Source organism: Hevea brasiliensis, chromosome 5 (assembly GCF_030052815.1).
Source record: "Hevea brasiliensis isolate MT/VB/25A 57/8 chromosome 5, ASM3005281v1, whole genome shotgun sequence".
NCBI lineage: Eukaryota > Viridiplantae > Streptophyta > Magnoliopsida > Malpighiales > Euphorbiaceae > Hevea > Hevea brasiliensis.
Window position 1 is genome coordinate 35,973,646 of NC_079497.1, and position 288,358 is coordinate 36,262,003.

Below are 288,358 nucleotides of genomic sequence, written 5' to 3' on the forward strand. Positions count from 1 at the left end.
TCCAACTGCAGACGGATTTGATCCTTCAGTCCCTTCCTGAGTCTTTTTGGAATTTTGTGACAAATTTCTATATGACTCAACAGGAATGCACCTTAGCTGGTTTACTCAACATGCTGGTTATTGCCCAAAAGAATATGCCAGGCAATAAAGGAAAAGAGGTAGCTTTGATTGTATCTTCTTCTATTGGAAAGTCCAACGAGAAGAAGGGCAATAAGAAAAAAAACCTCAGATTCCTGGTCCTTCCAAGAAAATAGCTAAACAGAAAAGGAAGACTAAAGCTGATGAAGGCAAAGGAAAGTGTTTCCACTGCCAGAAGAATGGGCACTGGAAAAGGAACTGCCCAGAGTATAATGATCTAAATGAATGTAATGCCATGGTGAAAACCAACTCAAGTTCAAAATACATTTGGCACTTAAGGTTATGTCATGTTGTAGAAGATAGGATTGCAAAATTAAAGAAAATAGGGATTCTATTCTCATTGGGTTCTGAGCCTACTCCAACTTGTGAATCTTGCCTTCAGGGCAAAATGACTAGATCACCCTTTGTTGGACAAGGGCTAAGGGCTAAAAATATTTTGGAACTAATACATAGTGATGTATGTGGTCCATTTAAAGAAATGGCTAAAGGTGGCTTTCATTACTTTATTATCTTTACTGATGATAAAATCAAGGTTTGGGTATTTGTATTTGATGAAATACAAACATGAATCCTTTGAAAAATTTAAAGAATTTAAATCTGAAGTAGAAAATCAAATAGGAAAGAGTATTAAAGCTCTTCGATCAGATCGTGGAGGTGAATATTTGAGTACTGAATTTGATGAATACTTAAGAGAGCACAGCATTGTTTCCCAGTTGACTCCTCCAGGAATGCCACAGCTGAATGGTGTATCTGAAAGGAGAAATCATACCCTACTGGATATGGTACGTAGTATGATGAGCTATACTGATATGCCAATCTCCTTTTGGAGATTTGCATTAGAATCAGCTTTGTATATTCTAAATAGGATTCCATCAAAATCAGTTTCTTCCACGCCTTATGAGATATGGCATGGAAGAAAACCAAGTCTTAAGCATGTTAAGATTTAGGGTTGTCCAGCTTATATCAAAAAGCTGAACACTGATAAATTGGAAACCAGATCAGAAAAGGGTCGATTTGTTGGATATCCAAAAGATAGTTTTGGATATTATTTTTATTTGCCTACATCACAAAAGGTTGTGATAAGTAGAGATGCCACATTTCTTGAATAATAGTTTGTTCAAGAAAGAGGCAAAGGAAGGCAAATAGAGTTGGAATTAGAGAATTCTGACTTATCAACAGATAAGATGGATATAGATCCATCTAGTCAACCTATAGCCATTGATGAAACATCTATAGCTATTCCTCGTAGAACAACCAGGGTATCTCACCCACCAGTGAGATATGGTTTCCTTCATGAAGAATAACAAGAGTTGTCTACTCATGAAGAAGTAGATCATGGAGATGATCCACTTACTTATGAATAAGCTATATCAGATATAGACTCTTCAAAATGGATTGATGCTATGAAATCCAAAATTGTTTCCATGTATAAGAATCAAGTTTGGGATCTTGTTGACCCACCTGAAGGTATTGTACCTATAGGGAACAAATGGGTTTTCAAGAAGAAAATTGGTTCTAATAGAATGGTAGAGACCTATAAGGCAAGGCTAGTAGTGAAAGGGTTTCGCCGAAGGCAAGGAATCAACTATGAGGAGACTTTCTCGCCTGTTGCCATGCTTAAATCAATTAGGATTCTATTAGCAATAACTGCATACTATGATTATGAGATTTGGCAAATGGATGTCAAAACAGCTTTTCTCAATGGATACATTGAAGAAAACATTTTCATGGAACAACCTAGGGGTTTTGAATCCCAAGATGGTTCTAAGGTATGCAAGCTAAAGCGATCCATTTATGGGTTGAAATAAGCATTGAGGAGTTAGAACATCCATTTTGATGAAGCCATTAAATCATTTGGTTTTATCAAAAATGAGGATGAGGCATGTGTATATAAGAAGGTTAGTGATAGTGCTATCACTTTCCTTGTCTTATATGTGGATGACATACTGTTGATGGGTAATGACACAGGTATGTTGACAACTGTAAAGATATGGTGTCAAATACATTTTCCATGAAAGACTTAGGGGTGGCAACCTATATTCTTGGAATTCGCATCTATAGAGATAGAGCGAAAAGAATAATTGGTTTATCCAAAAGTCTATACTTGAAAAAGGTGTTAAAGAGGTTTAACATGCTTGATTCCAAGAGAGGATTATTACCAGTGAGACATGGTATCCACCTTTTCTAAAGAGATGTCTCCAAAGACACCTGAAGAAAGAGATAAGATGGCCAGGATTCCATATGCTTCGGCTATTGGAAGTTTAATGTATACAATGTTGTGTATTAGGCTGGATATCGCATATGCTGTTAGTTTGACTAGCAGGTATCAATCCAATCCAAGTTTGGAACACTGGATATCTGCCAAGAATATCCTTAAGCACTTGAGAAGGACTAAGGATTTATTCTTGATATATGGAGGTGGAGTCTTGCAATTGGATGATTATACTGATTATGATTTCCAATCAGATATCGATGATAGAAAGTCTACCTCTAGATATGTGTTCATTTGTAATGGAGGTGCACTCAGTTGGAAGAGTTCCAAGCAGAGCATGACTATAGATTCCACTACAGAGGCTGAGCATATTGCTGCATCAGATGCTGCAAAGGAAGCTGTTTGGATAAAGAAGTTCGTGACAGAACTTGTAGTAGTTCTTTCCATTGAGTTAGCAGTTCCACTACACTGTGACAATAATGGAGCGGTCATACAGGCTAAGGAACTAAGATCTCACCAAAAGTCCAAACACATAGAAAGGCGCTACCACATTATCAGAGAAATAGTTTTGCGAGGCGATGTAGCCATGCAGAAAATAGCATCAGCTGATCCATTCACTAAGCCTATGTCACAGACTCAGCTAGACCGACATCTTTAGAAGATAATTCTAAGATATTGTAATGAATGGCTCTAGTGCTAGTGGGAGATTGTTAGTAGTATGCCCTAGAGCATATCATTTAGTATGTATCTTGTATATATTTTTATTAATAAAAGGCATTTCCACTTTTCCATTTACATAATATATTTATGTGTAATAGAAAAGGTCCATTGATATTTTGTTATAAATTTTATTCTTAAGTTGTTAAGAATATGAGTGACAGTATTTCTAGTACAAAGTATCATAAATAGGTTCACAATCGAGGATATTTTATAATAAGGACATGACTTATCCAGAAAGATTGTATTCATGTTTGTTACCAAGTTATTTATATTAGATATAAATAAGATGGAATGGTGAGTCTCATGCCATATAGCAAACATGATAGGCACTTATAAATGATAAGTAGGCCGAACCAGTGACACTTATGACAAGCACATGGAGTTTACTCTTGTCAATTTTTTGTCATAAATCATATCAGTGTATATAATTTTTAGACCTGAGATAGCACAGTTACCTTGTATATAGGTAGTTTGAGTTTGATACTACTTTAATACTTGTACTGTGTATGGGTATATGGGCATGTGTTGGCTCCTACTAGTTATATATGGAGATAGGTGTTGATCAAGATGGAATCTGTTCCTCTAAGTTAATAGAGATAAAATCCTATGTTCATTTAATTATTCTTGATATTTCAAGTTCCTGGCCAAGACAGATAGATTTAATCATAAAAGAGTTTCTGATGAGAAAATCCTTTTAATCAAGAACTAAAATTAAAAGAGAACATAATATTCATAGCAAATGGAGTTTGACATAAACCATGACTCCAGCTTGAGTTGGGATTTTGTAATAGAGAGATTCTAGTGCATGGTAATATATGATTATAGGTTCATTTAAGGCAAACTTTATTACTAATTGGGTGCCCATGGCATGCTATGCTAGGTGTTAACCATGGTCTATGAGGTGCATAAAATGATTTAGGTAAATCATTTATGGTAAGAAAGAGTTCTAATGATATTAAGAGTTGATATCATGTCTCATTGCCAATTAGTGATGAGCCTAGTAAGTCACACACATACACAAGTTATCACCTATTTAAATATGATTGAATTAATTAATTATAGAGTTTAATCGATTAATTAAATAGGTTTGGTTTACAATTAGATTGCGAAGTCCCTAGCATGACTTGAAACTAAATCTAGATTAATGGATGTATAGTATAAGTTAAATTTATATTTAAACTGTTTAAATATGAATTTAATTAATGAGAAATTAATTAATAGAGATTAAGTAATTAATTTATATTTGATATAAATTAATTAGAAAAAGAGAAATAATTATTTTGGGTTAAGAACTCAAAATTAAGACACAGGGGCATTTTGATCATTTCGCAGTGTGACAAATGGCACCATGAGATGGTGACATATTGCATTATACATAAGCTTGCCAAATGTCTTTTAATCATGTAAGATGATTCAAAATTAAGATTAATTATAGGTTTGACACTAGGCACAATATGATTGGGTCACTTAAACCTAGAGCTAATCAAAGGGTGACATGTGGCAAGGGTTTAATGTGTTAACCTAGCTATATAAGTGTTGTTATGAGAAAATAAAATACAACCAGTAGCCACACTCCTTTGTCACGCCATTTTAAAGCTCTCCCTCTCTTCCTCTTCATCTCTCATCAATTTAAAGAGATTAGCCATCAATCTCTTGAATTAAAAATACTAGTGTCCTGTTTACATCTCTAATCTCTTAAAAGGCGGAACTTGAATTTCTAATTAATAGAAAAAGCTTTAGAAGCTGTTCAAGGGCTGCCATAGGTGTTCTTGGTGTGGACAAGCTAGGGGGACAACATCTAGTGTCCTAAAGATGAATCTCAACAGCACAGACACGCTGCAGTGCATCAAGAGGTTAGTGTAATTGTTCTTGATTTAATCTAGGGTTCTAAAATTAATTTGATTAATTTAAAAATCTTAAATGGCAAATACAGATCCAAAAACATATTAAGAGAGTTTTAATATGTTTTTTATCATTGAAATCAAATAGATAAAAAATAAATCTTGCATGATGCATGTGACCCTAGATGAAATTTTTGAATTCAATGGTATAAACTTGTGTTTTTCACACTTCCGTTCCTTTAATAAGTGCATATAATCTTTAGACCTGAGATATCATAGTTATCTTGTGTATAGGTGGTTTGAGTTTGATACTGCTTTCAAACTTATATTGTGTATGTGTATATGGACATGTGTTGGCTCCTACTAGTTATATATAGAGGTAGGTGTTGATCAATATGGAATATGTTCCTCTAAGTAAATAGAGATAAAATCCTATGTTCATTTAATTGTTCTTGATGTTTCAAGTTCCTGACCAGGACAAATAGATTTAATCAGAAAAGAGTTTCTAATGAGAAAATCTTTTTAATCAAGAACTGAAATTAAAAGAGAACATAATATTCATAGCAAATGGGGTTTGACATAAACCATGACTCCAGCTCGAATTGGGATTTTGTTACAGAGAGATTCTAGTGCATGGTAACATATGATTGTAGGTTCATTTAAGATAAATCTTCTTACTAACTGGGTGGCCATGGCATGCTATGCTAGGTATTAACCATGGTCTATGAGGTGCATAAAATGATTTAGAGAAATCATTTATGGTAAGAAAGAGTTATGATGATATTAAGAGTTGATATCATGTCTCATTACCAATTAGTGATGAGCCTAGTAAGTCACACACATACACAAGTAATCACCAAATTAAATATGATTTAATTAATTAATTAAAGAGTTTAATTGATTAATTAAATGGGTTTGGTTTGCAATTAGATTGCAAAGTCCCTAACATGACTTGAAACCAATTCTAGATTATTGGATGTATAATATAAGTTAAATTTATATTTAAAGTGTTTAAATATGAATTTAATTAGTGAGAAATTAATTAATAAAGATTAATTAATTGCTTTATATTTGATATAAATTGATTAGAAGAAGAGAAATAATTATTTTGGGTTGAGAACTCAGAATTAAGACACAGGGGCATTTTGGTCATGTCATAGGGGGACATGTGGCGTCATGAGATGGTGACACATGGCACTACACATAAGCTTGCCAAATGTCTTTTAATCATATAAGATGATTAAAGTCAAGGTTAAATATAGGTTTGACACTTGGCACAATGTGATTAGGTTAATTAAACCTAGAGCCAATCAGAAGGTGATGTGGCAAGGGTTTTAAGTGGTGACCTAGCTATATAAGTGTTGTTATGAAAAGAAAAATATAACAAGCTGCTATCTTTCTCTTTGTGCCGCCACCTTGGAGACCTCTCCTTTCTGTTCTTCTTCATCTCTCATCAATTCTAAGAGATTAGCAAATAAGCTCTTGAATTAAAAATACTAAAAATTATTTCTAGTGTTCTATTTACATCTCTAATCTCTCAAAAGGCAAAACTTGATTTTCTAATTCATAGAAAAAGATTTAGAAGCTGTTCGAGGGCTGCCATAGGTGATCTTGGTATGGATAAGCTAGAGGGACAACATTTGGTGTCCTAAAGATGCATCCTAAAGGTACCAAACATACTACAGTGCATGAAGAGGTTAGTGTACTTGTTCTTGATCTAATCTAGGGTTCTAAAATTAATCTGATCAATTCTAAAATCTTAAATGGCAAATACAGATCCAAAGACATATTAAAAGAGTTTTAATATACTGTTTATCATTGTAATCAAATAAATTAAAATGAATCTTGCATGATGCATATGACCTTAAATGAAAATTTTTGATTTCAATGATCTAAACTTATGTTTTTCATGCTTCCGCTCCTTCAAAATGTAATTGAAGTTTGGGAGTTGGATGGAATTGAAAATTGGGAGTGTTGTTTTCATGCATGCTTAAATAGCCATACGTTGAGTTATGTTGCTCCAATTAATGTGAGACCAATTGGAGATGAAACCTAGGACAATTTGCCACTTTTTTCATTAAGAGACCCTGCCCAAAAGCTGAACCTAACCTTACCTAAATTTGGCTTGAATTCGGGTAACCACCTGCTAGACCTGGAAAAATAACCATATGAACAGTAAATATTCAAGTGGCCATAAGTCACTCTAGGAAGGTCAGAATGACCTGATTTTTGAACCATTAGAAAGGTTAGACATAGAAGCACATTTTTCATGCAAAACACAGAGCCCAATTCTGCCTCTAACCCAACCAATTTGCTAGAAAAATTGAGGTTAATAATTCTGACCAGAACCAAAACTGACCTGAAATTCTGGACTTGGACCTACCCGACCAGTTTTGGAAAAAATGCCATAACTTAGTCCAAAAAATTGCAAATGTAGTGAAACTAAAGCCAAAATTTTTATATGACCTAGAACTACAATTTTAGTATTTTGACCAAAGCCCAGAACTTAATGGAACTTGGTTAATTTGATAGGACAAATCAACATGCCAAAACCTGAAATTGAACAAAATAGCCACTTGACCCAAGTACAGTATTTATATCATATCTCCCACTAGAAAATTCCAAATGGGATGAGCCAAATTGTTCTGGAAACCTAAGAAACAAGAATCCAACTTTGATTCTGTAACTTTTTTCAAATTTTGAGTGTAAGGACCCTAAAATGGGAATCAAAGACACTAACCTGAACATAAAATCCTGAGTTTATGAGTCTAGGTCAGTTAATTAGCATTAACTCACCCTACATAGCCTGAAAAATTGTAATTCTTGAACTTGAGTGACCCTAAGACTTAGAGCAACAACTTATAGGAAGGACATTGGACCTAAAAATGACTGTAGCATGCCTAAATGACTAGACAAATATTGATTCTAGAGTCTGCCTAATTCTGGAATCAGAAAGGGTTAATGAACCAGTTTTGGTAATTTGACCATAATTTGAGTTCTAAAACTCCAAATGACATAATTCAAAAAGGAAAACAAAGATAACACATAGAGGAACAACTTCCATGAAGGAAGTGTGGCCAAACAGTGGCCATATCTTTAACAATTTGATAGATAAAATTAAGGCACCAGTTCTGAACCTAAAGAAAGGTTCATGAAATTGTTTGATACGTAAAATGTAAATTACCTAAATGGTTTGCTAAACACATAAGTCATATGAAAATACACTTAGAACCCATGTCTCCATCATACATGAAATAACAATACTATAAATATGTATAGTACATGACATAAATTAATGAGAGTGATAAATACATAAGTTATATGAATGTGTACTCGGGACTCATGTTCCCATTATAAATGACATGAATATGAACTTGGGACCTATGTTCCCATTACAATGACATCAAAATGGTATAAAGCATAGATAGTGCATGAAGTGAAATAATAACATGTTAGGAACCCTTAATAGTACAGAGCATGAAATAATAAAATGATAAGTGCTTAATAATACTAATTTGCCCAAGTATACTTAGACTTATGTATATAGCTTGGATCGATTGGTATACCAATTAGGGACTACAAATTGTAGTACTGCCCCATAGGAATAATCATTGATAGACAATATGTAACACCTGGTGATTCCGTACATTCTACTGTTCCGGTGATCGGTGTCGGTCCAGACAACTAGAACATCTGGAAAAATATTTAAACTAAAGTGAGGAACCATAATTAACTCAAATATTAATAAGAAAAATTTAGGAAAAATTTTAGAAATAAAATACAACCAAGTTAAATGAGCCGGTGCCCAAGTGATGGGTAACCTAGTAGGAAGTTACGGTTCTCGCAACTAGGAGCCCTAGACCAGGGGGAAAATTCATACAATAATTTTTGGGACTTCAGAAAATGGTCATTGAGGTTTCTATTAAATTAGAATGTCAAGAAAATACTTAGAAAAATTTTTCAATCGGTACAGACAATTTTGGTCTGTTAAGCCAAACGGAGGGCATTTTGGTCATTTTGCCTTCAGAGGTGATTTTTGGCCGACTTGTCTAGTTAAGTAAATAATTATTATAACATAAAATGTGAATAAATATTGCTAAAAATTAAATTGGAAATGAGTAGAGAAGAGAAGAAAAGAAAATGAAAGAAAATACCTAATTATGACATCATATAAGCACCACTTAAATTAACCTATTAAAGAGGATAATTGAGACAAAAAAAAAAAACAAAAGCCATCTGCTCTTCCTCACCCAAACCAGCATCACTTTCTCTCCCAAAGCCATTCCACCATAAAAGCTCACTAAAGCTCCCAAACCTCACCTTATTTCACCTTGAAACCACAAACTTGCTTCACAAAAAATTAACCTAGCAACTTGAACATCCTCTAGGCAGCCAAAAGAGGAAGAAAAAAAGAAGTTGGGTAGCTTGAAATTTTTCTCCATTCAAGGTTAGTGCCCTAAACAATTTCTTTTCTTTCTTTAATCTTCTAAGCATGCTAAATCAAGTAGAAATTGTGTGAAATTAAAAGAAAAACTTGAGTAAATGAAATCTCTAAATTTGGCAGCCATGAGAAAGTTTAAGGATTGTTGGTTTTTGATGAAATTAAGTGGCTTAATTATGTTATTGATGAGTATAGATGATGGATAAAGTGATTTGGTATGAGTTTGGTGTGTGTATGCCATGAATTGGAAATTGGAGTTAGGGTTTGAGCATGAAATTGAGACTTTGATTATGTAATGATGAAAGTGAGTTTTAATGGTCAATCAGTGACCATTTAGTTTTTGGTAAATATGAAATGAAGTGTGTTTAGTGATGGAATTTAGGTTTAGTGTGGCTGCCCTAGGTGACCTGCAGAATTGGACATGAGTTCAGCAGGTTTGGGCAGCCATAACTTGAATTGTAGAGGTTCAATTGGTGCAAGGCTAATTGGACATGAAACTAGACACATAATGGCATAACTTTGGTGAAGAAAACATGCCCATAAAACTAAACCAAGTAGACCAAAAGCTTTCCCCAATTCGGGTGACCTGCAGTCTGTTTCTGCAGAATGACCAAATGAACAGTGATTGTTCATTTGGCCATAAATCAGTGTAGAATGGTCCAATTGACCTGAAATTTTACCAGAAACAAGTTGAGATATAGGCCAACAACTTTCATGAAGAACCCTAACCCAAATTATGACCAGAACCTATCCAACAAGTGAGTTGCAATCACTGTTCACTGCACTGTAGATATGGTCAGTCCAGAAAAATTCCAATCCGGCCAGTTATGGTTTTTGGACTATAACTTGAGCTACAAAACTCCGAATGGAGTGATTTAAGAAAGGAAATTCAACTAAACAAAATAAGGAACAATTTTCATGTTGATCATTTTGCCAAATTCGCACTACAAAAATGACTTTAAGCTTAGAAATAGTATTGGCAACCAATACCAACAAATTTTGAATGCAAAATGTGGTATGTTGGGAGTATTAAAATCAATGTACCTATTGTCTATGCAAAAGTCAACATTTTGGTTGACTAATGAAGTGAATAGTAACACCAAAACTTGAAATTAAAAAATTGTAAAACTCAAAAGTGTAAAATGCCCTAGTATCCCTAACAAGATTGGTTTGGATAGTTTCGCATGCCAATAGGGTTCAGTTAGCAGTACTGCACATGGCATTATGCCATTCTGTGATTTCATGGCTTTTAGCCATTCTGACATGATGTTGATACTTGGCCTCGTGCCTAATGTTATTACAGCTTATTAGCTATTCTATTGCACACCGGGAGACACATATGTGACCGATGGTGTGACGGCCCGAGGTACTTGATACCCAGTGCCAGTTTACCCATTTATCTAGTTCAATCATCTAGTATAGGTTACTTGGGCAACCAAAAATGAAAGTGGATAAATTTAATGAAACAATGAATATAACCAGTATAAAATAAGTACAACTACAAATACTCATCAAAAATTTATTTGCAATGAGACATCAATATATTCACTGCATATTTATTTTCTGTTATTTCTTTTTATTTTATTATTGGCACCACTAAGCATTGTTGCTTAGCACGTTGCTTTTGCCACGCATAGGTTCTGGTGATACTGACCGAGAGCCCAGTAGACCACAGACTGGGTGAGACCTCCTGCAGCTCTACATAGTGTCCGTGTCACCTCACCATCTTTAGTGCATTGGTAGGACACTAGGTTTCATTTTGGTATTTTGTAACTAACTTTTATTTTCTCTTGTGTAATTGAGACTTATGTAATATATTTTGATGTTAATGTAAATAGTGAAAATTGTGTTTATGAATGGAAAATTAAGTATTTATTTATTGCTTGTATATAAATTCCATGAGAAATGAATGATTGAGAAATGGAAATGTTATTGAAAAATATTGAGATTTTGATGATGAAATGGAGTTTGGGATTGGTTGAAAAATTTGGAAGTGTTTTTCACAGGTTCCGATGTTTTCTCCATTTTTAGCTGGTACTCTGTCGGATTTTCTATAAAATTTTTGGAACCTCCAATAAATTATAATTTCAATAAATGACTTAAATGAATTATATTTCATAAATTTTACTTCATAACTATGAAAAAAAAACAAAAAAAAAAATAAATTTGGGAAAAAAATGATTGAATTAAAATAGGGTGTTCCGATACACTGCGTGGCATATCTTGCTCGGCTACACTGTAGACGGGTAAGGGGTGTCACATTTGGTGGTATCAGAGCACGGTTTAGGCGTTTCTGGGCCTAGATTGAGTCCATACAATGCATTGCATTTGTAAGAGTCGAGGTGACACTAATGCAGATCTGTTTGTCTTTATTATTTTGATTAGGATATGGACCCCACATCTCAAAGGGCAGTTGAGGAGGAAGTGGAGAGTCATGCTCCACTTGCAGTAGCTGAGACTGGGGGTAGGGGAGAACCTGCTCCACCAGCTCCAGCAGAGCCTGCTCAGCCTCCACAGGTCGTGTTCCAGCAAATGGCCGAATTCTTCAAACAAATGGCTGGGGTAATGCCACCACCACCACCACCTCCACAACAGAAATCACACCTAGAAAGACTAAGAAAATTTGGAGCAGTGGATTTCTTTGGCAAGAGAGAAGATGATTTTGTTGCAGCTGAAAATTGGTTAAACAGAACTGGAAGGGTTTTAAAACAACTCCACTACACTCCAGAGCAAAACCTAGAAGCTGCCATATCTTTGTTGCAAGATGATGCATATGAATGGTGGGATACGGTGTCTAGTGAAGTGCAACCAGAAGTAATAACTTGGGACTTCTTCCTCTCAGAATTCAAGAAGAAATATGTGGGTAGTGTATACCTGGAAGAGAGAAGAAGAGAGTTCATTAACCTGAGATAGAGACAGCTGACAGTGGCCGAGTAAGAAAAGGAATTTGTCAGATTGTGTCGCTATGGAAGGGAGATAGTCCCTAATGAGACCGAAAGGTGTAAGAGATTTGAAGAGGGATTAAATGACAACATAAAAACCATGATTACTGCCTTGGGAATCACCGACTTCACCAAGTTAGTGGAAGCTGCAATAAAAGTTGAAAAGGTTAGAATAAGTGAGCAGACCAGAAGAGAGAGACAGCAGAAGAGGGGCCCGGGTCAGTCTAGTTCATCTCCTGCACACAGGAAGAAGTTCAAAGGTCCACCCACACGAGTTCGAGTCAACCACAAGGTCGTGGTCACCTCGGGGGCCCGTGCAATAGTTTACCCTAGGATCACCCACACCATCAAGGCGCTCTCGAGGATGGGGTTCAGGGGACCAGCCCCAGCATCTTCTGCATGTCCACATTGCCTGAAGTGGCATAAGGGGGAGTGTTGGAGAGTGACTAGTGCCTGCTTAAGGTGTGGGTCGACAGAGCATCAGCTGAGGAACTGTCCACACAGAACTACTGCAGCTGCTCCAACACAAGCCGATAGACCTGCTCTTGCACCACAAAGGGGTAGGAAATCTGGCAAATCTGAGGCAGTGGGACCATCACAGAGGCCTGCATCTGAGCCAGCGGAGAGGCTTGAGGGGTAGACCACCTGCCAGAGCCTATGCCATGAGAGCTCAGGAGGAGCAAGATACCCCGGACGTCATCAAGGGTATGTTCTACCTTTACAATACATCTGTGCATGCATTGGTGGATCCAGGATCCACTCATTCATACATCTGCATCAACCTACCCGTAGAAAGAAGGATACTAGTGGGGGAGAGTGACTAAGACATTCTGGTCACTAATCCATTGGGCCACAGTGTAGTGGTGAACAAAGTGTACAAGGGTTGCCCGTTAAGGATCCAGGGATATGAATTATTGGCAGACCTGATTGAGTTGCCTTTCCATGAGTTTGACGTGATTTTGGGAATGGACTGGTTGTCATGTCATTAGGCGATGGTTGATTGTAAACTGAAGAGGATTTCTTTGAAAACTCCTGAGGGTAATGAGATTACAGTTATAGGGGAAAGGACAGATTTCTTGTCCAATGTCATCTCAGCCATAGTTGCAAAAAAACTGATGAGAAAAGGCTGTGAAGCCTACCTAGCACATGTGGTGGATACTAGGCAGACTAAGCCAGATCTGTGTGACATACCCACCGCAAAAGACTTCCCAGATGTGTTCCCTGAAGAATTGCCTAGTTTGCCACCAGAAAGGGAAGTTGAATTTGCTATTGAGACACTGCCGGGTACAGCACCAATCTCTATTGTTCCTTATAGGATGGCACCCACAGAATTGAAGGAACTGAAATCCAGTTACAGGAGTTACTAGATAAGGGATTCATACGCCCCAGTGTGTCACCATGGGGAGCTCCAGTGCTGTTTGTGAAAAAAGAAGGATGGGACTTTGAGGTTATGCATTGATTACCGGCAGTTGAATAAAGTGACAGTGAAGAATAAGTATCCATTGCCTAAAATTGATGATCTGTTTGATCAATTGAAGGGAGCAGGAGTATTTTCAAAAATTGATCTTAGATCGGGGTATCATCAATTGAGGGTAAAGGATGCAGATGTGCCAAAGACTACATTTAGGACCCGGTATGGGCATTATGAGTTTTTGGCGATGCCCTTTGGCCTAACAAATGCACTAGCAGCATTCATGGAGCTTATGAACCGTATCTTCCATCCATACCTAGATCAGTTTGTAGTGGTCTTTATTGATGATATTTTGGTCTATTCTAAGACCAGTGAAGAACATGATGAGCATTTGAGGATTGTTCTGCAAACCCTAAGAGAAAAGAAGCTGTATGCTAAGTTGTCCAAGTGTGACTTCTGGTTGAATGAAATTGCATTCCTTGGACACATAGTGTCAGCTGATGGGATTAGGGTGGATCCTAAGAAAATAGAAGCAGTGATGGAATAGAAGCCTCCCAGAAATACAACTGAGGTCAGAAGCTTCTTGGGGCTAGTTGGGTATTACAGAAGATTTGTGAAGAGATTTTCCTTAATAGCTGCTCCAATGACCAAGTTGTCACACAAGAATGTCAGATTTGACTGGAATGACAAGTGTTAGACTAGTTTTGAGAAGTTAAAGGCTATGTTGACAGAGGCACCAGTATTAACATAGCCAGTGTCGGGAAAGGACTTTGTGGTCTACAGTGATGCCTCTCATAATGGGTTAGGGTGTGTATTGATGCAAGAGGGGAAGGTGGTCGCTTATGCTTCCAGGCAACTAAGGCCACATGAACATAATTACCCTACCCATGATTTAGAACTTGCAGTAATTATCTTCGCATTGAAGATGTGGAGGCATTACTTGTATGGTGAAAAGTGCTACATTTACACTGACCACAAAAGCCTGAAATACTTACCAACCCAGAAGGAGCTCAACCTTAGACAGAGGCAATGGATTGAGTTCCTGAAGGACTATGATAGTGTAATTGACTACCATCCTGGGAAGGCAAATGTAGTTTATGATACTTTGAGTAGAAAATCCATCACAGCTTTGAGATCATTGAATGCCCGTCTATCTTTGGTTCGAGATGGAGCTATTTTGGCTGAGTTGCAAGTGAGGCCAAACTCACATTCTGACAGATTTTAGATGGGCAGAAGGTAGATGAGAAGCTAAAGGCTATTATGAGAAAAATCCTAGAAGGGAAAGAAACTGACTATGAAGTGAAAATAGGTGGGTGTCTATACTACAATGGAAGACTGTGTATACTAGATGATGAGGAATTGAAGGCCAGTATTCTAAAAAAGGCACATACCAGTGTATATGCTATGCACCCAGGAAGTACAAAAATGTATCATGATCTGAAGCTTCAGTATTGGTGGCCTGGTATGAAGAAGGACATAGCTGACTATGTGACTAAATGTTTGACATGTCAGCAAGTTAAGGCAGAACATCAAGTTCCATCGGGTTTGCTACAGCCTATACGCATACCTGAATGGGAATGGGATCGGGTCACCATGGATTTTGTAAGTGGTCTACCTCTCACCTAAAAAAAGCATGACGTAGTATGGGTAATAGTAGATAGATTAACGAAGTCAGCACACTTTCTGCCAGTTAGGAATGACTACTCACTAGAGAAGTTAGCAGAATTGTATATCAGTGAGATAGTTAGACTGCATGGAATTCCACTTTCCATCATATCTGATCGAGACCCAAGGTTTACATCGAGATTCTGGAAGAAGTTGCATGAGTCCCTGGGTACACAACTCCACTTCAGCACAGCTTTCCATCCTCAGACGGATGGGCAACTAGAAAGAGTAATCCAGGTAAACAATTGAAACCAATTAAACTAATACACATATTGAACTTAAATGGTAATAATAATGTGAAATATATGTCAGGTCCTTGAGGATATGCTGAGGAGTTGTGTCATTGAGTTTGAGGGAAGTTGGGATAGATATCTTCCACTGGCAGAATTTGCATACAACAATAGCTACCAAGCTAGTATCCAAATGGCCCCGTATGAAGCACTGTATGGGAGGAAATGTAGAACTCCAGTGTGCTGGACTGAATTGGGAGAAGATAAACTAGTAGGACCAGACCTGGTGAAATAGACTGAGGAGAAGGTAAAACTAATCAAAGCCAATCTGAAGGTTGCCTCAGACAGACAGAAATCCTATGCCGACTTGAAGAGAAAAGAAATAGAATATGCAATTGGCAATAAAGTGTTCTTGAAGGTGTCACCGTGGAAGAAGGTACTAAGGTTTGGAAGAAAAGGTAAGTTAAGCCCTAGGTTCATTGGCCCATATGAAGTCATTGAACATGTGGGACGAGTAGCTTACAGGCTAGCTTTACCACCAGAGTTGGACAAGATCCACAATGTGTTCCATGTGTCTATGCTAAGAAGATACCGGTCAGATCCTTCACATGTCATCTCCATGGAAGAAATTGAAATACAACCGGATTTGACATATGAAGAAGAACCCATACGGATCCTGGCTCGGGAAGTGAAAGAGTTGAGAAATAAGCAGATTCCACTGGTAAAAGTGCTTTGGAGGCACCACTACACCGAGGAGGCAACTTGGGAAAGTGAAGAGACGATGAGGCAACAGTTCCCTCAACTGTTTGCATCAGGTAAATTTCGAGGACGAAATCTAAATTAGAGGGGAAGAGTTGTAACACCCTCCTCCCTGTAGCAATTCCGTACATTCTATTGTTCCTGTGATTGGTGTCGGTCTGGATAGCTAAAACGTCTGGAAAAATATTTAAACTAAAGTGAGGAACCATAATTAACTCAAATATTAATAAGAAAAATTTAGGAAAAATTTTAGAAATAAAATACAACCAAGTTAAATGAGCCGGTGCCCAAGCAATGGGTAACCTAGTAGGAAGTTGCGGTTCTCGCAACTAGGAGCCCTAGACCTGGGGGAAAATTCATAAAATAATTTTTGGGACTTCAGAGAAGGGTCATTGAGGTTTCTATGACATTAGAATGCCAAGAAAATACTTAGAAAAATTTTTTAATCGGTACAGATAATTTTGGTCTGTCAAGCGAAACGGAGGGCATTTTGGTCATTTCGCCTTCAGAGGTAATTTTTGGCCGACTCGTCCAGTTAAGTAAATAATTATTATAACATAAAATGTCAATAAATATTGGTAAAAATTAAATTGAAAATGAGTAGAGAAGAGAAGAAAAGAAAATGAAAGAAAATACCTAATGATGACATCATATGATGTCATTAAAAACCTATCCACCAATCACAATTAAGCACCACTTAAATTAACCTATTAAAGAGGATAATTGAGACAAAAAAAAAAATTAAAAGCCATCTGCTCTTCCTCACCCAAACCAGTGTCACTTTCTCTCCCAAAGCCATTCCACCGTGAAAGCTCACTAAAGCTCCCAAACCTCACCTTATTTCACCTTGAAACTACAAACTTGCTTCACAAAAAATTAACCTAACAACTTGAACATCCTCTAGGCAGCCAAAAGAGGAAGAAAAAAAGAAGTTGGGTAGCTTGAAATTCTGCTCCATTCAAGGTTAGTGCCCTAAACAATTTCTTTTCTTTCTTTAATCTTGTAAGCATGCTAAATCAAGTAGAAATTGTGTGAAATTAAAAGAAAAACTTGAGTAAATGAAATCTCTAAATTTGGCAGCCATGAGAAAGTTTAAGGATTGTTGGTTTTTGATGAAATTAAGTGGCTTAATTATGTTATTGATGAGTATAGATGATGGATAAAGTGATTTGGTATGAGTTTGGTGTGTGTATGCCATGAATTGGAAATTGGAGTTAGGGTTTGAGCATGAAATTGAGACTTTGATTATGTAATGATGATAGTGAGTTTTAATAGTCAATTAGTGACCATTTGGTTATTGGTAAACAAGAAATGAAGTGTGTTTAGTGATGGAATTTAGGTTTAGTGTAGCTGCCCTAGGTGACCTGCAGAATTAGACATGAGTCCAGCAGGTTTGGGCAGCCATAACTTGAATTGTAGAGGTTCAATTGGTACAAAGCCAATTGGAAATGAAACTAGACACATAATGGCACAACTTTGGTGAAGAAACGATGCCCATAAAACCAAATCAAGTGGACCAAAAGCTTGCCCCAATCCCGGTGACCTGCAGTCTGTTTCTGCAGAATGACCAAATGAACAGACCATAACTCAGTGTAGAATGGTCCAATTGACCTGAAATTTTACTAGAAACAAGTTGAGATATAGACCAACAACTTTCATGAAGAAACCAACCAAAATTATGACCAGAACCTATCCAACAAGTGAGTTACAGTCACTATTCACTACACTGTAGATATGGTCAGTCCAGAAAAATTCTAATCCGACCAGTTATGGTTTTTGGACTATAACTTGAGCTACAAAACTCCAAATGGAGTGATTTGAAAAAGGAAATTCAACTAGACAAAATAAGGAACAACTTTCATGTTGATCATTTTGCCAAATTCCCAATGCAAAAATGACTAATGGAATAGTAAATATAAGGTATGAAAACTGAAAATTCTGCTCAATTAACTTTAAGCTTAGAAATGGTATTGGCAACCAATACCAACAGATTTTGAATGCAAAATGTGGTATGTTGGGAGTATTAAAACCAATGTACCTATTGTCTATGCAAAAGTCAACATTTTGGTTGACTAATGAAGTGAATAGTAACACCAAAACTTGAAATTCAAAAATTGTAAAACTCAAAAGTGTAAAATGCCCTAGTATACATAACAAGATTGGTTTGGATAGCTTGGCATGCCAATAGGGTTCAGTTAGTAGTACTGCACATGGCATTATGCCATTCTGTGATTTTAAGGCTTTTAGCCATTCTGACATTATGTTGATACTTGGCCTCGTGCCTAATGTTATTACAGCTTATTAGCTGCTCACACACCGGAGACACATATGTGACCGACAGTGACGCCCGAGGTACTTGATACCCAAGGCGCTAATTGCTTATCCAAATTACTATCCAAAGATAGGTTACTTGGGCAACCAAAAATGAAAGTGGATAAATTTAATGAAATAATGAATATAACCAGTACAAAATAAGTATGACTACAAATACTCATCGAAAATTTTTTTGCAATGAGACATCAATACATTCACTGCATATTTATTTTTTTTATTTCTTTTTATTTTATTTTTGGCACCACTAAGCATTTTTGCTTAGCACATTGCTTTTGCCACGCGTAGGTTCTGGAGATACTGACCGAGAGCCCAGTAGACCACAGACTTTGTGACACCTCCTGCAGCTCTGCATAGTGTCCGTGTCACCTCACCATCTTCAGTGCATTGGTAGGACACTAGGTTTCATTTTGGTATTTTGTAAGTAACTTTTATTTTCTCTTGTGTAATTGAGACTTATGTAATGTATTTTGCTGTTAATGTAAATAGTGAAAATTGTGTTTATGAATGGAAAATTGAGTATTTATTTATTGCTTGTATATGAATACCATGAGAAATGAATGACTGAGAAATGGAAATGTTGTTGAAAAATATTGAGATTTTGATGATGAAATGGAGTTTGGGATTGGTTGAAGAGTTTGGAAGTGTTTTTCACAGGTTCCGAAGAACTGTTTTCTCCATTTTTAGCTAGTACTCTGCCGGATTTTCTATAAAATTTTTGAAACCTCAAATAAATTATAATTTCAATAAATGACTTAAATGAATTATATTTCATAAATTTTACTTCATAGCTATGAAAAAAAAAATAAATTAGGGAAAAAAATGATTGAATTAAAATAGGGTGTTTTGATACACTGCGTGGCATATCTTGCTCGGCTACAGTGTAGACGGGTAAGGGGTGTTACACAATATCTATCTAATATGGTTGTTCTATAGGCTTATGCCTGCCCGTTGGCCATTGTGCCTATTATGATTTATGGCTTTATGCCTGTTCGTTGGCCTTGTGCCTGATATGACTGATGTATACTTGATAGACATACGAATGTCTAACTAGTATACTCCTATGTATCCAGTCTCTATAGTCTATCATAGGTTACTTGGGCACAGATATGATTGATAAGTTTTAAAATTAAATAATTATATGAAGAGATCACAAATATGAATTCAATAAGACTGAATATGAGATAAATGAGCAGAAAAGATCCTGATTAACTTAATTGCTCACAAAGTTCAATAAACATGTAAATGACTAAAAATTTATAGAATTTACATTTCCTTATGAAATTATACATAAAATAATTATTTTTAATTATTTAGTTTATTTCTCTTTATTTTATGCACCACTAAGCATTATGCTTAGCACGTTGATTTTTCCATCGCACAGGTACTGGTGAGCAGGACCAGTCCAGATAATGAGTTAGAGCAAATCTTGCAGCAGTGTGATGTGTCACCTCAGCAGTCTAATTTTGGTTGGGCCCATGTGTATTTGGCTTTATATTTTGTTCATTGTGCATAATTAAATGGTGTAAATCATTTTGAGATTGTAAATAACTTATAAATTATTGTATATGAATTTTATATGAGTAGATGAAACATATTTTTTAAAAATGATATGAACAATGATATGATGCATGGAAAAATTATATGATGTATGAAACTGTGTTTAACAGGTAAATAATGGAACTCGCCATACACTAATAAAACAGAGGAGACTCTGTCTGGGTCTCCATAAGAATAAAATGTGATAAAAAAAAAGTTTTCACACATGGGATATTATGATTTAAATGGAAATAAAATTAATAATGCACACGATAAGACAAGATAGGGTGCTCCAGCACCGAATGTGGCACGCCTTGCTCGGCTACACTATAGACGGGTAAGGGGTGTCACACTTAAATTGTGCATATTTTGCTGAAAAGGTGATTGAAACAAATGCTTGCAAATGGTTGAATATATTATATTGTTTTCTTTGATCAAGAAAAATGAGAGTATTTTAAATGCTTTATTTGGATTTGGTAAATTGTAATTATTTGATCAAATTGTCAATCAAACAAATGATTTGCATGATGGAAAATATTGACTTTGGTTTTATAAATTATGAAGAATTTGAATATTTCAAGCTTTTTGTTATGATTTGCCAAAGTATGTTTTTTATTAAATTTTAAATTATTAGTTGTGCACCATTGAGTTCACTGCTCAACATTAGCTTTGTATGCTGTCACAGGTGAAAGAAAGGATAGAGCAGCCGAGTGAGATTTCTTCAAGCTGTGACTTGAAGTAGTGTTGGGATTGTCTTCGGTTATATCATAAGTATACCCTTGTACATTAGATTTTGATGTAATCATGTAGCTATTTATATGCAATTAAATTCGAGCAGTTGTACAGAAAAAAAAATTTGTAATAAAATTTTAGGATTGTAATCAATGTAAAATTATTTTGAGATTTTATTTTCATGTAAATTTTTGTAGTATTAATTTTGTTACCTCAATGAATGCAAATATTTAAATTTCTTTCTGGGTCTTGTAAATGATGAATTATTTTCTATATGATGAGATTTGTTGAGAATGAGATGAGACGATTTGAGTTGATTGAGTTCCAATTGGATATGAAATATTTTTATAAATTATTTTTCAACAAGTTTAAAGAACTGTTTTTACCTAGTTTTAGCCATCACCACGCGGATTTTCCGCAAAATTATAAAAATGCCTAATTATTTCTAAATAAATTTTGACACATATTTGAATTAAAAATACTTAAATTAAATTTTATCAACACGCCAAACTCTAAATTGAAATTGTTTTGCCAAAATCTCTTGTAGTATATTTAATAGATTATCAGTAGGCGAAGTGTAACGGTCGGGCTCCAACCACTAGAGAAGTTGTCTGTTTTGGCTATAAGCCTCACAGTTTTATCCTATAGGTGGAATGGAGAACTTCCCAGGAGGTCACCCATCCTAGGATTTCTCTCAAGCGAGCACGCTTAACCCTGGAGTTCTTCCAACTCTCCAAGCCATTTCACCAAAAAGCGCCTCTAGTGATTAGTTCTCCCATTTTATATATTATTACTTTTTGAACCCAAGACCATCTCTGTGCTTTGCCGATGTGGGATTTGCCTAAGGGACCTTTCTCCCCCCCTTTCAAGACTCAGCGTCCTCATTGAGGTTTGCCCCACCATCGCTCAAGAGGACACGTGAGCAGCTCTGATACCAATTGTAACGATTGGGCTCCAAACATATGATTAAGAGCCCATAAAGATCTTGGCATATGAGGTAAAACAGCTGAGGAACAAATTAGAGTGGCACAGCGGAAGCGTGGTGGGCCCATAACCCACAGGTCCCAGGATCGAAACCTGGCTCTAATACCAATTGTAACGATTGAACTCAACCACTAGAGGAATTGTCCGCTTTGGCCATAAGCCTCACGGTTTTATCCCATAGGTGGAATGGAGAACTTCCCAGGAGGTCACCCATCCTAGGATTTCTCTCAAGTGAGCATGCTTAACCTTGGATTTCTTCCAACTCTCCAGGCCATTCCACCAAAAGGCGCTTCTAGTGATTAGTTCTCTCATTTTATATATCATTACTTTTTCAACCCAATACCATCTCTGTTCTTTGCCGATGTGAGATTTGCCTAAGGGACCTTTCTCACCCCCTTTTAGGACTCAACGTCCTCGCTGAGGTTTGCCCCACCATCGCTCAAGAGGACACGCGAGCGACTCTGATACCAATTGTAACAGTCGGGCTCCAACCACTAGAGGAATTGTCCGCTTTGGCCATAAGCCTCACGGTTTTGTCCCATAGGTGGAATGAAGAACTTCTCAGGAGGTCACCCATCCTAGGATTTCTCTCAAGCAAGCACACTTAACCTTGGAGTTCTACCAACTCTACAGGCCATTCCACCAAAAGGCGCCTCTTGTGATTAGTTCCCCCATTTTATATATCATTACTTTTTGAACCCAAGACCATCTCTATGCTTTACCGATGTGGGCAGGTCCCTTAGGCAAATCTCACATCGGCAAAGCACAGAGATGGTCTTGGGTTCAAAAAGTAATGATATATAAAATGGGGGAACTAATCACTAGAGGCGCCTTTTGGTGGAATGGCCTAGAGAGTTGGAAGAACTCTAAGGTTAAGCGTTCTCGCTTGAGAGAAATCCTAGGATGGGTGACCTCCTGGGAAGTTCTCCATTCCACCTATGAGACAAAACCGTGAGGCTTATGGCCAAAGCGGACAAGTCCTCTAGTAGTTGGAGCCCGACCGTTACACGAAGTTCGATAATTTATTAAGTATACTATAGGATCATGCCACATCTTACAGAGTGGTAAAGTGTGACAAAAATCCCTTGTAGTATATTGAATAGATTATTGGTAGATGAAGTTCGATAATTTATTAGGTATACAATGGGATCATGTCATGTCTTATAGAGGGGTAAGGTGTGACATGTTTTAGTAGTATCAGAGCATGTTTTTAATATAAGTTTTGAATTGTGATTTTGAAAAATTTTCTTAATTAGTACAACTACTCAAATGTCATTGATTGATACATATAGTGCATTACATCATAAATATGAACTAATGGAGAGAAATCTCCTTGTGTTGGATGTCAAGGAGTAGAAATCTCCATGAATTAAAATGGAAGAAGGGGATCATTTAGTAGAGCAGTCAGTTGCAGCTAAGGCACAGGGGGACCCCCAGCTCCTCAGAATGCCGGTGGGTCAGCTGCACCAAATCCCCCTCTGCAGTTTCCTACTCAATTTGCTTAGCAGATGGCTATACTATTTCAACAAATGGCTAGCAATGTACCAGTCCAATCTCCAATACAAGCACCTCCAGTGCAACCACCACCTCCAGTGTAACCACCACCTCCAGCCAGATAATATGAAAAGTTAATGAAGTATGGGGCAGTAGAATTTAAGGGTACAGTGAACCCATTAGTGTCACACCTTACCCCTCTATAAGGCATAACATGATCCCGAAGAATACCTAATGAACTACCGAACTTCACCTACCGATAACTCATTAAGTACCCTACAAGAGATTTTAAACAATTTTCTTACTTTTGACAAGTGGTGAGCATTTTCTAATAGGTATTTAAAACATATAATTAAAAGTAAATCTAGTTAATATTTTTGGTCCATTTTATTTTTCTGCAAATTTTATAAAAATTATGATAGAATTCTGTCTGTATTTTGAGAAACCAGTTCTTCAAATACGTGTAAAAAGCACTTCTAAAAATGTTTTCTCAACAACTACTTAAATTTCACAATCAAAGTCAATCCATTTCAACAACTCCACAATCATTTCGATCAATTTCTCAAGTTCAAAATTCAATAATCCTCAAAATACTAGCAATACATTTCATTCAAATTAAATAAAATAGTTTCACTCATTTTTCATTAGAGACAGAACAATTTATATACATCTTTGCAAAATTTACATCAATAGAAATACAAACTAAACTTTATTACAAACTTCATACAAATTTTGTACAAGCTGCTCAAGACCCCTTTACATGTCCATACATTTATATGCAATACATACATCAAAAGAAATATTTATAATTAGGTTATAAATTATACCTAATGACTTCAAGCTGATTGCTCATCACACCTCAGCAGCTCAGTCTGCTGCTCCTGTAGTCTCTGTATCTGCGACAGCAGTAGAAGCTATCGCTGAGTACTAGGACTCAGTGGTGAACAACATACTAAAATAATCTTTATGCAGAACTTGAATTACATTTATTCAAAAATTTGACTGAATATGAATATTAAATACAAATCATGCATTATGAGATTTTAATCCCAAACAATTTCATTTTGAAGTATCAAATCACATTTCATAAAACCCACAGTTAGATCATGCCATTCGAAATAAATAGAATCTCAATAGCTAGAGGCTAAAGAGAAATCACATCACAAGGGTAGCTAGCTCAAATATATAGATATCCATTCACATCCTCTTCTACTGGCACACCTCAATACTTTTCCAGAGAAGGAATCAAAATTCGAAACTAATTACCCCCACTAGTTGTGCTAGTGAGGTGTTCAAATATATGGTCATGATACTTTGGTTTCAAAACTTATATTAACAATTTGCTAAACATTGTCATTTCAAATATACACAATAACTTTCAACAATTTCGATTAAAGCATCATAAATAATGTCTCAATTCACTTTTTCAAATCATTCAAAATAATATGCAGCAAACAATTTACAAAAATTACACGTTGTGCACAAACCTCAAGAAAGTCGCCTCTTGGCCTCGATTCGGTTCCTCAGGTTCTTTCCCGGTATTCTTTCCAACTAAAACACAAAATTTTACAATGTTTCAATACTAGAACTTAACATAAACCCAAAATAAATTTAGCTTTACTTTTACCTAGCTCTAACGTGTTAAACTCGACGTTCTTGAAATTTTTGTGTTTCGAGTTACTATTCACTACACTATTCAAGTCAAATTGTTGACTTTCTAAGGCTTAATAGGTATGGGAACTCCAACTTCACCCACATGCCACATTTTGGTCACTAAATTTGTTGGTTTTGGTCATTTTCTCAAAACTTAGGTCTTTTAGGCAAAATTGCCAATTTTCAGTTTTGGAGTCCTAAGTTGCACTGTTTCATTCGTCTTTTTACTGTTGGAATTTGGCAAAACTTTATTCATAGAAAATGTTCCCTATTGTCTTAAGTTTATTCTTCTTTTTGAATCACTCCAATTGGAGTTTTGTAGCTCAAGTTATAGCCAAAATATAGTTACTATTCATGCTGTAAAATTTAGTTCTGCAGATTTATTGCTCCAACTTCGTTTAGCAATTTGATCAAGTTAAGTCCATAATTTGGTCTATTGTTCTCCATATGAAATGTTCTACTATATCTTAGATTTCCATCGGTTCCAGAATCACCTAAATCAGAGTTTTCTAGAGAGAGTTGTAGCCATTGAAACTTTACTGTTCATATGGCTAATCTGCAGTTTTGCAGATTCAGTGGCTCAATTTGCTCAATAATTTGAATGGGTTAATGGCATAATTTGGGTTTGTGTTCTTAATGAAAGTTTTAGGTCTATATCTCATCTAACCACTGATAAAATTTCAGGTCATTTTTACCTGCCTAATTCGAGTTATGACCAAATGAACAAACACTGTTCATTTGGTCAGTTTATACAGGGCAGCCTGCAATTTTCCAACTTTGTTCAATTTGTTCACTAGGTTTTGGTCACTTTTTACGCATGCTTCCTGAATGAAAATTGTGTCATTTAGTGCCTATTTTCATTCCCAATTGGTCCCATAATAATTGGACTTGTAAAATTTCATTTTTGGTCCCTTAAAATTAACTTTTGGTCATGCTACATACCCAATCCGAATTTGGCTTTGATTCAAACACTTCTAACACACTTAATTAGGTCACAAATGACCATTTCTCACTTCACATTAGGTCAAAGAAACCATTTACAAGTTTATAACATTTTTGGTCTCTAAACCCTAATGTCCAAAACCCTAAGTTTGTCCAATCTTCACAATTCATGTAATCTAAATATACAATTCACATATATAACATCTATTCACAAAGATTTCATGTTTAACCTAACTAAATACCATCAAAACCTTAGGGTTTCATGGCTGCCACATTCTCTCTTCCCTTATTTAAGCATGATTTCCTTTATTTCTCATGCAATTTCACCACACATAAACTTAAATTCATGAATTCAATAAGAATCTAAACTTGAAATTGCATTTACCTCAATTTGAATTTGAGTTCTCTAATTTCCCTCTTCTTTTCTTCTTTCTTTGGTGACCAAGCGTCTTCTCAAGTGACTAAATCAAGTTTTTGTGAAGCAAGTATGGAAGGATTTGAGGTTTAATGGTGGTTTCAAATCTTGAAGCAAGCTTTAATGGAGGTTTGCAATGGTGAGGGAGAGAGAAGGATGGGAGGCGGGAACTTTGGGAGAGAAGACCAATTGATTTTTTTTTTTCTTTTCCTTTCTTTTTTTATATCTTATGAAAGACCACAATTCATTTTACTTGATTTATAAATTATGGGATTTATGGCATCATGCATGATGTCATGCATGATGTCATGTCCCTACACCTTTTTAACTTTTTCATTTTCTCTTTTTTTTTTCTGTTAGTTCTTTACTTTAATTCTCGATCCCGAAGTTTTTTTTTTTCCGATTTTATTTGACAGTTAGGTCAGGAGTCAGCTCTCAGGGTCAAATGACCAAATTGCCCCACGCCGGTTCATCCCGGTTTGCAATTAATTTCATATTTCGTCTGGCTCCCTGACCTAATTATTTAACTGGCTTAACAGTTTTTTTTCATGATTTTCTCTTTTACACTGTGTTTATTATTAGTACTATGCTCTATAGCATATCATTTGGTATGTATCTTGTACATATTTTTATTAATAAAAGGCATTTCCACTTTTCCGTTTACATAATATATTTATGTGTAATAGAAAAGGTCCATTGATATTTTGTTAGAAATATTATTCTTAAGTTGTTAAGAATATGAGTGACAATATTTCTAGCACAAAGTATCATAAATAGGTTCACAATCGAGGATACTTCATAATAAGGACATGACTTATCTAGAAAGATTGTATTCATGTTTGTTCCCAAGTTATTTATATGAGATATAAATAAGATAGAATGGTGAGTCTCATGCCATATAACAAACATGATAGGCACTTATAAATGATAAGTAAGCCGAACCAGTGACACTTATGACAAGCACATGGAGTTTACTCTTGTCAATGTTTTGTCATAAATCATATCAGTGCATATAATCTTTAGACCTGAGATAGCACAGTTATCTTATATATAGGTAGTTTGAGTTTGATACTGCTTTCATACTTGTACTATGTATGGGTATATGGGCATGTGTTGGCTCCTACTAGTTATATATGGAGGTAGGTGTTGATCAAGATGGAATCTGTTCCTCTAAGTAAATAGAGATAAAATCCTATGTTCATTTAATTGTTCTTGATGTTTCAAGTTCCTGGCCAGGACAGATAGATTTATTCAGAAAAGAGTTTCTGATGAGAAAACCTTTTTAATCAAGAACTGGAATTAAAAGATAACATAGTATTCATAGCAAATGGAGTTTGACATAAACCATGACTCCAGCTTGAGTTGGGATTTTGTAACAGAGAGATTCTAGTGCATGGTAACATATGATTATAGGTTCATTTAAGGTAAACCTTATTACTAATTGGGTGGTCATGGCATGCTATGCTAGGTATTAACCATGGACTATGAGGTTCATAAAATGATTTAGAGAAATCATTTATGGTAAAAAAGAGTTCTAATGATATAAAGAGTTGATATCATGTCTCATTGCCAATTAGTGATGAGCCTAGTAAGTCACACACATACACAAGTTATCACCTATTTAAATATGATTTAATTAATTAATTAAAGAGTTTAATTGATTAATTAAATAGGTTTGGCTTGCAATTAAATTGCAAAGTCCCTAGCATGACTTGAAACCAAATCTAGATTATTAGATGTATAGTATAAATTAAATTTATATTTAAAGTGTTTAAATATGAATTTAATTAATGAGAAATTAATAGAGATTAATTAATTAATTTATATTTGATATAAATTAATGAGAAGAAGAAAAATAATTATTTTGGGTTAAGAACTCAAAATTAAGACACAGGGGCATTTTGGTCATTTCACAGTGTGACACATGGCACTATGAGTTTGTGACACGTGGGATTACACATAAGCTTGCCAAATGTTTTTTAATCATGTAAGATGATTAAAATCAAGATTAAATATAGGTTTGACACTTGGCATAATGTGATTGGGTCACTTAAACCTAGAGCTATTCAAAGGGTGACTTGTGACAAGGGTTTAATGTGTTAACCTAGCTATTTAAGTGTGGTTATGAAAAGAAAAAAATAACCAGCAGCCACTCCTCTCCTTTGTCACGCCACTTTGAGGCTTTTCATCTATTCTTCTTCATCTCTCATCAATTCAAAGAGATTAGCCATCAATCTCTTAAATTAAGAACACTAGAAATTGTTTCTAGTGTCCTGTTTACATCTCTAATCTCTTAAAAGGCAGAACTTGAATTTCTAATTAATAGAAAAAGCTTTAGAAGCTATTCAAGGGCTGTCATAGGTGTTCTTGGTGTGGACAAGCTAGAGGGACAACATCTGGTGTCCTGAAGATGTATCTCAAAAGCGCAGACACGCTGCAATGTATCAAGAGGTTAGTGTAATCGTTCTTGATTTAATCTAGGGTTCTAAAATTAATCTGATTAATTTTAAAATCTTAAATGGCAAATACAGATCCAAAAACATATTAAAAGAGTTTTTAATATGTTGTTTATCATTGAAATCAAATAGATAAAAATAAATCTTGCATGATGCATGTGACCCTAGGTGAAAATTTTTGAATTCAATAGCATAAACTTGTGTTTTTCACGCTTTCGTTCCTTCATTGGTATCAGAGCCACTAGATTTGCCATTTAGATTGTTGATTATATGATTTAATTGTGTGATTTGATCATGAGATGATTGATCCATTGCTGGTTGCAATGGATGTGTGGCGGCACATAAGGTGAAGCCACCATTGGTGGCGGCAACAATGGTTCTTCAAGGTGGCGCAAGGTTTGCTTTTTAATTTACAATTTTTGTATGATCTGAAAGCTCATCCTATGTCTAATTAAATTGTTTAATTAGAATTTTAATCACATAATTAAATTATGATTCAAATCAGAATTTTAAAAATTATTTGAATGCGTTTCAAATCTGAATTTTAAAAGTTGTTTGAATGTGATTCAAATATGAATTTTTAAAGTTGTTTGAATCATATTTAAATATGATTTTTAAAAATTGTTTGAATAAAATTCAGATCTGATTTTTTAAAAAATGTTTGAATGTGATTCAAATATGATTTTTTAAAAAATGTTTGAATGTGATTCAAATCTGAATTTTTAAAGTTGTTTGAATGGGATTCAAATATGAATTTTTAAATTTGTTTGAATGAGATTCAAATCTGAATTTTTAAATTTATTTGAATCATATTCAAATATGGAATTTTAAGTTGAATATGAGATATTCAATTTAATTTAAGTATGTATATTTTATTTAATTGTTAAATAGTGATATGCATGATGGATGATCATGGACTATAAAAGACCAATGTGATTGGATTTATTTCTTTTATGTTTCTTTGGGATTGTAAATTAATTAATTTATTTTAATTTATTTTGGGCATGTATTATTAAGTTTGTAATAATTTTTGGGTTGTAATTTCATTTATTTATGTTCTTGTAAATTCGCCTTGGTATGCCAAGGATTACTATGTAATATTAGATTGCAAGAAGTTCAAGGAGGTCAAGAGCATTGGTGGGACCAGTGGGAGGAATTCAAGATCAAGTGTTGATTATGTACTCCTTCAGCAACTCTTGTAAAATGAATGAATGAAATGCACTTAGGAATGCCCTGATTCAATTCTTGGTGGCTCAGAATTGAATCCCTTAGAAAGGCCATGATCATACCATATTTACTGCTTATCCATGAATGCATGAGATGTATGGGAATGTATGCAATTATATGATATATGCATGCTAAATGGATAATATGCAAAGTGAGACCTTAATAGTAATTAAAATGACCATAAAATCTTCCAAACAAATGATTAAGTTGGAAATGCTATAATTAAAGTAATTATAACATAGGCCCTCCATCGGTGCAATTATTTTAAGAAATTTTAAATAGTTGCATGAGATGCAATTAATTTAAGAGATTTTCTTAAGAATAATTGTTAAGCATGAGATGTTGTAAATATGTAAATGGTTTAGTGGCCAATATTGGATGTACCTGAGGACATTAAAATTGTTTGCATAATTACTGGCTCAATGGGATCAACTTAACTAATGCAAGATAAGTCAATAATGGATGTACCTGAGATTTTGAGCATTAGGGGCTAGGTAAAGGATTGAACCTCACATGAGATGTGATGGGCAAAGAGTTGCTCACTTATAGTTTATTGTAATTCCAATAATGGATGTACCTGAGGATGATCAATAGAATTATAAGAATTCAATCACCCACTAGAAATCCATCCAACTAGGATTTCCGTTTTCTACTTTGGAAGTGTAGGATTCGGTAAGTTAGTGGGAGGACCAATTTGATTAAAAGACCATAATCATTTTGGTTAATTACATGATACATTTACTAATTAATCTGGTTATTTTCTGCAGTTAATTTTCTGATAAAAATGAGCACAAAACAACCACCACCATCCAATATCCTTGGAAGCATACTTGATCACAATAGGTTGTGACAGACCTAATCATGCGATTGGCTAAGAAATTTGAAACTTGTCCTGAACCTTGAACATATAGGATATGTTCTAGATTCAAATGTTCCTGGTCCCTTACCTCCAGAGGCCACACAAGAGGAACATGAAACTTTGGACAAGTGGAAGGAGCATGATATGAGAGCTAAGTGTTACATGCTTGCTTCCATGAGTGATGAGTTACAGAAGCAACATGAGAACATGCAGAGTGAGTGAGATCCTCCTTCACCTACAAGAGTTGTATGGTGAGCACAGCAGGAATGCTAGGTAAGAGATATCTAGACAGCTATTCCGTATGAGGAAGTCTGAGGGACAGAATGTTGGGGATCATGTCCACAAGATGATTCGGATGATTGAGCAGTTGGAACATCTTGACTTTAACATGGATTTCCAACTACAGACGGATTTGATCCTTCAGTCCCTTCCTGAGTCTTTTGGGAATTTTGTGACAAATTTCCATATGACTAGACAGGAATGCACCTTAGCTGGTTTACTCAACATGCTGGTTATTGCCCAAAAGAATATGCCAGGCAATAAAGGAAAAGAGGTAGCTTTGGTTGCATCTTCTTCTACTGGAAAGTCCAACAAGAAGAAGGGCAATAACAAAAAGAAACCTCAGATTCCTGGTCCTTCTAAGAAAATAGCTAAACAAAAAAGGAAGACTAAAGCTGATGAAGGCAAAGGAAAGTGTTTCCACTGCCAATAGGAAAGTGTTTCCATTGCCAGTAAGAAAGTGTTTCCACTGGCCAGAGTATAGCAATCTAAATGAATGCAATGCCGTGGTGAAAACCAACTCAAGTTCAAAATATATTTGGCACTTAAGGTTATGTCATGTTGCAGAAGATAGGATTACAAAATTGGAGAAAATGGGGATTCTATCCTTATTGGACTCTGAGCCTACTCCAACTTGTGAATCTTGCCTTCAGGGCAAAATGACTAGATCACCCTTTGTTGGACAGGGGCTAAGAGTTGAAAATATTTTGGAGCTAATACATAGTGATGTATGTGGTCCATTTAAAGAAATGGCTAGAGGGGGCTTTCATTATTTTATTACCTTTACTGATGATAAATCAAGGTTTGGGTATTTGTATTTGATGAAATACACACATGAATCTTTTGAAAAGTTCAAAGAATTCAAATCTGAAGTAGAAAATCAAACAGGAAAGAATATTAAAGCTCTTCGATCAGATCGTGGAGGTGAATATTTGAGTACTGAATTTGATGAATACTTGAGATAGCATAGCATTGTTTCTCAGCTGACTCCTCCAGGAATGCCACAGCTGAATGGTGTATCTGAAAGGAGAAATCGTACCCTATTGGATATGGTACGTAGTATGATGAGCTATACTGATATGCCAATCTCCTTTTGGGGATTTGCATTAGAATCAGCTTTGTATATTCTGAATAGGATTCCATCAAAATCAGTTTCTTCCACACCTTATGAGATATGGCATGGAAGAAAACCAAGTCTTAAGCATGTTAAGATTTGGGGTTGTCGACAAATTATATCAAAAGTGAACACCGATAAATTGGAGACCGGATCGTAAAAGGTCGATTTGTTGGATATCCAAAAGATAGTTTTGGATATTATTTTATTTGCCTACTTCACAAAAGTTGTGATAAGTAGAGATGCCACATTTCTTGAACAACAATTTGTCCAAGAAGGAGGCAAAGGAAGGCAAATAGAGTTAGAATTGGAGAATTCTGACCAACCAACAGATCAGATGGATATAGATCCATCTAGTCAACCTATACCCGTTGATGAAACATCTACAGCTGTTCCTCGTAGAACAACCAGGGTGTCTCACCCACCAGTGAGATATGGTTTTCTTCATGAAGAAGAACAAGAGTTGTCTACTCATGAAGAAGTAGATCATGGAGATGATCCACTTACCTATGAAAAAGCTATATCAGATATAGACTCTTCAAAATGGATTGATGCTATGAAATCCGAGATTGATTCCATGTATAAGAATTAAGTTTGGGATCTTGTTGACCCACCTGAAGGTATTGTACCTATAGGGAACAAATGGGTTTTCAAGAAGAAAATTGGTTCTGATGGAAAGGTAGAGACCTATAAAGCAAGGCTAGTAGCGAAAGGGTTTCGCCAAAGGCAAGGAATCAACTATGAGGAGACTTTCTCGCCTGTTGCCATGCTTAAATCAATTAGGATTTTATTAGCAATAGCTGCGTACTATGATTATGAGATTTGGCAGATGGATGTCAAAATAGCTTTTCTCAATGGATACATTGAAGAAAACATTTTCATGGAACAACTTAAGGGTTTTGAATCCCAAAATGGTTCCAAGGTATGCAAGCTAAAGCAATCCATTTATGGGTTGAAACAAGCTTCGAGGAGTTGGAACATCCGTTTTGATGAAGCCATTAAATCCTTTGGTTTTATCAAAAATGAGGATGAGCCATGTGTAAATAAGAAGGTTAGTGACAATGCTATCACTTTCCTTGTCTTATATGTGGATGACATACTATTGATGGGTAATGACACAGGTATGTTGACAACTATAAAGGTATGGTTGTCAAATACATTCTCCATGAAAGACTTAGGGGAGGCAACCTATATTCTTGGGATTCGCATCTATAGAGATAGAGCGAAACGAATAATTGGTTTATCCCAAAGTCTATACTTGGAAAAGGTGTTAAAGAGGTTTAACATGCTTGATTCCAAGAGAGGATTGTTACCAGTGAGACATGGTATCCATCTTTCTAAAGAGATGTCTCCAAAGACACCTGAAGAAAGAGATAAGATGGCTAGGATTCCATGTGCTTCGGCTATTGGAAGTTTAATGTATGCAATGTTGTGTACTAGGCCGGATATCGCATATCTTTATTAGTTTGACTAGCGGTATCAATCCAATCCGGGTTTGGAACATCGATAGCATCAAGAATATTCTTAAGTACTTGAGAAGAACTAAGGATTTATTCTTGATTTATGGAGGTGGAGACTTGCAATTGGATGGTTATACTGATTCTGATTTCCAATCAGATATCGATGATAGAAAGTCTACCTCTGGATATGTGTTCATTTGTAATGGAGGTGCAGTCAGTTGGAAGAGTTCCAACAGCGAGCACGATCAGAGATTCCACTACAGAGGTCGAGTATATTCTTTGCATCGAATCTTTGCAAAGGAAGCTGTTTGGATTAAAAAGTTCGTGACAGAACTTACAGTAGTTCCTTCCATTGAGTCAGCAGTTCCATTACACTGTGAGAACAATGGAGTAGTCATACAGGCTAAGGAACTAAGGTCTCACCCAAAATCCAAACACATAGAAAGGCACTACCACATTATCGGAGATATAGTTGGGCAAGGCGATTTAGCAATGCAGAAAATATCATCAGCTAAAAATCCAGCTTATCCATTCACTAAGCCTATGTCACAAACTCAGTTAGACCGACATCTTGAGAAGATAGGTCTAAGATATTGTAATGAATGGCTCTAGTACTAGTGGGAGATTGTTAGTAGTATGCCCTAGAGCATATCATTTAGTATGTATCTTGTACATATTTTATTAATAAATGGCATTTCCACTTTTCTGTTTATATAATATATTTATGTGTAATAGAAAAGGTCCGTTGATATTTTGTTAGAAATATTATTCTTAAGTTGTTAAGAATATGAGTGACAATATTTCTAGCACAAAGTATCATAAATAGGTTCACAATCGAGGATACTTCATAATAAGGACATGACTTGTCCAGAAAGATTGTATTCATGTTTGTTCCCAAGTTATTTATATGAGTTATAAATAAGATGGAATGGTGAGTCTCATGCCATATAACAAACATGATAGGCACTTATAAATGAAAAGTAGGCCGAACCAGTGACACTTATGACAAGCACATGGAGTTTACTCTTGTCAATGTTTTGTCATAAATCATATCAGTGCATATAATCTTTAGACCTGAGATAGCACAGTTATCTTGTATATAGGTAGTTTGAGTTCGATACTGCTTTCATACTTGTACTGTGTATGGGTATATGGGCATGTGTTGGCTCCTACTAGTTATATATGGAGGTAGGTGTTGATCAAGATGGAATCTGTTCGTCTAAGTAAATAGAGATAAAATCCTATGTTCATTTAATTGTTCTTTATGTTTCAAGTTCTGGCAGACAGATAGATTTATTCGTAAAAGAGTTTCGATGAGAAAATCTTTTAATCAAGAACTGGAATTAAAAGAGAACATAATATTCATAGCAAATGGAGTTTGACATAAACCATGACTCAAACTTGAGTTGGGATTTTTGTAATGAGAGATTCTAGTGCATGGTAACATATGATTATAGGTTCATTTAAGGTAAACCTTATTACTAATTGGGTGGCCATGGCATGCTATGCTAGGTGTTAACCATGGTCTATGAGGTTCATAAAATGATTTAGAGAAATCATTTATGGTAAGAAAGAGTTCTAATGATATTAAGAGTTGATATCATGTCTCATTGCCAATTAGTGATGAGCCTAGTAAGTCACACACATACACAAGTTATCAACTATTTAAATATGATTTAATTAATTAATTAAAGAGTTTAATTGATTAATTAAATAGGTTTGGTTTGCAATTAGATTGCAAAGTCCCTAGCATGACTTGAAACCAAATCTAGATTATTGGATGTATAATATAAGTTAAATTTATATTTAAAGTGTTTAAATATGAATTTAATTAATGATAAATTAATTAATAGAGATTAATTAATTAATTTATATTTGATATAAATTAATTAGAAGAAGAAAATAATTATTTTGGGTTAAGAACTCAAAATTAAGACACATGGGCATTTTGGTCATTTCACAGTGTGACACGTGGCACCATGAGATGGTGACACATGGGATTACACATAAGCTTGCCAAATGTTTTTTTTTTAATCATGTAAGATGATTAAAATCAAGATTAAATATAGGTTTGACACTTGGCACAATGTGATTGGGTCACTTAAACCTAGAGCTAATCAAAGGGTGACATGTGGCAAGGGTTTAATGTGTTAACCTAGCTATTTAAGTGTTGTTATGAGAAAATAAAACACAACCAGCAGCCACACTCCTTTGTCACGCCACTTTGAGAGTTTTTATCTCTTCTTCTTCATCTCTTATCAATTCAAAGAGATTAGCCATCAATCTCTTAAATTAAGAACACTAGAAATTGTTTCTAATGTCCTGTTTACATCTTTAATCTCTTAAAAGGCAGATTTTGATTTTCTAATTAATAGAAAAAGCTTTAGAAGCTATTCAAGGGCTGCCATAGGTGTTCTTGGTGTGGACAAGCTAGAGGGACAACATCCGTGTCCCAAGACGAATCTCAAAGGCGCAGACATACACCGCGATTGCATCAAGAGGTTAGTGTAATCGTTCTTGATTTAATCTAGGGTTCTAAAATTAATCTGATTAATTTTAAAATCTTAAATGGCAAATAAAGATCCAAAAACATATTAAAAGAGTTTTAATATGTTGTTTATCATTGAAATCAAATAGATAAAAATAAATCTTGCATGATGCATGTGACCCTAGGTGAAAATTTTTTAATTCAATGGTATAAACTTGTGTTTTTCACGCTTCCGTTCCTTCACACACCAGCCAGGATGAGACAGTGCCTCATTAACAGTATTAGGGATAGTAACAAAGTCTAAAGAAGTAACAAAACATCGAGAACAAGAAGACAATTGATTATAAGAAACAAAAGAAGAGATAGGGTAAGTACATGAACGTTTACCTTTACGAAGAGCAATGGGTAAGTCTAGATTAGAATCATGATCAGTATGAGGTACAGGATCTCCCAACGAAGTAGCTGGTGGAGGATCTGAGTCAGGAATCTCCAATCTCCTGGAATAAACATGAACAACGGGAGGTCGAGTAGGTCTAGAGACAGAAAGAACAGGCTGTGGGAGAGTACTAGACATTGGTTGGATAGTATATATTAAGAGATCGTCCTCCTCTCCCAGACTCTCATACACAGATGATGGAGGAAAAAATGGAGTGGACTCAAAAAATGTGACATCTGCAGAAACAAGATAATGATTAAGCGTAGGAGAGAAACAACGGTACCCTTTTTGGAGCCGGGAGTACCCAAGGAAGACACATTTGAGAGATTTTGGATCCAATTTAGTAACCTGTGGACGAACATCACGCACAAAACAGGTACAACCAAAAATACGGGGTTCAATAGGGAACAAAGATTTTGTAGGAAACAAAGTAGTATAAGGAATATCCCCATTAAGGACAGAAGACGGCATACGATTGATCAAAAAACATGCCGTGGAAACTGCATCCGCCCAAAAGTGTTTAGGTACTTTCATCTGAAAAAGAAGAGCACGAGTTACCTCAAGAAGATGACGATTTTTTCTTTCGGCCACGCCATTTTGGAATGGGGTATCCACACAGGAAGACTGATGAAGAATGCCATTTTGTGTCATATAAGGCTGAAATTGTGCTGAAAAGTGTTCTTTGGCATTGTCACTTCTTAATATGCGCACAGAAATATTAAATTGAGTTTTGATTTCATTACAAAAGGCACAAAAGATAGAAAACAACTCAGAACGATTTTTCATTAAATATAACCAGGTAACACGAGAGTAATCATCAACAAAAGTAACAAAATAACGAAATCCAGTTTTAGATGTAACAGAACAAGGACCCCAAACATCAGAATGAACTACCTCAAAAGGAGATGAAGCCCATTTATTGACTCTAGACACAGAAAGCAAACGATGATGTTTTGCAAACTGACACGACTCACATTCTAGTACTGATAAAGACTGAAATTGAGGACACAGCTTCTTCATGGTAGACAAAGAAGGATGACCCAATCTACAATGAGCTTCAAGAGGTGTTAAGGTACTGGAGCAAACAAGCGACCGCAGTACATGATTTTTCAGAATGTAGAAACCACGTGACTCGCGTTCTCTACCAATAATCTGCTTCGTCGTAAGATCCTGAAACAAACACTGGTCAGGAAAAAAGGAAACAAAACAATTTAAGGTATGAGTAAGTTTACTAACAGAAAGTAGATTAAAAGAGAATTTTGGTAGACACAAAATAGAAGACAAAGAAATTGATGAAGTCGGGTTCGCAGTTCCAGAACCCATGACACAAGAAGTAGAACCATCAGCTAAAGTAACAGTAGAGGAAGTGAGATTAGACTGAAAAGCAGATAGAAGACTAGAATTACCTGTCATGTGATCTGTCGCACCAGAATCAATAACCCATTTGGATGAAGAAGACACAAGGCATGTAGTAGATTTACCTGACTCAGCGATCGCAGTGACAGGGGAACTGGTAGGCTTTAGAGATGCCTGATACTGGGAAAATTGTGCAAAATCCTCTGCAGATACCAAAACAGTTTTCTCAGAGGAAGATACTATAGAATTCTCTGCTGCCATATTTGCCATTTGTGATCGCTGATTTTTTCTCTGAAGTTGCGGACAATTATATTTTGTATGGCCAGACTCATGGCAATAATAACAAATGACTCCTCTTGAGTCCTGATTAGAACTAGCCTCTCCATTACGATTACTTACATTTGCTGTAATTCCTCCTCTACTTCCTCTTCTATTACCCTGTTGTCCATTTGGATTACGGCTAATAAGAGCACTACGGACAGGTTATGAAGATTGAGTACTCTCTGTACGAAGGACCCGTGTGAACGTTTCATGCAAAGAGGAAATCTCAGTACTGGAGAAAATCTGAGATTTAGCAGTCTCATACTATGGAGGAAGGCCTGCAAGAAAACTCATAACAGCCAGTTGCTCCCGTTGGGCCTGCTGAACTTTCACATTAGGACTAAAAGGCAACAATACATTAAGTTCCTCATATACCCGTTTAAAATCCATAAAATAAGCCGTGAGAGACTTATCCTCTTTCTCAGCACGGTAGAATGCCTTACAAACATCATAAATATGGGAGATATTCCCTTTACCAGAATACAGAAAATCTAAGTAATCCATCAATTCTTTAACAAATTCACAGTGATTAATTAAACTAATTACCTCACTATGAATCGAGTTCCGAAGCTGCAAAAACAATCGAGCATCCTCCCTTAGCCAAGTTTGTCGTGTATCATCAGTGGGTGGATCTTTAGTAAGTTGATCATCCTTATCAATGCTACGCAAATAGACCCTAATAGTCTTACTCCAGTCCAGGTAATTCGAACCATTAAGTTTGTGTTCCGTGATCTTAGTCATCACCGGAATCACATCAGAAATAATATTCTTATTGTTTGCCATTTTTTGAGACAAAGAAAACTAACCGAAACGCTAATCCAAAGTGCTTATAGCAGCAAAATAACCCAAAATCACAAATCAAGCAAATACCGAAATAGGATCTGAGAGCCAAACCTCAGAAGTCCTTTAATGGTTATACTGGATCGCAACAAAGACACGGTGGTGGAATGAGGGGTTGAGACGACGCCGCAATGTTGATCGGGTTGAAACGCGGCGGCGACCAAGGTCTCTCCCGAAATGGGTAGTGAGAACAAATAGTCACCCTAGATTGATGACCTGCTCTGATACCATGTAGAAAGAGATGATTCTTATTGATTTCAATTAATCTGTACATGGGTATATATATACAATTGATTCCTATAATTGTGTTCTACTAATTAGGAAGAAATCCTAAATAAGAAATCCTAAATAGGAATACAGAATACAAAATATACAGAAAAATAATATAGTGATTGACTTTCCATAACATAGTGATTGACTTTCCATAACATGAATGATGGTCTTTATTATTTGGATAATAATGACAAACACAAATTGAATGCAAGTGATCTAAAAGAATGTAATGCCATGGTGAAAACCAACTCAAGTTCAAAATATATTTGGCACTTAAGGTTATGTCATGTTGCAGAAGATAGGATTGCAAAACTGGAGAAAATGGGGATTCTATCCTCATTGGGCTTTGAGCCTACTCCAACTTGTGAATCTTGCCTTCATGGCAAAATAACTAGATCACCCTTTGTTGGACAGGGGCAAATAGCTGAAAATATTTTAAAGCTAATACATAGTGATGTATGTGGTCCATTTAAAGAAATGGCTAGAGGGGGCTTTCATTATTTTATTACCTTTACTAATGATAAATCTAGGTTTGGGTATTTGTATTTGATGAAATACAAACATGAATCTTTTGAAAAGTTCAAAGAATTTAAATCTGAAGTAGAAAATCAAACAGGAAAGAGTATTAAAGCTCTTCGATTAGATCGTGGAGGTGAATATTTGAGTACTGAATTTGATGAATACTTGAGAGAGCATGGCATTGTTTCTCAGCTGACTCCTCCAGGAATGCCACAGCTGAATGGTGTATCTGAAAGAAGAAATCGCACCCTATTGGATATGGTACGTAGTATGATGAGCTACACTGATATGCCAATCTTCTTTTGGGGATTTGCATTAGAATCAGCTTTGTATATTCTGAATAGGATTCCATCAAAATTAGTTTCTTCCACACCTTATGAGATATGGCATGGAAGAAAACCAAGTCTTAAGCATGTTAAGATTTGGGATTGTCTAGCTTATATCAAAAAGCTGAACACTGATAAATTGGAGACCAGATTAGAGAAAGGTCGATTTGTTGGATATCCAAAAGATAGTTTTGGATATTATTTTTATTTGCCTACTTCACAAAAGGTTGTGATAAGTAGAGATGCCACATTTCTTGAACAACAGTTTGTTCAAGAAGGAGGCAAAGGAAGGCAAATAGAGTTAGAATTGGAGAATTCTGACCAACCAACAGATCCGATGGATATAGATCCATCTAGTCAACCTATACCAGTTGATGAAACATCTACAGCTGTTCCTCGTAGAACAACTTGGGTATCTCACCCACCAGTGAGATATAGTTTTCTTCATGAAGAAGAACAAGAGTTGTCTACTCATGAAGAAGTAGATCATGGAGATGATCCACTTACTTATGAAAAAGCTATATCAGATATAGACTCTTCAAAATGGATTGATGCTATGAAATCCGAGATTGATTCCATGTATAAGAATCAAGTTTGGGATCTTGTTGACCCACCTGAAGGTATTGTACCTATAGGGAACAAATGGGTTTTCAAGAAGAAAATTGGTTCTGATGGAAAGGTAGAGACCTATAAGGCAAGACTAGTAGCGAAAGGGTTTCGCCAAAGGCAAGGAATCGACTATGAGGAGACTTTCTCGCCTGTTGCCATGCTTAAATCAATTAGGATTTTATTAGCAATAGCTGCATACTATGATTATGAGATTTGGCTGATGGATGTCAAAACAGCTTTTCTTAATGGATGCATTAAAGAAAACATTTTCATGGAACAACTTAGGGGTTTTGAATCCCAAGATGGTTCCAAGGTATGCAAGCTAATGCGATCCATTTATGGGTTGAAACAAGCTTCGAGGAGTTGGAACATCCGTTTTGATGAAGCCATTAAATCCTTTGGTTTTATAAAAAATGAGGATGAGCCATGTGTATATAAGAAGGTTAGTGACAGTGCTATCACTTTCCTTGTCTTATATGTGGATGACATACTATTGATGGGTAATGACACAGGTATGTTGATGACTATAAAGGTATGGTTGTCAAATACATTCTCCATGAAAGACTTAGGGGAGGCAACCTATATTCTTGGGATTCGCATCTATAGAGATAGAGCGAAAAGAATAATTGGTTTATCTCAAAGTCTATACTTGGAAAAGGTGTTAAAGAGGTTTAACATGCTTGATTCCAAGAGAGGATTGTTACCAGTGAGACATGGTATCCACCTTTCTAAAGAGATGCCTCCAAAGACACCTGAAGAAGGAGATAAGATAGCCAGGATTCCATATGCTTCGGCTATTGGAAGTTTAATGTATGCAATATTGTGTACTAGGCCGGATATCGCATATGCTGTTAGTTTGACTAGCAGGTATCAATCCAATCCAGGTTTGGGACACTAGATAGCTGTCAAGAATATCCTTACGTACTTGAGAAGAACTAAGGATTTATTCTTGATTTATGGAGATGGAGACTTGCAATTGGATGGTTATACTGATTCTGATTTCCAATTAGATATCGATGATAGAAAGTCTACCTCTGGATATGTGTTCATTTGTAATGAAGGTGCAGTTAGTTGGAAGAGTTCCAAACAGAGCACGACTGCAGATTCCACTACAGAGGCTGAGTATATTGCTGCATCAGATGCTGCAAAGGAAGCTGTTTGTATAAAGAAGTTCGTGACAGAACTTATAGTAGTTCCTTCCATTAAGTCAGCAGTTCCACTACACTGTGACAATAATGGAGCAGTCATACAGGCTAAGGAACCAAGGTCTCTCCAGAAATCCAAACACATAGAAAGGCGCTACCACATTATCAGAGAAATAGTTGGGTGAGGCGATGTAGCCATGCAGAAAATGGCATCAGCTGAAAATCCAGCTGATCCATTCACTAAGCCTATGTCACAGACTCAGTTAGACAGACATTTTGAGAAGATAGGTCTAAGGTATTGTAATGAATGTCTCTAGTGCTAGTGGGAGATTGTTAGTAGTATGCCCTAGAGCATATCATTTAGTATGTATCTTGTACATATTTTTATTAATAAAAGGCATTTCCACTTTTTCGTTTACATAATATATTTATGTGTAATAGAAAAGGTCCATTGATATTTTGTTAGAAATATTTTTCTTAAGTTGTTAAGAATATGAGTGACAATATTTCTAGCACAAAGTATCATAAATAGGTTCACAATCGAGAACACTTCATAATAAGGACATGACTTATCTAGAAAGATTGTATTCATGTTTGTTCCCAAGTTATTTATATGAGATATAAATAAGATGGAATGGTGAGTCTCATGCCATATAACAAACATGATAGGCACTTATAAATGATAAGTAGGCCGAACCAGTGACACTTATGACAAGCACATAGAGTTTACTCTTGTCAATGTTTTGTTATAAATCATATCAGTGCATATAATCTTTAGACCTGAGATAGCACAGTTATCTTGTATATAGGTAGTTTGAGTTTGATACTGCTTTCATACTTGTACTATGTATGGGTATATGGGCATGTGTTGGCTCCTACTAGTTATATATGGAGGTAGGTGTTGATCAAGATGGAATCTGTTCCTCTAAGTAAATAGAGATAAAATCCTATGTTCATTTAATTGTTCTTGATGTTTCAAGTTCCTGGCCAGGACAAATAGATTTATTCAGAAAAGAGTTTCTGATGAGAAAATCTTTTTAATCAAGAACTGGAATTAAAAGAGAACATAATATTCATAGCAAATGGAGTTTGACATAAACCATGACTCCAGCTTGAGTTGGGATTTTATAACAGAGAGATTCTAGTGCATGGTAACATATGATTATAGGTTCATTTAAGGTAAACCTTATTACTAATTGGGTGGCCATGGCATGCTATGCTAGGTGTTAACCATGGTCTATGAGGTTCATAAAATGATTTAGAGAAATCATTTATGGTAAGAAAAAGTTCTGATGATATTAAGAGTTGATATCATGTCTCATTGCCAATTAGTGATGAGCCTAGTAAGTCACATACATACAAAAGTTATCACCTATTTAAATATGCTTTAATTAATTAATTAGAGAGTTTAATTGATTAATTAAATAGGTTTGGTTCGCAATTAAATTGCAAAGTCCCTAGCATGACTTGAAACAAAATCTAGATTATTGGATGTATAGTATAAGTTAAATTTATATTTAAAGTGTTTAAATATGAATTTAATTAATGAGAAATTAATAGAGATTAATTAATTAATTTATATTTGATATAAATTAATGAGAAGAAGAAAAATAATTATTTTGGGTTAAGAACTCAAAATTAAGACACAGAGGCATTTTGGTCATTTCACAGTGTGACACGTGGCACCATGAGATTGTGACACGTGGGATTACACATAAGCTTGCCAAATGTTTTCTAATCATGTAAGATGATTAAAATCAAGATTAAATATAGGTTTGACACTTGGCACAATGTGATTGGGTCACTTAAACCTAGAGTTAATCAAAGGGTGACCTGTTGCAAGGGTTTAATGTGTTAACCTAGCTATTTAAGTGTGGTTGTGAAAAGAAAAAAAATAACCAGCAGCCACTCCTCTCCTTTGTCATGCCACTTTGAGGCTTTTCATCTATTCTTCTTCATCTCTCATCAATTCAAAGAGTTTAGCCATCAATCTCTTGAATTAAGAACACTAGAAATTGTTTCTAGTGTCCTATTTACATCTCTAATCTCTTAAAAGGCAGAACTTGAATTTCTAATTAATAGAAAAGCTTTAGAAGCTGTTCAAGGGCTGCCATAGGTGTTCTTGGTGTGGACAAGCTAGAGGGACAACATCTGGTGTCCTGGAAACGAATCTCAAAGGCGCAGACACGCTGCAGTGCATCAAGAGGTTAGTGTAATCGTTCTTGATTTAATATAGGGTTCTAAAATTAATCTGATTAATTTTAAAATCTTAAATGGCAAATACAGATCCAAAAACATATTAAAAGAGTTTTAATATGTTGTTTATCTTTGAAATCAAATAGATAAAAATAAATCTTGCATGATGCATGTGACCCTAGGTGAAAATTTTTGAATTCAATGGTATAAACTTGTGTTTTTCACGCTTCCGTTCCTTCATTTATAAGGGTCCTAAGGACTGCGGCGTCACATTTTACGGTTCAAAATTTGAGTTTAAAATGACTTCGCAGTCGTTCCCTAGAAGGTCACCCATCGCTATGACTCTCAGCTTTTTTAACTTCTTATGTTCTGTTTTTCTTGTTTATACTTAACTAATTGGACATTACTAATTATTTGTGTTTATGGTTTATCTAGTTGTCTTAAGTATGATTCTAATCCCCTTAATTTTCCGGACTGACTCCGGTCGCTGAAGCAGTGAAATATACCAAGCTATATAAATAGGGGTGTTACAATTCTCCCCCCTTTAAATAAATTTTGTCTCGAAATTTTACCTGGTATCAATCTCTGAATAGTTGTGGGTGCTATCTCCTCATGTCCTCCTCTCGTTCCCAAGTAGCCTGCTGGCCCGAACGATGGTTCCACAGCACTTTTACTAATAGTATTTACTTGTTCCGTAGCTGCTTCACCTCATAGGCCAGAATCTCTATGGGTTCTTTTTCATATGTGAGGTTTGGATTCACTTCAATTTCTTCTACTGGTAGTACATGAGATGGGTCTGATCGATACCTCCTCAACATAGACACATGGAAGACATTATGTATCTTCTCCAACTCTGGAGGTAGTGCCAAACGATATGCCAAAGGACCCACTCTTTCTAAAACCTCATATAGCCTAATGAAACGAGGACTCAGTTTTCCCTTTTTGCCGAATCTCATAATTCTCTTCCAAGGAGAAACTTTGAGGAAAACTTTCTCACCCACTGCATACTCAATATCCCTTCTTTTCAAATTAATGTAGGACTTCTGACAGTCTGATGCAGTCTTAAGTCGATCCCTGATCACCCTGATTTTCTCTTCAGTCCGCTGAACAATTTCAGGTCCAATCATCTTTCTTTCACCCATGTCATTCCAACATAATGGGGTTCTACATTTTTTGCCATATAAAGCTTCATATGGAGGCATCCCAATGCTTGATTGGTAGCTGTTGTTGTAAGCAAACTCAATCAAAGGCAAGTGTGTGTCCTAACTGCCCTCAAATTCAATCACACAAGCTCGTAGCATGTCCTCCAAGATCTGAATTACCCTCTTAGACTGGCCACCTGTCTATGGGTGGAATGCAGTACTGAAGTTCAATCTAGTTCCTAGGGCTCTCTGAAGACTACCCCAGAATCTAGAAGTGAACCTAGGATCTCTGTCTGATACGATGGATACTGGAACTCTATGCAGTCTCACAATCGCATCAATGTACAACTTGGCCAATCTTTCTAAACCGTAGTCCATCCGAATTGGCAGAAAATGAGCAGACTTAGTCAGTCTGTCAATAATGACCCATACTGCATCATGACTCTTCTGTGTCCTCAGAAGTCCCATCACAAAATCCATCGTTATTCTCTCTCATTTCCATTCTGGTACTGGTAATGGATGTAACAACCCAGCGGGTGCTTGATGCTTTGCCTTCACTTGCTCACAAGTTAGGCATTTGGATACAAAATCTGCCACATTCCTTTTCATACCCATCCACCAGTAATGCTCCCTTAGCCCTCTATACATTTTTGTGCCACCAGGGTGCATGGCAAAAGGAGACTCATGTGCTTCCTTCAAAATGATTTGCCTTAAATCACATCTTTAGGAACACACATTCTACCCTGATGTAGTAGTAGACCATCATCTCTGATTGAGAAATCTGGTTTCTTACCCTGCTGGACTTCTTCTAATAATTTTTGATACTTCTGGTCATTCTGATCTGATCACTCAGCCATTCTGATCTGATCACTCAATACTGGCTGTAAATGTCACACCCTACCCCTCTGTAAGGCATAACATGATCCCGTAGTATACCTAAGAAATTTTCAAACAGGTGAATAGTGAAACAACTCAATCGATAATAAAATAAGGGAAACTTTATTAGTTTATCTGTCGAAAAATAACTGACATTAAAAGATAATAACTTGAAAATGATTAAAGGAATAAAGCAAGATAAGATAGGGTGCTCCGGCACCGAGTGTGACATATTTTGCTCAGCTACAGTGTAGTCGGGTAAGGGGTGTCATATTTATTGGTATCAGAGCACGGTTTAGGCGTTCCTAGACATCGATAGATTAAAATAAGATTGTGTGCATAACATGCATTGCATTCATATGAGTCGAGGTAACACTAATGCAGATCTGTTTTCTCTAGTAAGGTGAAAAAATAAGGAAGTAGCAGCTCCTCGACTATTTACATCGAGTAAATTTCGAGGATGAAATTTTTGTTAGAGGGGAAGAATTGTAACACCCTCACTTTAGCTACTCCGTACATTCTACTGTTCTGGTGATTAGTATTGGTTCGGACAGCTAGAACGCCTACAAAAATATTTAGACTAGAGTGAGGAGTCATAAATAACTCTAATAAAAAGAAGAAAAATTTAGAAAAAATTTCAGAAATAAAATACAACCAAGTTAAATGAGCCAGTGCCATAGTGATGGGTAACCTAGTTGGAAGTTGCGGTCATCCCAGCTAGGAGCCCTAAACCTGGGAGAAAATTCATAAAATAATTTTTATGACTCCAGAGAAGAGTCATTGAGGTTTCAATGGCATTATAATGCCAAGAAAATGCTTAGGAAAATTTTTAGATCGGTGCAGACGATTTTGGCTCAATAAGCCAAACACCCCTTACCCGACTACAGTGTAGCCGAGCAAGTTATGCCATTCAGTGTGCCGGAGCACCAATTCATATTTCTATTACAATTTATCCCTTTTAAATCATTTGTTTACAATTTTTGATAAATCTAAACTTTTACGTGATTTTTATAGAAAATCCGGCAGAGTGCCAGCTGTAAATTGGAAAAACAGTTCTTCTGAACCTGTTTAACAAAAAAACACTTCCAATAATTTCCAATCAATCACAAACTCCATTTGTATCACATCAATTTACAACAATTTCTTAACAATTCCTTCATTTGTCATTCATTCATTTCACATCATCATTAGACTCAAATCATAAATAAATTCTCATACGTTATTTATAATCACAAATTACAAGTACTTACATTAATACAAAATTATATTACATTGTTTCAAATACACATGATAAAATAAGAGTTTAATTACAAAATTTACAAAAATCACAAAATACCAAATGGGACCTAGTGTCCTACCAATGCATTGTAGTCTGTGAGGTGACACGGAAACTATGCAGAATTTTGAACTGCCTTACCCAATCTGTGGTCTACTGGGCCCTCTGTCCAAATCTTCAGTACCTACGCGTTGCAAAAGCGACGCGCTAAGCATAAAGCTTAGTGGTGCCAATAATACAAGAAAATATAATATACAAATAAAAATAATAATTTCCTAGCTATTGTGTTCATAAGAAATGAATAATTACTAACTTATTGTTTAGTCGCGGGCTAATTACGTTTTATGATATTAACTTCTTCATGCATTTTGTTAATTATTTTCTTCATGATCTTGAGCTTCTTTGTATTTTATTGTAATCATTCCTGATATTTAATTTTCATATTTTCTTTAATAATCAGTTCAATTACAGTTATACTTTTCCATGCCCAAGTAACCTATACAAATTGACCAGACTGGATAAACGAGTAAACTAGCACCGGTACCGTGTACCTCGGCCGTCACACCATCGGTCACAATGTGTCTCCTTGTGCAAAATGTAATGGCTAATAAGCCATAAAAGCAATAAGGCATAAAGCCAAGTAAAACATCATAATCAGTATAGCCATAGGCTATCACATCACAGAATGACAATGAAGCCATACATCATACGCAGTACTGCTATCAAAACCCTATTGGCATGCCAACCTATCCAAACCAATCACATTAGGCCTACTAGGGCATTTTGCACTTTTAAGTTTCACAATTTTTGAATTTCAAGTTTGAATGTTACTATTCATTTCATTAGTCAACTAAAATGTTGACTTTTGCATAGACAATAGATACATTAGTTTTAATACTCCCAACATAGCACATTTTGCATTCAAATTTTGTTGGTATTGGTTGCCAATACCATTTTTAAGCTTAATGTTAAGTAAGCAGAATTTTCAGTTTTCATGCCTCATTTTTAAGCTTAATGTTAAGTAAGCTTAATGTTGGTATTGGTTTCATTAGTCATTTTTGCAGCTGGAATTTGGTAAAATAATCAACACGAAAGTTGTTCCTTATTTTGTCTAGTTGAATTTCCCTTTTTGAATCACTCCATTTGGAGTTCTGTAGCTCAAGTTATGGTCCAAAAACCACAACTGGCTGGATTGAAATTTTTCTGGACTAACCATATCTATAGTGCAGTGAACAGTGAATACAACTCCCTTGTTGGATAGGTTCTAGTCATAATTTGGGGTAGTTTTCTTCATGAAAGTTGTTGGTCTATATCTTAGCTTGTTGCTGGTAAAATTTCAGGTCAATTGGACCTTTCTACATTGAGTTATGGCCAAATGAACAATCACTGTTCATTTGGTCATTCTGCAGAAACAGATTGCAGATCACCCGGATTGGGGCAAGCTTTTGGTCCAACTGGTTTGATTTTATGGGCATGGTTTCTTCACCAAAGTTGTGCCATTATGTGTCTAGTTTCATGTACAATTGGCCTTGCACCAATTGAACCTCTACAATTGAAGTTACGGCTGCCCAAACCTGCTGGACTCATGTCCAATTCTGCAGGTCACCATGGGCAGCCACACCAAACCCAAATCCCATCACTCAACACACTTTATTTTTTATTTAAATAGAACTAAATGGTCACTAATTGACCATTAATACCTATTTTCATCATCACATGGTCAAAGTCCCATTTCTTCACCCCAAACCCTAACTCTACCATTTCAATTCTCCATATACATGCAATCAATGAATCAAAGTATCTAATTTATGTTCAATGGCAGCCATGTACAACTATAACTCAATCTAATCAATGAAACCCTAATGTATCCTAAGGTTGCCAAAATTGGTGGAATTTATTCATGCAAACTTGTTTCAATTCTCTTAATTTCACCCTCATTTCATACTCCACATGATATATATATATATATATATATATATATATATATATATATATATATATATATATATATACAAAGTTTTAAGGATGAATTAGCACTAACCTTTTTGAAACCAAACTTGAGCTTGTTATTCTTCAAGATTTCTCCTAGAACCATAATAATCATAATCAATTATAACTTCACTTTCCTAAATTAAATATCCAATAAAAATTCAACAGCATTTCCCCTTAAATTGGACTAAACTCCTATCATAAAACTCAAATCCACAAACCATTAATACCCAATCTGGCAGCTTGTGCATTCAAATTTATATATAATGATCTAACCGTTAGATAAATCCCAAATTTTAACCATATATTCAAGACATCCCTATACAATATCAGTAAAAATTTTAGCACCAAATCATCTCTATATCATGAGATATCAAAACATTCATTCAACCCTTCAAAATCTGAATTTTTGCAAAAATCAGTCTTACTTAGACAGCTCATGCAAAACAATTTATATCTCATAAACCACAAGTCTAAAATTCACCAAATTTTGACACAGCAACCTCTACATCCCAAATATCATTTGTACCAAATTTCATAATTTTATAAGAATCCTACCTATTTATTTTTCTCAAAGTCCAGTAGCCAAAATTCAGAATTCAACCTACAAACAGCCTGTGTTCAACAATATATTTCTCCAAATCCAACTGATGAACAATCACCAAATTTTAACCATTACTTCCACACATACATACCTCAAACATATCCAAAAATCAGCCGTAGATGTTGAGCCAAGCTCACCTGGACGGAAAAGAAACATGCTGCCCTATTGAACCCCTGTTTCTGCTACTGTTCATCTCCTTCTCCTTCTCCTTCTTCCTTTCTTTTCTTTTTTTTTTTTTCTCTCTCTCTCTCTTAATTCGGCTGATTGGGGAAGATGAAGCAGATTTCTTTGTTTTTATCTCATTTTTGCTTCATTTTTATCCCTTTTATTTATTTTGTCAAGTGGTGATTGGGTGGGAGTGCTTAGTGACATAAGCATAAGGTCAAAATTGAAATTTTAATTCATTTTCTTTTCTTTTCTTTTATACTTAATTTCAATTTAATTTTTAGTAATTTTATTCATATTTTATGTCATAATAATTATTTACTTAATTGACAAGTTGACCAAAAATCATCTCTGAAGACGAAATGACCAAAATACCCTCCGTTTGGCTTAACGAGCCAAAATTGTCTGTACCGATTGAAAAGTTTTTCTAAGCATTTTCTTGGTATTCTAATGCCATAAGAACCTCAATGACCCTTCTCTGGAGTCTCAAAAATTATTTTATAATTTTTCCCTCGGGTTTAGGGCTCCTAGTTGCGAGAACCGCAACTTCTCACTAGGTTACCCATTGCTAGGGCACCGGCTCATTTAACTTGGTTGTATTTTTTTTCTAAAATTTTTCCTAAATTTTCCTTATTAATATTTGAGTTAATTTTGGTTCCTCACTTTAGTTTAATATTTTTCCGGACGTTCTAGCTGTCCGGACCAACACTGGTCACCGGAACAGTAGACTGTACGGACTAGCTAAAGTGAGGATGTTACAAACCTTGAGGAAATTATGATTTTGATGGAATTAAATTTGATTAGTAATATTCTTGATGAGTTGTATATGCTAAAAGTTGAATTATAAGGTCTTATGCATGAATTGAGGTATTAAAAATTAGGGTTTTGAGCTACATTAGGTTTTGGCCATATTGATGGTAAATGTAAGTTTTAATGGTCAATTAGTGACCATTTGGCTGAGTATAATGAGGAATTAAAGTGAATGGTAGCTTGGGATTGAGGTTGGGTGTGCTGCCTTGAGTGCCCTATAGGTTTGGGTGTGAGTCCAGCAAGGTTGGACAGTTTTAACTTGAGTTGTGTTGGTTCAATTGGTGCAAGGCCAATTGGACATGAAATCAGACACATAATGCCACAACTTTGATGAAGGAACCCTGTCTAGAAAACAAACTTAGGATGCCCTAAAAATTGACCAAATCTGGATAACACACATTCTGGCTGGGCAAAATGACCACATAAACAGTGTTCATTCATTTGGTCATAACTCAGTGTATAAAGGTCCAATTGACTTGAAATTTATATTAATGAAAAGCTTAGACAATTTAGAACAACTTTTTTTTTTTTACATAATTTCCAATTCTATACTTAACCAAATGAAATTGTTGGCCAAAGTTGAACTACCAAATCTGGCAAAATGGTATTCTGCCCATAATTTCCGGGTAGATACCAATCTGGCCAACCTTGCTCAAAGTGGCATATCTTGAGCTAAAAAACTCTAATTGGAGTGATTAAAAAAGGGAATTAAACAATACACATAAAGGAACAATTTCATGAAGACAAAATTGCCAAATTCTTACTGTACAATTGACCAATGGAACAGTAAATCAAGTACTTGAAATCTGAAAATTTTAAGTAACCAACCCTAAGCTTTGAAATGGCATTGACAACCAATGCCAACAATTTTAAAATACAAAATGTGGTATGTCGGTGATATTAGAACCAATATACCTATTGTCTGTGAAAAAGTCAACATTTTAGTTGACTAATGAAATAAATAGTAGCCATAAAATTTCAATTTCAAAGAGTTACATAATTAAAAAGTGTAATTACCCTAGTAAGCCTAGTGTGATTGGTTTGGATAGGTTGGCATGCCAATAGGGTTCTGATAATAGTACTACATATGGCTTCATGCCATTCTGTGATATGATAGCCTATGGCTATACTGATTATGATGTTATACTTGGCTTTATGCTTTATTGCTTTTATGGCTTATTAGCCATTCTGTCTGCACACTGGGAGACACATTGTGATTGATGGTGTGACGGCCCAAGTTACCTGATACCCAATGGTAGTTTGCCCATTTATCTAGTTCGGTCAATTTGTATAGGTTACTTGGGCATGGAAAAGTATAAATGCAATTGAATTGATTATTAAAGGAAGTAAGGAAATTAAATATCAAGATAAAGAACAAGAATGATTACAATAAAAAGAGGCTTAAAATCATCAAGAAAATGATTAATAAAATGCTAGAAAGAATTGAAATCAACTGGACTGAAGATAAAAAAAAAAAAAAAGTTATCTATTATTGAATGCACTGGGAACTTTAATTATTATGAAATAATTTAAGAAAACCTAGAAGGTTTTGAATTAAAGGATACAAAAAGATTAATAATAGAAATATAACTTAAATAAATGTTACAAATGTACCTTTCATAATAATATTAAGTTAAGAATAATGCTATTAGAATATTAGTATATTGTATATTCTTACTGTAACCTTATGAATTAATCACCTTTAAAGAAGATAAATTAGGAAAAAAAAAGGGATATTAATGTTAGCAACCTTATTGAAGCATGATTAGATCTGAATTATCTGAACCATGTTTTATTTCCATCTGTATTTTGTATATTATTCTCTTTGTTATATTATTGCACCCCAAAGCAGAAATGCTTAGCGCGATGGACTTGTTGCCTCACGCAGGTACTGAAGGTAAAGCCCAGCGAATATTAAATAGAGATTTTGGAGTTCTAATCTACAGAAGTCTCATAAGTGTCAAGATTGTCACCTCCTCAGCAATGCATATAGATAGAGCTCACATTATATAACACCCCTATGTTTGGTAGTGCGTTCTACTGTTCCGGTGACCAGTGTTGTCCGGACAGCTAGGATGCCTAGAACTACACTTAGATATGGGTGAGGAGACATAAAATAATGAAATACAAGAAAAGAAAATACAAGAAAAACAAAGGAAAAATAATAGCAATGAAATATAACCAAGTTAAACGAACCGAGAACCCTAGCGATGAATGACCGCACCGGGAAGTTGCGGCGTGGACCGTTGACTAGCCCTGGACTGCGGGGAACCCTGAAAAATATTTTTGAGACATAATTAAAGACCTATTGAAGCATAAATATCATTAGAAACATCAAATAAAAATTATGAATTAGTACAAAGAAAAAACAGGAAATCGAGAAAACGACAAAACTCGGTGTCACCGAAAAATTGGGAATGCAACCCGAACAGGGGCATTGTGGTCATTTGACACCCCGAGATGTCTTTTGACCTAAATTTCCATTAAAAATAAAATGATATTACACTTAGAAAATGTCAAGAAAAATTAAAATAGTGGTACATAATCTAAAAAGCAAAAGTTAGGAGGAAAAATGTGGAATTTGGAAATTTTAGAATAAACAAATACTAAATCTTTACTTAGTGCTCCACTAAGCCCATTAAGTGGACCATTAACCTTCATTTTGGAAGAAATAATTCATCTTCTTCACCTTGCCCAAAACCAGCCGAAAATATCCCAAAGAAGTTCCTCCATGGCCGCATTTTCCCAAGCTTCATGCAAGCTCCATTCTCCCATGATCCAAGCCATTTTTCCACTTGATTTGTTCACTAAAGTTGTTCTACACAACTTGGGCAGTAGATAGGCAGCAAGAAGATCAAGTTTTGGTGATGTTTTAAGAGTTTCAAAAGTAGTAAGTATGTGTTTTTATTATTGTTTCAAAAACAAATTTAACTTCACTTTTACCTAGCTCTAACGTGCTAAATTCGACGTTCTCGAAGTTTTTGGGTTTTGGGTTACTATTCACTACACTATTCAAGTCAAATTGTTGACTTTCTAAGGCTTAATAGGTATGGGAACTCCAACTTCACCCACATACCACATTTTAGTCATTAAATTTGTTGGTTTTGGTCATTTTCTTAAAGCTTAAGTCCTTTAGGCAAAATTGTCAAATTTTCAGTTTTGGTGTCCCTAGTTGCACTGCTCCATTGGTAATTTTACTGTTGGAATTTAGCAAAACTTCCTGCATAGAAAATGTTCATTATTGTCTTAAGCTTATTCTATTTTTTTAATCACCCCAATTGGAGTTTTGTAGCTCAAGTTATGGCCATTTGAACCATGGCTGCCGGATTGAAAACAACCCATATTTTCTGGGCAATTTTGGTGCTGGCAATTTTGGGTCACCAACTTGGGGTGGACAAATGACTTGGTTGCTTACAGAATTTGGGTTTGTGTTCTTCATTAAAGTTTTAGGCCTATATCTCATCTAACCTCAGGTAAAATTTCAGGTCATTTGGACCTGCCTAGCTCGAGTTATGACCAAATGAACAAACACTGTTCATTTAGTCAGTTTGTACAGGGCAGCCTGCACTTTTGCAAATTTGGTCAATTTGTTCACAAGGTTTTAGTCACTTTTTGGGCATGGTTCCTAAATGAAAATTGTGTCATTTTATGTCTATTTTCATCCTCAATTGGTCCCATATCAATTGGACTTGTAAAATTTCATTTTTGGTCCTTCAAAGCTGACTTGGTCATGCTGCCAGCAGCATGACCACACTCCCTCCGAATTTAGCTTTAATTCCAACCATTCCAACAGAACTCATTTGGTCACAAATGACCATTTTTCACTTCAAAATAGGTCAAAGACACCATTTACTCATTTCTCACATTTTTGATTCACAAACCCTAATGTTCAAAACCCCAATTCATCAACCTCATACATTTAATCACATTTAGTGCTTTTAATCCTAACCATTCAACTAAATAAAGTTTCTAAACTCATTTAAATCCATCAAACCATGCAAATTATATCCCCTCTTCAAGCTGGCTGAAATTTCAGTTTAGTCCTCCCTACATATTTTTTTTTATTTTAAGCTAATTTACAAGTTCTTGATGCCATACATACACTAATTAAACTAAAAATTTGAAGTTTGCATACTAACCTTAAGTGAAGTCTTTGATCTTCACTTCCTGTAACACCCCTCACCCATCTACAGTATATCCGAGCAAGGCGTGCTACACGGCATGCCGGAACACCTAGTCTGTGATTATTTCATTTCTTAAACTAAATTTGATTTTAAGAAGTCTTTTATGTAATATTCATATCATGCTGATACTACTGTCATACTTTGATAAAATCAGTGTTTCAAGATTGGTAATAAAAATTTGGCAAGGTGCCGTCTATATTTAAGACAAACTGTCCTTCTAAACCTGTTGAAAACAGTTTAATATGATGATATCAAAATTTCAAATATTTCAGTCTCTATTTCTCAGAAAAGTCAATAGACTTTTACAGTCATTAAACAGTTCCATAATACAGTCTATAATAATTTAAATATATATATAGAAAATCTCCATGTCATTTAATATGTACAAAATATTACAAACTTTAGAGCTTTCATAACATTACAAAATATAGGGCTGAATTTCAAATATACAACAAAGTACAAAATACAAGATATCCTAAGTCCTACCATGTATGCAATGCAGTGCAGATGACTCTAGACTCTTGTGCAAATCTTATGTCTCACCTGGTCGTAGGCCTGCTGGGCTCCCCAGCTGTGTCTCCAATACCTATGCATTACAAAAGCAACGCGCTAAGCAATTTTGCTTAGTGGTGCCAAATTTAAAGAAATATACACTAAAATAAAGTAAATAAAGTGTTTACGAATTTTTGGTAGTGCTGTATGTCAGTAGACTGGATTTATGTATTTGAATTTAAGAGTAATTGAATTACTGCCCGTGTAGCCTATATACTGACCAGACTGGATAAATGGATATACTGGCACTAGGTACCTAGTACCTCGGGCCGTTACACCATCGATCACAAAGTGTCTCCCGGTGTGCAAATAGCGTGGCTAAAAAGCCATATAGTCAATATGGCGATAAGCCAAAAATAAATACACAATATGTATAGTCGTAGGCTATTAAAGTCACAGTGCAGCATATTAAGCCATAAAAATACAGTATGGCATGAAGCCATTTACAGAACAACTGTTAGAATCCTATTGGCATGCCAACCTATCCATACTAGTCAACTAGGCAAACTAGGGCACATTATAAATTAATTGTTTAATTCTTTAATTTTTGGAGTTTACTAACTATTATATAATTCACAAGTTAATGCATATGTTGACCTTTTTAGGCAATATGGAAAAGTTGTTTCTAGCATCAATATGCCACAATTTATATCTCAATATGCTGCCAATATAGTGCAATTTACCATTTTTACGAGTTGGCATTAATTGCCAAAATGCTTCAAGCATCATTGTAAGTAAAATGTCAAATTCTTAATTTTTGTATGCTAGATTAGTCTAGCTTAAAGTCCTATTTCTCTTGGCTTTTAGCTTATGGTCAAAGAAGCAAAATTGTAGCTCTATGTCTTATTGCATGCAGGGCAAAATTTTAGGTCATTCTGAGTTGTATAGACCAAGATATGGTCAATTTACTAAAGTTAGACAGATTGCACCTTTAGTGCAAAATTTGGTCAATTTTAGGTCAGTTTTGGTTCGGCAGTTTTTGTACCCGAATTTGTGCAAGCCATTTGACTTGGTTCTGGCCATTTCTAGGCTTTAGTGTCTTCATAAGAATTGTAGATCTATGTCTAAACTAACCATGGTAAAAATTTCAAGTCAATTGGACCTGTTTTGAGTGAGTTATGGACATCCAAAGGACTACTGTTGCAAGGTTGCTAATCCGGATTTGGTCATTTTTAAGGTCAGTTTCTAGGCAAAATTTTAGTAACATTTCTACATGAAAGTGTTAGTAGTATGCCCTAGAGCATATCATTTAGTATGTATCTTGTACATATTTTTATTAATAAAAGGCATTTCCACTTTTCCGTTTACATAATATATTTATGTGTAATAGAAAAGGTCCATTGATATTTTGTTAGAAATATTATTCTTAAGTTGTTAAGAATATGAGTGACAATATTTCTAGCACGAAGTATCATAAATAGGTTCACAATCGAGGATACTTCATAATAAGGACATGACTTATCCAGAAAGATTGTATTCATGTTTGTTCCCAAGTTATTTATATGAGATATAATTAAGATGGAATGGTGAGTCTCATGCCATATAACAAACATGATAGGCACTTATAAATGATAAGTAGGCCGAACCAGTGACACTTATGACATGCACATGGAGTTTACTCTTGTCAATCTTTTGTCATAAATCATATCAGTGCATATAATCTTTAGACCTGAAATAGCACAGTTATCTTGTATATAGGTAGTTTGAGTTTGATACTGCTTTCATACTTGTACTGTGTATGGGTATATGGGCATGTGTTGGCTCCTACTAGTTATATATGGAGGTAGGTGTTGATCAAGATGGAATCTATTCCTCTAAGTAAATAGAGATAAAATCCTATGTTCATTTAATTGTTCTTGATGTTTCAAGCTCCTAGCCAGGACAGATAGATTTATTCAGAAAAGAGTTTCTGATGAGAAAATCTTTTTAATCAAGAACTGGAATTAAAAGAGAACATAATATTCATAGCAAATGGAGTTTGACATAAACCATGACTACATATTGATTTGGGATTTTGTAACAGAGAGATTCTAGTGCATGGTAACATATGATTATAGGTTCATTTAAGGTAAACCTTATTACTAATTGTGTGGCCATGGCATGCTATGCTAGGTGTTAACCATGATCTATGAGGTTCATAAAATGATTTAGAGAAATCATTTATGGTAAGAAAGAGTTCTGATGATATTAAGAGTTGATATCATGTCTCATTGCCAATTAGTGATGAGCCTAGTAAGTCACACACATACACAAGTTATCACCTAATTAAATATGATTTAATTAATTAATTAAAGAGTTTAATTGATTAATTAAATAGGTTTGGTTTGCAATTAGTTTGCAAAGTCCCTAGCATGACTTGAAACCAAATCTAGATTATTGGATGTATAATATAAGTTAAATTTATATTTAAAGTGTTTAAATATGAATTTAATTAATGAGAAATTAATTAATAGAGATGAATTAATTAATTTATATTTGATATAAGTTAATTAGAAGAAGAAAAATAATTATTTTGGGTTGAGAACTCAAAATTAAGACACAGGGGCATTTTGGTCATTTTACAGTGTGACACGTGGCACCATGAGATGGTGACACATGGCATAACACATAAGCTTGCCAAATGTTTTTTAATCATGTAAGATGATTAAAATCAAGATTACATATAGGTTTGACATTTGGCACAATGTGATTGGGTCACTTAAACCTAGAGCTAATCAAAGGGTGACATGTGGCAAGGGTTTAATGTGTTAACCTAGCTATTTAAGTGTTGTTATGAGAAAATAAAATACAACCAGCAGCCACACTCCTTGGTCACGCCATTTTGCAGCCCTCCCTCTATTCTTCTTCATCTCTCATCAATTCAAAGAGATTAGCCATCAATCTCTTGAATTAAGAACACTAGAAATTGTTTCTAGTGTCCTGTTTACATCTCTAATCTCTTAAAAGGCAGAACTTGAATTTCTAATTAATAGAAAAGGCTTTAGAAGCTGTTCAAGGTCTGCCATAGGTGTTCTTGGTGTGGACAAGCTAGAGGGACAACATCTGGTGTTCTGAAGACGAATCTCAAAGGCGCAGACACGCTGCAGTGCATCAAGAGGTTAGTGTAATCGTTCTTGATTTAATATAGGGTTCTAAAATTAATCTGATTAATTTTAAAATCTTAAATGGCAAATACAGATCCAAAAACATATTAAAAGAGTTTTAATATGTTGTTTATCATTGAAATCAGATAGATAAAAATAAATCTTGCATGATGCATGTGAGCCTAGGTGAAAATTTTTGAATTCAATGGTATAAACTTGTGTTTTTCATGCTTCCGTTCCTTCAGAAAGTTGGCCTATTTGATGTCTAGTTTCACCCCCCATTGGCCTCATACTAATTGGGTTCATAGTTTGGCACTTATGGCCTAATTTAGGTACTGCCTTCAATACACAACCTGCACAAAGCACATACACTTCCAATTTGGTATTCCTTCTCCTCCTCATTACTTCAATATTCAATCAAAAACACTTCCATATCTATATTGTACACAATTCCAGCAACACTTTTGGGTAGAATATTGAAGTGCTGAATGCACACAATTCACCATTAAGTTCAACACTCACTTCCACCAAAATTCAACATACTCAATATCAATATTACACATACACTTCAACATAATCATACTTCAATGTAACTTACACTTGCTGCCCACAATTTAACATTAGCATATATCATTAATAACTACATGTTCACACACAAATTCATGCTATTAGGGGCTGCCAAACATGGCAGTTTGCTCAAGGCATCAAAGTTCCATTTCACACCCTTAATTCAAACACTACATGCATATACTTAGATACAAACTTACTACAACTTTCATTTGAATTAATTAACCTTCATTTCCATTCATTAGAAGTAAAAATAACTCAAGCTCAACAAAGGTTCAGGGCTGCCAAAAATGGACAAGTCCATTTCTCACTATTTCTTTCATTTCTCTTCACCAAAATACTCATCTCAACCTAAACACAAGGTTTACTAAAGCAAGGGAGAGGTTTTGGATACTTACCACTTGTGAGCTTCCTTCAAACCTCACCAAATCTTGTTTTTCTTGTTGCCAATATCTTCCCTAAGGTGAGTAGGCAAGCTTTAATGAAGGAACTAAGTAGAAAGGAGGGCTTGATCAATGGTGCATGGTGATGGAGGGAGTTTGGCCATGGTGGACTTCCATGGAAGTTCAATTCGTCCAAAACTTTAAAGGTTGAAGATGAAGATGATAATGAGTGCAATCTGCTGTCCCAAAGCATATTTTAGTGTCCCAATATTCAAGTTAGTGGAGCACTAAGCTCATTTTAATATTTAATTAGTTAAAGTTTCCTTATTTGCTCATTTAGCACCATTCTTTTACTATTTACATATTATATCCCATTTTAATTTTTTTCATGACATTTCCTAAGTGAAATATCATTTGTTCTTAATGGACATTGAGGTCAAAAGGCAACACTAGGTGTCAAATGACCAAAATACCCCACTTCGGGTTATATTCCCAATTTTTCAGTAACACCGATTTTTGTCTGTTTCTCGATTTTTCATCTTTCTTTGTACTAATTTACTAATTTTTTTTTGATATTTCTAGTGTCAATTACATTTCAATAAACCTTTATTTATGTCTCAAAATTAGATTCAGAGGGTTTCCGGCAGTCCTGGAGTCGGCAACGGCCTTCCTAGTGCGGTCACCCACCGCTGCGGTGCCGGCTCGTTTAACTTAGCTTCATTTTCTCTCTTTCATTTTTGTTTGATTTTTCTTGTATTTTCTTTTTATTTATTTCATCATTATATGTCTGTTCACCATCACCGAAGTGTAGTTCCAGACATCCTGACTTGCCTAGACTGTTATTTGACCACAGGAGCAATAGAACGTACAAAACACGTGCAATGGGGATGTTACAACTCTTCCCCTCTAAATAAAAATTTCGTCCTCGAAAATTACCTAATGTGAAGAGCTGAGAGAACTGTTGTCTCATTGTCTCCTCGCTCTCCCATGTTGCCTCTTCCGTGTTGTGGTGTCTCCATAGGATTTTCACTAGTGGAATTGTCTTATTTCTGAGCTCTTTTACCTCTCATGCCAAGATTTTAATTGGTTCTTCTTCATATGTCAGGTCAGGTCGTACCATAATTTCTTCTACTGAGATGGCATGTGAAGGATCTGATCTGTATCTTCTGAGCATTGAGACATGGAATACATTATGTATCTTGTCCAGCTCAGGTGGTAAGGCTAATCTGTAAGCTACTGGTCCTACACGTTCAATAACTTCATATGGGCCAATAAACCTAGGGCTTAATTTTCCCTTTTTCCTGAATCTCAACACTTTCTTCCACGGTGATACTCTGAGAAATACTTTCTCGCCAAATTCATACTCAATGTCCTTTCTTTTCAAGTCAGCATAAGATTTCTGTCGATCTGAGTTTCACCTTTTTCTTTGTCTGTTTTATTAGGTCTGGCCCCACTAGCTTATCTTCACCCAACTCAGTCCAACATACAGGTGTTCTACATTTTCTCCCATACAGTGCTTCATAGGGTGCCATTTGTATGCTAGCTTGATAGCTATCATTGTATGCAAATTCTGCCAGTGGAATGTATTTGTCCTAACTTCCCTCAAACTTAATAACACAACTTCTCAGCATATCCTCGAGGACCTATCACATATGTTCAGTTATTATTATCATTATCAGTTTAATTATTGTTTACAATAACTCAATGAGTTTCAAAATTTACCTAGATTATTCTTTCTGACTATCCATCCATCTGAAGATGAAAAGCCGTAAAAAAATGGAGTTGTGTGCCCAAGGATTCTTGTAATTTCTTCCAAAATCTAGATGTAAACCTCGGGTCTCTATCAGATATAATGGAAAGTGGAATTCCATGTAGTCTAACTATCTCACTAATGTACAATTCTGCTAACTTTTCCAGTGAGTAGTCAGTTCTGACTGGTAGAAAATGTGCTGATTTGGTTAACCTATCCACAATCACCCATATTGCATCATGCTTCTTCTGAGTGAGAGGTAGACCACTGACAAAGTCCATAGTGACTCGGTCCCATTTCCATTCAGGTATGTTTATAGGCTGTAACAAACCTGATGGAACTTGATGTTCTGCTTTGACTTGCTGACATGTAAAGCATCTAATTACATAGTCAACTATGTCATTCTTCATACCTACCCACCAGTATCAGAGTTTCAGGTCATGGTACATTTTTGTGCTTCCTGGGTGCATAGCATACACACTGTTATGCGCTTCTTTCAGAATACTGGTTTTCAATTCTTTATCATCTGGAACACACACTCTTTCTTTATAGTACAGGCATCCATTTTCTTTCACTTCATATTCAGTTTCCTTCCCCTTAGTGATTTTGCCCATAACAGCCACTAATTTCCCATCTGTCTTCTGCCCATCCTATATCTGTTGTAACAATTCGGCTTCACTTGCAACTCAGCCAAAATAACTCCATCATGAGTTAAGGATAGTTGGGCATTCAGAGATCTTAATGCTACAATAGATTTTCTGCATAAAGCATCAGCGACTACATTTGCCTTCCCAGGGTGGTAGTCAATCACACAATCATAATCTTTCAGGAATTCAATTCATCGCCTCTATCTCAAATTAAGTTCCTTCTGGGTTGGCAGATACTTCAGACTCTTATAGTCTGTGTATATGTAGCATTTTTCTCCATACAAGTAATGCCTCCATATCTTCAATGCGAAGATAATTGCTGCTAACTCCAAATCATGAGTAGGGTAATTCTTTTCATGTGGCCTTAACTGCCTGGAAGCATATGCAACCACTTTCCCTTCTTGCATGAGTACACACCCTAACCCATTGTGTGAGGCATCACTGTAGACTACAAAGTCTTTTCCAGACATTGGCTGTGTTAACACTGGTGCCTCTGTCAACATAGCCTTCAGCCTCTCAAAACTGGCTTGACACTTGTCATTCCAATCAAATTTCATATTCTTGTGTAGTAATTTGGTCATTGGAGCAACTATCAGTGAAAATCCCTTTACAAATCTTCTATAATATCCAGCTAACCCCAAGAAACTTCTGATCTCAGTTGTATTTCTGGGAGGCTTCCATTCTATCACTACTTCGATCTTCTTGGGATCCACTCTAATCCCTTCAGCTGATACTACATGTCTAAGGAATGCAATCTCATTCAACCAGAACTCACACTTGGACAATTTAGCATACAATTTCTTCTTTTTTAGAGTCTACAGAACAATTCTCAAATGCTCATCATGTTCTGCTTTATCCTTGGAATACACCAGGATGTCATCAATGAAGACCACTACGAACTGATCTAAGTATGGATTGAATATACGGTTCATAAGGTCCATGAATGCTGCTGGAGCATTTGTTAACCCAAATGGCATCACCAGGAATTCATAATGCCCATACCGGGTTCTAAATGCAGTCTTAGGCACGTCTGCATCCCTAACCCTTAGCTGATGATACCCTGATCTGAGATTAATCTTAGAAAACACACCGGCTCCCTTCAACTGATCAAACAGATCGTCAATTCTAGGCAATGGATACTTGTTCTTCACTGTTACTCTGTTTAACTGCCGGTAGTCAACACATAATCTCAGTGTCCCATCTTTCTTCTTTACAAACAGTACCGGAGCTACCCAAGGTGACACACTGGGGCGTATGAACCCCTTGTCTAGTAATTCTTGCAGCTGGATTTTTAACTCTTTCAATTCAGCAGGTGCCATCCTATACGGAGCAATTGAAATGGGAACTATACCCGGCATAATCTCAATAGCAAATTCAACTTCCCTTTCTGGTGGTAAACTAGGCAATTCCTCATAAAATACCTCAGAGAAATCCCTTACTGTGGGTATGTTAGACAAGTTAAGTTTACCCTGCCTAGTGTCAACCACGTGTGCCAGATAGGCTTCACACCCTTTTCTCAACCATCTCCTTGCAACTGTAGCTGAGATGACATTGGACAAGAAATCTGTCTTTTCACCCACTACTATTATTTCTTCGTTCTTAGCAGTTTTCAGAGAGATTCTCTTCAATTTACAATATACTATTACCTAATGATGGGATAACCAATCCATTCCCAAAATCACATCAAACTCATGGTAAGGCAGTTCGATTAAGTCTGCTGAGAACTCTTTCCCTTGAATCTTCAATGGATAGCTCTTATACACTTTGTTTACTACCACACTGTGGCCTAGCGGATTTGTGACCAGGATGTCTTAGTCATTTTTCTCCACTGGTATTCCCTTTTCTACAGGCATCTTGATACAAATATATGAATGAGTAGATCCAGGATCCGTTAATGCATGCACAGAAGTATTATAAAGGAGGAACGTACCCTTGATAACATCTGGAGCATCCTGTTCCTCCTGTGCCCTTATAGCATAGGCTTTGGCTGGTTTTCTACCTTCTACTCTCTCCACAGACTCTGACACAAGTTTCTGTGAAGTACCGGCTGCCTCAGCCTTACCCGGCCTTCTACCCCTTGCAGCTGGAAGGGCAGGCCTATTAGTTGATACCGGAGCGGATGTAACAGTTCTGCGTGGACAATCTCGGACTAAGTGGTCTATAGATCCACACCGTAAACAAGCACATATTATCCTCCAACATTCACCCTTATGCCATTTTTGGCAATGTGGGCAAGCAACAGATACTGTTGGGGCTAGTCCCCTGTACCCTGTTCCTGGAGAGCTAGCCATTGAAGGGGTGGACTGGCCTCTCCTTGGTGCAAACTGAGATTTGGGCCTCTGTGACTGACCCTGACTTGGTGCTCTACTAAAACTCTGAGTAGGCGAACCTCTGAATTTCTTACTAGGGGCAGAAGATGTACCGGTCTGACCCTGACCTCTTTTCTGCTGTCTGTCCCTTCTGTTCTGCTCATTCATTCTAACTTTTTCAACCTTCAGTGCAGCTTCCACCAACTTGGCAAACTCTATAATCCCCAAGGCTGTAATCATTACTTTAATGTTATCATTGACTCCTTCCTCAAATCTCTTGCATCTCTCTGCCTCATTAGGGACTATTTCCTGCCCATAGCGGCTCAGTCTGACAAATTCTCTTTCATATTCAGCCATCACACCGTCTCAGCGTAGGGTAATAAACTCCCTTCTCTTCTCTTCTAGGTACACACTGCCCACATACTTCTTTCTAAACTCAGTGAGAAAGAAATCCCAAGTTATCTGTTCTAGTGGCACCTCACTAGTTATTGTATCCCACCACTGGTATGCATCATCTTGCAGTAGTGATACAGCAGCTTCCAAATTTTGCTCTGGAGTACAATGAAGTTGTTTTAAGACTCTTCCAGTTCTGTCCAACCAGCCACCGTGATGTAATCATCTTCCCTTTTGCCTAGAAAATCCACTGCTCCAAACTTCCTGAGTCTCTCCATATGAGATTTTTGATGTGGAGGTGGTGGTGGTGGCATAACTCCTGCCATCTGTCTAAAGAACTCAGCCATTTGCTGAAATGTGGCTGGTGCATTTGGTACTGGTGGAACAGGTTCCCTCCTGTCTCCTGGTTCAGTCATAGATGGAGCATAACTTTCCACTTTCTCATCGACCGCTCTCTGCGAAGTGGAGTCCATATTCTGATCAAAATAACAAAAAAAATCAAAAGATCTGCATTAGAGTCATCTTAACACTTACAATGCAATGCATGATGTGCAATCTATCTAGGTCCAGAAATGCCTAAACCGTGCTCTGATACCACTAAATGCAACACCCCTCACCTGTCTACAGTATAGCCGAGCAAGGCGTGCTACACGGCGTGCCGGAACACCTAGTCTGTGATTATTTCATTTCTTGAACTAAATTTGATTTTAAGAAGTCTTTTATGTAATATTCATATCATGCTGATACTAGTGTCATACTTTGATAAAATTAGTACTTCAAGATTGGTAATAAAAATTTGGCAAGGTGCTGTCTATATTTAGGACAAACTGTCATTCCAAACCTGTTGAAAATAGTTTAATATGATGATATCAAAATCTCAAATATTTCATAGTCTCTATTTCTCAGTAAAGTTAATAGACTTTTACAGTCATTAAACAGTTCCATAATACAGTCCATAATAATTTAAATATATATAAAAAATCTCCATGTCATTTAATATGTACAAAATATTACAAACTTTAGAGCTTTCATAACATTACAAAATACAAGGCTGAATTTCAAATATACAACAAAGTACAAAATACAAGATATCCTAAGTCCTACCATGTATGCAATGCAGTGCAGATGACTCTGGACTCTTGTGTAGATCTGATGTCTCACTCGGTCGTAGGTCTGCTGGGCTCCCCAGCTGGGTCTCCAATACCTACGCGTTACAAAAGCAACGTGCTAAGCAATTTTGCTTAGTGGTGCCAAATATAAAGAAATATACACTAAAATAAAGTAAATAAAGTGTTTACGAATTTTTAGTGGTGCTGTATGTCAGTAGACTGGATTTATGTATTTGAATTTAAGAGTACTTGAATTACTGCCCGTGTAGCCTATATACTGACCAGACTGGATAAATGGATATACTAGCACTGGGTACCTAGTACCTCGGGCCGTCGCACCATCAATCACAAAGTGTCTCCCTGTGTGCAAATAGCGTGGCTAAAAAGCCATATAGTCAATCTGGCGATAAGCCAAAAATAAATACACAATATGTATAGCCGTAGGCTATTAAAGTCACAGTGCGGCATAATAAGCCATAAAAATATAGTATGGCATGAAGCCATTTACAGAACAGCTGTCAGAATCCTATTGGCATGCCAACCTATCCATACTAGTCAACTAGGCAAACTAGGGCACATTATAAATTAATTGTTTAATTCTTTAATTTTTGGAGTTTACTAACTATTATATAATTCACATGTCAATGCATATGTTGACCTTTTTAGGCAATATGGATAAGTTGTTTCTAGCATCAATATGTCACAATTTATATCTCAATATGCTGCCAATATAGTGCAATTTACCATTTTTACAAGTTGGCATTCATTGCCAAAATGCTTCAAGCATCATTGTAAGTAAAATGTCAAATTCTTAATTTTTGTATGCTAGATTAGTCTAGCTTAAAGTCCTATTTCTCTTGGCTTTTAGCTTCTGGTCAAAGAAGCAAAACTGTAGCTCTACGTCTTACGCAGGGCAAAATTTCAGGTCATTTTGAGTTGTATAGACCAAGATATGGTCAATTTACTAAAGCTGGATAGATTGCACCTTTAGTGCAAAATTTGGTCAATTTTAGGTCAGTTTTGGTTCGGCAGTTTTTGTACCCGAACTTGTACAAGCCATTTAACTTGGTTCTGTCCATTTCTGGGCTTTGGTGTCTTCATAAGAATTGTAGATCTATATCTAAACTAAGCATGGTAAAAATTTTAGATCAATTGGACCTGTTTTGAGTGAGTTATGGTCATCCAAAGGACTACTGTTCATATGGTCAAAAATCTGGGTTGCAAGGTTGCTAATCCGGATTTGGTCATTTTTAAGGTCAGTTTCTAGGCAAAATTTTGGTAACATTTCTACATGAAAGTTGGCCTATTTGATGTCTAGTTTCACCCCCCATTGGCCTCATACCAATTGGGTTCATAGTTTGGCACTTATGGCCTCATTTAGGTACTACCTTCAATACACAACCTGCACAAAGCACATACACTTTCAATTTGGTATTCCTTCTCCTCCTCATTACTTCAATATTCAATCAATAACACTTCCATATCTATATTGTAAACAATTTCAGCAACACTTTTGGGCAGAATATTCAAGTGCTCAATGCACACAATTCACCATTAAGTTCAACACTCACTTCCACCAAAATTCAACATATCTCAATATCAATATTACACATACACTTCAACATAATCATACTTCAATGTAACTTACACTTGCTGCCTACAATTTAACATTAGCATATATTATTAATAACTACATGTTCACACACAAATTCATGCTATTAGGGCCTGCCAAACATGGCAGTTTGCTCAAGGCATCAAAGTTCCATTTCACACCATTAATTCAAACACTACATGCACATACTTAGATACAAACTTACTACAACTTTCATTTCTCAAGCTCAAAAAAGGTTCATGGCTGCCAAAAATGGACAAGTCCATTTCTCACTATTTCTTTCATTTCTCTTTACAAAAATACTCACCTCAACCTAAACACAAGGTTTACTAAAGCAAGGGATAGGTTTTGGATACTTACCACTTGTGAGCTTCCTTCAAACCTCACCAAATCTTATTTTTCTTGTTGCCAATATCTTCCCTAAGGTGAGTAGGCAAGCTTTAATGAAGGAACTAAGTAGAAAGGAGGGCTTGATCAATGGTGCATGGTGATGGAGGGAGTTTGGCCATGGTGGACTTCCATGGAAGTTCAATTCGTCCAAAACTTTAAAGGTTGAAGATGAAGATGATAATGAGTGCAATCTGCTATCCCAAAGCATATTTTAGTGTCCCAATATTCAAGTTAGTGGAGCACTAAGCTCATTTTAATATTTAATTAGTTAAAGTTTCCTTATTTGCTCATTTAGCACCATTCTTTTACTATTTACATATTGTATCCCATTTTAATTTTTTTCATGACATTTCCTAAGTGAAATATCATTTGTTCTTAATGGACATTGAGGTCAAAAGGCAACACTAGGTGTCAAATGACCAAAATACCCCACTTTGGGTTATATTCCCAATTTTTCAGTAACACCGATTTTTGTCTGTTTCTCGATTTTTTATTTTTCTTTGTACTAATTTACTAATTTTTCTTTGATATTTCTAGTGTCAATTACATTTCAATAAACCTTTATTTATGTCTCAAAATTAGATTCAGAGGGTTTCCCGCGGCTTGGGGTTGGCAACGGCCTTCCTAGTGCGGTCACCCACCGCTGCGGTGCCGGCTCGTTTAACTTAGCATCATTTTCTCTCTTTCATTTTTGTTTAATTTTTCTTGTATTTTCTTTTTATTTTTTTCATCACTATATGTCTGTTCACCATCACCGAAGTGTAGTTCCAGACATCCTGACTTGCTCGGATCATATTTGACCACAGAGCAAATGTAACGCATGCAACACGTGCAATGGGGATGTTACACTTCCTCTCAATTTTCTTCAATTCTTCTCCTTCTAATCTTCCTTCCAAGATTTGTTTATAATTTTTCTTCAAGAAAATCAAAGGATTTATGGTGGAATTAATATTTAGGAAGCTTAAAAATAAGCTTTCATGGAGGAAAAGTTTGAGAGAGAGCTTGGGAGAGAGAGGCGACAACTAGGGAAGAAGATAATGAAATTTATTTATTTTTTCTTTTCCTTTCTTTATTTATTTTGTCTTATGGAAGACCCCAAAATCCCATTTAATTTAATTTATTAATTATTACTTTTATGACATCATGCATGATGTCATGTGTGCATGATGTCATCTCCCTACACTTTTTCTTTTTGTTTTTTTTTATTTATTTTTCTATTAGTTTTTTAATTTAATTCCCGACTCCAAAATTTTCTTTTCTCCGATTTTATTTGACAATTAGGTTAGGAGTCAGCTCTCGGGGTCAATTGACCAAACTGCCCCTCGCCGTTTCATCCCGGTTTGCAAATAATTTAATATTTCTTTCGGCTCCCTGACCTAATTATTTGACTGACTTAACAATCCTTTTTCGTGATTATCTCTTTTCCACTGTGTTCGTAAGGGTCCTAAGGACCGCAGCGTCACATTTTACGGTTCGAAATTTGAGTTTAAAATGACTTCGCAGTCGTTCCTGAGAAGATCACCCATCGCTGTGACTCTCGGCTCGTTTAACCTCTTATGTTCTGTTTTTCTTATTTATACTTAACTTATTGAACATTACTAATTATTTGTGTTTATGGCTTCTCTAGTTGTCTTAAGTGTGGTTCTAATCTCTTTAATTGTCCGGACCGACACCGGTCATTGGAACAGTGAAATATACTAGGCTATACAAATAAAGGTGTTACAATTAAAGCCTGATTCACCTTGACTGCATCGAGGGTCAACATCTTAGGTTGACTAAGGAAATAATAGAATTCAATGAATTAATTATTAAGCATTATCATTAGAGACAGTTTAAATGAGTACTGAAACACTTCAAATTGTGTTTCTTAGTTAGCAAAGACTCAGGGAAAGGGAAGGAAACACTGAGTCAGAGCCAAGAGACAGTTATCAGAAGTCTGTGCACAACATTTATTTCTTTTGAATTTTTTAATTGAAATAAATTATGACTATTTGTATATTATTGTTTTAAATTGTGGAAATGTGTTTGAATGGATACTTATTGATTGAAAAGCATTGTAAATGGTTTGAAACTGTGAAAATTTGTTTGATTGATATTTGATCGATACTTATTGATTAAAAAGCATTGCAAATGGTTTGAAACCATAGCTATAATGTATATTGATTGAATTCCTCGCTAGCTTGTCTAGTGGGACGAATTGAATTCCCTCTCTGGCTGAAGTGTTGAGGTGTGTGCCTGTTGAGGACAAATAGAATGAGTACTCATATTATTACTAGCTAGCTATGTTATTCCTCATTAGCCATTGGCTTTTGGGACGAATTGAATTCCTCACTAGCCATCGGCTTTTGGGACGAATTGAACTTTGGAATATGATTAAGCTGTGTGTGTGATTTATTGATATTCATTATGATATTATGAAATGGAGTTTAAATTCTTATTCACATTCACTGTCTTTGAATTTAACTATGGTTTTTAAGTATCCATTATTTATATGACTTATGATTTGTGATTTAAAGTTGTATTTGGTTAATGTTGTGCACCACTGAGATAATGGCTCAGTGATAGCTTTTCATTATTGTCGCAGGTAGACAGACTGACAAGACAGAAAACTAGGCTGCTAGTGCTTCAGTGAGAGATCATCGGGTATATTGAGTATACCATATTTTGCATTTTGTATTGTAATGTATGTTCACTGTATGTATATAGTGTTCTTGGTCTTGAGCAGTTGTAAATTAAAATTGTACATTAAAGTTGTAAATTATATTTGTAAATTATTTTGGTTTGTAATTATTGTGATATATTTCTTTTATCTCAGCCTTTGAAAATACTTAAAAATTATTGTGGATTTGAGTTGAGAAACATATTGTGTTGATTAGATGTTGGAGTTAAAGATTAAGAAATATATTTGAAGTGCTTTTTACAGGTTTTTGAAGAACTGTTTTATTCAAAATACAGATGGCATTCCGCCAAAATTTTTACAGAAATTACTAATAATTCAAATGTGTTAGCTGTTTCACTTCAGTTAAAAAAAAAAAAATTTAACACCTGTAAATTGTGCTCGCCATTCTAAAATGAAGTAAGAAAAGGTTTAAAATCCCTTGTAGTGTATTTAATAGGTTATCAGTAGATGAAGTTGGTGATTCATTAGGTATACTACGGGATCATATTATGCCTTACAGAAGGGTAGGATGTGACATGTTTTAGTGGTATCAGAGCTAGTATTTAAATTCTATTTTCACTTGTAATTTGAATATTCTTTCTTCATAGTACAACTGCTCAATGTCATTGTTTGATACATACAGTATATTACATTATAAATATGCACTAACGGGAGGAAATCTCCTTGTGTTATCTGTTCAGGAGGTCTAAGATCCTCGCATTGACTATGGAAGAGGGTGATCGTTCAGTCGATCAATCTATAGAGGCTGAGGTGCAAGGGGATGCCCCAGCCTTACACAATGTGAGTGCTAGCATCATTGATTGCATTGCGGTTCCATGTACAAAAATGGACTTTGAGGTGCTAGTAACAAGTCCGTTAGGACAAGAGGTCAGGGTTAATAAAATGTATAGGGATTGTCCTTTGGTGATCCAAGGACACACTTTTCTGTCTGATCTCATGGAAATGCCCTTCTGAGATTATGATATCATCTAAGGCATGGATTGGTTAGCCAAGCATCACGCCATGATTGACTATAGACTGAAGACAGTCACTTTTTGTCTCCCTCAGTACATTGATGTGATAATACATGGGGAGAGGCAGCTATTGCCATCAAACCTCATTTCGGCTGCACTAGCCAGAAAAATGATCAGAAAGGGGTGTGAAGCATACTTGGCACATGTGGTAGACACCCAAGTGGGGAGTCCAGCATTGAGGGACATCCCTACAGTATATGACTTTCTAGATGTGTTTCTTGATTAATTGCCAGGATTACCACCAGAAAGAGAGGTGCAGTTTGAAATTAATGTTCTGCCTAGTGTGGATCCAATCTCTATAACACCATACAGAATGACACCAGCAGAGTAGAAGGAGTTGAAGGTACAGTTGCAAGAACTACTTGAAAAGCTTCATCTGCCCTAGTGTGTCAGCTTTGGGAGCGCCAGTATTGTTTGTTAAGAAGAAGGATTGCACTCTTCGTTTATGTATTGACTACCGGCAGTTGAATAAGGTGACAATAAAGAATAGATATCCATTGCCTCGCATTGATGATCTGTTTGATCAATTGAAAGGTGCAACTGTATTCTCCAAAATTGATTTGCAATCTGGTTATTATCAGTGGAAAGTGCAAAAGCAGAGTATTCCAAAAACTGCTTTCAGAACTAGATATGGCCACTATGAGTTTCTGGTAATGCCATTTGGGTTAACTAATGCTCCAGCTGCTTTATGGATTTGATGAACACTATCTTCAGACCATATTTCGACCAATTTATGGTGGTGTTTATTGATGATATTTTGATATGTTCGAGGAATGCAGATGAGCATGACAAACATCTGCTAATTGTACTGCAGACTCTAAGGGAGAAACAGTTATACGCTAAATTGTCGAAATGTGAATTTTGGCTGAAAGAAATCTCCTTCTTGGGACATGTTGTGTTAGCTGAAGGGATCAAGGTAGATTCCAACAAGGTAGAAGCTATCCTTAATTGGAAGCCACCCAGGAATATCACAGAAATTCACAGTTTTCTGGGTTTAGCTAGATATTACCATCGATTTGTGAAAGGGTTTTCTATGTTATTTTCTCCACTGACCAAGCTGCTTTGGAAAGATGTAAAATTTCAGTGGACAGATAAATGTCAGCAAAGTTTTGATGAGTTAAAGAGGTGTTTGACTGAAGCTGCAGTCCTTACTTTACCTACTCCGGGTAAAGAATACACAGTTTATAGTGATGTTTCTCACAATGGGTTAGGCTGTATACTGATGCAAGATCAGAATGTCATTACTTATGCATCACGCCAGCTGAAAACCACATGAGAGGAACTACCCAACACATGATTTAGAGCTAGCAGCTATTGTTTTTGCTCTGAAGATCTAGAAAAACTATTTATATGGGGAGAAATGCTACATTTACATAGATCACAAAAGCTTGAAGTATTTCCGCACCCAGAAGGAATTGAACTTGAGACAGAGGAGATAATTAGAACTGATTAAAGACTATGATTGTTTAATAGACTATCAGCGAGGGAAAGAAAATGTGGTGGCTGACGCCTTGAGTCGCAAGACTATGGCAAGTCTCAGAGTTTCTCCTTTGTCCATGGTACATGAGTTGAAAGCACAGCATGCCAGTTTAGAGATTGATGGTGAGAGACAGACAGTAGTTGCATGGCATGTACAGCTAGTGTTGATTGATCATATCAGAATGGCTACTCAGAGTGATGAAAAATATCAGAAGCTATTGAAAGAAGTCTAATAGGGCAAGAAAGTTGAATTCTCTGTGAGAGATGATGGTTTATTGTTACATCAGGGCAGAATGTGCGTTCCTAGTAATGTGGAATTGAGACGGATCACTATGAAGGAAGCACATGAGTCTCCTTTTGCTATCCTCCTGGTGGAACTAAAATGTACAGAGGACTGAAAGAGCATTACTGGCGGATGGGTATGAAGAGGGATATAGCTGAATTTGTTTCCAAATGCCTAACTTGTCAGCAAGTAAAGGCAGAACATCAAGTTCCAGCTAGTTTGTTACATCCATTGCCAGTACCAGAGTGGAAATGGGATTGGATAACTATGGATTTTGTGGTGGGATTTTCGAGGACACAGAATAGTCATGATGCAGTACGGGTTATAGTTGACAGACTAACCAAGTCTGCTCACTTTTTGCCAGTTCGGATGGACTATAGCCTGAAAAGATTGGCCAGATTGTACATATATGAAATTGTAAAATTGCATGGAGTGCCAGTATCAATCGTATCTGACAGAGATCCTAGGTTTTCTTATAGATTCTGGGGTAGTCTTCAGAGAGCCCTACGAACTAGATTGAACTTCAGTGCAGCATTCCACCCACAGATAAATGGCCAGTCTGAGAGGGTAATTCATATGTTGGAGGATATGCTGCGGGCTTGCGTGATTCAATTTGAAGGTAGTTGGGATACACACTTGCCTTTAATTGAGTTTGCTTATAACCACAGCTACCAATCAAGCATTGGGATGCCTCCATATGAAGCTTTGTATGGCAGGAAGTACAGAACTCCCCTGTGTTGGAATGAAGTAGGTGAAAGAAAGATGGTTGGGCCAGAAATTATTCAGCAGATAGAGGAAAAGATCAGATTAATCAGAGATAGACTCAAGGCTGCATCAGACCGTCAGAAGTCCTATGTTGATATGAAGAGAAGAGACATGGAATATGTAGTGGGTGATAAGGTATTCCTCAAAGTTTCTCCTTGGAAGAGGATTATGAGATTTGGTAGAAAGGGAAAACTGAGTCCTCGTTTCATCGAACCATATGAGGTTCTGGAAAGAGTGGGTCCTTTGGCATATCGGTTGGCATTAGCTCTGGTGCTAGAAAGGATACACAGTGTCTTTCATGTGTCCATGTTAAGGAGGTATAGATCTGACCCATCTCATGTACTATCAGTTGAAGAGATTGAGGTAAATCCGAACCTCTCATATGATGAAGAACCCATAGAAATTCTGGCATATGAGGTGAAGCAGCTGAGGAATAAACAGATACACCTGGTTAAAGTGCTGTGGAACCATCATTCAGGCCAGGAAGCTACTTGGGAACGTGAAGAGGATATGAAGAGACAGCACCCACAGTTATTCAGAGACTAATGCCTGGTAAAATTTTGAGATGAAATTTATTTTAAGGGAGGGAGAATTGTAATACCCCTATATTCGGTAGTGTGTTCTACTATTTCAGTGACCAGTGTTGTCCGAACAGCTAGGATGCCTAGAACTACACTTAGATATGTGTGAGAAGACATAAAATAATGAAATAGAAGAAAAGAAAATACAAGAAAAACAAAGGAAAAATAATAGCAATGAAATGTAACCAAGTTAAACGAGCCGAGAACCCTAGCGATGGGTGACCGCACCGGGAAGTTGTGGCGTGAACAGTTGACTAGTCCTGGACTGCGGGGAACCCTGGAAAATTTTTTAAGACATAATTAAAGACCTATTGAAGCATAAATATCATTAGAAACATCAAAGAAAAATTAATTAATTCGTACAAAGAAAAAACGGGAAATCGAGAAAACGACAAAACTCGGTGTTACCGAAAAATTGAGAATGCAACCCGAACAGGGACATTGTGATTATTTGACACCCCGAGTTGTCTTTTGACCCAAATGTTCATTAAAAATAAATGATATTACACTTGGAAAATGTCAAGAAAAATTAAAATAGTGGCACACAATCTAAAAGGCAAAATTTAGGAGGAAAAATGTGGAATTTGGAAATTTTAGAATAAACAAATACTAAATATTCAATTAGTGGTCCACTAACCCCATTAAGTGGACCATTAACCTTCATTTGGGCAGAAATAATTCATCTTCTTCACCTTGCTCAAAACCAGCCGAAAATATCCCAAAGAAGTTCCTCCATGGCCACATTTTCCAAGCTTCATGCAAGCTTAATTCTCCCATGATCCAAGCCATTTTTCCACTTGATTTCTTCACTAAAGTTGTTCTACACAACTTGGGCAGTAGATAGGCAGCAAGAAGATAAGTTTTGGTCAGGTTTTGAAGAGTTTCAAAAGTGGTAAGTATGTGTTTTTTATTATTGTTTCATTAAACCTTGCATGGATGTTATGGGTAGTTGAATTGTGGAAGGATTTTTGAAGTTTGATGAGTTAAGGGAGAGGTACATTTTTGGCAGCCATGGAACTTCAATAAGGGCAGTTTATCTTTGCATGTAAATCGTGGATTAAAGTGTTGATGTAAGTGCTTATGTGTGCAAGAATAAATTAGATAATGTATACTAAATGTGTGTGTGAATGTACACTTGATTTTGGAAGCTTGGAAAACTAATTGAAGAAGATTTCAATAAGCAATTTGAAGTGTGGACCAAAATATGTTATTTCATGGGTTGGTTTATGGAATTATATTGTTGAATTATGGTGCTTGTTATGGCAGCATGTATATGTGTATAAGGGTTTGAATGTGGACATGTAAATGAGCTAGGTTATGTGGTTAAATTGTTTGTAATTTGGACTTGGGAAATTCTGTACTATAATGTGCATATTGAGTGTGATTACAAGCTGCCAAGATGACAAACAGTGTAAAGTAAAATGTGTTTATGTTATGATACAACCCAGAATTGGCATGGATGTGTAACTTGGTAAGTGTTAAATGTATCCTTTGGTATGTGATGAAGAGTGTATAGCGGGGCAGTGTGTATTTTGGCTTAGAACCTTAAGTGTGTGACTCCAATTGGTATGAGACTAATTGGAGGTGAAACTAGGCACAAAAAGTGTCAACTTTCATGAAGGAAGCTTACCAAAATTCTGCTTGGAGGGTGACTTGAAAAATGACCAAATCCAGATTAGTGCATTTAAGGCTTGAAAATTGACCATTTGGGTAGCAGTTAGCTTTTTGCCATAACTCACTCAAAACAGGTCCAATAGACCTGAAATTTTTACCATGAATAGACGAGACATATATCTACAAGTCCTATGAAGACACCAAAGCCCAAAAATGGCCAGATGCAAGCCAAATAGCTTGTATAAGTTCAGGTCCAAAAATTGGCTGAACCAAAAGTGACCTAAAAATGACCTAGTGACCATTTTCATGCATTCTGACTAGCATTGGTAAATTGACCATAACTTGGTCTACATAACTGAGAATGACCTGAAATTTTGCCCCGCGTGCAATAAGACATAGAGCTACAAGTTTGTAGTTTTGACAGAAACCCAAAAACCAAGGGAACTAGGTCATCCGGCTAGGTCAAATTAGTATACCTAGATCCGACAAATTGCAATAAAATGCACTATAAATGAAAATGAATTGGGTAACATGTACGAACACTAAAAGGCTATTAAATATGACACATTGGTAACATTAAAACTTGATTCACCTTGACTGCATCGAGGGTCAACATCTTAGGTTGACTAAGGAAATAATAGAATTCAATGAATTAATTATTAAGCATTATCGTTAGAGACAGTTTAAATGAGTACCGAAATACTTCAAATTGTGTTTCTCAGTTAGCAAAGACTCAGGGAAAGGGAAGGAAACACTGAGTCAGAGCCAAGAGACAGTTATCAGAGGTTTGTGCACAACAGTTATTTTTTTAAAATTTTTTAATTGAAATAAATTATGACTATTTGTATGTTATTGTTTTAAATTGTGGAAATGTGTTTGAATGGGTACTTATTGCTTGAAAAGCATTTTAAATGGTTTGAAACTGTGAAAAATTGTTTGATTGATATTTGATGAATACTTATTGATTGAAAAGCATTGCAAATGGTTTGAAACCACAGCTATCATGCATATTGATTGAATTCCTTGCTAGCTTGTCTAGTGGGACGAATTGAATTCCCTCTCTGGCTGAAGTGTTGAGGTGTGTGCCTATTGAGGACGAATAGAATGAGTACCAATATTATTGCTAGCTAGCTATGTTATTCCTTATTAGCCATCGGCCTTTGGGACGAATTGAATTCCTCACTAGCCATCAGCTTTTAGGACAAATTGAACTTTGGAACATGATTAAGCTGTGTGTGTGATTCATTGATATTCATTGTGATATTGTGAAATAGAGTTTAAATTCTTATTGACATTCACTATCTTTGAATTTAACTATGGTTTTTAAGTATCCATTATTTATATGACTTATGATTTATGATTTAAAGTTGTATTTGGTTAATGTTGTGCACCACTGAGACAATGGCTCAGCGATAGCTTTTCATTGATGTCGCAGGTAGACAGACTAACAGGGCTGCAGACTAAGCTGCTAGTGCTTCAGTGAGAGATCATCGGGTATATTGAGTATACCATATTTTGCATTTTGTAATGTAATGTATGTTCACTATATGTATATAGTGTTCTTAGTCTTGAGCAGTTGTAAATTAAAATTGTACATTGAAGTTGTAAATTATATTTGTAAATTATTTTGGTTTGTAATTATTGTAATATATTTCTTTTATCTCAGCCTTTGAAAATACTGAAAAATTATTATGGATTTGAGTTGAAAAACATATTGTGTTGATTAAATGTTGGAGTTTGAGATTGAGAAATATATTTGAAGTGCTTTTTACAGGTTTTTGAAGAACTGTTTTATTCAAAATACAGATGGCATTCCGCCAAAGTTTTTATAGAAATTTCTAATAATTCAAATGTGTTAGCTGTTTCACTTCAGTTAAAAAAAAAATTTTAACACGTGTAAATTGTGCTCGCCACTCTAAAATGAAGTAAGAAAAGGTTTAAAATCCCTTGTAGTATATTTAATGGGTTATTAGTAGACGAAGTTGATAATTCATTAGGTATACTACGGGATCATATTATGCCTTACAGAAGGGTTTGGTGTGACATGTTTTAGTTGTATCAGAGCTAGTTTTTAAATTCTGTTTTCACCTGTAATTTGAATATTCTTTCTTCATAGTACAACTGCTCAATGTCATTGTTTGATAAGTACAATACATTACATTATAAATATGCACAAACGGGAGGAAATCTCCTTGTGTTATCTGTTCAGGAGGTCTAAGATCCTCGCATTGACTATGGAAGAGGGTGATCGTTCAATCGATCAATCTATATAGGCTGAGGTGCAAGGGGATGCCCCAGCCTTGCACAATGTTAGTGCTAGCATCATTGATTGCATTGCAGTTCCATGTACAAAAATGGACTTTGAGGTGCTAGTAACAAGTCCGTTAGGACAAGAGGTCAGGGTTAATAAAATGTATAGGGATTGTCCTTTGGTGATCCAAGGACACGCTTTTCTGTCTGATCTCATTGAAATGCCCTTCACAGATTGTGATATCATCTTGGGCATGGATTGGTTAGCCAGGCATCACACCATGATTGACTGTAGACTGAAGACAGTCACTTTTGTTCTCCCTTAGTACAGTGATGTGATAATACATGGGGAGAGGCAGCTATTGCCATCAAACGTCATTTTGGCTGCACTAGCCAGAAAAATTATCAGAAAGGGGTGTGAAGCATACTTGGCACATGTGGTAGACACCCAAGTGGGGAGTCCAGCATTGGGGGACATCCCTATAGTATATAACTTTCCAGATGTGTTTCCTGATGAATTGCTAGTATTACCTCCAGAAAGGGAGGTGGAGTTTGAAATTAATGTTCCGCCTGGTGTGGATCCAATCTCTATAACACCATACAGAATGGCACCAGTAGAGTTGAAGGAGTTGAAGGTAAAGTTGAACTACTTGAAAAGGGCTTCATCCGCCCTAGTGTGTCACCTTGTGGAGCGCCAGTATTGTTTATTAAGAAGAAGGATGGCACTCTTCATTTATGTATTGACTACCGGTAGTTGAATAAGATGACAATAAAGAACATATATCCATTGCCTCGCATTAATGATCTGTTTGATCAATTGAAGGGTGCAGCTGTATTCTCCAAAATTGATTTGCGATCTGGTTATTATCAGTTGAAAGTGTAAGAGCAGAGTATTCCAAAAACTGCTTTCAGAACTTGATATGGCCACTAGGTGTTTCTGGTAACGTCATTTGAGTTAACTAATGCTTCAGCTGCTTTTATGGATCTGATCAACACTTCTTCAGACCATATCTCGACCAATTTATGGTTGTGTTTATTGATAATATTTTGATATGTTCGAGGAATGCAAAGGAGCATAACAGACATCTGCAGATTGTACTGCAGACTCTAAGGGAGAAACAACTATACGCCAAATTATCGAAATGTGAATTTTGGCTGAAAGAAATCTCTTTCTTTGGACATGTTGTGTCAGTTGAAGGGATCAAGGTGGATTCCAGCAAGCTAGAAGCTATCCTTAATTGGAAGCCGCCCAGGAATATCACAGAAATTCGCATTTTTCTAGGTTTAGCTGGATATTACTGTTGATTTGTGAAAGGGTTTTCTATGTTATCTTCTCCACTGACCAAGCTGCTTTGGAAAGATGTAAAATTTCAGTGGACAGATAAATGTCAGCAGAGTTTTGATGACTTGAAGAGGTGTTTAACTGAAGCTCCAGTCCTTACTTTTCCTTGCTCCAAAGTCATAGTTTCATTCACAATGTGGCAACACAATTCATGATTAACATCAAATTTTCATAAATCATACTAAATCAATTTTTCAATGACAAAAGGCTCAAATAAGGTTTATTGTGCACAAACCTGATGTGAGTCGCCTCTAGGCCTTGACTCAGTCTCTCACACCTTTCGAGTCTTTTTCTGCTGAAACACAAAATTTATAGTGTCTCAGTATCTTTACTTCACAACAATTCCAATAACTAATTCCAATATGTTTAAACTTACATTATTGCAAATTTTCATGTTGAGGTTACTATTCATAGTACTATTCAAGTCAAAATATTGACTTTCTTATACTTAAAAGGTATGGGAACTCCAACTTCCCTCACATACCATATTTTGGTCACCAATTTTGTTGGTTTTAGTTGTTTTCTCAAAACTTAGGTCTTTTAAGCAAAATTGCAAATTTTTAGTTTTGCTGTCTTATGTTGCACTGTTTCATTGGTCATTTTGCTGTTAGAATTTGGCTAAGGTTTCTTCATAGAAATTGTTCCTTATTGTCTTAACTTTTTTTCCCTTTTTGAATCACTCCATTTGGAGTTTTGTAGCTCAAGTTATAGCCATTTGAATCACGGCTGCCGGATTGGACTTAACCCAGATTTCTGGGCACCAAACTAGTTTTGGCAGTTTTAGGTCACCAAATTTGTGTAGCCAAATGACTTGGTTAAGGGCTTAATTTGGGTTTTTGTTCTTCACAAAAGTTTTAGGTCTATATCTCAGCTTTCCACTGGTAAAATTTCAGGTCTTTTAGACCTTCCTAGCCCAAGTTATGGCCAAATGAACAAACACTGTTTATTTACTCATTTTTGTACAGGTTAGATTGCCTAAGTCCGAATTTGGCCAATTTGTTCACTAGGTTTTAGTCACTTTTTGGGCATGATTCCTATATGAAAAATGTGTCATTTTGTGTCTAGTTTCATTCCCAATTGGCCTCACACCAATTGGGCTTGTAAATTTTCAGTTTTGGTCCCTAAAAGAGACCTTGGTCATGCTGCCTGCATACTGCCCATAACCAGTCCGAATTTCCATTTAGTTCTAACACTTCCAACATAAACCAATTGGTCATAAATGACCATTTCTCACCTCAAACAAGGTCAAACACACCATTTGACCACTTCTCCAATTTTTGTCTTCTAAACCCTAGGTGTCAAACCCTAACTACACTAATTGTTACATTTAACTAATTTAATTCATACTAACATCACTCCACCACTCAATTAAGCTTCCTAACATAATTAATTCAATCAAAACACAAGCAAATCACTCCCCTCATAGGCTGGCCGAATTTTTCTTTGGTCCTCCAACAATTTTTTTTCATTTCATTTTAACCATAATTCTAGGTTTATTCAACTATAAACACAATTAATTTAACTAACAAATCAAGTTTAGCTTACTAACCTTAGTGCAGAATTTTCTTTCCTCTTCAACTCCTTCCTTTCTTCTTTCTTTCTCCTTAACCCTTGTTTTCTAGTTGCCTAAACAAAATTTAATTATGGAACTTGTAATTTCTATGGCTAAAATTTGGTTTCTTCAAGCTCACAAATGAGCTTTCATGGAGGTTTTGAGACGGAGAGGGCGAGAGAGAGAGGGACGGCAAAATGGAAGAGATGAAGACTTTTGCTAATTTTTTTTTTCTTTCTTTTATAAATTAATCCCTTATGGAAGGCCACAATTATCCAAATATATATTTTTTAATTATAGTGTTAGCTCTCGGGGTCAATTAACCAAATTACCCCTCGCCGGTTCGACCCGGTTTGCAAATAATCCAATATTTCTTCCGGATCCTTGACCTAATTATTTGGCTGGCTTAACAGTTCTTTTTCGTGATTTTCTTTTTTCCACTATGTTCACAATAGTCCTAAGGACCGCGGTGTCACATTTTATGGTTCAAAATTTGAGTTTAAATCGACCTCGCAGTCCTTCTCGAGAAGGTCACCCATCGCTATGACTCTCAGCTCATTTAACTTCTTATGTTCTGTTTTTCTTATTTATACTTAACCAATTGACAATTACTAATTATTTGTGTTTATGGCTTATCTAGTTGTTTTAAGTGTGGTTCTAATCCCCTCAGTTGTCTGGACTGACACCGATCACCGGAATAGTAAAATATGCTAGGCTATGCAAATAGGGGTGTTACAATTCTCCCTCTCTTAAAATAAATTTCATCTCGAAATTTTACCTGGTATCAATCTCTGAATAGCTGTGGGTGCTATCTCCTCATGTCCTCCTCTCATTCCCAAGTAGCTTCTTAGCCCGAATGATAGTTCCACAGCACTTTCACTAACGGTATTTGCTTGTTCCATAACTGCTTCACCTCATAAGCCAGAATCTCTATGGGTTCTTCTTCATATATGAGGTCATATTCACTTCAATTTCTTTTACCGGTAGTACATGAGATAGGTCTGATCGATACTTCCTCAACATGGACACATGGAAGACATTATGTATCTTCTCCAACTCTAGAGGTAGTGCCAACCGATATGCCAAAGGACCCACTCTTTCCAGAACCTCATTATAGCCCAATGAAATGAGGACTCAGTTTCCCCTTTCTGCCGAATCTCATAATCCTCTTCTAAGGGGAAACCTTGAGGAATACTTTGTCACCCACTGCATACACAATATCCCTTCTATTCAAATCAATACAGGACTTCTGACGGTCTGATATAGTCTTAAGTTGATCTCTGATCACCCTAATCTTCTCTTCGGTCTGCTGAACAATTTCAGGCCCAATCATCTTTCTTTCACCTACTTCATCCCAACATAGGGAAGTTTTGCATTTTCTGCCATACAAAGCTTCATATGGAAGCATCTAAATGCTTGATTGGTAACTGTTGTTATAAGCAAACTCAATCAAAGGCAAGTGCGTGTCCCAACTGCCCTCAAACTCAATTACACAAGCCCATAGCATGTCCTCCAAGATCTGAATTACCCTGTCAGACTGGCCATCGATCTGTGGGTGGAATGCTATGCTAAAGTTCAATCTAGTTCCTAGGGCTCTCTGAAGACTGCCCCAGAATCTAAAAGTGAACCTAGGATCTCTGTCTGATATGATGGATACTGGCACTCCATGTAGTCTCACAATCTCATCAATGTACAACTTGGCCAATCTTTCTAAATTGTAATCCATCTGAACTGGCAGAAAATGAGTAGACTTGGTCAATCTGTCAACAATGACCCATACTGCATCTTGACTCTTCTGTGTCCTCGGAAGTCCCATCACAAAATCCATTGTTATTCTCTCCCATTTCCATTATGGTACTGATAGTGGATGTAACAACCCAGTGGGTACTTGGTGCTCTGCCTTCACTTGCTGACAAGTTAGGCATTTGGAAATAAATTTGGCCGCATCTCTTTTCATACCCATCCACCAGTAATGCTCCTTTAGCCCTCTATACATTTTTGTACCACCAGGGTGCATGGCAAAAGGAGACTCATGTGCTTCCTTCAAAATGATCTGCCTCAAATCAATATCATTAGGAACACACATTCTACCCTGGTGTAGCAGTAAACCATCATCTCTAATTTAGAATTCTGGTTTCTTGCCCTGTCAAACTTTTTCCAACAGCCTCTGATACTTCTTATCATTCTGAGCAGCCATTTGGATCTGATCAGCCAACACTGGCTGTACATGCCATGCAACAGCTGTCTGCCCCTCATCATTAATCTCTAAGCTGGCATGTAATGATCTCAACTCATGTGTCATAGACAAAGGAGTAACCTATAGACTTGTCATAGTCTTGTGACTTAAGGTGTCAGCCACCGCATTAGCTTTACCTGGCTGATAGTCTATCAGACAATCATAGTATTTTATCAATTCTAACCATCTCCTCTGTCTCAAATTCAACTCTTTCTAGGCGCCCAAATATTTCAAACTTTTATGATCTGTGTAGATGTAGCATTTCTCCCTATACAAATAGTGTCTCCAGATCTTAAGAGCAAATACTATAGCTGCAAGCTCTAAGTCATGTATCGGATAGCTCCTCTAATGCGGTTTTAGCTAGCATGATACATAAGCAATGACATTTCGATCTTACATTAGTACACAACCTAACCCATTGTGAGAAGCATTGCTGTAAACTGTATATTCTTTACCCAGTATAGGTAAAGTCAGGACTAGAGCCTTAGTCAAACACCTCTTTAATTCATCAAAACTCTACTGGCATTTATCCGCCAACTGAAATTTCACATCTTTCCTAAGCAGCTTGGTCAATGGAGATGCCAACATGGAGAATCCCTTCACAAATCTACAGTAGTATCCAGCTAAACCCAGAAAACTACAAATCTCCGTGATATTTCTGGGTGGCCTCAAATTAAGGACAGCTTCTATCTTGCTAGGATTTACCTTAATACCCTATACCGATACTACATGCCCCAAGAAAGATATTTCTTTCAGCCGAAATTCACACTTCGATAATTTGGCGTATAGCTGTTTCTCCCTCAAAGTTTGCAGTATAATCCACAAATGTCAATCATGCTCTTCTGAACTCCTCGAATAGGCAGTATATCATCTATGAATGCCACAACAAACTGATCAAGGTATGGTCTGAAGATAGTGTTCATCAGATCCATAAAGCAGTTAGAGCATTAATTAACCCGAATGGCATAACCAAGAACTGATAATGGCCATAGCGGGTTCTAAAGGCAGTTTTAGAAATACTCTGCTCTTGTACTTTCAGCTGATAATAACCTGATCAGGTCAATTTTGGAGAACACACCTGCACCCCTCAACTGATTAAATAAGTTATCAATGTGGGGCAATGGGTATCTGTTCTTTATTGTCACCTTATTCAATTGCCAATAGTCAATGCATAACCGGAGAGTGCCATCCTTCTTCTTTGCAAATAACACTGGTGCTCCCCAACGTGACACACTAGGGCGGATAAATCCATTGTCAAGCAGCTCTTGCAACTGCACTTTCAATTCTTTTAGTTCTGCTGGTGCCATTTTGTATGGCGTTATGGAGATTGGGTCCATACCAGGCATAACATCAATCTCAAACTGCACTTCTCTCTCTGGAGGTAATCCTGGCAATTCATCAGGAAATACATCCAAAAAGTCACATACTGTAGGGATGTCACTCAATGCTGGACTACCCACTTGGGTGTCTATCACATGTGCCAAGTACGCCTCACACGCCTTCCTAATCATTTTTCTAGCCAGTGCAGTTGAAATGATGTTTGATAGCAATAACTGCCTCTCCCCATGTATTACTACATCAACATACTGTAGGAGACCAAAAGTGACTGTCTTCAGTCTACAGTCAATCATGGCATGATGCCTGGCTAACCAATCCATTTCCAAGATAATGTCATAATCTCTGAAGGGCATTTTAATTAAATTAGACAGAAAAGTGTGTCCTTGGATCACTAGAGGACAATCTCTATAGATTCTATTGACCTTAACCTACTGACCTAATGGACTAGTTACTAGCACCTCATACTCTATTTGTACACACTAGATAGTAGTAGAACACATCACACTAGCACTGACATATGAATATGTGGAGCCAGGATCAAATGACACATATGCATCTTAGTCAAGGATAGAGAAAATATCAGCTACTACATGTAATGTTTCAGCCTCCTCTCTCTGACGCATTGTATACACTCTGACTAGTGCACCACTGGGTACTGGCTGGTTAATAGTGCTTTGACTTCCCGGAGTGTTACCAGGACCCCTACCTCTGCCTCTACCTCTACCAGTTGGCTGTGACCCTCTAGGTGTAGAGACTTGGGCTGATCCCTCAAATGTAGTAGAAGGTCCAGACCGCGCAGACTAGTATAATCCTTAGTGAAATGTCCACTCCCTCCACAGTTAAATCATGCACCTGTGGCCTTGAAACAAACCCCACCATATGTTCTACCACAAGTTTCACACTGCCGTACTGATAGAACTCCTCAGGGTGCTTGCTGGGTCTGCTGACCAAACCGGGGTGGTCTTTGGCTAGAGAATCTGCCTCTGGCAAATCTACGAGAGCTAGATCCTCCAGACTGTTTTCTCTTCCCTTAACCACTTTCAGGTGCTTGTCCTTTTCATTCTTCTCTTTCTCTGGTTTACCCTTCTTCACTGCCCCTTCTGATTCTATCCTTTCCAGTTCCAAGGCCTATGAAATCAGCTCAAAAAAATTCTGGTGCTTGAATCCCACAACTACCATTCTTAAGCTAGGCCTCAACCCAGCCTAAAACCTCTTACATCTGCCTCTGGGAGTGGAGACTAAGCTTCTCACATAGTGGCTTAGCCTTGAAAAGTCCTGCTCATACTCTGCTATTGTTCTGTCCCCTTGCTTCAGACTCAAGAATTTTTGCAATTTCATATCTACATATGCATCAGGAACCCATTTCTGCCAGAATTCCCTCAGGAAGTCTGTCCATGTCAGCACAAGTGACTCAACCAGGCTGTAGGGGATGGTCTTCCACCATTCATATCCATCCCCTTATAGAAGAGATACTGAGTATTCAAATTTTAATTCTTCAGCACACTGTAGTTTTCTGAATACCCTTTCCATTCTTTCTAACCACTGTTCAGCCTCCAGTAGATCCACAATACCCTTAAACTCGGTGGCCTTAAATTTCATTAATTTTTCATATTACCGAGCCGAGGGCTGTGGTTGTGTTGTAGGTGCTTGCATCTGAGCTTGAGGTGGCACATTTCCTTCCATTTGTTCGAAAAACGCAGCCATCTACTGCACAAATTGAGCAGGAAATTGCGGCACTGGATTAGGAGCTGGAGTGGCTGATCCACTCATGTTCTAGAGTGTTGGGGCTTCCCTTTGGACCTCAGCCTCAACAGATTGTTCCACGGAATGATCTCCTTCTTCCATTTTGTTTCCCATAAATTTCTACTTCCTGAGACCAAACACAAGGAGGTTGACCTCCGTTAGTGCATATTCATTATGTAAATATGTCATATGTATCAATTAAAGACACTTGAGCAGTTGTACTTATCAAAGAAATATTCACACACATAGTCAAAATTTATTACAAAACCATGCTCTGATACCACTAAAACATGTCACACCTCACCGCTTTGTAAGACATGACATGATCCCGTAGAATACCTAATGAACTACCAAACTTCACCTACCAATAACTCATTAAGTATCCTACTAGGGATTTTAAAACCATCTTCTTACATTTTAGAAGTGGTAAGCATTTTGGTAAGAATTAAAATCATTTATTTGAAGTTTTAAAACTACTTAAAATTTTTGTCTCATTTTATTTTTTCGCAAATTTTATAAAATTTTTGGCAGAGTGCCATCTGTATTTTGAGAAAATAGTTATTCAAATACTCGAGAAAAACACTTTCAATAAATTTTTCCAAAACTCCCAACCCAAATCAACTCAAAATTCTCAAATCAAACCACTTCAAAGTAATTCCATCAACATTGCATTCAATAAGGCTAATTTACATTCACAAGTTTAATTTACATATATGAAATCCAAAAATATTATTATTATAATTTATAAATACAACTGCTCAATTTTATATTAATACATATGAATAATATTTATTTACATCAAACTAAATTACATTGGGTATAAAATAATACCCGTAAAAAATTAGCGAAGGCTTTTCCAGTTCAATAGCTCACTCTGCTGCTTTTGCCTTGCTCCTATCTGTGACAGCAAAATAAGCTATCGCTGAGTATAAAAATACTCAGTGGTGCACAATAAAAATTTGAAATACAGTACATAAAACATTCATTGATAAATTGCAATTTAAATATTACACAAATCTTCAAAACTCATTATAGCACAATTTTGGTTAAACAATTTAATAAACATAGTATTGCCAATTCATACACAACTTAAGCCATGACATAAAATTTCCGATCAATGCCGTGTTGTACACCACGACAAAGCGATCTAAAACCCCACTAATCGAAATTAATGAGGGAGGTGGCTAGCTAGCTAATGAGTACTCATTCGATCTACAACCTCAATTAGTAAACCAGAGAGGGAGCTGAAATAATCGATCTCACCCCATAAATTGAGGAGGAATAACAAGGCACTGCCATGCTAAGTGTGAATAAAAAATCTATTTCAAACATTTTATTCAAATAATTCATGAGAAATCCGATAAATTTCCAAAGTCATAGTTTCATTCACAAAGTGGCAACACAATTCATGATTAACATCAAATTTTCATAAATCATACTAAATCAATTTTTCAATGACAAAAGGCTCAAATAAGGTTTATTGTGCACAAACCTATAGTGAGTCACCTCTAGGCCTTGACTCAGTGTCTTAGACCTTCCGAGTCTTTTTCAGCTGAAACACAAAATTTATAGTGTCTCAGTATCTTTACTTCATAACAATTCCAATAACTAATTCCAATATGTTTAAACTTATATTCTTGCAAATTTTCATGTTGAGGTTACAATTCATGGTACTATTCAAGTCAAAATATTGACTTTCTTACACTTAAAAGGTATGGGAACTCCAACTATCCTCACATACCACCTTTTGGTCACCAATTTTGTTGGTTTCGGTTGTTTTCTCAAAACTTTGGTCTTTTAAGCAAAATTGCAAATTTTCAATTTTGGTATCTTATGTTGCACTGTTCAATTGGTCATTTTGCTGTTAGAATTTGGATAAATTTTCTGCACATAAATTGTTCCTTTTTGTCTTAACTTTATTTCCCTTTTTCAATCACTCCATTTGGAGTTTTGTAGCTCAAGTTATAGCCATTTGATTCATGGTTTCCAGTTTGGACTTAACCCAGATTTCTGGGCACCAAACTGGTTCTGCCAGTTTTAGATCACCAATTTTGGGTGGCCAAATGACTTGGTTAAGGGCATAATTTGAATTTGTGTTCTTCATGAAAGTTTTAGGTATATACCTCGGCTTTCCATTGGTAAAATTTTAGGTCTTTTAGACCTGCTTAGCCTAAGTTATGGCCAAATGAACAAACACTATTTATTTGGTCATTTTTGTACTGGTCAGATTGCCTAAGTCCGAATTTGGCCAATTTGTTCACTAGGTTTTAGTCACTTTATGGGCATGATTCCTAAATGAAAAATGTGTCATTTTGTGTCTAGTTTCATTCCCAATTTGCCTTACATGAATTGGGCCTGTAAATTTTTAGTTTTCCTCCCTAAAAGGGACCTTGGTCATGCTGCCTGCATACTGCCCATAACCAGTCCGAATTTCCATTTGGTTCTAACACTTCCAACATATACCAATTGGTCATAAATGACTATTTCTCACCTCAAACAAGGTCAAACACACCATTTGACCACTTCTCCAATTTTTGTCTTTCAAACCCTAGGTGCCAAACCCTAACTACACTAATTGTTACATTTAACTAATTCAATTCATACTAACATCACTCCATCACTCAATTAAGCTTCCTAACATAATTAATTCAATCAAAACACAAGCAAATCACTCCCTTCATAGGCTGGCTGAATTTTTCTTTGGTCCTCCAACAATTATTTTCATTTCATTTTAAGCATAATTCAAGGTTTATTCAACTATAAACACAATTAATTCAACTAACAAATCAAGTTTAGTTTACTAACCTTAATGTAGAATTTTCTTTCCTCTTCAACTCCTTCCTTTCTTCTTTCTTTCTCCTTAACCCTTGTTTTCTAGTTTCCCAAAGAAAATTTAATTATGGAACTTGTAATTTCTATGGCTAAAATTTGGTTTCTTCAAGCTCACAAATGAGCTTTCATGGAGGCTTTGAGAGGGAGAGGGTGAGAGAGAGAGGGACAGCAAAATGGAAGTGATGAAGACTTTTGCTAATTTTTTTTTTCTTTCTTTTATAAATTAATCCCTTATGGAAGACCACAATTATCCAAATTTTTTTTTAATTATAGTGTTTATTGCGTCATGCATGATGTCATGCATGATGTCACCACTTTCCACTTTTCCTTTTTTGTTATTTACTTATTTTTCCAATCGGTTCTTTAATTTAATTCCTGATTCCAAAATTTTCTTTTCTCCAATTTTATTTGACAGTTAGGTCAGGAGTCAGCTCTCGAGGTCAATTGACCAAATTACCCCTCGCCAGTTCGACCCGGTTTGCAAATAATCTAATATTTCTTCCTGATCCCTGACCTAATTATTTGACTATTTAACAGTTCTTTTTTGTGATTTTTTCTTTTCCACTATGTTCACAATAGTCATAAGGACCGCGGCGTCACATTTTACGGTTCGAAATTTGAGTTTAAATCGACCTCACAGTTCTTCCCGAGAAGGTCACCTATCGCTATGACTCTCTGCTCATTTAACTTCTTATGTTCTGGTTCTCTTATTTATACTTAACTAATTGACAATTACTAATTATTTGTGTTTATCGCTTATCTAGTTGCCTTAAGTGTGGTTCTAATCCCCTCAGTTGTCCGGACCGACACCGATCACTAGAATAGTGAAAAATACCAGGCTATGCAAATAGGGGTGTTACACTGCAATTGTTGTATGATCTAAGGCATATCCTATGACTAATTAAAGTGTTTAATTTGTTGTTTTAATCACACAATTAAATTTTGATTCAAATCAAAATTTTAAAAATTGTTTGAATGTGATTCAAATTTGAATTTTAAAAATTGTTTGAATGTGATTCAAATCTGAAATTTTAAAGCTATTTGAATCATATTCAAATCTGAATTTTTAAAGTTGTTTGAATAATATTAAAATCTGAATTCTTAAAAATTGTTTGAATGTGATTGAAATCTGATTTTTAAAAATTGTTTGAATGTGATTCAAATATGAATTTTTAAGGTTGTTTGAATGTGATTCAAATCTAAATTTTTAAATTTGTTTGAATGTGATTCAAATCTGAATTTTTAAATTTGTTTGAATTATATTCAAATCTAGATTTTTAAGTTGAATATGAGATATTCAATTTAATTTAAGTATGTGTATTTTATTTAATTATTAAATAGTGATATGCATGATGGATGATCATGGACTATAAAAGACCAATGTGATTGGATTTACTTTTTTTATGTTTCTTTGGGATTGTAAACTAATTAATTTATTTTAATTTTATTTTGGGCATGTATTATTAAGGTTGTAATATTTTTTGGGTTGTAATTTCATTTATTTAAGTTCTTAGAAATTCGCCTAGGTATGCCAAGGATTACTATGTAATTGGATTACAAGAAGTTCAAGGAGGTCAAGAGCATTGGTGGGACCAGTGGGAGGAATTCAAGATCAAATGTTGATTATGTACTCCTTCAGCAACTCTTGTAAAATGAATGAATAAGATGCACCTAGGAATGCCCTGATTCAATTCTTGGTGGCTCAAAATTGAATCCCTTAGAAAGTCCATGATCATACCATATTTACTGTTTATCCATGAATGCATAAGATGTATGGAAATGTATGCAATTATATGATATATGCATGCTAAATAGATAATGTGCAAAGTGAGACCTTAATAGTAATTAGGATGACCCTAAAATCTTCCAGACAAATGATTAAGTTCAAAATGCTATAATTAAAGTAATTATAACATAGGCCCTCTTTTAGGGCAATTATTTTAAGAAATTTTAAATAGTTGCATAAGATACAATTAATTTAAGATATTTTCTTAAGAATAATTGTTAAGCATGAGATATTGTAAATATATAAATGGTTTGGTGGCCAATATTGGATGTACCTAAGGACATTAAAATTATTTGCATAATTATTGGCTCAATGGGATTAACTTAACTAATACAAGATAATTCAATAATGGATGTACCTGAGATTTTTAGTATCAGGAGCTAGGTGAAGGATTGAACCTCACATGAGATGTAATGGGCAAGGAGTTGCTCACTTATAGTTTATTGTAATTCCAATATTAGATGTACCTGAGGATGATCAATAGAATTATAAAAATTCAATCACCCACTAGAAATCCATCCAACTAGGATTTTTGTTTTCTACTTTGGAAGTGTAGGATTCGCTAAGTTAGTGGGAGGACCAATTTGATTAAAAGACCATAATCATTTTGGTTAATTACATGATACATTTACGAATTAATCTGGTTATTTTCTGCAGCTAATTTTCTGATAATAATGAGCATAGAATAACCACCACCATCCAATATCCTTGCAAGCATACTTGATCATAATGGGTTGACAAGACCTAATCTGTTTGATTGGCTAAGAAATTTAAAACTTGTCCTGAACCTTGAACATATAGGATATATTTTGGACTCAAATGTTCTTAGCCCCTTACCTGCAGAGGCCACCCAAGAGGAACATGAAACTTTGGACAAGTGGAAAGAGCATGATATGAGAGCTAAGTGTTACATGCTTGCTTCCATGAGTAATGAGTTACAGAAGCAGCATGAGAACATGCAGAGTGCGAGTGAGATCCTCCTTCACCTACAAGAGTTTTATGGTGAGCACAGCAGGAATGCTAGGTATGAGATATTCAGGCAGCTATTCTGCATGAGGATGTTTGAGGGACAGAATGTTGGGGATCATGTCCAGAAGATGATTCGGCTAATTGAGCAGCTGGAACATCTTTACTTCAAGATGGATTTCCAACTACAGATGAATTTGATCCTTCAATCCCTTATTGAGTCTTTTGGGAATGTTGTGACAAATTTCCATATAATTAAACAGGAATGCACCTTGGCTGGTTTACTCAACATGCTGGTTATTGCCCCAAAGAATATGTCGGGCAACAAAGGAAAAGAGGTAGCTTTGATTGCACCTTCTTCTATTGGAAAGTCCAATAAGAACAATGGCAATAAGAAAAAGAAATCTCAGATTCTGGTCCTTCCAAGAAAATAGCTAAACAGAAAGGGAAGACTAAAGCTGATGGAGGCAAAGAAAAATGTTTCCACTACTAGAAGGATAGGCACTGGAAAAGAAACTGCCCAGAGTATCTTGCTTCTAGGACAAGAAGGATAGGCCTTCAGAAGGTATGTCCATACCTTATTATTTAGATTCTGATGATACTCATAGTTCATCTATAGCTTGGGTTTTAGATACTGGTGCCAGTTCTCATATTTCTTATGATATACAGGAACTAGCAAGTAGTAGCAGCTTGCATTCTCGAGATGTTAGAGTCCGGATTGGCAATGACTCAACTATTAAGCTTTAGCCATAGGATCTAAATCTTTTTACGTGTCTAGACATGTTTTGTATTTGGATAATATTTTATATGTACCTGATGCTTTTAAGAACATTATTTCTATATCTAGTTTGATTAGAAATGGCTATGAATTTCAGTTCACATATGATATTTGCAATATTTATTTTGGAAATATATATGTTGGTTCGGGTTATATGAATGATGGACTTTATTATTTAGATAACAATGACAAACACAAATGAATGCAAGTGATCTAAATGAAGGCAATGCCATGGTGAAAATCAACTCAAGTTCAAAATATATTTGGCACTTAAGGTTATGTCATGTTGCAGAAGATAGAATTGCAAAACTGGATAAAATGGGGATTCTATCCTCATTGGGCTCTGAGACTACTCCAACTTGTAAATCTTGCCTTTAGGGCAAAATAATTAGATCACCCTTTATTGGACAAGGGCTAAGGGCTGAAAATATTTTGGAGCTAATACATAGTGATGTATGTGGTCCATTTAGGCGGTTTTCATTATTTTTTTACCTTTACTGATGATAAATCAAGGTTTGGGTATTTGTATTTGATGAAATACAAACATGAATCCTTTGAAAAGTTCAAAAAATTTAAATCTGAAGTAGAAAATCAAACAGGAATGAGAGCACGGCATTGTTTCTCAGCTGACTCCTCTAGGAACACCACAGATGAATGGTGTATCTGAAAGGAGAAATCATACCCTATTGGATATGGTACGTAGTATGATGAGCTATACTGATATGCCAATCTCCTTTTGGGATTTGCATTAGAATTAGCTTTGTATATTCTGAATAGGATTCCATCAAAATCAGTTTCCTCCACACCTTATGTGATATGGCATGGAAGAAAACCAAGTCTTAAGCATGTTAAGATTTGGGGTTGTTCAGCTTATATCGAAAAGCTGAACACTGATAAATTGGAAATCAAGTCAAAAAAGGGTCGATTTGTTGGATATCCAAAAGATAGTTTTGGATATTATATTTATTTGCCTACTTCATAAAAGGTTGTGGTAAGTAAAGATGTCACGTTTCTTGAATAATCGTTTGTTCAAGAAGGAGGTAAAGGAAGGCAAATAGAGTTAGAATTGGAGAATTCTAACCAACCAACTGATCACATGAATATAGATCCATCTAGTCAACCTACACCCATTGATTAAACATCTACAGCTATTCCTCGTAGAAAAACCAGGGTATCTCACCCACCGCTGAGATATGGTTTCCTTCATGAAGAAGAACAAGAGTTGTCTACTCATGAAGTAGATCATGGAGATGATCCACTCACCTATGAAGAAGCTATATCAGATTTAGACTCTTCAAAATGGATTGATGCTATGAAATCCAAAATCAATTCCATGTATAAGAATCAAGTTTGGGATCTTGTTGACCTACCTGAAGGTATTGTACCTATAGGGAACAAATGGGTTTTCAAGAAGAAAAGTGGTTTTGATGGAAAGGTAGAGACCTATAAGGCAAGGCTAGTAGCGAAAGGGTTTCACCAAAGGCAAGGAATCGACTATGAGGAGACTTTCTCACCTATTGCCATGCTTAAATCAATTAGGATTCTATAGCAATAGCCGCATACTATGATTATGAGATTTGGCAGATGGATGTCAAAACAGCTTTTGTCAATGGATACATTGAAGAAAACATTTTCATGGAACAAGCTAGGGGTTTTGAATCTCAAGATGATTCCAAGGTATGCAAGCTAAAACGATCCATTTATGAGTTGAAACAAACTTCGAGGAGTTGGAACATCTGTTTTGATGAAGCCATTAAGTCATTTGGTTTTATAAAAAATGAGGATGAGCCATGTGTATATAAGAAGGTTAGTGACAGTGCTATCACTTTCCTTGTCTTATATGTGGATGACATACTATTGATGGGTAATAACACAGGTATGTTAACAACTGTAAAGGTATGGTTGTCAAATACATTCTCCATGAAAGACTTAGAGGAGGCAACCTATATTCTTGGGATTCACATCTATAGAGATAGAGCGAAAAGAATAATTGGTTTATCCCAAAGTCTATACTTGGAAAAGGTGTTCAAGAGGATTAACATGCTTGATTCCAAGAGATTATTGTTGTCAGTGAGACATGGTATCCACCTTTCTAAAGAGATGTCTCCAAAGACACCTGAAGAAAGAGATAAAATGGTCAGGATTCTATATGCTTCGGCCATTAGAAGTTTAATGTATGTAATGTAGTGTATCAGGCTGGATATCGCATATGCTGTTAGTTTGACTAGCAGGTATCTATCCAATCTAGGTTTGGAACACTGGATAGTTGTCAAGAACATCCTTAAATACTTGAGAAGAACTAAGGATTTATTTTTTATTTATGGAGGTGGAGACTTGCAATTGGATGGTTATACTGATTCTAATTTCCAATCAGATATCGATGATAGAAAGTCTACCTCTTGGTATGTGTTCATTTGTAATGGAGGTGCAGTCAGTTGGAAGAGTTCCAAACAGAGCACGACTGTAGATTTCACTACCGAGGCTGAGTATATTGCAGCATCAGATGCTGCAAAGGAAGTTGTTTGGATAAAAAAGTTTGTGACAGAACTTACAGTAGTTCCTTCTATTGAGTCAGCAGTTCCACTTCACTATGACAATAATGGAGCAGTTATATAGGCTAAGGAACCCCGATCTCACCAGAAATCCAAACACATAGAAGGCGCCACATTATCAGAGAAATAGTTAGACGAGGCAATATAGCCATGCAGAAAATGGCATCAGCTGAAAATCCAGTTGATCCATTCATTAATCCTATGTCACAGACTCAGCTAGACCGACATATTGAGCAGATGGGTCTAGGACATTGTAATGAATGGCTCTAGTGCTAGTGGGAGATTGTTAGTAGTATGTCCTAGAGCATTTCAATTAGTATGTATCTTGTATAAGTTTTTTTTATTAATAAAAGACATTTTCACTTTTCCGTTTACATAATATATTTATGTGTACTAGAAAAGGTCCATTGATATTTTGTTAGAAATTCTATTCTTAAGTTGTTAAGAATATGAGTGACAGTATTTCTAGTACAAAGTATCATAAATAGATTCACAATCGAGGATACTTCACAATAAGGACATGACTTATCCAGAAAGATTGTATTCGTGTTTGTTCCCAAGTTATTTATATGAGATATAAATAAGATGGAATGGTAAGTCTCAGGCCATATGACAAATATGATAGGCACTTATACATGATAAGTAGGTCGAACCAGTGACACTTATGACAAGCACATGGAGTTTACTCTTGTCAATGTATTATCATAAATCATATCAGTGCATATAATCTTTAAACTTGAGATAGCATAGTTATTTTGTATATAGGTGATTTGAGTTTGATACTGCTTTCATACTTATACTGTGTATGGGTATATGGGCATGTGTTGGCTCCTACCAGTTACATATGGAGGTAGGTGTTGATCAAGACACAGGGGTATTTTGGTCATTTCATAGGGTGACATGTCGCACCATAAAATGGTGACACATGGCACTACACATAAGCTTGCCAAATGTCTTTTACTCATGTAAGATGATTAAAATTAAGATTAAATATAGGTTTGACACTTGGCACAATGTGATTGGGTCAATTAAACCTAGAGCCAATCAGAAGGTGATATGTGGCAAGGGTTTTAAGTGGTGACCTAGGTATATAAGTGTTGTTATTGAAAGAAAAAAAAAAAAAAGACAATCAGCTACTGCCTCCATTGTGCCGCCACCCTTGAGGCTCCCATTCTCTCTTCTTCTTCATCTCTCATCAATTCCAAGAGATTAGCAAACAATCTCTTGAATTAAAAATACTAGAAATTATTTCTAGTGTCCTATTTACATCTTTAATATCTTAAAGGCAAAAGTTGATTTTCTAAATAATAGCAAAAGCTTTAGAAGTTGTTCAAGGGCTGCCATAGGTGGTCTTGGTGTGGACAAGCTAGAGGGACAACATCTGGTGTCCTAAAGATGCATCCCAAAGGCACAAATACATTGTAGTGCATCAAGAGGTTAGTGCATTTGTTCTTGATTTAATCTAGGTTCTAAAATTAATTTGATTAATTCTAAAATCTTAAATGGCAAATACAGATCCAAAAACATATTAAAAGAGTTTTAATATGTTATTTATCATTGAAATCAAATAGATAAAATAAATCTTGCATGATGCATGTGACCCTAGGTGAAAATTTTTGAATTCAATGGTATAAACTTGTTTTTTTCATGCTTCCACTCCTTCAAAGTGTCTATAAGTTCAGTTGCTACCCTAAATTCGTGCGGGGCCCTATGGAGACCTTAATGAAGGAATTATTTATAAATTATTGGGATGTGAAAATCATAGAAATGAAAAGAGAATAAGTACCAATAAGTGAGTCATAACCTTAGGGCTCATTGAGTGGTATGGAAAAAGATGGACTATAACCTGATGAGGGGCATTTTGGTTAATTCACTATGAGAGTTGATTTTTGGCCTAAATGTCCATTAAAATGTGTGAGATTAAAATATTAAAAAGGAATTGAAAAATGAAGAAGTGTATGGAAAAGAAAAGAAAAGAAATGAAAATTTTAAATTTTAATTATTATTATGACATACGCATGACACAATTAAAATTATAATTTAAATAATGTAAATTAGATAATTATCTACATATTATAAGAAGACAAAAATGCATAAAAACCAATTAATTTTCTCTTCTTCTTCCCATTGTGGCTGGCTCACCTATTCCCTCTCTCTTTCTCACCATTTCCTCTATTGTTAAGCCCTCTTAAGCTTTAAAACCCAACTTTTCATCAACAAATTCCACACAAAATTAGTAGAAAACTTCTAATCAACCCTAAATTAGAAGATTGGGAGCAAAAGAATTGGGAGAAACTTGAAGATTAGGAAGATTGGAAAAGCATCATTAGAGGTAAGTCACTCTTTTGACTTAAATTGTTATATACTCATTGAATTAAGGTTGATTAAGTGCAAATAACATAAAAAAGGATGAAAATCATGCATGAAACCTAAACCTAAACTTCAGCCAGCTTGAAATAGGTTAGGGTTTGATGTGTTCTGATGAAATTGAATATGAATTTGAGATTAGATGGTGATGTATTCATGATATGTGTATTGGAATTTGCATGAATTTGGGATGATGTGGAATTAGGGTTTGGAGGAATTAGGGCTTTTATGTTAGGAAGTGCAATTGATGATATTAATGTTGAATTATGATTATTTGATATGAATTAAATGTGAATTCGAGTACATTGGTAGAAGGAATTAATTAAATAGGAAAGGGGTGAGTTGCTAGAATTCTGGACACTTGAGTCCAGTGCATATAATTACTCATAAGTGTAAGCTATCTAACTCCAATTGGTCTGAAATCAATTAGAAATGAAAGTTAAGACATAATGATTGAATTTTCATGAAGACACGCTACCTAGAAAAAACCATAAGTTACCTCAAATTTGGCTTAAATCTGGAATTGCAATTCTGGACCTAACAAAAAATGACCAAATAAATAGTACTTATGAAATCTGAGACATAGGAATTGCAATTCTGGACCTAACAAGCATAACTCACTCTAGAAAACTCCAAATTAGGTGATTCTTGAACTAATGGAAACCTGAGACATAGGAGAACAATTCTTATGAAATCATAGAGCCAAATTATGACCCTAACTTGATCAAATTGCTAGACAAATTTGGTCTAGAAAACTTGTCCTGCTTCTAGACTAACCTGGAAATTCTGAACAATTACCTATTCGACAAGTTTTGGCAAAATTGCCATAACTTGGGCTACAAAACTGAAAATGTAGTAATTCCAAAGCCAAATGCTCATAAGACATAGAACTACAAACTTATGCTTTGACCAGAACCCAGTTCTTAGGACAAAGTAGAGGAAATATTGGGATAAATCAGGAATCTCAAATCTGGAATTCCTACACCTTAAGCTAATTGGCCTTATGACCTCTGAATGGTTATCAGGCCATAATTTCCTCTAAAAAACTCAAATTGAAGTGATTCAAAATAATTTGGAAACCTAAGACCAAGACCTAAAACATTGTTTTAGGAAACAGGGCTAAATTCTGAGCTTAAGATGCTCGGATATAGAATGTAAAGTTAAAGTACAAATCTGGAAAACCTGAAATTTCAGGATATAGCACCCAGAATAGTGTTTAGTAATTTAATCATAACTTGAGATCCATAACTTCAAATTGAGTGATTCAAAAAGGATAATAAAACTAAGACATAGAGAAATAACTTTTATTGAGATCACCTTCCCAAATTATGATTAGAACTAAGCTAAAATGGGATTGTAAAGTCAAGATTCTAAACTATCTAGAACTAGAATTTATTAAAATTGCATAGCCAACTTATGAAATTCATTAGGCATTTATTGAATAACTTTTAAAGATAATTGGGATGAGTATTGAGACACTTCAATTGTATGTTTTGGTAGAAAATGGTGCCTTGGGAGACAAGGAAAAGTAAGTCAAGAGAAAGGGAATTCATTGAAGGTTTTGTTAGTAGTATGCCCTAGAGCATATCATTTAGTATGTATCTTGTACATATTTTTAATAATAAAAGGCATTTCCACTTTTCCATTTATATAATATATTTATGTGTAATAGAAAAGGTCCATTGATATTTTGTTAGAAATATTATTCTTAAGTTGTTAAGAATATGAGTGACAATATTTCTAGCACAAAGTATCATAAATAGGTTCACAATCGAGGATACTTCATAATAAGGACATGACTTATCCAGAAAGATTGTATTCATGTTTGTTCTCAAGTTATTTATATGAGATATAAATAAGATGGAATGGTGAGTCTCATGCCATATAACAAACATGATAGGCACTTATAAATGATAAGTAGGCCGAACCAGTGACACTTATGACAAGCACATGGAGTTTACTCTTGTCAATGTTTTGTCATAAATCATATCAGTGCATATAATCTTTAGACCTGAGATAGCATAGTTATCTTATATATAGTTAGTTTGAGTTTGATACTGCTTTCATACTTGTACTATGTATGGCTATATGGGCATGTGTTGGCTTCTACTAGTTATATATGGAGGTAGGTGTTGATCAAGATGGAATCTGTTCCTCTAAGTAAATAGAGATAAAATCCTATGTTCATTTAATTGTTCTTGATGTTTCAAGTTCCTGGCCAGGACAGATAGATTTATTCAGAAAAGAGTTTCTGATGAGAAAAATCTTTTAATCAAGAACTGGAATTAAAAGAGAACATAATATTCATAGCAAATGGAGTTTGACATAAACCATGACTCCAGCTTGAGTTGGGATTTTGTAACAGAGAGATTCTAGTGCATGGTAACATATGATTATAGGTTTATTTAAGGTAAATCTTATTACTAATTGGGTGGCCATGGCATGCTATGCTAGGTGTTAACCATGGTCTATGAGGTTCATAAAATGATTTAGAGAAATCATTTATGGTAAGAAAGAGTTCTGATGATATTAAGAGTTGATATCATGTCTCATTGCCAATTAGTGATGAGCCTAGTAAGTCACACACATACACAAGTTATCACCTATTTAAATATGATTTAATTAATTAATTAAAGAGTTTAATTGATTAATTAAATAGATTTGGTTTGCAATAAAATTGCAAAGTCCCTAGCATGACTTGAAACCAAATCTAGATTATTGGATGTGTAGTATAAATTAAATTTATATTTAAAGTGTTTAAATATGAATTTAATTGATGAGAAATTAATTAATAGAGATTAATTAATTAATTTATATTTGATATAAATTAATTAGAAGAAGAAAATAATTATTTTGGGTTAAGAACTCAAAATTAAGACATAGGGGCATTTTGGTCACTTTGCAGTGTGACACGTGGCATCATGAGATGGTGACACATGGCATAACACATAAGCTTGCCAAATATTTTTTAATCATGTAAGATGATTAAAATCAAGATTAAATATAGGTTTGACACTTGGCACAATTTGATTAGGTCACTTAAACCTAGAGCTAATCAAAGGGTGACATGTGGCAAGGGTTTAATGTGTTAACCTAGCTATTTAAGTGTGGTTATGAAAAGAAAAAATAACCAGCAGCCTCTCCTCTCATTTGTCACGCCACTTTGAGCCTCTCCAGCTATTTCTCTTCATCTCTCATCAATTCAAAGAGATTAGCCATCAATCTCTTGAATTAAGAACACTAGAAATTGTTTCTAGTGTCCTGTTTACATCTCTAATCTCTTAAAAGGCAGAACTTGAATTTCTAATTAATAGAAAAGGCTTTAGAAGTTGTTCAAGGGCTGCCATAGGTGTTCTTGGTGTGGACAAGCTAGAGGGACAACATCTGGTGTCCTGAAGACAAATCTCAAAGGCGCACATCAAGAGGTTAGTGTAATCGTTCTTGATTTAATCTAGGGTTCTAAAATTAATCTGATTAATTTTAAAATCTTAAATGGCAAATACAGATCCAAAAACATATTAAAAGAGTTTTAATATGTTGTTTATCATTGAAATCAAATAGATAAAAATACATCTTGCATGATGCATGTGACCCTAGGTGAAAATTTTTGAATTCAATGGTATAAACTTGTGTTTTTCACGCCTGCCTTCAATTGGTATCAGAGCCACTATATTTGCCATTTAGATTGTTGATTATATAATTTAATTGTGTGTTTGATCATGAGATCAAGAGATTCATTGCTGGTTGGATCATGAGATGTGGCGTCACACATGGAGAAGCCACCATTGGTGGCGGCAACAATGGTTCCATGGGTGATTCAAGGTTTGGTTTTTAATTCTGCAATTGTTGTATGATCTAAGGCCTATTCTTTGACTAATTAAAGTGTTTAATTAGTTGTTTTAATCACACAATTAAATTATGATTCAAATCAGAATTTTAAAAATTGTTTGAATGTGATTCAAATCTGAATTTTAAAGTTGTTTGAATCATATTTAAATCTGATTTTTTAAAATTGATTGAATAAAATTCAGATCTGATTTTTTAAAAAATTTTTGAATGTGATTCAAATCTGATTTTTAAAAAATGTTTGAATGTGATTCAAATCTGAATTTTGAAGTTGTTTGAATGTGATTCAAATCTGAATTTTTAATTTGTTTGAATGAGATTCAAATCTGAATTTTAAATTTATTTGAATCATATTCAAATCTGGATTTTAAGTTGAATATGAGATATTCAATTTAATTTAAGAATGTATGTTTTATTTAATTGTTAAATAGTGATATGCATGATGGATGATCATGGACTATAAAAGACCAATGTGATTGGATTTATTTCTTTTATGTTTCTTTGGGATTGTAAATTAATTAATTTATTTTAATTTATTTTGGGCATGTATTATTAAGTTTGTAATATTAATGGGTTGTAATTTCATTTATTTAAGTTCTTGTAAATTCGCCTTGGTATGCCAAGGATTACTATGTAATATTGGATTGCAAGAAGTTCAAGGAGGTCAAGAGCATTGGTGGGACCGTGGGAGGAATTCAATATCAAGTGTTGATTATGTACTCCTTCAGCAACTCTTGTAAAATGAATGAATGAAATGCACCTAGGAATGCCGATTCAATTCTTGGTGGCTCGAATTGAATCCCTTAGAAAGTCCATGATCATACCATATTTCTTTTATCCATGAATGCATGAGATGTATGGTAATGTATGCAATTATATGATATATGCATGCTAAATGGATAATGTGCAAAGTGAGACCTTAATAGTAAATAGAATGACCATAAAATCTTCCAAACAAATGATTAAGTTGGAAATGCTATAATTAAAGTAATTATAACATAGGCCCTCCATTGGGGCAATTATTTTAAGAAATTTTAAATAGTTGCATAAGATGCAATTAATTTAAGAGATTTTCTTAAGAATAATTGTTAAGCATGAGATGTTGTAAATATGTAAATGGTTTAGTGGCCAATATTGGATGTACTGAGGACATTAAAATTATTTGCATAATTAGCTCAATGGGATCAACTTAACTAATGCAAGATAAGTCAATAATGGATGTACCGAGATTTTGAGCATTAGGGGCTAGGTAAAGGATTGAACCTCACATGAGATGTGATGGGCAAGGAGTTGCTCACTTATAGTTTATTGTAATTCCAATAATGGATGTACCGAGGATGATCAATAGAATTATAAGAATTCAATCACCCACTAGAAATCCATCCAACTAGGATTTCCGTTTTCTACTTTGGAAGTGTAGGATTCGCTAAGTTAGTGGGAGGACCAATTTGATTAAAAGACCATAATCATTTTGGTTAATTACATGATACATTTACTAATTAATCTGGTTATTTTCTTAATTTTACGATAAAAATGAGCACAAAACAACCACCACCATCCAATATCCTTGCAAGCATACTTGATCACAACAGTTGACAGGACCTAAGATTGGCTAAGAAATTTGAAACTTGTCTGAACCTTGAACATATAGGATATGTTCTATATTCAAATGTTCTGGTCCCTTACCTCCAGAGGCCACACAAGAGGAACATGATACTTTGGACAAGTGGAAGGAGCATGATATGAGAGCTAAGTGTTACATGCTTGCTTCCATGAGTAATGAGTTGAAGCAACATGAGATCATGCAGAGTGATAGTGAGATCATCCGTCACCTACAAGAGTTGTATGTTGAGCACAGAATGAATTCTAGGTATGAGATATCTAAACAATTATTCCGTATGAGGATGTCGAGGGACAATGTTGGGGATCATGTCCACAAGATGATTCGGTGATTGAGCGGTTGGAACATCTTGACTTCAACATGGATTTCCAACTACAAACGGATTTGATCCTTGATCCCTTCGTCTTTTGGGAAATTTTGTGACAAATTTCCATATGACTAAACAGGAATGCACCTTAGCTGGTTTACTCAACATGCTGGTTATTGCCCAAAACAATATGCCAGGCAATAAAGGAAAAGAGGTAGCTTTGGTTGCATCTTCTTCTGCTGGAAAGTCCAACAAGAAGAAGGGCAATAGGAAAAAGAAACTTCAGATTCCTGGTCCTTCCAAGAAAATAGCTAAACAGAAAGGGAAGACCAAAGCTGACAAAGGCAAAGGAAAGTGTTTCCACTGCCAACAGGAAAGTGTTTCCATTGCCAACAGGAAAGTGTTTCCACCAGTAAGAAAGTGTTTCCACTGGCCAGAGTATAGCAATCTAAATGAATGCAATGCCATGGTGAAAACCAACTCAAGTTCAAAATATATTTGGCACTTAAGGTTATGTCATGTTGCAGAAGATAGGATTGCAAAACTGGAGAAAATGGGGATTTTTCCTCATTGGGCTCTGAGCCTACTCCAACTTGTGAATCTTGCCTTCAGGGCAAAATGACTAGATCACCCTTTGTTGGATAGGGGCTAAGAGCTGAAAATATTTTAGAGCTAATACATAGTGACGTATGTGGTCCATTTAAAGAAATGGCTAGAGGGGGTTTTCATTATTTTATTACCTTTACTGATGATAAATCAAGGTTTGGGTATTTGAATTTGATGAAATACAAACATGAATCTTTTGAAAAGTTCAAAGAATTTAAATCTGAAGTAGAAAATCAAACAGGAAAGAATATTAAAGTTCTTCGATCAGATCGTAGAGGTGAATATTTGAGTACTGAATTTGATGAATACTTGAGAGAGCATGGCATTGTTTCTCAGCTGACTCCTCCAGGAACGCCACAGCTGAATGGTGTATCTGAAAGGAGAAATCGTACCCTATTGGATATGGTACGTAGTATGATGAGCTATACTAATATGCCAATCTTCTTTTGGGGATTTGCATTAGAATCAGCTTTGTATATTCTGAATAGGATTCCATCAAAATCAGTTTCTTCCACACCTTATGAGATATGGCATGGAAGAAAACCAAGTCTTAAGCATGTTAAGATTTTATATCAAAAAGTCAACAACGATAAATTGGAGACCGGATCGTAAAAGGTCGATTTGTTGGATATCCAAAAGATAGTTTTGGATATTATTTTTATTTGCCTACTTCACAAAGGTTGTGATAAGTAGAGATGCCACATTTCTTGAACAATTGTTCAAGAATGAGGCAAAGGAAGGCAAATAGAGTTAGAATTGGAGAATTCGACCAACCAATGCATCGGATGGATATAGATCCATCTAGTCAACCAATACCCGTTGATGAAACATCTACACTCGTAGAATAACTGTGGTATCTCACCCACGAGATATGGTTTTCTTCATGAAGAAGAACAAGAGTTGTCTACTCATGAAGAAGTAGATCATGGAGATGATCCATTTACCTATGAAGAAGCTATATCGGATATAGACTCTTCAAAATGGATTGATGCTATGAAATCGAGATTGATTCCATGTATAAGAATCAAGTTTGGGATCTTGTTGACCCTCCCGAAGGTATTGTACCTATAGGGAACAAATGGGTTTTCAAGAAGAAAATTGGTTACGATGGAAAGGTAGAGACCTATAAAGCAAGGCTAGTAGCGAAAGGGTTTCGCCAAAGGCAAGGAATCGACTATGAGGAGACTTTCTTTGCCATGCTTAAATCAATTAGGATTTTACTAGCAATAGTGCATACTATGATTATGAGATTCGCGAGATGGATGTCAAAATGACTTTTCTCAATGGATACATTGAAGAAAACATTTTCATGGAACAACCTAGGGATTTGAATCCCAAGATGGTTCCAAGGTATGCAAGCTAAAGCGATCCATTTATGGGTTGAAACAAGCTTGAGGAGTTGGAACATCCGCTTTGATGAAGCCATTAAATCCTTTGGTTTTATAAAAATGAGGATGATCCATGTGTATATAAGAAGGTTAGTGACAGCTATCACTTTCCTTGTCTTATATGTGGATGACATCGTTGATGGGTAATGATACGGTATGTTGACGACTATAAAGGTATGGTTGTCAAATACATTCTCCATGAAAGACTTAGGGAGGCAACCTATATTCTTGGGATTCGCATCTATAGAGATAGAGCGAAAGAATAATTGGTTTATCCCAAAGTCTATACTTGGAAAAGGTGTTAAAGAGGTTTAACATGCTTGATTCCAAGAGAGGATTGTTACCAGTGAGACATGGTATCCACCTTTCTAAAGAGATGTCTCCAAAGACACCAAGAAAGAGATAAGATGGCGATTCCATATGCTTGGCTATTGGAAGTTTAATGTATGCAATGTTGTGTACTAGGCCGGATATCGCATATCTTTGTTAGTTTGACTAGCGGTATCAATCCAATCCAGTTTGGAACATCGATAGTCACAAGAATATCCTTAAGTACTTGAGAAGAACTAAGGATTTATTCTTGATTTATGGAGGTGGAGACTTGCAATTGGATGGTTATCGATTCGATTTCCAATCGGATATCGATGATAGAAAGTCTACCGATATGTGTTCATTTGTAATGGAGGTGCTGGAAGAGTTCCAAAGCGAGCACGATTGCAGATTCCACTAGTATATTGCATCGTGGATAAAGAAGTTAACTTATAGTAGTTCCTTCCATTAAGTCCCACTACGTGACAACAATGGAGCAGTCATGCAGGCTAAGGAACTAAGGTCTCACCCAAAATCCAAACACATAGAAAGGCACTACCATATTATCAGGGATATAGTTGGGCAAGGCGATATAGCCATGCAGAAAATATAACATCAGCTAAAAAACCAGCTGATCCATTCACTAAGCCTTTGTCATAATATCAGTTAGACTGACATCTTGAGAAGATGGGTCTAAGATATTGTAATGAATGGCTCTAGTGCTAGTGGGAGATTGTTAGTAATATGCCCTAGAGCATATCATTTAGTATGTATCTTGTACATATTTTTATTAATAAAGGCATTTCCACTTTTCCGTTTACATAATATATTTATGTATAATAGAAAAGGTCCATTGATATTTTGTTAGAAATATTATTCTTAAGTTGTTAAGAATATGAGTGACAATATTTCTAGCAGTATCATAAATAGGTTCACAATCGAGGATACTTCATAATAAGGACATGACTTATCCGTAAAGATTGTATTCATGTTTGTTCCCAAGTTATTTATATGAGATATAAATAAGATGGAATGGTGAGTCTCATGCCATATAACAAACATGATAGGCACTTATAAATGATAAGTAGGGCTTATGACAAGCACATGGAGTTTACTCTTGTCAATGTTTTGTCATAAATCATATCGCATATAATCTTTAGACTGAGATAGCTATCTTGTATATAGGTAGTTTGAGTTTGATACTGCTTTCATACTTGTACTATGTATGGGTATATGGGCATGTGTTGGCTCCTACTAGTTATATATGGAGGTAGGTGTTGATCAAGATGGAATCTGTTCCTCTAAGTAAATAGAGATAAAATCCTATGTTCATTTAATTGTTCTTGATGTTTCAAGTTCTGGCCAGACAGATAGATTTATTAAAGAGTTTGATGAGAAAAACTTTTAATCAAGAACTGGAATTAAAAGAGAACATAATATTCATGGCAAATGGAGTTTGACATAAACCATGACTCCAGCTTGAGTTGGGATTTTGTAACAGAGAGATTCTAGTGCATGGTAACATATGATTATAGGTTTATTTAAGGTAAATCTTATTACTAATTGGGTGGCCATGGCATGCTATGCTAGGTGTTAACCATGGTCTATGAGGTTCATAAAATGATTTAGAGAAATCATTTATGGTAAGAAAGAGTTCTGATGATATTAAGAGTTGATATCATGTCTCATTGCCAATTAGTGATGAGCCTAGTAAGTCACACACATACACAAGTTATCACCTATTTAAATATGATTTAATTAATTAATTAAAGAGTTTAATTGATTAATTAAATAGATTTGGTTTGCAATAAAATTGCAAAGTCCCTAGCATGACTTGAAACCAAATCTAGATTATTGGATGTGTAGTATAAATTAAATTTATATTTAAAGTGTTTAAATATGAATTTAATTGATGAGAAATTAATTAATAGAGATTAATTAATTAATTTATATTTGATATAAATTAATTAGAAGCAGAAAATAATTATTTTGGGTTAAGAACTCAAAATTAAGACACAGGGGCATTTTGGTCATTTTGCAGTGTGACACGTGGCATCATGAGATGGTGACACATGGCATAACACATAAGCTTGCCAAATGTTTTTTAATCATGTAAGATGATTAAAATCAAGATTAAATATAGGTTTGACACTTGGCACAATTTGATTAGGTCACTTAAACCTAGAGCTAATCAAAGGGTGACATGTGGCAAGGGTTTAATGTGTTAACCTAGCTATTTAAGTGTGGTTATGAAAAGAAAAAATAACCAGCAGCCTCTCCTCTCATATGTCACGCCACTTGAGCCTCTCCAGCTATTTCTCTTCATCTCTCATCAATTCAAAGAGATTAGCCATCAATCTCTTGAATTAAGAACACTAGAAATTGTTTCTAGTGTCCTGTTTACATCTCTAATCTCTTAAAAGGCAGAACTTGAATTTCTAATTAATAGAAAAGGCTTTAGAAGTTGTTCAAGGGCTGCCATAGGTGTTCTTGGTGTGGACAAGCTAGAGGGACAACATCTGGTGTCCTGAAGACAAATCTCAAAGGCGCAGACACGTTGCAGCACATCAAGAGGTTAGTGTAATCGTTCTTGATTTAATCTAGGGTTCTAAAATTAATCTGATTAATTTTAAAATCTTAAATGGCAAATACAGATCCAAAAACATATTAAAAGAGTTTTAATATGTTGTTTATCATTGAAATCAAATAGATAAAAATACATCTTGCATGATGCATGTGACCCTAGGTGAAAATTTTTGAATTCAATGGTATAAACTTGTGTTTTTCACGCTTCCGTTCCTTCAGGTTTGTGCACAACTTCACTTCTCTTTTGTTTTCAAATTTGAAAATTATTTGAATGGACACCTTATGAGCTAATTATGTTTTCTTTTTCAATTGAGAATTATATACATTGTATTGAGAATTTTCGCACTATGAAATGATTTTAAATTTGTGGAAAGGCAAATGTTGGCCCTTTAATATCATTGTAGTAGGGGTGGGCCAATTTTGAATGCCATTTGAAGTGCCTGAGAAAATTGTGTGTTGCTAACCCCAAATGGGAATTAATTATGAATGAAATGTGTTTTATTTGAATTCTAAATGTGATTACTTGATTTGGGAAATTTCTTGAAATTTATTTTTAAACAACAGTTAGCATGACAGTCCCTTTTAGCATTCCCTTTTAGTAACGACTAATTGGGATTTGACATTTGATTATATTACCTCCCTCATTAATAACAGCTAGTGAGGTTTAGTTCACATGAATGCTCATTAGCTAGCTAGCCCTTCCCTCAGTAATAAAGTTTAGTGAGGTTGATTTGCTTTGTCGTGGTATACAACACGGCATTGATCGTGAAATTCTGTGTCAAGGTCTAAACTGTGTGGTCTTGGCAACACTTTTGCTTTGTGATATGTGAATTGTGATTTCTTAAATGAAATGTGATTTTAAATAAATGATTATTATTGATTTGGAATTATGGTAATGTTTCTTTACTTATGGAAATTATGATTTGTTATGTTTTGATACATTATGCTTTATAATGAGTTTTAAAATTTTAGTTGTGCACCACTCAGTAAAATACTTAGTGATAGCTTCTTTATGCTATCGCAGATAAGGAGAAAGGCAAAGCAGCAGAGTGAGTTGTTGTAAATTATTTATACCCTTTGTAGCTATGGTTGAAGCTATGTTTAGATCATTTTTGGGTATATTATTTATACCCTTTGTAAATTCATTTTAATGTAAATTAGTTTATATGTATCTAAAAGATAAATGAGCTGTTATATAAATGAAGTTATAATAATATTTTATTATCTTTTAAGTTGTAAATTTGTAAATGAATATCCATTTTGATTTGTATATGAGATATATATATTTCCTTGGTGTTGGTTAAATGAAAAGAGATGATTTGAGTTGATTGAGTTCAAATTGTGTACGATATATTTTTATGAATTGATTTTTCAACAGGTTTGAAGGACTATTTTTACATAATTTGAGCCGGCGCCATGCATAATTTCTATAAAATTTAAAAAATACCAAATTATTTCTTTATCTGTAACACCCCTAAGTTCGGTAGTGCATTCTATTGTTTCAGTGACCAGTGTTGTCCGGACAGCTAGGATGCCTAGAACTACACTTCGATGTGAGTGAGGAGACATAAAATAATGAAATACAAGAAAAGAAAATACAAGAAAAATAAAGGAAAAATAATAGCAAACAAATGTAACAAAGTTAAGCGAGCCGAGAACCCTAGCGATGGGTGACAGCACTAGGAAGTCACAGCGTGGACCGTTGACTAGCCATGGACCGCGGGGAACCCTAAAAAATATTTTTTTAGGACTTAGATAGACACTTATTAATGTATAAATATCAAAGAAAAATTAATTAATTAGTACAAAGAAAAGTGAAAAATCGAAAAACGGACAAAATCCGGTGTTACAGAAAAATCGGGAATGCAACCCGAACAGGGGCATTATGGTCATTTGACACCCTGAGTTGTCTTTTGACCTAAATGTCCATTAAAAATAAATGATATTACATTTGGAAAATGTCATGAAAAATTAAATTAGTCGTACCTAATGTAAATAGTAAAAATGGGAAGCTTAATGTGGGAAAATGAAATCTTATATTAAACTAATATTTAATTTAAGCTTAGTGCTCCACTCACCCATCAAAGTGGACCACTAACTCATCATCTTGGGTAGAATACACATCTTCATCTTTAACCTTAGAACCAGCAGAAATTTGCTCCCAAAAAAACTCCATTGATGCATGGTTTGAAGCTCCATGCATGTGAGATTCAAGCTCCTTTCTTGGCACTTTCCTTCATTAAAGATTGTCCATAGACCTTGGGCAGTAAATAGGCAACTAGAAGACCAAGTTTTGGAGAGATTTTGAAGAGTTTTCAAAGTGGTAAGTTTGTGTTTTTTGTCATAGTTTCAATAAAGTTTGTAAGGATGTTATGGGTACTTGAATTATGGAGAGATTTTTGAGGTTTGATATTTAAAGGGGGATGTGTACTTTTGGCAGCCATGGAAACTCCTTGAGGACAGTTTATTCTTCCTTGTAAATGGTATATTAAAGGGTTGATTAAGTGTTTATGTGTGTAGGAATTAATTTGGGTGATGTATACTTAGTATATGTGAATGTGTACTTGAATTTGGAAGCTTGGAAATTAATGGACTTTAATGTATGAATCGGCAGCTTGGTTTGGTGAACCATAAAGATGTTATTTCATGTTTAGTTTATGGAATATTAATGTTGAATTGTGATAGTTGTTATGGCAACTTGGGTATATGTATGATGGTGTGAGGTTGGACATGTAAATGAGCTAGGTTAGGTGATTGAATTGTTGTAATTTGAGCTTGAAAAATTCTGTACTAAATGGTGCATATTGAGGGTGATTGTAAGCTGCCAAAATTACCAACAATATGTTGTGAATTGTGTTTAGGTTATGGTACAAAACAGAAATGGCATGAATGTGTAAATTGGTAAGTGTTTAATGCATCCTTTGATGAGTGATGGACAATGTGCAATAGGACAGTGTGTGTTTTGGCCCAGAACCTTAAGTGTGTAGCTCCAATTGGTATGAGACCAATTGGAGGTGAAACTAGGCACAAAATGTGCCAACTTTCATGAAGGAAGCTTACCAATATTCTGCTTGTAAGCTTGTAAGGTAACTTGAAAAGTGACCAAATCCGGATTAGTGCATTTAAGGCTTGAAAATTGACCATTTGGGCAGCAGTTAGTATTTTGGCCATAACTCACTCAAAACAGGTCCAATTGACCTGAAATTTTGACCATGAATAGTTACGACATATATCTACAAGTCTTATGAAGACACCAAAGCCCAGAAATGACAATAAGCAAGTCAAACAGCTTGCACAAATTCAGGTCCAAAAACTGGCCGAACCTAAAATGACCTAAAATGACCTAAAGTGACCAATTTTGGTACATTCTGACCAGCAATAGTAAAATGACCATAACTTAGTCTAGTAAACTCAGAATGACTTGAAATTTTGCACCGTGTGCAATAAGACATAGATCTAGAAGTTTGTAGTTTTGACTAAAACTCGAAAACCGAGGGAACTAGGTCGTCCGGCTAGGTCAATTTGGTATACCTAAATCCGACAAATTGCAATAAAATGCAATATACATGGAAATGAATTTGGTAACATGTACCAATACTAAAAGGCTACAAATGTGACATATTGGTATCATTAAAACCTAATTCACCTAGATTGCATCAAGGGTTGACATCTTAGGTTAACTAAGGAAATAATAGAATTTGATAAGTTAATTATTGAACCTTATTCCTAGAGACAGTTTAAATGAGTACTGAAACACTTCAAAATTGTGTTTCTCAGTTAGCAAAGACTCAGGGAAGGGGAAGGAAACACTGAGTCAAAGCCAAGAGACAGTTATCAGAGGTTTGTGCACAGCTAGTTTTTAACTGATTTTGTTTTGAATATTTCATATGATTAAATGACATAATTTCTTATGTATTATGTTTAACAACCATTGGATTTAATTCAATGATTATTGAAATTGTTATAGTATGTATGAATTTAGCTTTGTGAAATGGTATTTCCACAAGTATTAAGCATTGTTATAGATTGAATAAATTATATTTTGGAAAATTGTGATAGAACATGTTTTGAATTGTGATGGTAATTTTCAGGAAAAAATGCAAATTTATGATTTCAATTGTGATGAGCATAAAAAATTATTGGATATTGGAATTGAATTTGAATCGAACTATATTGTGATTTATGCTCACTAAAAGGAATATGATATTGTTTTATATCTCACTATAAATGCTTGACTAGGTTATTACCCGTCTCTCTCATTTGTTGAGAAGACAATGGAGTTAGTTGTGTTTTGATTACCATGGTACATGCACAGGCTTAGATTTTCTGTAACATCCCCACTGTACGTGTTCTGTACGTTCAGTTGTTCCAGTAGTCAAATAACAGTCCAGGCAAGTTAGGATGTTTGGAACTACACTTCGGTGATAGTAAACAGGCATATAATGATGAAATAAATAAAAAAAAATACAAGAAAAATTAAATAAAAATGAAAGAGAGAAAATGAAACTAAGTTAAGCAGTGGCACCACAAATGATGGGTGATTTACCTTTGGGAAGGCAGCCGACCTCGGGACCATGAGAACCCTCTGAATCTAATTTTGAGACATAAATAAAGGTTTATTAAAATGTAATTGACACTAGAAATATTAAAGAAAAATTAATAAATTAGTATAAAGAAAAATGAAAAATCGAGAAACAGACAAAAATTAGTGTTACCGAAAAATCAGAAATATAACCCGAAGTGGGGTATTTTGGTCATTTGACACCTAGTATTGCCTTTTGTCCTAAATGTCCATTAAAAATAAATGATATTACACTTTAGAAATGACATGAAAAATTAAATTATGATACATTATGCAAATTGTGAAAGAAAAGGGGTAAATGTGTAAATAAAGGAAACTTAGTATAATTAAACATTAAACAATTTATTAGTGCTTCACTAACTATAATATAAAGTACATAAAATAAACAATAGTGGGCAAAAATGGGTCATCTTCAACCTTGAGAAAATGCCTGCCGAATTGCTCCTCCCAAAAACCTCCATGGCCACCATACATGAAGCTTTCTCTCTCCCTTGTCAAGCCCTCATTTTCACTTGCTTCCTTCATTAAAGCTTGCCTATTCACCTTGGGGAAGATATTGGCAACAAGAAAAACCAGATTTGGTGAAGTTTTGATAAGCTCCAAAAGTTGTAAGTGTCCAAAACCTCTTCCTTGCTTTAGTAAAGCTTGTGTTTAGGTTGAGGTGAGTGTTTTGGTGAAGAGAAATGAAAGAAATAGTGAGAAATGGATTTGTCCATTTTCGGCAGCCATGAACCCTTGTTGAGCTTGAGTTATTTTTACTTCTAATGAATGAAAATGAAGGTTGATTAATTCAAATGAAAGTTGTAGTAAGTTTGTGGATAAGTATGTGCATGTAGTGTTTAGATTAAAGGTCTGAAATGGAACCTTGATGCCTTGAGCAAACTGCCATGTTTGGCAGCCCCTAATAGCATGAAATTGTGTGTGAACATGTGGTTATTAATGATATATGTTAATGTTAAATTGTGGGCAGAAAGTGTAAGTTATATTGAAGTATGAATATGTTGAAGTATATGTGTAATATTAACATTGAAGTATGTTGAATTTGGGTGGATGTAAATATTGAAGTTTAATGGTGTATTGTGTGCCTTGTGGACTTGAGTATTCTGCCCAGAATTTTTTCTGGAATTGTGTACAATATATGTATGGAAGTGTTGTTGATTGAATATTGTAGTAATGAGGAGGACAAGGAACATCAAATTGGGAGTGTATGTGCTTTGTGCATGTTGTGTATTGGAGGCAGCACCTAATTTAGGCCATAAGTGGCAAACTGTGAACCCAATTGGTATGAGACCAATATGGGATGAAACTAGACACCAAATAGGCCAACTTTCATGTAGAAATGTTGCCGAAATTCTGCCTAGAAACTGACCTTAAAAAGTGACCAAATCCGGATTAGTGCATTTAAGGCCTGAAAACTGACCATTTGGGCAGCAGTTAGTATTTAGGCCATAAATCACTCAAAACAGGTCCAATTGACCTGAAATTTTGACCATGAATAGTTAAGACCTATATCTACAAGTCTTATGAAGACACCAAAGCCCAGAAATGACCATAACCAAGACAAATGGCTTGCAAAAGTTCGGGCACAAAAACTGCCGAAACAAAAGTGACCTAAAAATTGACCAAATTGTGCACTAAAAGTGCAATCTGTCCAGCTTTAGCAAATTGACCATATCTTGGTCTACACAACTCGGAATGACTTGAAATTTTGCCCCGCATGCAATAAGACATAGAGCTACAATTTTTCTTCTTTGACCAGAAGCTAAAAACCAAGGGAAATAGGACTTTGAGCTAGACAAATCTAGCACACAAAAATTGAGAATTTGACATTTTCCATACAGTGATGCTTGAAGCATTTTGGCAATGAATGCCAACTTGTAAAAATGGTAAATTGCACTATATTGGCAGCATATTGAGATATATATTTTGACATATTGATGATAGAAACAACTTATCCATATTACCAAACAAAAGGTCAACATATGCATTGATTTGTGAATTATATAATAGTTAGTAAACTCCAAAATTTGAAGAATTAAACAATTAATTTATAATGTGCCCTAGTTTGCCTAGTTGACTAGTATTGATAGGTTGGCATGCCAATAGGATTCTGACAGCTGTTCTGTAAATGGCTTCTTGCCATACTATGTTTTTACGGTTTACTATGCCGCACTGTGACTTTAATAGCCTACGGCTATACATATTGTATATTTATTTTTGGCTTATCGCCAGATTGACTATATGGCCTTTTAGCCACGCTATTTGCACACCGGGAGATACTTTGTGACCGATGGTGTGATGGCTCGAGGTACTAGGTACCCAGTGCTAGTATATCCGTTTATCCAGTCTGGTCAGTATATAGGCTACACGGGCAGTAATTCAAGTACTATTAAATTCAAATACCTAAATCCAGTCTACTGACACACAGCACCACCAAAAATTTGTAAACACTTTATTTACTTTATTTTAGTATATATTTCTTTATATTTGGCACCACTAAGCACAATTGCTTAGCGCGTTGCTTTTGTAACGCGTAGGTATTGGAGATACAGCTGGGGAGCCCAGCAGACCTACGACCGGGTGAAACATCAGATCTGCATAGGAGTCCAGAGTCATCTGCACTGCATTGCATACATGGTAGGACTTAGGATATGTTGTATTTTGTAGTTTTGTTGTATATTTGAAATTCATCCCTGTATTTTATAATGTTATGAAAGCTCTAAAGTTTATAATATTTTGTACATATTAAATAACATGGAGATTTTCTGTATATATTTAAATTATTATGGACTGTATTATGGAACTGTTTAATGACTGTGAAAGTTTGTTGACTTTACTGAGAAATAAAGACTATGAAATATTTGAGATTTTGATATCATAATATTAAACTGTTTTCAACAGGTTTGGAAGGACAGATTGTCCTAAATATAGACGGCACCTTGCCAAATTTTTATTGACAAAAGTATCAACATGATATGAATATTACATAAATGACTTCTTAAAATCAAATTGAGTTCAAGAAATGAGATAATCACAGACTAGGTGTTCCGACACGCCGTGTAGCATGCCTTGCTCGACTATACTGTAAACGGGTGAGGGGTGTTACATTTAGTGGTATCAAGGCACGGTTTAGGCGTTTTTGGACCAAGATAGATTGCACATCATACATTGCATTGTAAGTGTTAAGATGACACTAATGCAGATCTTTTGATTTGTTTTGTTATTTTCATCAGAATATGGACTCCACATCGCAGAGAGCGGTCAATGAGGAAGTGGAAAGTCATGCTCCATCTATGACTGAACCAGGAGACAGGAGGGAACCTGTTCCACCACTACCATATGCATCAGCCACATTTCAGCAAATGGCTGACTTCTTTAGACAGATGGCAGGAGTTATGCCACCACCACCACCTCCACATCAAAAATCTCATATGGAGAGACTCAGGAAGTTTGGAGCAGTGGACTTTCTGGGCAAAAGGGAAGATGATTTTGTCACAGTTGAAAACTGGTTGGACAGAACTGGAAGAGTCTTGAAACAACTTCATTGTACTCTAGAGCAGAATTTGGAAGCTGCTGTATCACTACTGCAAGATGATGCATACTAGTGGTGGGATACAGTAACTAGTGAGGTGCCACCAGAACAGATAACTTGGGATTTCTTTCTCACTGAGTTCAGAAAGAAGTATGTGGGCAGTGTGTAGCTAGAAGAGAAGAGAAGGGAAGGGAGTTTATTACCCTACTCCAGAGACAGCTAACAGTGGCTGAATATGAAAGAGAATTTGTCAGACTGAGCCGCTATGGGCAGGAAATAGTCCCTAATGAGGCAGAGCGATGCAAGAGATTTGAGGAAGGAAGGACTTAATGATAACATTAAAGTAATGATTACAGCCTTGGGGATTACAGCGTTTGCCAAATTAGTGGAAGCTGCACTGAAGGTTGAAAAAGTTAGAATGAATGAGCAGAACAGAAGGGACAGACAGCAGAAAAGAGGTCAGGGTCAGACCGGTACATCTTCTACCCCTAGTAAGAAATTCAGAGGTTCGTCTACTCAGAGTTTCAGTAGAGCACCAAGTCGTGGTCGATCCACAGAGGCCCAAATCTCGGTTGCACCAAGGAGAGGCCAGTCCACCTTCAATGGCTAGCTCTCCAGAGCAGTGCAGAGACCAGCCCCAACAGTATCTGTTGCTTGCCCACATTGCCAAAAATGGCATAAAGGTGAATGTTGGAGGATGATAGGTGTTTGTTTACGGTGTGGGTCTACAGACCACCTAGTCTGAGATTGTCCACGCAGAACCGCTACAACCACTCCGGTATCAACTGATAGGCCTGCCCCTCCAGCTCCAAGGGGTAGAAGGCCGGGTAAAGTGAGGCGATCGGTACTTCACGTAAAACCGTGTCAGAATCTGTGGAGAGAGCAAAAGGCAGAAAACCAGCCAAAGCCTATGCTATAAGGGCACAAGAGGAACAGGATGCTCCAGATGTTATCAAGGGTACATTCCTCCTTTATAATACTTCTATGCATGCATTAGTGGATCCTGGATCTACTCATTCATATATTTGTATCAAGCTGCCCGTAGAAAAGGGAATACCAGTGGAGGAAAGTGACCAAGACATCCTGGTCACAAATCCGCTAGGCCACAGTGTGGTAGTAAACAAGGTGTATAAGGGCTGTCCATTGAAGATTCAAGGGAAAGAGTTCTTAGCAGACTTAATCGAACTGTCTTTCCATGAGTTTGATGTGATTTTGGGAATGGACTGGTTATCCCATCATCAGGCAATAGTAGATTGTAAATTGAAGAGAATCTCTCTGAAAACTGCTAAGAATGAAGAAATAATAGTAGTGGGTGATAGGACAGATTTCTTGTCCAATGTCATCTCAGCTACAGTTGCAAGGAGATGGCTGAGAAAAGGGTGTGAAGCCTATTTGGCACACGTGGTTGACACTAGGCAGGGTAAACTTGACTTGTCTAGCATACCCACAGTAAGGGATTTCTCTGAGGTATTTCCTGAGGAATTGCCTAGTTTGCCACCAGAAAGGGAAGTTGAATTTGCTATTGAGATTATGCCGGGTACAACTCCAATTTCAATTGCTCCATATAGGATGGCACCTGCTGAATTGAAAGAGTTAAAAATCCAGCTACAAGAATTACTAGACAAGGGGTTCATACGCCCCAGTGTGTCACCGTGGGGAGCTTCGGTACTATTTGTAAAGAAGAAAGATGGGACACTGAGGTTATGTGTTGACTACCGGCAGTTAAATAGAGTAACAGTGAAGAACAAGTATCCATTGCCTAGAATTGACGATCTGTTTGATCAGTTGAAGGGAGCCTGTGTGTTTTCTAAGATTGATCTCAGATCAGGGTATCATCATCTAAGGGTTAAGGATGCAGATGTGCCTAAAACTGCATTTAGAACCCGGTATGGGCATTATGAATTCCTGGTGATGCCATTTGGGTTAACAAACGCTCCAGCAGCATTCATGGACCTTATGAACTGTATCTTCCATCCATACTTAGATCGGTTCGTAGTGGTCTTCATTGATGACATCCTGGTGTATTCCAAGGATAAAGCAGAACATGATGAGCATTTGAGAATTGTTCTGCAGACTCTAAAAGAGAAGAAATTGTATGCTAAATTGTCTAAGTGTGAGTTCTGGTTGAATGAGATTGCATTCCTTGGACATGTAGTATCAGCTGAAGGGATTAGAGTGGATCCCAAGAAGATTAAAGCAGTGATGGAATGGAAGCCTCCCAGAAATACAACTGAAATAAGAAGTTTCATGGGGTTAGCTGGATATTATAGAAGATTTGTAAAGGGATTTTCCCTGATAGCTGCTCCACTGACCAAATTATTACACAAGAATATGAAATTTGACTGGAATGACAAGTGTCAAGCCAGTTTTGAGAGGCTGAAGGCTATGTTGACAGAGGCACCAGTGTTAACATAGCCAATGTCTAGAAAAGACTTTGTAGTCTACAGTGATGCCTCACACAATGGGTTAGGGTGTGTACTCATGCAAGAAGGGAAAGTGGTCGCATATGCTTCCAGGCAGTTAAGGCCACATGAAAAGAATTACCCTACTCATGATTTAGAGTTAACAGCAATTATCTTCGCATTGAAGATATGGAGGCATTAGTTGTATGGAGAAAAATGCTACATATACACAGACCATAAGAGTCTGAAGTATCTGCCAACCCAGAAGGAACTTAATTTGAGACAGAGGTGATGGATTGAATTCCTGAAAGATTATGATTGCGTGATTGATTATCACCCTGGGAAGGCAAATGTAGTCGCTGATGCTTTAAGCAGAAAATCTATTGTAGCATTAAGATCTCTAAATGCCCAACTATCCTTAACTCATGATGGAGTTATTTTGGCTGAGTTGCAAGTGAAGCCGAATCTGTTACAACAGATACAGGATGGGCAGAAGATAGATGGGAAATTAATGGCTGTTATGGGCAAAATCACTAAGAGGAAGGAAACTGAATATGAAGTGAAGGAAAATGGGTGCCTGTACTACAAAGAAAGAGTATGTGTACCAGATGATAAAGAGTTGAAAGCCAGTATTCTGAAAGAAGCACATAATAGTGTGTATGCTATGCACCCAGGAAGCACAAAAATGCACCATGACCTGAAACTCCAATACTGGTGGCCAGGTATGAAGAAGGACATAGTTGACTATGTAACTAGATGCTTGACATGCCAGCAAGTCAAAGCAGAACATCAAGTTCCATCAGGTTTGTTACAGCCCATAAACATACCTGAATAGAAGTGGAATTGAGTCACTATGGACTTTGTCAGTGGTCTACCTCTCACTCAGAAGAAGCATGATGCAATATGGGTGATTGTGGATAGGTTGACCAAATCAGCACATTTTCTGCCAGTTAGAACTGACTACTCACTGGAAAAGCTAGTAGAATTGTACATCAGTGAGATAGTTAGACTACATGGAATTCCACTTTCCATTATATCTGATAGAGACCCGAGGTTTACATCTAGATTTTGGAAGAAATTACAAGAATCCTTGGGCACACAACTCCATTTTAGTACGGCTTTTCATCCTCAGACGAATGGATAGTCGAAAAGAATAATCCAGGTAAATTTTGAAACTCATTGAGTTATTGTAAACAATAATTGAATTGATAATGATAGTAATAACTGAATATGTGTGATAGGTCCTCGAGGATATGCTGAGAATTTGTGTTATTGAGTTTGAGGGAAGTTGAGACAAATACCTTCCACTGGCAGAATTTGCATATAATAATAGCTATCAAGCTAGCATACAAATGGCACCCTATGAAGCACTGTATGGGAGAAAATGCAGAACACCTGTATGTTGGACTGAATTGGGTGAAGATAAGCTAGTGGGGCCAAACTTGATAAAACAGACAGAGGAAAAGGTGAAACTGATAAAGGCCAATTTGAAAGTTGCCTCAGACCGACAGAAATCTTATGCTGACTTGAAAAGAAAGGACATTGAATATGAAGTTGGCGAGAAAGTATTTCTCAGAGTATCACCGTGGAAGAAAGTGTTGAGATTTGGGAAAAAGGGAAAATTGAGCCCTAGGTTCATTGGCTCATATGAAGTTATTGAACGTGTGGGATCAGTAGCCTACAGATTAGCCTTACCACCTGAGCTGGACAAGATACATAATGTGTTCCATGTCTCGATGCTTAGAAGATACAGATCAGATCCTTCACATGTCATCTCAGTAGAAGAAATTGTGGTACAACCTGACCTGACATATGAAGAAGAACCAATTAAAATCTTGGCACGAGAGGTAAAAGAGCTCAAAAATAAGACAATTCCACTAGTGAAAATTCTATGGAGACACCACAACACGGAAGAGGCAACATGGGAGAGCGAGGAGACAATGAGACAACAGTTCCCTCAGCTCTTCATATCAGGTAAATTTCGAGGACGAAATTTTTATTTAGAGGGGAAGAGTTGTAACATCCCCACTGTACGTGTTCTGTATGTTCAGTTGTTCCAGTAGTCAAATAACAGTCCAGGCAAGTTAGGATGTCTATAACTACACTTCGGTGATAGTAAACAGACATATAATGATAAAATAAATAAAAAGAAAATACAATAAAAATTAAATAAAAATGAAAAAGAGAAAATGAAACTAAGTTAAACGAGCTGGCACCACAGCGATGGGTGATCGCACTGGGAAGGCCGTTGCCGACCTCAGGACCGCGGGGAACCCTCTGAATCTAATTTTGAGACATAAATAAAGGTTTATTGAAATGTAATTGACACTAGAAATATTAAAGAAAAGTTAATAAATTAGTACAAAGAAAAATGAAAAATCGAGAAACAGATAAAAATTAGTGCTACCGAAAAATCGGGAATATAACCCGAAGTGGGGCATTTTGGTCATTTGACACCTAGTATTGGCTTTTGTCCAAAATTTCCATTAAAAATAAATGATATTACACTTTAGAAATGACATGAAAAATTAAATTATGATACATTATGTAAATTGTGAAAGAAAAGAGGTAAATGTGTAAATAAAGGAAACTTAGTATAATTAAACATTAAATCATTTATTAGTGATCCACTAACTATAATATAAAGTACATAAAATAAACAATAGTGGGCAGAAATAGGTCATCTTCAACCTTGAGAAAATGCTTGCCGAACTGCTCCTCCCAAAAACCTCCATGGCCACCATGCATGAAGCTTTCTCTCTCCATCATCAAGCCCTCATTTTCACTTGCTTCCTTCATTAAAGCTTGCCTATTCACCTTGGGGAAGATATTGGCAACAAGAAAAATCAGATTTGGTGAAGTTTTGATAAGCTCCAAAAGTTGTAAGTGTCCAAAACCTCTTCCTTGCTTTAGTAAAGCTTGTGTTTAGGTTGAGGTGAGTGTTTTGGTGAAGAGAAATGAAAGAAATAGTGAGAAATGGACTTGTCCATTTTCGGCAGCCATGAACCCTTGTTAAGCTTGAGTTATTTTTACTTCTAATGAATGAAAATGAAGGTTGATTAATTCAAATGAAAGTTATAGTAAGTTTGTGCATAAGTATGTGCATGTAGTGTTTAGATTAAAGGTGTGAAATGGAACCTTGATGCCTTGAGCAAACTGCCATGTTTGGCAGCCCCTAATAGCATAAAATTGTGTGTGAACATGTGGTTATTAATGATATATGTTAATGTTAAATTGTGGGCAGCAAGTGTAAGTGATATTGAAGTATGAATATGTTGAAGTATATGTGTAATATTAACATTGAGGTATGTTGAATTTGGGTGGATGTAAATATTAAAGTTTAATGGTGTATTGTGTTCCTTGTGGACTTGAGTATTCTGCCCAGAATTTTTTCTGGAATTGTGTACAATATATGTATGGAAGTGTTGTTGATTGAATATTGTAGTAATGAGGAGGAGAAGGAACATCAAATTGGGAGTGTATATGCTTTGTGCAGGTTGTGTATTGGAGGCAGTACTTAATTTAGGCCATAAGTGCCAAACTGTGAACCCAATTGGTATGTGGCCAATATGGGGTGAAACTAGACACCAAATAGGCCAACTTTCATGTAGAAATTTTGCCAAAATTCTGCCTAGAAACTGACCTTAAAAAGTGACCAAATCCGGATTAGTGCATTTAAGACCTGAAAACTGACTATTTGGGCAGCAGTTAGTGTTTAGGCCATAACTCACTCCAAACAGGTCAAATTGACCTGAAATTTTGACCATGAATAGTTAATACCTATATCTAAAAGTCTTATGAAGAAACAAAAGCCCAGAAATGACCATAACCAGGTCAAATGGCTTGCACAAGTTCGGGCACAAAAACTGCCGAACCGAAAGTGACCTAAAAATTGACCAAATTGTGCACTAAAAGTGCAATCTATCCAGCTTTAGCAAATTGACCATATCTTGGTCTACACAACTCAGAATGACCTGAAATTTTGCCCCGCGTGCAATAAGACATAGAGCTACAATATTTCTTCTTTGACGAGAAGCTAAAAACCAAGGGAAATAAGACTTTAAGCTAGACCAATCTAGCACACAAAAATTGAGAATTTGACATTTTGCATACAGTGATGCTTGAAGCATTTTGGCAATGAATGCCAACTTGTAAAAATGGTAAATTGCACTATATTGGCAACATATTGAGATATAAATTTTGACATATTGATTCTAGAAACAACTTATCCATATTACCTAAAGAAAGGTCAACATATGCATTGACTTGTGAATTATATAATAGTTAGTAAACTCCAAAAATTGAAGAATTAAACAATTAATTTATAATGTGCCCTAGTTTGCCTAGTTGACTAGTATGGATAGGTTGGCATGCCAATAAGATTCTGACAGCTATTCTGTAAATGGCTTTATGCCATACTATATTTTTACGATTTATTATGCCGCACTGTGACTTTAATAGCCTATGGCTATACATATTGTGTATTTATTTTTGGCTTATCGCCAGATTGACTATATGGCTTTTTAGCCACGCTATTTGCACACCGGGAAACACTTTGTGACCGATGGTGTGGCGGCCCGAGGTACTAGGTACCCAGTGCTAGTATCTCCGTTTATCCAGTCTGGTCAGTATATAGGCTACACGGGCAGTAATTCAAGTACTATTAAATTCAAATACCTAAATCCAGTCTACTGACACACAGCACCACCAAAAATTTGTAAACACTTTATTTACTTTATTTTAGTATATATTTCTTTATATTTGGTACCACTAAGCAAAATTGCTTAGCGCGTTCCTTTTGTAACGCGTAGGTATTGGAGATACAGCTGGGGAGCCCAGCAAACCTACGACCAGGTGAGACATCATATCTGCACAGGAGTCCAGAGTCATCTGCACTGCATTGCATACATGGTAGGACTTAGGATATGTTGTATTTTGTACTTTTGTTATATATTTGAAATTCATCCCTGTATTTTATAATGTTATGAAAGCTCTAAAGTTTGTAATATTTTGTACATATTAAATAACATGAAGATTTTCTGTATATATTTAAATTATTATGGACTGTATTATGGAACTGTTTAATGACTGTAAAAGTCTATTGACTTTACTGAGAAATAGAGACTGTGAAATATTTGAGATTTTGATATCATAATATTAAACTGTTTTCAACAGGTTTGGAACGACAGATTGTCCTAAATATAGACGGCACCTTGCCAAATTTTTATTGCCAGTCTTAAAACACTGATTTTAACAAAGTATGACAATAGTATCAACATGATATGAATATTACATAAATGACTTCTTAAAATCAAATTGAGTTCAAGAAATGAGATAATCACAGACTAGGTGTTCCGGCACGCCGTGTAGCATGCCTTGCTCGGCTATACTGTAGACGGGTGAGGGGTGTTACATTTTCCTTTGATTTGAGGTTAGATCTAAGTTTTTTTTTATCGTTATGGCCCTTGTGGAAGATTGATTATTGTGATGTGTACTGTGCACCATGATTCAACCTCCCCGACCATAGGGAGTTAGAATCACTTCGAATATGGCCCTTTCGGATTAGTCTTGCATAGTTAGTTAGATAAAGAATGATTTTTGAGATACAGCATGATTTTTGAGATACAGCGTGGTTTTTGAATAGTAAAGAATTGTGATTTCAATTATGATTTATGTATAATTGAATTTGTTGGAATTACCTTAAATGGTTAGTTATGATTTGATAAATTGAATTTCGTGATCAATGTCATTTTATACAAATGATTTACATTATTGGCAATGAATATTTTGAGTTTTGGAATTTGATGAGTATTTAGATTTCCAAATTATTTGCTGTAAATTTTGTCAATGTATATTGTACTATGTTTTAAATTATAGTTGTGCACCACTGAGTTCACTACTGAGCGATAGCTTTGTATGCTGTCGCAGGTAAAAAGAGTATAGAGCAGTGAGTAAGTTTCTTTGAAGACACATTCAGATCAGCTCCAGGTATATCATAGGTATACCCATGTATATAGGTTTTGATGTATGCATGTAATAATATATATGTAAATTATTTTAGCAGTTGTATAAAAACTCTTGTAAAATATTTTGGTATGTAATTAAATGTAAATTATTGTAAATGTAAATTTGGGATTTCATTTATCTGAATAGTTTTGTAATATTAATTTTGAGTATTGTAATCAATGAAAATTTTCTTTTATGAGGAGATTGATTTGATTATTGAGATTTGAATTATGGGTTCAAATGAAGTTATTGAAGTTGTATTTGAGAAAACATATTGGAAGGGTGTTCTTTGCAGGTTTTGAAGAACTATTTTCTCAAAATACAACTGGCACTTTGCCGAAATTTTGAAAAAAATTTTATAAAACCAGATTTTAATCAATGATTTAAATTTCATGAAAATTGTTTTAAATTTCCTTGTAGTATATTTAATGGATTATCGGTAGGCGAAGTACGGTAATTCATTAGGTGTACTACGGGATTATGTTACATCTTACAGGGGAGTAGGGTGTGACATGTTTAGTGGTATCAGAGCAATGGTTTTAAAGTAAATTTCGAACTGTGAATTTGAAATCTTTTTGTCGGTAACTACAACTGCTCAAATTTTTGATACATATAGTACATTTACATTATAAATATGAACTAATGGAGAGGAATCTCCTTATGTTGGTTGTACAGGAATAGAAAATCCTGTGAAAAGATATGGAAGAGAAGAATGAGACAATAGAACAGTCCATGATGGCAGAAGTACAAGTTGAGGCCCCAACTCCACAAAGTGTCGAAGGCCCGACTGTACCAGTTTTATCAGTACAAATTACTGCACAAATGGCCCAACGAATGGCCACTTTCTTCCAATAAATGGCTAATAATCTGTCAGCCCAAGCCCAAGTACAGACCAAACCCCCACAAGGGCAGTGTGAAATAGAAAAGAGGGAGAAATCTACAGGTCAGAACTCGAGCAGTAATTTGGGGAAGAGAAAAGAATTTGAGGAACCCCGAGCTCAGAGATATGACAAAGGCGGATCATTAGGGCAGAGAACACCAAGATCTAGTCGTCAAACAACCAGAAGTTCCTATTCTGCCTGTTTCTGCCATGTTTGTGGTAAGCTACATGGAGGTATTTGTCGTAAGGCCTCTGGAGCCTGCTACAATTGCGGAAAGCTTGGACACTTTGTTAGATATTATACTAGACCACCTCGATTTGCTCTCCGGAGTTCACAGACCGTCAATTAGAGTCGAGATAGAAATAGAGTTGGTACTCCTCACCACTATAACACAGTGAATCAACCCGAATATAGTAGCACACCAGTCAGAATGTCCACTATGCGCCATGGAGAAAGAGCAGAAACTTCGGATGTAGCTGCTGGTAAGTTCTTAGTTTTTGAAAGAAACAATGAGTTATTATTTAATCCCAGCACTACTTATTTATATGTTAGTGTTAGAATTCTATGTTTTATTGCTATTCCTTTACATGGGAATGAATTTTGATATATTAGTGACTAGTTTTTTTAGGATAAAAACTATAATAACAAGTATGATTGACATTAATTTTGGAAGAATTGTTAGTTAAAAGTATTTTCTAAAACACCATAAATTATAAAGCTAATTGGTGAGCCTACTTAATGTAAGGCAAGAGGACCTAAAAGTAAATTACAGTAAAAGAATTGCTCTAGATGAGGGCAAAGATATTACTGTTAGTAATTATTAATGGATATTATAATCAGAATCGGTTTAGCATATTAGTGGATTCGAGAAAGATAAGATGTTAGAAAACCTAGTCCATGAGGTTATAACGTAGTGACTATGTAATGTTCTCGATGTTTGTATTGTAAGCTGTAGATTATAGTACCAACACGGGATTATTGTGTAGAGCTACGTGCTTCCTTGTGATACAATAAATTAAGAATATTTGTAAGTAATCTATAAATTGATACAGTTGTGCCCGAATAAAGTACTATTACTAGAAATAAATGTGAAAATTTTAGTCAGAAATTTAAAACTTTAAAACTAGCCTATCAAACGATTGCACTTGTAAGGTAACTAGAATCAGTGACTCGGTTACATTAATGTAAATTGCCTATACCACAGTAATTACTATAAGCTTAGAGATATCAGTACGACTTATCATCCTCAGACGGATGGACAGTCAAAACAAGTGATTCAGGTAAATTATGAAAATCAATGAGTTTCTATAAATAATGAAATGAAATGGTAATAATAACCTGTAATATGTGATAAGCCCTCAAGAATATACTGAGAACTTGTGTCATTGAATCCGAGGGGAGATGGGACAGATACATCCCAGTAACAGAATTTGTATACATTAATAAGTGTCAAGCTAGCATACAAGTGGCACGCTATGAAACATTATAAGGGAACAGATAACTATGAATTTTGTGATGAGAATTCCAAGGACACAGAATAGTCATGATGCAGTATGGGTTATAGTTGATAGACTAGCCAAGTCTGCTCACTTTTTGCCAGTCTTGATGGACTATAGCCTAGGAAGATTGGCCAGATTGTACACAAATGAGATTGTAAAACTGCATGGAGTGCCAGTATTGATTGTATTAGGCAGAGATCCTAGGTTCACTTTTAAATTCTGGGGTAGTCTTCAGAGAGCCCTAGGAACTAGATTGAACTTCAGCATAGCATTCCACCCACAGACAAATGGCCAGTCTGAGAGGGTAATTCAAGTATTGGAGGAGATGTTACGAGCTTGTGTGATTGAGTTTAAAGGTAGTTGGGATACACACTTGTCTTTGATTGAGTTTGCTTATAACAACAGCTACCAGTCAAGCATTGGGATGCCTCCATATGAAGCTTTGTATGGCAGAAAGTGCAGAACTCCCTTTTATTGGGATGAAGTAGGTGAAAGGAAGATGATTGGACTATAAATTGTTCAGCAGATAGAGGAAAAGATCAGATTGAATAGAGATAGACTCAAGGCTGCATCAGACCGTCAGAAGTCCTATGTTGGTCTGAAGAGAAGAGATATTGAATATGTAGTGGGTGATAAGGTATTCCTCAAAGTTTCTCCTTGGAAGAGGATTATGAGATTTGGCAGAAAGGGGAAACTGAGTCCTCATTTCATCGGACCATATGAGATTCTGAAAAGAGTGGGTCCTTTGGCATATCGGTTGGCATTACCTCTGGAGTTAGCAAGGATGCACAGTGCCTTTTATGTGTCCATGTTAAGGAGGTACAGATCTGATCCATCTCATGTACTATCAGTTGAAGAGATTGAGGTAAATCCAGACCTCTCATATGATGAAGAACCCATAGAAATTCTGGCATATGAGGTGAAGCAGCTGAGGAACAAACAGATACACCTGGTTAAAGTGTTGTGGAACCATCATTCAGGCCAGGAAGCTACTTGGGAATGTGAAGAGGATATGAGGAGACAGTACCCACAGCTGTTCAGAGACTAATGCCAGGTAAAATTTTGAGACCAAATTAATTTTAAGGGGAGGAGAATTGTAACACCCCTAAGTTCAGTAGTGCGTTCTACTGTTCCAGTGACCATTGTTGTCCGGACAGCTAGGATGCCTAGAACTACACTTCAATATGAGTGAGGAGACATAAAATAATGAAATAAAAGAAAAGAAAATACAAGAAAAACAAAGGAAAAATAATAGCAAAGAAATGTAACCAAGTTAAGCGAGCCGAGAACCTTAGCGATGGATGACCGCACCAGGAAGTCACGGCGTGGACCGTTGACTAGCCATGGACCGCGGGGAACCCTGAAAAATATTTTTTTGGGACTTAGATAGAAACCTATTGAAGTATAAATATCATTATAAATATCAAAGAAAAATTAATTAATTAGGACAAAGAAAAGTGAAAAATCGAAAAACGGACAAAACCCGGTGTTATCGAAAAATCTGGAATATAACCCGAACAGGGGCATTGTGGTCATTTAACACACTGAGTTGTCTTTTGACCTAAATGTCCACTAAAAATAAATGATATTACACTTCGAAAATGTTATGAAAAATTAAATTAGTGGTACCTAATGTAAATAGCAAAAATGGGAAGCTTAATGTGGGAAAATGAAATCTTATATTAAACTAATATTTAATTTAAGCTTAGTGCTCCACTCACCCATCAAAGTGGACCACTAACTCATCATCTTGGGCAGAATACACATCTTCATCTTCGACCTTAGAACCAGCAGAAATTTGCTCCCAAAAAAAGTCCATTGATGCATGGTTTGAAGCTCCATGCATGTGAGATTTAAGCTCCTTTCTTGGCACTTTCCTTCATTAAAGATTGTCCATACACCTTGGGCAGTAGATAGGCAACAAGAAGACCAAGTTTTGAAGAGATTTTGAAGAGTTTCCAAAGTGGTAAGTTTGTGTTTTTTATTATAGTTTCATTAAAGTTTGTAAGGATGTTATGGGTACTTGAATTATGGAGAGATTTTTGAGGTTTGATGTTTAAAGGGGGATGTGTACTTTTGGCAGCCATGGAAACTCCTTGAACATAGTTTATTCTTGCTTATAAATGGTAGATTAAAGGGTTGATTAAGTGTTTATGTGCGTAGGAATTAATTTGGGTGATGTATACTTAGTATATGTGAATGTGTACTTGAATTTGGAAGCTTGGAAATTAATGGATTGTAATGTATCACTCGGCAGCTTGGTTTGGTGAACCACAAAGATGTTATTTCATGTTTGGTTTATGGAATATTAATGTTGAATTGTGATAGTTGTTATGGCAGCTTGGATATATGTATGATGGTGTGAGGTTGGACATGTAAATGAGCTAGGTTAGGTGATTGAATTATTGTAATTTGAGCTTGAAAAATTCTGTACTAAATGGTGCATATTGAGGGTGATTTTAAGCTACCAAAATGACCAACAATATGTTGTAAATTGTGTTTAGGTTATGGTACAAAACAGAAATGGCATGAATGTGTAAATTGGTAAGTGTTAAATGCATCCTTTGATGAGTGATGGACAATGTGCAATAGGGCAGTGTGTGTTTTGGCCCAGAACCTTAAGTGTGTAGCTCTAATTGGTATGAGACCAATTGGAGGTGAAACTAGGCACAAAATGTGCCAACTTTCATGAAGGAAGCTTACCAATATTCTGCTTGTAAGGTAACTTGAAAAGTGAACAAATCCGGATTAGTGCATTTAAGGCCTGAAAATTGACCATTTGGGCAGCAGTTAGTATTTTGTCCTTAACTCACTCAAAACAGGTCCAATTGACCTGAAATTTTGACCATGAATAGTTACGACATATATCTACAAGTCTTATGAAGACACCAAAGCCCAGAAATGACCATAAGCAAGTCAAACAGCTTCACAAATTCGGGTCCAAAAACTGGCCGAACCTAAAATGACCTAAAATGACCTAAAGTGACCAATTTTGGTACATTCTGACCAGCAATAGTAAAATGACCATAACTTGGTCTAGTAAACTCAGAATGACATGAAATTTTGCCCTGTGTGCAATAAGACATAGGCCGTTTTGACCTGAAATTTAGCTCTACAAGTTTGTAGTTTTGACCAAAACCCGAAAAATGAGGGAACTAGGTCGTCCGGGTAGGTCAAATTGGTATACCGAAATCGGACAAATTGCAATAAAATGCAATATACATGGAAATGAATTTGGTAACATGTACCAACACTAAAAGGCTACAAATGTAACATATTAATAACATTAAAACCTAATTCACCTAGACTGCATCGAGGGTTGACATCTTAGGTTAACCAAGGAAATAATAGAATTCGATAAGTTAATTATTGAACCTTATTCCTAGAGATAGCTTAAATGAGTACTGAAACACTTCAAAATTGTGTTTCTCAGTTAGCAAAGACTCAGGGAAGGGGAAGGAAACACTGAGTCAGAGCCAAGAGACAGTTATCAGAGGTTTGTGCACAACTAGTTTTTAACTGATTTTGTTTTGAATATTTCATATGATTAAATGACATATTTTTCTTATGTATTATGTTTAACAAGCATTGTATTTAATTCAATGATTATTGAAATTGTTATAGTATCTATGAATTTAGCTTTGTGAAATGGTATTTCCACAAGTATTAAGCATTGTTATGGATTGAATAAATTATGTTTTGGAAAATTGTGATCAAACATGTTTTGAATTGTGATGGTAATTTTCATGGAAAAATGAAAATTTATGATTTGAATTGTGATGAGCATAAAAAATTATTGGATATTGGAATTGAATGTGAATCGAACTATATTGTGATTTATGCTCACTAAAACGATTGTGATATTGTTTTATACCTCATTATAAATGCTTGACTAGGTTATTACCCGTCTCTCTCATTTGTTGAGAAGACAATGGAGTTAGTTGTGTTTTGATTACCACGTTACGTGCACAGGCTTAGATTTTCCTCTGATTTGAGGTTAGATATAAGTTTTTTTTTTTTTTTTTATCATTATGGCCCTTGTGGAAGATTCATTATTGTGATGTGTACTGTACACGATGATTCGACCTCCCCGACCATAGGAAGTTAGAATCTAATACGACCTCCCTGACCATAGGGAGTTAGAATCACTTCGAATATGGCCTTTTTCGGATTAGTGTTGCATAGTTAGTGAGATAAAGAATGATTTTTGAGATACAGCATGATTTTTGAGATACAGCATGATTTTTGAGATACAGCATGATTTTTTAGATGCAGAATGTTTTGTGAATAGTAAAGAATTATGATTTCAATTATGATTTATGTATAATTGATTTTGTTGGAATTACCTTAAATGGTTAGTTATGATTTGATAAATTGAATTTCGTGATTAAAGTCATTTTATACAAATGATTTACATTATTAGCAATGAATATTTTGAGTTTTAGAATTTGATGAGTATTCATATTTCCAAATTATTTGCCGTAAATTTTGTCAATATATATTGTACTATGTTTTAAATTATAGTTGTGCGCCACTGAGTTCACCACTCAGCGATAGCTTTGTATGCTGTCGTAGGTAAAAAGAGTATAGAGCAGTGAGTAAGTTTCTTTGAAGACACATTCAGATCAGCTCCAGGTATATCATAGGTATACCCATGTACATAGGTTTTGATGTATGCATGTAATAATATGTATGTAAATTATTTGAGCAGTTGTATAAAAACTCTTGTAAAATATTTTGGTATGTAATTAAATGTAAATTATTGTAAATGTAAATTTGGGATTTCCTTTATCTGAATAGTTTTGTAATATTAATTTTGAGTCTTGTAATCAATGAAATGTTTCTTTTATGAGGAGATTGATTTTATTATTGAGATTTGAATTATGGGTTCAAATGAAGTTATTGAAGTTGTATTTGTGAAAACATATTGGAAAGGTGTTCTTTGCAGGTTTTGAAGAACTGTTTTCTCAAAATACAACTGGCACTTTGCCAAAATTTTGAAAATAATTTTATAACACCAGATTTTAATCAATGATTCAAATTTCATGAAAATTATTTTAAAATCCCTTGTAGTATATTTAATGGATTATCGGTAGACGAAGTACGGTAATTCATTAGGTGTACTACGGGATCATGTTACATCTTACAGGGGAGTAGGGTGTGACAATATCAATTTTATGGCATACACCTGACTTAAAGGCACTTTAATAACTATTTTATCCTCCCTTTAAATTCTAAAATGAATTGGATTTGTTTAAAATCCCTTGTAGTACATTTAATAGATTATTGGTAGACGAAGTTCGATAATTTATTAGATATACTATAGGATCATGTCATATCGTACAGAGGGGTAAGGTGTGACACTTTCTGTCACTCACTTCATCCCAAAACAAGGGAGTTCTATATTTTCTGCCATCCAGTTCTTCATATGGGGGCATCCCAATGCTTCACTGATAGCTATTGTTATAAGCAAACTCAATCAAAGGCAAGTGTGTATCCCAACTTCCTTCAAATTCAATCATACAAGCCTGAAGCATGTCCTCCAAAATCTGTATGATTCTCTCAGACTAGCCATCTGTATGTGAATGGAATGCTGTGCTAAAATTCAATTTAGTTCCTAGGGCTTTTTGAATACTACCCCAGAATCTAAAAGTGAATCTCAAATCTCTATCAGATACTATAGATACCGGCACTCCATGTAACCTCACCACTTCATCAAGATATAGTTTGGCCAATCTATCCAAACTATAGTCCATCCTCACTTGCAAAAAATGTGCAGACTTAGTCAATCTGTCCATAATGAACAAAACTACATCATGATTCTTCTGTGTACGTGAAAGTCCCCTAACAAAATTCATAATAATTCTTTCCCATTTCCACTCAGAAATTGGCAATGGCTGTAGCAACCCTATTGGCACTTGGTGTTTTGCCTTCACTTACTGACAAGTTAGGCATTTCATAACATATTTTGCAATGTCTTTCTTCATACCCATCCACCAGTAGTGCTCTTTAATTATTTCGCGCACTTTGGTTCCACTAGGGTGCATAGCAAAAAGTGAGTCATGTACTTCCTTCAAAATGATTTACCTCAATTCAACATCATTAGGAGCACACATTCTACCATGGTATAGCAACAAGCCCTCATCATTCATTAAAAATTTTGGTTTCTTGCCATCCTGAGCCTCTTCTACTAATTTTAAGTACTTGTCATCATTCTGAGTTGCTGTTTTAATCTATTCATTTAACATTGAATTCACTTCCCAAATGGCTACCATCTGTCCCTCATCATCTATCTCCAAATTTGCATGCAATGCCCCTAAATTGTGCACCATGGATAAAAGCAAAACTCTCAAACTAGCCATAGTCTTACGATACCATCTTCTTTGCCTCAAATTTAGCTCTTTCTGGGCGCCCAAATACTTCAAACTTTTTATTAGTAGTATGCCCTAGAGCATATCATTTAGTATGTATCTTGTACATGTTTTTATTAATAAAAGGCATTTTCACTTTTCCGTTTACATAATATATTTATGTGAAATAGAAAAGGTCCATTGATATTTTGTTAGAAATTCTATTATTAAGTTGTTAAGAATATGAGTGACAGTATTTCTAGCACAAAGTATCATAAATAGGTTCACAATCGAGGATACTTCAGAATAAGGACATGACTTATCCAGTAAAATTGTATTCATGTTTGTTCCCAAGTTATTTATATGAGATATAAATAAGATGGAATGGTGAGTGTCATGCTATATAACAAATATGATAGGTACTTATACATGATAAGTAGGCCAAACCAGTGATATTTATGACAAGCACATGAAGTTTACTCTTGTCAACGTATTGTCATAAATCATATCAGTGCATATAATCTTTAGACCTGAGATAGCATAGTTATCTTGTATATAGGTGGTTTGAGTACTTTCATACTTGTACTGTGTATGGGTATATGGGCATGTTTTGTCTCCTACTAGTTATATATGGAGGTAGGTGTTGATCAAGATGTAAGCTGTTCCTCTAAGTAAATAGGGATAAAATCCTATGTTCATTTAATTGTTCTTGATGTTTCAAGTTCCTGGCTAGGACATATAGATTTATTCAGAAAAGAGTTTCTGATGAGAAAATATTTTTAATCAAGAACTGGAATTAAAAGAGAACATAATATTCATAGCAAATGGGATTTGACATAAGCCATTACTCTAGCTTGAATTGGAATTTTGTTTCAAAGAGATTCTAGTGCATGGTAACATATGATTATTGGTTCGTTTAAGGTAAACCTTATTACTGATTGGGTGGCCATGGCATGCTATGCTAGGTGTTAACCATGGTCTATGAGGTGCATAAAATGATTTAGAGAAATCATTTGTGGTAAGAAAGAGTTCTGATGATATTAAGAGTTGATATCATGTCTCATTGCTAATTAGTGATGAACCTAGTAAGTCACACACATACATAAGTAATCACCAAATTAAATATTATTTACTTAATTAATTAAATAGTTTAATTGATTAATTAAATAGGTTTGGTTTTAGATTGCAAAGTCCCTAGCATGGCTTGAAACCAAATCTAGGTTATTGGATGTATAGTATAAGTTAAATTTACATTTAAAGTGTTTAAATATGAATTTAATTAATAAGAAATTAATTAATAGAGATTAAATAATTAATTTATATTTGATATAAATTGATTATAAGAAGAGAAATAATTATTTTGGGTTGAGAATTCAAAATTAAGACACAGGGGTATTTTGGTCATTTCACAGGGTGACACGTGGCACCATGAGATGGTGACACGTGGCACTACACATAAGCCTGCCAAATGTCTTTTAATTATGTAAGATGATCGAAGTCAAGATTAAATATAGGTTTGACACTTGGCACAATGTGATTGGGTCAATTAAACTTAGAACCAATCAGAGGGTGACATTGGGCAAGGGTTTTAAGTGGTGACCTTGCTATATAAGTGTTGTTATGTAAAAGAAAAACAATAAGCTACCATTCTCTCTTTGTGCTGCCACCCTTGGCTGCCCTCTCCCCTCTTTTTCTTCATTTCTCATCAATTCAAAGAGATTAGCAAACAATCTCTTGAATTAAAAATACTAGAAATTATTTCTAGTATCCTGTTTACATCTATAATCTCTCAAAAGGAAAAACTTGATTTTCTAATTCATAGAAAAAGCTTTAGAAGCTATTCAAGGGCTGCCATAGGTGATCTTAGTGTGGACAAGCTAGAGAGACAACATCTGGTGTCCTAAAGATGCATCCCAAAGGTATCAAACACACTGTAGTGCATTAAAAGGTTAGTGCACTTGTTCTTGATCTAATCTAGGGTTCTATTGAATTAATTTGTTAACTCTAAAATCTTAAATGGCAAATGTGGATCCAAAAATATATTAAAAGAGTTTTAATATGTTGTTAATCATTGAAATCAAATAGATAAAAATGAATCCTGCATGATGCATGTGACCCTAGATGAAAAATTTTGAATTTCAATGATCTAAACTTGTGTTTTTTATGCTTCCGCTCCTTCACATTTGTGATCTATATATATGTAGCATTTGTCCCCATACAGATAGTGTTTCCAAATTTTTAAGGCAAAGACTATTACTGCTAGCTCCAAGTCATGCGTAGGATAGTTCCTCTCGTGTGGCTTAAGCTAGTGTGAAGTATAAGCAATTATATTCCTATCTTGCATCAGTACACAACCTAAACCATTGTGAGAACCATCACTGTATATGGTGTACTCTTTACCAAGTGTAAGTAAAATTAAGACTATAGCTTCTGTCAAACATCATTTTAGCTTATTAAAACCCTTCTAACACTGGTCAGTCCATTGAAATTTCATATATTTTTGAAGCGACTTGGTCAATGGAGATGCTAACATGGAGAATCCCTTCACAAAAATACGATAATAACCAGTCAAACTAAGGAAACTACGAACGTCAATAACATTTCTGGGTGACTTCCAGTTAAGAATAGCTTTTACCTTGCTGGGATGTACCTTGATACCCTCTGCTGATACAATATGTCCTAAAAGGTAATCTCCTTTAGCCAAAACTCACATTTAGATAGTTTGGCATACAACTGTTTCTCTCTGAAAGTCTGCAGCACAATTCTCAGGTGACTATCATGCTCCTATGCATTCTTTGAATGCACTAGAATATTATCAATGAACACCACAACAAATTGATCTAGATATGGCCTAAAGATAGTGTTCATTAGGTCTATAAAAGCATTCAGCGCATTAGTCAACTCGAATAGCATTACTAAGAACTCATAGTCGCCATAGCGAGTCCTAAAGGCAGTTTTAGGAATACTCTGCTCTTGCACCCTCAACTAGCAGTATCCCAATCTCAAATAAATTTTGGAGAACACAGTTGCTTCTTTCAACTGATCAAATAAATCATCTATCTATGGTAGAGGATATCTATTCTTTATTGTCACCTTATTCAACTGTCTGTAATCAATGTATAGACGGAGAGTAACGTCCTTCTTCTTGACAAACAACACTGGTGCTCCCCAAGGTAAGACACTAGGGTGGATGAAACCCTTATCAAGTAATTCTTGTAACTGTACCTTCAACTCTTTTAACTCAGCAGGTGCCATTCTATATAGAGTGATGGATATTGGTTCCACACCAGGCATAACCTGTAACACCCTCCCGGTAACCACTCCGTACATCCCACTGTTCCGGTGACCGGTGTCGGTCCGGACAGCTAGAATGTCCGGAAAAATATTTAAACTAAAGACAGGAACCATAATTAACTCAAATATTAATAAGAAAAATTTAGTAAAAATTTTAGAAATAAAATACAACCAAGTGAAGCAGTAGGTGCCCAAGCGATGGGTAACAGGAGGGAAGTTCTTGATTCTAACGAGGAGCCCTAGACCAGGGGGAAAAATTATAAAATAATTTTTGGGATTCCAGAGAAGGGTAATTGAGGTTCCCATGGCATTAGAATGCCAAGAAAATACCTAGAAAAATTTTTCTATCGGTACAGACAATTTTGACCCGTTAAGCCAAACGGAGGGCATTTTGGTCATTTTGCCTTCAGAGGTGATTTTTGGCCGACTTGCCCAGTTGAGTAAATAAATATTGTGACATAAAATATGAATAAATATTGTTGAAAATTGAATTGAAAATGATTAGAAAAGAAAAGGAAAGAAAAATCCATAAAAAAAGCAATTTATGACATCTTTATGATGTCACTTATAAGTCCCCACCAATTGCACTCAAACAAGCATCTTTAAAACACTTAAAAGGGACAAAATAAAGACTAAAGGAAATTCAAAACGTGATCAGCTCCTTCTTCCCAAATTCCACGCACCATAGCCAAGAGAAACCCTCCATTTTCTTCATCAATCAAGCTTGCAAATCTCTCAAACCTCACCTCAAAACCCTAAGTCACTTTTATTAAAATTTATCCTAGCACCTTGCATGACCTTTTGGCAGCCAAGAAAAGGAAAGGAAGTGAAGATTTAGCTTGGAAAAATTTGCCTACAAGAGGTTAAAGTGAGGTTAGTGCTACAAATTTCATTCTTCTTCTTTTAAACTTAGTTAGAACATCATTTGAGCTAAGAAATTTTAAGGAATTGAAGTAAATTACATGTGTTATGGTACTTTAAATTTTCAGCAGCCCTATGAGAGTATGAGGTTGATTGTTTAACAAACTTAGAGTGGTTGGAAATCATGGTTAAGGTATTAAAATGCATGAAGATTGAACTAAGTATGTTAGACAAGGTTTATGAGTAAACTTAGTTGAACATTAGGGTTTGGGAAGGTGAAATGGTGACTTAGCTTTGGAAATGGTTAGAGGACTTTTTAATGGTCAATTAGTGACCATTTTAGGTAGGTTGACCCTAATTAGAACTGAAAAATGGGATGGTAAAGTGAAAGTATAAACTGCCCTATGGACAGCAGCATAGGGACTGAAATTTTAGTCCCTTTGCACTGCCATAACTTGGGCAGTGGTAGTCCAATTGAAGTTTGGCCAATTGGACATGAAACTAGGCTTATAATGGCACATTTTTGCTGAAGAAACCATGCCCAAAAGACCAAAGCAAAAGGGTCAAAACTCAGCCACAATCCGGATGCCCTGCACTGAATGCTGCAGAATTTACCAAATGAACAGTAAGCCATAACTCACTGTAGATTTGGTCAATTGGTCTGAAATTTTTACAGCAACAAGTTAAGACATAGACAAACAACTTTCATGAAGGAACCTACCCCAAATTATGGCCAGAACCCATTCAACCAAGTGACTCAAGTCACTGTTCATGCACTGTAGATATGGTAAATTTCTGCAGACTGCATATCCGGACAGCCTGGGTTTTTGAGCCATATCTGGAGCTACAAAACTCCAAATGGAGTGATTCAAAAAAGGAAATTCAACTAGACAAAATAAGGAACAACTTTCATGCTTTGCATTTCTTCAAATTCCAACAGTAACAGTGTCCAATGGAACAGTGAAGTTGACTCACCAAAACTGAAATTTTCTGCTTGTGTGGGTTACACTTTGAAATTGCATTAACACTTAATGCCAACAAGTTTTAAACACCAAATGTGGTATGTTGGGAGTACCAAAGGCAATGTACATATTTTTATTCCAAAAGTCAACATTTTTGTTGACCAATGATGAATAGTAACACCAAAAAAGTTGAAATCCACAAATTGACGAATTTAAGAGTTTCAAATGCCCTAGTATACCTAACAAGATTGGTTTTTATAGTTTGGCATGCCAATAGGGTTCAGTTAGCAGTACTGCACATGGCAAAAATGCCATTCTGTGATTTCATGGCTTTTAGCCATTCTGACTTTGCATTGAGACTTGGCCTTGTGCCTGATATTATTCTGACATTGTTGTTACATTTTGCCGAGAGATGCATATGTGACCGATGGTGTGACGGCCCGAGGTACTAGGTACCCAGTGCCAGTTTACCCGTTATCCAGTCCAGTCGTCTAGTGTAGGTTACTTGGGCAACCAAATGAATGAAAATGATCAATGTAGAAGAAATAAAGGAATGAATATACAAATACATGACAAACAAAACATGCACATGCAATACATATTTATATCTGCTATTTTCTTTTATTTTATTATTGCACCACTAAGCATTATTGCTTAGCGCGTTGCTTTTGCCACGCGTAGGTCTTGGAGATCCGATCGCGAGCCAGTAGACCACGGTGGGTGAGTCCATCCGGCGATTCTGCTCGATGTCCGTGTCACCTCGTCACTGCGATTGCATTGGTAGGACACTAGATGTCATTTTGTCATTTTGTAATTAAATTTTTATTTCTCATATGTATTTGGGATTTATGTAATGTATTTTGAGCTTATTGTAAATAATAAAGATTTATGGTCATGTATGGTATTAATTTGAGTATTTAATGGTTGTTTATATATGAGAACCCTGAGAAAGGGATGTTTTGAGCAATGAAAAGGTTGTTGAGACCTGAAATTGAAAAATTGTTGATATCTTGATATTGAGTTTTGTAATGATATCGGAGTTGAGAATGAATGAAATTGTATATTGGAAGTGTTTTTAACAGGTTCCGAAGAACGGTTTTCTCCATTTTTAGCCGGTACTCCGCCGAATTTTCTTTAAAATTTTCGGAACCTTAAATGAATGATACTTTTGATGAATGGTTTAAATAAATTGTATTTCATAAATTATATGCAAAAGCATTGTCTAAATTAATTGAGGAATATTAGAGTGTGCCGGTACACCAGGTGGCATTACTTACTCGGGTATCTTGTACGGGTAGGGGTGTCACATTTAGTGGTATCGAGCACGGTTTAGGCGTTTACGGGCCTAGATTGAGTCCATACCATGCATGGCATTTGTAAGAGTCGAGGTTACACTAACGCAGATCTGTCTATCTTTATTATTTTGAATAGGATATGGACCCATCATCTCAGAGAGCCGTTGAGGAGGAAGTGGAGAGTCATGCTCCACTGCGGTGAGGCCTGGGGCATGAGAGAATGCGCTCGCCCGGCTCAGCGAGCACCTGCTCGGCCTCCACAGCCATGTTTCAACAAATGGCCTACTTCTTTGACAGATGGTGGGTAATGCCGGCACCAGCACCACCACCACCACTGGCTCCACAGTAAATCACACTTGGAGAGACTAAGAAAATTTGGGGCGGTGGATTTCTATGGCGAGAGAAGATGACTCTGTTGCGGTAGAATTGGTTGAGCAGAGCAGGCGAGTCTTAAAACAACTCCACTGCACCCCAGGCGTAACTTAGAAGGCTGCTATATCCTTGTTACAAGACGATGCCTACGGATGGTGGGACACTGTGTCGATGAAGTGCAGCCAGAAGTCAGTAACTTGGGACTTCTTCCTCTCTGAGTTCAAGAAGAAATATGTGATCTTGTATACCGGAAGAGAGAGAAGAAGGAATTCATTAACTGAGGTAGAGACAGGTTGTCGATGGCCGAGTATGAGAAGGAGTTTGTTCGGTTAAGCCACTATGGAAGGAAATAGTCCCTAACGGTGAAAGGTGCAAGAGATTTGAAGAGGGACTGAATGACAATATCAAGATAAAGCTCACTGCCTTGGGAATCACAGAATTTAGCAAGCTAGTGGAAGCTGCAATAAGGGTTGAAAAAGTGAGAATCAATGAGCGGACCGGAAGGAGAGGCAGAGAAGAGGGGACCAGTCGGTCTAGTTCCACCTCTGGATTTGGGAAGAAGTTTAAGGGTCCTCACACGCAGTTCGGGTCAGCCACGAGTCGTGGTCGTCTCGGGGCCCAGTCACGATTCACCCCTAGGAGAGTCGTCCACACCATCGGTGGGCGGCTCTCGAGGATGGGGTTCAGGACCGGCATCTTCTCTGCATGTCCACACCGCCGAGAAATGGCACAAGGGAATGTTGGAGAGTGGCGGTGCTTGCTTGAGATGTGGGTCAACAGAACATCAGCGAGGAACCGCACGCAGAACTACTACTGTTTGCTCGACACAAGTAGACAGACACTGCTCTGCACCACCAAGGGGTAGAAGGTCTGGTAAATCCGAAGCTGTGGGACCATCTCAGAGGCCTGCATCTGAGCCAGCAGAGAGGCCAGATAACAGACCACCTGCCAGAAATTATGCCTTGAGAGCTCAGGAGGAGCAAGATGCCCCGGATGTCATCAGGGGTACGTTCTCCCTCTACACTACACCTGTGCATGCATTGGTGGATCCGGGATCCACTCATTCTTACATTTGCATCAATCTACCCGTAGAAAGGGGATCTTGGTAGGGAAAGTGACCAAGACATTACGGTCACTAATCCATTGGGTCACAGTGTGGTAGTGAACAAGGTATACAAAGGTTGCCGTTGAGGATTGAGGTATGAATTCTTGGCGGACTGATTGAGTTGCCTTTCCATGAGTTTGGCGTGATTTTGGGAATGGACTGGTTGTCACGTCATCGTGCAATAGTTGATTGCAAATTGAAGAGAATTTCTCTAAAAACTTGAGGGTAATGAGATCACGGTTGTGGGGAAAGGATGATTTCTTGTCCAATGTCATCTCGACCACGATTGCAAGAAGAATGATGAGAAAAGGCTGTGAAGCCTACCTAGCACATGTGGTGGATACTAGGCAGGCTAAGCCAAACTTGAGTGACATACCCACATTGAGAGACTTCCCAGAAGTATTTCCTGAAGAGTGGCCTGGTTTGCCACCAGAAAGGGAAGTCGAGTTTGCTATTGAGACACTGCCGGGTACAGCACCCATTTCTATTGCTCCTTATAGGATGGCACCCACTGAATTGAGGGAGTTGAAAACTCAATTGCAAGAGTTGTTGGATAAGGGGTTCATACGCCCCAGTGTGTCACCATGGGGAGCTCCAGTGCTGTTTGTGAAAAAGAAGGATGGGACTTTGAGGCTATGCATTGATTACCGGCAATTGAATAAAGTGACTGTGAAGAACAAGTATCCGTTGCCTAGAATTGATGATCTGTTTGATCAGCTGAAGGGAGCAGGAGTATTTTCTAAGATTGATCTCAGATCAGGGTATCATCAGCTGAGGGTGAAAGATGTAGATGTGCCCAAGACTGCATTCAGGACCCGGTATGGGCATTATGAGTTTCTAGTGATGCCCTTTGGCCTAACAAATGCACCAGCGGCGTTCATGGACCTTATGAACCGTATCTTCCATCCATACCTAGATCGGTTCGTAGTGGTTTTTATTGGTGACATTCTGGTGTACTCCAAGACCAGGGAAGAACATGATGAACATTTGAGGAATGTTCTGCAAACCCTGCGGGAAAAGAAGCTGTATGCTAAGTTGTCCAAGTGTGACTTTTGGCTGAATGAGATTGCATTCCTTGGACACATAGTGTCGGTGATGGGATTAGGTGGATCCCAAGAAAATAGAAGCGATGATGGAATGGAAGCCTCCCGGAAATACAAGCGAGGTCAGAAGTTTCTTGGGGCTAGCTGGGTATTATAGAAGATTTGTGAAGGGATTTTCCCTAATAGCTGCTCCAATGACCAAGTTGTTACACAAGAATGTCAGATTTGACTGGAATGACAAGTGCCAGACCAGTTTTGAGAGGTTGAAGGCTATGTTGACAGAGGCACCAGTGTTAACACAGCCAGTGTCCGGAAAGGACTTTGTGGTCTATAGTGATGCCTCACATAATGGGTTAGGGTGTGTATTGATGCAAGAGGGGAAAGTGATCGCCTATGCTTCCAGACAGCTAAGGCCACATGAACAGAACTGCCCTACCCATGATCTAGAGCTTGCAGCAATTATCTTCGCACTGAAGATATGGAGGCATTACTTGTATGGTGAAAAGTGCTACATTTACACAGACCACAAGAGCCTAAAATATTTGCCAACCCGGAAGGAGCTCAACCTTGAGCGAGGCGATGGATTGAGTTCTGAAGGACTATGATTTGTGTAATTGATTACCATCCTGGGAAGGCAAATGTAGTTTCTGATGCTTTGAGCAGAAAATCCATGACAACCATGAGATCATTGAATGCCCGTCTATCTTTAGTTTGTGATGGAGCTATCTTGGCTGAGTTGCAAGTGAGGCCAAACACCTTTCTGGCCAGATTTTAGATGGGCGAAGGTAGATGAGAAGCTAATGGCTATTATGAGCAAAATCCCGGAGGAAAAGCAAGCGACTATGGGGTGAAAGTGATGGGTGTCTCAGATTACAAAGGAAGGCGTGTGTACCAGATAATGGGGAATTGAAGACCAGTATTCTAAAAGAGGCACACACCGGTGTATATGCTATGCACCTGTGAAGTACCAAGATGTACCATGATCCAAGCTTGATATTGGTGGCACAGTATGAAGAAAGACATAGCGACTATGTGACTAAATGCTTGACATGTCGGCAAGTCAAGCGAACATCAAGTTCCATCGGGTTTGCTACAACCTATACGCATACGAATGGAAATGGGATCAGTCACCATGGATTTTGTAAGTGGTCTACCTCTCACCCGGAAGAAACATGATGCAGCATGGGTGATAGTTGATAGGTTGACAAAGTCAGCACACTTTCTGCCAGTTAGGACTGACTACTCACTAGAGAGGTTAGCAGAATTGTATATTAGTGAGATAGTTAGACTGCATGGAATCCCACTTTCCATCATATCTGATCGAGACCCAAGGTTTACATCGAGATTTTGGAAGAAGTTGCATGAATCCTTGGGTACACAACTCCGTTTCAGCACAGCTTTCCATCCTCAGACGGATGGGCAATCTGAAAGAGTAATCTAGGTAAATAATTGAAACCAATGAAATTGATACAAATATTGAATTGAAATGATAACAATAACGTGAAATACTTGTCAGGTCCTTGAGGATATCTTTGAGGAGTTGTGTCATTGAGTTTGAGGAAAGTGGGATAGATACCTCCCAGCGTAATTTGCATACAACAATAGCTACCAAGCTAGTATTCAAATGGCCCCATATGAAGCCTTGTATGGGAGAAAATGTAGAACTCGGTGTCTTTGGACTGAATTGGGCGAACAAGCGGTAGGGCCGGACACAGTGAAAGCAGTGAGAGAAGGTGAAATCAATCAAAGCCAACTTAAAGATTGCCTCAGACAGACATAAATCTTATGCCGACCTGAAGAGAAAAGAAATAGAATATGTGGTTGGCGACAAAGTGTTCCTCAAGGTGTCACCATGGAAGAAAGTGTTGAGGTTTGGAAGAAAAGGTAAGTTGAGCCCTAGGTTCATTGGCACCTATGAAGTCATTGAGCGCGTGGGTCCAGATGGCCTATAGGCTAGCTTTACCACGGAGTGGACAAGATCCATAATGTGTTCCACGTGTCCATGCTCAGAAGATACCGCCCAGATCCTTCACATGTCATCTCCAGAGAAGAAATTGAAATACAGCCGGATTTGACATATGAAAAAGAACCTCTACGGATCTTGGCTCGGGAAGTGAAAGAGTTGAGAAACAAGCAGATTCCATTGGTGAAAGTGCTTTGGAGGCACCACAACACCGAGGAGGCAACTTGGGAAAGTGAAGAGACGATGAGGCAACAGTTCCCTCAACTGTTTGCATCAGGTAAATTTCGAGGACGAAATTTAAATTAGAGGGGAAGAGTTGTAACACCCTCCCGGTAACCACTCCGTACATCCTACTGTTCCGGTGACCGGTGTCGGTCCGGACAGCTAGAATGTCCGGAAAAATATTTAAACTAAAGACAGGAACAATAATTAACTCAAATATTAATAAGAAAAATTTAGTAAAAAATTTAGAAATAAAATACAACCAAGTGAAGCAGTAGGTGCCCAAGCGATGGGTAGCAGGAGGAAGTTCTTGATTCTAACGAGGAGCCCTAGACCAGGGGGAAAAATTATAAAATAATTTTTGGGATTCCAGAGAAGGGTAATTGAGGTTCCCATGGCATTAGAATGCCAAGAAAATACCTAGAAAATTTTTTCTATCGGTACAGACAATTTTGACCCGTTAAGCCAAACGGAGGGCATTTTGGTCATTTCGCCTTCAGAGGTGATTTTTGGCCGACTTGCCCAGTTGAGTAAATAAATATTGTGACATAAAATATGAATAAAAATTGTTTAAAATTGAATTGAAAATTAATAGAAAGGAAAATGAAATAAAAATCCAAAAAAAGCAATTTATGACATCTTTATGATGTCACTTATAAGTCCCCACCAATTGCACTCAAACAAGCATCTTTAAAACACTTAAAAGGGACAAAATAAAGACTAAAGGAAATTCAAAATGTGATCAGCTCCTTCTTCCCAAATTCTGCCGCACCATAGCCAAGAGAAACCCTCCGTTTTCTTCATCAATCAAGCTTGCAAATCTCTCAAACCTCACCTCAAAACCCTAAGTCACTTTCATTAAAATTTATCCTAGCACCTTGCATGACCTTTTGGCAGCCAAGAAAAGGAAAGGAAGTGAAGATTTTGCTTGGAAAAATTTGCCTACAAGAGGTTAAAGTGAGGTTAGTGCTACAAATTTCATTCTTCTTCTTTTAAACTTAGTTAGAACATCATTTGAGCTAAGAAATTTTAAGGAATTGAAGTAAATTACATGTGTTATGGTACTTTAAATTTTCAGCAGCCCTATGAGAGTATGAGGTTGATTGTTTAACAAACTTAGAGTGGTTGGAAATCATGGTTAAGGTATTAAAATGCATGAAGATTGAACTAAGTATGTTAGACAAGGTTTATGAGTAAACTTAGTTGAACATTAGGGTTTGGGAAGGTGAAATGGTGACTTAGCTTTGGAAATGGTTAGAGGACTTTTAATGGTCAATTAGTGACCATTTTAGGTAGGTTGACCCTAATTAGAACTGAAAAATGGGATGGTAAAGTGAAAGTATAAAGCGCCCTATGGACAGCGACATAGGGACTGAAATTTCAGTCCCTTTGCACTGCCATAACTTGGGCAGTGGTAGTCCAATTGAAGTTTGGCCAATTGGACATGAAACTAGGCTTATAATGGCACATTTTTGCTGAAGAAACCATGCCCAAAAGACCAAAGCAAAAGGGTCAAAACTCAGCCACAATCCGGATGCCACTGCCTTTGAATGCTGCAGAATTTGCCAAATGAACAGTAAGCCATAACTCACTGTAGATTTGGTCAATTGGTCTGAAATTTTTACAGCAACAAGTTAAGACATAGACAAACAACTTTCATGAAGGAACCTACCCCAAATTATGGCCAGAACCCATTCAACCAAGTGACTCAAGTCACTGTTCATGCACTGTAGATATGGTAAATTTCTGCAGACTGCATATCCGGACAGCCTGGGTTTTTGAGCCATATCTGGAGCTACAAAACTCCAAATGGAGTGATTCAAAAAAGGAAATTCAACTAGACAAAATAAGGAACAACTTTCATGCTTTGCATTTCTTCAAATTCCAACAGTAACAGTGTCCAATGGAACAGTGAAGTTGACTCACCAAAACTGAAATTTTCTGCTTGTGTGGGTTACACTTTGAAATTGCATTAACACTTAATGCCAACAAGTTTTAAACACCAAATGTGGTATGTTGGGAGTACCAAAGGCAATGTACATATTTTTATTCCAAAAGTCAACATTTTTGTTGACCAATGATGAATAGTAACACCAAAAAAGTTGAAATCCACAAATTGACGAATTTAAGAGTTTCAAATGCCCTAGTATACCTAACAAGATTGGTTTTTATAGTTTGGCATGCCAATAGGGTTCAGATTAGCGATCGCACATGGCAAAAATGCCATTCAGTGATTTCATGGCTTTTAGCCATTCGACTTTGCATTGAGACTTGGCCTTGTGCACGATATTATTCTGACTTGTTAGCTACATTACTGCCGAGAGATGCATATGTGACCGATGGTGTGACGGCCCGAGGTACTAGGTACCCAGTGCCAGTTTACCCGTTATCCAGTCCAGTCGTCTAGTGTAGGTTACTTGGGCAACCAAATGAATGAAAATGATCAATGTAGAAGAAATAAAGGAATGAATATACAAATACATGACAAACAAAACATGCACATGCAATACATATTTATATCTGCTATTTTCTTTTATTTTATTATTGCACCACTAAGCATTATTGCTTAGCGCGTTGCTTTTGCCACGCGTAGGTACTGGAGATCCCGATCGCGAGCCCAGTAGACCACAGACTGGGTGAGTCCATCCGGCAGTTCTGCTCAGTGTCCGTGTCACCTCGTCACCTGCAGTGCATTGGTAGGACACTAGATGTCATTTTGTCATTTTGTAATTAAATTTTTATTTCTCATATGTATTTGGGATTTATGTAATGTATTTTGAGCTTATTGTAAATAATAAAGATTTATGGTCATGTATGGTATTAATTTGAGTATTTAATGGTTGTTTATATATGAGAACCCTGAGAAAGGGATGTTTTGAGCAATGAAAAGGTTGTTGAGACCTGAAATTGAAAAATTGTTGATATCTTGATATTGAGTTTTGTAATGATATTGGAGTTGAGAATGAATGAAATTGTATATTGGAAGTGTTTTTAACAGGTTCCGAAGAACGGTTTTCTCCATTTTTAGCCGGTACTCCGCCGGATTTTCTTTAAAATTTTCGGAACCTTAAATGAATGATACTTTTGATGAATGGTTTAAATAAATTGTATTTCATAAATTATATGCAAAAGCATTGTCTAAATTAATTGAGGAATATTAGAGTGTGCCGGTACACCAGGTGGCATTACTTACTCGGGTATACTGTACACGGGTAAGGGGTGTCACATAACCTCAATTTTAAACTGCACCTCTCTTTCCGAAGGCAATCTTGGCAATTCATCAGGAAAAATGTCCAAAAAGTCATATAATGTAGGGATATTTTTCAAATCTGTACTCCCTACTTGGGTGTCTTTCACATGAGTTAGGTAAGCTTCACACCCCTTCCAAATCATTCTTCTAGTAAGTGTAGCTGAAATGAGATTAGATGGCAATAATTGCCTCTTCCCGTGTATTACCACATCTCCACACTGAGGGTGACCAAAAGTGACTGTCCTCAGTCTACAGTCAATCATAACATGATGCCTGGCTAGCAAATCCATGCCCAAGATGATATCATAATCTCTGAAGGGCATTTCAATCAGATCAGACAGGAATGTATGTCCTTGTATAACCAACGGATAATCCTTATACAATCCATTGACCCTAACCTCTTATCCTAAAGGACTAGTTACCAGTACATCAAAATCCATATTCATACAAGGAATGATAGCAGAGCAAACAATGCTAGCACTAACATACGAATGTGTAGAGTCGAGATCAAACAACACATAAACATCTCTATCAAAGATGGAAAATGTACTGATAACTACATTTGAAGTCTCAGCCTCTTTCCTCTGGTGCATGGTATACACCTTGGCTAGTGCACCACTCTGCTTTGGTTGGTTCACTGTACCCTGATTGCCAGAAGTACTACCTCTGCCTCTGCCTCTGCCTCTGCCTCTGCTGACTGATTATGAACCTCTCTGGGCAAAACTTTGGACTAATCCTTCAACGGTGGTAGGTGGCCTAGATCTGCGGGCACTGGTGCAATCGTTAAGAAAATGCCCCATTCCACAACAATTATTACAGGCACCTATGGCCTTATTGCTTACCCTTCCATGTGTTTTGCCACAAGTCTCACAGAGATGAATTGATAATACTCCTCTGAGGGTGTCTGCTAGGTAGATTTAGGTGGCCTCTATCCTAAGGATCTCCCTCTAACAAATCTATGAGTACTAGATCCCCTAAAATGTTTTCTTTTTCCCGAACCACTGCCTAAAGCTTGACCAAAAGTCTTCCCACTCTTATCCTTTTTAGCCATTCCCTTTTCAGCAGCCCCTTCTAACTTTATCCTTTCTAACTTAAGGGCCTGGGAGATCAACTCTGAGAGGTTTTCATGTCTGAAACCAACCACCTGCCACCTTAGACTAGGTCTTAATTCAACTTCAAACCACTTGCATCTATCTCTGCTGGTGGTGAGCAAACTCCCAACATAATGGCTCATATGGGCAAACTCTCTTTCATATTCAGCCACAATTCTGTCCCCTTGCTTCAAACCCATAAATCCCTATAGCTTTATGTCAACGTACGTGTCAGGAACATATTTCTGCCTAAACTCCCTCAAAAAATCTTCCCAAGTAAAAACCAGAGGCTCAACCAAACTGTGGGGAATGGTCTTCCACCATTTATAAGCATATCCATGTAGTAGGGAAACTGAGTCTTCAAACCTCAAATCATCTGTACATTGTAATTTCTTGAATACCCTCTCCATCTGTTCTAGCCATTGCTCGGCTTCTAATGGGTCTACTATACCTTTAAACTCGACAGGCCCATATTTCATTAACATTTCATACTATCTAGCTGGGGTTGTTGGTTGCACTTAAGGTGCTCGTACTGGAGCTTATACATTTCTAACCATCTGCTGGAAGAATGCAGTCATTTGTTGTGCAAACTAGGTAGGGAATTATAGAGGTGGTGTCACACCCTACCCCTCTATGTATAACATGATCCCGTAGTATACCTAATGAATTACCAACCTCGCCTACTGATAACCAATTAAATACACTACAAGGGATTTTCAAAAACTTTTCTTACTTCTTTTATAGTGGCGAGCACTATTTACAGGTGTTAAAAACCTTTTTGAACTGAGGTGAATTAACTAACACATTTAGACTATTAGTAATTTCTGTAAAAAAATTTTGGCAGAGTGCCCTCCGTAATTTGGATAAAACAGTTCTTCAAAAACCTGTAAAAAGCACTTCAATATTTTTCTCAATCTCAAACTCTAGCATAATTAAACACAAATCCACAATAATTTTTCAAAGACTAAGATACAAGAAATATAATACAATTTTTACAAGTCCAAATAACTCATAATTTATTTTACAACTTTAATTTACAATTTTAATTTACAACTGCTCAAAACCAAGAACACTATATACATACAGTGAACATACATTACAATATAAAATGCAGAATATGGTATACTCAATATACCCGATGATTTCTTTGAATGTACTAGCGACCTAGTCTGCGCCTGTCGATCTGTCTACTGCGATAAAGAATGAAAGCTATCACGAGTAAAATTTACTCAGTGGTGCATAATAACAATTTGAAATGCGATATATAAATCTTTTATTGACAGTTCACAAATCAAATGATTCACAATTTACAAAATTCACCTAACACAAATTTGATCAAGTAATTGAATAATACCGTTTTGCAAATCAATAACACAATTAGATCAAATAACTGAATAATACCGTTTTGCAAATTAATAACACAATTCGATCAAATAACTGAATAATACAATGTTGCCAATCGATAACATAATTTAGGCCATGACACAAGTTTTCCACACATGCCGTGTTGTACACCACGACAAGACACACTCACCCCAATAATCGAAATCAATGAGGGAGGAAGCCAGCTGAATAATGAGTACTCATCCACACTCACCTCAGACTGGCAAGTCAAAGAGGAGGAACATAATCACACTCACCCCAGACTGATAAGTCAAAGAGGGAGGAATATATCAACAGTGTCATGCCAAATGTGAATAAAAACAATTTCAAATCACAATATTTCATACAAACCATAAATCACATTTTATCTCAAAATTTCCATTTGCAAAGTTGGCAATACAATAAGTTCCAACTAATATTCCCAAAACCAAAGCAATCAAAACTTATTCATAACTCATTTCTCTACATAAATTTGCTAGTAAAAGCAGTGAATATAAAAGTATTGTGCACGGACACAATTTAAAACTATAATGTTGAATTAAATTTTTAAGTAGAAAATGAGAAGTCAAACTTATTGTGCACAAACACAATTTAAAATAATAACATGGAATTAATCATAATTTATTTCATTTGAAAAAATCAGAAGAAATACTTATTATGCACAAACCTCTGATAACTGTCTCTTGGCTCTGACTCAGTGTTTCCTTCCCCTTTCCTGAGTCTTTGCTAATTGAGAAACACAATTTGAAGTGTTTCAGTACTTAATTAAACTGTCTCTAACGATAATGTTTGATAAATAATTCACTAAATGCTATTATTTGCTTAATCTACCTAATATGTCGACCCTCGATGCATTCTAGGTAAATTAGGTTTTAATGTTCCTAACATGTCACATTCGATAGTCTTTTAGGGTTGGTACATGTTACCAAATTCATTTCCGTGTACACTGCATTTTCTTGCGATTTGCTGGATTTCGGGATACTAGTTTGACCTAGCCGGACGACCTAGTTCCCTCAGTTTTCGAGTTTTGGTCAAAACTACAAACTTGTAGATCTATGCCTTATAGAACGTGGGGCAAAATTTTAGGTCATTCTGAGTTGTGTAGGCCAAGTTATGGTCATTTTACTATTGCTGGTCAAATTGCACCAAAATTGGTCATTTTAGGTCACTTAGGTCATTTTAGGTTCGGCCAGTTTTTGGACCCGAACTTGTGCAAGCTGTTTGACTTACTTATGTTCATTTCTGGGCTTTGGTGTCTTCATAAGACTTGTAGATATGGGTCTTAGCTATTCATGGTTAAAATATCAGGTCAATTGGACCTGTTTTGAGTGAGTTATGGCCTAAACACTAACTACTGCCCAAATGGTCAATTTTCAGGTCTCAATTGTACTTAATCCGGATTTGGTCATTTTTCAAGCTACCTTGCAAGCAGAATTTTGGCAAGCTTCCTTCATGAAAGTTGGCACATTTTGTGCCTAGTTTCACCTCCAATTGGTCTCATACCAATTGGAGCCACACACTTAAAGTTATAGGCCTAAAATACAAACTGCCTTATTGCAATTCTTGCATACATATCAAACATCACTTTTAACACTCACCAAACTTAACATTCAAACTAATTCTAGTTGTACCATGACCTAAACATAATTCACAACACATTATAGGTCATTTTGGTAGCTTACAATTACATTCAATGTGCACCAACAAGTGCAGAATTTGCCCAACTCAATTTACAACAATTTAACTCCATAACCAAGCTCATTCACATGTCCAACCTTCACACCACTATACATACATTCAAACTGCCATAACAACCAACACATTTTAACATCATTATTCCATAAACCAAGCATGAATTCCAGCATTCATCAAGAGTTAACAAACTGCCACAATGATACACTTACATTCCATTACTTTCCAAGCTTTAAATCTCATTTTACATTTACATATACTAAGTATACATTACCCAAACAATTTCCTACACAATATACATTTAATCAACCATTTATTTCATCATTTACAAGCACAATTAAACTGCCTTCAAGGTGTTTCTATGGCTGCCAAAAGTGCATATTCCTATTCAACATCAAAACTCAAAAATTTCTCCATAAATCAAACACCCATAACACCTTTACAAACTTTAACAAAGCAACAATCAAAAACTCAAACTTACCTATGGATGAGACTTCTTAAATCTTCACCAAAACTTGGTCTTCTTGCTACCAATCTACTGCCCAAGTGGTGTAGACTAACTTTGATGAAGGAAGGTAGAAGGAAAGAAGCTTGAATCTCATATGCATGGAGCTTCAACCATGCGTCAATGGAGTTTTTTGGGAGCAAATTTTCTGCTGGTTCTAAGGTTGAAGATGAAGATGTATATTCTGCCCAAATGAAGCTTTAGTGGTCCACTTAAATGAGTTAGTGGACCACTATGTAAGAATTAAATCATTGTTTATTCTAAGGTTTCATTTTTCCACATTTAACTCCCAATTTTTGCTATTTACATTAGGTACCACCAATTTAATTTTTCATGACATTTTCCAAGTGTAATATTATTTATTTTTAATGGACATTTAGGTCAAAAGACAACTCGGGGTGTCAAATGACCACAATGCCCCTGTTCGGGTTGCATTCCCGATTTTTCGGTAACACCGGGTTTTGTCCGTTTTTCGATTTCTCGCTTTTCTTTGTACTAATTATTTAATTTTTCTTTGATATTTCTAATGATATTTCTACTTCAATTGATGTCTCTTTAACTCCTAAAAATATTTTTCAGAGTTCCCCGTGGTCCAGGGCTAGTTAACGGTCCACGCCGTGACTTCCCGGTGCGGTTACCCATCGCTAGGATTCTCGGCTCGCTTAACTTAGTTGCATTTCTTTACTATTATTTTTCCTTTATTTTTCTTATATTTCATTATTTAATGTCTCCTCACTCATATCGAAGTGTAGTTCTAGGCATTCTAGCTGTCCGGACAACACTGGTCACCGGAACAGTAGAACGCACTACCGAACTTAGGGGTGTTACAATTCTCCCCCCCTTAAAATAAATTTCATCCACGAAATTTTTCCCAGTAGCCATCTTACAATAGTCATACGTTCATTTTCTCCTTTCTATATGATCGTATAATCTTCTTTCTCTCGAATTTGTATAAGACTTTTAACAATCTAATACAATATTTAATTTGTTTGTATAACACCAATCTTCTCTTACTATTATCCTGTCTAATATTTCGATTCATGTTCCTTCTTGAATGACCCTTGAGGTCATGTTAGAATCATTTATCTAGTCATTGGTCCTCTGACCATTCTAGTCCATAGTCTTCCTCACATTCGTAACATTTCTTTGTTATATTTGAACCAACTGTTTAAATTTTTACTTCCATAACTCTTTTTATCTGTCAATATTCTATAACTTACTTTCTTTTGTACAGAACTATAACCTTTCAATATTCTAACCTTTAAGTTTTAGATCCCTAAGTAGGATTTTCAAACTTATTTCTAACAATTAAATTATGTCATGGCATAACTATACCAAAACAGATGCCATTGGCAACTATTCTTATCTAGGTGTACTATCGGGTAGTACGTAGCTCTACACAATAATCTCAAGTCAGTACTGTAATCTACAGCTTACAGTATAAACATCAAGAACATTGCATAATTACTACGATACATCCCAATAGATCAAATTTTCCTATCTTTTATCCTTTTCGAATTCACTAATATCCCGAACTTATTATGATTACAATATCCATTAACAATTACTAATAGTGACATCCTTGCCCTCATCTAGAGCAATTCCATTACTGCATCTTAATTTTACGTCCTCTTGCCTTACATTAAGTAGGCTCGCCAATTAGCTTTATAATTTATGGTGTGTTAGAAAATACTTTTCGCCAATAAATTCTTTCAAAACTAATTTCACTTATTATCACAATCCTTATTTTAAAGGGCTAATCACTAATGCATCAAAATTTATTCCCCTGTAAAGGAATAACAATAGAACATATAGTTCTAACACTAACATAAAAGTATGCAAACCCCAGGTCAAACAATACATATATATATCTTAGTTACTATTTGAGAAAGTACCAGCAATAATATCAAAAGTCTAATCTGCCGTATAGCGTATACTCTAGCTGGAGCATCACCCTGTTCTGGCTAATTCACAGTACTCTGACTTCTAGGTGTACTACCCCTACCTTTACCTTTGCCTCTACTAACTGATGGTGAACTCTTTGGGGTAGAAACTTGGGTTGATCCCTTTGGTGTAGTAAATGATCTAGAACGACCTGGATTTACACAATCCTAGCAAAATGGCCAGTCTCTCCACAGTTAAAACATGCTCCTACGGCTCTATAACATACCCCACTATGTGGTTTACCACAAGTTTCACAAAGTCGATCTGACAGCGCATTCTTGGGTTTCTGTTGAGTTTGCTGATCGGATCGAGGTGGTTTCTGTCCAGAAGATCTATCTCTACCGAACTTCTTACTATCTCTGTTGTATCCCCCAAAGTTTTTTCTCTTTCCAGTAAGACCACTAGAACTCTGTTCTACTGACTTTCCCTCTTTTTCTGTCTTCACTGATTTCTTTTTCTCAGAAGCTGCTTCAGATTCAATTCTTTCTAATTCTAGTGCTTGAGAAATAAGTTTAGAGAAGTTATTATGTTTGAATCCGACCACTTGCAATCTGATACTAGGCTTCAAGCCGGTCTCTCCCTACTGGTAGAAAATAGACTTACTGCATAATGGCTCAGGTGGAAAAATTCCCTTTCATATTCAGCCACCGATCTACTCCCCTATTTCAGACTTAGGAACTCTTACAGTTTCTGATCTACATAAGCATCAGGGACATATTTTTGTCTGAATTCCCTGAGAAAGTCACTCCAGGTTAGCACTGCAGGTTCTACCAAACTGTGGGGAATGGTTTTCCACCAGTCATAAGCATCCCCCTGTAGCAAAGATACTGAGTATTCAAATCTGAGCTCCTCTGTGCAGTGCAGTTTCTTGAATACCCTATCCATCCTTTCTAACCACTGTTCTGCCTCTAGAGGATCTACTGTCCCCTTGAACTCTGTAGCCCCATATTTCATCAATTTGTCATATTGTCTAGCAGAAGACTTTGGTTGTACCACTGGGGTCTGTATTGGGGCTCGAGTAGGCACATTACTAGCCATTTATTGGAACATTGCAGCCATCTACTGAGCAAACTGAGCAGGGAACTGCAGATCATGGCCGGTGTCTTTCTTGAACCACTGACATTATGTAGGACTGGGGCATCCCCTTGCACCTCAGCCTCTATAGATTGATCGACTGAACGATCACCCTCTTCCATAGTCAATGCGAGGATCTTAGACCTCCTAAACAAATAACACAAGGAGATTTCCTCCCGTTAGTGCATATTTATAATGTAATGTACTGTATGTATCAGACAATGATATTGAGCAGTTGTACTATGAAGAAAGAATATTCAAGTAACATGTGAAAACAGAATTTAAAAAACTAGCTCTGATACCACTAAAACATGTCACACCCTACCCCTCTGTAAGGCATAACATGATCCCGTAGTATACCTAATGAATTACCAACTTCGCCTACTGATAACCCATTAAACACACTACAAGGGATTTTCAAAAACTTTTCTTAGTTCTTTTACAGTGGTGAGCACTATTTACAGGTGTTAAAAACCCTTTTGAACTGATGTAAATTAACTAACACATTTAGACTATTAGTAATTTCTGTAAAAAAATTTTGGCAGAGTGCCTTCCGTAATTTGGATAAAACAGTTCTTCAAAAACCTGTAAAAAGCACTTCAATATTTTTCTCATTCTCAAACTCTAGCATAATTCAACACAAATCCACAATAATTTTTCAAAGACTGAGATACAAGAAATATAATATAATTTTTACAAGTCCAAATAACTCATAATTTATTTTACAACTTTAATTTACAATTTTAATTTACAACTGCTCAAAACCAAGAACACTATATACATACAGTGAACATACATTACAATATAAAATGCAGAATATGGTATACTCAATATACCCGATGATTTCTCGCTGAATGTACTAGCAGCCTAGTCTGCTGTCCTGTCAGTCTGTCTACCTGCGACAGCAATGAAAAGCTATCGCTGAGTAAAATTTACTTAGTGGTGCACAATAACAATTTGAAATGTGATATATAAATCTTTTATTGACAGTTCACAAATCAAATGATTCACAATTCCATTTCACAATTTACAAAATTCACCTAATACAAATTTGATCAAGTAATTGAATAATACCGTTTTGCAAATCAATAACACAATTCGATCAAATAACTGAATCATACCATTTTGCAAATCAATAACACAATTCGATCAAATAACTGAATAATACAGTATTGCCAATCGATAACATAATTTAGGCCATGACACAATTTTTCCACACATGCCGTGTTCTACACCACGACAAGACACACTCACCCCAATAATCGAAATCAATGAGGGAGGAAGCTAGCTGAATAATGAGTACTCATCCACACTCACCTCAGACTGGCAAGTCAAAGAGGGAGGAATATAATCACACTCATCCCAGACTGATAAGTCAAAGAGGGAGGAATATATCAATAGTTTCATGCCAAATGTGAATAAAAACAATTTGAAATCACAATATTTCATACAAACCATAAATCACATTTTATCTCAAAATTTCCATTTGCAAAGTTGGCAATACAATAAGTTCCAAATAATATTCCCAAAACCAAAGCAATCAAAACTTATTCATAACTCATTTCTCTACATAAATTTGCTAGTAAAAGCAGTGAATATAAAAGTATTGTGCACGGACACAATTTAAAACTATAATGTTGAATTAAATTTTTAAGTAGAAAATGAGAAGTTAAACTTATTGTGCACAAAGACAATTTAAAATAATAACATAGAATTAATCATAATTTATTTCAATTGAAAAATTCAGAAGAAATACTTATTATGCACAAACCTCTGATAACTGTCTCTTGGCTCTGACTCAGTGTTTCCTTCCCCTTTCCTGAGTCTTTGCTAATTGAGAAACACAATTTGAAGTGTTTGAGTACTTAATTAAACTGTCTCTAACGATAATGTTTGATAAATAATTCACTGAATGCTATTATTTGCTTAATCAACCTAATATGTCGACCCTCGATGCATTCTAGGTAAATTAGGTTTTAATGTTACTAACATGTCACATTCGATAGTCTTTTAGGGTTGGTACATGTTACCAAATTCATTTCCGTGTATACTGCATTTTCTTGTGAATTGCTGGATTCCGGGATACTAGTTTGACCTAGCCGGACGACCTAGTTCCCTCGATTTCGGGTTTTGGTCAAAATTACAAACTTGTAGATCTATGTCTTATGGAACGCGGGGCAAAATTTCAGGTCATTCTGAGTTGTGTAGGCCAAGTTATGGTCATTTTACTATTGCTGGTCAAATTGCACCAAAATTGGTCATTTTAGGTCACTTTAGGTCATTTTAGGTTCGGCCAGTTTTTGGACCCGAACTTGTGCAAGCTTTTTGACTTACTTATGATCATTTCTGGGCTTTGGTGTCTTCATAAGACTTGTAAATATGGGTCTTAACTATTCATGGTTAAAATATCAGGTCAATTGGACTTGTTTTGAGTGAGTTATGGCCTAAACACTAACTACTGCCCAAATGGTCAATTTTCAGGTCTCAATTGTACTTAATCCGAATTTGGTCATTTTTCAAGCTACCTTGCAAGCAGAATTTTGGCAAGCTTTCTTCATGAAAGTTGGCACATTTTGTGCCTAGTTTCACCTCCAATTGGTCTCATACCAATTGGAGCCACACACTTAAAGTTATAGGCCTAAAATACAAACTGCCTTATTGCAATTCTTGCATATATATCAAACATCACTTTTAATACTCACCAAACTTAACATTCAAACTAATTCTGGTTGTACCATGACCTAAACATAATTCACAATACATTATAGGTCATTTTGGCAGCTTACAATTACATTCAATGTGCACCAACAAGTGCTGAATTTTCCCAACTCAATTTACAATAATTTAACTCCATAACCAAGCTCATTCACATGTCCAACCTTCACACCACTATACATACATTCAAACTGCCATAACAACCAACACATTTTAACATCATTATTCCATAAACCAAGCATGAATTCCAGCATTCATCAAGAGTTAACAAACTGCCACAATGGTACACTTACATTCCATTACTTTCCAAGCTTTAAATCTCATTTTACATTTACATATACTAAGTATACATTGCCCAAACAATTTCCTACACAATATACATTTAATCAATCATTTAATTCACCATTTACAAGCACAATTAAACTGCCTTCAAGGTGTTTCCATGGCTGCCAAAAGTGCATATTCCCATTCAACATCAAAACTCAAAAATTTCTCCATAAATCAAACACCCATAATACCTTTACAAACTTTAACAAAGCAACAATCAAAAACTCAAACTTACCTATGGATGAGACTTCTTAAATCTTCACCAAAACTTGGTCTTCTTGCTACCAATCTACTGCCCAAGTGGTGTAGACTAACTTTGATGAAGGAAGGTAGAAGGAAAGAAGCTTGAATCTCATATGCATGGAGCTTCAACCATGCGTCAATGGAGTTTTTTGGGAGCAAATTTTCTGCTGGTTCTAAGGTTGAAGATGAAGATGTATATTCTACCCAAATGAAGCTTTAGTGGTCCACCTAAATGAGTTAGTGGACCACTATGTAAGAATTAAATCATTGTTTATTCTAAGGTTTCATTTTTCCACATTTAACTCCCAATTTTTGCTATTTACATTAGGTACCACCAATTTAATTTTTCATGACATTTTCCAAGTGTAATATTATTTATTTTTAATGTAAATTTAGGTCAAAAGACAACTTGGGGTGTCAAATGACCACAATGCCCCTGTTTGTGTTGCATTCCCGATTTTTCGGTAACACCGGGTTTTGTCTGTTTTTCGATTTCTCGCTTTTCTTTGTACTAATTATTTAATTTTTCTTTGATATTTCTAATGATATTTCTACTTCAATTGATGTCTCTTTAACTCCTAAAAATATTTTTTAGAGTTCCCCGTGGTCCAGGGCTAGTTAACGGTCCACGCCGTGACTTTCCGGTGCGGTCACCCATCGCTAGGGTTCTCGGCTCTCTTAACTTAGTTGCATTTCTTTACTATTATTTTTCCTTTATTTTTCTTGTATTTTCTTTTCTTGTATTTCATTATTTAATGTCTCCTCACTCATATCGAAGTGTAGTTCTAGGCATTCTAGCTATCCGGACAACACTGGTCACCGGAACAGTAGAACGCATACCGAACTTAGGGGTGTTACAGGTGGGACTAGTGCAGCTGGCCCACTACATTCTGAGGAGCTAGGCCTCTCCTTATGCCGCAACTGCAACTGACTGCTCTACTGTGTTATCTCTTTCTTTCATGTCAATTTGCCAAAGTTTCTACTTCTTGACAACTAACATAAGGAGATTTCTCTCCATTAGTCTATATTCAAGATGTAATGCACTATATGCATCAATCAATGACATTTAAGCAGTTGTACTTATCAAAAATAATTTCAAATATAAAATTCAAAACTTACTTTAAAAACATGCTCTGATAGCACTAAAATATGTCTCACCTTACCCCTCTGTAAGATATGACATGATCCTGTAGTATATCTAATAAATTGCCAAACTTCACCTACCAATAATCTATTAAATATGCTACAAGGGATTTTAAACAATTTCATTTCATTTTTAAGTGTAAAATGATGATAAAAGAATTATTAAAGTGTCTTTGAGTTAGGTATATGCCATAAAATTTATTTAGAAATAATTTAGCATTTTTAAAATTTTACAAAAATTTTGCGTGGTGACAATTAAAACTATATAAAACTAGTTCTTTTAAACCTGTTGAAAATCACCTATAACAACTTATATAATTCATTCTCATCAATTTCCATTATAAAAAAAAAAATTCATCATTAACATAATCTAGAAAGAAATTTCAACATTTATATTCATTGAAGTAACAAAATTAATATTACAAAATTTACATTAAGCTAAAATGACAAAATAATTTTGCAAAATTTATGTACAATTGCTCGAATGGTTATACGTACATATAGTCAAAATGTTAGTAGTACGCCCTAGAGCATATCATTTAGTATGTATCTTGTACATGTTTTATTAATAAAAAGGCATTTTCACTTTTCTGTTTACATAACATATTTATGTGTAATAAAAAAGGTCCATTGATATTTTGTTAGAAATTCTATTCTTAAGTTGTTAAGAATATGAGTGACAATATTTCTAGCACAAAGTATCATAAATTAGTTCACAATCGATGATACTTCACAATAAGGATATGACTTATCCAGAAAGATTGTAATCATATTTGTTCCCAAGATATTTGTATGAGATGTAAATAAGATGGAATGGTGAGTCTCATGCAATATAACAAACATGATAGGCACTTATGCATGATAAGTAGGCCGAACTAGTGTCACTTATGACAAACACGTGGAGTTTACTCTTGTCAATGCATTGTCATAAATCATATCAATGTATATAATTTTTAGACTTGAGATAACACAGTTATCTTGTATATAGGGGGTTTGAGTTTGATACTGCTTTCATACTTATACTGTGTGTGGTTATATGGGCATGTGTTGGCTCCTACTAGTTATATATAGAGGTAGGTGTTGATCAAGATCGAATCTATTGCCCTAAGTAAATAGGGATAAAATCCTATGTTCATTTAATTGTTCTTGATGTTTCAAGTTCCTGGCTAGGACAAACAGATTTAGCCAGAAAAGAGTTTCTAACAAGAAAATCTAATTAATCAAGAATTGAAATTAAAAGAGAACATAATGTTTAATAGCAAATGGGGTTTGACATAAACCATTACTCCAGCTCAAATTGGGATTTTGTAACAGAGTGATTCTAGTGCATGGTAATATATGATTATAGGTTCATTTAAAGGTATTCCTTGTTCCTGATTGGATGACCATGACATGCTATGCTAAATGTCAACCATGGTCTATGAGATGCCAAAAATGACTTAGAGAAATCATTTATGGTATGAAAGAGTTTTGATGATATTAAGAGTTCATATCATATCTCATTGCCAATTAGTGATGAGCCTAGTGAGTCACACACATACATAAGCAATCACCAAGTTAAATGTGATTTAATTAATTAGTTAAAGAGTTTAATTGATTAATTAAATAGGTTTGGTTTGCAATTAGATTGCAAAGTCCCTAGCATGACTTGAAACCAAATCTAGGTTATTGGATGTATAGTATAAGTTAAATTTATTTTTAAAGTGTTCAAATATGAATTTAATTATGAGAAATTAATTAATAGAGATTAATTAATTAATTTATATTTGATATAAAATGATTAGAAGAGGGGAAATAATTATTTTGGGTTGAGAACTCGAAATTACAACACAAGGGTAATTTGGTCATTTCACAGGATGACATGTGGCACCATGAAATGGTGACACATGTGAAGGAACGGAAGCGTGAAAAACACAAGTTTATACCATTGAATTCAAAAATTTTCACCTAGGGTCACATGCATCATGCAAGATTTATTTTTATCTATTTGATTTCAATGATAAACAACATATTAAAACTCTTTTAATATGTTTTTGGATCTGTATTTGCCATTTAAGATTTTAAAATTAATCAGATTAATTTTAGAACCCTAGATTAAATCAAGAACGATTACACTAACCTCTTGATGCAATCGCAATGTCTGCGCCTTTGAGATTCGTCTTCAGGACACCAGATGTTGTCCCTCTAGCTTGTCCACACCAAGAACACCTATGGCAGCCCTTGAACAGCTTCTAAAGCCTTTTCTATTAATTAGAAATTCAAGTTCTGCCTTTTAAGATATTAGTGATGTAAACAGGACACTAGAAACAATTTCTAGTGTTCTTAATTCAAGAGATTGATGGCTAATCTCTTTGAATTGATGAGAGATGAAGAAGAATAGCTGGAAAGGCTCAAAGTGGCGTGACAAATGAGAGGAGAGGCTGCTGGTTGTGTTTTATTTTCTCATAACAACACTTAAATAGCTAGGTTAACACATTAAACCCTTGCCACATGTCACCCTTTGATTAGCTCTAGGTTTAAGTGACCCAATCACATTGTGCCAAGTGTCAAACCTATATTTAATCTTGATTTTAATCATCTTACATGATTAAAAAACATTTGGCAAGCTTATGTGTAATCCCATGTGTCACCATCTCATGGTGCCACATGTCACACTATGAAATGACCAAAATGCCCCTGTGTCTTAATTTTGAGTTCTCAACCCAAAATAATTATTTTTCTTCTTCTAATTAATTTATATCAAATATAAATTAATTAATTAATCTCTATTAATTAATTTCTCATTAATTAAATTCATATTTAAACACTTTAAATATAAATTTAACTTATATTATACATCCAATAATCTAGATTTGGTTTCAAGTCATGCTAGGGACTTTGCAATCTAATTGCAAACCAAACCTATTTAATTAATCAATTAAACTCTTTAATTAATTAATTAAATCATATTTAAATAGGTGATAACTTGTGTATGTGTGTGACTTACTAGGCTCATCACTAATTGGCAATGAGACATGATATCAACTCTTAATATCATCAGAACTCTTTCTTACCATAAATGATTTCTCTAAATCATTTTATGAACCTCATAGACCATGGTTAACACCTAGCATAGCATGCCATGGTCACCCAATTAGTAGTAAGGTTTACCTTAAATGAACCTATAATCATATGTTGCCATGCACTAGAATCTCTCTGTTACAAAATCCCAACTCAAGCTGGAGTCATGGTTTATGTCAAACTCCATTTGCTATGAATATTATGTTCTCTTATAATTCCAGTTCTTGATTAAATGATTTTCTCATCGAAACTCTTTTACGAATAAATCTATCTGTCTGGCAGAACTTGAATCATAAAGAATATTTAAATGAACATAGGATTTTATCTCTATTTACTTAGAGGAACAGATTCCATCTTGATCAACACCTACCTCCATATATAACTAGTAGGAGCCAACACATGCCCATATACCCATACACAGTACAAGTATGAAAGCAGTATCAAACTCAAACTACCTATATACAAGATAACTGTGCTATCTCAGATCTAAAGATTATATGCACTGATATGATTTATGACAAAGCATTAACAAGAGTAAACTCCATGTGCTTGTCATAAGTGTCACTGGTTCGGCCTACTTATCATTTATAAGTGCCTATCATGTTTGTCATATGGCATGAGACTCACCATTCCATCTTATTTATATCTCATATAAATAACTTGGGAACAAACATGAATACAATCTTTCTGGATAAGTCATGTCCTTATTATGAAGTATCCTCGATTGTGAACCTATTTATGATACTTTGTGCTAGAAATATTGTCACTCATATTCTTAACAACTTAAGAATAATATTTCTAACAAAATATCAATGGACCTTTTCTATTACACATAAATATATTATGTAAACGGAAAAGTGGAAATGCCTTTTATTAATAAAATTACGTACAAGATACATACTAAATGATATGCTCTAGGGCATACTACTAACAATCTCCCACTAGCACTAGAGCCATTCATTACAATACCTTAGACCCATCTTCTTAAGATGTCAGTCTAACTGAGCTTGTGACAAAGGCTTAGTGCATGGATCAGCTGAATTTTTTCAGCTGATGTTATTTTTCTGCATGGCTACATCGCCTTTGCCCAACTATATGTCTGATAATGTGGTAGTGCCTTTCTATGTGTTTGGATTTTGTGTGAGACCTTAGTTCCTTAGCCTGTATGACTGCTCCATTGTTGTCACAGTGTAGTGGAACTGCTGACTTAATGGAAGGAACTACTGTAAGTTCTGTCACGAACTTCTTTATCCAAACAGCTTCATTTGTAGCATCTGATGCAGCAATATACTCAGCCTCTGTAGTGGAATCTGCAATCGTGCTCTGTTTGAAACTCTACCAACTGACTGCACCTCCATTACAAATGAACACATATCTAGAGGTAGACTTTCTATCATCTATATCTGATTGGAAATCAGAATCAGTATAACCATCCAATTGCAAATCTCCACCTCCATAAATCAAGAATAAATCCTTAGTTCTTCTCAAGTACTTAAGGATATTCTTGACAGCTATCCAGTGTTCCAAACCTGGATTGGATTGATACCTGCTAGTCAAACTAACAGCATATGCGATATCCGGCCTAGTACACAACATTGCATACATTATACTTCCAATAGCCGAAGCATATGGAATCCTGGCCATCTTATCTCTTTCTTCAGGTGTCTTTGGAGACATCTTTTTAGAAAGATGGATACCATGTCTCACTGGTAACAATCCTCTCTTAGAATCAAGCATGTTAAACCTCTTTAACACCTTTTCCAAGTATAGACTTTGGGATAAACCAATTATTCTTTTGGGCAATAACCAGCATGTTGAGTAATTCAGCTAAGGTGCATTCCTGTTTAGTCATATGGAAATTTGTCACAAAATTCCCAAAAGACTCAGGAAGGAACTGAAGGATCAAATCCGTTTGTAGTTGGAAATCTATGTTGAAGTCAAGATGTTCCAACTGCTCAATCAGCCGAATCATCTTGTTGACATGATCCCCAACATTCTGTCCCTCAGACATCCTCATACGGAATAGCTGTCTAGATATCTCATACCTAGCATTCCTGCTGTGCTCACCATACAACTCTTGTAGGTGAAGGAGGATCTCACTCGCACTCTGCATGTTCTCATGTTGCTTCTATAACTCATTACTCATGGAAGCAAGCATGTAACACTTAGCTCTCATATCATGCTCCTTCCACTTGTCCAAAGTTTCATGTTCCTCTTATGTGGCCTCTGGAGGTAAGGGACCAGGAACATTTGAATCTAGAACATATCCTATATGTTCAAGGTTCAGGACAAGTTTCAAATTTCTTAGCCAATCAGACAGATTAGGTCCTGTCAACCTATTGTGATCAAGTATGCTTGCAAGGATATTAGATGGTGGTGGTTATTTTGTGATCATTTTTATCAGAAAATTAACTGCAGAAAATAACCAGATTAATTAGTAAATGTATCATGTAATTAACCAAAATGATTATGGCCTTTTAATCAAATTGGTCCTCCCACTAACTTAGCGAATCCTACACTTCCAAAGTAGAAAACGGAAATCCTAGTTGGATGGATTTCTAGTGGGTGATTGAATTCTTATAATTCTATTGATCATCCTCAGGTACATCCATTATTGGAATTACAATAGACTATAAGTGAGCAACTCTTTGCCCATCACATCTCATGTGAGGTTCAATTCTTTACCTAGCCCCTAATGCTCAAAATCTCAGGTACATCCATTATTGACTTATCTTGCATTAGTTAAGTTGATCCCATTGAGCCAGTAATTATGCAAATAATCTTAATGTCCTCAGGTACATCCAATATTGGCCACTAAACCATTTACATATTTACAACATCTCATGCTTAACAATTATTCTTAAGAAAATCTCTTAAATTAATTGCATCTCATGCAACTATTTAAAATTTCTTAAAATAATTGCCCCAATGGAGGGCTTATGTTATAATTACTTTAATTATACCATTTCCAACTTAATCATTTGTTTGGAAGATTTTATAGCCATCCTAATTACTATTAAGGTCTCACTTTGCACATTATCCATTTAGCATGCATATATCATATAATTGCATACATTCCCATACATCTCATGCATTCATGGATAAGCAGTAAATATGGTATGATCATGGACTTTCTAAGGGATTCAATTCTGACCCACCAAGAATTGAATCAGGGCATTCCTAGGTGCATTTCATTCATTCATTTTACAAGAGTTGCTGAAGGAGTACATAATCAACACTTGATCTTGAATTCCTCCCACTGGTCCCACCAATGCTCTTGACCTCCTTGAACTTCTTGCAATCCAATATTACATAGTAATCCTTGGCATACCAATGCGAATTTACAAGAACTTAAATAAATGAAATTACAACCCAAAAATTATTACAAACTTAATAATACATGCCCAAAATAAATTAAAATAAATTAATTAATTTACAATCCCAAAGAAACATAAAAGAAAAAAATCCAATCACATTGGTCTTTTATAGTCCATGATCATCCATCATGCATATCACTATTTAGCAATTAAATAAAACATACATACTTAAATTAAATTGAATACCTCATATTCAACTTAAAAATCCAGATTTGAATATGATTCAAATAAATTTAAAAATTCAGATTTGAATCTCATTCAAACAAATTTAAAAATTCAGATTTGAATCACATTCAAACAACTTCAAAAATTCATATTTGAATCACATTCAAACATTTTTTAAAAAATCATATTTGAATCACATTCAAATATTTTTTAAAAAATCAGATCTGAATTTTATTGAATCAATTTTAAAAAATCAGATTTAAATATGATTCAAACAACTTTAAAAATTCAGATTTGAATCACATTCAAACAACTTTTAAAATTCAGATTTGAATCACATTCAAACAATTTTTAAAATTCTTATTTGAATCATAATTTAATTGTGTGATTAAAAAAACTAATTAAACACTTTAATTAGTCAAAGAATAGGCCTTAGATCATACAACAATTGCAAAATTAAAAGCCAAACCTTGAACCACCCATGGAACCATTGTTGCCGCCACCAATGGTGGCTTCACCATGTGTGCCGCCACACCTCTTGATCCAACCAGTAATGAATCAATCATCTCATGATCAAATCACACAATTAAATCATATAATCAACAATCTAAATGGCAAATATAGTGGCTCTGATACCAATTGAAGGAACGGAAGCGTGAAAAACACAAGTTTATACCATTGAATTCAAAAATTTTCACCTAGGGTCACATGCATCATGCAAGATTTATTTTTATCTATTTGATTTCAATGATAAACAACATATTAAAACTCTTTTAATATTTTTTTGGATCTGTATTTGCCATTTAAGATTTTAAAATTAATCAGATTAATTTTAGAACCCTAGATTAAATCAAGAACGATTACACTAACCTCTTGATGCAATCGCAGTGTCTGCGCCTTTGAGATTCGTCTTGAGGACACGGATGTTGTCCCTCTAGCTTGTCCACACCAAGAATACCTATGGCAGCCCTTGAACAGCTTCTAAAGCCTTTTCTATTAATTAGAAATTCAAGTTCTGCCTTTTAAGATATTAGTGATGTAAACAGGACACTAGAAACAATTTCTAGTGTTCTTAATTCAAGAGATTGATGGCTAATCTCTTTGAATTGATGAGAGATGAAGAAGAATAGCTGGAGAGGCTCAAAGTGGCGTGACAAATGAGAGGAGAGGCTGCTGGTTGTGTTTTATTTTCTCATAACAACACTTAAATAGCTAGGTTAACACATTAAACCCTTGCCACATGTCACCCTTTGATTAGCTCTAGGTTTAAGTGACCCAATCACATTGTGCCAAGTGTCAAACCTATATTTAATCTTGATTTTAATCATCTTACATGATTAAAAAACATTTGGCAAGCTTATGTGTAATCCCATGTGTCACCATCTCATGGTGCCACATGTCACACTGTGAAATGACCAAAATGCCCCTGTGTCTTAATTTTGAGTTCTCAACCCAAAATAATTATTTTCTTCTTCTAATTAATTTATATCAAATATAAATTAATTAATTAATCTCTATTAATTAATTTCTCATTAATTAAATTCATATTTAAACACTTTAAATATAAATTTAACTTATATTATACATCCAATAATCTAGATTTGGTTTCAAGTCATGCTAGGGACTTTGCAATCTAATTGCAAACCAAACCTATTTAATTAATCAATTAAACTCTTTAATTAATTAATTAAATCATATTTAAATAGGTGATAACTTGTGTATGTGTGTGACTTACTAGGCTCATCACTAATTGGCAATGAGACATGATATCAACTCTTAATATCATCAGAACTCTTTCTTACCATAAATGATTTCTCTAAATCATTTTATGAACCTCATAGACCATGGTTAACACCTAGCATAGCATGCCATGGTCACCCAATTAGTAGTAAGGTTTACCTTAAATGAACCTATAATCATATGTTGCCATGCACTAGAATCTCTCTGTTACAAAATCCCAACTCAAGCTGGAGTCATGGTTTATGTCAAACTCCATTTGCTATGAATATTATGTTCTCTTTTAATTCCAATTCTTGATTAAAAAGATTTTCTCATCAGAAACTCTTTTCTGAATAAATCTATCTGTCCTGGCCAGGAACTTGAAACATCAAGAACAATTAAATGAACATAGGATTTTATCTCTATTTACTTAGAGGAACAGATTCCATCTTGATCAACACCTACCTCCATATATAACTAGTAGGAGCCAACACATGCCCATATACCCATACACAGTACAAGTATGAAAGCAGTATCAAACTCAAACTACCTATATACAAGATAACTGTGCTATCTCAGATCTAAAGATTATATGCACTCATATGATTTATGACAAAACATTAACAAGAGTAAACTCCATGTGCTTGTCATAAGTGTCACTGGTTCGGCCTACTTATCATTTATAAGTGCCTATCATGTTTGTCATATGGCATGAGACTCACCATTCCATCATATTTATATCTCATATAAATAACTTGGGAACAAACATGAATACAATCTTTCTGGATAAGTCATGTCCTTATTATGAAGTATCCTCGATTGTGAACCTATTTATGATACTTTGTGCTAGAAATATTGTCACTCATATTCTTAACAACTTAAGAATAATATTTCTAACAAAATATCAATGGACCTTTTCTATTACACATAAATATATTATGTAAACGGAAAAGTGGAAATGCCTTTTATTAATAAAATTATGTACAAGATACATACTAAATGATATGCTCTAGGGCATACTACTGACAACATGGCATCTTATAAGCTTGCCATTTGTCTTCCAATCATGTAAGATGATCAAATTAAAGTTTAAACCTAGTTTTGACACTTGGCTTAATGTGATTAGGCCAATTAAAATTAAGGTGCAATCAGAAGATGACATGTGGTTAGGGTTTTAAGTGATGACCTAATTATATAATGTGATGTTATGAAAGAATGAAATAACAATTTGATTTTTCTCTCAAATGTGCCACCACCTAAGAGGCTTTCTTCCTCTCTTCTTCTTCATCTCTTATTAATTCAAAGAGAATGGTCCATATTCTTTTGAATTAAAATTGCTAGAAAATGTTTCTAGTGTTTTATATACATGTACAATCTCTCTAAAGGCAAATCCCTAATTTCTAATTGGTTAGCAAGGCTTGAGAAGCTATTCAAGGGGCTGTCATTGGTGATCTTGGTGTGGACAAACGAGAGGGACAACATTTGGGGTCCTAGGTGCTTCCCGAAGGTACCAATCACATCTACAGTGCATCAAAAGGTTAGTGCACATGTTCTTGAATTAATCTAGGGTTTTAATGAATTAATTTGTTAATTCAAAAATCTTAAATGGCAAATATAGATCTTAATACATATTAAAAGGGTTTTCATAGGCAATTGAACATTGAAATCAATTAGGTAGATAATGTATCTTGCATGATGCATGAGACCCTAGAAGAAATTTTTCAATTCAATGTTCTAATCTAATAATTTTCATGCTTTCTCTCCTTCAATTGGTATCAAAGCCACTATATTTGCCATTTAGATTATTTAATATGAAATTTAATTGTGTGATTTGATCAAAAAATTGATTGATCATTGCTGGTTGGATGTCCATGTGTGGCGGCACACATGGTGGAGTCACTATAGGTGGCGGATTTAAGAGCACCTCAACGGTGCGCATGGTATGGACTTCAATTGTACAATTGTTGTACGCTTTGATGCCCATAATTATGCCTATGTATAATTAAATTGTTTAATTAGAATTATAATCACATAATTAAATTTGTTTGAATGTGATTCAAATCTAAATTTTTAAATTTATTTGAATGCGATTCAAATATGAATTTTTAAATTTGTTTGAATGCGATTCAAATATGAATTTTTAAATTTTTTTTAATGCGATTCAAATCTGAATTTTAAAATTTGTTTGAATGAGATTCAAATCTAGATTTTAAAGTTGAATATGAGATATTTAATTTAATTTTAGTATATATGTTTTATCTAATTGTTAAATAGTGATATGCATGATGGATGATCATGGACAATAAAAGACCAATGTGATTGCATTTATTTCTTTTATGTTTCTTTGGGCTGTAAATAAATCAATTTATTTTAGTGGCATGTATTATAAAGGTTGTAATATTTTTTTGTTGTAATTTCATTTATTTGGTTCTTGTAAATTCGCCTTGGTATGCCAAGGATTACAATGTAATGGATTGCGAGAAGATCATGGAGGTCAAGAGCATTGGTGGTACCAGTGGGAGGAATTCAAGATCAAATGTTGAGTATGTACTCCTTCAGCAACTCTTGTAATATGAATGAATGAAATGCACCCACGAATGCCCTGATTCAATTCTTGGTGGCTCAGAATTGAATCCCTTAGAAAGTCCATGATCATACCTGTGACACCCCTTACCCGTCTACAGTGTAGCCGAGCAAGATATGCCACTCAGTGTGCCGGAGCACCAATTCATGTTTCAATTACAATTTATCCCTTTTTATTCATTTATTTTCAATTTTTGATAAATCTAAATTTTTTTCACAAATTTTATAGGAAATCCGGCAGAGTGCCGGTTGTAAATTGGAAAAACAGTTCTTCTGAAGCTGTTTAAAAACACTTCCAACATAATTTCCAAATTCGAACTCCATTATTCACATTCAAGTCAATCTCAAAATCTAAAACTCAAATCACAACACTATTTTTAGAAAATTTTCTTTCCATTTTATTACTAGAAGCACATTCATAAATATTTCTCAACATAATATACAGAAAATTTCAATAATATGAAATTTCATATATTTTCATCATCAAATAATTTTAAGAGTTTATAATTACAATCCCAAAACTAATACAAAATACAAAATACAAAATGCTACCCCAAAGTCCTATGTCCTACCATGTGCACTGTAGATGTGAGGTGACTCTAGACTCCGGATGCAAATCTGAAGGCTTAACCGGTCTGATGTGTAACACCCCTCACCCGACTACAGTGTAGCCGAGCAAAGTGTGCTACATTCAGTGCCGGAGCACCCTATCTTATCTTACTTTATTCCTTTCATATTTTGATCTCGATATATTTTAATATTAATAAATTTTTCGACGGAGAAACCAATGAGTTTCCTATTTTATTACCAGTTGACGTATTTTACTATTTACCTGTTTGAAAGTTTCAATAATATTTTACAAATAAAATCTCATCAATTATTTTCATAACCATCTCATAATTCACATCTCATCCATATATCTCAATTTCATATTCATTTCCATGCATTATCTATATATTTCAAATCTGTCTTCGAATCCATACAATCTCATTCATGCTCAAATCACATAAGTAAAATTTTCAAATTTCTTTAATTTACATAATTTCATAATTTACATGATATATAAATTAATTACATATGAAAAAGCTAATTTATTAAATTACATTACATTTCTATTAATTACCTGCTCATAATCTACATTATAATACAATATCTAACATTTTATACTAAATACAAAATATGATCTATATGGGCCCTATCTACATGCATTGCTGAGGAGGTGACAACCTTGAATACTCCAGCCACTTCTGCAGATCTGGACTCCAAAAATCTTAGTCAAAGTACCTGCGCGAGGAAACAAATCCATCGCGCTAAGCATTGCTGCTTAGTGGTGCAATAATAGCACAAGAAAATAAAATATACAAATAAAGAAAGAACGAAGCATAATTTGAATATTTAAGAATCTGTTTAATTTAATACAATGTGTCTAATATTAATTATCTTTTGTTCTCATTTGTTTCGCTTTGGAAGCGTTTAATTCCGAAATTCACAGTGATAATGTACAACATACAGAATTAATAAAAATACTCAGTTTATATTTATATGGCAATAGAAGGCACATTTAAAATATTTAGTTAAGTTATACCTATTTTTGCAACTCTTTTATCATTTTACTTAACAATTTTTTTTTTTTTATGTGGTTTGGATCATTTCATAATTCTAACTAATTCTTTTGAAGTCTTATTAACTCATTTATTTGATTTCTAATATTTTCAATTACTAATAGTTTAATTTATTTCAATAGATTACACTGCCCAAGTAACCTACGACAGGCTGACTAAACTGGATAACGGCAACGACACCGCGGTGCCTCGGGCCGTCATACCATGGGACGCAGAACGTCAACCACGTATGCAGTCAGTATGGCTAAAAAGCCATGATAACACATAATGAGGCATAAAAGCCATGAATGTTGGCATAAAGCCATGAATACGGGCATAAAGCCATGAATACGGGCATAGAGCTATGAATATAGGCATAAAGCCTTTTGTAGTACTGCTAAAACAATACCCTATTGGCATGCCAAACTATCCAATCTGACACACATGTCTAGGCAATACAAGGGCACATAATATCATTAAATATTAATATATTGTGTTTTATGAGTTTATTATTTCATGATAAATTTTAATTATAATTCATACATTCATTTGATCATTTATATGATCACAATTCACATTAATTATCCTTTTATATCATTGTGCTCAAAATACTTCTCCTCTCTACAATAATGAGAACTAATGTCTCATTCATACATTAATATGGTTCATTTATTCATTCATTATGTTATTCATATTGATCACAATTCTAAACAATGGTTCACATGTTCCATTGTATTCAAAACATTTTTCCTTTCTCATTTATACATTCAAGAATCTACTTATGTAATTACAAATTTTATATTTCAAGTTGAGTTACTAATATTTTATGAATTCCATTTATGATGGCCATATAAGCCCTAACTATCTATTCATATCAATTAGGTGACTTATTTTTCATGTTTCAAGTAATCCATAAATATTTCATGGATTTCAAATTTATGGCCTTAATTTCTTTTTAACAATTTTGACTAGGATGCATAGTCCACATTTGTCATACAATTCTAAGCATTTAAGCTTAGAATTGGTTCTAGGTCTTCATCTTAATTTACTAATCTTTTTTATTACTATTCACCTTACTAGTCAACCAAAATGTTGACTTTTTTATACTTAATGGATATATTAATTCTAATTACACCAAGATCCCACATTTTGAGTTTTACATTTGCTAGTATTAATTGCCAATTGCAATTTAAAGTCCCCTAAATGCATTTCTAATTTCACATTTGAATTTCAAGTTTTGGTGTCACTATTCACCTCATTGGTCAACAAAAATGTTGACTTTGATGGAACGGAAGCGTGAAAAACACAAGATTATACCATTGAATTCAAAAATTTTCACCTAGGGTCACAAGCACCATGCAAGATTTATTTTTAACTATTTGATTTCAATGATAAACAACATATTAAAACTCTTTTAATATGTTTTTGGATCTGTATTTGCCATTTAAGATTTTAAAATTAATCAGATTAATTTTAGAACCCTAGATTAAATCAAGAACGATTACACTAACCTCTTGATGTGTCGCAGTGTCTGCCTTTGAGATTCGTCTTCAGGACACCAGATGTTGTCCCTCTAGCTTGTCCACACCAAGAACACCTATGGCAGCCCTTGAACAGCTTCTAAAGCCTTTTCTATTAATTAGAAATTCAAGTTCTGCCTTTTAAGAGATTAGAGATGCAAACAGGACACTAGAAACAATTTCTAGTGTTCTTAATTCAAGAGATTGATGGCTAATCTCTTTGAATTGATGAGAGATGAAGAGAAATAGCTGGAGAGGCTCAAAGTGGCGTGACATATGAGAGGAGAGGCTGCTGGTTATGTTTTCTTTTCATAACCACACTTAAATAGCTAGGTTAACACATTAAACCCTAGCCACATGTCACCTTTTGATTAGCTCTAGGTTTAAGTGACCCAATCACATTGTGCCAAGTGTCAAACCTATATTTAATCTTGATTTTAATCATCTTACATGATTAAAAAAACATTTGGCAAGCTTATGTGTAATCCCATGTGTCACCATCTCATGGTGCCACGTGTCACACTGTGAAATGACCAAAATGCCCCTGTGTCTTAATTTTGAGTTCTTAACCCAAAATAATTATTTTCTTCTTCTAATTAATTTATATCAAATATAAATTAATTAATTAATCTCTATTAATTAATTTCTCATTAATTAAATTCATATTTAAACACTTTAAATATAAATTTAACTTATATTATACATCCAATAATCTAGATTTGGTTTCAAGTCATGCTAGGGACTTTGCAATTTAATTGCAAACCAAACCTATTTAATTAATCAATTAAACTCTTTAATTAATTAATTAATTAAATCATATTTAAATAGGTGATAACTTGTGTATGTGTGTGACTTACTAGGCTCATCACTAATTGGCAATGAGACATGATATCAACTCTTAATATCATCAGAACTCTTTCTTACCATAAATGATTTCTCTAAATCATTTTATGAACCTCATAGACCATGGTTAACACCTAGCATAGCATGCCATGGCCACCCAATTAGTAATAAGATTTACCTTAAATGAACCTATAATCATATGTTACCATGCACTAGAATCTCTCTGTTACAAAATCCCAACTCAAGCTGGAGTCATGGTTTATGTCAAACTCCATTTGCTATGAATATTATGTTCTCTTTTAATTCCAGTTCTTGATTAAAATATTTTTCTCATCAGAAACTCTTTTCTGAATAAATCTATCTGTCCTTTCAATGAACTTGAAACATCAAGAACAATTAAATTAACATAGGATTTTAACTCTATTTAATTAGAGGAACAGATTCCATAATGATAAACAACTGACTCCATATATAACTAGCGGGAGCCAACACATGCCCCTGTACCCATACATAGTACAAGTCTGACAGCAGATCAAACTCAAACTACCTATATACAAGATAATCTGTGCTATCTCAGTCTAAAGATTATATGCATCGATATGATTTATGACAAAACATTGACAAGAGTAAACTCCATGTGCTTGTCATAAGTGTCACTGGTTCGGCCTACTTATCATTTATAAGTGCCTATCATGTTTGTTATATGGCATGAGACTCACCATTCCATCTTATTTATATCTCATATAAATAACTTGGGAACAAACATGAATACAATCTTTCTGGATAAGTCATGTCCTTATTATGAAGTATCCTCGATTGTGAACCTATTTATGATACTTTGTGCTAGAAATATTGTCACTCATATTCTTAACAACTTAAGAATAATATTTCTAACAAAATATCAATGGACCTTTTCTATTACACATAAATATATTATGTAAACGGAAAAGTGGAAATGCCTTTTATTAATAAAAATATGTACAAGATACATACTAAATGATATGCTCTAGGGCATACTACTAACAGACTTTTGGATAGAAAATAGGTACATTGTTTTTGACACTCCAAACATACCACATTTTGCATTTAAAACTTGTTGGAAGTGATCACCATTACCATTTCTAAGCCTAACACTAAGTGGCAGAATTTTCAGTTTTTGTACCATAAGTTTACTGTTCTATTAGGGACTATTACAGTGGAAATTTGAGGAAATGGTAAACATGAAAGTTGTTCCTTATTTTGTCTAGTTGAATTTCCTTTTTTGAATCACTCTATTTGGAGTTTTGTAGCTCCAGATATGGTCCAAAAACCACAGCTGGCCGGATTTCAATTCTGCAGAATTTACCAAATCTACAGTACCATGAACAGTGACTGCCACTGCCTTGTTGGATAGGTTCTGGTCATAATTTGGGATAGGTTTCTTCATAAAAGTTGTTTTTCTATGTCTTATCTTGTTGCTGTAAAACTTCCAGGTCAATTGACCATTTCTACAGTGAGTTATGGCCAACTGTTCATTTGGTCATTCTGCAGAATTGGCTTACAGGGTACCCGGATTGGGGCCAACTTTTGGTCCACTTGCTTTGGTCTTTTGGGCATGGTTTCTTCAGAAACAATGTGCCATTATAAGTCTAGTTTCATGTCCAATTGGCCAAACACCAATTGAACCTACACAGCCAAAGTTATGGCTGTCCAAGTGGGCTGGAATCATAGCCACCCTGCTACTGTCACTAGGCAGCCTATCAATTCAGTGTGTAACACTCTAGTGCACTTCAATTTATGGTCAACTTCCCTCAAATGGTCATTAATTGACCATTAAAATGTTCACTCACCATTTCACAAGCAAAGTCCAAGTTTTTCTCCAAAACCCTAACCCTAATTGACCAAGCCTCCAATTCATGCATCCCACTCCTAATTTGCTATACTAATCATATAATTTATAAGAGGGGCAGTAATATGCCACTTTAAACCAAAGATTTCTCCTAACCCTAACTCATGTCAAGGCTGCCAAAGCTTCATGGAATATAACCATGCTTCATTAATTCAATTTTTGTCAAATTTTTAACTTAACTTAGCTCAAATTCATGATTAGAAAGATGTAAAAGCAAAGGTTATGGCACTAACCTCGTTGGTGATTTTCCAAGCTTGTTCACACCTCACTTTCTTCCACTTTCTCTTCTTCTAATTGCTGCCCAAGTCTTGCTCTAGTGGTAAGGGAAATTTTTAGTGAAGGGAGGACAAGGTTTTGAGGTGGTTTGAAGTGGGAAATGAAGCTTAAGGGAGCTTTAATGGTGGAACCTCTTCTCTCTCTCTCTCTCTCTCAACGTTTTTTAGGCTGCCCAAAGGTTGAAGATGCAGATTGGTTTTTCAAATTTTTGGTCTCTTTTAATGAGTTTAACAAATTGTGATTGGTGGATAGGTTTTTAATGACATCATATGATGTCATTATTAGGTATTTTCTTTTATTTTCTTTTCTTTTCATCTCTACTCATTTTCAATTTAATTTTTAGTAATGTTTATTCATATTTTATGTCATAATAATTATTTACTCAACTGGACAAGTCGGCCAAAAATCACCTCTGAAGGCGAAATGACCAAAATGCCCTCCGTTTGGCTTAACGGGTCAAAATTGTCTGTACCGATTGAAAAAATTTTCTAAATATTTTCTTGGCATTCTAATGCCATAGGAACCTCAATGACCCTTCTCTGGAGTCCCAAAAATTATTTTATGAATTTTTCCCCGGGTCTAGGGCTCCTCGTTGCGAGAACCGCAACTTCCCTCTGGTTACGCATCGCTTGGGCACCGGCTCGTTTAACTTGGTTGTATTTTATTTCTAAAATTTTTCCTAAATTTTTCTTATTAATATTTGAGTTAATTATGGTTCCTGACTTTAGTCTAATTATTTTTCCAAACGTTCTAACTGTCCGGACCGTCACCGGTCACTGGAATAGTAGAATGTACGGAGTTGCTACCGGGAGAGTGTTACAACTCTTCCCCTCTAATTTAAATTTCGTCCTCGAAATTTACTGGGTGTTTTAGGTTCTGAGATAATTCTTTTACCTTTCTATTACTCCATTTGTCTACTTCTTTTGTTTATATGGTACTATTTAGTTTTTTTTTTTTTTTTGAATCTATTATTATACACTTAGGCATATCATAAGGGAAAGATACTTTACCTCAAATTCACATTTGGGCCTTCTTGTTCCTCTCCGACTTGGGTGGCATTTGGAAGTGGAGTTACTGTTGTACTTGGTCCTTCCACGACCTCTGTCTGGGTCCGTGGTAAATTCTTCTTAGGACAATCTTTCAGACGATGGTCTATGGCCCCACATCTATAACAGGCTCCAGTCATTCCCCTACATTCACCTTTATGCCACTTGTTACAATGGCCACATTTTCTTGCTAATCCTGGCACACTCACTACTAGTGTTTCTGGTTGATCTCCTCTGGGTATAGGCCTGGGTTTGGATCTCCAATTTTGATCAGATGTCTGGCTTAACTGTTCTCTCGGCCTCTTATTACTAGACTGTCCAAATTTCCTCTTTTGCTGATCACCACTCCTCTTCTGTTCCTCTTCATGAACACAGCTAATATATTTCTTTCTGAACTCTATCAGAAAGAATTAGCAAGTTATGTCGGCTGGTTGCACTGCCTTGGTTACAACATCCCACCACCGATATGCAGCTTCTTGTAACAATGAAACTGCACACTCCAAACTTTGTTCTGGTGTGCAATGGAGCTGCTGCAAGACTCTTCTAGTTCTTTCTCACCAATACTCAGCAGCTGAAGAATCGTCTTCCTTTCTACCATTAAAATCTACAGCTCCATACTTCCTAATTTTTCCTAGAGGTGATTTTCACGAGGCGATGGTGGAATAACCTGATCACTGTTGAAAGAATTCAGTCATCTGCTCAAACAAGGCCTGTTGGGGTTGTACAGGCACCTCTTGCACTGGTGGAGCAGGATTTCCCCGATTTCCAATATCACTCCTAGTCGGGATACGGCTTACTACTTCTTCTTCTATTGCCCTTTGCGATTCTGAGTCCATACCTTAACCTAAAATAACCACGAAAATATATCTGCATTAGTGTCACCTCGACTCATGTGAATGCAATGCATGTCATGCACACAATCTTATTTTATCTATCTATGCCTAGGAACGCCTAAACCGCGCTCTGATACCAATAAATGTAACACCCCTCACCCGACTACAGTGTAGCCGAGCAAAGTGTGCTACATTCGGTGCCGGAGCACCCTATCTTATCTTACTTTATTCCTTTCATATTTTGATCTCGATATATTTTAATATTAATAAATTTTTCGACGGAGAAACCGGCGGAGTTTCCCCTATTTTATTGCCAGTTGACGTATTTTACTATTTACCTGTTTGAAAGTTTCAATAATATTTTACAAATAAAATCTCATCAATTATTTTCATAACCATCTCATAATTCACATCTCATCCATATATCTCAATTTCATATTCATTTCCATGCATTATCTATATATTTCAAATCTGTCTTCGAATCCATACAATCTCATTCATGCTCAAATCACATAAGTAAAATTTTCAAATTTCTTTAATTTACATAATTTCATAATTTACATGATATATAAATTAATTACATATGAAAAAGCTAATTTATTAAATTACATTACATTTCTATTAATTACCTGCTCATAATCTACATTATAATACAATATCTAACATTTTGTACTAAATACAAAATATGATCTATATGGGCCCTATCTACATGCATTGCTGAGGAGGTGACAACCTTGAATACTCCAGCCACTTCTACAGATCTGGACTCCAAAAATCTTAGTCAAAGTACCTGCGCGAGGAAACAAATCCATCGCGCTAAGCATTGCTGCTTAGTGGTGCAATAATAGCACAAGAAAATAAAATATACAAATAAAGAAAGAACGAAGCATAATTTGAATATTTAAGAATCTGTTTAATTTAATACAATGTGTCTAATATTAATTATCTTTTGTTCTCATTTGTTTCGCTTTGGAAGCGTTTAATTCCGAAATTCACAGTGATAATGTACAACATACAGAATTAATAAAAATACTCAGTTTATATTTATATGGCAATAGAAGGTACATTTAAAATATTTAGTTAAGTTATACCTATTTTTACAACTCATTTATCATTTTACTTAACAATTTTTTTTTTATGTGGTTTGGATCATTTCATAATTCTAACTAATTCTTTTGAAGTCTTATTTACTCATTTATTTGATTTTTAATATTTTCAATTACTAATAGTTTAATTTATTTGAATAGATTACACTGCCCAAGTAACCTACGACAGGCTGACTAAACTGGATAACGGGTCGTTGGCATTGGACACAGCGGTGCCTCGGGCCGTCATACCATGGGATGCAGAACGTCAACCACGTATGCAGTCAGTATGGCTAAAAAGCCATGATAACACATAATGAGGCATAAAAGCCATGAATGTTGGCATAAAGCCATGAATACGGGCATAAAGCCATGAATACGGGCATAGAGCTATGAATATAGGCATAAAGCCTTTTGCAGTACTGCTAAAACAATACCCTATTGGCATGCCAAACTATCCAATCTGACACACATGTCTAGGCAATACAAGGGCACATAATATCATTAAATATTAATATATTGTGTTTTATGAGTTTATTATTTCATGATAAATTTCAATTATAATTCATACATTCATTTGATCATTTATATGATCACAATTCACATTAATTATCCTTTTATATCATTGTGCTCAAAATACTTCTCCTCTCTACAATAATGAGAACTAATGTCTCATTCATACATTAATATGGTTCATTTATTCATTCATTATGTTATTCATATTGATCACAATTCTAAACAATGGTTCACATGTTCCATTGTATTCAAAACATTTTTCCTTTCTCATTTATACATTCAAGAATCTACTTATGTAATTACAAATTTTATATTTCAAGTTGAGTTACTAATATTTTATGAATTCCATTTGTGATGGCCATATAAGCCCTAACTATCTATTCATATCAATTAGGTGACTTATTTTTCATGTTTCAAGTAATCCATAAATATTTCATGGATTTCAAATTTATGGCCTTAATTTCTTTTTAACAATTTTGACTAGGATGCATAGTCCACATTTGTCATACAATTCTAAGCATTTAAGCTTAGAATTGGTTCTAGGTCTTCATCTTAATTTACTAATCATATTGATTACTATTCACCTTACTAGTCAACCAAAATGTTGACTTTTTTATACTTAATGGATATATTAATTCTAATTACACCAAGATCCCACATTTTGAGTTTTACATTTGCTAGTATTAATTGCCAATTGCAATTTAAAGTCCCCTAAATGCATTTCTAATTTCACATTTGAATTTCAAGTTTTGGTGTCACTATTCACCTCATTGGTCAACAAAAATGTTGACTTTTGGATAGAAAATAGGTACATTGGTTTTTACACTCCAAACATACCACATTTTGCATTTAAAACTTGTTGGAAGTGATCACCATTACCATTTCTAAGCCTAACACTAAGTGGCAGAATTTTCAGTTTTTGTACCATAAGTTTACTGTTCTATTAGGGACTGTTACAGTGGAAATTTGAGGAAATGGTAAACATGAAAGTTGTTCCTTATTTTGTCTAGTTGAATTTCATTTTTGAATCACTCTATTTGGAGTTTTGTAGCTCCAGATATGGTCCAAAAACCACAGCTGGCCGGATTTCAATTCTGCAGAATTTACCAAATCTACAGTACCATGAACAGTGACTGCCACTGCCTTGTTGGATAGGTTCTGGTCATAATTTGGGATAGGTTTCTTCATGAAAGTTGTTTGTCTATGTCTTATCTTGTTGCTGTAAAACTTTCAGGTTAATTGACCATTTCTACAGTGAGTTATGGCCAACTGTTCATTTGGTCATTCTACAGAATTGGCTTACAGGGTACCCAGATTGGGGCCAACTTTTGGTCCACTTGCTTTGGTCTTTTGGGAATGGTTTCTTCAGAAAAAATGTGCCATTATAAGTCTAGTTTCATGTCCAATTGGCCAAACACCAATTGAACCTACACAACCAAAGTTATGGCTGTCCAAGTGGGCTGGAATCACAGCCACCCTGCTGCTGTCACTAGGCAGCCTATCAATTCAGTGTGTAACACTCTAGTGCACTTCAATTTATGGTCAACTTCCCTCAAATGGTCATTAATTGACCATTAAAATGTTCACTCACCATTTCACAAGCAAAGTCCAAGTTTCTCTCCAAAACCCAAACCCTAATTGACCAAGCCTCCAATTCATGCATCCCACTCCTAATTTGCTATACTAATCATATAATTTATAAGAGGGGCAGTAATATGTCACTTTAAACTAAAGATTTCTCCTAGCCCTAACTCATGTCAAGGCTGCCAAAACTTCATGGAATATAACCATGCTTCATTAATTCAATTTTTGTCAAATTTTTAACTTAACTTAGCTCAAATTCATGATTAGAAAGATGTAAAAGCAAAGGTTATGGCACTAACCTCTTTGGTGATTTTCTAAGCTTGTTCACACCTCACTTTCTTCCACTTTCTCTTCTTCTAATTGCTGCCCAAGTCTTGCTCTAGTGGTAAGGGAAATTTTTAGTGAAGGGAGGACAACGTTTTGAGGTGGTTTGAAGTGGGAAATGAAGCTTAAGGGAGCTTTAATGGTGGAACCTCTTCTCTCTCTCTCTCTCAACGTTTTTTAAGCTGCCGAAAGGTTGAAGATGCAGATTGGTTTTTCAAAATTTTGGTCACTTTTATCTCTTTTAATTAGTTTAACAAATTGTGATTGGTGGATAGGTTTTTAATGACATCATATGATGTCATTATTAGGTATTTTCTTTTATTTTCTTTTCTTTTCATCTCTACTCATTTTCAATTTAATTTTTAGTAATGTTTATTCATATTCTATGTCATAATAATTATTTACTCAACTGGACAAGTCGGCCAAAAATCACCTCTGAAGGCGAAATGACCAAAATGCCCTCCGTTTGGCTTAACAGGTCAAAATTGTCTGTACCGATTGAAAAATTTTTCTAAATATTTTCTTGGCATTCTAATGTCATAGGAACCTCAATGACCCTTCTTTGGAGTCCCAAAAATTATTTTATGAATTTTTTCCCAGGTCTAGGGCTCCTCGTTGCGAGAACCGCAACTTCCCTCTAGTTACCCATCGTTTGGGCACCGGCTCGTTTAACTTGGTTGTATTTTATTTCTAAAATTTTTCCTAAATTTTTCTTATTAATATTTTAGTTAATTATGGTTCCTGACTTTAGTCTAATTATTTTTCCAGACGTTCTAACTGTCCGGACCGTCACCGGTCACCGGAACAGTAGAATGTACGGAGTTGCTACCGAGAGGGTGTTACATGATGTCTGCTGGGCTCCCCAGCTAGGTCTCTAATACTTACGCGTGGCAAAAGTGACGTGCTAAAAAATTATGCTTAGTGGTGACAATATAAAATAAAATAAATAAATTAAAAATAAGTATGCAGAATGTATGTTTACATTTTTGGGTAGACTTAATTTCTGATAATTATAGCAGTCTTATTCGATTAAAATTTTGGTAAGGTTTATTATGATTGCCCAAGTAACCCATGCTAGTAGACTGGACTGGATAAATGGGAAAACTAGCACTGGGTACTAAGTACCTCAGACCATCACACCATCGGTCACATTGTGTCTCCCGTTGTGCAACAGAACAGCTAATAAGCTGTAATAATCATTAGGGTTACAACCCAAGTATAACAACTCCAATAACATAGCCAAAGGCTATTATGTCATAGAATAGCATGGGAAGCCATGAAACACAGAATGACATGAAGCCAGATGCAGTACTGCTAACAGAACCATATTGGCATGCCAAGCTATCCAAACTAATCTTGTTAGGCATACTAGGGCATATTACACTTTTAAATTTCACAATTTTTGAATTTCAAGTTTGAATGTTACTATTCATTTCATTAATCAACTAAAATGCTGACTTTACATAGACAATAGGTACATTGGTTTTAATACTCCCAAAATACCACATTTTGCATTCAAAATTTGTTGGTATTGGTTGCCAATACCATTTCTAGGCTTAATGTAAATTGGGCAGAATTTTCAGTTTTCATGCTTTGTCTTTACTATTCCATTGTTCATTTTTGCAGCAGGAATTTAGTAAAATGATCAACATAAAAGTTGTTCCTTGTTTTTTCTAGTTGAATTTCCTTTTTTGAATCACTCCATTTGGAGTTTTGTAGCTCAAGTTATGGCCCAAAAACCACAACTGGCCGGATTAAAATTTTGTCCAGAATTTCTAGACTGACCAAATCTACAGTGTTAGGAACAGTGATTGCAACTCACTTTTTGAATGTGTTCTGGTCATAATTTGGGTTTGGTTTCTTCATGAAAGTTGTTGGTCTATATCTCAGCTTGTTGCTGGTAAACTTTCAGGTCAATTAGACCTTTCTACACTGAGTTATGGCCAAATGACCAAATACTATTCATTTAGTCATTTTGCCCGGGCAGACTGCAGGTCACCCAGATTAGGGAAAACTTTTGGTCAACTTAGTTTGGTTTTCTGGGCATGGTTTCTTCACCAACATTGTGCCATTATGTGTCTAGTTTCATGTCCAATTAGCCTTGCACCAATTGAACCTCTACAATTCAAGTTATTGCTGCCCAAACCAGCTGGACTCATGTCCAATTCTGTAGGTCACCAAGGGTAGCCATACCAAGCTCTAATCCCACTACACAATGCACTTCATTTTTTATTCAAAGAATACCAAATGGTCACTAATTGACCATTAAAACCTAATTCCATCATCACATGGTCAAAGTCTCATTTTTCCACCCTAAACCCTAACTCAACATTACAAAACCATGCATTATCATTGCATTTATCAATTGACTTATGAGATACACATTAAGGGCAGCCATACTAGCATGTTAGCTCCCCAAAAATCATCACCATATTACCCTAACCATGGCTGCCAAAATTTAGGGTTAGCATACCAATGGTATTTCATCAAGTTTCTGTGTTATTTGCACACATTTATAGTTCTTAAACATGAATTTAAAGTGAAATTCAAGGTTTAGGTCACTAACCTCTAAGGAGTGAGATTTCTCACTTGCTAGAATTCTTGTTTTTCTTTTCTTTTTGTTCCCAAAAGAATCTTCAAGATGCAAGAACACTTTTTTGTGTTGCTAGGTTAGTTTTGCTGTGTAGAAGTGAGTGAAAATCAAGCTTTGAAAACTTGAAAATGGTTTGGCTATGGAGGAGCTTCATGGCAAGGAAGATGAAGAGAAGAGAAATCTGATTTTTGTTTCATTTTTCCAGCCCATTTGTCTCTTTTAAATAAGTTTATGCCACGTGTCCACATTGGGTTGGTTGGGAAAACTTTAATGACATCACTATGATGTCATAATGCCATTTTCTTTTATTTTCTCTCTATTTCTTGTCTAATTAATTTCAATTAAATTTTTAACAACATTTAATTATATTTTATGTTATATAAATTATTTATTTAACTGGAAAAGTTGGCCAAAAATCATCTCTAAAGACGAAATGACCAAAATGCCCTCTGTTTGGCTTAACGGGCCAAAATTATCTATACCGATTGAAAAAATTTTCTAAGCATTTTTTTGGCATTCTAATGCCATAAGAACCTCAATAACCCTTCTCTAGAGTCCCAATTATTATTTTATAATTTTTCCCCCAGGGTCTAGGGCTCCTAGTTGTGAGAACTGCAACTTCCCACTAGGTTACCCATCATTAGGGCACCAGCTCATTTAACTTGGTTGTATTTTATTTCAAAAATTTTTTCTAAATTTTTCTTATTAATATTTGAGTTAATTATGGTTCCTCACTTTAGTTGAAATATTTTTCCACACGTTCTAGCTGTCCGGACCGACACTGGTCACCGGAACAGTTGAATGTACGGAGTTGCTACAAGGAGGGTGTTACAATACCATATTTATATATGTTTATCCATGAATGTATGAGATGTATGGGAATGTATGAAAGTATATGATATATGCATGCTAATTGGATAATGTGCAAAATGAGACCATAATAGTAATTAGGCCAATCACAAAATCTTCCAAACAATTGATTAAGTTGGAAATGGTATAATTAAAGGTAATTATATCATGGGCCCTCCATTGAGGCAATTATTTTAATAAATTTTAAATACTTGCATATGATGCAATTAATTTAAGAGATTTTCTTAAAAATAATTATTAAGCATGAGATGTTGTAAATATTTAAATGGTTTGATGGCCAACAATGGATGTGCCTAAGGACATTAAAATTATTTGCATGTTTACTGGCTCAATGGGATCAACTTAATTAATGCAAGATAAGTCAATAATGGATGTGCCTGAGATTTTAAGCATTAAGGGCTAGGTAAAAGAATTGAACCTCACATGAGATGTGATGGGCAAGGAGTTGCTCACTTACAGTTTATTATAATTCTAATAATGGATGTGCCTGAGGATGATCAATAAGAATATAAGAATTCAATCACCCACTAGAAATCCATCTAACTAGGATTTTCATTTTCTATTTTGAAAGTGTAGGATTCGCTAAGTTAGTGGGAGGACCAATTTGATTAAAAGACCATAATCATTTTGGTTAAATACTTGATACATTTACTAATTAATTTGGTTATTTTCTGTTGTTAATTTTCTTATAATAATGAGCAAACCACAACCACCACCATCTAATTCCCTTGCGAGCATACTCGATCACAATAGGTTGACAGGACCTAATCTTTCTGATTGGCTAAGAAATTTGAAACTTTTCCTGAACCTTGAATATATAGGATATGTTCTAGACTCATAGGTTCCTGGTCCCTTACCTCCAGTGGCCACTCAAGAGGAACATGAAACTTTGGATAAGTGGAAGGTGAAGGAGCGGAAGCATGAAAAACACAAGTTTAGTTCATTGAAATTCAAAATTTTTCATCTAAGGTCACATGCATCATGCAAGATTTATTTTTATCTATTTGATTTCAATGATAAACAGCATATTAAAACTCTTTTAATATATTTTGGATCTACATTTGCCATTTATGATTTTAGAATTAATAGGTTAATTCATTAGAACCCTAGATTAGATCAAGAACAAGTGCACTAACCTTTTGATGCACTGCAGTGTGTTTGGCACCTTTGGGATGTGTCTTTAGGACACCAGATGTTGTCACTCTAGCTTGTCCACACCAAGATCACCTATGCAGCCCTTGAACATCTTGTAAGGCTTTTTCTATGAGTTAGAAAAACAAGTTTTGCTTTTTGAGAGATTACAGATGTAAATAGGACACTAGAAATCATTTATAGTATTTTTAATTCAAGAGATTATTTGCTAATCTCTTTGAATTGATGAGAGATGAAGAAGAAGAGAAGAGAGAGTGTTCTTTAGTTGGCGGCACCAAGGAGTGAATGGCAGCTTGTTATGTTTTCTTTTCATAACAACACTTATATAGCTAGGTCACCACTTAAAACCCTTGCCACATGCCACTTTTTGCTTAGCTCTAGGTTTAATTGACCCAATCACATTGTGCCAAGTGTCAAACCTATATTTAATCTTGACTTTGATCATCTTACATGATTCAAAGACATATGGAAAGCTTATGTGTAGTGCCATGTGTCACCATCTCATGGTGCCACATGTCACCATGTGAAATGACCAAAATACCCCTGTGTCTTAATTTTGAGTTCTCAAACCAAAATAATTATTTCTCTTATTGTAATCAATTTATATCAAATATAAATTAATTAATTAATCTCTATTAATTAAATTCATATTTAAACACTTTAAATATAAGTTTAACTTATACTATACATCCAATAACCTAAATTTGGTTTCAAGCCATGCTGGGGACTTTGTAATCTAATTACAAATCAAACCTATTTAATTAATTAATTAAACTCTTTAATTAATTAATTAAATCATATTTAATTTGATGATTACTTGTGTATATGTGTGACTTACTAGGCTCATCACTAATTGGCAATGACACATGATATCAACTCTTAATATCATCAGAACTCTTTCTTACCATAAATGATTTCTCTATATCAGTTTATGCACCTCATAGACCATAGTTAACACCTAGCATAGCATCCCATGGCCACCCAATTAGTAATAAAGTTTACCTTAAATGAACCTATAATCATATGTTACCATGCACTAGAATCTGTCTGTTACAAAATCCCAATTCGAGCTGGAGTCATGGTTTATGTCAAACCCCATTTTCTATGAATATTATGTTCTCTTTTAATTCCAGTTCTTGATTAAAAAGATTTTTTCATCAGAAACTCTTTTCTGATTAAATCTATCTGTCCTGGCCAGGAACTTGAAACATCAAGAATAATTAAATGAAGATAGGATTTTATCCCTATTTACTTAGAGGAATAGATTCCATCTTGATCAACACCTACCTCTATATATAACTAGTAGGAGCCAACACATGCCCATATACCCATACACAGTACAAGTATGAAAGTAGTATCAAACTCAAACCACCTATATACAAGATAACTATGCTATCTCAGGTCTAAAGATTATATGTACTAATATGATTTATGACAATACATTGACAAGAGTAAATTCTATGTGCTTGTCATAAATGTCACTGGTTCGACCTACTTATCTTGTATAAGTGCCTATCATGTTTGTTATATGGCATGAGACTCACCATTCCATCTTATTTATATCTCATATAAATAACTTGGAAACAAACATGAATATAATATTACTGGATAAGTCATGTCCTTATTGTGAAGTATCCTCGATTGTGATCCTATTTATGATACTTTGAGCTAGAAATACTATCACTCATATTCTTAACAACTTAAGAATAGAATTTCTAACAAAATATTAATGGACTTTTTCTATTACACATAAATATATTATGTAATCGGAAAATTGAAAATGCTTTTTTATTATTAAAATATATACAAAATACATACTAAATGATATGCTTTAGGGTATACTACTACCAATCTCCCACTAGCACTAAAGCTATTCATTACAATACCTTAGACCCATCTTCTCAAGATGTCGGTTTAACTGAGCTTGTGACAAAGGCTTAGTGAATGGATTAATTGGATTTTCAGCCGATGCTATTTTCTGCATGGCTGTATCTGTAACATTCTCACTTTAGCTAGTCCGTACAGTCTACTGTTCTAGTGACCAATGTCGGTCCGGACAGCTAGAATGTCTAGAAAAATACTTAAACTAAAGTGAGGAACCATAATTAACTCAAATATTAATAATAAAAATTTATCAAAAATTTTAGAAATAAGATACAACCAAGTTAAATGAGCCGGTGCCCTAACGATGGGTAACCTAGTGAGGAGTTGTGGCTCTCGCAACTAGGAGCCCTAGACCTAGGGGAAAAATTATAAAATAATTTCTGGGACTCCAGAGAATGGTTATTGAGTTTCTTATGGCATTAGAATGCTAATAAAATACTTAGAAAAAATTTTCAATTGGTACAGAAAATTTTGGCCCGTTAGGCCAAACAGAGGGCAGTTTGGTCATTTCATCTTCAGAGATGATTTTTGACCAACTTGTCCAGTTAAATAAATAATTTATATAACATAAAATATGAATAAATGTTGTTAAAAATTTAATTGCAATTAAATAGACAAGAAATGAAAAGAAAATAAAGGAAAATGGACTTATGACATCATAATGATGTCATTAAAGTTCTCCCACCCAACCCAATGTTGACACCTGGCATAACTTTATTTAAAATAGACAAATGGGCTGAAAAATGAGAGAAAAACCAGATTTCTCATTTCTTCTTTCTTCCTTGCCGTTAGCCTCCACCATAGCCACCATTTTCAAGCTTTTTCAAGCTTGATTTCACCAACTTCTACCCAACTAAACCCTAAACTCCCAACACAAAAAAGTATTCTTGCATCTTGAAGATTCTTTTGGGAGCAAAAAGAATTAAAAAGAAGGACTTCTTATAAGCTTTGGATTAGCTCCCTAAGAGGTAAGTGACTTAAACTTATGTTTCTCTTCAAATTTATGTTGAGTAAGTATAAATGAGTGTAAATTACAAAGAAAAATTATTGAATACCAATTGTATGTAAACCCTAAATTTTTGGCAGCCATGGTTAGGGTTTGTTTGTGATGATTTTAATGAAGTTAAAAGGTTATTATGGCTGCCCTTAATGTGCATTTTGTAAGTGGATTGAAGAAATGCAATGAAAATGCATGAATGGTAATGTTTGAGTTAGGGTTTGGGGTGGAGAAATGGGACTTTGACCATGTGATGATGAAAATGGGTATTAATGGTCAATTAGTGACAATTTAGTTCTGTTTAAACCAAAAATGAAGTGTGTTGAGTGATGGGATTTGGGTTTGGTGTGGCTGCCCTAGGTGACTTGCAGAATTGGACATTAGTCCATCAGGTTTGGGCAGCCATAACATAAATTGTAGAGGTTCAATTGGTACAAGGCCAATTGGACATGAAACTAGACCCATAATGGCACAACTTTGGTGAAGAAACTATGCTCAGAAAACCAAACTAAGTAGACCAAAAGTTTTCCCTAATCCGGGTGACCTACAGTCTGCCTGGGCAAAATGACCAAATGACCAGTGTTTGGTCATTTGGCCATAACTCAATGTAGAAAGGTCCAATTGACCTGAAATTTTACCAGCAATAAGCTGAGATATAGACCAAAAACTTTGATGAAGAAACCTAACCCAAATTATGACCATAACCTAGTCAAATTGCCAAACAAACTTAGGTTACCAAATATGGCAGAACTAGTTTTGTCCAGAATTTTGGATTCTGTCCAATCCTGCCAGTTGTAGTTTTTGGACCATAACTTCAGCTACAAAACTCCAAATGGAGTGATTCAAAAAAGAAACTTCAACTAGAAAAAATAAGGAACAACTTTCATGTTGATCAGTTTTCCAAATTCCCACTACAAAAGTGACTAATGGAACAGTAAACCCAAAGCTTGAAAACTGAAAATTCTGTCCAATTCACATTAAGCTTAGAGATGGTATTGGAAACCAATACCAACAAGTTTAAAATGCAAAATGTGGTATGTTGATGATATTTAAACTAATTTACCTATTGCCAATGCAAAAGTCAATATTTTGGTTGACCAATGAAATGAATAGTGATCAAAAAAATTCAATTTCAAAGAATTACATAAATGAAAAGTGTTAAATGCCCTAGTAGGCCTAATGTGATTGGTTTGGATAGGTTGGCATGCCAATAGGGTTCTATTAGCAGTACTCCATATGGCTTCATGCCATTCTGTATTTCATGGCTTTCCATGCCATTCTGTGACATAATAGCCTTTGGCTATGATATTGAGTTGTTATACTCGGGTTTAATCCCCGATAATTATTACAGCTTATTAGTCGTTACATTGCTGCAAGGAGACACAATGTGACCGATGGTGTGATGGTCGAGGTACTTAGTACCCGATGCGGTTACCCGTTTATCCAATCCAGTCAACTAGTATAGGTTACTCGGGTAATGTTAATAAATCTTACCAAACTTTAATCGAATAATATTGCAATAAATATTTGAAATTAAGTCTACCTAAAAATGTAAACATACATTCTGCATACATGTTTTTATTTTATTTTATTTTATTTTATATTGTCACCACTAAGCAGAATTGCTTAGTGCGTCGTTTTTGCCATGCGCAGGTACTGGAGACATAGCTGGGGAGTCCAGCAGACCTCATACATGGTGAGTTTTCAGATCTGCACTCAGAGTTCAAAGTCACCTCACAATTGCAGTGCATTAGTAGGACATTGGGCTACCTAAATCTTTTGTATTTGTAAACTTTTGTTATGTATATTATAAACTCATGTAATCATATTTTTGCTGTAATTATCCATGAGCTGTGTTCAGAAATAAATATGAGTATTTCTCATTGAATTGGGTGTGATATGAGATGAATGTGAATTTTGAGATACTGAATTGATTTGAGAAATTATTGAAAAATGTTGGTGGTTGACTAAGATTGAGATTATAATTAAATTGGCAATGTTTTTAAATAGGTTTAGAAGAACTGTTTTCCAATTTATAGCCGGCACTCTGCCGGATTTTCTATAAAATTTAAGGAAAAATTTAGATTTATCAAAAATTATAAATAATTGAATTAAAAGGGATTAATTGAAATTGAAACATGAATTGGTGTTCCGACACACTAAGTGGCATAACTTGCTCGGCTACACTATGGACGGGTAAGGGATGTCACATTTAGTGGTATCAGAGCATCGGTTTAGGTGTTTCTGGGTCTAGATAGAGTACATACCATTGCATTGCATTTGTAAGTGTTGAGGTGACACTGATGCAGATCTTTTTGTTTTCTTATTTTGAATAGGACATGGATCCTGCTTCGCAAAGAGTAGTTGATGAAGAGGTGGAGAGTCATGCTCCAGCAAGGGCTGAGTCTAGGGGCAGGGGAGAACCTACTCCACTAGCAGCTGAGGCACCTGCTCAACATCAGTTTGCTCTATTCCAGCAAATGACCGAATTCTATCGGCAAATGATGGGGGCAATTCCACCACCACAACCATAGCCACAACCTCCACCAGCACCACAAAAATCTCATCTGGATAAATTGAGAAAGCATGGGGCTGTGGACTTCTTTGAGAAGAGGGAGGACGATCCCATGGCCGCAGAAAACTGGCTGGATAGAACCATCAGAGTGCTGAAATAGCTAAACTGCACCCGAGCGTAACTCGGGTCTTTGTGTCCCTACTTCAGGATGATGCATATCAATGGTGGGACACAGAAACCAGTGAGGTGCAACCTGAAAGGATCACCTAGGAATTCTTCCTCATAGAGTTCAGGAAGAAATATGTTAGCAAGGTGTATTTAGAAGAGCAAAGAAGGGAATTTATCAGTCTGAGATAGAGACAGTTGTCAGTGGCTGAGTATGAGCATGAGTTTGTCAGACTGAGCAGGTATGGGAGGAAGATAGTCCCTACAGAGGCAGAGAGGTGCAGACGGTTTGAAGAAGGACTCAATGACAACATCAAAGTCATGATCACAGCACTCGAGATCACGGATTTTTCTACACTGGTGGATGCTGCATTGAAAGTGGAAAGGGTCAGAATCAATGAACAAAATAGAAGGGAAAGACAGCAGAAGAGGGGTCTAGGTCAGTCCAGTGCATTTTCTACTCCCAGTAAGAAGAGTAAGGGTCCTCCTGCTTAGAGTTTAGGACCACCACAGGGTCAGGGCCAGTCTCAGGGGCCCAGACCACAGTTCACACCTAGAAGAGGTTAGTCTACACCATCAATGGGCAGCTCTCTAGGGACGGTCTTTAGGGGACCAGCCCTTGCATCTTCTGCTTGTCAATACTGTCAGAAGTGGCATAAGGGGGAATGTTGGCGAGTGACTAGTGCATGCTTACGGTGTGGATCAATAGAACATCAGATCAAGAGTTGTCCGAAGAGGACTATTACAGTTGCTCCAACACAAACTGACAGACCTGCTCCTGTACCACAAAGAGGTAGGAATCTTGGTAAACCTGAGGCAGCTGGTCCATCACTGAGGCTTGCATTCGAGTCAGCTGATAGGCCAGACACTAGAATACCAGCTAGGGCTTATGCCATCAGAACTCAGGAGGAGCAAGATGCCCCGGATGTCATCAGGGGTACGTTTTCCCTCTACAACACTTCTGTACATGCATTGGTGGATCCAGGATCCACTCATTCCTACATTTGCATCAAACTACCCATAGAGAGGGGAATTGCAGTAGAGGATTGTGATCAAAACATTCTAGTCACAAATCCCCTAGGCCACAGTGTGGTAGTGAATAAGGTGTATAAAGATTGCCCGTTGAGAATTCAGGGGTACGAATTCTCGGCAGATCTAATTGAGTTACCCTTCCACAAGTTTGACGTGATTTTGGGAATGGACTAGTTGTCACGTCATCAGGTAATAGTTGATTGTAAATTGAAGAGAATTTCTCTGAAAACTTCTGGGGGTAATGAGATCACTGTTGTGGGTGAAAGGACAGATTTCCTGTCCAATGTTATCTCAGCCACAGTTGCAAGAAGATTGATGAAAAAAGGCTATGAAGCTTACCTAGCACACGTGGTTGATACTAGGCAAGCTAAGCCAAACTTGGGTGACATACCCACAGTAAGAGACTTCCCAGATGTATTTCCTGAATTGTTGCCTGGTTTACCACCAGAAAGGGAAGTCGAGTTTGCTATTGAGGTAATGCCGGGTACAGCACCCATTTCCATTGCTCCTTATAGGATGGCACCCACTGAATTGAGGGAGTTGAAAACTCAATTGCAAGAGTTGCTTGATAAGGGGTTCATACGCCCCAGTGTGTCACCATGGGGAGCTCCGGTACTATTTGTGAAGAAGAAGGATGGAACCTTGAGATTGTATATTGATTACCGACAGTTGAACAAAGTAACTATGAAGAATAAATATCCATTGCCCATAATTGACGATCTGTTTGATGAGTTGAAGGGAGCCGGTGTATTTTCAAAAATTGATATCAGATCAGGCTATCATCAGTTAAGGGTAAAGGATGCAAATGTGTCAAAAAATGCATTCAGAACCCGGTATGGGCATTATGAATTTCTAGTGATGCCGTTTGGGTTAACAAATGCACCAGCAGCATTTATGGACCTTATGAACCGTATCTTCCATCCATACTTAGATCGGTTTATAGTGGTCTTTATTGATGATATTCTGGTGTATTCCAAGACCAGGGAAGAACATGATGAACATTTGAGGATTATTCTGCAAACCCTGCAAGAAAAGAAGCTGTATGCTAAGCTATCCAAATGTGACTTCTGGATGAGTGAAATCTCCTTCCTTGGACACATAGTATCAGCTGAGGGGATTAGAGTAGATCCTAAAAAGATAAAAGCAGTGATGGAATGGAAGCCTCCCAGAAATACAACTGAGGTCAGAAGTTTCTTGGGGCTAGCTGGGTATTACAGAAGATTTGTGAAGGGATTTTCCTTAATAGCTGCTCCAATGACCAAGTTGTTACACAAGAATGTCAGATTTAACTGGAATGACAAGTGTCAGGCTAGTTTTGAGAAGTTAAAGGCTATGTTGACAAAGGCACCAGTGTTAACACAGCCAGTGTCGGGAAAGGACTTTGTGGTCTATAGTGATGCCTCTCATAATGGGTTAGGGTGTGTATTGATGCAAGAGGGGAAGGTGGTCGCTGATGCTTCCAAGCAGTTAAGGCCACATGAACAGAATTACCCTATCCATTATCTAGAGCTTGCAGCAATTATCTTTGCGCTGAAAATATGGAGGCACTACTTATATGGTGAAAAGTGATACATTTACACAGACCACAAAAGTTTAAAATATTTGCCAACTTAGAAGGAGCCCAACCTTAGACAAAGGCGATGGATTGAGTTCCTGAAGGACTATGATTGTGTGATAGATTATCATCCTGGGAAGGCAAATGTAGTGGCTGATGCTTTGAGCAGGAAGTCCATCACAGCTTTAAGATCACTAAATGCTTGTATGTCCTTAGCTCAAGATGGAGTTATTCTGGCTGAGTTGCAAGTGAGGCCAACCTTACTACAGCAAATACAAGAGGGACAGAAGGCAGATGAAAAACTAATGGCCATTGTGGGAAAAATTCCTAAGGGGAAGGAAATTGAATATGAGGTGAAAAAAGATGGGTGTCTATACTACAGAGGAAGAGTGTGTGTACCAGATGATGGGGAACTGAAGACTAATATTCTGAAAGAAGTACATACTAGTGTTTATGCTATGCACCCGGGGAGCACAAAAATGTATAATGATTTGAAGCCTCATTATTGGTGGCCTGGAATGAAGAGAGATATAGCTGACTATGTGACTAAGTGTTTGACATGTCAGCAAGTTAAAGCAGAACATCAAATTCCATCAGGATTGTTGCAGCCTATAAGCATACCTGAATGGAAATGGGACCGGGTCACTATGGATTTTGTTAGTGGTCTACCCCTCACCTAAAGGAAGCATGATGTAGTGTGGGTGATAGTGGATAAATTGTGAAAGTCGACACATTTCTGCCGATTAGGGTGACTACTCCTTTGGAGAAGCTAGCAGAATTGTATATCAGTGAGATAGTTAGACTGCATGGAATCCCACTTTCCATCATATCTGATCGAGGCCCAAGGTTTACATCGAGATTTTGGAAAAAGTTGCAAGAAGCCTTGGGTACACAACTCTATTTTAGCATGGCTTTTCATCCTCAGATGGATGGAAAGTCAGAACGAGTAATCCAGGTAAACCTAAGAACTAATTGAATTTTCGTAATTAATAAATTGAAATGATAGTAACAATGTGAATTATGTGATAGATCCTGGAGGATATGCTAAGGAGTTGTATCATTGAGTTTGAGGGGAGCTGGGACAAATATCTCCCACTGGCAGAATTTGCATACAACAATAGCTACAAAGCTAGCATCCAAATGGCTCTGTATGAAGCACTGTATGGGAGAAAATGTAGAACTCCAGTATGTTGGACTGAATTGGGCGAAGATAAGCTGGTAGGACCAGACCTGGTGAAACAGACTGAGGAGAAAGTGAAGATAATCAAAGCTAACCTGAAGGTTGCCTCAGATAGACAGAAATCATATGCCGACTTGAAGAGAAAAGAGATAGAGTATGCAGTTGGTGATAAAGTGTTTCTCAAAGTCTCACCATGGAAGAAAGTACTGAGGTTTGGGAGAAAAGGTAAGTTAAACCCTAGGTTCATCGGCCCACATGAAGTTATTGAACGTGTGGGACCAGTGGCCTATGGGCTAGCTTTACCACCAGAACTGGATAAAATTCACAATGTATTCCATGTTTCTATGCTGAGGAGATATCGCTCATACCCTTCACATGTCATTTCCATGGAAGAGATTGAAATCCAACCGGACTTAACATATACAAAAGAACCTATACAGATCCTAGCTCGAGAAGTGAAGGAATTAAGAAATAAACAAATTCCACTGTTGAAGTGCTTTGGAAGCACCACAACACTGAAGAGGCAACTTGGGAAAGTGAAGAGATGATGAGGCAACAGTTCCCTCAACTGTTTGCATCAGGTAAATTTCGAGGACGAAATTTTTATTAGAGGGGAAGAGTTGTAACATCCTCACTTTAGATAGTCCATACAGTCTACTATTCTAGTGACCAGTGTCAGTCCGGACAGCTAGAACGTCCGGAAAAATACTTAAACTAAAGTGACGAACCATAATTAACTCAAATATTAATAAGAAAAATTTAGCAAAAATTTTAAAAATAAGATACAACCAAGTTAAATGAGCCGGTGCCCTAGCGATGGGTAACCTAGTGAGGAGTTGCGGTTCTCGCAACTAGGAGCCCTAGACCCAGGGGAAAAATTATAAAATAATTTCTGGGACTCCAGAGAAGGGTTATTGAGTTTTTTATGGCATTAGAATGCTAATAAAATACTTAGAAAAAATTTTCAATTGGTACAGACAATTTTGGCCCGTTAAGCCAAACGGAGGGCATTTTGGTCATTTCGTCTTCAGAGATGATTTTTGACCAACTTGTCCAGTTAAATAAATAATTTATATAACATAAAATATGAATAAATTTTGTTAAAAATTTAATTGCAATTAAATAGACAAGAAATGAAAAGAAAATAAAGGAAAATGGACTTATGACATCATAATGATGTCATTAAAGTTCTCCCACCCAACCCAATGTTGACACATGGCATAACTTTATTTAGAATAGACAAATGGGCTGAAAAATGAGAGAAAAACCAGATTTCTCATTTCTTCTTTCTTCCTTGCCGTAAGCCTCCACCATAGCCACCATTTTCAAGCTTTTTCAAGCTTGATTTCACCAACTTCTACCGAACTAAACCCTAAACTCCCAACACAAAAAAGTGTTCTAGCATCTTGGAGATTCTTTTGGGAGCAAAAAGAATTAAAAAGAAAGACTTCTTATAAGCTTTGGATTAGCTCCCTAAGAGGCAAGTGACTTAAACTTATGTTTCTCTTCAAATTTATGTTGAGTAAGTATAAATGAGTGTAAATTACAAAGAAAAATTGTTGAATGCCAATTATATGTAAACTCTAAATTTTGGGCAGCCATGGTTAGGGTTTGTTTGTGATGATTTTAATGAAGTTAAAAGGTTATTATGGCTGCCCTTAATGTGCATTTTGTAAGTGGATTGAAGAAATGCAATGAAAATGCATGAATGGTAATGTTTGAGTTAGGGTTTGGGGTGGGGAAATGGGACTTTGACCATGTGATGATAAAAATGGGTATTAATGGTCAATTAGTGACCATTTAGTTCTATTTAAACCAAAAATGAAGTGTGTTGAGTGATGGGATTTGGGTTTGGTGTGGCTGCCCTAGGTGACCTGCAGAATTGGACATGAGTCCAGCAAGTTTGGGCAGCCATAACTTAAATTGTAGAGGTTCAATTGGTGCAAGGCTAATTGGACATGAAACTAGACCCATAATGGCACAACTTTGGTGAAGAAACTATGCGCAGAAAACCAAACTAAGTTGACCAAATGTTTGCCCTAATCTGGGTGACCTGCAATCTGCCTAGTCAAAATGACCAAATGAACAATGTTTGGTCATTTGGCCATAACTCAAGGTAGAAAGGTCCAATTGATCTGAAAGTTTACCTACAATAAGCTGAGATATAGACCAACAACTTTCATGAAGAAACCTGACCCAAATTATGACCATAACCTAGTCAAATTGCCAACCAAACTTAGGTTACCAAATCTGGCAGAACCAGTTTTGGCCAGAATTTTGGATTCTGTCCAATCCGGCAAGTTGTGGTTTTTGGACCCTAACTTAAGATACAAAACTCCAAATGGAGTGAATCAAAAAAGGAAATTCAACTAGACAAAATAAGGAACAACTTTCATGTTGATCATTTTTCCAAATTCCCACTGCAAAAGTGACTAATGAAACAGTAAACCCAAAGCTTAAAAACTGAAAATTCTATCCAATTCACATTAAGCTTAGAGATGGTATTGGCAACCAATACCAACAAGTTTAAAGTGCAAAATGTGGTATGTTGATGATATTTAAACTAATTTACCTATTGCCAATGCAAAAGTCAACATTTTGGTTGACCAATAAAATGAATAGTGATCATAAAAATTCAATTTCAAAGAATTACATAAATGAAAAGTGTTAAATGCCCTAGTAGGCCTAATGTGATTGGTTTGATAGGTTGGCATGCCAATAGGGTTCTATTAGCAGTACTGCATATGGCTTCATGCCATTCTGTATTTCATGGCTTTCCACACCATTCTGTGACATAATAGCCTTTGGCTATGATATTGAGTTGTTATACTCTGGTTTAATCCGCGATAATTATTACAGCTTATTAGTTGTTCTGTTGCACACCGGGAGACACGATGTGACCGATGGTGTGATGGCCCGTGGTACTTAGTACCCAGTACCAGTTTACCCATTTATCCAGTCCAGTCAACTAGTATAGGTTACTCGGGCAATGTAACACCCCAAAGTTCGGTAGTGCGTTCTACTGCTCCGGTGACCAGTGTTGTCCGGACAGCTAGGATGCCTAGAACTACACTTTGACATGAGGGAGGAGACATAAAATAATGAAATACAAGAAAATAAAATACAAGAAAAACAAAGGAAAAATAATAGCAAAGAAATGTGATCAAGTTAAGCGAGCCGGGAAACCTAGCGATGGGTGACCGCACCGGGAAGTCACGGCGTGGACCGTTGACTAGCCCTGGACTGCGGGGAACCCTGGAAAACATTTTTAGGACTTAAATAGAACCTTATTGAAGAATAAATATCATTAGAAAGATCAAAGAAAAATTAAATAATTAGTACAAAGAAAAGTGAGAAATCGAAAAACGGACAAAACCCGGTGATACCGAAAAATCAGGAATGCCACCCGAACAGGGGCATTATGGTCATTTGACATCCTGAATTGTCTTTTGACCTAAATGTCCATTAAAAATAAATAGTATTACACTTAGAAAATAAAATAAAAAATTAATTTGGTGGTACCTAAAGTAAATAGCTAAAATCATGGGTTAATGTGGAATAAATGAACAATTATCTTATTATATGATTATTTGGAGTTAGTGGACCATTAATGGATTAATATATACTAAGTGGGGCAGGTGTACATCCATTATCCAAGGCAGAAACTTCATCTTCTTCATTGTACTAAACCTAGCCGAATTGAAGGGGAGGAGAAACCTCCATTGGCGTGTTCATGCAAGCTTGGTCCACTCTCTCATTTCAACTCCAATCCCTTAAGTAGCTTCATGAAAAATTGTCTACACATCACAAGGAAGAGTTTGATACCAACTTTAAGAAGTTTAATCAAGGTTTGGCAAGTTTCAACCATAAGGTAAGTTAGTATTTTTGAAGATAGCTTTGTTAAGTTTTGTGTGCATGTTATGGGTGTTGGATTTGTGAAGAAAATTTTTGAGTTTGAAGAGTTATTGTTGTGTTCATTTTGGACAGCCATGGAGTCATGTAATTGATGAAATAATTGTGCATATATTTGATGAGAAATGATGTTGATCATGATGATTTAATAACCTAGTGAATTACTTCACATGTATATGGTGAATTTTGCACTTGGAATGGGGTTTAATGAATTGTAGGACACTTTGGTGTTGAAGGACAATTTCGGCAGCCTTGAAACTCTTGGATAAGTGTATGTGTTCATGAAGATATGGGCAGAATTGTGGCATTAAGGATTGAAGGATATGTGTATGAAATTGTTGTGTAAAGTGTATGTAAAAACTAGTGATGTTTATGTGTATGTGTAATGGTATTTGAACTTTGGGAATTAGAGTTATATTTGGTATGTTAAGGATAATTGTAATCTGCCCAAAGTGATGTTAATGTAAAGTAATATATAGTTTTGGTAATGTACCAAAACAGATTTGGTAGGGAAGTAAACATATTGCAAGGTAAATGTGTGTAATTCATGAGTGTTAAGCAAAGTAACCAAGGGCAGTGTACATTTTAGCCAATAAGTTTAAATGTGTAACCTCAATTGGTATGAGACCAATTGGAGGTGGAACTAGGCACAAAATGTGCCAACTTTCATTGAGAAAACATACCAAAATTCTGCTTGTAAGGTGACCTAAGAAAATGACCAATTCGGATTAGGTACAATTAGGACCTGAAAAATGACTAATTGGGTAGCAGTGAGTGTTTAGGCCATAACTCACTCACGACAGGTCCAATTGACCTGAAATTTTAACCATGAATAGTTAAGACCCATACCTACAAGTCTTATGAAGACACCAAAACACATAATGAAGGAACGGAAGCGTGAAAAACACAAGATTATACCATTGAATTCAAAAATTTTCACCTAGGGTCACAAGCACCATGCAAGATTTATTTTTATCTATTTGATTTCAATGATAAACAACATATTAAAACTCTTTTAATATGTTTTTGGATCTGTATTTGCCATTTAAGATTTTAAAATTAATCAGATTAATTTTAGAACCCTAGATTAAATCAAGAACGATTACACTAACCTCTTGATGTCTTTGCAGCGTGTCTGCCTTTGAGATCGTATTCGTGACACCGGATGTTGTCCCTCTAGCTTGTCCACACCAAGAACACCTATGGCAGCCCTTGAACAGCCTCTAAAGCCTTTTCTATTAATTAGAAATTCAAGTTCTGCCTTTTAAGAGATTAGAGATGTAAACAGGACACTAGAAACAATTTCTAGTATTCTTAATTCAAGAGATTGATGGCTAATCTCTTTGAATTGATGAGAGATGAAGAGAAATAGCTGGAGAGGCTCAAAGTGGCGTGACATATGAGAGGAGAGGCTGCTGGTTATGTTTTCCATTCATAACCACACTTAAATAGCTAGGTTAACACATTAAACCCTAGCCACATGTCACCTTTTGATTAGCTCTAGGTTTAAGTGACCCAATCACATTGTGCCAAGTGTCAAACCTATATTTAATCTTGATTTTAATCATCTTACATGATTAAAAATATTTGGCAAGCTTATGTGTTATGCCATGTGTCACCATCTCATGGTGCCACGTGTGAAATGACCAAAATGCCCCTGTGTCTTAATTTTGAGTTCTTAACCCAAAATAATTATTTTCTTCTTCTAATTAATTTATATCAAATATAAATTAATTAATTAATCTCTATTAATTAATTTCTCATCAATTAAATTCATATTTAAACACTTTAAATATAAATTTAATTTATACTACACATCCAATAATCTAGATTTGGTTTCAAGTCATGCTAGGGACTTTGCAATTTTCTTGCAAACCAAATCTATTTAATTAATCAATTAAACTCTTTAATTAATTAATTAAATCATATTTAAATAGGTGATAACTTGTGTATGTGTGTGACTTACTAGGCTCATCACTAATTGGCAATGAGACATGATATCAACTCTTAATATCATCAGAACTCTTTCTTACCATAAATGATTTCTCTAAATCATTTTATGAACCTCATAGACCATGGTTAACACCTAGCATAGCATGCCATGGCCACCCAATTAGTAATAAGATTTACCTTAAATGAACCTATAATCATATGTTACCATGCACTAGAATCTCTCTTACAAAATCCCAACTCAAATTTGAGTCATGGTTTATGTCAAACTCCATTTGCTATGAATATTATGTTCTCTTTTAATTCCAGTTCTTGATTAAAAGATTTTCTCATCGAAACTCTTTTACGAATAAATCTATCTGTCTGGCCAGAACTTGAAACATCAAGAACAATTAAATGAACATAGGATTTTATCTCTATTTACTTAGAGGAACAGATTCCATCTTGATCAACACCTACCTCCATATATAACTAGTAGGAGCCAACACATGCCCATATACCCATACATAGTACAAGTATGAAAGCAGTTTCAAACTCAAACTACCTATATACAAGATAACTGTGCTATCTCATGTCTAAAGATTATATGCACTGATATGATTTATGACAAAACATTGACAAGAGTAAACTCCATGTGCTTGTCATAAGTGTCACTGGTTCGGCCTACTTATCATTTATAAGTGCCTATCATGTTTGTTATATGGCATGAGACTCACCATTCCATCTTATTTATATCTCATATAAATAACTTGGGAACAAACATGAATACAATCTTTCTGGATAAGTCATGTCCTTATTATGAAGTATCCTCGATTGTGAACCTATTTATGATACTTTGTGCTAGAAATATTGTCACTCATATTCTTAACAACTTAAGAATAATATTTCTAACAAAATATCAATGGACCTTTTCTATTACACATAAATATATTATGTAAATGGAAAAGTGGAAATGCCTTTTATTAATAAAATTATGTACAAGATACATACTAAATGATATGCTCTAGGGCATACTACTAACACATAAATGACCAGAAGCAAGTCAAAAAGCTTGCACAAGTTCGGGTCCAAAAACTGGCCGAACCAAAGTTGACCAAATTGACCTAAAATTGACCTAATCTGATGCCATTTGACCAGCAATAGTATAATGATCATAACTTGGTCTACTTAACTCGGATTGACCTGAAATTTTGCCCCACCTGCAATAAGACATAGATCTACAAGTTTGTAGTTTTGACCGAAACCCAAAAACCGAGGGAACTAGATCGTCCGGCTAGGTCAAACTAGTATCCCGAAATTCAGCAATTTGCAATGAAATGCAAGAAAACGCAATATACATAGAATTGAGTTTGGTAACACGTACCAACCCTAAAATCCTATCGAATGTGACATATAAAGGACACTAAAACCTAATTTACCTAGAAAACATCGAGGGTCGGTATATTAGGTGATTAAGCAAATAAAGGTATTCAGTGAATTGTTTATCGAACATTATCGTTAGAGGCAAATTAATTTAGCACTGAAACACTTCAAATTGTGTTTCTCAGTTAACAAGGACTCAGCAAAAGGGAAAGAAATACTGAGTCAAGACCAGGAGACAAATATCAGAGGTTTGTGCACAACAACTATTTCTTTTGAATTATTTTCAATTGAAATAAATATTGACTATTTGTATATTATTGTTTTAAATTGTGGAAATGTATTTGAATGAATATTTATTGCTTGAAAAGCATTGTAAATGATTTGATACTGTGAGAAATTTTTTGAATGACATTGATGGATACTTATTGATTTAAAAGAATTGGAAATGGTTTGAAACCACACTATCATGTATATTGATTGTATTCCTCATTAGCTTGTCTAGTGGGGGAATTGAATTCCCTCTCTGGTTGAAGTGTTGAGGTGTGTGCCTGTTGAGGACGAATTGGATGAGTACTCATATTTTTGCTAGCTAGCTATGTTATTCCTCATTAGTCATCGACTTTTGGGACGAATTGAATACCTCATTAGCCATTGGCTTTTGGGACGAATTGAACTATGGATCATGATTAAGCTGTGTGTGATTTATTGATATGTATTGTGAGATTGTGAAATGGATTTAAACTCTCATTGACATATACTGTCTTTTGAATTCAAACATGATCTAACTTATGAAAATTATTGTGATATTGACAAATGGAGTTTAAATTCTTGTTGACAATTACTGTCTTGAAATTGACTATGGTTTTAAGTATCCACTATTGATATGATTTATGAATTGTGATTTAAATTGTATTTGGTTAATGTTGTGCACCACTGAGACATTGTCTCAGCGATAGCTTTATTCTTTGTCGCAGTAGAGAGCAGACAGGAGCGTGGACTAGGCTGCATATACCTCCAGCAAGAGATTTTTGGGTATAGTGAGTATACCACATTTGGCATTTTGTACTGTAATGTATGACACTGTATGTACATTTTGTTTTTGGTTTTGAGCAGTTGTAAATTCAAATTGTACCTTGAAGTTGTAAATTAATTATGAGTTATTTGACTTGTGAAAATTGTATTATATTTCCTTATCTCAGACTTTGAAAAATTTCTATGGAATTGAGTTGATAAATTGTTGTGTTGAGAAATGTATTGGAGTTGAGATTTGGAAAATTATTGAAGTGTCTTTTCTGAGTTTTACAAGAACTGTTTTATCCAAAATATAGATGGCACTCTGCCAAAATTTTTACAGAAATTCCAAATAAATCAAATGAGTTAATTGTTTCACTTCAGTTCACCAAAGTTCTTAATACCTGTAAATAGTGCTCACCACTGTAAAATAAGTAAGAAAAGTTTTTAAAATCCCTTGTAGTGTATTTAATGGGTTATCAGTAGACGGAGTTGGTAATTCATTAGGTATACTACGGGATCATGTTATGCCTTACAGAGGGGTAGGGTGTGACAGGCAATGTTAATAAATCTTACTAAACTTTAACCGAATAATATTGCAATAAATATTTGAAATTAAGTATACCAAAAAATGTAAACATATATTCTGCATACATGTTTTTATTTTATTTTATTTTATTTTATATTGTCACCACTAAGCAGAATTGCTTAGCGCGTCGCTTTTGCCACGCACAGGTACTGGAGACATAGTTGGGGAGTCCAACAGACCTCATACAGGGTGAGTTTTCAGATTTGCACTCAGAGTTCAAAGTCACCTCACAATTGCAGTGCATTGATAGGACATTGGGCTACCTAAATCTTTTGTATTTGTAAACTTTTGTTATGTATATTATAAACTCATGTAATCATATTTTTGCTGCAATTGCCCATCAGATGTGTTCAGAAATAAATATGAGTATTTCTCATTGAATTGGGTGTAATATGAGATGAATGTGAATTTTGAGATACTGAATTGATTTGAGAAATTGTTGAAAAATGTTGGTGGTTGACTGAGATTGAGATTATAATTATATTGGAAGTGTTTTTAAACAGGTTTAGAAGAACTGTTTTCTAATTTATAGCCGGCACTCTGCCGTATTTTCTATAAAATTTGTGGTAAAATTTAGATTTATCAAAAATTATAAATAAATGAATTAAAAGGGATTAATTGAAATTGAAACATGAATTGGTGTTCCGACACACTGAGTGGCATAACTTGCTCGGCTACACTGTAGACGGGTAAGGGATGTCACAGTATCGCCTTGCCCAACTATTTCTCTAATATTGTGGTAGTGCCTTTCTATGTGTTTGGATTTTCTAGTAAGACTGGGATTTCTTATATCCAAACAGCTTCCTTTGCAGCATCTGATGCAGCAATATACTCAGCCTCGGTAGTGGAATCTGTAACACCCTCCCGGTAGCAACTCCGTACATTCTACTGTTCCGGTGACCGGTGTCGGTCCAGACAGCTAGAATGTCCGGAAAAATATTTAAACTAAAGTCAGGAACCATAATTAACTCAAATATTAATAAGAAAAATTTAGTAAAAATTTTAGAAATAAAATGCAACTAAGTCAAATGAGCCGGTGCCCAACCGATGGGTAACCAGAGGTAAGTTGCGGTTCTCGCAACGAGGAGCCCTAGACCCGTGAAAAAATTCATAAAATAATTTTTGGGACTCCAGAGAAGGGTTATTGAGGTTCCTATGGCATTAGAATGCCAAGAAAATATTTAGAAAAAAATTACAATCGGTATAGACAATTTTGACCCGTTAAGCCAAACGGAGGGCATTTTGGTCATTTCGCCTTCAGAGGTGATTTTTGGCCGACTTGTCCAGTTGAGTAAATAATTATTATGACATAAAATATGAATAAACATCACTAAAAATTGAATTGAAAATGAGTAGGGAAAAGAAGAAAGGAAAATGAAAGAAAAACCTAAATATGACATCACATGATGTCATTTGGAAGGCTTCCACCAATCACAACCCAACAAGCCAAATTAAAAGAGATAAAAAGTAATTAAAAAGAGACAAAATGAAAGACCAAATCTGCACTCCCATCTTCATCCTTGGGCAGCCAAAACGTAGAGAAAGAGAGGAGAGGGTTTCCACCATAGTTCAAGCTTCCAAGCTTGGAAACCTTGCTTATCTTGCACCAAAAACCCTAGATCCCTTCAATAAAAATTACCCCCACACCTTGTAGGAGTGTTTGGCAGCCAAGAAAAGCCAAGAAAGTGAAGGAATTGCTTGGGAAAATTCTGCAAAAAAAAAAAGGTTAGTGCTAACTCTTACATTTTTCTTTTTATTCCATGTTAGGAAGTTCAAGTGAATAAGAAATTGTTAAGAAATTGAATAAAACACTTATGTAGGAGTATGTATGAATGGTGGCAGCCAAGAGAGGGTTAGGGTATTGATGGTTTAATTGCAATTAAGTTGGTATATTAATGTCAATTAATGCATATATATGAATTGGAGTTTAATGGAGTTGAATTTTTTGAGTTTGTATGAGAATGAGATTTTATCAATTAGGGTTAGTATGAAAATTGGAGATATTGTGTTTAAATGATTAATGGACATTCTAGTGGTCAATTAGTGACCATTTAAGGCAAGTTAATCATAATTTGAAGTGAGTTAATGTTAGTAATATGCCCTAGAGCATATCATTTAGTATGTATCTTGTACATATTTTTATTAATAAAGGCATTTCCACTTTTCCGTTTACATAATATATTTATGTGTAATAGAAAAGGTCCATTGATATTTTGTTAGAAATATTATTCTTAAGTTGTTAAGAATATGAGTGACAATATTTCTAGCATGAAGTATCATAAATAGGTTCACAATCGAGGATACTTCATAATAAGGACATGACTTATCCAGAAAGATTGTATTCATGTTTGTTCCCAAGTTATTTATATGAGATATAAATAAGATGGAATGGTGAGTCTCATGCCATATAACAAACATGATAGGCACTTATAAATGATAAGTAGGCCGAACCGGTGGCGCTTATGACAAGCACATGGAGTTTACTCTTGTCAATGTTTTGTCATAAATCATATCGATGCATATAATCTTTAGACTGAGATAGCACAGTTATCTTGTATATAGGTAGTTTGAGTTTGATCTTGCTTTCATACTTGTACTATGTAAGGGTATATGGGCATGTGTTGGCTCCTACTAGTTATATATGGAGGTAGGTGTTGATCAAGATGGAATCTGTTCCTCTAAGTAAATAGAGATAAAATCCTATGTTCATTTAATTGTTCTTGATGTTTCAAGTTCTGGCAGAGACAGATAGATTTATTCAGAAAGAGTTTCGATGAGAAAAATCTTTTAATCAAGAACTGAAATTAAAAGAGAACATAATATTCATAGCAAATGGAGTTTGACATAAACCATGACTCGGCTTGAGTTGGGATTTTTGTGAGAGAGATTCTAGTGCATGGTAACATATGATTATAGGTTCATTTAAGGTAAATCTTATTACTAATTGGGTGGCCATGGCATGCTATGCTAGGTGTTAACCATGGTCTATGAGGTTCATAAAATGATTTAGAGAAATCATTTATGGTAAGAAAGAGTTCGATGATATTAAGAGTTGATATCATGTCTCATTGCCAATTAGTGATGAGCCTAGTAAGTCACACACATACACAAGTTATCACCTATTTAAATATGATTTAATTAATTAATTAAAGAGTTTAATTGATTAATTAAATAGATTTGGTTTGCAATAAAATTGCAAAGTCCTAGCATGACTTGAAACCAAATCTAGATTATTGGATGTGTAGTATAAATTAAATTTATATTTAAAGTGTTTAAATATGAATTTAATTGATGAGAAATTAATTAATAGAGATTAATTAATTAATTTATATTTGATATAAATTAATTAGAAGAAGAAAATAATTATTTTGGGTTAAGAACTCAAAATTAAGACATGTGGGCATTTTGGTCATTTTGCAGTGTGACACGTGGCACCATGAGATGGTGACACATGGCATAACACATAAGCTTGCCAAATATTTTTAATCATGTAAGATGATTAAAATCAAGATTAAATATAGGTTTGACACTTGGCACAATGTGATTGGGTCACTTAAACCTAGAGCTAATCAAAAGGTGACATGTGGCTAGGGTTTAATGTGTTAACCTAGCTATTTAAGTGGGGTTATGAAAAGAAAACACAACCAGCAGCCTCTCCTCTCATATGTCACGCCACTTTGAGCCTCTCCAGCTATTTCTCTTCATCTCTCATCAATTCAAAGAGATTAGCCATCAATCTCTTGAATTAAGAACACTAGAAATTGTTTCTAGTGTCCTGTTTACATCTTTAATCTCTTAAAAGGCAGAACTTGATTTTCTAATTAATAGACAAAGCTTTAGAAGCCATTCAAGGGCTGCCATAGGTGTTCTTGGTGTGGACAAGCTAGAGGGACAACATCTGGTGTCCTGAAGACGAATCTCAAAGGCGCAGACACGCTGCAGCACATCAAGAGGTTAGTGTAATCGTTCTTGATTTAATCTAGGGTTCTAAAATTAATCTGATTAATTTTAAAATCTTAAATGGCAAATACAGATCCAAAAACATATTCAAAGAGTTTTAATATGTTGTTTATCATTGAAATCAAATAGATAAAAATAAATCTTGCATGGTGCATGTGACCCTAGGTGAAAATTTTTGAATTCAATGGTATAAACTTGTGTTTTTCACGCTTCCGTTCCTTCAATTGGTATCAGAGCCACTATATTTGCCATTTAGATTGTTGATTATATGATTTAATTGTGTGATTTGATCACAAGATGATTGATTCATTGCTGGTTGGATTAAGAGATGTGGCATCACACATGGTGAAGCCACCATTGGTGGTGGCAACAATGGTTCCTTGGGTGGTTCAAGGTTTGGCTTTTAATTCTGCAATTGTTGTATGATCTAAGGCCTATTCTTTGACTAATTAAAGTGTTTAATTAGTTATTTTAATCACACAATTAAATTATGATTCAAATCAGAATTTTAAAAATTGTTTGAATGTGATTCAAATCTGAATTTTAAAAGTTGTTTGAATGTGATTCAAATCTGAATTTTTAAAGTTGTTTGAATCATATTTAAATCTGATTTTTTAAAATTGATTCAATAAAATTCAGATCTGATTTTTTAAAAAATATTTGAATGTGATTCAAATCTGATTTTTTAAAAAATGTTTGAATGTGATTCAAATCTGAATTTTTGAAGTTGTTTGAATGTGATTCAAATCTGAATTTTTAAATTTGATTGAATGAGATTCAAATCTAAATTTTAAATTTATTTGAATCATATTCAAATCTGATTTTTAAGTTGAATATGAGATATTCAATTTAATTTAAGTATGTATGTTTTATTTAATTGTTAAATAGTGATATGCATGATGGATGATCATGGACTATAAAAGACCAATGTGATTGGATTTATTTCTTTTATGTTTCTTTGGGATTGTAAATTAATTAATTTATTTTAATTTATTTTGGGCATGTATTATTAAGTTTGTAATAATTTTTGGGTTGTAATTTCATTTATTTAAGTTCTTGTAAATTCGCCTTGGTATGCCAAGGATTACTATGTAATATTGGATTGCAAGAAGTTCAAGGAGGTCAAGAGCATTGGTGGGACCAGTGGGAGAATTCAAGATCAAGTGTTGATTATGTACTCCTTCAGCAACTCTTGTAAAATGAATGAATGAAATGCACCTAGGAATGCCCTGATTCAATTCTTGGTGGCTCGATTGAATCCCTTAGAAAGTCCATGATCATACCATATTTATCGCTTATCCATGAATGCATGAGATGTATGGGAATGTATGCAATTATATGATATATGCATGCTAAATGGATAATGTGCAAAGTGAGACCTTAATAGTAATTAGGATGGCTATAAAATCTTCCAAACAAATGATTAAGTTGGAAATGCTATAATTAAAGTAATTATAACATAAGCCCTCCATTGGGGCAATTATTTTAAGAAATTTTAAATAGTTGCATGAGATGCAATTAATTTAAGAGATTTTCTTAAGAATAATTGTTAAGCATGATATGTTGTAAATATGTAAATGGTTTGGTGGCCAATATTGGATGTACCTGAGGACATTAAAATTATTTGCATAATTCTTGGCTCAATGGGATCAACTTAACTAATGCAAGATAAGTCAATATTGGATGTACACGAGATTTTGAGCATTAGGGGCTAGTAAAAGGATTGAACCTCACATGAGATGTGATGGGCAAGGAGTTGCTCACTTATAGTTTATTGTAATTCCAATAATGGATGTACCGAGGATGATCAATAGAATTATAAGAATTCAATCACCCACTAGAAATCCATCCTACTAGGATTTCCGTTTTCTACTTTGGAAGTGTAGGATTCGCTAAGTTAGTGGGAGGACCATTTTGATTAAAAGACCTTAATCATTTTGGTTACTTACATGATACATTTACTAATTAATCTGGTTATTTTCTGCAGTTAATTTTACGATAAAAATGAGCACAAAACAACCACCACCATCCAATATCCTTGCAAGCATACTTGATCACAACAGTTGAGGACCTAATCATGCGATTGGCTAAGAAATTTGAAACTTGTCTCTGAACCTTGAACATATAGGATATGTTCTATATTCAAATGTTCTGGTCCCTTACCTCCGGAGGCCACACAAGAGGAACATGATACTTTGGACAAGTGGAAGGAGCATGATATGAGAGCTAAGTGTTACATGCTTGCTTCCATGAGTAATGAGTTACGAAGCAACATGAGAACATGCAGTGCTAGTGAGATCCTCCTTCACCTACAAGAGTTGTATGGTGAGCACAAAGAGAATGCTAGGTATGAGATATCTAGACAGCAATTCCGTATTAGGATGAATGACGGACAGAAATTTGGGGATAATGTCCACAAGATGATTCGGCTAATTGAGCAGTTGGAACATCTTGACTTCAACATGGATTTCCAACTACAAACGGATTTGATCCTTCAGTCCCTTCCTGAGTCTTTTGGGAATTTTGTGACAAATTTCCATATGATTAAACATGAATGCACCTTAGCTGAATTGCTCAACATGCTGGTTATTGCCCAAAAGAATATGCCAGGCAATAAAGGAAAAGAGGTAGCTTTGGTTGCATCTTCTTCTGCTGGAAAGTCCAACAAGAAGAAGGGCAATAAGAAAAAGAAACCTCAGATTCCTGGTCCTTCTAAGAAAATAGCTAAACAGAAAAGGAAGACTAAAGCTGATGAAGGCAAAGGAAAGTGTTTCCACTGCCAACAGGAAAGTGTTTCCATTGCCAGTAAGAAAGTGTTTCCACTGGCCAGAGTATAGCAATCTAAATGAATGCAATGCCGTGGTGAAAAACCAACTCAAGTTCAAAATATATTTGGCACTTAAGGTTATGTCATGTTGCAGAAGATAGGATTGCAAAATTGGAGAAAATGGGGATTCTATCCTCATTGGGCTCTGAGCCTACTCCAACTTGTGAATCTTGCCTTGAGGCAAAATGACTAGATCACCCTTTGTTGGACAAGGGCTAAGAGCTGAAAATATTTTGGAGCTAATACATAGTGATGTATGTGGTCCATTTAAAGAAATGGCTAGAGGGGGTTTTCATTATTTTATTACCTTTACTGATGATAAATCAAGGTTTGGGTATTTGTATTTGATGAAATACAAACATGAATCTTTTGAAAAGTTCAAAGAATTTAAATCTGAAGTAGAAAATCAAACAGAAAAGAGTATTAAAGCTCTTCGATCAGATCGTGGAGGTGAATATTTGAGTACTGAATTTGATGAATACTTGAGAGAGCATGGCATTGTTTCTCAGCTGACTCCTCCAGGAACGCCACAGCTGAATGGTGTATCTGAAAGGAGAAATCGTAACCTATTGGATATGGTACGAAGTATGATGAGCTATACTGATATGCCAATCTCCTTTTGGGGATTTGCATTAGAATCAGCTTTGTATATTCTGAATAGGATTCCATCAAAATCAGTTTCTTCCACACCTTATGAGATATGGCATGGAAGAAAACCAAGTCTTAAGCATGTTAAGATTTGGGGTTGTCCAGCTTATATCAAAAAGCTGAAAACTGATAAATTGGAGACCAGATCAGAAAAAGGTCGATTTGTTGGATATCCAAAAGATAGTTTTGGATATTATTTTTATTTGCCTACTTCACAAAAGGTTGTGATAAGTAGAGATGCCACATTTCTTGAACAACAGTTTGTTCAAGAAGGAGGCAAAGGAAGGCAAATAGAGTTAGAATTGGAGAATTCTGACCAACCAACAGATCAGATGGATATAGATCCATCTAGTCAACCTATACCCATTGATGAAACATCTACATCCTGTTCCTCGTAGAACAACCAGGTATCTCACCCATCGTGAGATATGGTTTTCTTCATGAAGAAGAACAACGATTGTCTACTCATGAAGAAGTAGATCATGGAGATGATCCACTTACCTATGAAAAAGCTATATCGGATATAGACTCTTCAAAATGGATTGATGCTATGAAATCCGAGATTGATTCCATGTATAAGAATCAAGTTTGGGATCTTGTTGACCCACACAAGGTATTGTACCTATAGGGAACAAATGGGTTTTCAAGAAGAAAATTGGTTACGATGGAAAGGTAGAGACCTATAAGGCAAGGCTAGTAGCGAAAGGGTTTTGCCAAAGGCAAGGAATTGACAATGAGGAGACTTTCTACTTTGTTGCCATGCTTAAATCAATTAGGATTTTATTAGCAATAGTGCATACTATGATTATGAGATTTGGCGGATGGATGTCAAAATAGCTTTTCTCAATGGATACATTGAAGAAAACATTTTCATGGAACAACCTAAGGGATTTGAATCCCAAGATGGTTCCAAGGTATGCAAGCTAAAGCGATCCATTTATGGGTTGAAACAAGCTTGAGGAGTTGGAACATCCGTTTTGATGAAGCCATTAAATCTTTTGGTTTTATCAAAAATGAGGATGAGCCATGTGTGTATAAGAAGGTTAGTGATGATGCTATCACTTTCCTTGTCTTATATGTGGATGACATCTTGTTGATAGGTAATGACACGGTATGTTGACGACTATAAAGATATGGTTGTCAAATACATTCTCCATGAAAGACTTAGGGAGGCAACCTATATTCTTGGGATTCGCATCTATAGAGATAGAGCGAAAGAATAATTGGTTTATCCCAAAGTTTATACTTGGAAAAGGTGTTAAAGAGGTTTAACATGCTTGATTCCAAGAGAGGATTGTTACCGTGAGACATGGTATCCACCTTTCTAGAGATGTCTCCAAAGACACCAAGAAAGAGATAAGATGGCCAGGATTCCATATGCTTGGCTATTGGAAGTTTAATGTATGCAATGTTGTGTACTAGGCCGGATATCGCATATCTTTATTAGTTTGACTAGCGGTATCAATCCAATCCAGTTTGGAACATCGATAGTCACAAGAATATCCTTAAGTACTTGAGAAGAACTAAGGATTTATTCTTGATTTATGGAGGTGGAGACTTGCAATTGGATGGTTATCGATTACGATTTCCAATCGGATATCGATGATAGAAAGTCTACCTCTGGATATGTGTTCATTTGTAATGGAGGTGCGATCGGTTGGAAGAGTTCCAAGCGAGCACGCATTGCAGATTCCACTATCGAGGTGAGTATATTCTTTGCATCGAATCTTTGCAAAGGAAGTCGTTTGGATAAAGAAGTTAAATGCAGAACTTATAGTAGTTCCTTCCATTAAGTCAGCGGTTCCACTACCGTGACAACAATGGAGCAGTCATGCAGGCTAAGGAACTAAGGTCTCACCCAAAATCCAAACACATAGAAAGGCACTACCATATTATCAGGGATATAGTTGGGCAAGGAGATATAGCCATGCAGAAAATATAACATCAGCTAAAAAACCAGCTGATCCATTCACTAAGCCTTTGTCATAATATCAGTTAGACTGACATCTTGAGAAGATGGGTCTAAGATATTGTAATGAATGGCTCTAGTGCTAGTGGGAGATTGTTAGTAATATGCCCTAGAGCATATCATTTAGTATGTATCTTGTACATATTTTTATTAATAAAGGCATTTCCACTTTTCCGTTTACATAATATATTTATGTATAATAGAAAAGGTCCATTGATATTTTGTTAGAAATATTATTCTTAAGTTGTTAAGAATATGAGTGACAATATTTCTAGCACGAAGTATCATAAATAGGTTCACAATCGAGGATACTTCATAATAAGGACATGACTTATCCAGAAAGATTGTATTCATGTTTGTTCCCAAGTTATTTATATGAGATATAAATAAGATGGAATGGTGAGTCTCATGCCATATAACAAACATGATAGGCACTTATAAATGATAAGTAGGCCGAACCAGTGACGCTTATGACAAGCACATGGAGTTTACTCTTGTCAATGTTTTGTCATAAATCATATCAGTGCATATAATCTTTAGACCTGAGATAGCACAGTTATCTTGTATATAGGTAGTTTGAGTTTGATACTGCTTTCATACTTGTACTATGTATGGGTATATGGGCATGTGTTGGCTCCTCCTAGTTATATATGGAGGTAGGTGTTGATCAAGATGGAATCTGTTCCTCTAAGTAAATAGAGATAAAATCCTATGTTCATTTAATTGTTCTTGATGTTTCAAGTTCTGGCAGACAGATAGATTTATTCGAAAGAGTTTACGATGAGAAAAATCTTTTAATCAAGAACTGGAATTAAAAGAGAACATAATATTCATAGTAAATGGAGTTTGACATAAACCATGACTCCAGCTTGAGTTGGGATTTTGTAACAGAGAGATTCTAGTGCATGGTAACATATGATTATAGGTTCATTTAAGGTAAATCTTATTACTAATTGGGTGGCCATGGCATGCTATGCTAGGTGTTAACCATGGTCTATGAGGTTCATAAAATGATTTAGAGAAATCATTTATGGTAAGAAAGAGTTCTGATGATATTAAGAGTTGATATCATGTCTCATTGCCAATTAGTGATGAGCCTAGTAAGTCACACACATACACAAGTTATCACCTATTTAAATATGATTTAATTAATTAATTAAAGAGTTTAATTGATTAATTAAATAGATTTGGTTTGCAATAAAATTGCAAAGTCCCTAGCATGACTTGAAACCAAATCTAGATTATTGGATGTGTAGTATAAATTAAATTTATATTTAAAGTGTTTAAATATGAATTTAATTGATGAGAAATTAATTAATAGAGATTAATTAATTAATTTATATTTGATATAAATTAATTAGAAGAAGAAAATAATTATTTTGGGTTAAGAACTCAAAATTAAGACACGAGGGCATTTTGGTCATTTTGCGGTGTGACACGTGGCACCATGAGATGGTGACACATGGCATAACACATAAGCTTGCCAAATATTTTTAATCATGTAAGATGATTAAAATCAAGATTAAATATAGGTTTGACACTTGGCACAATGTGATTGGGTCACTTAAACCTAGAGCTAATCAAAAGGTGACATGTGGCTAGGGTTTAATGTGTTAACCTAGCTATTTAAGTGGGGTTATGAAAAGAAAACACAACCAGCAGCCTCTCCTCTCATATGTCACGCCACTTTGAGCCTCTCCAGCTATTTCTCTTCATCTCTCATCAATTCAAAGAGATTAGCCATCAATCTCTTGAATTAAGAACACTAGAAATTGTTTCTAGTGTCTGTTTACATCTTTAATCTCTTAAAAGGCGAACTTGATTTTCTAATTAATAGACAAAGCTTTAGAAGCCATTCAAGGGCTGCCATAGGTGTTCTTGGTGTGGACAAGCTAGAGGACAACATCTGGTGTCCTCAAGACGAATCTCAAAGCGCGAACACGCTGCAAGACATCAAGAGGTTAGTGTAATCGTTCTTGATTTAATCTAGGGTTCTAAAATTAATCGATTAATTTTAAAATCTTAAATGGCAAATCTGAGATCCAAAAACATATTAAAAGAGTTTTAATATGTTGTTTATCATTGAAATCAAATAGATAAAAATAAATCTTGCATGGTGCATGTGACCCTAGGTGAAAATTTTTGAATTCAATGGTATAAACTTGTGTTTTTCACGCTTCCGTTCCTTCAGTTAATGCATGGCAAAACTGAAATGGAAGGCTGCCCAATGAGTGCAGCAGGGTGACTGAAATTTCAGTCCACTTGGACTGCCATATCTTTGGCTGTGTTGGTCCAATTGGTGTTTGGCCAATTGGACATGAAACTAGGCTTATAATGGCACATTTTTGCTGAAGAAACCATGCCCAAAAGACCAAAGCAAGAGGACCAAAAGTTGGCCCCAATCCGGACACCCTGCAACAGCACTTGCAGAAATGACCAAATGAACAGTAACTGTTCATTTGGCCATAACTCACTATAGATTTGGTCAATTGACCTGAAATTTTTACAGCAATAAGTTAAGACATAGACAAACAACTTTCATGAAGAAACCTACCCCAAATTATGACCAGAACCTAATCAAATCATTGAGCAAAGTGAAGTTTACTGTACTGAGATTTCTAGAATTTTCATTCGAGCAGCAATGTTTGGAGGACTATAACTCTCTCTAGAAAACTCGGATTTAGGCGATTCTTGAACCGATGGAAACCTAAGGCATAGTAGAACATTTCATATGAAGAAAGTTAGACCAAATTAGGAACTTAACTTGATCAAATTACTGACCAAAGTTGGACAAAAAATCTGCCAGACCCAAAATCTCAGCATAAACAGTACACGTGAACAGTAAACTTATTTTGGCCATAACTTGAGCTACAAAACTCCAAATGGAGTGATTCAAAAAAAGAAATTAAACTAGACAAAATAAGGAACATTTTCTATGAAGGAAGTTTTGTCAAATTCCAACAGTAAATCGACCAATGAAACAGTGCAACTTCGGAGCACCAAAACCGAAAATTGGCAATTTTGCCAAAATGAACTAAGCTTTGAGAAAGTGACCAAAACCAACAAGTTTTAAATGAAAAATGTAGTATGTTTGAAGTGCCAAAGTCAATGTACATATTTTCTATGCAAAAGTCAACATTTTAGTTGACTAATGAAGTGAATAGTGACATGAAAACTTGAAATAAGCTTGGAAATGGATTCGGTAATTGATTCCAACAAGTTTTAAATGCAAAATGTGGTACATCGGGAGTGTTAAAACCAATGTACCTATTGTCTATGCAAAAGTCAACATTTTTGTTGACCAATGAGGTGAATAGTGACACCAAAACTTGAAATTCAAAAATTGAAATTAGAAATGCATCTAGGGGACTTTAAATTGCAATTGGCAATTAATACTAGTAAATGTAAAACTCAAAATGTGAGATCTTGGTGTAATTAGAATTAATATATCCACTAAGTATGAAAAAGTCAACATTTTGGTTGACTAGTAAGGTGAATAGTAATCAAAATGATTAGTAAATTAAGATGAAAACCTAGAACCAATTCTAAGCTTAAATGCTTAGAATTGTATGACAAATGTAGACTATGCATCCTAGTCAAAATTGTTAAAAAGGAATTAAGGCCATAAATTTGAAATCCATGAAATGTTTATGGATTACTTGAAACATGAAAAATAAGTCACCTAATTGATGTGAATAGATAGTTAGGGCTTATATGCCCATCACAAATGGAATTCATAAAATATTAGTAACTCAACTTAAAATATAAAATTTGTAATTACATAAGTAGATTCTTGAATGTATAAATGAGAAAGGAAAAATGTTTTGAACACAATGGTACATGTGAACTATTGTTTAGAATTGTGATCAATGTGAATAACATAATGAATGGATAAATAAACCATATTAATGTATGAATGAGACATTAGTTCTCATTATTGTAAAGAGGAGAAGTATTTTGAGTACAATGGTATAAAAGAATACTTGATGTGAATTGTGATCATATAAATGATCAAATGAATGTATGAATTATGATTGAAATTTATCATGAAATAATGAAGTCATAAAGCACAATATATTAACATTTTAAAATATCAAATGCCCTAGTATACCTAACAAGATTGGTTTGGATAGTTTGGCATGCCAATAGGGTATTGTTTTAGCAGTACTGCGAAAGGCTTTATGCCTGTATTCATGGCTTTATGCCCGTATTCATGGCTTTTATGCCCGATTTCATGGCTTTTATACCCGATTATGTGATATCATGGCTTTTTAGCCATACTGACTGCATACATGGTAGACGTTCTGCGTCCCATGGTATGACGGCCCGAGGCACCGCGGTGTCCAGTGCCAACGACCCGTTATCGATCGACTGCCTAGTATAGGTTACTTGGGCAGTCAATTAAAGTATTATTCAATTCAGGCAGCTAAGTTAAGTTAAGTATAATGAAAATCCAGTACAATTAAATTAAGTATTGAATGAATAAGCAAAAGAGATTAGCAAAAGAAACATAACAAAAATATAAATTGCAGGACCGTACAGACTTGAAATACAATACAGATAGAATAAATTATATACCTGCTAGTGTTTTTGGAAAGTTATAAACTAAGCACTTCTAAAGAGGAACAAACTAGTATATAAGATCGTTGATACTAGAAATACCATACCAAATTAAATTGATTATTGAGTATCTGAATTATCATTTATTTCTTTCTTTACTTGTATATATTATTTCTGGTTATATTATTGCACCACTAAGCAGAAATACTTAGCGGGATGGAATTGCTTCCTCGCGCAGTCTTGAATCAAGGTAAAACCAGAGATGGGCCATTGAGATTTTTGGAGTCCAGATCTGCAGAAGTGTCAGAAGAGTTCAAGATTGTCACTTCCTCAGCAATGCATGTAGATAGGGCTCATTTTATACATGTTATGTATATTGTTCATTCCTAGCACATTGTAAATTATTTGTATATCTTGTACAAAATAAACTCATGTAATTAACCTATGAATTATGGAAGCTATTCAAAGTAAGTATTTTAGTATGTGAATTGAATTTGAGTTATAATGAGATTATACTTGTGAATATTGAGATATTGAAAATCTAATGAGATTTCTGAGAAATCTGGATACTGTATTGAGATACATTATGTTTGAAAATTTTTGAGACTATTAAGTTTGAGAAATTGAGTATATATTGAAATTGTCTTTGGCAGGTTCAAAAGAACTGTTAGTCCAAATTACAGTCAACACTTTGTCGGATTATCGTTAAAATTTTTGAAATTTCCAATTTAGTTAGATTTTGATAAAAGTAAAAATAGCCTAAATCTGCAATAAAGTTTTTGAATAAATAAATCAAGAACTGTAATGAAATCAGATAAAATAGAGTGCTCCGGCACACTGAGTGGTATAACTTGCTCGGCTACACTGTAGTCGGGTAAGGGGTGTCACAGAATCTGTAGTCGTACTCTGTTTGAAACTCTTTCAACTGACTGCACCTCCATTACAAATGAACACATACCCAGAGGTAGACTTTCTATCATTAATATCTGATTGGAAATCAAAATCAGTGTAACCATCCAATTGCAAGTCACCATCTCCATGAATCAAGAATAAATCTTTAGTTCTTCTCAAGTACTTAAAGATGTTCTTGACAGCTATCTAGTGTTCCAAACCTGGATTGGATTGATACCTGCTAGTTAAACTAATAGCATATGCGATATTCGGCCTAGTACACAATATTGCATACATTAAACTTCCAATAGCCGAATCATATGGAATCTTAGCCATTTTGTCTTTTTCTTCAGGTGTCTTTGGAGACATCTCTTTAGAAAGGTGGATGCCATGTCTCGTTCGTAACAATCCTCTCTTGGAATCAAGCATGTTCAACCTCTTTAACACCTTTTCCAAGTATAGACTTTGGGATAAACCAATTATTCTTTTCGCTCTATCTCTATAGATGCAAATCCCAAGAATATAGGTTGCCTCCCCTAAGTCTTTTATGGAGAATGTATTTGACAACCATACCTTTATAGTTGTCAACATACCTGTGTCATTACCCATCAACAGTATGTCATCCATATATAAGACAAGGAAAGTGATAGCACTGTCACTAACCTTCTTATATACACATGGCTCACCCTCATTTTTGATAAAGCCAAATGACTTAATGGCTTCATCAAAACGGATGTTCCAACTCCTCGAAGCTTGTTTAAACCCATAAATGGATTGCTTTAGCTTGCGCACTTTGGAACCATCTTGGGATTCATAGTATGCAGCTATTGCTAATAGAATCCTAATTGATTTAAGCATCGTAATAGGCGAGAAAATCTCCTTATAATCGATTACTTGCCTTTGGTGAAACCCTTTCGCTACAAGCCTTGCCTTATAGATCTCTACTTTTTCATCAGAACCAATTTTCTTCTTGAAAACCCATTGTTGTTCTATGAGGAACAGCTGCAGATGTTTCATCAATAGGTGTAGGTTGACTAGATGGATCTATATCCATCTAATCTGTTGGTTGGTCAGAATTCTCTAATTCCAACTCTATTTGCCTTCCTTTGCCTCCTTCTTGAACAAACTGTTGTTCAAGAAATGTGGCATCTCTACTCACCAGAACCTTTTGTGATGTAGGGAAATAAAAATAATATTCAAAACTATCTTTTGGATATCTAACAAATTGACCCTTTTTTGATATGGTCTCCAATTTATCAGTGTTCAGCTTTTTGATATAAGCTAGACAACCCCAAATCTTAACATGCTTAAGACTTGGTTTTCTTCCATGCCATATCTCATAAGGTGTGGAAGATACTGATTTTGATGGAATCCTATTCAGAATATACAAAGCTGAATCTAATGCAAATCTCCAAAAGGAGATTGGCATATCATTATAGCTCATCATACTACGTACCATATCCAATGGGGTACGATTTCTCCTTTCGTATGCACCATTCAGCTGTGGTGTTCCTGGAAGAGTCAACTAAGAAACAATATCGTGCTCTCTCAAGTATTCATCAAATTTAGTACTCAAGTATTCACCTCCACCATCTGATTGAAGAGATTTAATACTCTTTCATGTTTGATTTTCTACTTTAGATTTAAATTCTTTGAACTTTTCAAAGGATTCATGCTTGTCTTTCATCAAATACAAATACCCAAACCTTGATTTATCATCAGTAAAGGTAATAAAGCAATGAAAACCACCTCTAGGCATTTCTTTAAATGGACCACATACATCATTATGTATTTACTCCAAAATATTTTCAGCTCTTAGTCCTTGTCCAACAAAGGGTGATCTAGTCATTTTTCCCTGAATGCAGGATTCACAAGTTGGAGTAGGCTTAGAGCCCAATGAGGATAAAATCCCCATTTTCTCCAGTTTTGCAATCCTATCTTCTGTAACATGACCTAACCTTAAGTGCCAAATATATTTTGAACTTGAGTTGGTTTTCATCATGGCATTGCATTCTTTTATATTGCTTGCATTAAATTTGTATTTAACATTATTATCTAGATAATAAAGTCAGTCATGCATATAACCCGAACCAACATATTTATTTCCAAAATAAATATTGCAAACATCATTTATGAACTGAAATTCATAGCCATCTCTAGTCAAACTAGATATAGAAATGATGTTCTTAAAAGGCATAAAGTACATGCAAAACCTTATTTAAATACAAACATATGTCCACACATGTATAAATATTTATATCCTATAACTAAGGCTTCAACAGTTAAGCCATTGCCAACTTGGAGTCTAATATCTCGTTACTGGAAGCTGGTACTACTTGCTATACTCTGGGCAGTTCATATTACTTTGCCCATCCTACTGGCAATGGAAATATTTTCTTTTGCCTCCATCAGCTTTAGTCTTCCCTTTCTGTTTAGCTATTTTCTTAGAAGGACCAGAAATCTGAGGTTTCTTTTTCTTATTGCCCTTCTGTCATACCTTACCCCTCTGTAAGGCATAACATGATCCCATTGAATACCTAATAAACTACCAAACTTCACCTACCGATAACTCATTAAGTACCCTACAAGGGATTTTAAAATCATTTTCTTACTTTTTAGAAGTGGTGAGCATTTTCTAATAGGTATTAAAACATTTTATTAGAGTTTGAAAACTAGTTAAAATTTTTTTCCCTTTTTACTTTTCCGCAAATTTTAGAAAAATTTCAGCAGAGTGCCGTCTGTATTTTGATAAAACAGTTCTTTAAATACCTCAAAAAGACACTTCCAATGATTTATCTCATCAACTCAATAACTTCAACATCCACCACAATGAACTTGAACATCATTTCTCAAATTCCAAAATTCAAATCAATAATTTCCAATTCAAACATCATAAAAAATAATACTAAGTTATTTCATTTAAATTAAAACAAAATACTTTCATTCATTTTTCACTCAAGTTAAAACAAATTACATTCATCCAACTAGAATTTACATTAGAAAATTCCAAACTAATATTATTACAAACTTTATACAACTGCTCATGACCAGTTTTAAATGTACATACATTTACATACATCAAAATAATATTATAATCAGGGTATAAAATATACTCGACAAAACTTCAGGGAAGGTGACTCCACAATCCTTAGCAGCTCACTCAGCTGCTCCTCTAGTCTCAATATCTGTGAAAGCAATAACAGCCATCGCTGAGTACTATGACTCAGTAGTGCATAACATACTAAAATAACATTTATGCAGAATTTAAATCATATTTATTCAGAAATTGAACAGAATATGAGAAATAAATACAAAACATGATTTATAAACTTTTAATTCAAACAATTTCTTTTCAAAAGTCTCAAAACAAATTTCATCAAAACACACAGTTATATCATGCCATTCGAAACAATAATCATCTCAATAGCTAGAGGCTTATGAGAAGTCACATCACAAGGCTAGCTAGCTAGCTCAAATATATGGATATCCATTCAATTTCTTCTTTTACTAGCACACACCTCAGCACTTCAGCCAGAGAAGGAATCAAAATTCGAAACTAATTTCCCACACTAGTCATGCTAGTGAGGTATTCAAATATATGGTCATGACACTAAGGTTTCAAAACTATCTTAACAATTTATCAAATATTTATTGCCATTTCAAACACATACAAGTATACTTTCAACAATTTAAGTCAAAAGCATAATAAATATTTTAATACAATTAAGTCACAATTTAATATCACAATTCATTCAAAACAATTTGCAGAAGAAAATTTACAGAAAATTCTATGTTGTGCACAAACCTTAAGCAAGTCGCCTCTTGGCCTTGACTCGATGTCTCGAGTTCTTTCCCAGTATTCTTTTTCACTAAAACACACAGTTTCACAGTGTTTCAGTATCACAACTTATCATAAATCCAAAAATAAATTCAAATCTACTTATACCTAGCTTTAATATGCTAAACTTGACGTTCTTTGAAATTTGTATTTCGGGGTTGCTATTCACGATACTATTCAAGTCAATTTGTTGACTTTCTAATGCTTAATAGGTATGGGAATTCTAATTTCACCCACATACCACAGTTTGGTTACCTAATTTATTGGTTTTGATTGTTTTCTCAAATCTTAAGTCTTTTAGGCACAAATTTCAAATTTTCAGTTTTGGTGTCATATTTTGTATTGTTCCATTGGTCATATTACTCTCAGAATTTGGCTAAGTTTTCTTCATAGAAGTTGTTCCTTATTGTCTTAGCTTTATTTCCTTTTTTTAATCACTCCATTTGGAGTTTTGTAACTTAAGTTATAGCCATTTGAACATGGATGGCCAGATTGGTCTAACCCAGATTTTCTAGGCACCAACTTGGTTCTGGCAGTTTTAGGTCACTAAATTTGGGTGGCTAAATGACTTGGTTAAGGGCATAATTTGGACCTGTGTTCTTCATGAAAGTTGTATGAATATGTCTCTGCTTTCTACTAGTAAAATTTCAAGACATTTGGACTTGTCTAGCCCAAGTTATGGCTAAATGAACAAATACTATTCATTTGGTCATTTTTCTACAGGGCAGTGTGCCCAATTCCAGATTTGGCCACTTTTTCACTATGCTATGGTCACTTTCTGGACATGATTCCTAAATGAAAAATGTGCCATTTTGTGTCTAGTTTCATTCCCAATTAGCTTCATACCAATTGGGTTGGTAAATTTTCAGTCTTGATCCTTGAAAGGGACCTTGGCCATGTTGCCTGCAGAATGACCATATCCAATCCGAATTTCAATTTGGTTCTAACACTTCCTACACATCACAATTGGTCATACATGACCATTTTTCAACTTTTTCTTTTTCTTTTTTTTTATTTTTCTTTAGTTCTTTAATTTAATTATTGATCCTAAAATTTTCTTTTCTTTGATTTTATTAGACAGTTAGGTTAGGAGTCAGCTCTAAGGGTAAATTGACCAAATTGCCCGTTGCCGGTTCAATCCGATTTGTAAATACTTCAATATTTCTTCCGAATTCCTGACCTAATTATTTGACCTGCTTAACAATTCTTTTTTGTGATTTTTCTCTTTTCCACTATTCGCAATAGTCCTAAGGACCGTGGCGTCACATTTTATGGTTTGAAATTTGAGTTTAAATTAACCTCGCAGTCCCTCCCGATAAGGTCACCCATCACTGTGACTCTCAGCTCATTTAACTTCTTGTGTTCTATTTTTCTTATTTATACTTAACCATTTGACAATTACTAATTATTTGTTTTTAGTGCTTACCTAGTTGTCTTAGATGTGGTTCTAATCCCCTTAATTATCCAGACCGACACCGATTACCAGAACAGTGAAATATACCAGGTTATGTAAATAGGGGTGTTACAATCCTCTCCCCCACTCCCCCCCCCCCAAAAAAAAAAAAAAAATTTCATCTCAAAATTTTACCTGGTATGAATTTTTGAATAGCTGTGGGTGCTGTCTCCTCATATCCTCCTCTCATTCCCAAGTAGCTTCTTGGCCCGAATGATGGTTCCATAGCACTTTTACTAACGGTATCTGCTTGGTCATAGCTGCTTCACCTCATAAGCCAGAATCTCTATGGGTTCTTCCTCATATGTGAGGTCTGGATTCACTTTAATTTCTTCTACTAGTAGTACATGAGATGGGTCTGATCGATACCTCCTGAACATAGACACATGGAAGACATTATGTATCTTCTCTATTTCTGGAGGTAATGCCAAATGATATGCCAAAGGACCCACTCTCTCCAGAACCTCATATGGCCTAATGAAACGAGGACTCAGTTTCCCCTTCCTACCGAGTCTCATAATTCTCTTCCAAGGGAAAACCTTGAGGAATACTTTCTAACCCACTACATACTCAATATCCCTTCTCTTTAAATCAATATAGGACTTTTGACGGTCTGATGCAGCTTTCAGTTGATCTCTAATCACCCTGATTTTCTCCTCGGTCTATTAAACAATTTTGGGCTCAATCATCTTCCTTTCGCCTACTTCATCCCAAAACAGGGGTGTTTTGCACTTTTTTCCATACAAAGCTTTATATGGAGGCATTCTAATGCTTGATTGGTAGCTATTGTTGTAAACAAACTCAATCAAAGGCAAGTGTGTGTCCCAAGAGCCCTCAAACTCAATTACACAAGCCCGTAGCATGTCCTCCAATATCTGAATTGCCCTCTCAGACTGTCAACAATGACCCATACTGCATCATGACTTTTCTGTGTCCTTGGAAGTCCCATCACAAAATCCATTGTTATTCTCTCCCATTTTCATTCTAGTACTGGTAGTGAATGTAACAAACTAGCTGGTACTTGATGCTTTGCCATTACTTGCTGACAAGTTAGGCATTTGGAAACAAATTCTGCCACATCTCTTTTCATACCCATCCACCAGTAATGCTCCTTTAGCCCTCTATACATTTTTGTGCCACCAGGGTGCATAGCAAAAGGAGACTCATGTGCTTCCTTCAAAATGATCTGCCTCAAATCAACAACATTAGGAACACACATTCTACCTTGGTGCAGCAGTAGACCATCATCTCTTATCGAGAATTCTGGCTTCTTGCCCTGCCAGACTTCTTTCAACAGCTTCTGATACTTTTGATCATTTTGAGCAGCCATTTTGATCTATTTAATCAACACTAGCTGTACATACCGTGCAACTACTCTCTTCCCCTCATCATCAATCTCTAAGCTGGCATGTAATGATCTCAACTCATCTACCATATGTTAGTAATATGCCCTAGAGCATATCATTTAGTATATATCTTGTACATGTTTTTATTAATAAAAGGCATTTTCACTTTTCCGTTTACATAATATATTTATGAGTAATAGAAAAGGTCCATTGATATTTTGTTAGAAATATTATTCTTAAGTTGTTAAGAATATGAGTGACAGTATCTCTAGCACAAAGTATCATAAATAGGTTCACAATCGAGGATGCTTCATAATAAGGATATGACTTATCCAGAGAGATTGTATTCATATTTGTTCCCAAGTTATTCATATGAGATATAAATAAGATGGAATGGTGAGTCTTATGCCATATGACAAACATGATAGGCATACTTTGATTATGAAATTTGGCAGATGGATGTCAAAATAGCTTTTCTCAATGGATATATTGAAGAAAACATTTTCATGGAACAACCTAGGGGTTTTAAATCCCAAGATGGTTCCAAGATATGCAAGCTAAAGCGATCCATTTATGGGTTGAAACAAGCTTTGAGGTGTTGGAATATCCGTTTTGATGAAGCCATTAAATCATTTGGTTTTATAAAAAATGAGGATGAGCTATGTGTATATAAGAAGGTTAGTGACAATGCTATCCCTTTCCTTATCTTATATGTTGATGACATACTGTTAATAGGTAATGACATAGGTATGTTAACAACTGTAAAGGTATGGTTGTTAAATACATTCTCTATGAAAGACTTAGGGGAGGCAACCTATATTATTGGGATTCGCATCTATAGAGATAGAGCAAAAAGAATAATTGGTTTATCCCAAAGTCTATACTTGGAAAAGGTGTTAAAGAGGTTTAACATGCTTGATTCTAAGAGAGGATTGTTGCCAGTGAGACATGGCATCCACCTTTCTAAAGAGAAGTCTCCAAAGACACCGGAAGAAAGAGATAAAATGGCTAGGATTTCTATTAGTAGTATGCCATAGAGTATATCATTTAGTATGTATCTTGCACATATTTTTATTAATAAAAGGCTTTTCCACTTTTTCGTTTACATAATATATTTATGTGTAATAGAAAAGGTCCATTGATATTTTGTTAAAAATTCTATTATTAAGTTGTTAAGAATATGAGTAACAGTATTTCTTGTACAAAGTATCATAAATAGGTTCACAATCGAGGATACTTCATAATAAAGAAATGACTTATCCAGAAAGATTGTATTCATGTTTGTTACTTAGTTATTTATATGACATATAAATAAAATGGAATGGTGAGTCTCATTCCATATAGCAAACATGATGGGCACTTATAAATGATAAGTAGACCGAACTAGTGACACTTATGACAAGCACGTAGAGTTTACTCTTGTCAATGTTTTGTTATAAATCATATCAATGCATATAATCTTTAGGCCTAAGATAGCACAGTTATCTTGTATATAGGTAGTTTGAGTTTGATACTGCTTTCATACTTGTACTGTGTATGGGTATATGGGCATGTGTTGGCTCCTACTAGTTATATATGGAGGTAGGTGTTGATCAAGATGGAATCTGTTCCTCTAAGTAAATAGAGATAAAATCCTATGTTCATTTAATTGTTCTTGATGTTTCAAGTTCCTGGCCAGGACAGATAGATTTAATCAGAAAAGAGTTTCTGATGAGAAAATCTTTTTAATCAAGAACTGGATTAAAAGAGAACATAATATTCATAGCAAATGGAGTTTGACATAAACCATGACTCCAGCTTGAGTTGGGATTTTGTAACAGAGAGATTGTAATGCATGGTAACATATTATTATAGGTTCATTTAAGGCAAACTTTATTACTAATTGAGTGGCTATGGCATGCTATGCTAGGTATTAACCATGGTCTATGAGGTGCATAAAATGATTTAGAGAAATCATTTATTGTAAAAAAAGAGTTCTGATGATATTAAGAGTTAATATCATGTCTCATTGCCAATTAGTGATGAGCCTAGTAAGTCACACACATACACAAGTTATCACCTATTTAAATATGATTTAATTAATTAATTAAAGAGTTTAATTGATTAATTAAATAGGTTTGGTTTGCAATTAGAATGTAAAGTCCCTAGCATGACTTGAAACCAAATCTAGATTATTGGATGTATAGTATAAGTTAAATTTATATTTAAAGTGTTTAAATATGAATTTAATTAATGAGAAATTAATTAATAGAGATTAATTAATTAATTTATATTTGATATAAAATAATTAGAAGAAGAGAAATAATTATTTTGGGTTAAGAACTCAAAATTAAGACACAGGGGCATTTTGGTCATTTCACAGTGTGACAAGTGGCACCATGAGATGGTGACACATGGGATTACACATAAGCTTGCCAAATGTTTTTTTGTCATGTAAGATGATTAAAATTAAGATTAAATATATGTTTGACACTTGGCACAATGTGATTGGGTCACTTAAACCTAGAGCTAATCAAAAGGTGACATGTGGCAAGGGTTTAATGTGTTAACCTAGCTATATAAGTGTTGTTATGAGAAAATAAAAACAACCAGCAGCCACACTCCTTTGTCACGCCATTTTGAAGCTCTCCCTCTCTTCCTCTTTATCTCTCATCAATTCAAAGAGATTAGCCATCAATTTCTTGAATTAAAAATACTAGAAATTGTTTCTAGTGTCCTGTTTACATCTCTAACCTCTTAAAAGGCAGAACTTGAATTTCTAATTAACAGAAAAAGCTTTAGAATTCAAGGGCTGCCATAGGTGTTCTTGGTGTGGACAAGCTAGAGGGACAACATCTGGTGTCCTAAAGACGAATCTCAAAGGCACAGACACACTGCAGTGCATCAAGAGGTTAGTGTAATCGTTCTTGATTTATTCTAGGGTTTTAAAATTAATTTGATTAATTTAAAAATCTCAAATGGCAAATACAGATCCAAAACATATTAAAAGAGTTTTAATATGTTGTTTATCATTGAAATCAAGTAGATAAAAATAAATCTTGCATGACGCATGTGAACCTAGATAAAAAATTTTTGAATTCAATGGTATAAACTTGTGTTTTTCATGCTTCTGTTCCTTCAATTGGTATTAGAGCCACTATATTTGCCATTTAGATTGTTGATTATATGATTTAATTGAGTGATTCGATCATGAGATGAGTGATCCATTGCTGGTTATAATGGATATGCGGCGGCACATATGGTGAAGCCACCATTAGTGGCGGCAACAAAGGCTCTTCAAGGTGGCACAAGGTTTGGCTTTTAATTTTGTAATTGTTGTTGTTATTAGTATGCCCTAGAGCATATCATTTAGTATGTATCTTGTACATATTTTTATTAATAAAAGGCATTTCCACTTGTCCATTTACATAATATATTTATGTGTAATAGAAAAGGTCCATTGATATTTTGTTAGATATATTATTCTTAAGTTGTTAAGAATATGAGTGACAATATTTCTAGCACAAAGTATCATAAATAGGTTCACAATCAAGGATACTTCATAATAAGGACATGACTTGTCTAGAAAGATTGTATTCATGTTTGTTCCCAAGTTATTTATATGAGATATAAATAAGATGGAATGGTAAGTCTCATGCCATATAACAAACATGATAGGCACTTATAAATGATAAGTAGGCCGAACCAGTGACACTTATGACAAGCACATGGAGTTTACTCTTATCAATGTTTTGTCATAAATCATATCAGTGCATATAATCTTTAGACCTGAGATAGCACAGTTATCTTGTATATAGGTAGTTTGAGTTTGATACTGCTTTCATACTTGTACTATGTATGGGTATATGGCAATGTGTTGGCTCCTACTAGTTATATATGGAGGTAGGCGTTGATCAAGATGGAATCTGTTTCTCTAAGTAAATAGAGATAAAATCCTATGTTCATTTAATTGTTCTTGATGTTTCAAGTTCCTGGCCAGGACAGATAGATTTATTCAGAAAAGAGTTTCTGATGAGAAAATCTTTTATTCAAGAACTGGAATTAAAAGAGAACATAATATTCATAGCAAATAGAGTTTGACATAAACCATGACTCTAGCTTGTTGGGATTTTATAACAGAGTGATTCTAGTGCATGGTAATATATGATTATAGGTTCATTTAAGGTAAACCTTATTACTAATTGGGTGGCCATGGGATGCTATGGCAGGTGTTAACCATGGTCTATGAGGTTCATAAAATGATTTAGAGAAATCATTTATGGTAAGAAAGAGTTCTGATGAAATTAAGAGTTGATATCATGTCTCATTGCCAATTAGTGATGAGCCTAGTAAGTCACACACATACACAAGTTATCACCTATTTAAATATGATTTAATTAATTAATTGAAGAGTTTAATTGATTAATTAAATAAGTTTGGTTTGCAATTAAATTGCAAAGTTCCTAGCATGACTTGAAACCAAATCTATTTTGTTGGATGCGTAGTATAAATTAAATTTATATTTAAAGTGTTTAAATATGAATTTAATTAATGAAAAATTAATTAATAGAGATTAATTAATTAATTTATATTTGATATAAATTAATTAGAAGAAGAAAAATAATTATTTTGGGTTAAGAACTCAAAATTAAGACACAGGGGCATTTTGGTCATTTCACAGTGTGACACGTGGCACCATGAGATGGTGAAATAATTATTTATCATTGAAATCAAATAGATAAAAATAAATCTTGCATGATGCATGTGACCCTAGGTGAAAATTTTTGAATTCAATGGTATAAACTTGTGTTTTTCACGCTTCCGTTCCTTCAATTGGTATCAGAGCCACTATATTTGCCATTTAGATTGTTGATTATATGATTTAATTGTGTGATTTGATCATGAGATTATTGATCCATTGCTGGTTGCAATGGATGTGTTGCCGCACCCATGGTGAAGCCACCATTGGTGGCGGCAACAAAGGTTCTTCAAGGTGGCATGAGGTTTGGCTTTTAATTCTGCAATTATTGTATGATCTAAGGCCTATTGTTTGACTAATTAAAGTGTTTAATTAGTAATTTTAATCACACAATTAAATTATGATTCAAATCAGAATTTTAAAAATTGTTTGAATGTGATTCAAATCTGAATTTTAAAAGTTGTTTGAATGTGATTCAAATCTGAATTTTTAAAGTTGTTTGAATCATATTAAAATCTGAATTTTTAAAGTTGATTGAATAATATTCAGATCTGATTTTTTAAAAAATATTTGAATGTGATTCAAATCTGATTTTTTAAGAAATGTTTGAATGTGATTCAAATCTAAATTTTTAAGGTTGTTTGAATGTGATTCAAATCTGAATTTTGAAATTTGTTTGAATGAGATTCAAATCTGAATTTTTAAATTTATTTGAATCATATTCAAATCTAGATTTTTAAGTTGAATATGAAATATTCAATTTAATTTAAGTATGTATGTTTTATTTAATTGTTAAATAGTGATATGCAAGATGGATGATCATGGACTATAAAAGACCAATGTGATTGGATTTATTTCTTTTATGTTTCTTTGGGATTGTAAATTAATTAATTTATTTTAATTTATTTTGGGCATGTATTATTAAGTTTGTAATAATTTTTGGGTTGCAATTTCATTTATTTAAGTTCTTGTAAATTCGCCTTGGTATGCCAAGGATTACCATGTAATATTGGATTGCAAGAAGTTCAAGGAGGTCAAGAGCATTGGTGGGACCAGTGGGAGGAATTCAAGATCAAGTGTTGATTATGTACTTTTTCAGCAACTCTTGTAAAATGAATGAATGAAATGCACCTAGGAATGCCTTGATTCAATTCTTGGTGGCTCAGAATTGAATCCCTTAGAAAGTCCATGATCATACCATATTTACTACTTATCCATGAATGCATGAGATGTATGGGAATGTATGCAATTATATGATATATGCATGCTAAATGGATAATGTGCAAAGTGAGACCTTAATAGTAATTAGAATGACCATAAAATCTTCCAAACAAATGATTAAGTTGGAAATGCTATAATTAAAGTAATTATAACATAGGCCCTCCATTGGGGAAATTATTTTAAGAAATTTTAAATAGTTGCATGAGATGCAATTAATTTAAGAGATTTTCTTAAGAATAATTGTTAAGCATGAGATGTTGTAAATATGTAAATGGTTTGGTGGCCAATATTGGATGTACCTGAGGACATTAAAATTATTTACATAATTACTGGCTCAATGGGATCAACTTAACTAATGCAAGATAAGTCAATAATGGATGTACCTGAGATTTTGAGCATTAGGGGCTAGGTAAATGATTGAACCTCGCATGAGATGTGATGGGCAAGGAGTTGCTCACTTATAGTTTATTGTAATTCCAATAATGGATGTACCTGAGGATGATCAATAGAATTATAAGAATTCAATCACCCACTAGAAATCCATCCAACTAGGATTTCCGTTTTCTACTTTGGAAGTGTAGGATTCACTAAGTTAGTGGGAGGACCAATTTGGTTAAAAGACCATAATCATTTTGGTTAATTACATGATACATTTACTAATTAATCTGGTTATTTTCTGTAGTTAATTTTCTGATAAAAATGAGCATAAAACAACCACCACCATCTAATATCCTTGCAAGCATACTTGATCACAATAGGTTGACAGGACCTAATCTGTCTGATTGGCTAAGAAATTTAAAACTTGTCTTGAACCTTAAACATATAGGATATGTTCTAGATTCAAATGTTCTTGGTCCCATACCTCCAGAGGCCACACAAGAGGAACATGAAACTTTGGACAAGTGGAAGGAGCATGATATGAGAGCTAAGTGTTACATGCTTGCTTCCATGAGTAATGAGTTACAGAAGCAACATGAGAACATGCAGAGTGCGAGTGAGATCCTCCTTCACCTACAAGAGTTGTATGGTGAGCACAGCGGAAATGCTAGGTATGAGATATCTAGACAGCTATTCCGTATGAGGATGTCTAAGGGACAGAATGTTGAGGATCATGTCCACAAGATGATTCGGCTAATTGAGCAGTTAGAACATCTCGACTTCAACATGGATTTCCAAGTACAGACGGATTTGATCCTTCAGTCCCTTCCTGAGTCTTCTGGGAATTTTGTGACAAATTTCCATATGACTAAACAGGAATGCACCTTAGTTGGTTTACTCAACATGCTCGTTATTGCCCAAAAGAATATGCCGGGCAATAAAGGAAAAGAGGTAGCTTTGGTTGCATCTTCTTCTGCTGGAGAGTCTAACAAGAAGAAGGGCAATAAGAAAAAGAAACCTCAGATTCCTGGTCCTTCCAAGAAAATAGCTAAACAAAAAAGGAAGACTAAAGCTGATGGAGGCAAAGGAAAGTGTTTCCACTGCCAAAAGGATGGGCACTGGAAAAGGAACTGCTCAGAGTATCTTGTTTCTCTGAAGGACAAGAAGGATACACCTTCGGAAGGTATGTCCATATCTTGTTATTTAGATTCTGATGATACTCATAGTTCATCTACAGCTTGGGTTTTAGATACTGGTGCCAGTTCTCACATTTCTAATGATATGCAGGAACTAGCAAACAGTAGCAGCTTGCGTTCTCAAGATATTAGAGTCCGGATTGGCAATGGCTCAACTGTTGAAGCTTTAGCCATAGGATCTAAATCTTTTTACATGTTTGGACATGTTTTGTGTTTGGATAATATTTTATATGTACCTGATGCTTTTAAGAACATCATTTCTATATCTAGTTTGACTAGAAATGGCTATGAATTTCAGTTCACAGATGATGTTTGCAATATTTATTTTGGAAATAAATATATTGGTTCGGGTTATATGAATGATGGTCTTTATTATTTGGATAATAATGACAAACACAAATTGAATGCAAGTGATCTAAAAGAATGCAATGCCATGGTGAAAACCAACTCAAGTTCAAAATATATTTGGCACCTAAGGTTATGTCATGTTCCAGAAGATAGGATTGCAAAACTGGAGAAAATGGGGATTCTATCCTCATTGGGCTCTGAGCCTACTCCAACTTGTGAATCTTGCCTTCAGGGCAAAATGACTAGATCACCCTTTGTTGGACAAGGGCTAAGAGCTGAAAATATTTTGGAGCTAATGCATAGTGATGTATGTGGTCCATTTAAAGAAATGGCTAGAGGGGGCTTTCATTATTTTATTACCTTTACTGATGATAAATCAAGGTTTGGGTATTTGTATTTGATGAAATACAAACATGAATCTTTTGAAAAGTTCAAAGAATTTAAATCTGAAGTAGAAAATCAAACAGGAAAGAGTATTAAAGCTCTTCGATCAGATCGTGGAGGTGAATATTTGAGTACTGAATTTGATGAATACTTGAGAGAGCATGGCATTGTTTCTCAGCTAACTCCTCCAGGAACGCCACAATTGAATGGTGTATCTGAAAGGAGAAATCGCACCCTAATGGATATGGCATGTAGTATGATGAGCTATACTGATATGCCAATCTTCTTTTGGGGATTTGCATTAGAATCAGCTTTGTATATTCTGAATAGGATTCCATCAAAATCAGTTTCTTCCACACCTTATGAGATATGGCATGGAAGAAAACCAAGTCTTAAGTATGTTAAGATTTGGGGTTGTCTAGCTTATATCAAAAAGCTGAACACTGATAAATTGGAGACCAGATCAGAAAAAGGTCGATTTGTTGGATATTCAAAAGATAGTTTTGGATATTATTTTTATTTGCCTAATTCACAAAAGGTTGTGATAAGTAGAGATGCCACATTTCTTGAACAACAGTTTGTTCAAGAAGGAGGCAAAGGAAGGCAAATAGAGTTAGAATTGGAGAATTCTGACCAACCAACAGATTAAATGGATATAGATCCATCTACTCAACCTATACCCGTTGATGAAACATCTACAGCTGTTCCTCGTAGAACAACCAGGGTATCTCACCCACCAGTGAGATATGGTTTTCTTCATGAAAAAGAACAAGATTTGTCTACTCATGAAGAAGTAGATCATGGAGATGATCCACTTACTTATGAAGAAGCTATATCAGATATAGACTCTTCAAAATGGATTGATGCTATGAAATCCGAGATTGATTCCATGTATAAGAATCAAGTTTGGGATCTTATTGACCCACCTGAAGGTATTGTACCTATAGGGAACAAATGGGTTTTCAAGAAGAAAATTGGTTCTGATGGAAAAGTAGAGACCTATAAGGCAAGGCTAGTAGCAAAAGGGTTTCGCCAAAGGCAAGGAATCGACTATAAGGAGACTTTCTCGCCTGTTGCCATGCTTAAATCAATTAGGGTTTTATTAGCAATAGCTGCATACTATGATTATGAGATTTGGCAGATGGATGTTCTTTTCTCAATGGATACATTGAAGAAAACATTTTCATGGAACAACCTAGGGGTTTTGAATCCCAATATGGTTCCAAGGTATGCAAGCTAAAGCGATCCATTTATGGGTTGAAACAAGCTTCGAGGAGTTGGAACAACCATTTTGATGAAGCCATTAAATCCTTTGGTTTTATCAAAAATGAGGATGACCCATGTGTATATAAGAAGGTTAGTGACAGTGCTATCACTTTCCTTCTCTTATATGTGGATGACATAATGTTGACGGGTAATGACACAGGTATGTTAACGACTATAAAGGTATGGTTGTCAAATACATTCTCCATAAAAGACTTAAGGGAGGCAATCTATATTCTTGGAATTCGCATCTATAGAGATAGAGCGAAAAGAATAATTAGTTTATCCCAAAGTCTATACTTGGAAAAGGTGTTAAAGAGGTTTAACATGCTTGATTCCAAGAGAGGATTGTTACCAGTGAGACATGGTATCCACCTTTCTAAAGAGATGTCTCCAAAGACACCTGAAGAAAGAGATAAGATGGCCAGGATTCCATATGCTTCGGCTATTGGAAGTTTAATGTATGCAATGTTGTGTACTAGGCCGGATATCGCATATGCTGTTAGTTTGACTAGCAAGTATCAATCCAATCCAGGTTTGGAACACTGGATAGCTGTCAAGAATATCCTTAAGTACTTGAGAAGAACTAAGGAATTATTCTTGATTTATGGAGGTGGAGACTTGCAATTGGATGGTTATACTGATTCTGATTTCCAATCAGATATTGATGATAGAAAGTCTACCTTTGGATATGTGTTCATTTGTAATGGAGGTGCAGTCAGTTGGAAGAGTTCCAAACAGAGCACGACTGCAGATTCCACTACAGAGGCTGAGTATAATGTTGTATCAGATGCTGCAAAGGAAGCTATTTGGATAAAGAAGTTCGTGACAGAACTTACAGTAGTTCCTTCCATTGAGTCATCAGTTCTATTACACTGTGACAATAATGGAGTAGTCATACAGGCTAAGGAACCAAGGTCTCACCAGAAATCCAAACACATAGAAAGGTGCTACCACATTATCAGAGAAATAGTTAGGCGAGGCGATGTAGCCATGCAGAAAATAGCATCAGCTGAAAATCCAGTTGGTCCATTCACTAAGCCTATGTCACAGACTCAGTTAGACCGAAATCTTGAGAAGATAGGTCTAAGGTATTGTAATGAATGGCTCTAGTGCTAGTGGGAGATTATTAGTAGTATGCCCTAGAGCATATCATTTAGTTTGTATCTTGTACATATTTTTATTAATAAAAGGCATTTCCACTTTTTCGTTTACATAATATATTTATGTGTAATAGAAAAGGTCCATTGATATTTTGTTTGAAATATTATTCTTAAGTTGTTAAGAATATGAGTGACAATATTTCTAGCACAAAATATCATAAATAGGTTCACAATCGAGGATACTTCATAATAAGGACATGACTTATCCAAAAAGATTGTACTCATGTTTGTTCCCAAGTTATTTATATGAGATATAAATAAGATGGAATGGTGAGTCTCATGCCATATAACAAATATGATAGGCAATTATAAATGATAAGTAGGCCGAACCAGTGACACTTATGACAAGCACATGGAGTTTACTCTTGTCAATGTTTTGTCATAAATCATATCAGTGCATATAATCTTTAGACCTGAGATAGCACAGTTATCTTGTATATAGGTAGTTTGAGTTTAATACTGCTTTCATACTTGTACTATGTATGGGTATATGGGCATGTGTTGGCTCCTACTAGTTATATATGGAGGTAGGTGTTGATCAAGATGGAATCTGTTCCTCTAAGTAAATAGAGATAAAATCCTATGTTCATTTAATTGTTCTTGATGTTTCAAGTTCCTGGCCAGGACAAATAGATTTATTCAGAAAAAAGTTTCTGATGAGAAAATCTTTTAATCAATAACTGGAATTAAAAGAGAACATAATATTCATAGCAAATGGAATTTGACATAAACCATGACTCCAGCTTGAGTTGGGATTTTGTAACAGAGAGATTCTAGTGCATGGTAACATATGATTATAGGTTCATTTAAGGTAAACCTTATTACTAATTGGGTGGCCATGGGATGCTATGCTAGGTGTTAACCATGGTCTATGAGGTTCATAAAAAGATTTAAAGAAATCATTTATGGTAAGAAAGAGTTCTGGTGATATTAAGAGTTGATATCATGTCTCATTGCCAATTAGTGATGAGCCTAGTAAGTCACACACATACACAAGTTATCACCTATTTAAATATGATTTAATTAATTAATTGAAGAGTTTAATTGATTAATTAAATATGTTTGGTTTGCAATTAAATTGCAAAGTCCCTAGCATGACTTGAAACCAAATCTATTTTATTGGATGTGTAGTATAAATTAAATTTATATTTAAAGTGTTTAAATATGAATTTAATTAATGAGAAATTAATTAATAGAGATTAATTAGTTAATTTATATTTGATATAAATTAATTAGAATAAGAAAAATAATTATTTTGGGTTAAGAACTCAAAATTATGATACAGGGGCATTTTGGTCATTTCACAGTGTGACACGTGGCACCATGAGATGGTGACACATGGGATTACACATAAGCTTGCCAAATTTTTATTTTAATCATGTAAGATGATTAAAATCAAGATTAAATATAGGTTTGACACTTGGCACAATGTGATTGGGTCACTTAAACCTAGAGCTAATCAAAGGGTGACATGTGGCAAGGGTTTAATGTGTTAACCTAGCTATTTAAGTGTGGTTATGAAAAGAAAAAATAACCAGCAGCCACTTCATTCCTTTGTCACGCCACTTTGAGGCTTTTTATCTATTCTTCTTCACCTCTCATCAATTCAAATAGATTAGCCATCAATCTCTTGAATTAAAAACACTAGGTGTTCTTGGTGTGGACAAGCTAGAGGGACAATATCTGGTGTCTTGAAAACGAATCTCAAAGGCGCAGACACTCTGCAGTGCATCAAGAAGTTAGTGTAATCATTATTGATTTAATCTAGGGTTCTAAAATTAATTTGATTAATTTTAAAATCTTAAATGGCAAGTACAGATCCAAAAACATATTAAAAGAGTTTTAATATATTGTTTATCATTGAAATCAAATAGATAAAAATAAATCTTGCATGATGCATGTGACCCTAGGTGAAAATTTTTGAATTCAATGGTATAAACTTGTGCTTTTCATGCTTCTATTCCTTCAGCTGTATGATCTAAGGCCTATTCTTTGACTAATTAAAGTGTTTAATTAGTAATTTTAATCACACAATTAAATTATGATTGAAATCAGAATTTTAAAAATTATTTGAATGTGATTCAAATCTGAATTTTAAAAGTTGTTTGAATGTGATTCAAATCTGAATTTTTAAAGTTATTTGAATCATATTAAAATCTGAATTTTTAAAGTTGATTGAATAATATTCAAATCTGATTTTTTAAAAAATGATTGAATGTGATTCAAATTTGATTTTTTAAGAAATGTTTGAATGTGATTCAAATCTAAATTTTTAAGGTTGTTTGAATGTGATTCAAATCTGAATTTTGAAATTTGTTTGAATGAGATTCAAATCTGAATTTTTAAATTTATTTGAATCATATTCAAATCTAGATTTTTACGTTGAATATGAGATATTCAATTTAATTTAATTATGGATGTTTTATTTAATTGTTAAATAGTGATATGCAAGATGGATGATCATGGACTATAAAAGACCAATGTGATTGGATTTATTTCTTTTATGTTTCTTTGGGATTGTAAATTAATTAATTTATTTTAATTTTTTTTGGGCATGTATTATTAAGTTTGTAATAATTTTTGGGTTGCAATTTCATTTATTTAAGTTCTTATAAATTCACCTTGGTATGCCAAGGATTACCATGTAATATTGGATTGCAAGAAGTTCAAGGAGGTCAAGAGCATTGGTGGGACCAGTGGGAGGAATTCAAGATCAAGTGTTGATTATGTACTCCTTCAGCAACTCTTGTAAAATGAATGAATGAAATGCACCTAGGAATGCCCTGATTCAATTCTTGGTAGCTCATAATTGAATCCCTTAGAAAGTCCATGATCATACCATATTTACTGCTTATCCATGAATGCATGAGATGTATGATATATGCATGCTAAATGGATAATGTGCAAAGTGAGACCTTCATAGTAATTAGAATGACCATAAAATCTTCCAAACAAATGATTAAGTTGGAAATGCTATAATTAAAGTAATTATAACATAGGCCCTCCATTGGGGCAATTATTTTAAGAAATTTTAAATAGTTGCATGAGATGCAATTAATTTAAGAGATTTTCTTAAGAATAATTGTTAAGCATGAGATGTTGTAAATATGTAAATGGTCTGGTGGCTAATATTGGATGTACCTGAGGACATTAAAATTATTTGCATAATTACTGGCTCAATGGGATCAACTTAACTAATGCAAGATAAGTCAATAATGGATGTACCTGAGATTTTGAGCATTAGGAGCCTAGGTAAATGATTGAACCTCACATGAGATGTGATGGGCAAGGTGTTGCTCACTTATAGTTTATTGTAATTCCAATAACGAATTTACCTGAGGATGATCAATAGAATTATAAGAATTCAATCACACACTCGAAATCCATCCAACTAGGATTTCCGTTTTCTATTTTGGAAGTGTAGGATTCGCTAAGTTAGTGGGAGGACTAATTTGACTGAAAGACCATAATCATTTTGGTTAATTACATGATACATTTACTAATTAATCTAGTTATTTTCTGTAATTAATTTTTTGATAATAATGAGCACAGAACAACCACCACCATCCAATATCATTGCAAGCATACTTGATCGCAATAGGTTGACAAGACCTAATCTCTCTGATTGGCTAACAAATTTGAAACTTGTCCTGAACCTTGAACATATAGGATATGTTCTAAACCCAAATGTTCCTGGTCCCTTACCTCTGGAGGCCACTCAAGAGGAACATGAAACTTTGGACAAGTGGAAGGAGTATGATATGAGAGCTAAGTATTACATGCTTGCTTCCATGAGTAATGAGTTACAGAAGCAGCATCAGAACATGCAGAGTGCGAGTGAGATCCTCCTTCACCTACAAGAGTTGTATGGTGAGAACAGTAGGAATGCTAGGTAAAAGATATCTAGGCAGCTATTCCGCATGAGGATGTCTGAGGGACAGAATGTTGGAGATCATGTCCACAAGATGATTCGGCTGATTGAGTAGTTGGAACATCTTGATTTCAACATGGATTTCCAACTACAGACGAATTTGATCCTTCAGTGAGTCTTTTCGGAATTTTGTGACAAATTTCCATGTGGAATGCACCTTAGCTGGTTTACTCAACATGCTGGTTATTGCCCAAAAGAATATGCCGAGCAATAAAGGAAAAGAGGTAGCTTGATTGCATCTTTTTCTACTGGAAAGTCCAACAAGAAGAAGGGCAATAAGAAAAAGAAACCTCAGATTCCTGGTCCTTCCAAGAAGATAGCCAAACAGAAAAACAAAGATCAAAGTTGACAAAGGTAAAGGAAAGTGTTTCCACTATCAGCAGGAAAGTGTTTCCACTGCCAGCAGGAAAGTGTTTCCACTGTCTAGAGTATAGCAATCTAAAAGAATGCAATGCCATGATGAAAATCAACTCAAAATTCAAAATATATTTGGCACTTAAGATTAGGTCATGTTGCAAAATATTGGATTGCAAAATTGGAGAAAATGTGGATTTTATCCTCATTGGGCGCTAAGCCTACTCCAACTTATGAATCTTGCCTTCAGGGCAAAATGACTAGATCACCCTTTGTTGGACAAGGGCTAAGGGCTGAAAATATTTTGGAGTTAATGCATAGTGATGTATGTGATCTATTTAAGGAAATGGTTAAAGGCGATTTTCATTACTTTATTACCTTTACTGATGATAAATCAAGGTTTGGGTATTTGTATTTGATGAAATACAAACATGAATCCTTTGAAAAGTTCAAAGAATTTAAATCTGAAGTAGAAAATCAAACAGGAAAGAGTATTAAAGCTCTTCGATCAGATCGTGGAGGAGAAAATTTGAGTAATAAATTTGATGAATACTTGAGAGAGCATGGCATTGTTTCCAACTGACTCCTCTAGGAACACCATAGTTGAATGGTGTATTTGAAAGGAGAAATCGTACCCTATTGGATATGGTACGTAGTATGATGAGCTATACTGATATGCCAATCTCCTTTTGGGGAATTGCATTAGAATCAGCTTTGTATATTCTGAATAGGATTCCATCAAAATTAGTTTCTTCCACACCTTATGAGATATGGCATGGAAGAAAACTAAGTCTTAAGCATGTTAAGATTTGGGGTTGTCCAGCTTATATCAAAAAGCTGAACACTGATAAATTGGAAACCATATTAGAAAAAGGTCGATTTGTTGGATATCCAAAAGATAGTTTTGGATATTATTTTTATTTGCCTACTTCACAAAAGGTTATGATAAGTAGAGATGCCACATTTCTTGAACAACAGTTTGTTCAAGAAAGAGGCAAAGGAAGGCAAATAGAGTTGGAATTAGAGAATTCTGACCAGTCAATAGATCAGATGGATATAGATCCATCTAGTCAACCTATACCCATTAATAAAACATCCACAGTTGTTCCTCGTAGAACAACCAGGGTATCTCACCCACCATTGAGATCTAGTTTCCTTCATGAAGAAGAACAAGAGTTGTCTACTCATGAAGAAGTAGATCATGGAGATGATCCACTCACCTATGAAGAAGCTATATCAGATATTGACTCTTCAAAATGGATTGATGCTATGAAATTCGAAATTGTTTCCATGTATAAGAATCAAGTTTGGGATCTTGTTGACCCACCTGAAGGTATTGTACCTATAGGGAACAAATGGGTTTTCAAGAAGAATATTGATTCCGATGGAAAGGTAGAGACCTATAATGTAACACCCCTTACCCGACTACAGTGTAGCCGAGCAAGGCGTGCTACATTCGGTGCCGGAGCATCCTAACTTATCTTACTTTATTATTTTTTTTTATAATTTTGAATTCATTTAATTTAATATCAATTATTTTTTGACGGAAAAACCAGCGGAGTTTCCCCTATTTTATTATCGTTTGGCGTATTTCAATATTCACTTGTTTGAAATTCAACAATATTTCTAAAATAAAATCTTTTCCATGTTAATCATAATTATCTCGTCAATCATTCTCATAATTTTCTCATATTTCAAATCTCATCCATATATTTCAATTTCATAATCATTTCTATACATTTCCATTCATACTCAATTCATATGTAAACATTCTTAAATTACATAAGCAAAATTTTCAAATTTCCTTAATTTACATAATTTTACAAAATTTCATAATTTATATGATATATAAATTAATTACATATGAAAAAGCTAATTAATTAATTTACATCGCATTCCTAATAATTACCTGTTCATAATATACATTACAATACAATATCTAAGCATTTTATACAAAATATAAAATATAATCTATATGGGCCCTATCTACATGCATTGCTGAGGAGGTGACAACCTTGAATACTTCAGACACTTCTGCAGATTAGATCTCCAAAATCTCTGTTTAACATTTTTATCTGGGCTTTACCTTCAGTACCTATGCGAGGAAACAATTCCATCGCGCTAAGCATTGCCGCTTAGTGGTGCAATAATATAACAAGGAAATAATATACAAATAAAGATAGAAATAAAACATAATTTAAATAATTAAGATTTATTTATACTTCATATGCGGTTTCTAAAATTTAATATGTTTTATCCTAATTTAGTCTTCTTTGGAAGTGTTTATTTCGCCAATGTACAATAATAATGTACAAAGAAAAATGATCTAAAAATAATAAATTTATGCTTATATTATTATTATATAAGTCATATTTGCAATATTTATTTATGTTATAATTTTCTTTGCTAATCTTTTAGCATTTTCTCAATACTTGCTAGGTTGTCTCAGATTATTTCATAATAAGTAAATTTTAATATCGGTCCAGTTCATTTCGATTCTTTCTAATAAATAACTATTCTAATTTATTTTAGGTCATCTTACTCATTTATTTAATTTCTAATATTTTTTTTATTACTAATATTCTTAACTTATTTCAATAAATTTCACTGCCCAAGTAACCTATGACAGTCGACTAAATCGATAACGGGTCGTTGGCACTGGACACCGCGGTGCCTCGGGCCGTCATACCATGGGACGCAGAACGTCAACCACGTATGCAGTGAGTATGGCTAAAAAGCCATGATAATACATAATCGGGCATAAAAGCCATGAATGTTGGCATAAAGCCATGAATGCGGGCATAAAGCCATAAATACAGGCACAAAGCCATGAATACAGGCATAAAGCCTTTCGCAGTATTTCTAAAACAATACCCTATTGGCATGCCATCTATCCAATCTGACACACGTGTCTAGGCAATACAAGGGCACATAATATCATCAAATATTAATATATTGTGTTTTATGACTTCATTATTTCATGATAAATTTCAATTATAATTCTTACATTCATTTGATCATTTATATGATCACAATTCACATCAATTATCCTTTTATACCATTGTACTCAAAATACTTCTCCTCTCTACAATAATGAGAACTAATGTCTCATTCATACATTAATGTGGTTCATTTATTCATTCATTATGTTATTCATATTGATCAAAATTCTAAACAATGGTTCACATGTACCATTGTATTCAAAACATTTTTCCTTTCTTATTTATACATTCAAGAATCTACTTATGTAATTACAAATTTTATATTTCAAGTTGAGTTACTAATATTTTATGAATTCCATTTGTGATGGGCATATAAGCCCTAACTATCTATTCACATCAATTAGGTGACTTATTTTTCATGTTTCAAGTAATCCATAAATATTTCACGGATTTCAAATTTATGGCCTTAATTTCTTTTTAACAATTGTGACTAGGATGCATAGTCCACATTTGTCATACAATTCTAAGCATTTAAGCTTAGAATTGGTTCTAGGTCTTCATCTTAATTTACTAATCATTTTGATTACTATTCACCTTACTAGTCAACCAAAATGTTGAATTTTTTATACTTAATGGATATATTAATTCTAATTACACCAAGATCCCGCATTTTTAGTTTTACATTTGCTAGTATTAATTGCCAATTGCAATTTAAAGTCCCCTAGATGCATTTCTAAATTTTCAGTTTTTACTACCTAAGTTTACTGTTCCATTGGACAGTCTTAGAGTGGAAACTGAGCTAACCTTTCTTCATCAAAGTTGTTCCTTATTGTGTCTTCTTTAATTTCCTTTTTGAATCACTCCATTTGGAGTTTTGTAGCTCAAGTTATGGTCATTTTACCATAACTGGTCGGAGTGACCTGTACCCAGATTTTCTGGGCAATTTGGTTCTGCCAGATTTGGTGACCTAAGTTTGGTTGGCAATTTGACTAGGTTATGATCATGATTTGGGTCAGCTTTCTTCATGAAAGTTGTTGGTCTATATCTCATCTTATTGCTGGTAAAATTTCAGGTCAATTGGACTTTCTACATTGAGTTATGGCCAAATGACTAAACACTATTCATTTGGTCATTTTGCCCGGGCAGATTGCAGGTCACCCGGATTAGGGCAAACTTTTGGTCAACTTGGTTTCATTTTCTGGGCATGGTTTCTTCGCCAAAGTTGTGCCGTTATGTGTCTAGTTTCATATCCAATTGGCCAAACACCAATTGAACCTCTACAATTCAAGTTATGGCTGCCCAAACCTGCTGGAGTCATGTCTAATTCTGCAAGTCACCTAGGGCAGCCACACTAAACCTAAATCCTATCACTAAACACACTTCATTTCTTGTTTACCAATAACCAAATGGTCACTAATTGACCATTAACACTCACTTTAATCATTACATGATCAAAGTCTCAAATTCATGCTCAAACCCTAACTCCAATTTCCAATTCATCGCATACACACACCAAACTCATACCAAATCACTTTATCCATCATCTATACTCATCAATAACATAATTAAGCCACTTAATTTCATCAAAAACCAACAATCCTAAACTTTCTCATGGCTGCCAAATTTAGAAATTTCATTTACTCAAGTTTTTCTTTTAATTTCACACAATTTTCTACTTGATTTAGCATGCTTACAAGATTAAAGAAAGAAAGAAATTATTTAGGGCACTAACCTTGAATGGAGCAGAATTTTTTTCTTGATCCAACTTAGATTTTTCCTTCACTTTCTTTAATTTTCTTGGCTGCCAAACAGTTGCTCAAGATGTAGAGACAAATTTTGTTGAAGTGGACTTAGGGTTTCAAGTGAGATTTGGGTGGGTTATAAAGCTTGGATAAGCTTTAATAGTGGTAAGGGTTAGGAGAGCTACGGATGGAAGAAGAAAGTAAAAGGAAAACTGATTTCTTTCTTTCATTTCTGCCCATTTAACTCATTTTAAGTGAGTTATAGCCATGTGTCACCATGTGATTGGGTGGAGGCACACTAATGACATCATGTGATGTCATAATTCCCAATTTCTTTCATTTTTCTTTTCTTTTCTTTTCTTTTCTTTTCTACTCATTTTCAATTCAATTTTTAACAATATTTATTCATATTTTAGATCATAATAATTATTTACTTAACTGGACAAGTCGGTTAAAAATCACCTCTGAAGGCAAAATGACTAAAATGCCCTCCGTTTGGCTTAACAGACTAAAATTGTCTATACCGATTGAAAAAATTTTCTACGCATTTTCTTGGCATTCTAATGCCATAGAAACTTCAATGACCCTTCTCTGGAGTCCCAAAAATTATTTTATGAATTTTTCCCCGGGTTTAGGGCTCCTAGTTGCAAGAATCGCAACTTCCCACTAGGTTACCCATCGCTAGGGCACCAGCTCATTTAACTTACTTGTATTTTATTTCTAAAATTTTTTCTAAATTTTTCTTATTAATATTTGAGTTATTTATGACTCCTCACTCTAGTCTAATTATTTTTTCGGACATTCTAGCTGTCCGGACCGACACTGGTCATCGGAACAGTAGAATGTATGGAATTGCTACAGTGAGGGTGTTACATATAAGGCAAGGCTAGTAGCGAAAGGGTTTCGCCAAAGGCAAGGAATCGACTATGAGGAGACTTTCTCGCCTGTTGCTATGCTTAAATCAATTAGGATTCTATTAGCAATAGCTGCATACTAGGATTATGAGATTTGGCAAATGGATGTCAAAACAGTTTTTCTCAATGGATACATTGAAGAAAACATTTTCATGGAACAACCTAGGGGTTTTGAATCCCAAGATGGTTCTAAGATATGCAAGCTAAAGCGATCCATTTATGGGTTGAAACAAGCTTCGAGGAGTTGGATCATCCGTTTTGATGAAGCCATTAAATCCTTTGGTTTTATCAAAAATGAGGATGAGCCATGTGTATATAAGAACATTAGTAACAGTGCTATCACTTTCCTTGTCTTATATATGGATGACATACTGTTGATGGGTAATGACACAGGTACGTTGACAACTATAAAGATATGGTTGTCAAATACATTTTTCATGAAAGACTTAGGGGAGGGAACCTATATTCTTGGGATTCGCATCTATAGAGATAGAGCGAAAAGAATAATTGGTTTATCCCAAAGTCTATACTTGGAAAAGGTGTTAAAGAGGTTTAACATGCTTGATTCTAAGAGAGGAATATTACCAGTGAGACATGGTATCCACCATTCTAAAGAGATGTCTCCAAAGACACCTGAAGAAAGAGATAAGATGGCCAAGATTCCATATGCTTCGGCTATTGGAAGTTTAATGTATGCAATGTTGTGTACTAGGCTGGATATCACATATGCTGTTAGTTTGACTAGCAGGTATCAATCCTGTAACACCCTCCCGGTAACTACTCCGTACATCCTACTGTTCCGGTGACCGGTGTCAGTCCGGACAGCTAGAATGTCCGGAAAAATATTTAAACTAAAGTGAGGAACCATAATTAACTCAAATATTGATAAGAAAAATTTAGTAAAAATTTTAGAAATAAAATACAAACAAGTTAAACGAGCCAGTGCCCTAGCGATGGGTAACCAGAGGGAAGTTGCGGTTCTCACAACTAGGAGCCCTAGACCCGGGGGAAAAATTGTAAAATAATTTTTGGGACTCCAGAGAAGGGTTATTGAGGTTCCCATGGCATTAGAATGCCAAGAAAATATTTAGAAAAATTTTTCAATCGGTACAGACAATTTTGACCCGTTAAGCCAAACGGAGGGCATTTTGGTCATTTCGCCTTCAGAGGTGATTTTTGGCCGACTTGTCCAGTTGAGTAAATAATTAATATGACATAAAATATGAATAAACATTACTAGAAATTAAATTGAAGATGAGTAGTGGAGGAAAGAAAAGAAAGTGAGAAAAAAGCTTATTTATGACATTATGGAGATGTCATTAAGAACACTATGACCAATCACAATTAAGTAACCATTTGACTAACAAATAAAAGAGATAATTGAGACTAAAAAAATAAAAGAAAAACCAGCAGCCACCTCTTCCCATTCCAGCCGAAACCCTTGCCCATAGCCAACCTCCATTGCCAACTTACATCAAGCTTATTTTCTCTCTTCTTTTCACCATAAACCCTAAACCCCTTTCATTAAAAGGTGTCCACTCATCTTGGGAGAGTGTTTGGCAGCCTAGAAAGTGAAGGAAAGTGAAGATTTAACTTGGAAAAAATCTGCCCTATTCAAGGTTAGTGCATTAGATACCTAAAACTCTTTATTTTTATGATTTGTAACTTGAATTGAGTAAGAATTGTAATTAAAATGAAGAAGAATTATGTGTATACATACTATGAATTTTCGGCAGCCCTTGTGGAGGAATTATTTTGATTGTTTGATGAGCTTTGAGTGAACTAGAAACCATGTTTGAAGTTTATAAACATAAGAATAGTGAATTAGTAGCTAACTAAGGTAAATTTTAGAAATCATGACCTTGAACTAGGGTTTTGGGAGTAAAATGTGAACTTGGTTTATGCAATTGTTAAAGAATATTATAATGGTCAATTAGTGACCATTTGAGGAGATTTGACCATAATATGGACTGAAAAATAGAATGGTAAAGTGAATGACTATCTTTGCCTAGGGGACAGTAATAGACTTAAATTTCAGTCCAATTACACAGCCATAACTTTGGCTGTGTTGATCCAATTTGTGTTTGGCCAATTGGACATGAAACTAGACTTATAATGGCACATTTTTTCTGAAGAAACCATGCCCAAAAGACCAAAGCAAGAGGACCAAAAATTGGCCCCAATTCGGACACCCTGCAACTGATTCTGCAGAATGACAAAATGAACAGTAACTATTCATTTGGCCATAACTCACTGTAGATTTGGTCAATTGACCTGAAATTTTTACAGCAACAAGTTAAGACATAGAAAACAACTTTCATGAAGAAACCTACCCCAAATTATGGCCAGAACCAATTCAAAAATGCAATCACGATCCACTGTTCATGTATTCTTGTAGATATGGTCAATTCTGCAGATTGGCAATCCGGCCAGCTGTGGTTTTTGAGCCATATCTGGAGCTACAAAACTCCAAATGGAGTGATTCAAAAAAGGAAATTCAACTAGACAAAATAAGAAACAACTTTCATGTTTGTCATTTCTTCAAATTCCCACTGCAACAGTGCTTAATGGAACAGTAAACATATGCTTCAAAAACTGAAATTTTCTGCCCTCTTGGTTTTAAGTTAGAAATGGTAATGGTGACCAATTCCAACAAGTTTTAAAAGCAAAATGTGGTATGTTGGGAGTGCCAATGTGACACCCCTTACCCGACTACAGTGTAGCCGAGCAAGTTATGCCACTCAGTGTGCCGGAGCACTCTATTTTATCTTAGTTCATTTTTATCGTAGTTTTAAATATAACTTGTGAAATATAATTCATTAATTGAAATTGTAATTTATTTGAGGTTCCGAAAATTTTAAAGAAAATCCGGCGAAGTACCGGCTAAAAATGGAGAAAAGAGTTCTTCGGAACCTGTGAAAAACACTTCTAATAATCATATTCATCTATTCACAAACTCCAATATCAAAATCTCAATATTTTTCAACCATTCGTTTCTCAATCATTCATCACATTTGATAGTCATGTAACAGTCACAGATCAATATTCACTTTTCCAATTTACAAACACAATTTTGCATTATTTACATGAAAATCAAAATACATTACATAAGTTCATTTACACATGAGAAAATAAAATCAATTACAAAATACCAAAATGACACCTAGTGTCCTACCAATGCACTGCAGACGGTGAGGTGACACAGACACTATGCAGAACTGTGAACGGCCTTACTCAATCTGTGGTCTACTGAGCCCTCTGTCAAAATCTTCAGTACCTACGCGTTGCAAAAGCGACGCGCTAAGCATAAAGCTTAGTGGTGCCAATAATACAAGAAAATATAATATGCAAATAAAAATCATAATTTCCTTAGCCATTGTGTTCATAAGAACTGAATAATTACCAACTTAATGTTTAGTCGAGGGCTAATTACGTTTTATGATATTAACTTCTTCATGCATTTTGTTAATTATTTTCTTCATGATCTTGAGTTTCTTTGTATTCTATCATAATCATTCCTGATATTTAATTTTCGTATTTTCTTTAACAATCAGTTCAATTACAGTTATACTTTTCCATGCCCAAGTAACCTATCTTTGAGCAGTCGATGGATAACGAGTCGTTGGCACTGGACACCGCGGTGCCTCGGGCCGTCATACCATGGGATGCAGAACGTCAACCACGTATGCAGTCAGTATGGCTAAAAAGCCATGATATCACATGATCGAGCATAAAAGCCATTAATACTGGCATAAAAGTCATGAATACGGGTATAAAGCCATGAAAACAGGCATAAAGCCTTTCGCAGTACTGCTAAAACAATACGCTATTTGCATGCCAACCTATCCAAACCAATCACATTAGGCCTACTAGGGCATTTTACATTTTTAAGTTTCACAATTTTTGAATTTCAAGTCTTGGTGTCACTATTCACTTCATTGGTTAATAAAAAGTTGACTTTTGCATAGAAAATAGTTGCATTGGTTTTAACACCTCCTATGTACCACATTTTGCATTTAAAACTTGTTGGCATTAAGCATTAATACCATTTCTAAGCTTAAACCAAGAGAAGCAAAATTTTCAATTTTTGTAACTCAAATTTACTATTCCATTGGGCACTGTTGCAGTAAGAATTTGAGGAAATGGCAAACATGAAAGTTGTTCCTTATTTTGTCTAGTTGAATTTCCTTTTTTGAATCACTCCATTTGGAGTTTTGTAGCTCAAGTTATGGCCAAAATAAATTTACTGTTCACGTGCCTTTATTCATCTTTGAGATTTTGGGTCCGCGATTTTTGGTCCAATTTTGTTCAGCAATTTGGTCAAGTTAAGTTCATAATTTAGTCTAACTTTCTTCATATGAAATGTTCTACCATACCTTAGGTTTCCATTGGTTCAAGAATCGCCTAAATCCGAGTTTTCTAGAGAGAGTTATAGCCATCCAAACATTATTGCTCAAGTGAAAATCTGCAAAGTTGCAGGTTTGATAACTTAACTTTGCCCAATAATTTGAATGGGTTAATGGCATAATTTGGGGTAATGTTCTTCATGAAAGTTGTTTGTCTATATCATATCTTGTTGTTGTAAAAATTTCAGGTCAATTTGACCATTCTACAGTGAGTTATGGCTTTGGTCATTTCTGCAGGTGCTGGTTGCAGGGTATCCGGATTGGGGCCAACTTTTGGTCCTCTTGCTTTGGTCTTTTGGGCATGGTTTCTTCAGAAAAAAATGTGCCATTATAAGCCTAGTTTCATGTCCAATTGGCCAAACACTAATTGAACCAACACAGCCAAAGATATGGCAGTCCAAGTGGACTGAAATTTCAGTCACTATCTTTCTTTGTCTTTAGCGACCTTCCATTCATTTTGCCATGCATTAACTCACTTCGAATTATGATTAACTTGCCTTAAATGGTCACTAATTGACCATTAAAATGTCCATTAATCACTTCATAAACCAAGTCCAATTCTTCACTCTCAAAACCCTAATTTCAAATTTCAAAACTTAATCAATTAAATTCTTATCACTTCTCATGCATATAACCTCATCAATCATCATCACTAATCATTTATATATGCAGGAATTCATCAAACCCCATAAGGTTCCCAAGGTTGCTGAATTAGGGATGTTTAATTCCTTAACTAATTCTTTCAATTTCTTGAATTTCCCACTTAATTTGGCATGCATACTACACCTAAAATTGAAATAAAAGGTTTTAGTGCACTAACCTTTAAGTGGCAGATTTTTCCCAAGTTTAATCTTCACTTTTCTTGTACTCTCTTGGCTGCCAAACACTTCCTCTAGGTCCAAGGATTCATTCTAGTGTTGGGGTCTTGAGGAAATATGGTGAGGAAGAATGAGAAATGAAGCTTTTGTTTGAAAATCAATGGAGGGAGAAGAGGGAGAGATTCACGTCTTGAGGAAGAAGAAGAAGAAGAAGAGCAGCTGGTTTTAATTCCTTTAGCCTTCATTTTGTCTCTTTTATTGGTTAGTCACTTGGTTGTTTGAATGCAATTGGTTATAGTTCTTAATGACATCATCAAGATGTCATAAATGAGCCTTTCTTTGATTTTTCTTTTCTTTTCATCACTACTCAATTTCAATTTAATTTTTAGTAATGTTTCTTCATATTTTATGTCATATTAATTATTTACTTAACTGGACAAGTCGGCCAAAAATCACCTCTGAAGGCGAAATGACCAAAATGCCCTCCGTTTGGCTTAACGGGTCAAAATTGTCTATACCGATTGAAAAATTTTTCTAAATATTTTCTTGGCATTCTAATGCCATAGAAACCTCAATGACCCTTCTCTGGAGTCTCAAAAATTATTTTATAATTTTTCCCCCGGGTCTAGGGCTCCTCGTTGCGAGAACCGCAACTTCCCTCTGGTTACCCATCGGCAGGCACCGCTCATTTAACTTGGTTGTATTTTATTTCTAAAATTTTTACTAAATGTTTCTTATTAATATTTGAGTTAATTATGGTCCCTCACTTTAGTTTAAATATTTTTCCGGACGTTCTAGCTGTTCGGACCGACACCGATCACCGGAATAGTAGAATGTACGGAGTTGCTACCGGGAGGGTGTTACAGCCAAAACCAATGTACCTAATTTCTACCTAAAAGTCAACATTTTAGTTGACCATAGAGATGAATAGTAACACCGAAACTTGAAATCCAAAGATTGAAGAATTTTAAAGTATCGAATGCCCTAGTATACCTAATATGATTGGTTTGGATAGTTTGGCATGCCAATAGGGTTCAGTTAGGAATACTGCACATGGCAATATGCCGTTCTGTGATTTCATGGCTTTTAGCCATTCTGACTTTGCATTGAGATTTGGCCTTGTGCATGAGATTATTTACAGCTTGGTAGCTATTCTGTTGCACACCAGGAGATGCATATGTGACCGATGGTGTGACGGCCCGAGGTACTAGATACCCAGTGCCAGTTCGTCTAGTGTAGGTTACTTGGGGCAACCAAATGAATAAAAGTGGACAAAGTAAATGATATACAAATACCAAACAAATAAAACATATACATTCACTACACATTTAAATTCTTGCTATTTTCTTTTATTATATTATTGCACCACTAAGCATTATTGCTTAGCGCGTTGCTTTTGCCACGCGTAGGTACTGGAGATACAGATCGTAAGCCCAGTAGACCACAGACTGGGTGAGTCCATCCCAGACTCTGCACGGTGTCGTGTCACCTCAACTCTGCGATTGCATTGGTAGGACACTAGGTGTCATTTTGACATTTTGTAACTTAATTTTGATTTTCTCATATGTAATTAAACTTGTGTAATGTATATTGAAGTTTATGTAAATTATGAAAATGGTATTTGTGAATGGAAAAGTAAATGGTTATTTATGATTTATATGTGATCATCACATGTGATGGATGATTGAGAATTGAAATTGAAATGTTGAGATCTTGATATTGAGTTTTGTGATGATATTGGAGTTGAGAATGAATGAATATGTTTATTGGAAGTGTTTTTCACAGGTTCCGAAGAACTGTTTTCTCCATTTTGAGGTAAAGTATTTTCTTTATCATATGCCTAAGTGTATAATGATATATTCAGAAAGACTAAATGGTACTATATATATAAAAGAAGTAGACAGAGGGAGCAATAGAAAGATAAAAGAATTATCTTAGATACCTACACCCAGTAATGTATGGAGTTGCTATCGGGAGGGTGTTACAACTCTTCCCCTCTTATTTAAATTTCGAGGACGAAATTTAAATAAGAGGGGAAGAGTTGTAACACCCTCCCGATAGCAACTCCATACATTCTACTGTTCCGGTGACCGGTGTCGGTCCGGACAGCTAGAACGTCCGGAAAAATATTTAAACTAAAGTCAGGAACCATAATTAACTCAAATATTAATAAGAAAAATTTAGGAAAAATTTTAGAAATAAAATACAACCAAGTTAAACGAGCCGGTGCCCAAGCGATGGGCAACCAGAGTGAAGTTGCGGTTTTTGCAACGAGGAGTCCTAGACCCGGGGAAAAATTCATAAAATAATTTTTGGGACTCCAGAGAAGGGTCATTGAGGTTCCTATGGCATTAGAATGCCAAGAAAATATTTAGAAAAATTTTTCAATCGGTACAGACAATTTTAACCCGTTAAGCCAAATGGATGGCATTTTGGTCATTTCGCCTTTAGAGACGATTTTTGGCCGACTTGTCCAGTTGAGTAAATAATTAATATGACATAAAATATGAATAAACATTACTAAAAATTGAATTGAAAATGAGTAGAGAAAAGAAGAAAAGAAAATGAAGGAAAATGCTTAATTATGACATATGATGATGTCATTTAAAAGCCCCCTCCAATCACCATTTGACAAACCAATAAAAAGAGATAAAAATGACTTAAAATGAGATAAAAAAACAAAGGAAACCAGCATTTTCCTTCTTCATACGGGCTGGAATAAGAAAGAAAGAGAAAGAAAGAAAGGAAGGAAGAAGGAGAAGGAGATGAACAGTAGTAGAAATAGGGGTTCAGCAGGGCAGCATCTTTCTCTTCCGTCCAGGTGAGTTTGGCTCAACATCTACGGCTGAGTTTTGGATATGTTTGAGGTATGTATGTGTGGAAGTTATGGTTAAAATTTGGTGATTGTTCAACGGTTGGATTTGGAGAAATATATTGTTGAACACAGGCTGTCTGTAGGTTGAATTCTGAATTTTGGCTACTGAAATTTGAGAAAAATAAATAGTTAGGATGCTTATAAAATTATGAAATTTGGTACAAATGATATTTGGGATGTTGAGGCTGCTGGGTTAAAATTTGGTGAATTTTAGACTTGTGGTTTATGAGATATAAATTATTTTGCATGAGCTATCTGAGTAAGACTGATTTCTGCAAAAATTCAGATTTTGAAGGGTTGAATGAATGTTTTGATATCTCATGATATAGAGATTATTTGATGCTAAAATTTTTACTGATATTGTATAGGGATGTCTTGAATAGATGGTTAAAATTTGGTATTTATCTAACGGTTAGATCATTATATATAAATTTGAATGCACAAGCTGCCAGATTGGGTATTAATGGGTGGTTGTGGATTTAAGATTTATGATAGGAGTTTAGTCCAATTTAAGGGGAAATGCTGTTGAATTTTTATTGGATATTTAATTTAGGAAAGTGAAGTTATAATTGATTATGATTATTATGATTCTAGGAGAAATCTTGAAGAATAACAAGCTCAAGGTTGGCTTCAAAAAGGTTAGTGCATATTTATACCTAAATCCCTTTCATTCCATGTTAAGGACTTAAAGTGAACAAGAATTTGTAAATTAAATGAAAAGAATTCATGTGTATGTATACCATGAATTTTAGCAGCCCTAAGGAAGGAATGAGTTTGATTGTTTTAATGGACTTAGAGTGAATTAGAGATTATGTTTAAAGTGTATATATATATATATAAGGAATGAAAGAGTTAACTAAGGAAATTTGTGAAAACCTTGACTTTGAGCTAGGGTTTGGGAGTGAAAATTTGAATTTGCTTAGGAAATTGTTAAAAAACATTCTAATGGTCAATTAGTGACCATTTGGGGTAAGTTGACCATAATTAGGAGTGAACTATTGCATGGCAAACTGAAATGGGCATGCTGCCTAGTGACAGCAGCAGGGAGGCTATGAGTCCAGCCTGTTTGGACTGTCATATCTTTGGCTGTGTAGGTCCAATTGGTGTTTGGCCAATTGGACATGAAACTAGACTTATAATGACACATTTTTTCTGAAGAAACCATGCCCAAAAGACCAAAGCAAGTAGACCAAAAGTTGGCCCCAATCCGGGTACCCTGCAAGCCAATTCTGCAGAATGACCAAATGAACAGTAACTATTCATTTGGCCATAACTCACTGTAGAAATGGTCAATTGACCTGAAATTTTTACAGCAACAAGTTAAGACATAGGCAAACAATTTTCATGAAGAAACCTACTCCAAATTATGACCAGAACCTAACTCAAATGGCAGTCATAATCACTGTTCATGGTACTGTAGATTTGGTAAATTCTGCAGAATTGAAATCCGGCCAGCTGTGGTTTTTGGACCATATCTAGAGCTAAAAAACTCCAAATGGAGTTATTCAAAAAAGAAAATTTAACTAGACAAAATAAGGAACAACTTTCATGTTTACCACTTCCTCAAATTTCCACTGTAACAATCCCTAATAGAACAGTAAACTTATGGTACAAAAACTGAAAATTCTGCCACTTAGTGTTAGGCTTAGAAATGGTAATGGTGATCACTTCCAACAAGTTTTAAATGCAAAATGTGGTATGTTTGGAGTGTCAAAACCAATGTACCTATTTTCTATCCAAAAGTCAACATTTTTGTTGACCAATGAGGTGAATAGTGACACCAAAACTTGAAATTCAAATGTGAAATTAGAAATGCATTTAGGGGACTTTAAATTGCAATTGGCAATTAATACTAACAAATGTAAAACTCAAAATGTGGGATCTTGGTGTAATTAGAATTAATATATCCATTAAGTATAAAAAAATCAACATTTTGGTTGACTAGTAAGGTGAATAGTAATCAAAATGATTAGTAAATTAAGATGAAGACCTATAACCAATTCTAAGCTTAAATGCTTAGAATTGTATGACAAATGTGGACTATGCATCCTAGTCAAAATTGTTAAAAAGAAATTAAGGCCATAAATTTGAAATCCATGAAATATTTATGGATTACTTGAAACATGAAAAATAAGTCACCTAATTGATATGAATAGATAGTTAGGGCTTATATGCCCATCACAAATGGAATTCATAAAATATTAATAACTCAACTTGAAATATAAAATTTGCAATTACATAAGTAGATTCTTGAATGTATAAATGAGAAAAGGAAAAATGTTTTGAATACAATGGTACATGTGAACCATTGTTTAGAATTGTGATTAATATGAATAACATAAAGAATGAATAAATGAACCATATTAATGTATGAATGAGACATTAGTTCTCATTATTGTAGAAAGGAGAAGTATTTTGAGTACAATGGTATAAAAAGGATAATTGATGTGAATTGTGATCATATAAATGATCAAATGAATGTATGAATTATAATTGAAATTTATTATGAAATAATGAAGTCATAAAACACAATATATAAATGTTTAATGATATTATGTGCCCTTGTATTGCCTAGACATGTGTGTCAGATTGGATAGTTTGGCATGCTAATAGGGTATTGTTTTAGCAGTACTGCGAAAGGCTTTATGCCTGTATTCTTGGCTTTATGCCCGTATTCATGGCTTTATGCCTGCATTCATGGCATTATGCCAACATTCATGGCTTCTACGCCCGATTATGTGTTATTATGGTTTTTTAGCCATACTGACTGCATATGTGGTTGACGTTCCGCGTCCCATGGTATGACGGCCCGAGACACCGCGGTGTCCAGTGCCAACGACCCGTTATCCAGTTTAGTCAGCCTGTCATAGGTTACTTGGGCAGTGAAATTTATTGAAATAAGTTAAGAATATTAGTAATTAAAAATATTAGAAATTAAGTAAATGAGTAAGATGACCTAAAATAAATTAGAATAGTTATTTATTAGAAAGAATCGAAATGAACTGGACCGATATCAAAATTTACTTATTATGAAATAATCTGAGACAACCTAGCAAGTATAGAGAAAATGCTAAAAGATTAGCAAAGAAAATTATAACATAAATAAATATTGCAAATGTGACTTATATAATAATATAAGCATAAATTTATTATTTTCAGATCATTTTTCTTTGTATATTATTACTGTACATTGGCGAAATAAACACTTTCAATGAAGACTAAATTAGGATAAAACATATTAAATTTTAGAAACCGCATGTGAAGTATAAATAGATCTTAATTATTTGAATGATGTTTTATTTCTATCTTTATTTGTATATTATTTCCTTGTTCTATTATTGCACCACTAAGCAGCAATGCTTAGCGCGATGGAATTGTTTCCTTCGCGCAGGTACTGAAGCTAGAACCCAATGGACGTTTGACTGGAAATTTTGGGAGTTTTGATCTGCAGAGTGTTAAAGGTTGTCACCTCCTCAGCAATGCATGTAGATAGGGCTCACATTAAGCATATCATGTATTTTGTGTATGTTAATTATTTCTTATACTGTAATATAAATTAGCAAATTGTAATTAATTTGTATATCATGTAAATTATGAAATTTTGTAATTATTTTGTAAATTATGTAAATTAAGGAAATTTGAAAATTTTGCTTATGTAAATTGAGAATGTTTACATATGAATTGAGTATGAATGGAAATATATGGAAATGATTTATGAAATTGAAATGTATGGATGAGATTTGAAATATGAGAAAATTATGAGAATGAAGGATGAGATAATTATGATTAGCATGGATAAGATTTTATTTTTAGAAATATTGTTGAATTTCAAACAGGTGAATATTGAAATACGCCAAACGATAATAAAATAGGGGAAACTCCGCTGGCTTCTCCATAGAAAAATAATTGATATTAAATTAAATAAATTCAAAATTATTTAAAAAAAATAATGTAAGATAAGTTAGGGTGCTCCGGCACCGAATGTAGCACGCCTTGCTCGGCTACACTGTAGTCGGGTGAGGGGTGTAACAGGGTGTCCATGGCATGCTATGCTAGGTGTTAACCATGGTCTATGAGGTGCACAAATTGATTCCGATAAATCATTTATGGTAAGAAAGAGTTATGATGATATTAAGAGTTGATATCATGTCTCATTGCCAATTAGTGATGAGCCTAGTAAGTCACACACATAAATAAGTTATCACCTATTTAAATATGATTTAATTAATTAATTAAAGAGTTTCATTGATTAATTAAATATGTTTGATTTGCAATTAGATTGCAAAGTCCCTAGCATGACTTGAAACCAAATCTAGATTATTGGATGTATAGTATAAGTTAAATTTATATTTAAAGTGTTTAAATATGAATTTAATTAATGAGAAATTAATTAATAAAGATTAATTAATAAAGTTATATTTGATATAAATTAATTAGAAGAAGAGAAATAATTATTTTGGTTTAAAAACTCAAAATTAAGACACAGGGGCATTTTGGTCATTTCGCAGTGTGACACGTGGCACCATAAGCTTTCCAAATGTTTCTTAATCATGTAAGATGATTAAAATTAAGATTAAATATAGGTTTGACACTTGGCACAATGTGATTGGGTCACTTAAACCTAGAGCTAATCAAAGGGTGACATGTGGCAAGGGTTTAATGTGTTAACCTAGCTATATAAGTGTTGTTATGAGAAAATAAAAACAACCAGCAGCCACACTCCTTTTTCATGCCATTTTGAAGCTCTCCCTCTCTTCCCCTTTATCTCTCATCAATTCAAAGAGATTAGCCATCAATCTCTTGAATTAAAAATACTAGAAATTATTTCTAGTGTCCTATTTACATCTCTAATCTCTTAAAAGGCAGAACTTGAATTTCTAATTAATAAAAAAAGCTTTAGAAGCTGTTCAAGGGCTGCCATAGGTGTTCTTGGTGTGGACAAGCTAGAGGAACAACATCTAGTTTCCTAAAGACGAATCTCAAAGGCACAGACACGCTGCAGTACATCAAGAGGTTAGTGTAATCATTCTTGATTTAATCTAGGGTTCTAAAATTAATTTGATTAATTTAAAAATCTTAAATAACAAATACAGATCCAAAAACATATTAAAAGAGTTTTAATATGTTGTTTATCATTGAAATTAAATAGATAAAAGTAAATCTTGCATGATGCATGTGAACCTAGATGAAAATTTTTTGAATTCAATGGTATAAACTTATGTTTTTCACGCTTCCGTTCCTTCAATTCCATATGCTTTGGCTATTAGAAGTTTAATGTATGCAATGTTGTGTACTAGGCTGGATATCGCATATGCTGTTTGTTAAACTAGCAGGTATCAATCCAATCCAGGTTTGGAACACTGGATAGCTGTCAAGAATATCCTTACGTACTTGAGAAGAACTAAGGATTTATTCTTGATCTATATAGGTGGAGACTTGCAATTGGTTGGTTATATTGATTCTGATTTTTAGTCAGATGTCGATGATAGAAAGTCTACCTCTGGGTATGTGTTTATTTGCAATAGAGGGTGCAGTCAGTTGGAAGTGTTCCAAACAGAGTATGATTGTAGATTCCACTATCGAGGCTGAGTATATTGCTGCATCAGATGCTACAAAGGAAGCTGTTTGGATAAAGAAGTTCGTGACAGAACTTGCAGTAGTTCCTTCCATTGAGTCAGCAGTTCCAATACAGTATGACAACAATGGAGCAGTCATACAGGCTAAGGAATCTAGGTCTCACTAGAAATCCAAACACATAGAAAGGCACTACCACATTGTCAGAGAAATAGTTGGATGAGGCGATGTAGCCATGTAGAAAATAGCATCAGCTAAAAATCCAGCTGATCCATTCATTAAGCCTATGTCACAGACTCAGCTAGACCAACATCTTGAGTAGATGGGTCTAAGATATTGTAATGAATGACTCTAGTGCTAGTGGGAGATTGTTAGTAGTATGCCCTAGAGCATATCATTTAGTATGTATCTTGTACATGTTTTTATTAATAAAAGGCATTTTCACTTTTCCGTTTACATAATATATTTATGTGTAATAGAAAAGGTCCATTGATATTTTGTTAGAAATATTATTCTTAAGTTGTTAAGAATATGAGTGACAGTATCTCTAGCACAAAGTATCATAAATAAGTTCACAATCGAGGATACTTCATAATAAGGACATGACTTATTCAGAAAGATTGTATTCATGTTTATTCCCAAGTTATTTACATGAGATATAAATAAGATGGAATGTTGAGTCTCATGCCATATGCCAAACATGATAGGCACTTATCATGATAAGTAGGCTGAACCAGTGACACTTATGATAAGCACATGGAGTTTACTCTTTTTAATGTATTGTCATAAATCATATCAGTGCATATAATCTTTAGACTTAAGATAGCACAGTTATCTTGTATATAGGTTGTTTGAGTATGATGCTGCTTTCATACTTGTACTATGTATGGGTATATGGGCATTTGTTGGCTACTACTAGTTATATATGGAGGTAGGTGTTGATCAAGATGGAATATGTTCCTCTAAGTAAATAGGGATAAAATCCTATGTTCATTTAATTGTTCTTGATATTTCAAGTTCCTGGCCAGGACGGATAGATTTAATCATAAAAGAGTTTCTGATGAGAAAATCTTGTAGTCAAGAACTGGAATTAAAAGATAACATAATATTCATAGCAAATGGAGTTTGACATAAACCATGACTCCAGCTTTAATTGGGATTTTGTAACAGAGAGATTCTAGTGCATGGTAACATATTATTATAAGTTCATTTAAGGTAAACCTTATTACTGATTAGGTGGCCATGGCATGCTATGCTAGGTGTTAACCATGGTCTATAAGGTGCATAAAATGGTTTAGAGAAATCATTTATGGTAAGAAAGAGTTCTGATGATATTAAGAGTTGATATCATGTCTCATTACTAATTAGTGATGAGCCTAGTAAGCCACAAACATACACAAGTAATCACCAAATTAAATATGATTTAATTAATTAATTAAAGAGTTTAATTGATTAATTAAATAGGTTTGGTTTGCAATTATATTTCAAAGTGCCTAACATGACTTGAAACCAAATCTAGAATATTGGATGTATAGTATAAGTTAAATTTATATTTAAAGTGTTTAAATATGAATTTAATTAATGAGAACTTTTTAATTAATTAATTTATATTTGATATAAATTGATTAGAAGAAGAGAAATAATTATTTTTAGTTGAGAACTCAAAATTAAGACACAGGAGCATTTTGGTCATTTCACAGGGTGACATGTGGCACGATGTGATGGTGACACATGGCACTACACATAAAGCTTGCCAAATGTCTTTTAATCATGTAAGATGATTAAAATTATGATTAAATATAGGTTTGACACTTGGCACAATTTGATTGGGTCAATTAAACCTAGAACCAATCAGAAGGTGACATGTGGCAAGGGTTTTAAGTGGTGACCTTGCTATATAAGTGTCATTTTGAAAAGAAAAAAAATATAACCAGCTGCTGCCTCCTTAGTGCCGCCACCCTTGAGACTCCTATTCTCTCTTTTTCTTCATCTCTCATATATTCCAAGAGATTACAAAACAATCTCTTGAATTAAAAATACTAAAAATCGTTTCTAGTGTCCTGTTTACATATTTAATCTCTTAAAAGGCAAAACTTAATTTTCTAATTAATAAAAAAAAGCTTTAAAAGCTGTTCAAGGGCTGCCATAGGTGAACTTGGTGTGGACAAGCTACAGGGACAACATCTGGTGTCCTAAAGATGCATCCTAAAGGCACAAATACGCTGTAGTGCATCAAGAGGTTAGTGTATTTGTTCTTGATTTCATCTATGGTTCTAAAATTAATCTGATTAATTCTAAAATCTTAAATGGTAAATACAGATCCAAAAACATATTAAAAGAGTTTTAATATGTTGTTTATCATAGAAATTAAATGGATAAAAATAAATCTTGCATGATGCATGTGACCCTAGGTGAAAATTTTTGAATTCAATGGTATAAACTTGTGTTTTTCATGGTTCCGTTCCTTCACCATAGACAAAAGAGTAACCCGTAGACTTGTCATAGTCTTGCGTCTTAAGGCGTTAGCCACAACATTAGCTTTCTCTTGCTGATAGTCTATCAGACAATCATAGTCTTTTATCAACTCTAACCATCTCCTCTGTCTCAAATTCAACTCCTTCTGAGTGCCTAGATACTTCAAACTCTTATGATCTGTGTAGATGTAGCACTTCACCCCATATGAATAGTGCCTCCAGATCTTAAGAGTAAACACAATAGCTGCAAGCTGTAAGTTATGTGTGGGATAATTCCTCTCATGTAGTTTCAGCCGGTGTGATGCATAACCAATGACATTTCGTTCTTGCATCAATACACAACCTAACCCATTGTGAGAAGCATCACTATAAACTACGTATTCTTTACCTGGGGTAGGTAAAGTCAGGACTAGAGCCTCAGTCAAACGCCTCTTCAATTAATCAAAACTCTATTGGCATTTATCTGTCCACTAAAATTTCCCATCTTTTCGAAGTAGCTTAGTCAATGGAGATGCCAACATGAAAAACCCTTTCACAAATAAACTGTAGTATCCAGCTAAAACCCAGAAAACTGTGAATCTCCGTGATATTTCTGGGTGCCCTCCAATTAAGGACAGCTTCTATCTTACTTGGATCTACCTTGATGCCCTCTACCGATACTACGTGCCCCAATAAAGATATTTCTTTCAGCCAAAATTCACACTTCGATAATTTAGCGTGTAGTTGTTTCTCCCTCAAAGTCTGCAGTACAATTTGCAGATATCTATCATGCTCTTCTGCAATCCTCGAATAGACCAATATATCATCTATGGATACCACAACAAACTGGTCGAGGTATGGTTTGAAGATAGTGTTCATCAGATCCATAAAAGCAGCCAGAGCATTTGTTAACCCGAATAGCATGACTAAGAACTCATAATGGCCATAGCAGGCTCTAAAGGTAGTTTTAGGAATACTCTGCTCTTGTACTTTCAGATAATAATAACCCAATCTCAGGTCAATTTTGGAGAACACAGCTGCACCCCTCAATTGATCAAACAAGTCATCAATGCGGGGCAATGGGTATCTGTTCTTTATTGTCACCTTATTCAACTGCTGATAGTTGATACATAAGCAGAGAGTGCCATCCTTCTTCTTAACAAACAACACTGGTGCTCCCCAAGGTGACACACTAGGGTGGATAAAGCCCTTGTCAAGCAGCTCTTGCAACTGCACTATCAACTCTTTCAATTCTGCTGGTGCCATTCTATATGGTGTTATGGAAATTGGATCCACACCAGGCATGACATCAATCTCAAACTGCACTTCTCTTTCTAGAGGTAATCCTAGCAATTCATCAGGAAACACATCTGGAAAGTCACATACTGTAGGGATGTCCCTTAGTGTTAAACTCCCCACTTGGGTGTCTATCACATGTGCCAAGTATACTTCACACCCCTTTCTGATCATCCTTCTAGCTAGTATAGCCGAAATGATGTTTGATGGCAGTAAATGCCTTTCCTCATGTATTACCACATCACCGTACAGAAGGAGACCAAAAGTGACTGTTTTCAGTCTATAGTCAATCATGGCATCATGCTTGGCTAGCCAATCCATGCCCAAGATGATATCATAATCTCTGAAGGGCATTTCAATCAAATCTGACAGAAAAACATGTCATTGGATCACCAAAAGACAGTCTTTATAGGTTCAGTTGACCCAAACCTCTTGTCCTAACAGACTAGTTTCTAGCACTTCAAAACCCATTTTGACACATGGAACAGCAAGTAAACTGACTATGCTAGCACTAACATACGAGGGGATTGAACTCGGATCAAACAACACAAATACTTCTTGATAAGAGATAGAGAATGTACTGGCTAACACATCGTAAGTTTCAGCCTCTTCCCGTTGTCTCATCATGTAAACTCTGGCCGAAGCACTCCTTTGTGCTGACTGGTTAACAGTACCCTGACTGCTAGAAGCATTGCCTCTACTTCTGCCTCTTGGTTTGCTAATCGGTTGTGAACCTCTGAAAGCAAAACTCTGAACAGACCCTTCTGCAGTTATAGGAGCTGGCCCAAATCTAATGGCACTGGTGCAGTTCTTAGCAAGCTCCTGTTGCCCAATAGCATTCTCCCCAATGAATCTTGCCACAAGTCTCACAGGGGCGCGCAGGATATAAACCCCTGGTCGACTACTGACTAGATCTAGGAGGTCTCTAACCAAAGAATCTGCCCCTCCAAACCTTCCTCCTCGACCTCTGCTAGGTCCCCTAAATTTTTTCTTCTTCCCAGCGGTACCACTACGACTTTGCTCTACTAACTTTTCCCCTTTATCTTTCCTTGATTTCTCAGTCTTCTCTGATTTTTCTTTTATCGGGATCGCTTCTAATTCAATTCTTTCTAACTCAAGTGCCTAAGAAATGAGCTCAGAGAAGTTGTTGTGTCTTAATCCCACTACTTGCATCCTCAAACTAAGCTTCAATCCAGTCTCAAATCCCTTGCACCTTTCCTTGCTGGTAGACAGGAGACTCCCAGCATAGTGGCTTAAGCGGGAGAACTCTCTCCCATATTCTGCCACTAATCAGTTGCCTTGCTTCAGACTAAAAAATTCTTGCAATTTCTGATCCACATATGCATCTAGGACGTATTTCTATCTGAACTCTCTGATGAAGTCATCCCAGGTCAGTACTGGTGGCTCAGCCAAGCTGTAGGGGATGATCTTCCACCAATCATAAGCATCCCCTTGTAGCAAAGATACCGAATATTTAAATTTCAGCTCACTTGGCAGTGCAATTTCTTAAATACTCTGTCCATTCTTTCCAGCCATTGCTCTGCCTCTAGTGGGTCTACTATACCCTTAAGTTTCGTGGCCCCATACTTCAACAGCTTGTCATACTATCTGACTGGAGCTTGAGGTTGCACCACAGTAGTCTGGGTTGGAGCTTGAGCAGGCATACCCCCAGTCGTTTGTTGAAACATTGCCGCCATCTGCTGTGTGAACTGTGCAGAAAACTACGACACTTGTGGGCCTGATGCCATTAAGCCACTTACATTTTGTAGAGTTAGAGCTTCCCCTTGTGCCTCAGCTTCAACAGATTGCTAAACAGAGTGATCCCCTTCTTCCATTTCAATATGGAGTTAGGATATCTCCTGAATAAATAACATAAAGAGATTCCCTCTATTAGTTCATATTTATGATGTAATGCATTGCATGTAACAAATAAGGACATTGAACAATTTTACTTAACAAAACAAAAAAAAGACACAAATTCATAAATTAAAACATACTTTAAAAATTTTGCTCTGATACCACTAAAACATGTCACACCTTACCCCTTTGTAAGGCATAACATGATCCTGTAGAATACCTAATGAACTACCAAACTTTACCTACCGATAACTCATTAAGTACCCTACAAGGGATTTTAAAATCATTTTCTTACCTTTTAGAAGTAGTGAGCATTTTTTAATAGGTATTAAAACATTTTATTAGAGTTTTAAAACTAGTTAAAATTTTTGTCCCTTTTTATTTTTTCACAAATTTTAGAAAAATTTTGGCAGAGTGCCATCTGTATTTTGATAAAGCAGTACTTCAAATACCTGAAAAAGACACTTCTAATGATTTATCTCATCAACTCAATAACTTCAACACCCACCACAACAAACTTCAACATCATTTCTCAAATTCCAAAATTCAAATCAATAATTTTCAATTCAAACATCATAAAAAATAACACTAAGTAATTTCATTCAAATTAAAACAAAATACTTTCATTAATTTTTCACTAAAGTCAAAACAAATTACATTCATCCAACCAGAAATTACATTAGAAAATTCCAAACTAATATTATTAGAAACTTTATACAACTGCTCATGACCAGTTCTACATGTACATACATTTACATACATCAAAATAATTATTATAATCAGGGTATAAAATATACCCGACAGAACTTTAGGGAAGGTGGCTCCACAATCCTTAGCAGCTCACTCTGCTGCTCCTTTAGTCTCAATATCTGCGAAAGCAATAATAGCCATCGCTGAGTACTATGACTCAGTGGTGCATAACATACTAAAATAACATTTATGCAGAATTTAAATCATATTTATTCAAAAATTGAACTGAATATGAGAAATAAAGACAAAACATTATTTATAAGCTTTTATTCAAACAATTTCTTTTTGAAAGTCTCAAAACAAATTTTATCAAAACACACAGTTATATCATGCCATTCGAAACAATAATCATCTCAATAGCCAGAGGCTTATGAGAAGTCACATCACAAGGCTAGGTAGCTCAAATATATGGATATCCATTCAATTTCTTTTTCTACTGGCAAACACCTCAACACTTCAGCCAGAGAAGGAATCAAAATTTGAAACTAATTTCCCCCACTAGTCATGCTAGTGAGGTATTCAAATATATGGTTATGACACAATGGTTTCAAAAATATCTTAACAATTTATCAAACATTTATTATCATTTCAAACACATACAAGTAAAATTTCAACAATTTAAGTCAAAAGCATAATAAAAATTTTAATACAATTATGTCACAACTTAATATCACAATTCATTCAAAACAATTTGTAAAAGAAAATTTATAGAAAATTCTATGTTGTGCACAAACCTTAAGCGAGTCGCCTCTTGGCCTTGACTCGATGCCTCAGGTTCTTTCCCGGTATTCTTTTCCACTGAAACATACAGTTTCACAGTGTTTCAGTATTACAACTTATCATGAATCCAAAAACAAATTCAAATACACTTATACCTAGCTTTAATATGCTAAACTTGACGTTCTTTGAAATTTGTATTTTGGGGTTACTATTCACGACACTATTCAAGTCAATTTGTTGACTTTCTATTGCTTAATAGGTATGGGAATTCTAATTTCACCCACATACCACATTTTGGTTACCTAATTTGTTGGTTTTGATTGTGGTTGTTTTCTCATATCTTAAGTCTTTTAGGCACAAATTTCAAATTTTTAGTTTTGGTATCCTATTTTGTACTATTCCATTGGTCATGTTGCTGTTAGAATTTGGCTAGGTTTTCTTCATAGAAGTTGTTCCTTATTGTTTTAACTTTATTTCCCTTTTTGAAACCCTCTATTTGGAGTTTTTCAGCTCAAGTTATAGCCATTTGAACATGGCTAGCCGGATGGGTCTAACCCAGATTTTCTGGGCGCCAACTTGGTTCTGGCAATTTTAGGTTACTAATTTTGGGTGGCTAAATGACTTGGTTAAGGGCATAATTTGGACTTATGTTCTTCATGAAAGTTGTAGGGCTATGTCTCACTTTCTACTGGTAAAAGTTCAGGTCATTTGGACCTACCTAGCTCAAGTTATGGGTAAATGAACAAACACCATTCATTTGGTCATTTTTGTACAGGGCAGTGTGCCCAATTCCGGTTTTGGCCACTTTGTTCACTATGCTATGGTCACTTTCTAGGCATGATTCCTAAATGAAAAATGTGCCATTTTGTGTCTAGTTTCATTCCCAATTGGCCTTACACCAATTGGGTTGGTAAATTTTTAGTTTTGGTCCCTGAAAGAGATCTTGGTCATGCTGCCTGCAGAATGACCATATCCAATCCGAATTTCAATTTGGTTCTAACACTTCCTACACATCACAATTGGTCATAAATGACCATTTTTCAACTTTTTATTTTTCTTTTTTTTTTTAATTTTTCTTTAGTTCTTTAATTTAATTCTTGATCCTGAAATTTTCTTTTCTTTGATTTTATTGGACAGTTAGGTCAGGAGTCAGCTCTAGGGGTAAATTGACTAAATTGCCCCGCGTCGGTTCGATCCGGATTGCAAATAATTCAATATTTCTTCCGAATCTCTGACCTAATTTTTTGACCTGCTTAACAATTCTTTTTCGTGATTTTCTCTTTTTCACTGTGTTCGCAATAGTCCTAAGGATCGCGGCGTCACATTTTACAGTTCGAAATTTGAGTGTAAATCGACCTCACAGTCCTTCCCGAGAAGGTCACCCATCGCTGTGACTCTCAGCTCATTTAACTTCTTGTGTTCTGTTTTTCTTATTTATACTTAACCATTTGACAATTACTAATTATTTGTTTTTAGTACTTATCTAGTTGTTTTAGATGTGGTTCTAATCCCCTTCATTATCCAGACCGACACCGATCATCAGAACAGTGAAATATACCAGGCTATGCAAATAGGAGTGTTACACCTACTTCTTATTGGACTTTCCAACAAAAGAAGATGCAATCAAAGCTATCTCTTTTCCTTTATTGCCCGGCATGTTCTTTTGGGCAATAACCAGCATATTGAGTAAACCAGCCAAGGTACATTCCTGCTTAGTCATAAGGAAATTTGTTACAAAATTTCCAAATTAGAAATCCATGTTAAAATCAAGATGTTCCAGTTACTCAATTAATCGAATCATCTTGTGGACATGATCTCCAACATTCTGTCCCTTAGACATCCTCATGCGAAATAGCTGTCTAGATATCTCATACCTAGCATTCCTGCTGTGCTCACCATACAACTCTTACAGGTGAAGGAGGATCTCACTCGCACTCTGCATATTTTCATGCTGCTTTTATAACTCATTACTCATGGAAGCAAGAATGTAACACTTAGCTCTCATATCATGCTCCTTCCACTTGTCCAAAGTTTCATGTTCCTTTTGAGTGGCCTCTAGAGGTAAGGGACAAGGAACATTTGAGTCTAGAACATATCCTATATGTTTAATGTTTAGGACAAGTTTCAAATTTCTTAGCCAATCAGACAGATTAGGTCCTGTCAACCTATTGCGATTAAGTATGCTTGCAAGGATATTGGATGGTGGTGGTTGTTTTGTGCTCATTATTATCAAAAAATTAATAGCATTTTCTATGAATTAGAAAATCAAGTTTTTCCTTTTGAGAGATTACAGATGTAAACTGGACACTAGAAATAATTTCTAGTATTTTAACTCAAGAGATTGTTTGCTAATCTCTTTGAATTGATGAGAGATGAAGAAGAAGAGAAGGGAGAGTGCTCTTTTGGTGGCGGCACCAAGGAATGAATGGCATCCTGTTATGTTTTCTTTTCATAACAACACTTTTACAGCTAGGTCACCACTTAAAACCCTTGCCACATGTCACCTTTTGATTTACTCTAGGTTTAATTGCCCAATCACTTTATGCCAAGTGTCAAACCTATATTTAATCTTGATTTTAACCATCTTACATGATTAAAAGACATATGGCAAGCTCATGTGTAGTGCTATGTGTCACCATCTCATGGTGCCACATGTCACCCTGTGAAATGACCAAAATACCCCTGTGTCTTAATTTTGAGTTCTCAACCCAAAATAATTATTTCTCTTCTTTTAATCAATTTATATCAAATATAAATTAATTAATTAATCTCTATTAATTAATTTCTCATTAATTAAATTCATATTTAAACACTTTAAATATAAATTTAACTTATACAATACATCCAATAACCTAGATTTGGTTTCAAGCCATGCTAGGGACTTTGCAATCTAATTGCAAATTAAATCTATTTAATTAATCAATTAAACTCTTTAATTAATTAATTAAATCATATTTAATTTGTTGATTACTTCTGTATATGTGTGACTTACTAGGCTCATCACTAATTGGCAATGAGACATGATATCAACTCTTAATATCATCAGAACTCTTTCTTACCATACATGATTTCTCTAAATCATTTTATGCACCTCATAGACCATGGTTAACATCTAGCATAGCATGCCATGGCCATCAAATTAGTAATAAGGTTCACCTTAAATGAACCTATAATCATATGTTACCATGCACTAGAATCTCTCTGTTATAAAATCCCAATTTGAGCTGGAGTCATAGTTTATGTCAAACCCCATTTGCTATGAATCTTATGTTCTCTTTTAATTCCAGTTCCTGATTAAAAAGATTTTCTCATTAGAAACTCTTTTCTAATTAAATCTACCTGTCCTGGGCAGAACTTGAAACATCAAGAACAATTAAATGAATATAGGATTTTATCCCTATTTACTTAGAGGAACAAATTCCATCTTGATTAACACCTACCTCTATATATAACTAGTAGGAGCCAACACATGCCCATATACCCTTACACAGTACAAGTATGAAAGCAGTATCAAACTCAAACCACCTATATACAAGATAACTGTGCTATCTCAGGTCTAAATATTATATGCACTAATAAGATTTATGACAACATTGACAAGAGTAAACTCCATGTGCTTGCCATAAATGTCACTGGTTCAGCCTACTTATTATGTATAAGTGCCTATCATGTTTGTTATATGGCATGAGACTCACCATTCCATCTTATTTATATCTCGTATAAATAATTTGGGAACAAACATGAATACAGTCTTACTGGATAAGTCATGTCCTTATTGTGAAGTATCCTAGATTGTGAACCTATTTATGATACTTTGTGCTAGAAATACTGTCACTCATATTCTTAACAACTTAAGAATAGAATTTCTAACAAAATATCAATGGACCTTTTCTATTACACATAAATATATTATGTAAACAGAAAAGTGAAAATGCTTTTTATTAATAAAATATATACAAGATACATACTAAATGATATGCTCTAGGGCATACTACTAACAGAAGGAGCATGATATGAGAGCCAAGTGTTACATGCTTTTTTCTATGCAATATGCAAGTGAGATCCTCCTTCACCTACAATGAGTTATATGGTGAACATAGCAGAAATACCAGGTATGAGATATCTAGGTAGCTATTTCGCATGAGGATGTCTGAGGAACAGAATGTTGGGGATCATGTCCACAAGATGATTCAGCTTATTGAGCAACTGGAACATCTTGACTTTAACATGGATTTCCAACTGCAAACAGATTTGATACTTCAGTCCCTTCCTGAGTCATTTGGAAATTTTGTGAAAAATTTCCATATGACTAAGCAGGAATACACCTTGGCTGGTCTGCTTAACATGCTGGTTATTGCCCAAAAGAATATGCCAAGTAATAAAGGAAAAGAAGTAGCTTTGACTGCATCTTCTTCTGCTGGAAAGTCCAATAAGAATAAGGGTAATAAGAAAAAGAAACCTCAAATTCCTGGTCCTTCCAAGAAGATAGCTAAACAGAAAGGGAAGACCAAAGCTAATGGAGGCAAAGGAAAGCATTTCTACTGCCAAAAAGATGGGCACTGGAAAAGGAACTACCCAGAGTATTTTGCTTCTCTGAAGGATAAGAAGGATACACCTTCAGAAGGTATGCCTACATCTTATTATTTAGATGTTGATGATGCTCATAGTTCATCTATAGCTTGGGTTTTAGATACTGATGCCTGTTCTCACATTTTTTATGATATGCAGGAACTAGCAAATAGTAGCAGCTTGCATTCTCGATATGTTAGACTCCGGATTGGCAATGGCTTAACTGTTGAAGCTTTAGCCATAGAATCTAAATCTTTTTACATGTCTGGACATGTTTTGTGTTCGAATAATATTTTATATATACCTGATGCTTTTAAGAACATTATTTCTATATCTAGTTTGACTAGAGATGGCTATGAGTTTCAGTTCATAGATGATGTTTGTAATATTTATTTTGGAAATAAATATGTTGGCTCGGGTTATATGCATAATGGTATTTATTATTTGGATAATAATAACAAACACAAATTGAATGCAAGTGATCTAAATGAATGCAATGCCATGGTCAAAATCAACTCAAGTTCAAAATATATTTGGCACTTAAAATTATGTCATGTTGCAAAAGATAAGATTGCAAAACTGGAGAAAATCGGGATTCTATCCTCATTGGGTTCTGAACCTACTCCAACTTGTGAATCCTGCCTTCAGGGCAAAATGACCAGATCACCCTTTATTGGACAAGGGCTAAGAGCTGAAAATATTTTGAAGCTAATACATAGTGATGTATGTGGCCCATTTAGAGAAATGGCTAGAAGCAGTTTTAATTATTTTATTACCTTTATTGATAATAAATCAAGGTTTGGATATTTATATTTGATGAAATACAAACATGAATCCTTTGAAAAGTTCAAAGAATTTAAATCTGAAGTAAAAAATCAAATAGGAAAAAAGTATTAAAGCTCTTCGATCAGATCGTGGAGGTGAATACTTGAGTACTGAATTTGATGAATACTTGAAAGAGCATGGCATTGTTTCCCAGCTGACTCCTCCAGGAACACCACAACTGAATGTTGTATCTAAAAGGAGAAATCATACCCTATTGTATATGGTACGTAGTATGATGAGCTATACTGATATGCCAATCTCCTTTTGGGGATTTGCATTAGAATCAGCTTTGCATATTCTAAATAGGATTCCATCAAATTCATTATCTTCCACACCTTATGAGATATGGCATGGAAGAAAACCAAGTCTTAAACATGTTAAGATTTGGGGTTGTCTAGCTTATATCAAAAAGCTGAATACTGATAAATTGGAAACCAGATCAAAAAAAGGGTCGATTTATTGGATATCCAAAAGAGAGTTTTGGATATTATTTTTATTTGCCTACATCACAAAAGGTTGTGGTATGTAGAGATGCCACATTTCTTGAAAAATAGTTTGTTCAAGAAGGAGGCAAAGAAAGGCAAATAGAGTTAGAATTGGAGAATTCTGACCAACCAATAGATTAGATGGATATGGATCCATCTAGTTGAAGGAGCGGAAGAATGAAAAACATAAGTTTATATCATTGAATTCAAAAATTTTCATCTAGGGTCATATGCATCATGCAATATTTATTTTTATCTATTTGATTTCAATGATAAACAACATATTAAAACTCTTTTAATATGTTTTTGGATCTTTGTTTACCATTTAAGATTTTAAAATTAATCAGATTAATTTCAGAACCCTAGATTAGATCAAGAACAAGTGCACTAACCTCTTGATGCACTGTAGTGTGTTTAGCACCTTTGGGATGCGTCTTTAGGATACTAGATGTTGTCCCTCTAGCTTGTCCACACCAAGATCATCTATGGCAGCCCTTGAATAGCTTCTAAAGCTTTTTCTATTAATTAGAAAATCAAGTTTTGCCTTTTAAGAGATTAAAGATGTAAACAGGACACTAGAAACAATTTCTAGTATTTTTAATTCAAGAGATTGCTTGCTAATCTCTTGGAATTAATGAGAGATGAAGAAGAAGAGAGAATTGCAGCCTCAAGGGTGGTGGCACAAAGGGAGGCAGTAGCTGGTTGTGTTTTGTTCTTTCATCCTTACACTTATATAGCCAGGTCACCACTTAAAACCCTTGCCACATGTCACCTTCTGATTGGCTCTAGGTTTAATTGACCCAATCACATTGTGCCAAGTGTCAAACCTATATTTAATCTTAATTATTTCTCCTCTTCTAATTAATTTATATCAAATATAAATCAATTAATTAATCTTTATTAATTAATTTCTCATTAATTAAATTCATATTTAATCACTTTAAATATAAATTTAACTTATACTATACATCCAATAATCTAGATTTGGTTTCAAGCCATGCTAGGGACTTTGCAATCTAATTGCAAACGAGACCCTTTTAATTAATCAATTAAACTCTTTAATTAATTAATTAAATCATATTTAATTTGGTGATTACTTGTGTATGTGTGTGACTTACTAGGCTCATCACTAATTGGCAATGAGATATGATATCAACTCTTAATATCATCAGAACTCTTTCTTACCATAAATGATTTCTCTAAATCATTTTATGCACCTCATAGACCATGGTTAACACCTAGCATAGCATGTCATGGCCACCCAATCAGTAATAAGGTTTACCTTAAATGAACCTATAATCATATGTTACCATGCACTAGAATCTCTCTATTACAAAATCCCAATTCGAGCTGAAGTCATGGTTTATGTCAAACCCCATTTGCTATGAATATTATGTTCTATTTTAATTCCAATTCTTGATTAAAAAATTTTCTCGTTAGAAACTCTTTTTTGATTAAATCTATCTGTCATAGCTAGGAACTTGAATGATCAAGAATAATTAAATAAACATAGGATTTTATCCCTATTTACTTAGAGAAACAGATTCCATCTTGATCAACACTTACCTCCATATATAACTAGTAGGAGCCAACACATGCCCATATACCCATACACAGTACAAGTATGAAAGCAATATCAAACTCAAACCAGCTATATATAAGATAACTATACTATCTCAGGTGTAAAGATTATATGCACTGATATGATTTATGACAATACTGTAACACCCTCCTTGTAGCAACTCCGTACATTCTACTGTTTCAGTGACCAGTGTCGGTTTGGACAGCTAGAACGTCCGAAAAAATATTTAAACTAAAGTGAGGAACCATAATTAACTCAAATATTAATAAGAAAAATTTAGGAAAAAATTTAGAAATAAAATACAACCAAGTTAAATGGACCGATGCCCTAGCGATGGGTAACCCAGTGGGAAGTTGCGGTTCTCACAACTAGGAGCCCTACACCTGAGGGAAAATTCATAAAATAATTTTTGGGACTCCAGAGAAGGTCATTAAGGTTTCTATGGCATTAGAATGCCAAGAAAATGCTTAGAAAAATTTTTCAATCGGTATAGACAATTTTAGTCTGTTAAGCCAAACGGAGGGCATTTTGGTCATTTTGCCTTCACAGGTGATTTTTGGCTGACTTGTCCAGTTAATTAAATAATTATTATGACACAAATATGAATAAATATTACTAAAAATTAAATTGAAATTTGGTAGAAAAGAAAAGAAAGAAAAAGAAGTTAAATTGGGAATTATGATGTCATGCTTATGTAATTAAGAGTTTCCACCATATCACCACTTAACAAAATGACTTAAGAGATAAAAGGGACACAAAATAAGATAAAAAAAGAAGAAGAAAAATTCCAGCAGCCATTTTCTTTCCAAACCAACGGGAATATTAGAGAAAGAGAAAGAGAAGAGAAACTCCATGGAAGCTTAGGAAAGCTTGAAATCACCCACTAAATTACCTTGAAACTCAACTTTGTCTTCACAAAAAATTGTTCATACATCTTGGGAAAGCTAAAGATAGAAAAGGAAATAGAAAGGAGGAGCTTTGATAAGCTTGGAATTTACTTCATTAAAGGTTAGTGACTAAACTCACTCATTCTCTTTTGATTCATGTTAAAGGAGTGGAGTGGAATGTAAATTTGCATGAAAATTAAAAATATACCATGTGTAAACTTTTCTTAAAATTCCAGCAGCCTTGGATTTGGTAGGGTTTTGAAGATTTTCTTGAATTAAAATGGTACGCTAGCTGCCCTTAACACTAACCTATTGTTTAGGATGATGAAATGCAAGTTAAATGCATGATTTGAGATGTTAGGGTTAGGGTTTGGGTATAAAATGGAGACTTTGATCATGTAATGATGAAAGTAAGTTTTAATGGTCAATTAGTGACCATTTGGTTATGTGTAAACAAGAAATGAAGTGGTTTGATTAGTGGGAATTGCAGTTAATGTTGCTGCCTTGCTGACCTACAGGACTAAGCATGAGTCCAGCAGGTTTGGGCAGCAATAATTGGAGTTGTAGAGGTTCAATTGGTGCAAAACCAATTGGACATGAAACTAGACATATAATGGCACAACTTTGGTGAAGAAACCATGCCCAGAAAACCAAACTAAGTTGAGCTAAAGATTGCCCTAATCCGGGTGACCTGCAATCTACTTGGGTAAAAGGAACAATATTTAGTCATTCAGTCATAACTCAGTGTGGAAAGATCAAATTAACCTGAACTTTTACCAGAAACAAGTTGAGATATAGACGTACAACTATCATGAAGAAACCTAACCCAAATTATGACCATAACATATTCAAAAAGTGACCTGAAATCACTGCTCAAAATACTGTAGATTTGGTCAGTCCAGAAAATCTGGAAAATTTGTAATCCGGCCAGTTGTGGTTTTTGGGCCATAACTTGAGCTACAAAACTCCAAATGGAGTGATTCAAAAAAAGAAATGTAACTAGACAAAATGACTAATGGAATAGTAATCACAAAGCTTGAAATCTGAAAATTTTGAACAATTAACATTAAGCTTGGAAATGGTATTGGCAACCAATACCAACAATTTTAGAATGCAAAATGTGGTATGTTGGGAATATTATAAGCAATGTATCTATTATCCATGCACAAGTCAACTTTTTTGTTGACTAATGAAATGAATAGTAACACCTAAACTTGGATTTTAAGAATTGTATAATTTAATAATGTAACATGCCTTAGTACACCTAGCAAGATTGGTTTGGATAGGTTGGCATGCTAATAGGGTTCTGTTAGCAGTACTGCATATGGCTTCATGCCATTCTGTGTTTTATGGCCTCACGTGCCATTCTGTGACATAAAAGCCTTTGGCTATGTTATTTGAGTTGTTATACTTGGGTTTTATCCCTGATAATTATTACAGCTTATTAGCTGTTCTATTGCACACCGGGAGACACAATGTGACCGATGATGTGATGGTCTAACGTGCTTAGAACCAGTGCCAGTTTACCCACTTATTTAGCCCAGTTGACTAGTATGGGTTAATCGAGCAATGATAATAAATCTTACTAAATTTTAATCGAATAATACTGCAATAAATATAAGAAATTAAGTCTACTAAAAATGTAAACATACATTCTGCATACTTACTTTATTTTAGTTATTTTATTTTATATTGTCACCACTAAGCAGAATTACTTAGCGTGTCGATTTTGCCACACACAAGTACTAGAGACATAGCTGGGGAGCCTAGCAGACATCAGACCGAGTGAACTTTCAGAGCTGCATACTGAGTCCAAAGTCACCTCACATCTGCAGTGCACTTGGTAGGACATTACGACTTTAGGTTGTATTTTGTATTTTGCATTTTGTATTAGTTTTAATTGTAATTACAAACTCTTGAGCTTATGTGAAAATGTAAAGATATGAAATTTCATGTTATTGAAATTTTCTGCATATTATGTTGAAAAATGAAATGTTGAGAAATATTCATGAATGTGCTTCAAGTGATGATGTGAAGAGAAAAATTCTGAAAATAGTATTGAAATTTTGAGATTAAGTTGAAATGTGTGTATAATGGAGTTCTGGATTTGGAAATTATATTGGAAATGTCTTTTAAATAGGTTCAAAAGAACTATTTTTCCAATTTATAGCTGGCACTCTGCCGGATTTTCTATAAAAATTATGGAAAAATTTAGATTTATCAAAAATTGTAAACAAATGAATTAAAAGGGATAAATTGTAATGGAATATGAATTGGTGCTCCGGCACACTGAGTGGCATATCTTGCTCGGCTACACTGTAGACGGGTAAGGGGTGTCACATTTAGTGGTTTCAAAGCATCGGTTTAGGCGTTTCTGGGCCTAGATAGAGTGAATACCATTGCATTGCATTTGTAAGTATTGAGGTGACGCTGATGCAGATCTGTTTGTTTTCTTATTTTGATTAGGATATGGATCTTGCTTCTCAAAGAGCAGTTGATGAAGAGTAGTGAGTCGTGCTCCACCAAGGGCTGAATCTGGGGGCAGGGGAGAATCTGCTCCACCAATAGCTGAGGCACCTGGCCAACCTCAGTTTGCATTATTTCAACAAATGATTGAGTTTTACCAGTAAATGATAGGGGCAATTCCACCACCACAACCACAGCCACAACCTCCACCAGCACCACAGAAGTCCCATTTGGAGAAACTGCGAAAAACGTGGGGCTGTGGATTTCTTTTGAAAGAAGGAGGATGATCCCATGACAGCTGAAAATTGGTTGGATAGAACAATCAGAGTGCTGAAACAACTTCATTGCACCCCCGAGCAGAACCTAGAGGCTGCTGTGTCCCTACTTCAGGATGATGCATACCAGTGGTGGGACACAGTCACCAGTAAGGTGCAACCAAATCAAATCACCTGAGATTACTTTTTAACAGAGTTCAGGAAGAAGTATGTCAATAAATTATACTTAGAAGAGCGAAGAAGAGAATTTATCAATCTAAGACAGAGGCAACTATCAATGATAGAGTATGAGCAAGAATTCATCAGACTGAGCTGGTATGGGTGGGAGATAGTCCCTATAAAGGCAGAGAGGTGCAGAAGATTCGAAGAAGGCTCAATGACAATATCAAAGTCATGATAACAGCATTGGAGATCACAGATTTTGCCAAATTAGTAGATGCTGCATCGAAAGTAGAAAGGGTCCGAATAAATGAGCAAACTAGAAGGGGAAGACAGCAGAAGAGGGGTCCAGGTCAATCCAGTTCATTCTTCGGTCCCAGTAAGAAAAGTAAAGGTCCTCCTGCTTTGGGTTCAGGACAACCACAAGGCCAGGGTTAGTCCTAGGGGCCCAGACCACAGCTTACACCTAGGAGAGGCCAATCCACACCATCAGTGGGAAGCTCTCCAGGGACGGTGTTCAAGGGACCAGACCCAGCATCTTCTACCTGTCCATATTGCCAGAAGTAGCATAAGGGGGACTGTTGGCGAGTGACTAATGCATGATTATAGTGTGGATCTATGGAACATCAGATTAAAAATTGTCCGAAGAGGATTGCTACAGCTGCCCCAACACAAGCAGATAGACCTGCTCCTGCACCACAAAGGGGTAGGAAGCCCGGTAAATCTAAGGCAGCTGGTCCATTACTGAGGCATACATCCGAGTTAGTTGAGAGGCTAGAGACTAGAGTACCTGCCAGGGCCTATGCCATCAGAGCTCAGGAGGAGAAAGATGCCCCGGACATCATTAGGGGTACATTCTCTCTCTACAACACTTCTGTGCATGCATTGGTGGATCTAGGATCCATTCATTCATACATCTGCATCAAACTACCCGTAGAGAGGGGAGTTCCAGTAGAGGAGAGTGATCAAGACATTCTGGTCACAAATCCGCTAGGCCACAGTGTGGTAGTGAATAAATTGTATAAAGGTTGCCCGTTGAGGATTCAGGGGTATGAATTCTCGGCATACCTAATTGAATTTCCCTTCCACGAGTTTGACGTGATTTTGGGAATGGACTGATTGTCATGTTGTCAAGCAATAGTTGATTGCAAATTGAAGAGGATTTCTTTGAAAACTTCTGAGGGTAATGAGATTACTGTTATGGGTGAAAGAACAGATTTCCTGTTCAATGTTATCTATTACTGTTATGGGTGAAAGAACAGATTTCCTGTCCAATGTTATCTCAACCACAGTTACAAGAAGACTGATGAGAAAAGGTTGTGAAGCTTACCTAGCACACGTGGTTGATACTAGGCAGGCTAAGCTGAATCTGTGTAATATACCCACAGTAAGAGACTTCCCGGATGTATTTTCTGAAGAATTGCCTGGTTTAGCACCAGAAAAGAAAGTCGAATTTGCTATTGAAGTAATGCCAGGTACAGCACCAATTTCTACTGCCCTTTATAGGATGGCACCCACAGAATTGAGAGAGTTGAAAATTCAGTTATAAGAGTTGCTTGATAAGGGGTTCATATGCCCCAGTGTGTCACCATGGGGAGCTCCGGTGTTGTTTGTGAAGAAGAAGGATGGAACCTTGAGATTGTGTATTGATTACTGACAGTTGAACAAAGTAACTGTGAAGAATAAATATCGGTTGTCCAGAATTGACAATCTGTTTGATCAGTTGAAGGGAACCGGTGTATTTCCAAAAATTGATCTCAGATCAGGGTATCATCAGTTAAGGGTAAAGGATGCAGATGTATCAAAAACTGTATTCAGAACCCGGTATGGACATTATGAATTTCTAGTGATGCCGTTTGGGTTAACAAATGCACCAGTAGCATTTATGGACCTTATGAACCGTATCTTTCATCCATATTTAGATCAGTTTGTAGTGGTCTTTGTTAATGATATTCTGGTGTATTCCAATACCAGGGAAGAACAAGATGAACATTTGAGGATTGTTCTGCAAACCCTGTGAGGAAAGAAGTTGTATTCTAAGTTGTCCAAGTGTGACTTCTGGATGAGTGAAATCTCCTTTCTTGGACACATAGTATCAGCTGAGGGGATTAGAGTGGATCCCAAAAAGATAGAAGTAATGATGGAATGGAAGCCTCCCAGAAATACAACTGTGGTTTGAAGTTTCTTAGGGCTAGCTGGGTATTACAGAAGATTTGTAAAGGGGTTCTCTCATATAGCTGCTCCAATGACCAAGTTGTTGCACAAGAATGTGAAATTTGGCTGGAACGACAAGTGCCAAGCCAGTTTTGAGAGGCTGAAGGCTATGTTGACAAAAGCACCAGTGTTAACACAGCCAGTGTCAGGAAAAGACTTTGTGGTCTATAGTGATGCCTCAAATAACGGGCTAGGGTGTGTATTGATGCAAGAGGGGAAAGTGGTCGCCTATGCTTCCAGCTATTTAAGGCCACAAGAACAAAACTACCCTACTCATCACTTGGAGTCAGCAGCAATTATCTTCGCACTGAAGATATGGAGACATTATTTATATGGCGAAAAATGCTACATCTATACAGACCACAAGAGTTTAAAATATTTGCCAACCCAGAAGGAGCTCAATCTTAAACAAAGATGATGGATTGATTTCCTGAAGGACTATAATTGTGTGATAGATTATCATCCTGGGAAGGCAAATGTAGTTGCTAATGCCTTGAGTAGGAAGTCCATCACAGCTTTAAGATCACTAAATGCCCGTTTGTCCTTAGGTCAAGATGGAGCTATTTTGGCTGAGTTACAAGTGAGGCCAAACCTGCTACAGCAGATAGAAGATGGGCAGAAGGCAGATGAAAAATTAATGGCCATTGTGGGTAAAATTCCAGAGGGAAAGGAAACTGATTATGAGATGAAAGCGGATGGGTGTGTATATTATAGAGGAAGAGTGTGTGTACCAGATGATGGGGAACTGAAGACTAGTATTCTGAAAGAAGCACATACTAGTGTTTTTGCTATGCTTCCGAGAAGCACAAAAATGTATAATGATTTGAAGCCTCATTATTGGTGGCCTGGTATGAAGAAGGATATAGCTGACTATGTGACTAAGTGTTTGACATGTCAGCAAGTTAAAGCAGAACATCAAGTTCCATCAGGATTGCTACAGCCTATAAGCATACTTGAATGAAAATGAGACCGGGTCACTATGGATTTTGTTAGTGGTCTACCTCTCACCCAGAAGAAGCATGATGCAGTATGGGTGATAGTGGATAGATTAACGAAGTCAGTACATTTTCTGCCAGTTAGGACTGACTACTCACTAGAGAAGCTAGCAGAATTGTACATCAGTGAGATAGTTAGACTGCATAGAATCCTACTTTCCATCATATATGATTGAGATCCAAAGTTTACATCGAGATTTTGAAAGAAATTGCATGAATCCTTGGGTACAGAACTCCACTTCAACACAGCTTTCCATCCTCAAACGGATGGACAGTCAAAACGAGTAATCCAGGTAAAAATTTACAAATTGAAATGATAGTAACAATGTGAATTATGTAATAGATCCTCGAGAATATGCTGAGGAGTTGTGTCATTGAGTTTCAGGGGAGTTGGGATAGATATCTCCCAATGGCAGAATTTGCATACAATAATAGCTACCAAGCTAGCATCCAAATGGCCCCGTATGAAGCACTGTATGGGAGAAAATGTAGAACTCCAGTGTGCTAGACTGAATTGTGTGAAGACAAACTAGTAGGGCCAGACCTGGTGAAACAGACTACGGAGAAAGTGAAAATAATCAAAGCAAATTTGAAGATTACATTGGATAGACAGAAATCTTATGCCGACTTGAAGAGAAAAGAGATAGAATATGCAGTTAGCGACAAAGTGTTTCTCAAAGTCTCACCGTGGAAGAAAGTACTGAGATTTGGGAGAAAGGGTAAGTTAAGCCCTAGGTTCATTGGCCCACATGAAGTCATTAAACGTGTGGGACCAGTGGCCTATTGGCTAGCTTTACCACCAGAACTGGATAAGATCCATAATGTATTCCATGTTTCTATGTTAAGAAGATATCGCTCAGACCCTTCACATGCCATCTCCATGGAAGAAATTAAAGTACAACCGGACTTAACATATGAAGAAGAACCAATACGGATCCTGGCTCGGGAAGTGAAAGAGTTGAGGAATAAGCAGATTCCACTGGTGAAAGTGCTTTAGAGGCACCACAACACCGAGGAGGCCACTTGGGAAAGTGAAGAGACGATGAGGCAACAGGTCCCTCAACTGTTTGCATCAGGTAAATTTCGAGGACGAAATTTAAATTAGAGGGGAAGAGTTGTAACACCCTCGCTGTAGCAACTCCATACATTCTACTTTTCCGGTGACCACTGTCGGTCCGGACAGCTAGAACGTCTGGAAAAATACTTAAACTAAAGTGAGGAACCATAATTAACTCAAATATTAATAAGAAAAATTTAGGAAAAATTTTAGAAATAAAATACAACCAAGTTAAATGAATCGGTGCCCTAGCAATGGGTAACCCAGTGGAAAGTTGCGGTTCTCGCAACTAGGAGCCCTAGACTCGGGGGAAATTTATAAAATAATTTTTGGGACTCCAGAGAAGGGTCATTGAGGTTCTTATGACATTAGAATGCCAAAAAAATCCTTAGAAAAAAATTTTCAATCGGTACAAACAATTTTAGTCTGTTAAGCCAAACAGAGGGGCATTTTGGTCATTTCGCCTTCAGTGGTGATTTTTTGCTAACTTGTCCAGTTAAGTAAATAATTATTATGACACAAAATATGAATAAATATTACTATAAATTGAATTGAAATTTGGTAGAAAAGAAAAGAAAGAAAAAGAAGTTAAATTGGGAATTATGATGTCATGCTTATGTAATTAAGAGTTTCCACCCAATCACCACTTAACAAAATGACTTAAGAGATAAAAAGGACACAAAATAAGGTAAAACAAAGAAGAAAAATTCCAGCAGCTATTTTCTTTCCAAACCAATGGGAATATTAGAGAAAGAGAGAGAAGAGAAACTCCATGGAAGCTTAGGAAAGCTTGAAATCACCCACTAAATTACCTTGAAACTCAACTTTATCTTCACAAAAAAATTGTTCATACATCTTGGGCAAGCTAAAGACAGCAAAAGGAAATAGAAAGGAGGAGCTTTGATAAGCTTGGAATTTACTTCATTAAAGGTTAGTGACTAAACTCACTCATTCTCTTTTGATTCATGTTAAAGGAGTGGAGTGGAATGTAAATTTGCATGAAAATTAAAAATATACCATGTGTAAATTTTTCTTAAAATTCCAGCAGCATTGGGCTTGGTAGGGTTTTCAATATTTTCTTGAATTAAAATGGTACGCTAGCTGCCCTTAACACTAACCTATTGTTTAGGATGATGAAATGCAAGTTAAATGCATGATTTGAGATGTTAGGGTTAGGGTTTGGGTATAAAATGGAGATTTTGACATGTAATGATGAAAGTACGTTTTAATGGCCAATTAGTGACCCTTTGGCTATGTGTAAACAAGAATTGAAGTGGTTTGATTAGTGGGAATTGCAGTTAGTGTTGCTGCCTTGGTTGACCTGCAGGACTGAGCATGAGTCCAGCAGGTTTGGGCAGCAATAAATAGAGTTGTAGAGGTTCAATTGGTGCAAGGCCAATTGGACATGAAATTAGACATATAATGGCACAACTTTGGTGAAGAAACTATGCCCAGAAAACCAAACCAAGTTGACCTAAAGATTGCCCTAATCCGGGTGACCTGCAATCTGCCTGGGTAAAATGACCAAATGAACAGTATTTAGTTATTTGGTCATAACTCAGTGTAGAAAGATCCAATTGACCTGAAATTTTACAAGAAACAAGCTGAGATATAGACCTACAACTTTCATGAAGAAATCTAACCCAGATTATGACCATAACATATTCAAAAAGTGACATGAAATCACTGCTCAAAATACTATAGATTTGGTCGGTCCAGAAAATCTGGAAAATTTGTAATCCGTCCAGTTGTGGTTTTTGGGCCATAACTTGAGCTACAAAACTCCAAATTGAGTGATTTCAAAAAAGAAATGTATCTAGACAAAATAAGGAACAACTTTCATGTTGACCACTTTTCCAAATTCCCACTGCAAAAATGACTAATGAAATAGTAAACACAAAGCTTGAAATCTGAAAATTTTAAACAATTAATATTAAGATTGGAAATGGTATTGGCAACCAATACCAATAGTTTTAGAATGCAAAATGTGGTATGTTGGGAATATTATAACCAATGTATCTATTATCCATGCAAAAGTCAACATTTTTGTTGACTAATGAAATGAATAGTAACACTTAAACTTGAATTTCAAGAATTGTATAATTTAAGAATGTAACATGCCTTAGTACACTTAGCAATATTGGTTTGGATCGGTTGGCATGCCAATAGGGTTCTGTTAGTAGCACTGCATATGGCTTCATGCCATTCTGTGTTTTATGGCGTCACGTGCCATTTTGTGACATAAAAGCCTTTGGCTATGTTCTTTGAGTTGTTATACTTGAGTTTTATCCCTGATAATTATTACAGCTTATTAGCTGTTCTGTTGCACACTGGGAGACACAATGTGACCGATGATGTGATGGTCTGAGGTGCTTAGTACCCAGTGTCAGTTTACCCATTTATTTAATCCAGTTGACTAGTATGGGTTACTCGAGCAATGATAATAAATCTTACCAAATTTTAATCGAATAATACTGCAATAAATATGAGAAATTAAGTCTACCAAAAATGTAAACATACATTCTGCATACTTACTTTATTTTAGTTATTTTATTTTATATTGTCACCACTAAACAGAATTGCTGAGCGCATCGCTTTTACCATGCCCAGGTACTGGAGACATAGCTGGGGAGCCCAGCAGACATCAGACCAGGTGAGCTTTTAGAGCTGCATACTGAGTCCAGAGTCACCTCACATCTACAGTGCACTTGGTAGGACATTAGGACTTTTGGTGACATTTTGTATTTTGCATTTTGTGTTAGTTTTGATTGTAATTACAAACTCTTAAACTTATGTGATAATGTAAAGATATGAAATTTCATGTTATTGAAATTTTCTATTTATTATGTTGAAAAATGAAATGTTGAGAAATATTCATGAATATGCTTCAAGTGATAATGTGAACAGAAAAATTCTGAAAATAGTATTGAGATTTTAAGTTTGAGTTAAAATGCGTGTATAATGGAGTTCTGGATTTGGAAGTGTCTTTTAAATAGGTTCAAAAGAACTGTTTTTCCAATTTATAGCTGGCACTCTGCCAGATTTTCTATAAAAATTATGGAAAAATTCAAATTTATCAAAAATTGTAAATAAATGAATTAAAAGGGATAAATTGTAACAGAAATATGAATTGGTGCTCCGGCACACTGAGTGACATATCTTACTTGGCTACACTATAGACGGGTAAGGGGTGTCACAAATACATTGACAAGAGTAAATTTTATGTGCTTGTCATGAGACTCACTATTCCATCTTATTTACATCTTATATAAATAACTTAGGAACAAATATGATTACAATCTTTCTGGATAAGTCATGTCCTTATTGTGAAGTATCCTCGATTGTGAACCAATTTATGATACTTTGTGTTAGAAATACTGTAACATCCCCACTGTACGTGTTCTGTACGTTTTGTTGCTCCGGTGACCTAATGTCAATCTGGGCAAGTCAGGATGTTTGGAACTACACTTCGGTGATAGTGAACAGACATATAATGATGAAATAAATAAAAAGAAAATACAGGAAAAATTAAAGAAAAATAAAAGAGAGGAAATGAAGTTAAGTTAAATGAGCCGGCACCGTAGCGATGGGTGATCACACCGGGAAGTTACGGCAAAGGCAATTGCCGACCCCAGGACTATGGGGAACCCTCAGAATTAAATTTCGAGACATAATTAAAGGTTTATGGAAATGTAATTGACACTAGAAATATCAAAGAAAAATTAATAAATTAGTATAAAGAAAAATAAAAAATCGAGAAACAGACAAAAATTGGTGTTACTGGAAAATCAATAATACAACCCGAAGAAGGGCATTTTGGTCATTTGACACCTAGAGTTGCCTTTTGACCTCAATTTCCATTAAAAATAAATGATATTACACTTTGAAAATGTCATGAAAAATTTAATTGTAGTACATTATATGAATAGTGAAAGAAATTGGGCATAAAATCCAATTTATGAAACTTTAAATAATTAAACATTAAAATGGAACTTAGTGCTCCACTAACTTGAATCTTGGGACACCAAAATAAGCCTTGGGACAGCAGAAACCACTTCATCTTCAACCTTCTACAAACCAGCCGAATTCCACCATGGAAGAACTCTATAGCCAACCATGGAAGGACCACCATGCAATCATGTTCTAGCCATC